General features: G+C 34.0%; 30 protein-coding genes, 2 long non-coding RNA genes and 1 other non-coding gene across 53 annotated transcripts; 20 read left to right on the top strand and 13 right to left on the bottom strand.

Annotated features, from left to right (window-relative positions):
- Positions 1–35665: 35665 nt before the first annotated feature.
- On the top strand, positions 35666–37840 carry LOC102621363 (uncharacterized). The gene is made up of 3 exons (XM_025093758.2): positions 35666–36197; positions 36392–36547; positions 37444–37840. The coding sequence occupies exons 1-3, from the start codon at positions 35702–35704 to the stop codon at positions 37587–37589; spliced, it is 798 nt and encodes a 265-aa protein (XP_024949526.1). The 5' UTR covers positions 35666–35701; the 3' UTR covers positions 37590–37840.
- Positions 37841–39321: 1481 nt separating this feature from the next.
- On the top strand, positions 39322–42360 carry LOC112496372 (uncharacterized). Its single transcript, XM_025093759.2, has 3 exons — positions 39322–39902; positions 40066–40700; positions 41519–42360. Exons 1-3 carry the CDS (start codon positions 39713–39715, stop codon positions 42149–42151), a joined length of 1458 nt encoding a protein of 485 aa, XP_024949527.2. The 5' UTR covers positions 39322–39712; the 3' UTR covers positions 42152–42360.
- A 10374-nt stretch (positions 42361–52734) lies between these two features.
- Positions 52735–55938, top strand: LOC102617841 (uncharacterized). Its single transcript, XM_006493900.4, has 4 exons — positions 52735–54140; positions 54252–54488; positions 55195–55290; positions 55601–55938. The coding sequence occupies exons 1-4, from the start codon at positions 54053–54055 to the stop codon at positions 55792–55794; spliced, it is 615 nt and encodes a 204-aa protein (XP_006493963.1). The 5' UTR covers positions 52735–54052; the 3' UTR covers positions 55795–55938.
- Positions 55939–62334: 6396 nt separating this feature from the next.
- On the top strand, positions 62335–67570 carry LOC102617554 (uncharacterized). 3 transcript variants are annotated; one of them, XM_006493899.4, is made up of 6 exons: positions 62341–62907; positions 63102–63263; positions 63566–63670; positions 64947–64997; positions 65167–65999; positions 66788–67570. In XM_006493899.4, exons 1-6 carry the CDS (start codon positions 62418–62420, stop codon positions 67427–67429), a joined length of 2283 nt encoding a protein of 760 aa, XP_006493962.1. In that variant the 5' UTR covers positions 62341–62417; the 3' UTR covers positions 67430–67570. The 3 variants fall into 3 exon arrangements, with proteins under 3 accessions (XP_052289107.1, XP_006493962.1, XP_015381354.1); XM_015525868.3 differs by having other exon boundaries at positions 62778–62917; XM_052433147.1 differs by lacking the exon at positions 63102–63263 and having other exon boundaries at positions 62335–62907.
- Positions 67571–76082: 8512 nt separating this feature from the next.
- LOC102617268 (DNA polymerase I B, chloroplastic/mitochondrial) lies at positions 76083–84796 on the top strand. Of its 2 annotated transcripts, XM_006493898.3 has the most exons (12): positions 76084–76451; positions 76948–78112; positions 78309–78500; positions 79261–79967; positions 80692–81106; positions 81941–82036; positions 82522–82614; positions 82686–82871; positions 83067–83159; positions 83255–83467; positions 83544–83633; positions 84267–84796. In XM_006493898.3, exons 1-12 carry the CDS (start codon positions 76372–76374, stop codon positions 84426–84428), a joined length of 3492 nt encoding a protein of 1163 aa, XP_006493961.1. In that variant the 5' UTR covers positions 76084–76371; the 3' UTR covers positions 84429–84796. The 2 variants fall into 2 exon arrangements, with proteins under 2 accessions (XP_024949528.1, XP_006493961.1); XM_025093760.2 differs by lacking the exons at positions 83255–83467; positions 83544–83633; positions 84267–84796 and having other exon boundaries at positions 76083–76451; positions 82962–83093.
- A 318-nt stretch (positions 84797–85114) lies between these two features.
- Positions 85115–90088, bottom strand: LOC102616766 (microtubule-associated protein TORTIFOLIA1). The gene is made up of 6 exons (XM_006493897.4): positions 88969–90088; positions 88548–88739; positions 88002–88101; positions 87308–87927; positions 86345–87220; positions 85115–85490 (listed from the first exon to the last, which is right to left on the bottom strand). Exons 1-6 carry the CDS (start codon positions 89671–89673, stop codon positions 85293–85295), a joined length of 2691 nt encoding a protein of 896 aa, XP_006493960.1. The 5' UTR covers positions 89674–90088; the 3' UTR covers positions 85115–85292.
- Positions 90089–94439: 4351 nt separating this feature from the next.
- LOC102616476 (hypothetical protein) lies at positions 94440–96875 on the top strand. Its single transcript, XM_006493895.4, has 2 exons — positions 94440–94680; positions 95637–96875. The coding sequence occupies exon 2, from the start codon at positions 95748–95750 to the stop codon at positions 96225–96227; it is 480 nt and encodes a 159-aa protein (XP_006493958.1). The 5' UTR covers positions 94440–94680; positions 95637–95747; the 3' UTR covers positions 96228–96875.
- A 1166-nt stretch (positions 96876–98041) lies between these two features.
- On the top strand, positions 98042–99519 carry LOC102616185 (protein LHCP TRANSLOCATION DEFECT). Its single transcript, XM_006493894.4, has 2 exons — positions 98042–98402; positions 98950–99519. The coding sequence occupies exons 1-2, from the start codon at positions 98139–98141 to the stop codon at positions 99205–99207; spliced, it is 522 nt and encodes a 173-aa protein (XP_006493957.1). The 5' UTR covers positions 98042–98138; the 3' UTR covers positions 99208–99519.
- A 6081-nt stretch (positions 99520–105600) lies between these two features.
- Positions 105601–108834, bottom strand: LOC102615887 (hypothetical protein). The gene is made up of 5 exons (XM_006493893.3): positions 108449–108834; positions 107566–107701; positions 106903–107142; positions 106183–106473; positions 105601–106019 (listed from the first exon to the last, which is right to left on the bottom strand). Exons 1-5 carry the CDS (start codon positions 108526–108528, stop codon positions 105738–105740), a joined length of 1029 nt encoding a protein of 342 aa, XP_006493956.1. The 5' UTR covers positions 108529–108834; the 3' UTR covers positions 105601–105737.
- Positions 108835–109549: 715 nt separating this feature from the next.
- On the bottom strand, positions 109550–115243 carry LOC102614420 (uncharacterized). 7 transcript variants are annotated; one of them, XM_052434231.1, is made up of 9 exons: positions 115118–115243; positions 112220–112398; positions 111959–112071; positions 111647–111725; positions 111460–111488; positions 111112–111205; positions 110632–110721; positions 110341–110530; positions 109550–110206 (listed from the first exon to the last, which is right to left on the bottom strand). In XM_052434231.1, the coding sequence occupies exons 2-9, from the start codon at positions 112361–112363 to the stop codon at positions 109797–109799; spliced, it is 1149 nt and encodes a 382-aa protein (XP_052290191.1). In that variant the 5' UTR covers positions 112364–112398; positions 115118–115243; the 3' UTR covers positions 109550–109796. The 7 variants fall into 7 exon arrangements, with proteins under 7 accessions (XP_052290191.1, XP_006493954.1, XP_015381352.1 ...); XM_006493891.4 differs by having other exon boundaries at positions 115122–115243; XM_015525866.3 differs by having other exon boundaries at positions 112220–112395; positions 115118–115135.
- A 3332-nt stretch (positions 115244–118575) lies between these two features.
- Positions 118576–119929, top strand: LOC107174732 (uncharacterized). Its single transcript, XM_052434124.1, has 2 exons — positions 118576–119150; positions 119230–119929. Exons 1-2 carry the CDS (start codon positions 118576–118578, stop codon positions 119927–119929), a joined length of 1275 nt encoding a protein of 424 aa, XP_052290084.1.
- A 412-nt stretch (positions 119930–120341) lies between these two features.
- Positions 120342–120925, top strand: LOC107174731 (uncharacterized). Its single transcript, XM_015525856.1, has 2 exons — positions 120342–120355; positions 120454–120925. Exons 1-2 carry the CDS (start codon positions 120342–120344, stop codon positions 120923–120925), a joined length of 486 nt encoding a protein of 161 aa, XP_015381342.1.
- A 3821-nt stretch (positions 120926–124746) lies between these two features.
- Positions 124747–127368, top strand: LOC102614138 (septum-promoting GTP-binding protein 1). 2 transcript variants are annotated; one of them, XM_025093757.2, is made up of 6 exons: positions 124747–125351; positions 125469–125586; positions 125692–125788; positions 125884–125923; positions 126332–126415; positions 126640–126971. In XM_025093757.2, the coding sequence occupies exons 1-6, from the start codon at positions 125001–125003 to the stop codon at positions 126646–126648; spliced, it is 699 nt and encodes a 232-aa protein (XP_024949525.1). In that variant the 5' UTR covers positions 124747–125000; the 3' UTR covers positions 126649–126971. The 2 variants fall into 2 exon arrangements, with proteins under 2 accessions (XP_024949525.1, XP_006493948.1); XM_006493885.4 differs by lacking the exon at positions 126640–126971 and adding an exon at positions 126978–127368 and having other exon boundaries at positions 124755–125351.
- Positions 127369–127388: 20 nt separating this feature from the next.
- On the bottom strand, positions 127389–129296 carry LOC112496365 (putative F-box/LRR-repeat protein At1g56400). The gene is made up of 3 exons (XM_025093751.2): positions 128368–129296; positions 127977–128150; positions 127389–127865 (listed from the first exon to the last, which is right to left on the bottom strand). The coding sequence occupies exons 1-3, from the start codon at positions 129283–129285 to the stop codon at positions 127566–127568; spliced, it is 1392 nt and encodes a 463-aa protein (XP_024949519.1). The 5' UTR covers positions 129286–129296; the 3' UTR covers positions 127389–127565.
- A 1032-nt stretch (positions 129297–130328) lies between these two features.
- On the top strand, positions 130329–130806 carry LOC127900025 (uncharacterized). Its single transcript, XR_008051984.1, has 2 exons — positions 130329–130462; positions 130576–130806. It is a non-coding gene; the product is annotated as an uncharacterized LOC127900025 (long non-coding RNA).
- Positions 130807–133577: 2771 nt separating this feature from the next.
- Positions 133578–141349, bottom strand: LOC102613644 (FHA domain-containing protein DDL). 4 transcript variants are annotated; one of them, XM_006493883.4, is made up of 11 exons: positions 141190–141349; positions 139080–140061; positions 138540–138568; positions 136722–136791; positions 136420–136477; positions 135718–135810; positions 135165–135279; positions 135032–135079; positions 134897–134942; positions 134742–134812; positions 133578–134022 (listed from the first exon to the last, which is right to left on the bottom strand). In XM_006493883.4, the coding sequence occupies exons 2-11, from the start codon at positions 140031–140033 to the stop codon at positions 133983–133985; spliced, it is 1524 nt and encodes a 507-aa protein (XP_006493946.1). In that variant the 5' UTR covers positions 140034–140061; positions 141190–141349; the 3' UTR covers positions 133578–133982. The 4 variants fall into 4 exon arrangements, with proteins under 4 accessions (XP_006493946.1, XP_006493947.1, XP_024949523.1 ...); XM_006493884.4 differs by having other exon boundaries at positions 136722–136788; XM_025093755.2 differs by lacking the exon at positions 141190–141349 and adding an exon at positions 140779–141153.
- A 20036-nt stretch (positions 141350–161385) lies between these two features.
- On the top strand, positions 161386–164823 carry LOC102613151 (tryptophan synthase beta chain 1). 2 transcript variants are annotated; one of them, XM_006493882.4, is made up of 6 exons: positions 161386–161912; positions 161984–162340; positions 162502–162944; positions 163041–163135; positions 163646–163823; positions 164538–164823. In XM_006493882.4, exons 1-5 carry the CDS (start codon positions 161586–161588, stop codon positions 163819–163821), a joined length of 1398 nt encoding a protein of 465 aa, XP_006493945.1. In that variant the 5' UTR covers positions 161386–161585; the 3' UTR covers positions 163822–163823; positions 164538–164823. The 2 variants fall into 2 exon arrangements, with proteins under 2 accessions (XP_006493945.1, XP_006493944.1); XM_006493881.4 differs by lacking the exon at positions 164538–164823 and having other exon boundaries at positions 161387–161912; positions 163646–164002.
- A 1057-nt stretch (positions 164824–165880) lies between these two features.
- Positions 165881–170341, bottom strand: LOC102612855 (glucose-6-phosphate/phosphate translocator 2, chloroplastic). The gene is made up of 5 exons (XM_006493880.4): positions 169537–170341; positions 168896–169121; positions 168113–168335; positions 167200–167413; positions 165881–166208 (listed from the first exon to the last, which is right to left on the bottom strand). The coding sequence occupies exons 1-5, from the start codon at positions 170035–170037 to the stop codon at positions 166197–166199; spliced, it is 1176 nt and encodes a 391-aa protein (XP_006493943.1). The 5' UTR covers positions 170038–170341; the 3' UTR covers positions 165881–166196.
- Positions 170342–173952: 3611 nt separating this feature from the next.
- Positions 173953–184168, top strand: LOC107174730 (aspartic proteinase CDR1-like). Its single transcript, XM_052434123.1, has 2 exons — positions 173953–174953; positions 183760–184168. The coding sequence occupies exons 1-2, from the start codon at positions 173953–173955 to the stop codon at positions 184166–184168; spliced, it is 1410 nt and encodes a 469-aa protein (XP_052290083.1).
- A 2671-nt stretch (positions 184169–186839) lies between these two features.
- Positions 186840–188277, bottom strand: LOC107174736 (uncharacterized). The gene is made up of 2 exons (XR_001506667.3): positions 187583–188277; positions 186840–187072 (listed from the first exon to the last, which is right to left on the bottom strand). It is a non-coding gene; the product is annotated as an uncharacterized LOC107174736 (long non-coding RNA).
- An 8203-nt stretch (positions 188278–196480) lies between these two features.
- Positions 196481–200215, bottom strand: LOC112496371 (putative disease resistance protein At3g14460). Of its 2 annotated transcripts, XM_052434217.1 has the most exons (5): positions 199847–200215; positions 197254–199694; positions 197044–197136; positions 196827–196915; positions 196481–196730 (listed from the first exon to the last, which is right to left on the bottom strand). In XM_052434217.1, exon 2 carries the CDS (start codon positions 198795–198797, stop codon positions 197823–197825), a length of 975 nt encoding a protein of 324 aa, XP_052290177.1. In that variant the 5' UTR covers positions 198798–199694; positions 199847–200215; the 3' UTR covers positions 196481–196730; positions 196827–196915; positions 197044–197136; positions 197254–197822. The 2 variants fall into 2 exon arrangements, with proteins under 2 accessions (XP_052290177.1, XP_024949524.1); XM_025093756.2 differs by having other exon boundaries at positions 197254–200215.
- On the bottom strand, positions 199916–203619 carry LOC102612553 (aspartic proteinase nepenthesin-1). The gene is made up of 2 exons (XM_006493879.3): positions 202280–203619; positions 199916–200165 (listed from the first exon to the last, which is right to left on the bottom strand). Exons 1-2 carry the CDS (start codon positions 203617–203619, stop codon positions 199916–199918), a joined length of 1590 nt encoding a protein of 529 aa, XP_006493942.2.
- Positions 203620–208107: 4488 nt separating this feature from the next.
- On the top strand, positions 208108–211129 carry LOC107175581 (uncharacterized). The gene is made up of 9 exons (XM_052434122.1): positions 208108–208242; positions 208803–208955; positions 209044–209148; positions 209232–209435; positions 209522–209692; positions 209778–210209; positions 210299–210394; positions 210485–210613; positions 210731–211129. Exons 1-9 carry the CDS (start codon positions 208201–208203, stop codon positions 211127–211129), a joined length of 1731 nt encoding a protein of 576 aa, XP_052290082.1. The 5' UTR covers positions 208108–208200.
- Positions 211130–211337: 208 nt separating this feature from the next.
- Positions 211338–211856, bottom strand: LOC127899955 (uncharacterized). Its single transcript, XM_052434121.1, has one exon. The coding sequence runs from the start codon at positions 211854–211856 to the stop codon at positions 211338–211340; it is 519 nt and encodes a 172-aa protein (XP_052290081.1).
- A 3588-nt stretch (positions 211857–215444) lies between these two features.
- LOC102620253 (aspartic proteinase nepenthesin-1-like) lies at positions 215445–216026 on the top strand. Its single transcript, XM_015525852.1, has one exon. The coding sequence runs from the start codon at positions 215445–215447 to the stop codon at positions 216024–216026; it is 582 nt and encodes a 193-aa protein (XP_015381338.1).
- Positions 216027–223344: 7318 nt separating this feature from the next.
- LOC127900188 (small nucleolar RNA R71) lies at positions 223345–223451 on the bottom strand. The gene has a single exon (XR_008052202.1). It is a non-coding gene; the product is annotated as a small nucleolar RNA R71 (small nucleolar RNA).
- A 10134-nt stretch (positions 223452–233585) lies between these two features.
- LOC102612253 (aspartic proteinase nepenthesin-1-like) lies at positions 233586–234926 on the top strand. The gene has a single exon (XM_006493878.2). It carries the CDS (start codon positions 233586–233588, stop codon positions 234924–234926), a length of 1341 nt encoding a protein of 446 aa, XP_006493941.1.
- Positions 234927–237546: 2620 nt separating this feature from the next.
- On the top strand, positions 237547–244637 carry LOC102611754 (uncharacterized). 3 transcript variants are annotated; one of them, XR_003062907.2, is made up of 18 exons: positions 237547–237849; positions 237945–238085; positions 238644–238735; positions 239266–239362; positions 239705–239748; positions 240138–240226; positions 240878–240969; positions 241058–241204; positions 241373–241456; positions 241669–241816; positions 241971–242047; positions 242409–242480; positions 243118–243165; positions 243240–243367; positions 243465–243621; positions 243783–243993; positions 244219–244457; positions 244583–244637. XR_003062907.2 is itself a non-coding variant. In XM_006493876.4 (17 exons), exons 1-17 carry the CDS (start codon positions 237739–237741, stop codon positions 244266–244268), a joined length of 1788 nt encoding a protein of 595 aa, XP_006493939.1. In that variant the 5' UTR covers positions 237547–237738; the 3' UTR covers positions 244269–244538. The 3 variants fall into 3 exon arrangements, 2 of the variants coding, with proteins under 2 accessions (XP_006493939.1, XP_006493940.1); XM_006493876.4 differs by lacking the exon at positions 244583–244637 and having other exon boundaries at positions 244219–244538; XM_006493877.4 differs by lacking the exons at positions 241373–241456; positions 244583–244637 and having other exon boundaries at positions 237549–237849; positions 244219–244538.
- A 2098-nt stretch (positions 244638–246735) lies between these two features.
- LOC102619682 (homeobox-leucine zipper protein ROC2-like) lies at positions 246736–257674 on the top strand. 2 transcript variants are annotated; one of them, XM_025093743.2, is made up of 10 exons: positions 246736–246809; positions 246972–247062; positions 247309–247833; positions 247921–248022; positions 248470–248670; positions 248780–248951; positions 249163–249434; positions 249843–249938; positions 250034–250441; positions 257247–257674. In XM_025093743.2, exons 1-9 carry the CDS (start codon positions 246745–246747, stop codon positions 250403–250405), a joined length of 1896 nt encoding a protein of 631 aa, XP_024949511.1. In that variant the 5' UTR covers positions 246736–246744; the 3' UTR covers positions 250406–250441; positions 257247–257674. The 2 variants fall into 2 exon arrangements, with proteins under 2 accessions (XP_024949511.1, XP_015381349.2); XM_015525863.3 differs by lacking the exon at positions 257247–257674 and having other exon boundaries at positions 250034–250705.
- Positions 257675–268025: 10351 nt separating this feature from the next.
- On the top strand, positions 268026–269158 carry LOC102611461 (vascular-related unknown protein 1-like). The gene is made up of 3 exons (XM_006493875.4): positions 268026–268528; positions 268638–268706; positions 268873–269158. Exons 1-3 carry the CDS (start codon positions 268160–268162, stop codon positions 268933–268935), a joined length of 501 nt encoding a protein of 166 aa, XP_006493938.1. The 5' UTR covers positions 268026–268159; the 3' UTR covers positions 268936–269158.
- A 2143-nt stretch (positions 269159–271301) lies between these two features.
- On the bottom strand, positions 271302–274669 carry LOC102610758 (electron transfer flavoprotein subunit alpha, mitochondrial). 3 transcript variants are annotated; one of them, XM_006493873.3, is made up of 9 exons: positions 274465–274669; positions 274126–274308; positions 273576–273787; positions 273136–273299; positions 272745–272903; positions 272278–272330; positions 271694–271834; positions 271483–271583; positions 271302–271441 (listed from the first exon to the last, which is right to left on the bottom strand). In XM_006493873.3, the coding sequence occupies exons 1-8, from the start codon at positions 274537–274539 to the stop codon at positions 271506–271508; spliced, it is 1065 nt and encodes a 354-aa protein (XP_006493936.1). In that variant the 5' UTR covers positions 274540–274669; the 3' UTR covers positions 271302–271441; positions 271483–271505. The 3 variants fall into 3 exon arrangements, with proteins under 3 accessions (XP_006493936.1, XP_006493935.1, XP_006493937.1); XM_006493872.4 differs by having other exon boundaries at positions 271302–271583; positions 274465–274668; XM_006493874.4 differs by having other exon boundaries at positions 271302–271583; positions 274126–274289; positions 274465–274658.
- A 372-nt stretch (positions 274670–275041) lies between these two features.
- On the top strand, positions 275042–281514 carry LOC102610461 (protein disulfide-isomerase 5-4-like). The gene is made up of 15 exons (XM_006493871.4): positions 275042–275273; positions 275967–276057; positions 276331–276425; positions 276558–276615; positions 277491–277675; positions 277801–277858; positions 278299–278339; positions 278480–278554; positions 278668–278724; positions 279441–279507; positions 279594–279743; positions 279981–280202; positions 280840–281001; positions 281131–281208; positions 281293–281514. The coding sequence occupies exons 1-15, from the start codon at positions 275233–275235 to the stop codon at positions 281368–281370; spliced, it is 1458 nt and encodes a 485-aa protein (XP_006493934.1). The 5' UTR covers positions 275042–275232; the 3' UTR covers positions 281371–281514.
- A 466-nt stretch (positions 281515–281980) lies between these two features.
- On the bottom strand, positions 281981–283217 carry LOC102610150 (early nodulin-like protein 3). Its single transcript, XM_006493870.4, has 2 exons — positions 282725–283217; positions 281981–282644 (listed from the first exon to the last, which is right to left on the bottom strand). The coding sequence occupies exons 1-2, from the start codon at positions 283032–283034 to the stop codon at positions 282193–282195; spliced, it is 762 nt and encodes a 253-aa protein (XP_006493933.1). The 5' UTR covers positions 283035–283217; the 3' UTR covers positions 281981–282192.
- Between the last annotated feature and the right edge of the window lie 2153 nt (positions 283218–285370).

The following is a 285370-nucleotide window of genomic DNA, read 5'->3' as shown; positions in this document are numbered from 1 at the left end:
TAATGATATATATATATGCTTCAACCTTATCAGCTAGCCAATCGAAAAATGTACGGTTGTGTTCCTCTTGCAACCATTTGTCATTTTGATGTGGATAACATGTTTTAAGCCAATCCATGTGGTCACTAAAGATTCAGAACATGAAAAATTAGTTTTTCAGATTAAAAAAAAATTCTAGATTTGATATCAACAAATTAAGCAAATTATCTAATGTATGCTACCACTTCTTGTGTGTTATGCAAAATGTACATGTGTGCTTGATCTAGCAAATTTGCAAGAATTTGCACCACTTTCCCACCACTACAGTGACTTATCTTTTGATAGCTTTTGCACATGTCTAGGTGAAACCCCAATTGTACTCATATTTAACATGTATTCTGTACAAAATTCTAACGCTTCTTCCGCAATATAACTCTCAGCTCTAAAATCCTCAGGACGGTTGTGGTTTCGGACATAACTTTTAAGAGTTTTTATGTATCTCTCGAGGGGATACATCCACCGAAGATATACTGGGCCATATAATCTAACTTCATTGACTAAATGGACAGTCAAGTGCACCATACTGTTAAAGAAAGAGGGAAGAAAACATTTTTCTAACAAGCATAAAGTCACCACATGGTCTGCCTGTAATTTATCCAATGTTGTCACATCAACCACATTGGAACATAACAAATTAAAGAAACAACACAGCTTGATCAAAGCTCCTTTCACATGCTTTGGTAAGACACACCTAATAGCAATAGGGAGAAGTTGTTGCATAAGAACATGACAGTCATATGACTTAAGGCCTTGAAGTTTAAGGTCCTTCATTGACACAAGATTTCTAATATTTGAGGAATATCCAGCAGGAACTTTTATACTTTTCAAAGCTTTGCAAAACCTTCTCTTTTCATCTCTCGTTAATGTGTAACAAGCTGTAGGAAGGAAGGAGCGCTTGTTTGTTTTGTAAAGTTAGTGCTAGTTCATCCATGATTTTCATGTCCACAAGATCATTCCTTGACTTAAGACCATCTTTGGTCTTTCCTGAAATGTGGAGTAGTGTTCCATAAATGCTCTCACACACATTCTTTTCAATGTGCATAACATCTAATTGATGACGCACAAGTAAATGCTTCCAATACTCTAAATTATAGAATATAGATTTTTTTTCCACCATATGCGGTCATCATTTACTGAACTTTTACGTTTTAATGACTTGTTCTTCCTCCATTTATAATCAATAAAATCAACCAGCCCTTAAACAGCCTCACTATTCAACGGTTTCGGAGCAAACTCTCTCTCTCTAGTGTTGTCAAAGGCTTTATATTGGTCACGAAATTCGTGATCATGAGGAAGCCAACGACGGTGACCGATATATGCATTTTTTTCACTGTGTTTAAGTCTACATTTAGTAGTGTCTACACCACAATATGGACAAGTATTATATCATTTAACAGTGCAACCATATAGATTTTTGTACGCTGGAAAGTCATTTATAGTCTATAATAACATAGTCCGCATATTAAAAAATTCCTTTATATAGGCATCATAAGCCTCCACCCCAACTTCCCATAAAGTTTGCAAATCTCCTATCAAAGGAGCCAAGTACACATCAATGTCATTGCCTAGTTGTTGAGGACCAGAAATCAGTAGGGACAGCATTATGAATTTTTGTTTCATACACAACCTTGGCGGGATATTGTATGTTACTAGAATAACTGGCCAGCAACTATATATACTACTAAGAGAGCTATGTGGATTTATTCCATCAACTGCTAAGGCAAGGCGAAGATTTCTAGGATCTAATGCAAAAGTCGGCCATTTGTTATCTACTAATTTCCATGATGGTGAGTCTGCCGAATGTCGGAGCTTACCATCATCTACTCTCTCATTTGCATGCCAAGTCAGTCTTTGGCGGTTTGTGAGGACTGAAACATGCACTTAAATCTAAGTATAATCGGAAAATACCATAAAAGTTTCGCAGAAACCCCTTTCCTATACTCGTCAACACTGTCATCCTTTTTTTTTCCATCTAGATAAACCACAACTAAGACATTCAGAGAGGCCTTCATACTCATTTCTGTAGAGTATGCAGTCATTTGGGCAAGCATGTATTTTCATATATTCTAAGCCTAAAATAGACATTGCCTTTTTGACCTCATACATAGACACAAGATTTCCATTACTTTCAGGCAGCAACTTGGCTAGAAGACCTAACAACTCAGTAAAATTTGTGTCAGACCACCCAAATTTACCTTTTATATTGACAAGCTAACCAAAGTGCCTAACTTAGTGAAATTTGTGCATCCCGGGTATAAAGGCTTTTCAGCCTATTCTAGAAGTTCTTTAAGTGCTTTAGGATCTGCAGCACAATCTTTATAAGCATCGTTAACCATATCTACTGTGTTACCATTATCGTAGTTCATAAACTCAAACGGAACATCTACTTTTACATTAAGAAGTGGTGTGTCATGGACATCTTCCCTATGCCAGCCCCAGGTTGTGTAAGAAACATCAAAACCATGAAAATACAAATGTTCGCGAACAACCTTATGTGTACGAAATGATAGATTCATACATTTAGTACACGAACATCTAATGACACTACAGGGTTCGGCATTAGCAATAGCAAACCTCATAAAATTTTCAACCCCATCTTCATACTATTTTGCATTTTACTACAATGCATCCATGACTTATCCATTTTTAGTTTCAATTAGATCTGATCCTAACACTTAAGGAGGTAAAATATAAATAAAAAATCAAAATATATTACCAATACATGTATGCAAGGTACAAATTAACAATGACTTAAATACCTTTGCTGCAACATAAACAAATGAAGATGAAAAACATCCAAAAACAAATGAAAAACACATGGAAGAGTACATAAACTGAATTTTTCTTGGCACATGCTTATCTATAATTTGTTTTGATAGGAATAAGACTTAAGTCCAAAAAATATCATGATCACAGATTTGGTCCAGTAAAGAACACATAGACTATTTGAGATCTATAACATTATATTATTAAAAGAAAACAATTGTTATACTAATATTCTTTACCAATGCAAACATGGTCAAAGTCTGAAGACTGATCTAATTATCTCAAGCTATAAGATACCCGAGTGGTTTTCTGTTTCAAAACTCAAAAGCAAGGTTGTTGTTTGTTTTACATGTCTTATATTGCTTTAAGCATGTGGTTTGGTGATGTTTAAGTTGCTAGAAAATTGATTATAGAAGTGAAAGGATGATAATTATGGATTCTCCAGAAAATTTGAGAATTGTTGGACTATTATGGTAAGTTTTATTATTTCAAAATGTGACTAAACTATACTTGATTGACTTGAAATTTTGAGCAATTAAAGCTGAATATTTTTGTTTCAAGTTTGCAGATTTTGGAACTAATAGTGGATTTTTAATTAATTCATTAAATTGGTCAGCTATTGTCTAAAGTTATCAGAAACTCTGTATATGCCATGTTTGGTGTTATAAACAAATGGTCTAATGGCATCGAAATGAGCTGCAATTTTGATACATTAAACTTTAATGTCTTTCAATTATGGAAAATTTCATGGTAATTGAACTTGTGGTTTATTTTTTATGATTTTTAAAACTTTGCTGCTTCAATTGTAAGCCCCTTTGACATAGGTGTTCTCTTAATTTTGATCTTATGAAACAATAGCTCAATGATATCAGAGTTATATGAAATTTTAATATGTTTTATAATCATAGATCTATCTATGTTCTGGACAGTTTTATCCCAATATATTGAGTATTTTAATTTTAACAAATCACTAAATCTCAATTGTTTCAGTGTAAATTAAAAGGCAATTTTGATTGGTTTAGTTTAATCTTGTGAGACCCTATTGTAGAGTTGTCTAAATGGCTTCAAATTTTGATATGAAAATAAATTATACACTAAGGCTGAGTTAGATAAAGCCCATTTTGAGTGACCGTACCATATTTCTGGAATAATTGTTGCTGTGTGCGGTAAGCCTTAGCTGGTAGTATGTATGGGTGCCTTATGCCAAACGGATGACTAGGTTATGCTAGGGAAACACTTGTACGTGACTTGTTACATCAGCAATGTGAACTGATATAGTCCCTATTCGGGTTGACCATCAGAATGTATGTCACTAGTTCCCCGCCTATGTACAGTGAATCCCTAAAAATCTATTTATGTTCCAGCCAAGTCACATTCAGTGCACAAACATTTACCTAAGTTTGATCCAGAATTGTACCCACACTATTAACACAATTTCCAAAAACAAACAAAATCCCATCAAAATAAATACAAACCGTTATTAAACAAATATAAATGAAATGGTTAATAATTTAAACCCAACAACAAAGCATTTGGTATAAAATACTGAAAAAACAAACAAACCTATTACAAAGAGCAATCACCTAAGCATATGGGGTATATACAGTAACAGGAAAAATGTGACCTACCTCATAAAGCGTGATAAAACTAGATCGATGAACAGAGAATTAAGTGAACAAACCAAAGTGCATCTGATAGAAACATATAAAACATAGTCAAGTCTTTATATATAAGGCAAAGAGAATCAAAACAATGTATTTAACCAAAGATTTACGCTACGAGACAAAAAATACCATTAATAAAAAATATTAGAAGAACATGCAGCTTCAATTTTACCCACATATAAAACATAGTCAAGTCTTTACATATAAGGCAAAGAGAATCAAAACAATGTGTTTAACCAAAGATTTACACTACGAGACAGATAATACCGTTAATAAAAAATATTAGAAGAACATGCAGCTTCAATTTTACGCATATATAAAACATAGTCAAGTCTTTACATATAAGGCAAAGAGAATCAAAACAATGTGTTTAACCAAAGATTTACGCTACGAGACAGATAATACCATTAATAAAAAATATTAGAAGAACATGCAGCTTCAATTTTACCCACATTGATCTATCTATCCTCTGATATCCAAGACAGATAATACCAAAGATTCCCCAAATGAGAGTTAGGTTTACCTTAAGAACTAGCTTAATTTTGTTTGCTTGGCTGGTGCTCTCTATGCTGCGAAGGAAATGACGTACGGTTTCAAAACGAAGAGACAATGGTTAAATTAGGAAAATTTGAAACGAAGTGAAAGAAATTGACGGTATTAGGAGACAAAGCGAAACTGAAGAGGTTGATGGCTTAAAAGGGGGGAGGCTGAATTTTGTATGACGGCAATGATAATGTGTGAATGGTAGAAGATCAGTAAGAATAAGGGGTTTCAGAAAAGGGTTTGTGAACGACGACACGAAGGAGGAAAAGAAAGAGCACTTAGGGTTAGGGATTTGGATTTCTCATTAGTATAACGTGAATGTTTAACACTTAGTAAAAAAAAAAAGTTTAGTACTTCAAATGGTAGCGTTTTGGTGGCTATTTTTGTTTAGTTTTAAAACACATATTTTGTTTTTAAATAAAATAATACATTAAATTTGGGTTAAATGTGGTCAAAATCATTTTTCTATCATACTTTTTTGATAGAATAAATTTCTATCACAATTCTATCATACTTTCATGATAATAAATAATCCTATCATAAAACCATCATAATCACAAGCCCATTATAAATCTATGACAGATTCAAAATTCTATCATAATACTGTCGTAATTTTATGATATACCTATAATCTGTCATAAAGTATCTGTCATCTATTGCATGTTTTCTTGTAGTGAAGAGTTTTCTTTTTTTGAGTTCATTCTTTAAACTCTGTATCTCTTGGGTTGATTCCTTTGAGTGGTGAGTTGGAAGCCCTGTATCTCTTGTAAGAAATCATTGGGTAATGAATCTCTGTACCTTTGTAAGTTGAGTGGTGAGATTTGTTAGATAATAATAAAAGTTTATTTTAAAATTCTGCCGGTATCATCCGGCCAAGACGTAACTTCGAATATTGAATAGCAACCAAGTTTTTAATTACTCAATAAAACATTAATTTGGTGACAAAAAACTTCAAATTAATAATTTGATATATTTTAATGTAATTAACCAATTAAAAAGTGGGTTAATTATTGGTTAAAGAAGGTAATATGATGATTTAAATTCCATTCACACACATTTAATCAAGCATGCGTTTAGTTTATATTATGTCATATTAAAAAAAATAGATGTTGATTTTTTATGCTGATTTTTTTTAAAATACTACTACGCCTGCTCAATAACAAATTTACTTAAAGTTACATTATCAGAAATTTTTTGGGATGAAATTAAATCAAGGTCTTATTTAGTATTGTGATTGGACAGTGGGCATTATTAATCTACAAAATTAATAGTGTTTAGTAAACATTTGTTACTATAGAAGCTGTTATTAAGCTACAGATCTAATTATCTTTATAAACAAGGCTTAATTCCATTATATAATATCTCAAATTTCTTTGTGTGAAAAAATGACCAGTTTTAAACTTTTCAGGTATTTTTACATTTTTACCAATCTTAGGATGGAAAATTGATATATAATTTCCCTTTTATTGTTTTCTCCCCCAATTTTTTAATGATTGGCTGTCACTTGTCGGCCAGAGAAATTACTAAGGAATGTGTAAAATAGCTAAAGGCTTTAGGCTCAAGCAAAGCACAATTGCCTTAACGTTAATAACATGGTGATTGATTATATTCGCGGAGAAAGCAATGGAGACACAAGCTGTTGAAATAATTTGTCCTATTCTTTCTCCGGACCCGAGAGACTAACTTTATTTTATTCTCATAACGCTTGAGCTTTATCAAGATATTAAGCAATTGTGATTATGCCAACTTCGTTTAGAATTTCAAAATGGCGATGCATGAAACCTTATATTGAGACAAATTAAATTAAGAATGTCGAAGATTTAACACACAGCTCGTTCTTTGTATCAATTATACAAGTGAGAGCGAGAGAGAGTGAGATTGCAGTTGAGATGAGGATAACAAAGGAAGAAGATCCTTATGGAATGGCCTTAAAAGGAGACTATCAAGGCTTCTTGGATTACTTTGGTCAACGAACTGCTGAAGAGTTATTGGTATACAAGGCAGTCAACGGAGACAGCAAATTGCAGTGACCATGGAAGACCCTGACTGGTCAGAAAATTTCTCAAACTTTTCGAAAAGCTACTAATTAGATAGAGCTGGCAAAACAGGTCATCAGGTCATATTCGTGTTGGGTCAGCTTTGTATCGTGTCAAATTTAGGTTGATCCAAACCCGACCCATTTAATAATCGTGTCAAAATATTGAGATTCAAACCCAACACAAAAAAATAATAATAATTAGGTTACCTAATAACCTACTTAATATTTATATATTAAACAAAGGTTACAACAAACATTTACACACCGTCATACATATGTATGTAACTATATACATACATACATAATTTATCGATATTATAAAATATACATATCTACTAAAATGTTACACATTTACACTATTGAGGTTTTAATTATATATATGTAAATAATATTACATATTAATAGTAGTTTTCTGGTCAGGGATTTTAAAGTGCGGGAAAGTCCATGAACGCTTTAAAATCACACAGCTTTAAAAAAGGCTTCCAGTTTTAAACCTTTAAAACCATGCGGTTTTAAAGCTTTACCGCACTTTCCCGCACTTTAAAATTCTGGACTGGAACATTTCTCTATATATCAATATTATAAAATATACATGTCTACCAATATTTTACACATTTACACTATTAAAGTTCTAAATGTATTTAAAATTTTATAAATAAAACACAGTGTTTATATTTATCCTTTTAAAGAATAAAAATAAAAGAGAAAATCATCATTAATATTTGAGTTTTAATGACAAGAACTTCCAAATTATTTTAAAATAGAAAATATAATCGGGTAAATCAGTCAAGAATTTTAACCGTAATCTGACACAGAAAAAAATCGTGTTAATCCAGACCCGACCCATTTAATAATCGTGTTAAATTCGACGACTCATACCCATTTATTCGTGTCGTGTTCGTGTTAGGTAATCAGGTCGTGTCAAATTTTGCCAGCTCTACCATCAGATACCAGATTTGAAGCCTTGATGCAAAGAAAGGAGTATGGAAACACTACTCTGCACGAAGTGGCCACCCATCGCAGTTGAAAACTGACGAGGACTAAGCTGTTCAAAACTAAAATTATTTAGGTAACAAACGAATAATACTAAACTAAAGGACTTTGTTGATATTTCATAAGCAAAACACTATAACACTCACAGCTCGCTCTTCTTTCTCTCTTCTAATTCTACAGTTCTTACTGGATGCCTATAACAAAGAGCTTAGGGATATTTATAGTATCCTAAAACTAATACAAACCATACAAATATTAAACAATAAAAATTTAGCACAAGAGATTTCTAAACTAAAATATTTTCACCATCATTAGATATTTTTAGATTAGCAATATCTCCTATTCTTTATACAATTCTTAAGACTTTCATGTATTGATCTTTGAAATTGAGTTTGGAAAACTATATTTGGATTGAACCATGAAATTAGTGTTGGACTTTTAACAACAGCGTTGATAATATTGACATGACTAGTGTTTTAGTCGAATTTTCCAAGCAGTACCATGGTGCAGACAAAAATCGACTAGAGTTCAAAAACTATTTTGGGGAAACCCCACTTTAAAGGGTTGTTGCTCTTGGGAAAACTAAATTGTTGAAATACTTGGCTGAGCAAGTTCGTGACTTATCATTTCTGTAAAAACGATGATATTTCCATTCTCATGCGGCTGCCTTTGGCCAACACTTCGGTGTTAGGAAATTGATGGGTGAAGCAGAGTTACAAAGAAAATGAAATTGGAAAAAAATGAAGAACAAGCACACACAGAAAACACCAAAAATTACGTGGTTCGACTTTTAGCCTACATTTATAGGTGAAGATAGAAGGAAAATATTTCATTAGTGATATGATAATTGTAAGTGTTTTAATATTTTGGCTTACTGCCAAAAGCCCCAATACACCTAATCTCTCACTTACTAGACTCACAAGTAAAACTGTTCATAATTCAAAAAATTATACGTTATCATATGCAAGTCTTATTGAATCTTACAATAGAAAATAAAAGTAAAATATAAAAAATATAAACTTAGTGGATCAAAACTTTGATACTGGAGAGAATGTACAGTAGTTGTGGTGGTAATATGTTATCTAATAGCTTATATTAGATATATAGAAAAATAAATCATAGTTATTTTTTAAATTATTAAGGTTATAATAAAAACTTTAAAAAGGTGATGTGGCTTATTTAATAAGTTATTTATGAAAAGCAACCCCTACTTAATTACTTTTAAAGCTACTGTTAAAATGGAAAAACTTATAAAAAAAATAGTTTTTACAAAATTTACCAAATATTATTTTTGTCACAAATTATGAAGTACGTAGTTTATTTAATTTCAACCTTAATTTCAAACGGGGCCTAAGTGAGAGACAAAGATGACATTATGGATGAGATGAGGATAGCGAAGGAAGAATGACCTTATTCTTTAAATTCCATTCATACTCGCAGTCTATCAAGCATGTGCTTTGTTTATATTATGTAATATTTGGAAAAAGAAAAGATGTTGTTTTTTTTTTTAAAACTAATATGTTTGTGCCATCATAGATTTATTTAGGTGACATTTATCTGAAACTAAATAGACCCAATTTAGTCTAAATTCTAAAAATAATTGAATGTTTGAATTTGAATGATATTTTTTTTTCAAATATCTGATTTTCTGAAAATAATTATTGGGTTATTTTTTCTTACTTTAAAAATCGACAAACAAGTACCTTTATATTTATACCTCACAAATTTCAAATGTTAAATAGATAATAAAATCTGAATGAACATAGATAAGATAATATTTTATCAGAACATGAGCCATGTTCAAGTGAATACAACCCCTTAATATTCTAAATTAGAATGTGTTAATCAATTTTATTGTATCTTATAATGTTTCACATAAAAAATAATCATAAAAAATTATGAAAATGGATAATGCTACTTTGAAGAAAATAAGAAGATAAAAATAATAAACATATACTACCATATAATTACAAGTTATCAAGATGAATTGTAATGCTAATTAGTAAGTTTTATTTAGGTAAGGACGAAAATAAATTACTTAGATAGAAATACTTTAAATAATATCTTTTAGATATCATTTAGACTTTTTAGATTAAGTAAGAAGTTAAAAAAATTGATTTAATAACTTAATGATTGAAAATTTTTAATAAGTTAAAAAAAGAAACTTAATGACTTAAACTGATTGAATTTAGGTTAATTTAGTCATTAAGAGGGTGTTTGTTTCTTTACTTAATAACTTAAAGTGACTTAATATAATTAATTAAGTAGCGGAGTTTGTTTTCATAATTTAATACGATTTTTAGATAATTTTGACTTAATAAAAGTACCTCTTTTTTGGCTTTATACTGAATAGAGAAATCTGAATAAACCAACTAATATCTAACATAAAAAATATCCCTACTTTGTAATTTATTTCTCAGGGCCTATTTCAAAAGCCACCCATTAATAATCTTATATTATGTACTATTATTGAGAACTTTTGATAAAATTTGAAACTCATGGTGTTTTATATACTATAATTCTAAAATCATTATATATTCAATTGAATGTGGTTTTTCTTATATATGTTGAAATATTATGGTATTTATGTTCTTTTATATATATATATATATGACATTCAAATTTAATAAGGATACAAATATAAAAGTACATGTTTTAAATTTTAAAGATAAAAAAATAAAATTAATACTTATTTTCAGAGATTAAAAAAAATATTATTCAGATTTAGACGTTTAGGTCTATTCAGAATTTAGATAAATTCATGTCTATTCAAATTTTAGAATAAAAAAAGCTATCTAAGTCCTTATTTAGTATTGTAGTTGGGATTTAGATCAAAATTTTGTTTGATATTGTGATAAGGCAGTGGTAATTTTTAAAATACGGAAATAAAGTGTTTAATAAATAGTTATTGTTATAGTTTGGAAATGAAGTTGATTTTATCGAAAATTGCTACAATAAAATCTTTAAAGATGTTATTCAAAAACTATCCGTACCGTATACTACAATAAGGTTCGTCCTTGCAGACCTTTGCATTTTTCTTGTATTAAAAAAAAAAAACCTATAGTTTATTTTCACAACACATCTATACAAAATAAGGCCTAATTCTATTATAAGTTCCTAAAAACTTTCCAATATTTTTGCATTTTTCTTTATTTTTAATGATTGGCTGGCACTCCGCCACAAGAGACATAACGAAGTAATGTGTAAAGCAACAAAAGGTTACAGTGTTAGTCAAAAGCAGATTCGCGTTTACTTTAATAACATGGTGATTATTATCTATGTTCGCGTAAAATGCAATGGAGACAAAATAAAGTTGTTGGAATAATTTATATGTCCTATTCTGTTTGCTGACATGTTGTTCCATTTTGTCAAAAAGCGGTGTCCTTATTTGGCCTCTTCAGCACGTGCTTCATAGGCACGAGCTAATGCAAATGCTTTCATCAAAGAAGAAGGCCAAGCAAAGAGCAGCTCATGACGAATATCGGGTTTCAATCCCGTGATAAAAAAACTTATCAGAAGTGGCTCTAAGATTCCAGTCACTCGATTCATTAAATCTTAAAAAGCGGTTTGAAATTCTGCCACCGTTGGGGTTTGGGACAACTTGGATAAATTTCCTTGAAAATCTTCATAGAGAGAGGCACCAAAACGATGTTTAAGATTCTGCAAAAATGCTTTCCAAGTTGTAAGTAAGCTATTCATATTCATCCATTGATACCACGCTGCCGCGCGTCTTTCCATATGAAAAGAAACAATCCGCAAGCGAAGAGTTTCTGGTGTACCGTGAAAATCAAAGAACTCCTCAATTCGGAAAACCCATCCGTTTGGGTCAGATCCATCAAACTTAGGAACCTCCATCTTCATAGAACGAAGGACTGGGGACATCTCAACGCCACTGGAATTTACCTTAGTAGAAGAAGATGCTGGGTGTGGTTGATTAGGAGCTCGATGTTGGGAAAATATGCTCTTTAAAAGCATATGTGTTTATTTAATTGTAATAAACAGTTTTTCTGATTAATAAAATAAATGAGGTATTTTATTCAAATATCTTAATTGCATTAATATTTGTATTAAAGTCCATTTAATCATATTATATGTATTTATGTGATCACCATGTGGATTCACAGAAGACATAAATACAAGTTATCTTATGATTAAATAAATTTAGTTCGCAGTTGATAAATAAAGTGGGGCACTTTATTTAGGTATAGACTGTAATAAATTCATTGAATGATTTGTCTTAATCATGTATGAATTTATTGATGTAGTGGGACTACATTGAACAGGATCACATATAAAATTTAATTAACTTTGTAATAACTGTCAGACTTATTAAATCTCATAGGCATTGGTTTTACTGTAATCTTAATCTTGACTTAATTATGATTTCATGATTGTAATTGTTATTCCATTTGAGTTACCAATGGTCACGACACATACTTGTGGTCAAGATTACCCGGTATCTTGGTGGGAGCAATTATGAGTATTGGAGTTATGGATTAACAATATAGAATTTGTACAACACATCTCTTGATGGGTTTTCGGCACTTGATCATAGAATTCTCTGGCCAGAGTGTGTCAACATATTTAGTATGTTGAAAATAATTATTAGAGAAAACCAGTAAGGATCAAGGAATAAGATGTTATTAAATTGATTGGACAGTTGAGATATCAATTTAATTAACGATGTGGTACAAAGGATTGTGCAGTAAAGAAATCAATGTGGCTTGGGACGAATTATTATTCGAGCATACAATTATGGAAGTCAGTTCCAATCTTTTAGTGGAGTAGATTTGGAATTAAATAATTGGGCTAGTTTAATTACAGGCCTAATTATTGTAGCCACTATTGTATGTTCCCAAATGATTCCCGGGTTAGCTCATTTAATTGACTGCACCACTACTGGACTAATAAGTAAGATAACTAGCTATTGAGGTCAAAAGCCTAAATATATCATTTAGTGGGAGGCTCCATTTAATTAGCTTTTTTATAAGAGGCCTTATGTTATTTTACAAGGTGGGTCCCCTATTGAAAAAGAAAATAACGTGAGTTTTATTAAGGGCATTATTTGGAGCCTAGGGTTTTCACTAAAGGGAGATATATAAGGCTTATTTTCTCTAAAGAAAAAAGTGAAGCTACTTTATACAGATCAAAGAAAAAGATTTTTCTCTCCATTGTTGAGAGAAAAATTTTCTCGTGCTAGTTGCTTTGGTAGTGATAAAGGCGCCCACACGTCAAGTGCAGATCGAACCTGAGTCATAACCTGAAAGATCATTGGTGACAGTTCGTGATCTAACAACCGTGGTGGTGACGAATCGTGATCTAACAGGAGTGGTGGTGGCGGATCGTGATCTAGGAGCCTAAATCACTTCAGCGGAAAAAGCCAACTCGGATTTTCAAGGTACGATTTCTAGATTACAAATTCTTATATATTATATGAGAGCGGTCTTAAAAGGTTTTATAAAAATTTAAAAAACCTAATTTTTCCCCAACACTCGACCCGCGTTATTTGAAGACCCATGATCTGTGAACGCAAATCGTCAAGGCGAGAATCCACCGTTGCCATATATTGTTGCAGCGTTTGATGGAACGACAATGTTTGGCTCTCGAACTGCTCTTGAATTGTCTTTAACAGTTCAGAATCCGTCATGATGGTAGCAATGAAAGCACCAATGATGCACCTCTCTGCAACCAAGGTTGTATCGATTAAGCTTGCACTCTTCGAGTGAGTGTTGACTCCATATAAAAGAAAATCAGAGATGAATGTCAAGAGTGGAAAGAGAGATTGAGAATGGAAGAAGAGTCGAGAGAATTAGCAAGAAATATTTCATTTCCGATTCTCCACACGAATTCGTTCTGCTCTACATATATTCCTCTGTCTTTAGATGTTAAAAAAAAAAGAATAATACAGCTCAGCAACTTCTAACCGAAAATATGACAGCAAAAACAAACCAGCAATTATAATGCACTAGCAATTTCACTACACGACATAATCCTTAAACCACCCAGGGGCTCTTCTAACTCGTGTGCTTGTGTACCGTTCCTTGTGAGCTGATTCTTCCTCAACCTGTGATGTAGCTTCCTTCATGGGTTGTTCATAATTGGACTCGTTGATGGGCTGCCCTTCTTGTAAACATTCCGGTTGATCCGACTGAACGTGGAAGGTTGTATCACTGTCCTTGCCAAACACTTGGGTAATAATGATTAAATCTTTCCATTCATTCTGTATTTTAGAAAACTCAAATATGTATATTAATGAATTTATTTATTTATATATGAGTAGTAGTGAATATATTTATATTAATGAATTTATTTATTTATATATCAAGAGTTTAAACATTTATTGCTATCTTTTTAATTAATGAATTACATTTCTGTCCTGCTTGAATACATACGTACTGTGGAAAATGTAAATATGAGAAAGTAATTGAGATTGTTTTTTACGTAAAATAAAGGCTTCATCGTTGATGCAATCTCATGACTTAATCTTATGCATGATATTCTAGGAGCCGTTGGGATGCATCAGGTCTGTTGCTATTGAGCTTATGTTCACGGTGATCAAATTCTTCATTAGTATAATCTCTAACATCCAGAATTTTCCTTAAAGGGGTCTTCGTGTAGAGTGTCGACCCCTTGCTAGCTAATGCAGCGCATGTTGCCACAGTTGCTTCAAACTGATGATTCGTTGACTTATCACGCACAGAGACACTACTATTTGGTTACTTAATCGCGAGTCCAGTCTTGGAAAAGAACCAAGTCCAAGAAGGACGATGGCTTGACATGCCTTCAACCACTGGCTCTAATGGCATCCGCTTTTAAGAGTACGAGGCGCACGAAGATATGCATGGACAAGTCTTGTCTATTCTTGGCACGTGGATTGGCCTGTAACACATGTAGCCGCCAAAATAGCAAATGGCTTTACGCTTAGGCACAGTACAATCGCCTTTACTTAAATAAAATGGAGATTATTATATTCGCGGACAAATTAAGCAATGGAGAGAAAAGCGGTAGAATAAATTTGATTATTATATTTGCGGAAAGACAAAAGTTGTTTGGAAATTAAATAATTTATTATGTTCTTTTTCCTGACCCAACAGTCTAAATTTATTTTATTCTTATAATTATTCTAAACGAAGATTTGCAGAAGGATGCATCAAACCTACCTCATATATATTAAGACAAGTCAAATTAAGGATATCGAAGAATACGGTAGAATAAATGTGATTATTATATTCGGGGAAGGATTAAAGTTGTTTTGAAATTAAATAATTTATTATATTCTCTTTCCTGACCCGACAGACTAACTTTATTTTATTCTTATAATTATTCTAAACGAACATTTGCAGAAGGATGCATCAAACCTACCTCATATATATTAAGACAAGTAAAATTAAGGATATCGAAGAACACGTATAGCTTGTTTTGTGTCTCAATTATACAGTGACTAAGTGAGGGACAGAGATGGCACTTATGGATGAGATAAGGACAGCCACGGAAGTGCCTTATGCTTTAAATTCCATTCACACTCGCATTCTACGAAGCTTAATTTATATTATGTAATCTTTGAAAAAAGAAGATGCTGATTTTTTAAAAAAAATACTAATATGCTTGTATCATCATAGATTTACTTAGGTGACATTTATTTTTTTATCTAAAATTTGAGTAGACCCAAGTTAGTCTGAATTTTGAATAGAGCTAAACGTTTAAATCCAAATGACATTTTTTTTAATCTGAATTTCTGAACAGAGTATTGTACTCGCATGAGGATGCCCTGGTGATAAAGGGCAACGTTGCGAGCAAGGAGTTTAACAGAATACATGTGGATTCAGAAAGCTTAGTGGATATCTTTAAATCAACCCTAGACGAGATGGGAATTACTTACTTGAGACTAGAGCACACCAGTACCTTTTTGAAGGGATTTGGTGAAAGAAGGCTGAGTCTCATGGGGTTGTGAAGCTACTAGTAACAATAGGTATTAGACTATTCAAGACGATTATGATGCTAGACTTCGTGGTGGTTATAGAAGACAATTCGTACTAAATAATTTTTAGTAGGCCTTTCTTGAGGATTAGCATAACAGTAATGTCTAATCATTACTTAGCACTTAGGTACCGAGTAAATAATATGGTAGGAGTCATGAAAGGTGACCAGAAGATTGCTAGAGGGCGCTATGAGACCGCGGTTAGAGAAACCAAGTAGATAATCTCCTTAGATTTGCAAGGAGACTCCAAGAAGAGATGACATGATCCTATTGAAAAAGTGAAAATAGTGAGAATAAAGTAGGGTGATCAAAGAAAACTACAAGATCGGATCAAAATTAAGGAATGAATTAAAAATCAAGGTTGGTCAAATGCTTGTGAGTTTATGCTGATGTATTCGCCTTATCGGATAAAAACATGCCAAGAATCGATCCCAAGATGGCTTGTCATAAGCTGGCGATGAGTAGAGATGCAAGACTCGTGAAATAGAAAAAAAGTTACTTTAATTTATAGGGACACGATGCCATAAACAATAAAGTAGAAAAGCTGCTGAAAGTAGGCTTCATCGAGGAAGTAAACAAACCTAAATAGATTTCCAATGTGGTCCTAATGAAGTAAGCCAATGGAAAATTTAGAATGTGCATTTACTTCATAGACCTCAAAAAGGCATGCTTTAAAGATGGCTTCTTAAGATTGACCAGCTAGTAGACTCTACTGTGAGTCATAACTTGCTTAGCTTTATGAACACTCTCGTAGGCAATAACCAAATCCCCATGTTTGAGTAGGACGAAGAATAAACTTCATTTATTATTAACTAGGGATTGTTTTGTTACATGGTAATGCCTTTTGGTCTTGAGAATGTTGCAGCAACATACCAGAGGCTGGTAAATAAAACATTCAAGCCATTTATTGAGTGCACTATAGAGGCGTACATAGATGATATGATCACCAAGTCTAAAAACCCGATTGAGCATACAATGCATTTGGAAGAGACCTTTGGGCTATTAACGAAATATAGAATAAAGCTCACCCATGAGAAGTGTGTATTTGAAGTTGGCTTTGGAAAGTTTTAGGGCACATGGAAAGTCATAATGGATCGAGGTAAATCCCAAGAAAATTCGTGTGGTGTAGAGATGAAGTCTATTCGAACACTTAAGGACATAGAAAGCCTTATGAGAAAACTTGCAGCACTAAATCGATTCATGTTTAGGGCAACATATAAGTGCCACGTCTTATTTTATGTAATGAGGAAAGGAAACGAGACCGAAAGGACACATGAGTACAAGAAGGCATTTCATCAGTTAAAGAAGTGTCTCCTCAACCCCCCATTGCTGTCAACACAACTAGAAAGTGATACATTGTATTTGTGCTTAGCAGTGTCCACAAGTTCAGTTTTAGTGAGAGAGGAAATAAGAATCCAACACCCAGTGTATTACATTAGGAAAACTCTATTTACTGTAGAAACATGCATATAAAGAGGGAAAAATAGGCCCTAGCGCTAATCATAGCCGCTTGCAAACTTAAGCCATACTTTTAGGTGTATCCAGTTATTATAATGATGAATTGACCTTTCATCAAATATTACATAAACCCAAAGCTTCCAGGCACTTTGTGAAATGATCGGTGGAATTGAGTGAGTTTAAATAAGTTATAGGTCACAAGCAATGATCAAAGCATAGGCACTAGCAGAGTTTGTAGTGGAGTTCACAGAACCAGATGTGGAGGTCAATAATGCACAATTTTTTTCAAGTAGAAGTGCAGACAGGATCTGGCCGGTCACTGTGGATGGTTCTTCTAATGACTAAAGAGTATGGGCAGGAGTGATTTTTAGAAGCCTGGAGGAGAAGAGGTTTCATATGCCTTAAGGTTTAAATTTAACAAAACTAATAATTAGGTGGAGTACAAAGCCTTCATAGTAGGATTGAAGTTAACTCAAGTTGTGCGAGCAAATAGAGTGAGGATTCAAATAAATTCCCAGCTCATCACCAATCATTTGAATGAGAACTTCCAAGCCAAGGACGAGAATATAAAGTTGTTGGTATGAAAATCTCTAATACTATGGGTGTCAATGTGCAAGTGTACGCAACAAGTAATATACTGATGAGTATTCGGATCGTCTCCATAGGAATTGATGTTATCAGATTTACTATAGCAACCTTAATAGTGCAGTTTTGTTCTAAATTAAAATAAGATAATTTATAAAACTAATACACTAATTAAAAAAATACAATAAAGAAAATGCAATAAAGAAAATTCTCACATCAAACACAAGGATGTAACCAATAGAAATAGAGTAGTTGAGTGAACAAACTCACTTAATGGCATTGACTATTTTTCAATTATAGTACCATTGCTACAGCAACCACTACAACACTGGACAGAATCCCTCATGCATCATCACATGTTGCCTGTTGGATATCTTATATCTAATGCAACCTAACAGTGACCAATTGTTACGTTAATATTAAATATAACATTAAATAATCTAGGTTCCATTTACCCTATAAGGTGAATCTTTATGTCTAGTTCATCACTAATTTCATATCAAGCATGACCCCATTCAAATTGAGATTCACTCAACTTGGAAAACATAATCTAAAACCAAGTGTTGTCTTAATAAAATCCATTAAGTCAGACTTTTTTTAGGCTCTTTCTTAACTAGTATCCACTAAATGGGTGGTCAGTTGAAATAGAAAATTAAAATAAATACAATCAAGATAAAATGATGTAGCAAACACAGAGCAACACGCATATGTCAGTCAAACATCCATTAAGACCATTTATCACTCAAGCACAATCAAATTCAATTCGTAATTTACGATAAAACAGTAAATAACATTGGTTCAACTATCAAATACATCCCTATAAATAAATAGTAAACAAGAAATTGATCTCTGTGATTTCTCCTCTGTTTCAACTTTTAATCTATCTTATGATTTTTCTTCTCTAGTTGTTTTTTTTGCAAATTTTCTCCTTGATTGATGGCTGCTCATTTTTTCCTTTGCAAGCGTACTCCTTTTATAACTTATAATTAGGGCAACCGAAAGAATAAGGTGCGTATCCTCCATTTTTGGAAACTTTAGATGATGCGCGCCAATCCAATCTATCATTGACCCAGAATTGCTATAACAACGACTACAACATCTGCATTGTTCCAAATTTGTTTCAGTTCCTTTGTATTCAAGTTCTTTTATTGTCTCTGCAAGCGTACTCCTTTTATAACTTATAATTAGGGCAACCGAAAGAATAAGGTGCGTATCCTCCATTTTTGGAAACTTTAGATGATGCGCGCCAATCCAATCTATCATTGACCCAGAATTGCTATAACAACGACTACAACATCTGCATTGTTCCAAATTTGTTTCAATTCCTTTGTATTCAAGTTCTTTTATTGTCTCTGCAAGTTTGTTGCAACAACATTCTTTTCCTAAAACTTGAGCTTTCAGTCATCTACAATTATGCATGTAACCTAAGTACAAATTATTTTAAAATAATTCAATTTATTAAAAATAAACTAAAATGGATGTTCATACAAAATATAGCTGAAATGCAATAAAAACATGTCCTTTACTCTTTAAATAATATTGATTTAAGTCTAAAAATGTCATGATAACTCTAATTTCATAGAGTTATTAGAGCATCATCAAAAGATTCTTCAAATAAGATTTTATTACTTATTTGAAGAGCTATATCAACATTTAAGGCTCCAAAAGTTACTCCAATTAAGATTCTTCAAATAAGAAATGATACTCTCTCTTCAAATTTAAAGAGTTACTTTCTCACTCTTCAATTTATATTTTATTACTTTTTGTTGAAGAAAAAGAGAAATGTGCTTTAATTACTATTGACTTTTCCTTTTAAAAAAATAGCTATTTAATTAAAATAATATTAACTCATTTCTATTTGAAGAGTCTTTTGGAGAACAATATTTTTTTTCACTCATCTATTTGTCACATAGGTAAGCAAATGAATATTTGAAGAGTAAACTTTATAGAGCCTTTTGGAGATGCTCTTAGTCGTACTTGAGGAAGACCAGGCAAATAATGAAGAAATTCGAGCTTATTAACATAAAGTAGATTTCAAGCACAAAAAATTACCAAGTAGATATCTGAGCCAAAATAACTACCACATCAGACACGAGAATGCCTAAGTCAGTTAAGACGGAAGTTAAAACCTCTCCAAGCATTAAATATGAATCAGATGTGATGAAGATAGATGAAGATGGCTCATAGATGGATCCAATAATCTTGTGCATTCAAGACGGGACATTTCTTACAGATAAGACATGAGAAGAAAGCTCAATGCCAAGTAGCCCGGTATACATTGATTGATGGGGTGTTGTATAAACGAAAATATAATTGTCTTGCTTCCGATGCTCGAATAATAATGAAGTAGATACGTGTTGAGAGAGATTCATGAAGGGATCTATGCAAATCACTCAGGGGTGAGGTCTTTAGCATTGAAGGCTTTTTAAGGTAAGGGTATTTTTGGCCGACAATGCACATGGATGTACAAGAGAAGATTGGGCATTATAAAACCTGTCAGACCTTCACCTGTTATCTAGCACAAATGTAAAAAAAGCTACAATGTCCTCATCATGGCTATTTACACAATAATGGATCAATCCGATTAGGTTATTACTAAAAGGATAAGGAGCCGTTGCTCATACCATTGTGGAAATTGACTATTTCACTTAGTGGAGTGAGGTCAAACCTCTTAGTAAGATCACAGAGAAGAAGACAACCAACTTCATTTGGAGGATTGTTGTATGCAGATATGGAATCCCTCATGTGCTTATAACAAATAATGGTAAGCAGTTCAATAATCACAGTTTCAAAGAGTTTTATAAAAAACTGATCATAAACTTAAGGTTTTGCTCGCCTACTTATCCAAGAGAAAATGGGTAGCTTAAGGTAGTGACAAAACCTTTAAAAAGCACCTAAACACGCGATTGAGAAACATGAAGAGGGCATGGTTTGATGAGCTGTTAGGCGTATTATGGCTTACAAAACTACTTACTCTCACTTACATACAGTTTGGCGTGCCATTTATGAAAATTGGGTTGAAAACTCTTATGGAGATGTGGATTGGAAAGCAAGTAGCTTACTCTCACCTATATGCAGTTGGATGTTCTGTTTACGTGATGTACAATGCCCATGAAAGAGCAAAGCTGGAACAAAAATCTAGAAAATGTATCTTTTTGGGATATGCTGATGGAGTGAAGAGGCATTGTCTGCGGGACCCCATTGCCCACAAGATCGTCATCAGTAGAGATGTTATCTTTATAGAAGATCAACTGTAAATGAGAGATGAGGATGATAACACTGTAAAATACAAGACATAAAATGTGCCAATATATGTGGAAAATAATCCAGAAGATTCAGATTCTTCTGAAGCAGTACCAGAGCATAAAGAACAAGAACCAGTCAAGTTCGAGGCTCCAAAAATTCGTCGGTCAACTAGTGAGACACGATCGTCAATGTGGTACTCGGATTATGCCTGATAACTCTATGAAATGAGAGTTACTACGGCAATTCTAGACTAAAAACAAGATCACTTAGGGAGCAAATGATGTGTTTTTATTGTATTTTTGTTACATTTTGCATAAACATTCATTTTATTTTAGTCTTAATAAGTTCTACTTGGTTTAGATTAATTTGTGATCAAATTGTGTGCAAAATCGTAGGTTTCCAGAAGCTTATGATTCAGGGAAAGAATACGGAAGCAATAAGCTGGCACAAAAGATAAAGAATATGGCCACAAAAGAAGTGAAACCAAATCTGGAGCATTGCAGTGCTGTAGTTGTTGCTAAAGTAGCCATTGCTGTAGCAATTCTGGAACAATGATAGGGAAACTTAGCACAGGAAATCCACAGGATCGCGATCTAAGGTTTTCTAATTTGACCTATGCGCGCCCTAGGCTTTTGCTTACCCTATATTTCAATTATAAAAAAGAGGCGCGCATCACATAAAATGACGGCAATGAATTAACATTGAGAAAAATCAAGAGGAAAATGGGATAACCATCATAATTCAAAGGAACCAAGTCCGCAACAGTGAAGAATCCAGTAGAGTTATCTAAATTCAGTCTTCATCATTCTTTACTTGTTCTTTTCTCTACTCTTTGATTGAACTAATGTATTTCGTGACCATTAGTTCGCTGTTTGTTTCTTTATTTCAAAGTATGAACTAAACTTGCTTGTAGTTGAGTGACAAATAATCTGAATAGGTTTTTGTCTGTTCTTATGTGTTGCTGTATGATTGCTATAACATTTTACTCTGGTAGCTATTATTATAACTGTTATCTCGACTGACTACCAATTTAATGGTTCAAGTTAAGATAGAGCCGCAAAAGGGCTTGTCTTAGTAGATATTATTAGAGTAAAACTTGATCTTAATTTGAGTTTTCTGGATTAAGTTTAGCTTGAATCCCATAAGGACTATACTTGAAATTAAGATTTGTGAAGAACTAGATATAGACACTCACTTTATAGGGTTGATAGAATGGATGTTCACAATGCCATGCCTCATGTAGAATAATAATTGGTCATTGTTAGGATACTTAAAGGCATGAAAAATCCAACATGCGACAGCTGAGGATGCAAAATAATTATATCCAGTGCCGTAGGAATTGCTGTAACAACTGGTGTTAATATGATGAAAAGCAGTCAGCCCATGAAGAGAGTTTGATCATTCAACTACCTCATCTCAATTGATTCTCTTACGTGATTTACTTAGTTTATCTTACTGCTGTAATTATTTGTTTTATTTCCTTACGATTGTTAATTTCGGTAGTAAACAACTTTAAATTTGTTCATCTTGAAATAAAGATAGATAGTGCTATTGTGATTGCTGTAGCATTTCTAGTAACATCAATCCCTGTGGAGACGATCTTAAATGCTCATCACTTTATCACTTGTTGTGTGCACTTGCACATTGGCATCAATAGTAATTGAGTTTAAAATTAACCAATAATGTCACAGAGATCAATGTTGCATACTGTCTTCTAACAGAGGATAGAGAGCCATCAACTTTCCATAAATCTTTAAACAGTTCAGATATTGTTTTGTGGATGACAATAATGTAGGAAGAAATTGAGGCTCTATATAAGAACTAAACATAAGAACTTGTACCATACCACATGGAAGAAAAACCATTGGTAACATATGGGTCTATAAGATCAAGCATGATAACAATGACCAAGTGGAGCGATATCGTGCAAGATTGGTAGTGAAAAGATATGCTCAGAAAGAATGTATTGACTTAAATGAAATATTTTCTCCTGTGGTTCGATTCACAATAGTCAGAATAGTCTTGGTGATGTGTACTACATTTGACCCAAATTTAAAGCAGTTAGATGTGAAAACTATGTTTCTTCATGGAGAACTTGAAGAAGAAATTTACATGCTCCAACCAGAAGGTTTTGCTGAAAATGATAGAGAGAACTTGGTTTGCAGGATGAATAAATCTTTTTATGGTCTCAAACAAACGCCGAGGTGTTGGTATAAGAGATTTGATTCCTTCATCACAAACCTTGGATACAACAGATTCAATTTAGACCATTGTGCATATTACAAAAGGCTTGAAGATAATGATTTCATCATTCTGCTGTTATACATGGATATATATTGATAGCAGGCCTCAACAAAGATCGAGTCCAAGAACTGAAGGCACAATTAGCTAGGGAGTTTAAAATGAAGGACTTGGGTGATTATATTGTCTCATTATTTCTCAATTTCACTTTAGTTGCGTGTCTACTTCACTAATAAATTTTCGAACAAGAAGTAATGGTGAAAGAGAAGCTTTAACTCAAAAATCAAAATCCAAACAACTAGCTTTAGGCTTTAGCTAGGGTTACAGGTCATATCCCCACTGACATATGCAAATCGCAATCGTACTTGCTCTGTATTTGATTTAACTATTATTTTAAAAACTCAGTTTCAAGAACTTTGTCACTTTAGCTTTTAAGCTGGTAATTTTTCACAATTATTTATTGATAAATATACCTTAAAATGAGAATTAAAAACTTTTACCTAACATATATATGGATCTAGCTACAATGCTTAAGAGGCACCGTACCCATTTTATTTGTCAGCTTGCTGGCAAGCTGTTAGAATATATTGAGCCTAATCGAACATTTAGGGTTTTGAGAATGAATAGTAATGTAAAATTAGGCTACCACCCCCATCCGTTGTGCCTTCGTTATTAGTCTTAGGGTTCTATAAATCGTGACTGCAATTGCTTTTGATTGCTGTCGGGGAGTGATCTTAATGCAGTGTAATTATGGAGGATTTGACGATGGTGAGTGTGATGTTGGTGGAGGTTTTTCTCAAAGTTGGTGGTTTGGTCAGAAATTTGAGGCAAGCAGTGGTAGTTTTTGTGTTCGATTTCAGTTATCTATACGTCGATCAACGGTAGTGAATAGTTAGAAAGGCTGTGGTGGCAGAGAGGAGTTGATTGATGGTGATGTTGTTAATCAATGCATGGTGAACAACGATGAACGGAAGTGACAGCGTTTGTGGCTATTATGGTCAATTTCCTTCAATTTTTTTCGGGTAATCGATGACAGTTTTCCTCGGGATTCGATTAACGGCTCTTTTTAACTTTGATGGAAGTCTTGATCAAGGAAAGGCCTTGGCAAAGGTAGTGGCACTACTGCATGTGGTGGTTCAGATTTTGGTGTTTTCTTGGTTTTTTTCTTACTTTTTTGCTCAAATTTTTATGGAGGAGGCGGATTCAGCAGTTCGAATTGCATCCTAAACACTCCTAAATTCCTACAACTACTTCATATCCTTTCATTCTTAGATCATTTTTACTTTCATTAACATCACTTTTAGTCACTTGATTATATAGTATATACTGCTACAGTCATCTACATTTTATTGCAATTGCAACTACAAAATTTGAAATAATGTACATCATACTGTTCTTAACTAACTATTTGCTTAGACAAATTTCTATTGTACCTAACTAATTTATTGTTATATATACCAACATTTTCTTGCTTCCTTGGATAAAATAATTGCTACATTAACAATTTCTATCTAATGACTTGTGATCCCAGTTTGCTTTGTGTGCCATGTGGCCAATTCACAACTACATGATATTACTATCTTTCATCTAGATGAATAAACAGGGTACAGTGCCTAAGGGCCACAATAGACAGAGCCCATATATATATATATATATTGATGTTTAGCTTTCATAAATTTTCTATTAATAATTAAATTGCCATTTTAGAGCAATGATAGCTTTGAAGCCAAACAAAGCCTTAGCTATGAGACTGTTGTACTTTTTCTAATACTATTAGTGTTAATGTGCAAGTATACACAACAAGTAATATATGATAAGCATTCGAGATCGTCTCTACATGGATTGATATTATATGAGTTGCTCAACAATCTTAACAATGCAATTTTGTTATAAATTAAATTAAGACAATTTATTAAACTAGTGAATCTATTTAAAATAAAATGCTAATAAATAAAAATGCAATAAATAAAATTCTCACGTCAAACACAAGGATAAAAATAATGGGAATAGAGTAGTTGAGTGATTAAACTCACTTAATGGTTTTGACTATTTTTCTAATGTTTGGTTCAGTTGCTACAGCATCTGCTACAGCACTAGGCAAAATCTTTATGTATCATTAGTTGTCACTTATTGGATATCTTATATCGTTAAACAACTTAACTATGACCAATTGTTATGCCAACATAAGATATAGCATTGCACGTTCATATTCTAATTACCGTACAAGGTGAATCCCTATATCTAGTTCATCACTAATTTTAGATCAAGTATGGCCCTTTTGAAATCAGGTTAAACTCAACTCAGGAAACTAAATCTAAAACTAAGTATTGCTTTGCTATGTTCCACTCAGATATACCATTTTTTGGCTCTTTCTTAGGTATCATTAAATGGGTGGTCAAGGAAAATAACAAATAGAAATAAGAATTATCAAAACAAAGTACTATAGCAAACAACAACAACACATATATTCATTTAATGAACCATCAAAATTGTTTATCACTTAATCACAATAAATTTAGTTCATGATTTGTAAAAGAAAAATAAATAAAAGAGTTTCAGCCATTAAATATATCCCTATTGTTAAAGAGTAAACGAGAAAACAAGAAAAAAAATAAGAATGATTGATTTCCCTTATTGTCTCTACAATTTCTCCTCTAATACAGCCCTAAATTTTGCTCTTGAATTCTATTTTTCTCTTGTTTCTTTTTAGTTTTTTTCTTTGTTGACGGCCTCCCCTTTTCTCTCTTGTGTGTGCTTTTTTTATAGTTGAAAATTAGGGCAACCAGAAGTCTAGGGCGCGTATATTCTAGATTTGGAAACTCTATATTGCAATTTTGTAAGGATCTCGCGCGAAATCTTCTCTGTCAATGCTCCATGATTACTACAGTAATGGTTGCTACAACATCTGCATTGTTCCAAACTTGTTTCAATTCTTCTTTAGCCAAGTCCTTTCCTTATTTTCGTAAGCCTATTGCAACAACATTCCTCCCTTGAAATTTAAGCTTCCGGTCACCTACAATTATGCACCCAATTTAGCACACAAATTATTCTAAAACAGAAGAATTTATTAAAAATAAACTAAAATAGATATTCATGCAAAATACCACTAAAATGCAATAAAAACATCTCATTTACTCTCTAAGTAATCTTAATTTAAGTGCAAAAGTGTCATAATAACTCTTATATTATAGAATTATCATAGACCAAAATAAATAAGTAAATCTTTTTTTAAATAAACAAATTACCTTAAAAATTATATTTTTAGACGAAAATAACAGTGTGCAAAACTTAATCAGAGAAGTCTTTGGTATTATTACTGTATACTTTTTTTTGGGTTTCTTTCAAAACCTATTTATTCCTCTTAAATGTTGGAACTATTATGTGACTAAAATAAATACTATCAAAACCTATTTTTTTCTTTGAAAAATATCTCTGTATCGCATATTTTTAGCTTATTCTAACAAAATCTTGACTTTAGAGGCAAAACAGTCTTTATCAATTGCAATGTCTGATTTTCATAATGTTAAAAAAAACTGAGTTAACAATTAAGAACAATTGGTAATTTACGTGAAATTAATTGGTAACAGAATTAAACAGTAGCTAAAAACAACAACTGGAATTTTAAAAAAAAAACAAGATCAACAACTAGAAATTAACGAAACAGAGAAAATAAACCTGAGGCTTGTAACACAGTGTCCTTAAAACAGATTTACCACCTACTATAGTGCTTTAGGTTTATTTCCCAGGATACAACGGGTACGAATTATCCGTCAAGCATAGGCAGATAATTCTAATGAACCACTACAACGTACAAACTCGATTAGAAACAGGACGTCAGAAGGAGGAAAGAAATTTTTAAGTGCTCTATGTGCTGGTTGTTCTTGTGCGTCCAAAACAGAAGAGGAAGCTGTCTTTTTATACACATGTGAGTATGTAACAGTAGCATAATATTGAATTTCGAAATTCAATATATGTGATTTATTGCTGTAACAGCCAACTGAATAAAAACAATTCAATTCAGTCTATTGAATTCAAAATTGAATTGCATAACAACCCAAAAATAATTGTGAAGCTGTTACAAATTCTTTGAATTCAAAAGATTCACAAATAATCATTGTAAACTATTACAAAAAATTTAAAAGGAAATTAAAAACGTGCCATGCAAGCTTAGGTGATTTTGGGCTAATATTCGCGTACGCAGAACGCACACGAGTTCAACCAAATCGATCTTAGATTCGCACCCCCCTTGCGCATGCGCGTGTGGAGAGAGTCTATCCTTATAATTGTTGCTCATGCATGGGTAAGTGTCTATATGTAAACACAAATCCCTTGGTTTATTTTTCCCTTGTGGGATAACCTCATTTCCTTTCAAATTTCCAACTTCAAGAGTGCACTTTGAGAGACAATTTCTCATTCACTCAAGCACCATTTTGAGTAAATAAATTTACACTTTCGAAGTATTCACGGAGTAGAATCCGAACCTCACAAGATTTCTTACTTTCGCTAAGTGGAACCCTCTCAAAATGTGCCCTCAAAATAGCATATTGATATGCTATTTTTTCAACACATAATTTCATTAGCACGTTAGAAAATTGAAAAAACAAAATGACGGAAGTGACTGATATGAGATTCTCTGTAATTTGTATTTCAACGAACTTAATATTAAAATATTAATTGGATTTTATTTTATTCATTAATTTCTATGATAAATTTTGCTATTTTAGGACAAAATAGTAAAAAGTTTGTTTCAATGTCATCCGTCCTAATAGTGGAATACATACCCATGGATCAGGATTCGGCGTTGAGCTAAGTTATTTATGAGCATTAAACTTAGGGTCAGGATTTATTTTTGTATTTTGATATTTTTCATTTTTTTTCTTATTAGCATAAACTCAGCTCAATAGTAAACCAACATGCAAGTGATAGTTACATTAAATTCAAATACATGTGTCACATATACAATAGTTAGTTGTGTAGATTGTATGATCTTTGATATACCATAGACTTTTTTTCTACGGAATATTCTTATGATAAGGAGGACCTTATCTATAAACTGATACAAATAATGCAATATCTTGGGAAATGACAGTCTCCCTGAATTTAAACTCCCACAGCTTTAATTGTTTCCTTTTTGATATGGTAGCATCAGTTTTTCATATCATATATACATGTAGCTGCAAACTTACGCCTGAACAGGTTAATCAAAGTGCAGCAATTTAAAGATGTACATTGCTATTTGGAGGCAACTGATTGAAGGTGCGACCATTATTAATAATATTACATTAATTACTTCTGCAAACAATTATGAATTAAACACACAGCAAAACAAGGGAAATGCGACGTATAGAACTTCGATTCATTCATTTGATGAATGGATTTGCGTGCGTAATTTGTTTAGAATTTAATAAGATGTTCACGCATGCATGGCCAGGGTGTCGGGCGATAAAGAAAATCTGGAAGAAAAAGCAAAAGCACAAAAATGCGGTTGCACCGATCAAAGTTCTGGTTAGAGAAGAAACCGACTACGTTTGGGTAACGGAGGATCATCTTCCTACAGAAGAAGACTGGGCAACGGACAGAAAGCCGTAAGTAAAGTCGATGCAAAGAAATTTCCACAATTTCCTTTGGATTAGGAAAAGGAAATGTGATCAAGTTAAAAAACTAGTTGATGTTTCAACTGGAGATTTGGTCGAATTGCAGCAGGTGAAGAAAGATTGCACTAACAAAGCAGTTCACGATCAAGAAAAGGCCACAACAGAGTATACGACTTGGTTGATGATGAGGTTGCCATTAATCTTGTCAGCAAGCAATGGAATAATAGAGATTTTGGAGGAGATACTCCATCAATATCCTCCAGCATTAGATGAACACTCAAGGCCGAAGCGTACGACGGATCACTTGCAAGATGGTAGTTCCTATTCTCTAGTCACGAGTTCTAAGCAACATTATTGTAGCTGTAATGTTTCGAGGGATATATTTTCTATGTTGTTGGCAATTTGTATTGTAAAACAGTTTCTATTTCTGCCTTCGGTTTGGTGGGAAGTTTCTCGTGGCTCTAGAATCTATAATGCAACAGAATAGAGGCTTAGCTAAAGATACTAATCAATTATTGAAATCTTGATGAAGCTTGTTTTATGTTTATTTCGTTTAAGTTACTGCATGATGTAATGTAATTGACGAAAAGGAAAAGAAATTGTAATTATATAAACACTTCATATTTCATCAAAAATTATCTTTGAAATCACAGCACCTAAATATTTATTTTTTAATTTAATTATAAATTATGTTAAACACGTTTCCATTGTTGGGATTATTATTTTTGGATATTGCATAAACACATTAAAACTTGTGGGTGCCATTCAGTTGAAACGATATAGACTATTTTATTGAAAATAAGAGGTTTAAGGTATGTACTCCACTCAATTGGATATGAAGGGGATTAAGTTGTTGTAAGGCTAAATAATAAAAGGAAAATTAACATCAAAACTCCAATGGAAATTAATTTTTAGATCCTGTTTTAATTTTTTGAAATTTATTTTTGATCCTAAATGAAATATGAGCCCTTAAATTTTTGGATTATGCCATTCTCAAATAAAAAATTGAAGAATTTTTGGATTACGTCATTATGAATAAAAAAATTAAGAAATTTTTTAATTTATTTCACAATGTTGAAGGACATTGAAGAAAGGAATTAGAAATTGTACTAAGGCAAAACGATGATGATATTCCACCGTAAAAAAGAATTTTTGGTTTACGTCATCAGAAATTGTTTCAAGGGAAAACGATGATGAGATTCCACCCAGCACCGTATAATCAATTGATGCAATGGAATCATCACATCAGGCCAAGACATGAAGTCGAATATTGAATAACAACCAAGTTTCTACTCAACATTCATTAATCTAATAACAAAAAATCATCAATTTAATATATGAAATATTTTAATATAATTAAATAATTAACCAATTAAAAAGTATGTTAATTATTGAATAAAGAAGTAGATGCTGATTTTTTTTTTTTAATTCCATTCACACTCGCATCCCATCAAGCATCTTTTAACTTTATGTTTATATGCTACATGGGAAAAAAAAAAGTAGATGCTGAATTTTTTTTTCTAAAAAAAAAAACTGAATCTTGTACAATAACAAATTTACTTGAGAGTTACAATAAAAAATTTCTTAGGATTAACTTATATCAAGGTTTTGTTTAGTATTGTTGTCAGGCAGTGATATCTTTTAAGTTATAAAATTAAAAGTACTTACCAAAAATTTATTATTGTATTTTAAAAATTAAGTTTATTTTTCTCAAATAACAATGTGTAATTTTTATTTTTTTTACCAGAATTATTATTTAAAATATGTAATACCCTAGGTTACTACGAGCAAAAAAATGGTAAGTTTTAAAATTTTCCTTTTACCAAACTGAGGATGATAATTTTCCCTTTTATTTATATTTATTTTTTAATGATTGGCTGCCACTTGGCTTCCATAACATGGTGATTATTATATTCGCGGGAAAAGCAATGGTGACAAAAGTTATTGAAATAACTTATTCTATTCTTTTTCATGATCTGATAGATTAACTTTGCTCGTGTTCGGTGCTCGTGTTTGTTCCATGACTCGTGTTTTACGTTTTATGTTCTAAATTAGATATAATTTGTTTTTTCTTTATTTCTTTGACGTATAGATGGGATTTTGTTTTTTTCTTTTTTTTTCAATTTAACCCAGAAAGTATTAATTTGAATTTGTTTGTGTTTATACGTATAAATTTTAATGCCTATTTCAACTACCAGCTAAAAATATATATATAGAATATGTTTGATAGTATTATATTGAATTTAATTTGTTAAGATGCAGTTGTATTGTTTCATAAGATCATATTTAATAGAATAAGCTATCTTAATTTAAAATTTTGACATAAAATCTAAGCAAATGATTTTATGCAATCCAATAATAGATAGATACACGTTAGCTTATGTAGAAGTTGTGTATAAATTATACTAAGGTGAACACTGGACTTTTGATCAACCCGAGCTAATTTATAAGTTTATTGTGAATATTCATGAGAATGTTGCTACATATAATATATTTCAGTTGGACCAAACCATAACAAAATTTTTTTTTAATAATAAGCACTAATAATAAGATTTTATCTCTAGTGGGGCTACTTGAAATCATTAAATTTCTCTGTACACCAATTTTGAAAGTAAATTTGTTATTAAAAATTTAAAAATCTCAAAATTATCTTTCACTAATCTATTTCTCTCTCTCTACTCTCATATGCAAACGAAACACCAATGGGGTGCAAATTGATACAGCTAGTAAATTATAAAAGTTGCACATTATTTTTAAAATTTTCAAATCAAGAAGAGTTTTGAAGAATTAATTAATTAAATCTATATTAATTCATTATTTTGTGACTTAGATTTATTTAGTATATTTGATTAAAAAGATTGCTTTGGCATAAGATTAAATTGACTATTTTATCCTTATAAAGTAAAATTATCAAGAATTTACTTTAACTTCAATATTTTCCTAATTTGTACCAAACTCATTGTTTCTAATACAACTTGATTAGTATGATTATTATTTTTAATTAAACTAACATAGTGTCTTGATAGCGCAATTCTCATGTAAATTATTATGCTGTCAAATTTAATTATGTCATTTACAAGTAAGGGTAATAATTAGGTTTACTTAAAAATATTAGATTACAAGTCGCAAAATTAAATACCTAAATTATTAGATATAATAACTCATGTTTTATGAGGGTAATTTTGTCTTTTTATATCATAATAATAAAATAGTAAAATAAAACTTATATTAAAAATTATGATTAAAGATGGTCAAAGAACCTAAAAAAAGTTAATAGAGGATTTAATTGATTAACTGTATAAACCTTTTATTGATTTGTATTTTTTAAGAATATTGTAAATTCATTGTAATTATTTTCTAAAAATCTGGTGGATTTGCAAAAATAGTGGGGTGAAAATATCACCATCCACAAGAGAATTGCGTATTTCTCATCCTAGGAGAATTACATTTATGCACTACCATATAAATTATTCTTGAAACTATAAATAATTTTGTATGGACTAAATATAATTATTAATATTATTAAAAACTTCAAAATTACAACGTAAACACTAAATAAAAATAGTAATGTGAGAAGTTATAAATATAAACAATAATTATCTACAAAATAATTTCAACAATTATACACATACAATATTGAAAAGTTATAAATATAAAAACAAATTGTCTAAAAAATATGTTTTAAAAAATATACATATTTAATTTCGAGGTTCCTAAATCTACTTAGAGTCTTAATATTGGTTCACCACTATAATCCAAAACTTGCAAGAATTAAAATATAAACTCCATTAATAATTATGGAATAAGAGTCCATTAACTATGTTTACCATCCATCCTCAAGGTGCTTTAGCTTCATCTTTTATTTCATATGCACATTTCACAAGCCAATCAATGCCTTGACAATGCAAGTGATAATTTATAATTATATAATTATTATAAGAAATAAATATACAATTGTGGCCCTAGTGTTAGACCATATGATTAAATGACATTATAAATACATTAATAAATTTAAATTAATAGAATTAAATTAACACTTCATATTCTCAATATCACCAATAATACATTTTCCATTTGCCAAGTCAACAACATAATAAATTACATCTTTAATTATAAAAGTAACTTAATTTAGGATCATTTTCCAATACCTCAGGATCGACTTCTATCCTACTCTGTGAAAAATGTTAGTTTCTACAGCAAATTAAAACCCAAAATAGTATAGAAATTATCAGAAAAAATAGCAGCAAATTAACCCAAAAATAATAGAAAAATCAACCCAGAAGCAAAAGCAAATCAAAGCTAAAAAATCACAACAAATTAACCCAGAAACAGAAGGAAAAAAGCCAAAAACTAACAGGTAATCAAACTCAAAAATAACAAAAAATTATCACAGATACAACAGCAAACTAGCGAAAAACAGCAATGAAACAGCAATAAAACTACTATTTGACCAATCTTTGGCACAGCAAAATAAAAAACTCTGAAAGCAACAATGACAAGGAGAAAAAAAAAATTGACATCAAATCAAAACGGAAAATAATATCGTAGTAAACCCAATCAACCAATAGCGAAAAAACCAAAAAATCAAAAACAGCAACAAATATTTAAAAAAAAAAAACAGAAACAACAGACAATTAAAAGCCAAAACCCAAGACAACGCCATTAAACCACCTAATCGTCTCCACAAGTAGAGTTACCACAACAGCCAATAAATTCAAAAACTAGACCCATATACCAATGAGACAGAGATTCAAAACAATCAACTTCACACTTTAGTAATAAAATATATATCCATTAATCTCTAAACGAATAATATTAATAATAGTAACAAAAAGAAAATAATAACTTAACAACATGACTCACAAGCCTAACCAAATTCCAACAAATTTCAAATTAGTATATTCGCTATGGTAAATCAATTCCCACACAAAATAAATGAGTAGGCGCCTAATGAAAAAGTCTCAATTACAGAAGAAGTTTTATTTTTATAAAGAAAGCATGACATTGACATACTAAATTAATTGCCAACAATTTAAGGCAAAATTCTCAACCTAATAATCAAATGGGGAGCACATCTGTTGCGACTATCAGGACATGAACAACCTAAATGCCAAATGTAGATTTCAACTGAAGTAGAAGTTTGATTACTCGGAGACTCACTGATTTCAAAAATCCAAACAAACATCTACAGTAGACTTTATAACTGAAAAAAAATTAGTCAACTTTCTCATCATCGATACGAAGTTTAAAACAAAATCCCAAAAAAACCAAAAAACAAAATTTCTCATCATTTTCAAACCGAAAATTTCTTTGTTCGCAGTTTTTTCAACAATCAAACTGCAGATCAATCCATCAAAAAAGAAGATAAAATAAAGTAAAAAAATAGCAACAAAAACCTAATTTCATCTCATCACTTTGCCCACCAACCACACACTCATTAAAAGGAGCTAATTAGTTTCATACCAATTTCTATTGGAGACCTCATTAGCAAGGTAAAATGTGAATATGATACATATTAGGAATCCCTATCTTTATTGTCTAAGGTTTATTATTCTTTTTCTTAATAATTTAGTGCTTTTTTTTTTCAATGTTTTACCCTATCTTATAGTCTTTGAAGGTAGGTTTGAGTTTAATAATATTTTCAGTTTTCAAACCTCTATGTGAGTTTTTTAGTTTAGTTAATTTTTGGCATTATGCGAAATCAATGAGTTATTTAGTTTATTTTCATATCAATTTTAACCCTAAGTTCACGGCATTCTTTCAAATTAATGTGAATTTAGACCTTTTTATTTTATTTTGGTATCCTTAAATATTAACGAAATATTAGAACATTTAACTTCTGTTGCATCAAAAGATCTCAAAGTCATCGTTTTCAGGTAAATTAAGGAACATCCTTGGCTTTAACGGAAGCTCATTTTCTTCTCCTCTTTCTTCAAAGCTGTCATTTTGCCCCTTGCCTGAGCTCGGAAGGATCTTCCTCCTCCTCTTCTTCTTCTTTATCTTTCTTGCTCGTCATGATTTTAAAATTCACTCTGAGCAAAAATGGTGACGGTTGAATTGTGGGGGCGGTGAAAATGAATGGACGAATTAGGAATTTTTTAGAGTAGTAATGGTTAGAAGTTACCTTTTAACATATTCATTTCTCTCTCTCTCTCTCTCTTTTTTATTAATAATTTCTTATTTTAATAAATATAAAATGTTATCCTTTGGACTTTTTAGTTTGTGGCCTCGATTAGAACTTTCATAAGGATGGATCAAAACCTTATTTTACTTCAATAACATAGTGATTATTATATTCGCGGAAAAAGCACTAGAGGCAAAAGTTGTTTAGATAATTTATTCTATTCTATTTCCTGACCCGATAGATTAACTTTACTTTATTTTATGCTTATAATGTTTGAGCTTAATTATTAAAATATGCAAAGTGATTATGCCAAATTCGTTTAGAACTTGTAGAAAGATGCATAAAACCTTATATATATTAGGACAATTAAAATTAAGGATAACGAAGAAACGACAGCTTCTTCTGTGCATCTATTATACAATTGAGAAAAAGATGGATCCGTACGGAATGGCCTTAAAGGGAGACCGTCAAGGCTTCTTGCGTTACTTTGCTCAACAAACTGATGAAGAGTTGTTGGGATACAGGACATTCAATGGAGAATGCGCAATTCACGTTGCAGCGGCCATGGAAGACCCCGAGCTGATTAAAAAATTTCTCGGAAGGCTACCAGTAGAAAAAAGACTTGAGGCCTTGATGCAAACAGATGACAATGGAAACACTGCTGTTCACGCACTGGCCACCATCAACAATGTTGACGTAGCCAAAACTTTGGTTGAATTTTCCAAGCAATCTAATGATGCAGACAAAAATCCACTTGTGGTTGAAAACAAATTGGGGGAAACCCCACTTTATAGGGCTGCTTCTGTTGGGAAAATTGAAGCGTTGCGATACTTCGCTGAGCAAGTTGGTGACTCTAACTTAAGGCATCATTTCCGTAGACATGATAATATTCCTATACTTCATATTGCTGTCCTTAGCCATCACGTCGGTAATAATAATCAAATCTCTCATTCATTCACTCGTTCATTCATTCTGTATTTTAAAGACTCACTGATGATCGAGTACGGGTGAATGAATTTATTTATTTATAGATCAAGAGTTAAAAGTTATTGAAAATTATTTGCTATCTTCTTAATTAATCAATTAATTAATTACATTTCCGTCCTGCTTGATTACGTACAGACACTGCTATTTGGATACTTAATCACGACTCAAGCCTTGCAAACGAATCAACGTCCAAGGGGATTGATGGTTTTACTTGTCTTGAACTACTAGCTTTAATGCCATCTGTTTTCAGTACGGAGCGCACGACGATTTGGACGAGTCTTGTCTATTCCTGTAAGTGAATATATAAACCATATTACTTTCTTGGAAACAAAAATGATGAAAGAGACTAAACGCTGACAAATACAGTGCAGTAGAACCGATCGGGTTATTTTATTGGCAATTAAAAACGTGAATTCGGCCGGGTCTAACGTTGTCTTTGTCAGGATTTTATTTGATATCACTGTTCTTCTAGTCATTCTTAGGGGTGGATGTCCTCATTATATAAATTGCTGAGTTTAGGATTTTACAACGTTGTCGACCATTGAAAAAATCATTTTACAATATCGCAGCAACCTTTTAGAATGTTGTAAAATTTTGAATCTGCATTTTAAAAAATTATAGATATCCGCACTTTTTATATAATAATTTTCTATTTAAGGATCTTGAGCATATTAAAGTCTGGGATAAATTACAAGATAAAGAAATATAGACTTTAATACCATGTATTTTTTTAAAGTGTATTAAAATATGTGTTTTTATTTTTTAGTTTATCAATAATTTTTATATAGTCAGGTATGTGTACACACACACGCACACACGCACACACACATATATATATATGCAATGATACTTTAGACCAAAAAATTTGGCTAGAGACAGTGATAGTTGGCCGAGATTACCAAATCAATGAACACAATAACCCCGGCTTGATATATAGTTGTTTCTGTCATCGCTTTATCAGCCTCAAATTTCTTTAGCAATTTTTACATATTAATTATATGCATAGAGCCGCATATAGTTCCATATCTAAATGAATATATAGTCCAGTTGACTTGGATGCATGCCGTTACAATGGGCACAATAAGCAAATTAATTAGGAGAAATAATTATTTAATTTGTATTTATACGTATATAGGGTGAAGTGAAAAAAAAAATGATTTGCTACATCATCTAATTTTTAATTGCAGGTCTTCCGACGTATCTGGATGACGACAACGTTGACCCTGATTATAAAGAAGATTTTGAGACTGGTAAGATTGACAATCACATTGGCCACACAAAGAAGAGGAGAGGTAATGGTGACATAGCAGCTTTAATTTTTCCAAAATCATAATATGGTTGCTTCATTATAACTCTATAAATTCAAAAATCAAAACCAGAACAAACGGCTTAGGCTTTAGTTGCGGTTACAAGTCATAACCCACCGACACAATACTCTCGATCGCACCTGGGCTGTATTTATTTATGCTAGCATTTGACAACTCAGCTGTAAACACTTTGTCAATTTTGCTTAGAAGATGGTTTATTTTTCACAGTTATTTATTGATAAATATACTCTAATAATGAGAATAAAAATTTTTATGACATCAATCTAGTGAGAGATTCTAGAAAACAAATGCATAGATGGCATACCTACATTAATTGAGTGCAGCACCTCTCATGTACCATTAAATTTCTCCAATCTGGTGGTGTTTAATTTTATCAAACACCCATAAATTTTTCACTAATAACTAAAACTTTCATTTGATGAAGACAAGGTCTAACTACAGTTGGTAAGGAGCATAGGTCTTGTTGGAAATTCGGCGGTGCAGCAGACACACAACTAAAGTGAAATTGAGAAATAATGATCACACAGGGACACCAGAATTTACGTGGTTCGGCTTTTAATTTACATTCAAGGGCGAAGACAGAATGAAATATTTTACTAGTGAAAAGGAGTTACAAGTATTGTAGTATTTTATCTCATAACTCAAAACCCCAGTACACCCAAACTTTCAAAACACTAGAACTAGAGCTCAAAACTCTCAACACTCTCAACTTACGCCTCTTGGCTCTCTCTCTTGAATTAGAGAAAAATGGGATGATTGAAGAGGGCAAATGAGGCCTCTATTTATAGGCCAAGCCATGCCCAAAAATCAGAACATTAAAATAATATAAATTTCCACTCAACTTTTCCAATTAGTGTCAAAGTCAAAAGTTGATTCCTCCCACTCTTCCCAGTTACTCAAGAACTTTATGCCAAGAGTTATAAAGTTACATGCTAGCCACATACAATTGTTTGCCACATGCATACATATGTTCAATAGGTCTTCGGTTCGAGCTTAAATGAATGTGTTAGTTATTATTTACAAAATAAATAAAACTTACAGTCTAGAGCAACTGTGGCTTAGAAGCCAAACGAAGCCTTAATTTGAAGACCAAAATAAATAATGAAAAATAATATAAAAGCTAGTTTCTTTTTAGACGAAAATAACAGTATGCAAACTTTATATTGTATATTCATTGTTTTCTAATTTTTTCTTTAGAAACCTAGTTATTTTTCCCCTTAAATATTTGAGCTATGATCGAAAGCTCAGTATTTATATAGGTTAACCAAAGCTCTCCTATTGAGATCAGGCCACATGGGCTGTTACTCTACTTGATTAGCTATCCTTTATATATTCGTTAATTTCTGGGAGAAATTATATTGACTAAGGAAAATAGTAATGGTGTTTACCAATTAGAAATCGGAAAGTGCTGGAATGAGAATGAGAAATGTGAATTAAAATAAATTGTTTACTTGCGTTATAGAAATCGATATTCGAATGAATTGCATTGCCATTGATGTGTTTACCTTGTTTTGAAATCGCAATGAATTGCTTCAAGTTACTAAAATGTCTTTAGTTAATTATTGTTGTTGTTATTATTATTATTATTATTTGTAATAATAGTTGTGTTTATTTATTTGAAATTATTTTAACAACAATAATAGTAATAACAATAACAACGACAATAATAATAATAATAAAGACAATGACAATAATAATAAGAGTAATAACAATAATAATACAACAATTATTATTGTTGTTGTCGTTGTTGTTATTGTTGTTCTTAATAACAATAATTACAACAATAGTGATAATAATAATAATATTTTAATCAAGGACAAAAGTAGAATTATGAAATTTAGGTAGGGTAAAATTGTGAGTTCAAGAAATAGAAACTTGATTCTTAACCCTCTTGGGCCATTCCTTGTTCCTAATTTTATGTGGCTCTACCATTTCATTCTCATCCCCTCCTTCAATTTTTACAAATAAACAGCAACAATCATTCCAATTCTGAATTTCGAGTCCCCAATCCCACAAGTAAACAACCATAAAATGCTTGTTTTAATGTCTTTCCTTTCAATGGTGCAATATACGGCCATTTTGAAAATATTAGGTGTAAACTGTGTTACCTCAAATAGTGGGGGGGATCATGAAGTTCCCTTTTTCTTTAGTTTCTACGGGCTCGTACATACCCTATCTACAAATTAATTTTTTACTATTTCATATATATATATATATGTGTATTTGTAAAATTGTGGCTGACCAGGTTAATCAAACTGCAGCAATTTCAATTTTAAGTTCAAAGATGTACATTGCAATTTGGAGGCAAGTAATTCAAGGTAAGACCAATAATTATTTCATTAATTAATTCTACATACATGATAATATGAATTACACAGCAGAACGGGGGAAATTTATCACAACTTCAATTCATTCAGTTGATGAATGGATTTGCCGCTTATAAATTAGTAATATGTAGTTCTTGCATGCATGCATGGCCAGGATGTCCGGCGATTAAGAAAATCTGGGAGAAAAAGCAAATTCATAAAAAAGCGGTTGCACTGGTCAAAATGCTGGTTGAAAAAAGAATTGATGATTGCGCAACGCATGAAAAGCCGACCCCAGGTGTTACAGAAATTTCCTTAGGATTAGGTAAAGGAAATATTGAAAAAAAGGTTGTTGATGTTTCGGCTGGAGAATGGGTCGAATTAATGATTCAGGTGAAGAAAGGTTGCACTAACAAAGCACACGTTGATCAATATCCTCAAGCAGTCGATCAGGAAAATGATACAACGAAGGATATGACCTCGTCGATGAGGACGATGAGGATATTACTCTTTGCAGTGAGCAATGGAATAATAGAGATTTTGGAGGAGATACGCCATAAATATCCTCAAACATTAGATAACGTGAATGAGAAAGGGCAGAATATATTGCATGTGGCCATAATGTATCGTCAACTTGAGATCTTTGAAATCATTAAGGAGAAAATGCAACTGTCGCTGGCCGAATGGGCTTTAAAAATTGATAATGAAGGCTACACAATATTGCACCAGGTTGCTGACATGAAGTATTATAAACAAGGAACCCAAGCTGGTCCGGTTCTCCAATTTCAGGACGAGCTTGAATGGTTCGAGGTAAGCCCTTCGATAATAATATATATATATATATATATATATATATATATAGGTATGGGATCTTAAAGTGCAGGAAAAATTCGGGAAAGTTTTAAAACCGCAGGGTTTTAAAGGTTTAAAACTAAAAATACTTAAACCGCACGGTTTATGTGTTTTTCCAGACGATCTCGCACTTTAAAATTCTAGATTGGAACATTTCTCTCTCTCTCTCTCTCTCTCTCTCTCTCTCTCTCTCTATACACACACACACACATGTATGTATGTATGTAAACATGTTCCAATTTGATACACACACACACACATGTATGTATGTATGTAAACATGTTCCAATTTGAAATTTTAAAGTGAAAAAAATCTATGAAACAGCATAAACCGTGCGGTTTAAGCGCTTTAAATTTTAAGTCTCTTAAATCCCATGGTTTTAAAGCTTTCCTGAATTTTTCCTGCACTTCAGAATCCCAAACTAGAAAACTACTTCACACACATGTATGTATGTATATTATAATCAAGGATCCTTAACTACATTAAAATTAGTGATAAGTTAAAAGATTTTTAAAAAATACTACAGTATAATGTTTTCTATCCTATAATAAATTAAAATCGGTGTTCTTTAATTTTTAATTCTTATCTCTAATTTTAATACGATCAGGGTTCCTTTATTGAAAACCCACCCTATACATATATAACAAATCCCCGTTGTATTTAAGTCGGGATGAAATTTTATAATGATGTCATGACATTGTCAAATGGTTTTACAAATAAAAGTATCCTCTAATACTATATCTTTTTTATTGTATCTGTGCATGCATTATATGCAGCGTGTAAAAGACATAGCGCCTCCCCATTATGCCATGCACCGTGATAAAAACAAGAGAATGACTGCAAATGACCTCTTCGATCTAACACATGAAGATCAACTTAGGAAAGCACAAGATTGGATCAAAGAAACCTCTCAGTCATGCTCCACACTGGCAATCCTCATCGCGACCGTCGTCTTCACAGCTGCCTTCACGGTGCCTGGAGGGACCAACGATAAGGGGTTTCCCCATTTCCTTGAGTCACCACTCTTCTACGTTTTTACTGTAATGGACGTTGTCTCCTTAGCCTTATCTTTGTCATCCGTTGTGATGTTTCTCTCTATCCTCACGTCGTCATTTGATTCATCTGATTTCCTAAGCGTACTTCCAAGCAAGCTGACGATTGGCTTCACTTTGCTCTTCTTCTCTGTACTAACAAGCATGATTACTTTCTCGGCTTCAATTCTGCTCATCATTCGTTTGGAGAAGAAATGGACTGCCACTCTCTACGCTGCGGCGTTCTTTCCAGTTATTGTTTTAGCACTCATGCAGTTTCCTTTCTATGCTGCATTTGTGGCTAATTTGAAGGTCTATTATTTGGAATTTATCGGCATTTTTCCTCGAAAGAAGAAGAGAAAGACACATTGGGATTAATTAATATGCATGATATGAAGACAATTTTTATAGTTCCTTTAGGTGTTTCGTATCATGTAATGTAAAACATAATGTTTGGCAAGAAGATCAAATGTTAATGCAATACATTCCTCGGCTGTTCAATTTGTATTGCTTTGGTCGTTTAGATAGGTTTGGTGTGACAAAATAATAAAAATGTACAATTGTGTATTTCAAATTAAATAATGAATATGTATAATAAATTTAGGCCTCCTTTGATGTTGAAATATTATAACTTTAAAGCCGCAACCATTGAAAAAAAATATAATTATGAAATAAAAGTCGATAATATATAATAAATATGACTATTAAATAATAACTTTGATAAAATAATAAACATATAATAAATTTTTCATCATACAATTTTGGGGTTAAATCATCTTAACTTTCAAGACACAACTACTAATATTCACCAAACACTTTATTATTATAGCTTTTAAGCTATAGATGCTATATCTCAATACTAAATAATTTATTTATTCATTATCGACAATGAAGTTCATTGCATTATATTGACAACTAAATGTCAAAATTGGTTGCAGCATCTAGAAGCTACATCTAGAAGGTTTGAAGAAGCAAAATGGTTGGCACTTTGCTTTGAAATTCTAGATGCTGTAATGTTTGGTAAAAGAAAAGAAAAATTCAAAGTTTGAAATTTTTGAGCTGTATGGCTTGAAGTTTATGGCCACTTGTTTGACTTTTGAGGCAAAGTTTTGCCTATAAATCCAAGCTCTCAATCTAGAGCTTGTATCCAATTCCATCGAGAGAGAAGCATTGCCTTCCTTTAGAGTTGAGAGTATTAAGAGTTTAATAAACTCTTGAGTGTTTAGTGATTTGAGAGTTTGGGTGTATTGGGGTTTTGGGTAGTGAGCTAAAATACTACAATACTTGTAACTCCTTTTCACTAGTATAATATTTTCCTTCTGTTTTCGCCCGTGGACATAGGTTAAAAGCCGAACCACGTAATTTCTGGTGTCCTCTATTGTGCTTGTTCTTTATTTTCTTCCAATTTCACTTTAGCTGCGTATCTGCTTCACCTATCAATTTCCTAACAGTGGTATCAGAGCTATTGATTGTATTTTTTGGAGTTGGGTACTGTTCACATCAGGGGTACAATTCACATATACGGCACTGTTCATGTAGACAGTAATATTCACGTATACGGTACTATTGACGTGAAACGGTGGGAGTGATCCAAGAATTTTGCGGTGCAAAGTAAGGAATAGTGGTGTGAGTAAAACAACTGTGTGGTTTTGTACATGTCTAGGAAAGTTATGTCACAAAGGCGATAAGAGCTTAAGGAGTCTGAGTTTTAAGTGGGACCATTGTGACCCCTCCAGTCTTTCCTGGGAACTTTCCCGGTGTGCATTCTTACACATACTCACAACTATTCAGGGTGGTACACTAGCTTGTGTGCAGTATTTATCAACAAAATGGCGGCAAAGTATGGAATTGAGAAGTTTAACGGAAATAATTTTTTGTTGTGGAAAATGAAGATGAAAGTTGTATTGAGGAAAAATAATTGCTTGGCAGCAATTAGAGAAAGGCCCATGGAGATAACTGATGACAGGTGGAACGAGATAGATGGCAACGCCATTTCTGATCTACACTTGGCACTTGCAGATGGAGTATTGTCCAATGTGGCAGAGAAAAATACAGCAAAGGAAATATGGGATACTCTCACAAAATTGTACGAGGCCAAGTCACTACACAACAAAATCTTCTTGAAGAAGAAACTTTATACTCTTCGAATGGCGGAATCTACAATGGTGACCGACCACATCAGCACCTTGAAAACTCTATTTTCACAACTCACAACGTTGGGTCATAATATAGAGGAAAATGAACGTGCAGAGCTTCTACTTCAAAGTCTACCAGATTTGTATAATCAACTCATCATCAACCTGACGAACAACAATCCAGTGGAGAGTCTAGTTTTCGACGATGTTGCAGCCTCCATATTAAATGAGGAGAGTAGGCAAAAAAATAAGAAAAACAGACAAGCAAGTTCGCAGCAAGCGGAGGCGCTATCGGTGACGAGAGGGAGATCAACGAAACGTGGCCCTAGTGGGAGTCAAAATCATGGTATATCAAAATTCAGAAGTAAAAAGAATGTTAAATGCTACAACTGTGACAAGAAAGGGCACGTCAAGAAAGAGTGTTGGAGTAACCAGAAGAGAAAAAAGGGCAAAGAACCTGAGTCATCAAATGCTCAGGATTGTGTAGCAAGTATCTCGGATGATGGCGAAATTCTCTAAAGCGAGGCAACAATTGTTTCAGAAGGCAGAAAACGACTATTTGATGTCTAGCTTATAGACTAAGGAGCTACCTGGCACATGACCTCTCGGAGAGAATGATTCCACACATATGAACCTATCTCAGGAGGATCTGTATATATGGGAGATGATCATACCTTGGAGATCGCTGGTATTGGTACTATCAAAATAAAAATTTTTGATGGTACAATTCGCACAATTGGGGAGGTACGACATGTCAATGGCCTGAAGAAAAATCTATTGTCTTTGGGACAAATGGATAGTCATGGGTACAAAACTCATGTGGATAATGGAATTATTAAGATCATTAAAGGAGCGCTTATATTGATGAAGGCAGAAAAGATCGGTCCTAATCTATTCATGCTTAAAGGAGAAACACTGCAGGAGGCTGATGCGTGTGTCGCATCAAATAGAGAAGAGTGAACGATGATGTTGAAATATAAGTGTGCAACCCAAGAGGGGGGGTGAATTGGAAATTTAAAAATTATCCTAGCAAATCCACACAACAAGCAATCTAATTTCTTAATAAAAATTAAAAGCAATAAGTTCAAGAAAAGCACAATAATTAAATAGTAAGGGAGAAGAGAAACAAATACACGAATTTTTACGTGGTTCGGCAATCCCCGCCTACGTCCACGCCTCCAAGCGATTCAAGCTTGAGGATTTCACTATCCAAGCCTTTCCAAGGCTTCAACGATTACAATTGACTTCGAGGTGTCAATAAACCTTTACAACAAAGAGATTATCTCCCAATCTCTTCACTCAAGTGTCTCACACACTCAAACTCTTACAATTGAGATGAATAAATGAAGGTTACAATGAAACTCACTCAATGAGTAGATATTCAAAAATGAAGAACAAGAAAAGATTCAATGTTTGTATTTCGCAAGTTTGATGGCTCAAAATATCATGTGTGCTTTTTGTTTTTGCTTGTTGGAGAGATTGAAAATGAGTTGAATTTGAGTTCTTATAGTTTGAGCTCAAAAACTAGCCGTTATGCACATTTTGGTCGTAACCAGATTACCGGTTATGGACATCCGAAAATTCGCTTAATGTTACCGTTATAGCCACAATTTTGAATTTCTGAACATTCGAATTGCCGCTTTATTACATCCGGATTTCCGCTTATGCTCAGCAGCTTACTGCCCAACAATCGGATTTCCGTTTGTCAGGATCCGGATTTCCGCTTTCAATTTGGATACATTCTGCCCAATATCCGGACTTCCGTTTGTCAGAATCCGGATTGCCGCTTGCTACAGTAATTGCTATAGTGAAAATTTTCCCAGATTTTCAGTTTGACCCTAAAACTTTATAAAACTGTAGTATGGCCCAAAACGTTATAAAAGTTTGCAAAAAGGTCCAATTTCAGAATTTTAGAATAATGCTTTGTCAATCCCACAACTTTTTGAAATTATGACTTTGCCCAAACTTTGTGAAATTATAGAATGACCCAAAAATATTTAAATAGTTTCAAATAGGTTCAAATCCGAAATTTAAGAACACTATCAAAGATTTTAAAAATACTTTCATTTTAGTCCAAAATAATTTAATTCCATAACATCATTTTCTTATTATAAAAGCACAATTCATAAATCTTTGCTTAATAAATGCATGTGGTTTGTTATCATCAAAATCAATATTTATAGCCATATAGGCTAACAGATGTGGCATTTCAAACTTGGCCACCTGTTAGAACACGGTTTGAAAATTCTCTTTGAGCGAAAATTGCTTCCAGGGCTCAAATCTGTAAGTTTACCATTTTGCGAGTATTATGTTATAAGTAAGCAGCATAGATTAAAATTCAGTAAATCTATTGCTAAAAGTAAATGCATTCTAAACTTGATTCATTCTGATGTTTGGAAATCACCAAATATATCCATAGGAGGTGCAAAGTACATAGTGACTTTCATTGATAATTATTCCAGAAGATGTTGGGTGTATCCAATTAAGAAAAAATCAGATGTATTTCCAGTGTTTAAATAATACAAAGCGCGGGTGGAACTTGAATCTGGTAAAAAGATCAAGTGCTTGAGGACGGATAATGGTGGAAAGTATACAGACGGCGAGTTTCTTACTTTCTGTAAACAAAAAGGTATTCAGAGGCAGTTCATGGTAGCATACACTCCTCAACAAAACGGAGTGGCGGAGCGGATGAACAGAACTCTTACAGAAAGAATAAAAGCTATGTTGAGGACTGTTGGTCTACCCAATTCATTCTAGGTTGAAACAGCCAAAACTGCTTGTTATATAGTAAATCAGTCGCCATCTACAGCTATTGGCCTGAAGACAGCGATGGAGATGTAGACTGGAAAGCCAGCTGATTATTCTTACCTACATGTATTTGGATGTCTTGTGTACGTGATGTACAATGCCCAAGAAAGAACAAAGGTGAATCCAAAATCTAGAAAATGTATCTTTTTGGGGTATGCTGATAGAGTAAAGGGGTATCGTCTGTGGGACCCCACTGTCCACAAGATCATCATCAGCAGAAATGTTATCTTTGTAGAAGATCAACTGCAAAGGAGAGATGAGAATTATGGCACTGTAAAAGAAAAGTCAGAGACTGTGCCAGTATATGTGAAAAATAATCTAGAAGATTCAAATTCTTCGGAAGCAGCACCAGAGTACGAAGAACAAGAACTAGTCGAGTATGAGGCTCCAGAAGTTCGTCGGTCAACTCGTGAGAGACGACCGCCGGCATGGCACTCGGAATATGTCACAGAGATCAATGTTGCGTACTATCTTCTAATAGAGGATGAAGAGCTATCAACTTTCTATGAAACTTTAGTGGAAGACGGAAGTGTGGATTTGCAGAAATTCCATACCAAAGAGAACCTAGTAGATGTTTTGACCAAACCGATAAATGCTGACAAGTTTATTTGGAGTAGATCCTCTCGTGGCCTACCAGAAACATAGGCAACATGATTTTGGCGAAGCAGAAAGGATGGTGTGGAGATTGATTGATTTTTAATCTAATCTCTAAGTGGGAGAATGTCAAAATTGGCTGCAGCATCTAGAAGGTTTAAAGAAAATAAAAGAAAAATTCAAAGCTAAAAATTCAAAGTTTGAAATTTTTGAGCTGTATGGCTTGAAGTTTATGGCCACTTGTTTGACTTTTGAGACAAAGTTTTGCCTATAAATACAAGCTCTCAATCTAGAGCTTGTATCCAATTCCATCGAGAGAGAAACATTGCCTTCCTTTAGAGTTGAGAGTATTAAGAGTTTAATAAACTCGTAAGTGTTTAGTGATTTGAGAGTTTGGATGTATTGGAGTTTTGGGTGGTGAACTAAAATACTACAATCCTTGTAACTCCTTTTCACTAATATAATATTTTCCTTCCGTTTTCGCCCGTGGACGTAGCCTAAAAGCCGAACCACATAATTTCCGGTGTCCTCTATTGTGCTTGTTCTTTATTTTCTTCCAATTTCACTTTAGCTGCGTGTCTGCTTCACCCATCAATTTCCTAACACTAAAACCAACATGTTCAGATCAAAAGCCATTGTCTAAAGTATTAGTGATCAAGAAAGTAGAAATTTCAGCTTGATCTGACGAATTTAAAAAAACAAATGAAAGAAGAATAATAATTCACTCTCTTTTTATTTCAATTGGCTCCAAGGCCTAATTTTATTATACAAAAGATTCAATAACATAAAAGTATGAAATCAATCGTCATTTAAGTTGTTGGCCATTTGTATTCTAAGCCAGTTCCCATATTACCATTGCTAGCTATAGTTCCCATATTACCATTGCAAGCTATAGAACGAAACTACCCTATAAAAGGTTGAACAAAGAACTTGTTGCGAGCTGCAACAACGATATGTGTTTGCAAGAAGAAGTTGGAACAAGGCCAATGACGAACAATATCGTAGCAACAATAGAGTATTTAGCTCACAACAAGCGGGTGGACGTACGCATGTATTGCTATTCGTTTGCATTCTTTTTGACAAACGGAAACGTTAAAAGGTTTGTTGTTAGAAGAAACTAGGTTCCCGAATAATGATAATTTTTATTGAAAAGTCTAAATTAATAAAATTAGGATTTTGAGCTCCTTTTATAATAAGCCTAAATATTGCGAATTTAGTAAAATAGACAAATCCAAAATATTATTTTATAATAAAATTCTCCTAATCGAAATAAGAAATCTAAACAAATGGGTGTCCAAATCTAACCTATAAAAAAAAAGATAAAAATCCTAGAAGAAACAGGAAAAATAAAAAAATCTTAAAACTTAAAAATGACCAAGAAAGAAACAAAATTTTGGGCTTGAGCATAGCCTAGAATGGTGCAACAGTTTTAGGTTTGATTTATCTTGCTGCAAGTTTCAAAATGTATATTATAAACCCCAAACGAACATTTTTAGCCCAAGTTATGCCCTCCAAAAGGTAACTTGTTCACGACACGCAACCATTCTACATCAATCCCTTTCACTTGAAAAGAACTTGTCCTCAAATTTGGCTCGTACAACACTTTGTCATCAAGATGATATTTGAACAGATGAGCAACTTTGAATGTGTGATAGATATTCTAGCTATCTGGTAGTTGCAGCATATAAGCAGATGAAAAGCACTACTAAACAGCAACTGTGTGCCAAACTTATCTCAGAGATGATGCCAAAACTTACTATGAACTTCACATCCCTATTGGTAGTTATAGTGTTTGAAATACCACGCACATGTACCATTTCTTGAAAGAAAAAATGCACAATTGAAGTAGAATCTTATGTCTTTTTACAAGCAATAAAATGCACCGTTTTTGAAAACCTATCCACTACAACCAATATAGAATCTTGACCCATCATTGTGCACGACAATCCTAACATGAAATCCATGGACAAATCCAATAAAATATTTTCTAGAATAAGTAATGGCATGTATAATCATGTGTTTTACAGATGTCCCTTGCCCTCTTGGCAAATCTGACACATCTGCACAATCTTATGCACATCTCTATTCAATTGTGGCCAATAATATCGCTCTGTCATAAGCGCCCAAGTCTTATCTCGACCAAGATGTCTACCCAGTCCTTCTCCCTACAACTCACGGATAATCTGCTCTCTTAAAGAACTTTAGAGCATGCATAATTGAATAGCTTTGAACAAATACCCATTTTGAATAAAGAAATCGTCTGCAAAGTTGTCATTTTCAACATATAACTCCTTCAACCACTCAAAACCAGTAGCTTCATTGATAAAAGTCACTAGTAAAGTTGCTCGTATACTAAATGCATCTGCCACTTTGTTTTGCTGCCTAGATTTATGCTTCACGACAAAAGTAAACTTCTACATATAACTCATTTATCTCACATGCATCTTACTCGTCTTTCTTAAGAAAGAATAGCATCAATTCCCTTACCATAAGTATCACAGTCGACCTCAAACAATCTATCTGTGTTTGGCAAGGTTAACACAGGGGCTAAGGATAAATTCTCCTTTAGTAAAGCAAAACTCGCTTCTTGCTCTTCTTCCCACTTGAACTTCATTTCCTTCAAGCACTCGATAATAAATGCAGCTACAATGCTAAAATCGTGAATGGATCTCCTATAAAATGTTGCCAGTCCATGAAAACTCCAAACTTCACCTACAGTCTTAGGCATAGGTCATTCTCTAATGGCTTGTATTTTCAACTCAACAACTTGAATCCCATCTACTCCAACTATAAAACCCAAAACTTTATATTACTCTACAAAAAACTACACTTTTTTCCGATTAATGTAACGTTTATTTCTTCCCAACACCTCCACAACCATTCTTGAATGTTGTAGGTGCGTCACCACATTAATAGAATAAACTAAAATATCATCAAAATACACCATAATAAATTTGTAGGAAAATGGTTTCAGAACCTGATTTATCAAACACATAAAAGTATTAGGGTGTTTGATAATCTGAATGGCATAATAAACCATTCATACAACTCTTTCTTTGTCTTAAACTTTGATTTCACTTATTACCTGGCCGAATTTTGATCTGATAATACCCACTCTGCATGTCTATCTTCGAGAAAACCCGAACACAGTCGAATTGATCTTATAAATCCTGAAAGGCTAGAAAGGGAAATTGATACTTTACTGTAATCTGATTAGTCCGCCTACTATACAATCGCCTTTACTTAAATAAAGTGGAGATTATTATATTCGCGGATAAATTAAGCAATGGAGACAAAAGCGGTAGAATAAATTTGATTATTATATTCGCGGAAAGACAAAAGTTGTTTGGAAATTAAATAATTTATTCTGTTCTTTTTCCTGACCCAAAAGACTTAACTTTATTTTTTTCTTATAATTATAACAAACTTCGTTTAGAGAATTTGTAGAAGGATGCATCAAACCTACCTCATACATAAATATATATTTTTTTGTTAAACACCTACCTCATGTATATTAAGACAAGTAAAATTAAGGATATTGAAGAACACGGTAGATTAAATGTGATTATTATGTTCGCGGAAAGACTGAAGTTATTTGGAAAATTAAATAATTTATTCTATTCTTTTCCCTGACCCGACAGACTTTAACTTTATTTTATTCTTATAATTATGCCAACTTCGTTTAGAGAATTTGTGGAAGGATGCATCAAACCTACTTCATATATATTAAGAGAAGTAAAATTAAGGATATCGAAGAACACGTATGGCTTGTTTTGTGTCTCAATTACACAGTGACTATGTGAGAGACAGAGATGGCACTTATGAATGAGATAAGGACAGCTACGGAAGAATGACCATATGCTTTAAATTCCATTCACACTCGCGTTCTATGAAGCTTAATTTATATTGTGTAATATTTGAAAAAAGAAGATGCTGATTTTTTTTTAAAATACTAATATGCTTGTATCATCATAGATTTACTTAGGTAACATTTGTTTTTTCATCTAAAATTTGAGTAGACCCAAGTTAGTCTGAATTTTAAATGGAGCTGAACACTTAAATCCAAATAACATATTTTTTTAATATGAATTTTTGAGCAATAATTATTTTTTTCAACTTAAAAATCTAAAAACCAATACTTTTACATTTGTACGCTCATAAATTTCAAATGTCAAATAAATAATAAAATCTCATTGAACAAAAATATGATATTATTCTATCATAACATGAATCATGTTCAAGTGAATACAACCCTTTAATATTCTAAATTAGAACGTGTGAATCAATTCTATTGCACTTTATGGTGTTTCATATAAAAAATACTCATAAAAAATTATGAAAATAGATAATGCTAATTTGAAGAAAATAAAAAAGATTAAAATAAAAAATATACTATATTCTCACAAGATATAAAGATGAATAGTATGCTAATTAGTAAGTTTTATATATTTAGGTAAAGATGAAAATAAATTAGTTCGATAGGAATATTTTAAATAATATCTTTAATAACATTATTCAGACTTTTTAGATTAAATAAGAAGCTAAGAAAATTGGCTTAATAGCTTAATGATTGAAAATTTGTAATAAGTTAAAAAAAGAAATAAACTTAATGACTTAACTGATAGAATGTAAGTCCCTATTTGGTATTGTGGTTGGAACCAACTTAGATCAACATCTTGTTTGGTATTGTAATTGAGCAGTGGAAGCTTTTAAAATAGATCAATAAAGTATTTAATAAATAGTTACTGCTATGGTTTTGAAGTTAAGTTGATTTTATTCTATAATTGTACGATAAAAGTCTGTAAAGATATTTTTCCAAAGCTATATTTACAGTATAGTATACAGTTGATTTTCACAACACATCTATACAAAATAAGGCCAAATTCTATCATAAGTTTTAAACTTTCCAAATATTTTTACATTTTTATTTATTTCTTAATGATTGGCTGCCACTTCATGACGAGAAATAATGATAACATGTAGAATAGCAAAAGGCTTTAGTCTAGTCAAAGCACAATCGCGTTTACAATAATCACCATGTTATTAAAGTAAGGGTTAGGATCTCTCCCACTCTTTTTATATATATTCGCGGAAAAAGCAATGGAGACAAAATTAAGTTGTGGAAATAAATTATATATATTCTACTCTATTTTTCTGACACCATTGATTAACAAACCTTATGATGTACAACATGGACCCTACACCTTCTCGGAGCTGTAACTTGAGCCTGGAAATAATTTATATATTCTATTCTTTTTATTGACATCATTTGTTAACAAACGTTATGACGTGGAACGTGATCTTTATACTTTCCCAAATGTAATTTTAGATACAACTGTTCGTTTTTGCATATATAATATATCGTTCCCAAACACAGAGAAAGACAAAAGTTAATTTCATTTCAGAGGTGATTGACCTCTTGAATCAACAAAAAATATCATTTTTAATTGCATGCGTTTTCTTTTTCTTATTCTTTTTCTCTTTTATCTCAAACATAATTATTTTATTTTATTTTTAACTTTGCTCTTTTGGTAACTTCACATTCTATAAATTTAAGGGAACAATACCGTACAATGTAAACAAATTTTCATCAATAATCATTACACATGAGTGTTTGAAATATTTGGTAATCAAATTATACCAAGTGTAGCTCAAGTTCTTACATTAATCAAGTGAGCAGAATTTCTGTGCAGAATGGGCATCTTTGGGAATTAAACTGTACTGCATGAGATCGAATTAATTTCCGAGCCATACATCATTGGAAAGATATTTCTGTTAGCTTTCCAATGAATTTTACTAATCTAAATTTGGAGTTTTCTACAGTAAGTTATGATCAGTTAAGTGCAGACTGTTCAGTTTTGAGTCAAGAAGAATATTTCGGGACTTGGATTGTTTTTAATGCTCTTTGCTGTGTTTTAAGCATACCAATGTTTTATTAATGTCTAGCTTTAATGTTGGTCTTTGAAGTTAAGTTATTTGAAGGGTTTCTTTGTAGTATATCTATGCTTGGAGGATTGTTCTAAGAAAGTTATTTAAGCTTATGTAGTTGTAACCAAAGGATAGAGATTAATTTTGGAAATTGAATGAACTTTGAGCTATTATCAAACTCTGTATCTCTTTGGTGGATTCCATTGAGTGGTGAGTGTTTTAAGTTCTGTATCCTTAGCTTAACAACTTTAGGTGGTGAATATTTTTCTGTATCTTTTTGTTGTTTGCTGTGGTGGTGAGCTTGTGATTTCTTGGGCGTGTGACGTTGTGCTTTCTCATCTATTGTGTCCGGTGACAAATCACTTCTCTTTTCAGAACTTTGTTCTTTTACATCTTTTCCGTTTTGTTACTTTAGAACTTTATTTTTTTCTTATAATGCTTGAGCTTTATTAGTAAAACAGGCAAAGTTATGCCAACTTCGTTTGGAACTTCTATATAAGGGACGGCGATGGAAGTAATTAATTATATGGATATCGAAGAACACGTATAGCTTGTTCAATGTATCAATTATACAAGTGTGTGAGAGACAGAGAGAGGGCGATGGGAGATCCTGTTGGAATGGCCTTGAAGGGAGACTGCCGAGGCTTCTTGCATTACTTTGCTGGTAGGCCTGCTAAAGAGTTGTTGGATTACAGGACAGCCAATGGAGACTCCGCATTTCACATTGCAGAGGCCATGGAAGACCCTCGGCTGATCCAGCAATTTCTCGAAAGGTTAACACCAGATACCAGACTTGAAGCCTTGAAGCAAACAGATGCGTTTGGAAACAATGGTCTTTGAAAACCATAGAGAAAAAGATGATATGACAATTCTTCATATGGCTGTCCTCGGCCAACACTTCGGTAATATATAATAATTAAATCTCCAATTAATTCATGCGTTTATAGATCAAGGGTTAAAAAATTTATTATTATTTTCTTAACTGATTAATTAATTTTCTCGACTACGTACAGAGACGGCTATTTGGTTACTTAACCACGACTCAAGCCTTGCAGAAAAACGTGCAACAGTTGTAGAAAAACGTGCAACGCTGAAGTCCGACGAGCTCTCGTCCACGTCCGACAAGCTTAAGAGCTTTACATGTCTTGAACTACTAGCTCTAATGCCAGCTGCTTTCAAGAGTGCGGATGACATGAAGGAAATGAAGAGTCCTTTCCATTATCGTACGTGGATACATTGTTTGATGTCAGGTTTGGAAAATATGACTCCACTATTTCTCATTGAGTTCACTCAATATTTATAATACAAGAGAACAATCTGTTCGACTGATTGTACCGTCGATCGTAACTAAAATATACATAAAAGAGATTTACAGCAGAGAAAAGTTATAAAAATGAATAAGCATCAATATTGACTTTGTCTATTATACATACATTCGGTCCCGGTTACAGTATTAGCAATTAACCATGCAAATTTGATTGCATTTAATTTTGTTTCTTTCAGTATTTTATTTTCATAATATCAGCGTTCTCATGGAAAATATACGGAAACAATGGTACAACTGCCCCGACTGAGATACTGTTATTTCTGCCCAACACTCTATCCGCCTTTACTTTTTCTTAATGTTTTTAATATATTAATTATATGCAAATATAATTTAATCTCTAAAGGGATATGGAGGCCGTTTGGGTAGCTGCTCTACCCTTTACTTTACGAGAATCTTCTTAAAATCAAGGGGGTGGAGGAGCTACACTATGGCAACGTAGTTACCCCAAACGGATCTATATAGTCCCGTTGTCATGGGTGCATGCGGCTACGATGGGAACATAAAAAAATGGATTAGGAGAAACATTTTAGTTAATTTGTATTTAAGCATAAATTTAAAAAAAAATGTTTTGTTGCATTATCAGAACTTAGAATATATATTGTTAAATTCAATTGTAGTTCTAATTGCAGGTCTTCCAAGGTGTCTGGATGACGACTACAATTATAAAGAAGATATAGAGACTGATAAGATTGACAATCGCAGCGGCCACACAAAGAAGAGTCGAGGTAATGGTGAAAGAGCAGCCTTAATTTGTTAATCATAGTATAGCGGTTTCATTAATCATTATAACTCTATAAATTCAAAAATCAAAACCCGAACTAACAGCTTTAGGCTTTAGCTACGGTTATAAGTCATAACCCCCCTACGCTTACGACTCTGGATCGTAATTGGGCTATATTTGTACAGGGGAAATGAGACACATTAGAAGTACAGGGGAAATGTCTAATAACTTCAATTCATTTGATGAACTGTTTTGCCGTTTGCGTGCATAAATTTGTTCATAAATTAATAAGATGTTGATGCATGCATCGCCAGGATGTTCATGGATTGAGGAAATCTGGAAGGAAAAGAAAATGCATGAAGATGCGGTTGCCCTTGTCAAAAGGCTGGTTGAAATAGAAAGGTTGAACCCTTCCTCTAATCCCCAAGATTATATCCTTTGGGGATTAGATTATGCATGTACAGATATGATGAGATATGATGTGGCACCTCCCTGTCTATTCGTGTAGCCCGAGGGCATGATAGTATCTAGATAGTACATCATTACCCGTCCGTTGAGGTTAGGCTATGACAAGATTATTTCTCATGGGTAATTGTTTAGTCATAATTTCGACATTCACTCTCTGTTATTATAAGTGTTATGATTTCCTTGATTTTATGCAGTATTATGTATTATTGTTATATCAATGCATGATTTAAATTAAATAAATTTATTTAAGTTCTTATGATATTTTGATGGGATCGTTCATTAAATTATTTTTTTTAGTAAATTTATTTTCCAAAAAAAAACTAATATCCACTCACTGAGCTCAATAAGTTTTATACTCATTTCGTTTTATTATATTCCCCCTTCCCCCCCCCCCCCCCACAATAAGAGGTTGCAGGTACACCAAATCGACCCAACGACTGTAGATATATTTTAAGTTTTAGTCACGTGATAGTATTAGAAAATATAGAAGATTTTTTGTTAGGACATCCAAATCATCTTTTTCTTTTAGATTGTATAAATTTTGTTGTATTATTCTTTTGGGATTAAGAATAAACTAATGTATATTAATATTAGTTCTAATATAATCTTTCGATACTCTAGAGATATCTTAGGTAATAATTCAGTATTTCACTGAGAATGTTGATCCTTGGAGTTGCTTGTCTATTGATTTATTTTGGGAGTACTTGTATTACATATTTACAAGTTCGAAGTGTTATATTTATAAAGAAAACTTTATTAAATTTTCAGCAAAATCCCTGCTAATTAGATTATTATCTATTCAATTTGATGAGACTAAATAGACTCATCCCTATGATCGGGGCAGGTGGTTTCAATGTAATCCATAATGGTCATGAATTCTTTATAAAATAGCAAAAACCTTAAGGCTTAGGCAAAGCACAAGCGCCTTTACGTTATGAGAATATGGTGAATTGGTGGTTATTATGTATATTCGATGAAAAAGCAATGCAGACAAAAGTCGTTGAAATAATTTGTTCTATTCCTATTCTGAACCCGATAGGTTAAATACTTTATCTTTATTTTATTCTTATAATGCTTGAGCTTCATTAAGAAATTAAGCAAAGTGATTATGCCAACTTATATTGAGACAATTAAACTTGAGGAAATCGAAGAACACAGCTTGTTCAGTGTATCAATTATACAAGTGAGAGAGAGAGAAGCGAGATGGCGCTTATGTTTATGGATGAGATGAGGATAACGAAGGAAGATGCTTATGGAATGGCCTTAATGAGAGAATGTGATGATGGCTTCTTGGATTACTTTGCTCAACTAACAGCTGAAGATTTGTTGGGATAATATCTCCATTCTTCATATTGCTGTCCTTGCCAAGCACTTCGGTAATAATAATTAAATCTCTGGTTCAATCTGCATTTTAGAAACGAGCTGATGATCATGAGTAATTAATGGTGAATTTATATACATAAATTAATGAATTTATTTCGTTATAGATCAAGAGTATAAAAATTTATTATTATCTTCAAGATTACGAAGCGCATGAAGATATGGACGAGTCTTGTCCATACATTCTTAATACGTAGATATATAAACTAATTACTACCTTTCATGGAGGAAAAAAAAATGATAAAATAGACTTAAACGCTGACAGGGTTACTATGTTGGCATTTAACTATGTAAACCTGGCCGGATTTACTTTATTTTTGTTAGTATTTTGACTGAATATCAGTTCTCTTATGAAAAACATATGCATGATATTTATATATCATGAGTAAGATTGAAAATTTTGACAGAAACATCGACTTAGACTTAATTAAAAAATCAATTAATTAACATAATAAACCCCAATTTACTATACTATTATTTCTGTCAAACCTCTACTCACCTTCATTTTCTTTCGCATTTTTTATACATTAATTATGTACTTATAGTTCCATCTCCTATGAGATATATGGTCCAGTTGACCTAGGTGCATGCCTTTGCAATGGAAACAATAAGCAAATTAATTAGGAGAAATAATTATTTAATTTGCATTTATACATATATACGATGAAGTGAAGTTACAAAAAAAAAAAAAAATACTTGCGGGTCTACATCATTAGAACTTAAAATATATAGAGCTAAATTCAATCGCATTTTTACTCTCATGTCTTCCAAACGTATCTGGATGAGGATATCGTTGACTACAATTATAAAAGAGATTTGAAGACAGGTAGGATTGCAGAATCGCATCAGCCAGGCAGAGAAGTGTAATGGCGAAAGAGCAGCTTTAATTTGTTCATCATAATCATGAAATAGTGGCTTCTTTATAACGCTAAATTCGAAAATCAAAACCCGAACAATCAACTTTAGCTACGGTTACAAGTCATAACCAACTTACACATACGACTCTCTGTTGGACCAAAACCGGTCAAGAACCGATCTTAATCCCCCAAGATTCACTCGACTTAGCTTTAATCCAAGAACTAATTATGACCTACTAAAGCTTTGTGAAATCATCAATTCGAATCAATAGATAACAAGCTTAAAGAAAGCAGAAACAATCACACACGAACATAAAATTGTTAAGCGGTTCAGCCACCAATTGACCTACATCCACTGTGAAAAAGAGAAAGAGCTTTTACTGATTTGGTGTTTACAAGATACAAGTAATCTGAGAAACTGTTACACACTTGAGCAAGCCAAATACGAGACCATGAAGCCTTATATACACGCCTAGATTGCTCTAGAAACAACCCCCAGAAGCCAGCGTAACAGCCCAACAAACCCAGAATTTTCCCGCTTTCTTTAACAGCTTTACCAGCCGTTTAAACCAGCCTCAAGACACGTGTAGTAACTGCATCCAAAACGCTGCCTTCTTCTGCCGTTTAGAATAAGTGAAGTCGTGTGCCTCAGCACGTGCTTAACTTAATCACTCGGCTGATCAACCAGGCTTGTCATACGGCTCTCTTGTGCCACACAACCGACAAATCATCCAGTCTCGAAAAATCAAACTGACATGTCATATTCAACCACAATTCCAGATTTGTGTTCACTTCTCAACACTCTCGATTGTACTTGGGCTGTATTTGTTTTGGCTAGCTTTTTGAAAGCTCAGCTGTACACATCTTGTCAGTTTGGCTTTTTAAGTTGGTTAATTATCGACCCCGCTAATAGGGAAGAGAATTGGATTAAATGTTAAAAATAAACAGATAATATTAAAACTTCAACTCAATTTTTTAGATTCTGTTTTGAGTTTTGAGTTTTGAGTTTTGAAAAATATTTTTGAATCATAAATCAAATGAATCCTCAAACTTTTGGATTATGTCGTTATGAAATAAAAATTGAAGATTAAGGTTAATGTATTTCACGATGTCGAAAAACATGCAAGAAGGAAACTGGAAATTGTTTTGGGGCAAATCAAAATTTTCTGATATTAAACGTCCAAATCCGACATTGTTTATATTACAAGAGCAAAACTTTCATTTTGCAAGCATTTCCTAACAAATTCCAACTTCGTTACCGTCAAGGCGAAAAAAAGATGATTTTTTTTATAAAAAACAAACCCGGGTGGAGAAATCGTTAAGTGTCAAAATTTTCAGGTATTTTAACACTTTAGAATAAATGTGATTATTATATTCGTGGAAATCAAAAGCAATGGAGGCAGAAGCTGTAGAATAAATGTTACTATTAAATTCGCAGCAAAAGCAATAAGGACCCGCCAAAGCTGTTGGAAATAATATATTCTATTCTTCTGCCTGACCCAAGAGATAAACTCCGCCTATATTAATATAAAACGCAAAGTGATTGTGCCAATTTGATAACTTCGTTTAGAACTTCTACAATGATGCATTAAAGCTTATATATTCAAGAGTGTGAGTGAGAGAGAGAAAGATGGATCCTTATGGAATGGCCTTAAAATGGAGACCGTCAAGGTTTCTTGGTTTACTTTCGTCAACGACCTGCAGAGTTGTTGGATTACAGGACGGTCAATGGAGACTCAGCAATTCACGTTGCAGCGGCCATGGAAGACCCTCAGATGATCCAGGAATTGCTCGAAAGGCTATAACCGGAGAACAGACTCGAAGTTTTGAAGCAAAAAGATGCGTTTGGAAACACCGGTCTTCACGAAGCGGCCATCGTCGAAAACTTCGACGTGGCCAGGGTTTTGGTTGACTTTTCCAGAAAGTCTGGTGATGCGTACAAAAATCAAATTGAAGCTAAAAACGGTTTGGGGGAAACCCCAGTTTACAGGGCTGCTGCTCTTGGGAAAAATCAAGTCTTGTAATCCATAATGGTCATGATTTCTTTATAAAATAGCAAAAACCTTAAGGCTTAGGCAAAGCACAAGCGTCTTTACGTTATGAGAATATGGTGAATTGGTGTGGTTATTATGTATATTCGATGAAAAAGCAATGCAGATAAAATGTCGTTGAAATAATTTGTTCTATTCCTTTTCTGAACCCGATAGGTTAAATACTTTATCTTTATTTTATTCTTATAATGCTTGAGCTTTATTAAGAAATTAAGCAAAGTGATTATGCCAACTTATATTGAGACAATTAAACTTAAGGAAATCGAAGAACACAGCTTGTTCAGTGTATCAATTATACAAGTGAGAGAGAGAAGCGAGATGGCGCTTATGTTTATGGATGAGATGAGGATAACGAAGGGAGATTCTTATGGAATAGCCTTAATGAGAGAATGTAATGATGGCTTCTTGGATTACTTTGCTCAACTAACAGCTGAAGATTTTTTGGGATAGTATCTCCATTCTTCATATTGCTGTCCTTGCCAAGCACTTCGGTAATAATAATTAAATCTCTCATTCAATCTGCATTTTAGAAACGCGCTGGTGATCATGAGTAATTAATGGTGAATTTATATACATAAATTAATGAATTTATTTCTTTATAGATCAAGAGTATAAAAATTTATTATTATCTTCAAGAGTACGAAGCGCATGAAGATATGGACGAGTCTTGTCCATATATTCTTAATACGTAGATATATAAACTAATTACTACCTTTCATGAGACAAAAATGATAAAATAGACTTAAACGCTGACAAATACAGTATATATACACCTAGCCAGGGTTACTGTGTTGGCATTTAACTATGTAAACCTGGCCGGATTTACTTTATTTTTGTTAGTATTTTGACTGAATATCAGTTCTCTTTTGAAAAACATATGCATAATATTTATATATCATGAGTAAGATTGAAAAATTTGACAGAAATAGTGGTACACCCGGCCGAGATTATCGACTTAGACTTAATTAAAAATCAATTAATTAACATAATAAACCCCGATTTACTATACTATTATTTCTGTCAACACTCTATTCACCTTCATTTTCTTTAGCATTTTTTATACATTAATTATGTACGTATAGTTCCATCTCTTATGAGATATATGGTCCAGTTGACCTAGGTGCATGCCTTTGCAATTGAAACAATAAGCAAATTAATTAGGAGAAATAATTATTTAATTTGCATTTATACATATATACGATGAAGTGAAGTTACAAAAAAAAAAAAAAAAATACTTGCGGGTCTACATCATTAGGACTTAAAATATATAGAGTTAAATTCAATTGCATTTTTACTCGCAGGTCTTCCAAACGTATCTGGATGAGGATATCGTTGACCACAATTATAAAAGAGATTTGAAGACAGGAAGGATTGCAGAATCGCATCAGCCAGGCAGAGAAGAGTAATGGCGAAAGAGCAGCTTTAATTTGTTCATCATAATCATGAAATAGTGGCTTCTTTATAACGCTAAATTCGAAAATCAAAACCCGAACAAACAACTTTAGCTACGGTTACAAGTCATAACCCACTTACACATACGACTCCCGATTGTACTTGGGCTGTATTTGTTTTGGCTAGCTTTTTGAAAGCTCAGCTGTAAACATCTTGTCAGTTTGGCTTTCTAAGTTGGTCAATTTCGACCCCTCTAACAGGGTAGAGAATTGGATAAATGTTAAAAATAAACAGATAATATTAGAACTTCAACTCAATTTTTTATATTCTGTTTTGAGTTTTGAAAAATATTTTTGAATAATCATAAATCAAATGAATCGTCAAACTTTTGGATTATGTCATTATGAAATAAAAATCGAAGAATAAGCTTAATGTATTTCACGATGTCGAAAAATATGCAAGAAGGAAATTAGAAATTATTTAAGGGTAAAATATTCTGAAATTAAACGTTCAAATCCGACATTGTTTATATTACAAGAGTAAAATTATCATTTTGCAAACATTTCCTAACAAATTCCAACTTTCTTAACGCCAAGGTGAAAAAAAGATGATTTTTTTTTTTAAATTCAAAATTTTTAGGTATTTTAACACTTTAGAATAAATGTGATTATTACATTCGCAGAAATTAAAAAGCAATGGAGATAAAAGTTGTAGAATAAATGTGATTATTATATTCGCAGAAAAAGGAATAGGAACCAGCAAAGCTGTTGGAAATAATTTATTCTATTCTTCTGCCTGACCCGAGAGATTAACTTCACCTTTATTCTATTCTTATAATTAGTATGCTTGAGCCCTACTAATATAATATGCAAAGTGATTGTGCCAATTTGATAACTTCGTTTAGAACTTCTAGAATGATTAAACCTATATATATTCAATACAATAGCGTGAGTGAGTGAGAGAGAGAGAGAGAGAAAAAAAAAATGGATCCTTATGGAATGGCCTTGAAGGGAGACTGTCGAGGCTTCTTGCAGTACTTTGCTCAACGAACTGCTAAAGACTTGTTGGATTACAGGACAGTTAACGGGGACAGAGCAATTCACATTGCAGCGGCCATGGAAGACCCTCAGCTGATCCAGGAATTTCTCGAAAGTCTAACATCGGAGACCAGACTTGAAGTCTTGAAGCAAACAGATGCGTTTGGAAACAATGGTCTTCACGAAGCGGCCGTCGTCGAAAATTTTGACGTGGCCAGGATTTTGATTGACTTTTCCAGACAGTCTGGTGATGCGTACAAAAATCTGCTTGAGGCTAAAAACGGTTTGGGGGAAACCCCAGTTTACAGGGCTGCTGCTCTTGGGAAAACTAAACTGTTGCAAATCTGGACTGAGCAAGTTGGTGACTTACGTCATCATTTCCGTAGAAATGATGGCAAGACCGTTCTTCATATGGCTGTCCTTGGCCAACACTTCGGTAAAATATAGTAATTAAATCTCTCTTTCATTCATTCATATATAGATCAATAGTTAAATTAAATTTTATTTACATCTATTTTAGGTGGTTTTGGGTTATGTTAAAAAAAAAAAGAGTTAAATTAAAGTTTAAAAATTTATTAGTTGTCTTCTTAATTAACTAATTAATGAATCTGCTTGCATGAATACGTACAGACACTGCTATTTGGTTACTTAAACACCACTCAAGCCTTGTGAACAAACTAACGTCCGAGGGGCCTGATGGCTTGACATGTCTTCAACTACTAGCTCTAATGCCATCTGCTTTCAAGAGTTATTCGAAGACCGCGGAGATATGGACGAGTCTTGTCTCTTCTTGTACGTGAATATATGCATTTATTTCTTGCTTTCGTGGATACAAAAACCATATGAAAGAGATTAAAGCTGATTAATGAAGTGTAAATACATCCGTTCGGGGTTACTGTGTTGGCCGAGATTACCATGTAGTAAGCCCGACTTGATATACCGTTATCCCTGTCAACATTCTAGCAGCCTTCAATTTCTTTAGCATTTTTTATATAGTAATTATATATACACATATATATAGTTCCATCTCTAAGGGGATATATAGTCCAGTTGACTTCGGTGCATGCCGTTACAATTGCAATTTCTAATTGCAGGTCTTCCAACGTATGATGATGACGATTGCGTTGACTACAATTACAAAGAAGATTTGGAAACTGGTAAAATTGACAATTGCGTCGCCTGCAGAAAGCGGACGAGAGGTAGTGTTGACGCAGCTTTAATTTGTTCATAATCATAATATAGTGGTTTCATTAATCATTATAACTCTTTAAATTAAAAAATGAAAATCCGAACTAACAGCTTTAGCTGCGGTTACAAGTCATAATATTTGTTTTGGCTATCTTTTTGACGACTCAGCTGTAAACACTTTCTCAGTTTGCCTTTTAAATTGATTATTTTTCACAATTATTTATTGATAAGTTTACTCCAAAAATGAGAATAAAAAAAGAACTTTTATGACATCTAGTGGTTTAGCTTTACCAAATACCCACGAATTTTCCATTAATAACTAAAACTTTCATTTTAGAGCAATTGTCTCTTAGAAGCCAAACAGAATATTAGTTTTGAGACCTAAATAAACAATAAATAATATAATATAAAAGCTAGTTTTCTTTTAGACGTCGATTTTTTCCCTTTGTTTTTTTTGGTAACTCAAAAATAAACTAGATATAGATGAAGAATCATCACAGTGAAGTGGAATCCTCTAGACGCAATAACAGTATGCCAATTTTGAAAATACTAAGGCGGGAAGTGTGAAATACCTTAAATAGTACGGGGAAAAGATGAAGTTCCTTTTTTCTTTAATTTCTATGGACTTGTACAAATTCTCATGATGAGGACCTTAACTACCAATTGATACAAAGATTAACTACCAATTCATACAAAGACATATTGGAAATTGATTGGTGAAGCATACAAGCAACTAAAGTAAAATTGAGAAATCATAAGACAACAGAATCACACAAGAACACCAAAATTTACATGATTTGGCTTTTAACTTACGTCCATGGGCGAAGATATAAAGAAAATATTTTACTAGTGAAATTAAGATTACAAATATTATAATATTTTGGCTCACTACCTAGAATCTCAATATACCCAATCTCTCACTCACTAATCACTCAACTCTCACCGGCTTTTTCTCGTCTCAAAATGGATCTAAAGAAGAAGAGAAGAATTGGATGATTTTATTATTTTATTATTTTTTTCTTTTAATCTATGCGGTGCCGCATCACTCTTTTTTTTTCCTTCTTTTTTTTCATTTATTCGAGTCAAAGAAGGAATCAGCGCCTCCTTTTTCAAAATGAGCAAGCCCACCTTCTAGAAGGGTGGTGCCTGCATGCCATTTTTGTCCAGACACACAGTATTTTATTATAGGGAGCGGTTTCCTTTTTGATGTGGTGGCATTAATTTTTCATATCGTATAAATACACATATAGTTGTAAAATTGCGCCTGAGCAGTTAATCAAAATGCAGGAATTCCAATTTGGAAGATGTACATTGGCATTTGGAGGCAAGTGATTGAAGGTGCGACCAATAATAATTTCATTAATTACTTCTACATTTATGAATTACGCAGCAGAACAGGGGAAATGTAACATAACTTGAGCAATTCATTCAGTTGATGAATGGATTTGCCGCACTTGCGTGCGAAATTGTTTATAAATTAACAAGGTGTTGATGCATGCATGACCAGGACGTCCGGCGATAAAGAAAATCTGGATGAAAAAGCAAATGCATAAAAATGTGAATAAACTGCTCAAAAAGCTGGTTAAAGAAGAAACCCTTTGTCTTGGGGATGGAGAGCAGAACCCAGAAATTTCCTTGCCGAGCCCAGAAAGTTCCTCAACTTCCTTGCCGAACCCAGAAATTTCCTCGTCGAACCCCGAAAGTTCCACAAGTTCCTTGCCGAACCCAGAAATTTTCTCGCCGGACCCAGAAAGTTCCACAACTTCGCCAGCTAATATTTCCACAATTTCCTTAGGATTAGGCAAAGGAAATATGCTCAAGGCAAAAAAACTTGTTGATTTTTCAGCTGGAGAATTGGACGAATTGCTGCTGAAGAAAGATTGCACTAACAAAGGAAATATGATCAAGGCAAAAAAATTTGTTGATTTTTCAGCTGCAGAATTGGTCGAATTGTTTGTGAAGAAAGATTGCACTATCAAAGGAGTTCCTAATCATAAAAAGGATAAGAATTGGGCAATCAGGTTGACGCTACTCTTTGCAGCAAGCAATGGAATAACAGAGATTTTGAAGGAGATAATCCATCAACATCCTCAAGCAATATTGTTAGATAACTTGAATGAGAAAGAGCAGAATATATTACATGTGGCCGTAAAGCGTCGTCAATATAAGGTCTTTGAACTCATCACGAAGGAAATGCAACTGTCTGTGCCCAAATGGGCTTCAAGAATTGACAAGAAAGGCTACACATTACTGCACCATGTCGCAGACATGAAACATTATAAAGAAGGAACCCGCCCTGGCCCTGTTCTCCAATTTCAGGAGGAGTTACAATTGTTCGAGGTAAGCCCTTCGATAATATTTAATTTTGTCCCACAAAATGTAATTTATTCAGTTATATATACATATAACTTATGTGCACATGAATTTTCATGCAGATATAGGATTTTAGAACAGTGTAAAATATTTTTGAAATAATGTGAAAGGCTTTCAAACGGTTATAAAACCTAAAATCCACACAAAAAATTTGTGTAGACACCATATTTGAGTATCTTCATATATGTAAAATAATTTTTTTCCATTGAAGGATCTCCTTAACTTACCAAAATAAGGGACAAGTTAAAAAACAAGAAAAACACATACATCAATATATATTACTAGATAAAATACACTGCACTTTTACTTGTCTTTTAATTTATTCTTTACTTTAATAACTTAAGAGATCTGTTATTAAATAATCGCTCGTTGCTCGCTCTCTCCCCCTATATATACTATGTGGTTTAATAGTTTTCTTAAACTTTAATAAAGTACACAATCTTGGACTAAATTAGTACTCTCTCTCTCTCTCTATCCCCTTCCCCCTCTCTCTCACTCACTCTCTCTCTCTCTATATATACGTATATATGTATGTATATGTATATTCATTCTCAGGTGATTCACCATTTCATTATTTTATAAAACACTTTTTTTTTCTTTAATTGTGTAAAACCTTTTACAACCCTCTTAGAAGTTTTTTACAATTGAGTAAAACCTTGAATCTATATTTTAAAATGCTACAGAGATAATGACTACACATGTGGCTATGTGTATAGGCCTCCCTCCCTATTTAACGTGTGTGTGTGTGTATGCAGCATGTAAAAGAGATAATGCCTCGCCATTATGCTATGCACCGCGACGAAAAAAATAAGATGACTGCAAGTGACCTCTTTAATCTAACACATGAAGATCAACTTAGGAAAGCACAAGAATGGATCAAAGAAACCTCTCAGGCATGCTCCGTGCTGGCAATCCTAATCGCAACCGTCGTCTTTACAGCTGCCTTCACGATACCTGGAGGTAACAATGATAAGGGGTTTCCCCATTTCCTTAAGTCACCACTTTTCTATGTTTTTACTGTAATGGACGTTGCCTCCTTGGCCTTATCTTTGTCATCCGTTGTTATGTTCCTATCCATCCTCACGTCGCCACGTGAGTCATCTGATTTCCTTAGAGAACTTCCGCGCAAGTTGATGGTTGGCTTCACTTTGCTCTTCTTTTCTGTACTAACAAGCATGATTACTTTCTCGGCTTCACTTCTACTCATCATTCGTATGGAGAAGAAATGGACCGCTGCTCTCTATGCCGCTGCTATCTTTCCAGTGATTGTTTTAGCACTCATGGAGTTTCCTTACTGTGCTGATTTTTTGGCTAATGGGAAGGTCTATTACTTGGAATTTATGAATAATTTTCCTTGGAAGAAGAAGAAGAAGAAGAAGTACACGCGTTATTTCTAAGTTGTATGCATGATAGGATGGCAATCTTTATATGTATTGCACCTCTAATTATTTTACTTGGTTCTTACAGTGGTTTTTCCTTTGGGTGTGTTGTATCATGTCATGTAAAATATTAATGTACTGGGTGTATTCCGAATTAAATATTGAATGTGTTAACACATGTAATTGTTACTCATTATCGTCAGTGAAGTTAATTGCATTATATTGACAACCAACGCGAACGTGTATATGCGCTGATAAAAATTTAGATCAAAACAAAAGTCAATGTCCAAAGTATTATTCATCAAGAAAGAAAAATAAAATTCAGCTGCATCCGGCGAATTTAAAAAACAATTGAATTCACTGTCCTCTTGCTTCAATTAAATGGCTTCAAGGTCTAACTTATACAAAAGACAAAAAGTAAGAAACCAATCATCATTTCTGTTGTTTTGGCAATTTCTATTCTAAATCAGTCTCCATTATCATTAATTTAATAATTTTTTATAAGACATCTCATACAAATTGATTTGGCCTTTACACACCCCGCTATCTTAAAAAGAAAATTCATTAAATATATTAAAAATAATAATAAATAACGGATTCATCACCTTTAAAATTATGATAATAAGAAAATTATCATAAATCACAAATTCATCTTCCACCAAATTATGTAATCCATAATGATCATGATTTCTTCTAATGCACATGTTATAATAGCAATGATTCTTGACACAAACACACACACACACATGTATATGGAGTGAGCTTCTAATAAAGAATATCCTATTTTATTGGAATGCTGTGTCTCTTATCAGGAGCCACTGGATTCAAGTTCATAAAATTTGCACATGATGGACCAAACACTATGTAGACACAAAGAACAGGGGATATCGTAAACATGTTTTTTTTTTAACTTAATTAGAAATTATTTTAAACATGTTTCAGTTGTTGAAATTATTGTTTTTGGATATTATATAAACATATTAAAACTTGCATCATTTAGTTAGGTTGGTGAAAATCCCTTTTCTTGAAAAAAGAGGTTTAGAATTCAAATCTCTTTCACATAGGTGGGGAGATGATTAGGTTGCCATTAATATAAATCATAAAGAAAATAAAGACATTAAAACCTTCTTCACATTTTTAATTTTTTTTTTTTTTTTGAAAATTATTTCTGAATCGTAAATCAAATGAACCCTTGAATTTTGGATTATGAAATAAAAAATTAAGCATAAATTGATGTATTTCAGAATGTTGTAGAACATTCAAGAAACAAATTAGAAATTGTTTTAAGGCAAAATAATGATGATATTCCACAGTACCATTGATTGATGCAATGGAATCAATGAATCATCACATCCAGCCAAGACATAACGTCGAATATTGAATGGAGTTGAGCTATTAGCACCCCTTCCGGAACTCTTATGAACCTTTTTTTTTTCTAAACAAATCCATTTAAAAGAGTTTTTAAATTTCGGTGCTTACAATTATCTAATATTTATTCTACGAATAACCCCTGAACAAACTTACAACCCTTCAAGAGCAAACTCTCTTTCTAGGTTTTCTTTTTCCCGCAATCCCGCTGATCGGTGCAAGTTGTTCACTCCTCAATTATCAATACCGTAGGAATGGCAATTTTTTGGCTAAATTGGGTGAAATTTTACAATTTTTTTTTGAATGATTTAGTTTTTAGAAAAAGAGAGATAAAAGAGCAATTAAGAAAAAGGAATACTCAATTGAAGATAACATAGATCTTTTAGCTTCACACCCAAAGTGAAAATGAAATGGGGCCGTTGATGTTCTTTGAGCGATACTGAAAATAGAAATTAAGCAAAATCAGCCTCCATCATTTAATTACAAGGGACATTAGGAAGTAGACAATTACTTTAGAGATGTAGAAATATTTACGAAGGGCTGATTGGGAATTAAATTAAAGTATCATAATTTTCAAAACTTCTAGTAGTCACGTGTATGTAAAAGGGGGATTAATTATAAGGACTTTGGAGGGGTGTAAAAATCACAACTCCATTGAATAACCACAAGTGTGTTAATCATTGGTTAAAGATTTTGATGATTTAAAATTCCATTCACACTGGCATTTCGATCGAGCATGTGTTTAATTGTCGTCATCTAGTGGTCAAATGAATTTTCGTAGACAATTACCCACGCTTTCGAGGGGCTGTGCGGCGGCTGCCTAGCTCATTCGGGCCTGAGCTGCTCCTTTCACTTGCTGGGACTCTGAACTTCCAGAAACTCCTAAGTTCCTCTCTCATAATAATGCTAATATGGAGTGATGGTTTTTTTTTTTTTTTTCGTTTTCAGCTAAACCATCTTGTTTTGTAGGCCACCCATCTGTATTGGTTCTTCTAAAATTATTTTGCGGGATATAGTTTATTATGTCCCCTAAATAAGTGTTCCCTGCTTTTTAATTTAATAAATTGCTTTACTGGTCAAGGTTTAATTGAAAAAAAAAATGGAGCATGTGTTTTGTTCATGTAATATGATATTTAAAAAAAATTAATAAAAAATAGGTGTTGATTTTTTTAATACTAATATGATTTTTTTGAGTTACAATCAGAAATTTACTGGGATTAACTTAGATCAAGGCCTTGTGTTATTGTGGTTGAATAGTAGTAATTTTTAAACAATAGAATTAAAAGTATTAGATAAACATTGTTGTGATTTGAAAATTAAGTTTGATTTAATTTTATATTTGTACGATGAAAATCTATAAATCTTTACTATTTTTATTAAAATTACTATTTAAAAACTATATTTGTCACATAATTTTATATTATAATTACAACTTTTTTTTCCAACAATACACCGTAATAATCAAGACCTAATTCTCTGTCAAATCCCATTTTTTTCTAGCGAAAAAAAAAATTGATAAGTTCTAAAATTTTCAAATATTTTTGCATTTTTGCCAATCAGATGAAAAATTGATAATTTCCCATTTATTTTCCCTCATGTTTTAATGATTGTGGCGGCCAGACAAAACCTTAGTCATGAGAGTGACCAAGGATTGGCCTGTAACGGGCAGTAGTAATCAACAAAATAGCAAAAGGCTTTGGGCTTAGGCACTGCACGCTTTTGGATAAAATCAAGGACTTTTTAAGAAGGAAATGTGGCGGATTTCCTCTCTTTTACGGTCGGCTGTAGCACCCGCCGCTTTAATTGATTATTCACCCTTTTCAAGTGTAATTTCTACGTTATGTATAGTTGCGCCAAGGCCTTGGAGTAAATTCACTTTTTTATTTATTTATTTATATATATATCAATCAAAACCTCTTTCCAAACCGTACAGGCTTCTTCCAAAATGGCCTTTACTTTAAAAACGTGTGATTATTATATTCGCGGATAAAATAAGCAATGGGGACAAAAGTAGTAAAATAAATGTGATTATTACATTCGCGGAGAGACAAAATTAAGCTTTTGAAAATTAAATAATCTATTCTATTCTTTTTCCTGACCCCGTCGATCGATTAACTTTACCATTATTAAGATTCTTATAATTATGCCAACTTCGTTTAGAACTTGTAGAAGGATGCAAGGAACGGACCTTATAATAATAAGACAATTAAAAATTAAGGACATCGAAGAACATCTACGTGCAGCTTGTTCTGTGTATCAGTTATTTATACAAGTGAGTGAGTGAGTGAGAGAGAGAGAGAGAGAGAGAGAGAGAGAGAAATGGATCGTACGGATGTGATGAGGATAACGCTACAGAGACGGATCATATGGATTAACATGAGGAAAACGAAGGGCGGCAATCCTTATGGAATGGCCTTAAAGGGAAACCGTCGTTCCATCAAGACTGACATAATAGTTTTTTTAGATTTTAATAAAATTTAAGATTCTAAACCATACGAGTACGCTGTATATGTAGTGTATTTTTTAGTAAGAGATCCTACATTTTGTTAAAGTGCGATATGAATTTTTATAATTTTTTTTTTTATAAAGAAGCCAAGCCTAGCAGAAGCTAAAACTTAGTAATACGAAGGAACGCAGTCCCCATACTGTCACTACGCAAGTAAACATGAACACTGGGGGGAGGGGCAGGGTGAATTTTTATAATATTGTCAAATGAGTTAAAAATTCATTGTCCAAAGTATTGGTCACCAAGAAAGTAAAAAATTCAGCTTCATCTAAAGAATTTAAAAACAATTAAAAGAAGAATTATAATTCACTCTCTTATTGTTTCAAATGACTCCGAAGCATAATTTTACTATACAAAAGATTCAATAATGTAAAAGTATGAAATCAATCATCATTTATGTTATTGGCAATTTTCATTAGAAGGGAACTACCTTATAAAAGGTTTGTACTAAGGCTAGGTCTGGTTTAAAGAAAGGGGAGGAGAAGGTGAGCTTATGGTTGTTTGCGAGGGGTTGGAGCTCGCTACTCAACTTGGGTACTCTGCACTTGAGGTAGAATCAAACCCAACCACGGTGGTTTCTTGGATTCACTCGCAAGGCCCTGTTCGTTAAGATTATATTTACTTGTTACGTTGGGTATGTCCTTTGATATCTTCCTTTCACATTGTGATTAGACATGTACTTCGGGAGGCTACATTTGTTGTTGATTTTTTGGCCAATTAGGCTTGCTCTCACCGGGTTAGCCGACATTTCTTGTGTGCTCAGGATCTACATGCGGGCTTATCTAGCATTCTTCATTTAGATGCGCAAACTTTCCCTCATGTCAGACGATAGGATTGTTGATTTATTGTTTCAATAGATGGTGTATTTTCTCTTTTACTTTTATGTATTTACATCTGCTTTAGGAGGTTTTGGGTTATGTTACCCTCTTAATGTAATTACTTTTTTATTGATTTATATGATAGGTAGGAGTCCCGCCTAACCCCCCACCTCTTTAGTGGTTATTAATTTAAAAAAAGGGGGGGAAGAGAAGGAAAAGAGTGGAATGAAAGAGAATGGAAAAGAAATGAGTAGAGGAGAATAGTGAAATTAAATTTCATTATTTAATTTGACATAAAATTTAATAGGAAAAAGAATTACAATTTTTTTCTTTGGACAAATTTATCCTTTACCTTAAATACTAAACTCTCTATAAATACTAAATTATCTATATTAGTAATGAAATACAATTTAATATCAATGCCAATTTTTTTTAATGTTAAAAAGCCCTAATATATGTATATATATCAATCCCTGACTTAATTAAAGTCAGAGATTAGTTAAAACACAAAAAAAAAAATTAATTTTAATATATTATATGACAAAATAAAGTGCATTGGAGTCTGTGTTTATTTCGTCTTTTAACTAATCCCTAACTTTATTAAAGTTAGGAATCCCTGATTGGAAAATTATCATATATATATATATATATATATATATAACGTTGGTCTAGTAGAGTTCCGGCGACGGTCTAATAGAGTTCTAGCTATGGTCCCGCAGATATCGGGCGACGGTCGTCAAAGTTACGACAACGGTTAATTTATATTTTTATATTTTCATATTAAATAAATAAATAAACAAGTTTATTTATTTTGCTAAGTTTCTTAAATCATTCATTAAATTTAATTAAATAAATAAGTTAAAAAATTAAATGATAATGGAAATTAAATTCTTATATATTTTATCCAACCAAACAATGAAAATAAAGATAGAAATTAAATTATTTTCTTTTCCTCTATTCTCTCCTGCCAACCAAACACCACCAAAGAACTTGCAGTGGCAGCAATATGAGTCTGCAAGAAGAAGCTGGAACTAAGGGCAAGATGAGCGATGTCGTAACCGCAATAGAGTATTTAGCTCACAAAAAAAGAAACAATAAAGAAATTACAACTACAACAAAGCATGATGGTGTCGAGGGATGGCAAAAGTTTTCAAATAAGAAGAAGAATGCAAATGGATACTGTAATTGGCTTACAATCCTCTCATAGAGTCATAGTCTCTCCTTTTTTTTTTTTAATCTAATGAAAAAATTAGTTTAATTATAAATACAATGAAAAAAATTTATTCAATTGTTAGTATCCAAATTTAAATTTCAATTTTACCTACTTATTTCACTAATAAGAAAGATTAAAAAAAAAAAATCGTTGTCCACTGCAATTATATTGTTTCAAGGTATATGTTTTCCACATTTTTGGGGATTTTTATTGTATAAATCAGTCCCCATTACTATTAATTTAATAATCTTTAGTTTATTTATGGTTTTAGTTTGCTGGGAATTTTCTTGTGGTTCTGTTTGTATAATGTAGCAGAAGAGCAATGATAGAGCCACAAGTTGAGCTAAAGATCATAATCAACAATGAAATCTTGATAAAGCTTTTTTTATGTTTATTTTGTTCAATTTATTTTTCCAATTTTTCTATTTTAATTTTTTAAAATCATTTTTATTTCCTACTTCAAATGGACCTTTTTTTTTTTTGTCCCAATAACTTCAACAAGTATTTTCAAATAGTTTCTACAATATTATGATTCTATTGTTCCACCAAATTGATGTTGGAATCATATGTCAAATCCTTAAGGCAAGGCATGATATCGAATATTGAAGAACAACCGAGGTTTAACTCGATGTACACTAATCTAGTATTAAGAAAACTTCAAATTAATAATGTGTATTATTTAATGTAATTATTCAATAAAATATATATTAATTAATTTAATTGGTAAAATTTTATTATTTAAATTTTGTTCACATTATTCACCAACCAAGCAGGTGTTTACTTTAAATTATGCAGTATTTGGGAAAAAAATGTAATTAGTAACAATAATATATGCTAACTAGGTTGTGCAATCATTAAAAAAGTCTTGAGGAAATTAAAATGTTTGAAATTTGGTTATGTTCGAATTTTATTCACATAAACATTTTAGTAGGAACTTTTTTTGTAAGACAAGCGTACCATTTTAATATGTTGAGATGGTGCAATCAACTAATAATGAAGCGCCAAAATAAAAAACCTACTGATTCTTTGATGAAATCACTACTAAAATTTGTGCGTTAAATATCTAAAATTTGAAATTTTTTTTAAAGTTTGGCTCATTTGTTTTTCTCATTTTATATATGAATTTGAAATATATACCACTTAATAGTAAAAGTTAAATAACATAACTTTAATTTATTTTAAATTTTAAACAAATTACTATTAGGCAAACACATCACCTCAGACAAAACTTTAATAAATCACGAAGGGATTTGATTTCCGTTTAAATACTTTTTTTGGTTAAAAAGTGGGATTTATTATAAAAATTTTAAAAAATCAATAGAGAATCTGAAAAACTACACAGCCACACATGACAATTACCCACGTGGCAAAGTCGACATCAGTGACTGTATAAAATGTTTGTTATCTTGTGCGTACTTTTTAGTAATCTCCCCTGAGGTATGATCTATTTGCAATTAGATGGAAAAAGCCATTTTATTGATTGAAATCCTCTTGTCGTCTGTTAAATTTTTTGTTGACTGTTAAATTTTTTGTTGACCATCACTTAACTGAGAAAGTATCATAACGCCGTTAGATACAATGAAGGCCTGACTTGAGAGAGAGAAATCTTTGCAAAAGTACATATGAAACAATTTAGGAAAAAAAAAGGAGCAAAATTCATACCAATACATAATGATAAATGATCATGATACTTTTAAGCTTCATTAAATATAGATTTTCAAATGAAACTTATTTAAGTAGAACTATTGTTAGTAAAACTTTTATAAGTAGAGTTTTTTTTAAAATTTTTTTAATTATTTAGTTGTCAATAAGAGCATTTAATAAAAGTTATAAAATTATTTTAATAAATAATGTTTTTAAAATTATTTTACGAAATAAATGAAATAAGATTATCAAATAAATAGAGGATCTTTTAAACATTTTAATATTTAAATAAACTTCTACTCTAAAAGCCTAAAATTTGAGATTTTACAAATAGAAGTAAAATAACTTATTTAATATTCAAAAGTTCTATTTAAAAAATTTAAATACCAAAAATAAATTTAAAAATAGCTTATGGAATTAAATAATTACTTATATTTATTAAATAAGTCATATAAAAAACGCATTTAGTTTCTTTAGATCCACTAGAAAAACCAAATCCAAAAATACTTTATGTCTATAGACAGTGACTTTTGCAATCAAAATGTGTTTAACAAAATTGATAGTCTTTTAATGAGCCATTCTTTATTTGTTGACTTACCATTGCGTTTAATTTGATTTGAAAATTAGAAACATGATATTTCTTTATTTTTCATTTTTTTGTTTCAATTTTACCTCGAAAGTGACAGTTTTTGGCTTAGATTTTATCAAGAAAGAGCAAAGAGATGTAATTAGTCTATTTATTTAACAGTTTTTATAAATGAATTAAGAGAGAAAGTGTTAACGTACTGAATTTGGTTTGATATTTATTATGATTATATAATATTACTATACTAAGGATCCAAGAATTTAAATTAAACTTAGTCTCAAACAAATGATAACTTATTATAATTATGAATGATTACATACGCAAAACTTGAGTATTTCACTTTGTCAAGTATTTCTTTGATTTTACTCTTAACCAGTTAACAAATGTCAAACTTCAAAATTTTGCAGAGGGTTTTCAAAAATAAACAATGCTTGACATCTATTTTGCAAATACGCAATACCTGAAGGGCGATTTTGACAAATTACCCAAAATCAAAAAATTGAAAAATAAAATAAAATAAAAAAGTAATAATGAAGGCGCCAGTGCAACGAAGGGTAAGGGTTTTAGCTATAACCATTGTCGCTGACTCTCTGGCTCGTTAAGTAGTGCCGACTGCTGAGTTCTGACCGTTGATGGCCACTCTCGGTATTTCAGCTACAGAAACAGACACAGACCCGCCACACTCTTAAACCCCACCCTCAAAATCCCACCTTTATTACCGTTCTGCCCCCTCTTAAACCCTTCAAAACGGCTCTTACAAGCACAAGCACCGCTTGCAACAAGCTGCTGTTTAGCAGAACAAAAGTTGGGAACTTGATAACGGTCATGGGAGTCTCCCCGAATCTCACCACCAGAAAGTGGTCTCCTTGCTCCTCTCCTAATGTCCCTCTCACTTCTTTTAAAAGGTTCGGTTCAATTCTTTTATATATATATATATAATTTTGGCTCTAATTTGTTATATTATGAAATTATTTGTTGTGTTTTTGTGCTGTTTATTGCTTTTGCTTTCTGAGTTTTTAGGGTTATTTGATACCCACTTACAGTTTTGCTTTGTTCAATTGGAGAAGTTAAAGAGATTATATTTTTGCGTGCATAGCTTTTGCTATCTGGGTTTTGACTTTTGAAGATTATGTAACACCCACATTTTAATTCTGTTAACTGGGTTTTGGTTTGCCATATTGTTGCTATGTGTGATTATGATATGATATGTTATGTTGCAAATGTCATCCTGTACTGATGTTCAGCTTTCAGTGGATTTGAGCTGTGCATACGGTTCTAAATTCTTATTGGCGCTGTTTGAGATGTTTCCCTTTCTTACTTGGCATGAAGCAATTTGTATATTATCATGGTTGCTTGACCTTCTGCTGCCTTTGATATTGTTTCCATTGAAAAAAATTTCAGGAGAGAAGGCTGCGTAACGAACACTACCTTTCCCAACATTATGATGTCGAGTAGTTTTCCCCGATTTTATAGTTCTTTTAACAATGCTAGGAGATTTCCCATTAAAAAATATGCTTATAGACTTTCGGTGGGTGCTTCATCAGCTAAGATGGTCCCTTTCTGCCAAGATCTCAACAGTTTTGAAGGAAACTACTCCTCGAAAGGAACTTTTGATCTGCCAAAAATAGATGAAAAAAGAGAAAAACTTCATGGAAAACAATTTCTGGAGGTTGCATCCTTCTATCGTCCTAATCCTTCTAATTTCAGCAATGAAACATTTTCTGCAAAAAATACTATCCACAGTTCGAGAGGGTGGATGACAGAAACGACCAGACTGCATGTAATGAAAGAAGTAGAATCTTGTCAGACAAATACAGAGAGCTCGAGAGATGAGAAGGAAGATGCAAAAGCTCAAGATAGAAAAAGAGCTGCCATTTCTACTGTTATCAACATACTGGAGTCCAAGCACAACAGATCACTTACTTCATCAAAGACTGAGTGCTTGCAAGACAGTAGTTTCTATTCTCCAATCATGAGTTCTAAGCCACATTTTTTTCAGAAATTTGAGCAGCAGAAGAAGCCCATTTTTAAGGGACTAGCAGATCTCAGAAATGGTGCAGTAGGTGGCCATCCTAAGAATCATCCTGGATCTGTGATGGCTGTTACTAAACAAGTTACTGGCAGTGAAGAAAAAAGCGAAGACTTTGTGAATGATCAAATACCCTTGGACAAGATGACTAATATGGAGTGCTTGCGATATGAAAAGGAAGTTGCAGAATATCAAGAGAGAAAAGGAGCCACTGTTTTGACAGTTCCCAACTTGTCAGATTTCAGGAACTCAGAGATTGAGTGCTTTGAAGATGGTAGTTCCTATACACCTCCTCCAAAACTAGTTAGTTTTAAGCGAAGCAATCAAAAGAATCCTAAGAATGATGCTGCAGAAGGTACTGGCCAGAACAAAAAGGCTTCAGAAAATGAAAATAGTGAAAAACTCGAGATTCTTCGCAGTAAACTTGCTAGCTTCTACAGCAATGTTATGGTTGTTGATAATGTTTCTGCCGCAAAGAAGGTTGTATGGATGCTTACAAACAAATATAAGCATCTTGTCCATGCATGTGATACTGAGGTACTTTGTTCTTTTCTTCTTCTAGTTGAAATTGGTACCTTTTTTTTTTTTTGGTTGGCAGGTAATGAGTGATGTACTTAGTTGCCTTCTGTTTTACTTCTTCCTTGCATGTCTTCCTGTATAGAAGCACACATTTTACTCAATGTAGATACCCTAGTTTTGTGCATACAGGAATCTAATTATAGCATATTTATAGGTGGCCAAAATTGATGTGAAGCAAGAGACACCTGTTGATCATGGAGAAGTGATATGCTTCAGTATTTATTCTGGACCAGAAGCAGATTTTGGAAATGGGAAGTCCTGCATCTGGGTTGATCTTCTTGATGGTGGTGGCAGGGACCTTTTGAATGAATTTGCTCCATTTTTTGAGGATCCATCCATCAAAAAGGTGAACCCTTCCTCCCCCTTCACCACGTCTTTTTCTTGTTTATAGTCCTTTTCATATGCACGCTTTTTTTAATTAGAATATTTATCATCTGGTTAGCAGTATGGAGAAATGGGTTGGCGGATATTTCTTTGATAATCAGCACCAGTCATTTTGTGATTGGTGCACGGTTCAAGTATTGGACTTGCAACTGGTTATGCGCTTTAGTAAATTTCTGGATAATTGATTTTTCACATATTATGGTTTAATTAGATGGAGTTTTATTGTCATTGCTTTGCAGTGACAGGTTTAAGATTTAGGGTGACTGCCTACGCTGTGCATTTTCTCCTCAAGTTTTGTTGCTCTTTTCCAATTTAAGTTAGGGTTCCCATTGCTGTCTACTGGGTTACAAGTTTGCCTCTACATCTATGCTATGTTCTCCTACCCATGTGGTACAGTTCATTGATTTGATGAAACCTAAAACTCCAATTTCCCCCTTAGATAGCTATCTATGTTAGTTGAGGAAAATGTGTTGTAAGCCGATCAAAGAAAGGAAATACTCTGCTCAGTTGCAGAGCTGTTTCCTCTCTCTCTCTCTTTTTATGGTGGATTTCTAGCTGTTTCCACCTTCTATAGACTTAACTGATCCAATTTCCTTTACTTAGCTAAACAAACTGCTTTACTCCGTATTAGTTTACTTGGATCACAAAAAAGAAAAAAAAAATTATGTCGTCTGCTTTTTCATATGATCTTATATTAACAGAGTCAGCTATCATTTGTGTAGGTTTGGCATAACTATAGCTTTGATAACCATGTCCTTGAGAACTATGGGCTGAAGGTTTCTGGTTTTCATGCTGACACAATGCATATGGCACGGCTTTGGGATTCATCGAGACGCACAGAGGGTGGGTACAGTCTTGAAGCACTTACAGGTGATCGGAAAGTCATGTCTGAGGATAAGAAAGCTTATCAGAAAGACATGTCTATGGGCAACACAGATGAGGGTTTCATGGGCAAAATATCAATGAAAGATATCTTTGGCAGGAGAAAGTTGAAAAAGGATGGATCTGCAGGCAAAATAAGCACCATTGCTCCTGTTGAAGAGCTTCAAAGAGAGGAGCGAGAGTTGTGGATCTCTTATTCTGCCTTTGATTCAATAAACACACTGAAACTTTATAAGAGCTTGAAAAAAAAACTTTTAGAAATGTCATGGAAACTTGATGGGAAACCAGTTCCAGGAAAATCCATGTTTGACTTTTATCAGGAATACTGGCAACCATTTGGTGAGATTCTAGTTAAAATGGAAACTGAGGGGATGTTGGTGGATCGGGAATATCTTTCTGAGATTGAGAAGGTGGCCAGAGCAGAGCAAGAAGCTGCCGTTAACAGGTTCCGAAAATGGGCATCTAAGCATTGTCCTGATGCTAAGTATATGAACGTGGGAAGTGACACACAACTGCGCCAGCTTTTATTTGGTGGCAAGCCTAACAGGTATTAAACTAATAATTCCAGTATGGGTGCAAAATAGGTTTGGTTTAACTGTTGTAGATGATAATTATGTTTTGTTGCATTGTATTATGAAAATGATTACTGTTGCAGAAGTAAAATGTTTTTGCTTATAGCCTTATACAGTTGCATAATATTTAGTTGAATATTGCAAATGAAATGCATTTTAGGTCCGTTCCTTGAAGAAATCCGGTAAACATCAAAACCATACTTTGACTCTGACTACTTATCAGCTCAAAATCTCCTTCCAATTAAGAATTGGTGTCTTTGATACCAGAGAAGACTCATTGAGGGATGATATCCTTTGATTTATCCTGAAATTTACATACTATAATATGTTCCGAGTAATTGAGGCTTAGAGTATTGTAATGAATTCTGGAATGCCCTTAAAAAGGTTTTCTTTCAGACTAGAAAGTTGTTCCAAATTCACTGATTTATTATAGCTGAAGGATTTACGTGTCTTACAGGCTTTGAAAATTGTGTTGCCATATTTTCTTAATTTCCAATTTTCAATAGGCTTCTATAGATAGACAGCATTTAGTTGACTTTAATGTTGGTTGGAAAGCGAAACTATCATGTCTGCACAAGCTCTGCGTGGGGAATAGGATTTTTTTTTTCTTTTAACTGGAAAAAAAGGTCGGTTTATATGACTTCAAGAATGGGGCTGGGGAAAGGTTTGGATTCCTAATGTGTTTATTTCTTATTTTAGCAAGGATGACTCAGAGAGTCTTCCAATTGAGAGAATTTTCAAAGTTCCCAACACTGAAGGAGTGATTGCAGAAGGCAAGAAGACTCCCTCAAAATTTCGCAATATCACGTTGCGCAGCATTGGCGTTGATCTGCCAACTGAGATGTACACGGCCACTGGTTGGCCCTCTGTTGGTGGAGACGCTTTAAAGACCTTAGCTAGGAACATTTCTGCAGAGTATGATTGTGTGGATGGGGCTCATGACTTGGATGATTCTGGATGTACAGAAGAGACAGAATACAAGGGTGCAGTTGCATCAAATAACAAGATATTTGCAACAGAGCAGGAGGCAAGGGAAGCTTGTGATGCCATTTCTGCTTTATGTGAAGTTTGCTCTATTGACTCCTTGATATCCAACTTCATCCTTCCCTTGCAGGTGATTTCTATTGCCTTATTTTACCAGTTTTGCATGCTGATCTTCCATATTACTGTAAAAACAATTTGCATGTAGATTATATGCGGTGCCTGTGTGCTGTTTTTATGTGTACCACTGTACTTCAATATTTTGTCTGCTATTTGCCTATAAATAATAATAATAATAATAATAATTAGGATATATAAACATGAAAGCTTTGAATCCTTAACTATGACCTGTATTTGATTATGAAATGATGCATAGTTATCTTGCAGATTTCTTCTCTTATTTTTTATATTCTATGGGCAGGCAACATTATTTCATGATTCTGATATATGATATCAGTTAGTCTTTATAGTACTAAAGCTTTTCTTTTTTGCTTACTTAGTGGACAACTGGTCCACTCCCTTTTTTTATTTTTCTTCATTAATACACTTTTGAGTTCCATGTTAAAAAAAAAAAAAAGAAAAAGAAAAAAGTCTATATAGCAGGAGCTCTCAATACTGCTGCCTTTTTATTGGAAATCTTATCTTTTACATGCTTCTTATCCATTTTTTCTTCATTGTTCTCTGGTTTAGCTTGCTAGTGTATTTCCTAGATACTAGATACTATCTCATGAATTATAAGAATCGGTCTGTCAGAGCACTTGCATGGTTTGAAATCAAAACCTTTCATTTGAAGCATTTAACTATCAGATCTCAAGAAGGATAAAACCTGGATTTTCGAGAGGCAATCCTCTTTTCTTTCGATTGATTCCTCTCTTAATTGATTTAAATATTCATTTCTTTTCTTTGTTTTTCCTTAAATTTTGTTCCACTAAACTTATGGAGATAATATTGTTCTTTTCTACCGCAGGGGAGTAATGTTTCAGGCAAGAATGGACGTGTTCATTGTTCGTTAAATATCAACACAGAAACTGGGCGCTTGTCAGCAAGGAGGCCAAATTTGCAGGTCAATTTTTCTCTGTCATTCATAAATCTGAATAAATTTAATCTCAAAAATTATTTTTAAATGTGTGTGTAACTGCTCCCGTTGTTAGAGCTTTAGCACAGAAGATATTAAGGGTTGCAATTTTTGAATGATCCACAATTGCTTTTGGTGCTTGTCATTATATAACTCAAGCAAAGCATATTTACTTCTTAAGCTAATTAAAGCTCCCCTTAGCCCTTTTTACTTCGTATAGCTTGCAAATCTAAGTGCATCTCTATGTTAAAATCCTATGGGATTGAGTAATTCCAATTTTCAACCCCAAAAGCATCCCTGTTTCCTTAAAATTGTGTACACAGCATGTGGAACTGGAGTCTGGATTGAAATTCTTTAGTGGTCATATTTATGACATTTGAAAACAATAAAATGAGATTATGTGAATTCATCATATTTTTTCCCTAACATGATAGAGATTATTGATTATTAATGTTTTTTCACTCTCAAATCAGAATCAACCCGCTTTGGAGAAGGACCGGTATAAGATCCGTCAGGCATTCATAGCTGTACCTGGAAATTCTCTTATTGTTGCTGATTACGGGCAGGTAAATTGATTGAGTTATGAGCTTTTTTATGGAATTTAATTTGTTATGTTAAATTTCTATTCATGTTACAGCTGGAACTTAGGATTCTTGCACATCTCGCCAATTGTAAGAGCATGTTGGATGCCTTCAAAGCTGGTGGAGATTTCCATTCAAGGACTGCAATGAATATGTATCCACATATACGTAATGCTGTTGAAACAGGGCAAGTGCTGCTTGAATGGCATGGTGAAGATAAACCCCCTGTTCCATTATTGAAGGTAATCTTCAGAATCTTCTTATAATGTGGTATGAATGTATACTAATAATGGCAGAACAAGTAAATTAGTTTCTTGATTCCCATTTGGCAGAACAAGTAATCAGTTAGTACTTGCTACAATCTTCTGTTTAGCAAAGTAGTGAGAAATAATTGATTATGGTAGCTGGTTCCAACTGAATTGCAAACTTTGTGTCAGGATGCCTTTGCCTCTGAAAGAAGAAAAGCTAAGATGCTTAATTTTTCTATTGCGTATGGAAAAACTCCTGTGGGCCTTGCTCGGGATTGGAAGGTGTGGTTGCCTGCTTGACCTAAATGAGTAGCTCTCACTGTTCAAATAATTAAGTTGATCCACTAATGTATGGTGGCTGCTATCTCTATTCTCAGGTTTCCGTGGAAGAAGCGAAGAAAACAGTTGATCTCTGGTATAATGAAAGACAAGAAGTTCTTACTTGGCAAGAAGCTCGAAAAAAAGAATCCCGCATAGATAATCATGTTCATACATTGCTAGGAAGGGCTCGGAGATTCCCAGCAATAAAGTCTCTCACACGTTCTCAAAGAAATCATATTGAACGGGCTGCTATTAATACACCAGTGCAGGTTTTTTCTTTTCCATCCTGCACTTCTAAGTTTTATTCTCTCTTCTCTCTCACACAGACTTGGGTGATTGTCACAGGGTAGTGCTGCTGATGTTGCCATGTGTGCCATGTTAGAAATATCAAAGAATGCACGTTTGAAAGAACTTGGATGGAAATTGCTTTTACAGGTTTTGTTCTTCTTTTCATTTAGTTTCTTTTCAATCATTGTCATTGTATCTTGCCAGGGGATTGTATTAGCAAATGCAATGCATCCCATGTTTGGTAAATCTTCAAGGCTGCATTATGATGTATTATAATACACCGTAATGCAGCTCTGCTCACATTGTGGTGTATTGTAATTCACCATAAAATACACCATAATGTGAACAAGAAGATTTTACCAAACATGGGATTCCTATGTAATGTGGTGTGCCAAGATCAAACACGGACTCTGGTTTACATATTGCAGTTGTTGTCTTGGCCAAGATCAAACTTTATATTAACTTTGTTTCTGTAATCTCAAATTCGCATATATAAAAATCTTATCTTCCATTGTTTTCTCACTGTTATCATCTCTGGTTTAACCGTGATCTGCTTCCAACAAATTGGTAAAGCAGATTTTAAAACCGCAGTCTACATAGCAGTGCAAAGACAGAAAATTTTTAGCTTCATATGCTCCCATTCGAGTCTATTAAACTCATGTCTTGTCTTGGTCTGTCGTGCTCCTGGAATTCTTACATGTTCATTTCCTTCGACTTTCGCTTTTGAATGGACTCAGTTATGAATATTATTGCAAAAACTGATTACTGTCTGGAAAGCAGGTTCATGATGAAGTAATCTTAGAAGGTCCAAGCGAGTCGGCTGAAGTTGCGAAGGCCATAGTTGTCGAATGCATGTCCAAACCCTTCAATGGGAAGAATAATCTTAGAGTTGACCTATCTGTTGATGCTAAGTGTGCTCAAAACTGGTATTCTGCAAAATAGATGATTCATTTGAGGAACAGACTGGATTTTGGCTGAAAGGCATAGATTTCTATGTTGATGCAATAAGTGCATCCGATTCCCTAAATTTTATTGCTTAGGGAATCACTGCTAACTAATTGAGTTCATGTGAAATGTCTTCCCTATTGATGAATCACGGCAGCCAGTTTGGCCAAGGGCGGGTGTGCCATGGAGTGTGCTCTGATGTTTTTACGGCACCTAAGAACTGTAACCAAGATGAGGGTGTGTAAAGAATTGTACCAAGTGTATAGTAGATTTTTGGAATTTCTGGAGTGTTGCTGTAAGAAGACTAGTGAAATGGTATTCTGTAAATTTTCACATCCAATGCAAGTGCAGCTTTGATTATTTTACATTCCATTCTACTACATTTTCCATTACTGATAATATGGCTACTATCAGCAACTAAATCATAGTAAAATACATGTCACTGTCTGAGCTAGTGCAGTATTCTGATGACCTCGTACGAAGTTTCATTGTGCAATAACTGCAACTTTTTTCACAATACTGCAAAATGACATCAGCTAATCACTGGTTTGAAGAATGTGCAGAAATAAAAATGGAATAGTGTCTAATGAATGCATAAATTCATTGTATCCCATTCTCCCTATGTTTGCCATACATGCCATTCAGGTGGGTTGTATGAAAATAAATTAAGTATATACCAAAAATCAAGCACTATGAAACAATTGATATATTGATGCAAGATGCCAAACTATGTCTTCCTATCATAGGAATGTACATTTAGCATCGATGTAAAATACAGGATGGGCAGAGCGGCAGAGGAAGCAAACCAATCAAAAGTTTGGCATACAAAATACAGAAATCACCAATAGGCCTTTTAGCTAACTACTTATCAAACTGTTGCAGTTCAATTTCCCAGGCTGAGGCTAGTTGTAGCAAAAGCTGGTCAGGTGCCGGACCTTCCCAGTCTTCAGGTGGGTCCATTGTCGTAGAAGCTTCATGTAAATTTAGCAAGAGCTCCTTCTTCAATTCCATTGGAATGCCCAAGACGTGAGGTCCATTTTCCAGCACAAGTTCAACCAACTGAAAGTACACAGCCAAAGGAAAAAAAAAAGAAATAAAACTGTCAATAAATATTGTGGGAGTACAACACAATAATTTGAAATCTGGTATCCTGTTCAGTAAATCAGCCAGAAAGGAGAGTGAATAAGAAGAGGTCACAGTATCCTATTATATTACATAGTCAGCCAGTAAAGCCCCTTCACCAAAGTTATTGGAGGAGTAACAATCAACTGCAAACTGAGGCTGATTTGAAATCTGGTTACTGATTTAACTATTAAGGTCGGGCTCATGTGATTTAAACCACGAGTATCTCTCTATTTTTTCATTTTAAAATATTTTACATGAATGGGAGGTACATACAAGAGCTATAGCTTTGTCAAAAGGACACCGCAGGTCCACTAACACTTTTAAAACTGCAGCCTCCATTTATAAAATTGAAACCAGAAGGGACGTCACAGATCATATTCAAAAAGTGAAATATCCATGATCTCTAACAGCAATTTTTTGCTTCAAATGCACATGCCATCTATGTGACACTCATTGCAAGCAACGGTTGTGATTGTAATCAGTCCATTTTTAGTGTCTAGCGAAGAAAGAGAACATGTGTACAGTAGTGATACCATTTAAATGCTACCCTCTCCTCTTTGCCGAAACAGAATCAAGTGGATTCTAAAATATTTAAAAAGAACCTAAAGCCCCTACAAAATCTTGGTTTATAAAAATCCTTGCATCCATAATTTACATATTCCTGCCCATGCTTAATTAATCCAGATTCCAATGATTAACATTTGGAAGGTCACGAAGTGCATATAAGATGTAAAAAACTCCAAAATGAGCAGCTTAAAAGAAACTGAATAGTAAGAAAAGCTTCATACCTGCTGAATCCAAGACAGACAAATGTCAAACAAATTCTGCTCTAGTAGAAACTGCCCAATAGCATGCAAGACCTCATTTGCTACCTCATTTGAGAGTTGGTCAACAACAGGTCCCGATCTGTCCATTAGCTTCACAAGTAAGAAATCATCCCCCGTAGACACAACTTCAGCATAAGCTGTATCCAAATCACCCACTTGAATGGCATCCATTGCATTAGTCCAAGAAGTCCAGATTGGGTCCCTCTCTTGCCCAACATTGTCATCACCCATGGCTTCTGCAGTTAATTCGGGGATAGCAACCCTGGCAGACCGAGATGTTCCACTGTCTTCCCCAGCCACCCGAATGGCTTCCAGGGTAGCTTCATCCTTTGATGCTTGCCAGACACTTCTGGCAGAAGGCCCCTCACCGAGCCTGACAGGTCCAGTCCCCTTATCCCATGCTCTCCTGCCACCAACCTGATCATTATCATGTTCTGATTTAGGTGATCTGCTATCCACAGGACCACCACCTGGAGCTCTCCTAGAACCAAGCTGTCCATTTCTGGAAGCACCATATGCAGTAAAATCCCAAGCATCAGACATGTCAGATCTCCAAGAAGGGCCCCTACCCCTGGTACTTGCAGCCACTCCATCAGATTGGGCAAATCTTTCTCCAAACGGAGTCCGCCCATTATACTTGGTACCGGAGTATTCAGCAAAACCATTATACTTGCCTAACGACCTATTATTTGATCCTTCAAACCCCATTGCGAAATTACTACCTCTCCTACCAGATGATATTGACAAATCCCGTGCCATGTCCTCAACAACTCTCTCAAGACCCCTAACCCTGTTCTCCAAAGTTACCATACTATCATGAGACCCGCCCATGAAATCCTGCAATATAGGATAAGCATCTTACGATTCAAATCAATAATAAAAGCATGTCAAGGAGCCATTTTCTTGTGAGAAATTCAAGAATACCTGCAGCATATTCATGAGATGAGCTTGTTGTCTCTCCAACTGCATTAACTGCCTCTGGATAGCCAACCAATTACCTTTGTTGTTAATAAAAGATCCTTCAGCTTGGCTATCAGTCTTAGAGAAACCAGCACGATTTCCAGATAACTCCCTTTCAACATCAGGTGCCCTCATTCTTGGGTCTTTTCCATTTCCACCAGCAGTGCCTCTGTCAATGCTACGATGTTTATTATTAAGAGAAACGGAGAAGTCATCAGTCTGGCTGTTTCCCATGCGATTTGACCTTCCTTTTGAATCCAAATCACTTGGGTCTGATTCTTCCTCATTGTTTGAGTTTGAAGAGTTGAGACATCTACGAGGAACAACTACTTCAACTGGCAAATCACCTGAACCCCTTGACAAATTCTGGAAAAATTCTGGGTTTAGCTCTTTGTCAGACAAGGCAGGTGCTTTCTTCTTCAAAATCACAACTGCTTTCTCTGAAATGTTTCCAGCTTTTCCTTTGGTAAGAGACGCTGAAGCAGGGGAAGAACCATTGAGTGGACCCTTGGCTGACAGCTCAGCTCTTTTGTCACTAGGATTCAAATTCTTCAGGTCCTCACCTGGTTTGGGGGCTTTGCCACCTGGAACTTACAAAGAGATTCTGTGAGAGTGAAAAAATATTACATTTTGGACAGAAATACAGCTAACATCTTACCAGGAGAAGACTTCTGGTCATCTGATCCCACATCCACTTTTCCTGCAATCTTCTTCCACAATTGCAGTGCCTCATTCATACTATCTCTGACAGGTTTTATCTGAAATAGATTATCAATTCAACATGACAAATAGCCCCCAAGACAACTGCCCACTCAACACAAACCTAGTTTCAAATTTCTTGGATTACTCACAAACTACAAATCAATTTTTTAAAACAGCTGCAAAGAGCATGACATGCAAGTGTCAAGGACAGTTTCTGGACCAGTTGAGAGAAGCCAAGCAGTCAAAAGTTTCCTTTCACCACACATAGATTTGTTAGTTTTCCAAAACATGCCTAGTATGGCTTGTTAAATTCTTTGCTCATTGAAATATATAACCTAGTATGGACATTCTATCAAGAGGATATGTATGTTCAGTAGAATTATTTATAATTCCTAACAAATGATCCAACATATTCCAGTTCTTTTCCACCAAACATGATCCCACCAAATATTGACTACTGGCTAGACCAGGTATGTCCATGCAGACAGAACCAAAAAGCTACCTTGTCAAATCGGCAAGCCTCAAGCACTGTCAGTGTAGAAGTGGCTCCATCTATAACCAAATTGCTTGAATGCAATGCTAAGGCACTTAATGCATCAGCTGCTGCCTTACGTGTTGCCCAATCCGTACTCCCAAGACACTCATGAATACTTTGTAGTAATGGTTCCAAGCTCTGAGGTGCAATTGCTCCTACCTGCAACAACAAGTGAACACATTGTCACATACCCAGAACTTACTCTCTTCTCATATCAAATCTTAAACTGTATAAAGTTTTACTAGCTAATTCATTCTCTTGCTGCCTCCAGGCTAGCTAAACTGCACAACTATCAGGCAAAATGCCACACAACAAACCAACCAAATAAAAAATGTACACTGCCGGTAAATGTAAATTGCCAAAATTAACAACCAAACTATGTACAAACCTGAGACAAACTCCCGACAACAGGCAAAAGAGAAGCCTTGGCCATGAAATTTTGATTGCTCAACAATTTACAAATCCTAGCACACAGCTTCTGAAACGCCACAACAGGTGGGTCGGAGGCACATTCCACCATCTTAGCCATACACATTGCAGCACCAGATTGCACCCCTTTGTTCTGCTCCATCATTGCCTCAAACAAAGGCTTAACAAACAAGCCCACGACGGTTCCATTATTCTCCTCCTTGCCATTCAAGTACAGTTTAGACAACGAACCAATCGAATCGCGACACGCCTCCTTCATCCCAGAATCACTATCTTTCAATCTCTTAACAATGTGGGATATAATTTTAGTAACATGAGTGGATGTCAACTCAGAGTGAAGCTCACACACAAGAGCCAGAAGCCTCACAGACTCTTTCTTCACAGCGGGTTTGGGGTCGTTAGAGGATTCGTAGAGGCAATTCAACAGCATGGGGAGAGACTCTTGAGAGAGAGTTTGAATGGTCTTCTCAAGATCTTCAATGGCGATTTGGTGGGTGTCGCGATCGGCTAGTTTTGACAAAGATGTGAGGATTTTTTGCTTCATTTCAACCATGGCCAAGTGGGAAGACAAAGAAGACGATCTTGAAGCATTTGCCGATGAACTTTGCTGGCCTTGGCTTGTCGGTTTTGCGGGTTTTGTAAACTTATTCGGTTGTGAACTCATTGTGGCTTATTATCGAATGGATGGACGGCACAAAATCGATTTTTACAAAGATTTAGACACACACATTGATGATAAAGAGATTGAAGAGCGAAAATAAAATGGGTTTTGTTAATAAATAATGAACGTCAATACTGCACTGAGAAGAATTGAACTTTCGCATGATCAGAAGGAGGGAAAGTTGAGAGATGATGAAAATGTGAAGAGATGGAGTGAGAGCTAAGGCTTGCCGCTTGCTTGTTGGTGTGTGATGAGTGTGGGGTTCATGCATCAATTGAATGAAGAAACCAAATATTTTGAGATCTGTTACTGTTACTTACTGCTGTTGTTACCCAGGTGAAGCGAACACGATACTCTTTTCAAAACCAGATAGATCTGTAATTTCACCTTTCTTTCTTTCTTTCTTTCTTTTTTTCCCCCAAAAAAAAAAAATTAAATACTACTTTTAGTTTTAGGTGATGGGGTAATAACATCAGGGATCTTATACTTTTTACTTTTCCAGAAATAATTATAGATTGTCGCCGTTTATATCAAATAAGTCCCTTGCTCGGTTGCTCCTGATACAACTTTTAATCCTTATCATCTTTAAATTATAAACAATAAGGGATTTAGTTGTTATTATCTGAAAAAGAAATTTACTTTCATGCGAAATTGTGAATTTGCAAATTAACGAAGGCTAGCGGTAATTTTTCTTTTTTCAAATTTTGGAAAGGAAAAAATATATGTGGAGTATTGCATGAGTCTTAACGACTTATTATTATTATTAAACGGGAAGGGGATTTGAAATTTAAAATTTGTGTATCGTCTTAAAAAATTTTAAAAACTGAAAAATGTAGAGCCTATAATAAAGTATGAGTTTGATCAAGCGATAGAAACCGTTAACTTTATTACTTAATATGTACGATCGAGATCTTACAAGTTCGTGAAATTTCAATTATTATAGGAGTTCTGTTATTTGCCTCGGATCAAACTCCGAAAACTAAATCAAAACGATGCTGTTTTGATTTCTTCATGAAACGCTACCGTTTCACCCTAGCAAAAGCTCTCCTCTTCGTTGTTCTTTTTTGTCTTCTCCTCTTCGTTTTCATCTTTCCCCCTTCGTTTTGTCCTCTTCGTTTCACCAGAAAAATTTGTCATTCATTTTGTCCTCTTCGTTTTCTGTCTCATTTTTGTTGTCAAGTTTGTATTAAATTTTCTTTTTGAATTTTTGTCTCATTTTCAATAACGAAGATATTTGAGTAATTCGAAATGAGGATAATAGATGATTGATTGTATTTATATGTCCTATAAATTTGGTACAACAGCCCCAAAAAAAAAAGCGTTGAGCTTGGAATTGTGATGGTACTTTTCCAGTTTAGCTGATCCCACTATTGGGAACGTATGACGTTTGTTGCTTTTAATTTTCTGAACATTCTGTGCTTTAGAATTGGCGGTAGATTAAGCATATTAGTCGTAAATTTGGCATGCAGCTCGTTTAAAGGGACTCGATTCTTACCTTAGCTTGTGCAAATGCCGAAACTTAGTCTTATGTCAGAAAATATTAACAACTGCTGAAAAATCGAAGAGAAAGAGCTTAAATAGGTGCGCTGAAAAATCGAAGAGGAAGAGCTAAGAGTAACTATTTCTCTGCATAGCGTAGCTGTTTCTCTGCGTTTTTTTCTGCTTTAGTTTGTTTTGTTTTTACTAGCTCAAACGACTACGTTTCATGCAAGCAAAAAAAAAAAAAAAAAACCAAAACGACGTCATTTTGAAATAATTCGAGGTTTGACCCGGAAAAATTAACATTTTCTTTATTATAAAAGGTGGGACCCCTTTCTTATTTTTTTACATCACTCGTCGTTTTGAAATAATTTGAGGTTTGACCCGGAAAAATTAACATTTTCTTTATTATAAAAGGTGGGACCTCTTTCTTATTTCTTTACATCACTCAATGAATTAGAATAATTAAGAGTCTTAGGTGTTTGTTGGTGGGAATTATTCATTCATGGGTTCTTGTGTTTGTTAACATTTTTGCATGATTTATGGGAAGATTGTTGGTTAAGTGTTATTGTTGCAATGATTGATTCCACCCTTCCTGATTTCTTGCAGATTTGGTTTTAGGAAAATGGAATCCACGTTCAGGACCCTCTGAAATTTAAAATCATAAAAAATCTTTTTTTTTCTGGAAATTCGTCAAATTAATTTATCATTCTTGGTATTGTATGTGAAGTCAAAGATACATCCCAAGAAAATTATGCCATTTTTTTTTCAAGACAATACTGGTAAAAAAGAATCATGTAGTTATAGGTCTACCTAAAATAAACTCAAGTATAGTTAGCCATTTTTTTTTTATTTCTTAATATGAGATTATTGAGCTAGGCATTGGAAACTCTCTGAACACCTCACTCTCTTTTTCTGTTGAGCAATCAAACTAACCCACCATCCTCCTCAGGCTCTTAACCATCACTTTTCCCTTTATATTATGAAGAGTTTTAAGCCCAAAACATCACTTTTCCCTTGTATTAAGGGTTCCCTTGAGCAGTCCCAAAACATCACTTTTCCCTTATATTAAGGGTTCCCTTGAGCAGTCTACGACATAACAAGTATGACAATAAAAGACTTGAGGCTATAAGTTTCATCTTGTTAAAATATTCAAAATTTGACCCAAAAAAAAAAAAAAAAAAAGTTATATCTAGTTCAATCAAAGTCCTTGTCTTTGCCGAACAAGTCAAGCCCCGCGCACGTACACAAGACCCATTTGGATGAGAATTGAGTTTTAGACATGTCGAAGATTTATAAATTGATCTTTATATTTAGACTTTACTGCATCAACCTTCCCTCTTCTGAACTTGTTACTGCTCTACAATTCGATCTATTTGGGTGAGACTTGCAATGATACTTCGAAATACATATCAGTACAAATATGTAATGTCCAAACCTTCGAACTTTGACTAAGACCCTATTCGGAATTACTTTTGAGAGTCTTAAAAAATAATTTTAAAAAACTAAAAATTAATTTTAGTGTTTAATAAATTTTTTTAAAAATAAATAAATCACTCTTGGTAAAATCATCCAATCCTATAGCAGATTTTACAAAACAAAAAGGAGTAGGTTTTCAATGTTTAATTTTAATACAATTCTATATATATCCTCATATATATTATAAAAATCTAAAATTATCTTTATTAATCAGAAAATAAAATCATTAAAGTTAAAAAGATTATTAATATTACTAATTATATTGAGATAAAAAAATAAAAATAAAATTAATAATATAAAATATTTATTGTAGCTATCAATTATTATAATATTTTGTGTACATGTTTATAAATGTGTAAATAAATTTTATTCAACATTATGTCTAATTTAGTCATTTATATTCTTACATTAGTTTTAATAGTAAGATTTACATAATACGTTTGACTGTTTTTAAAATTTATATCACTTTTAAAATAAATTTTATCAAATGTTTAACTAATTTTCTTTACAACTGATTATTTCGATAATAAAATTGACAACAATTATTTTAAAAACTATAATTTTACTAAACTGACCCTAAGCAAATTAACTAGTCTAGTCAAATAACGTAAGTTTAGTCCATGCGTTGAGAAGCCAAGACTTATCAGTACTTATAATTTGAATAAATTTCGAATCACACTTTTTAGCACGTAGATGTTCTGCCACAAAAAGTCTTCACTATGTGCACCGACAAGAATTGTAAAACTATTTTTACGAAACGGGGATCACGTATTCACGTTATTGCCAATATTTCTTATTTTCATCTATTATTTTCTCTGTCAACCCAACTTGAAAATATTAAGGACCAGTTTAATAATGCTATAGTTTTAAAAATAATTATTGTTAATTATGTCGTAAAAATAATCAATTATGAAGAAAATAAAAAAAAAGTTTGGTAAAATTTAGTTTTAAAAATGTTATAAATTTTAAAAACAGTCATATATATTCAGTAAATTTTATTATTTTACTGTTGTAAGAATATAAATGATTGAATTAGACATAATATAGAATAAAATTTATTTACACATTTATAAATATGTATATATAATATCTTTTGTTGTATATAATAATTAATAATTAAATTAAATATTTTATATTATTAGTGTTATTGTTTATTTTGTTATCTCAATATAATTGATAATAATAAAAATAATATCCTCAAAATCAGTAATTTTATTTTACAACTGATAAGGATAATTTTGGATTTTATAATATATATAAAATTATATTAAATATAAAACTTATTCTCAAAATTAGATTTTGAAAATTTATTATTCCTCTGCTTTTTAAAATCTAGTGTAAAATTGGGTGATCTTACAAAAAATAATTTATAAAAAAAAAATTATCAAACACCAAAATTAATTTTTACCTTTTGAGCCTCTGACAAAATAATTCCAAATGGATCCGAAATGTATTGGGTGTTGATTTTTTTTAGATGGAAGTTCATTTTTTTTCTCCTACTATATGCTTTTTGCATTTGCGGTCATTTAAAATTTAAATATTAATACGGTCATTTAAAATTTGTATATTAATAAGAAGTAAAGGTTGATGGTTAGTGAATGAGATTGAATTTTTTTTAAATGTTGTTATTGTTATTATTATTTAATCTTTACCCTGGACGTAATATTAGCATCAAGAGAAAAATAAAATAAAATTCTTAAAAGACTTAATGAAAGCTACCAGCAAATGCCTGGGGGTTATTGTTAATGACTTTCACTGCACCATGATTGGTGTGCCTTGACTGGTCTAACACATTATATAATACACACGGTACAAACAGACAGGAATTTGTAACTTTAGATTACATATGTTCTTGAAGTTGTCATTATCTAATCTCACATGTGAAGATTTTTAGACTTTTTGGATACTGTAGAAGTAGTCTGAGATCTCACTCACAAAATGAAAAAAGAGTGGGTGAGCTACTAGCAAATAGCTTTCATTTGCTTCTGTCATCTTCATCAAACAAGCTGAGCTGCTCAAGTTTAATGATAGTGGTCTTGATTGTTGTATTGGGTATGCTTTAAAATCTTTATCTTTATGGTCTGCTTCAATTTTTGTTGTTCGGTTATGCTGTATTTGTATGATTGATGGCATGTTTATGAGTTTTTGGTTGTTGAAAGCTTTGAGAAGATGCTCTCTTTTTTTTGTTGTTGAGGTTTTTGGGCTTTTGGGTATTTGATGCCAGTTTATATCTTGTTTTCTTTGTGCATATATCCAACTTTTCCTTAATTTATAACTTAAGTTTTGATTGAATGGTATTTTCTTGTTGTCCTTTGACCTGGGATTTTCCCCCCTTTATTATTAAAGAAATTGAAAGTTTGCTCTGATGCAAAATTTGAGGTTTTATTCAGACAAAATGGTTGACTCGCATTCCCAGTTGCAACCTAGATTTCATTTAGTGCTTGGAAACTTGAAGAACATTTATAAAGACAATTTTGACCTTGACTTAATTGATTTGTTTATCTGGAAGTTGAAAGTGTTAATGATCCTATTCCCGGTCAAGTTGCTGTGAATTAAACAGGTCTTTGCTGGAGTTCATTTGCAAGCTGCAGTTATTCGACTAGAATGTTCTTCTTTGTATGTTAAAATCTTACGCATTTCAGTCTAGACATGTTTTTCCTGTTTCTACCAGTTTTGAAGTCATTATTCTGAGTTTTTTCATTCTGCCTTTTCCAGGAAATCTATCAGTCTTTAGGGTAATTGCATGTTCTTTTGCTTTTTTTGCCTTAATGCAGGACTTGCACTTTCTTACTATATACTTAAGCTGTGTTAGTTAGAATACATGCTTATGGAAAATCAACGGGGAATTATCCGGCTTTTCTTTCAATATGCAGCTTTATACTTTGCCAGTGTAATTATATCATTTTTTGGGGAAAAAAAATAACTTTAATCTTAAGAATATGAGCTACATTTCAACCAGAAAATACAACTCAAATCTACATGCATTGGGTGGTGTTATTGCTTTGCAGGATTTTAATTGCTTTCGTCTGCAATCTTTCTCCAAGCGAGCATTGAGGGCAAAGAACTTCATCTTTTGGAAGATCTCTTCTTAGACTTCTGATTGAAACTTGTGGAGAAACATGGTTCATACACTAGAAACTATCAAGAGCGGTGGAGGATCCATCAAAGTTGGCACCACTGGAACGATCAGTTCCCTGATGACTAGGGAACTGGAATCCATTAAACCTGCACCTCGGACGCCTCAAACACCACCTGTTTCAGTTGCTTGTGGTGCTACCGGTGCTAAAAAATTACAACCTAGAAAATCATTAGATGAAGCTAGTACAAGCAGCAGCAGCAACAATACTACTCGCAAAAGCCATGAAGTTGTTCAGAAAACAAAAAGCTACGATAAAAGTACTCATCGGGTCCCAATGCTAGGGTCTGATAATAAAATGCCGGATAGAACAGCTAACGGGCAGAAAACCAACAAGAAAGGACCTAAAATTGTTGAAATTGTGGACATAAGATGCGGGCAACCAGATAGAGCATGGGCTAATCCTATAACAAATAAACTCAAGAAGCTTGGATTCTCAAAGCTATCTGAGAGTATTATCTAAGCCCGCAGCTTCTTCATATCAGATTTCAGATTCCTGTAACTGAAACCTGAAATCCCAATTGGCTGACTCTTATCCAGGACTTCCACCATTGAACATATGCTTGGCAACCTGTTGCCTCTTCTCTTTTTCTTCTTTTGGGTTGTTGTCACAGATGTAGCAGTTGGTCCACAGTGACTACTAGATGAAGCCATCTCTGTAACATGAGTTTGAGGCCTGTGTGAGCCATCTTGGCAGCGTAATTCAAGCTGGCTAAAGTACTCAATTTCTTTCATTATGAGGGATCCGACAGTGCCTCTAGTGCCTACTTCTACAGGAGTGTGTGCAGGTGCAGCCATGTTTTCAGGAACTTCAGTGGTGAAGTTGCTGGATTTATACATGTTCTGTTTGTTTTTAGTGAAAGAAGATTGTAGATGAAGAGTGGGAAGCTTCTGGGTCTAGTGATGGTGGGGAAGTTGCATCGAGTCTGGATCACTTGGTCATTGGCCTTATTATACATAGTGTTTTCACATGAATTCTTTACCTCATGTTCTTTATCCAGAGCTAGTTGGATGTTTGGATAGTGACATGTATACAGTCATTGTATTCATGTGCCTGCAGTTAAAAACATTTAAAATTTCTAACAAGATATGTGCCTTTTTAATTACACAATGTCATTTGTCTAGATACATATTTAGGTGAACATTTAAGTTGTGATATCAACAAGTTCAATCACAATTGGTGATAAGTTAAGCGAAGATGGTTGCATATGTCAGATTTTAAAAGAAGGATGAGCTCATTCATGACCATTTTAAGCAAGCTGTTATTTTCCTATTTGTGCCTTCAATGGCAAGGGAAAAAAAATGAAAAAGGAAGAGGGTAGGGTTGAATTTTGGCGAAGCAACTTGATGGCTTTACGGTAATGGGCACAGTTTGGTGATGATTTACTTTCAGGGTTCATGGGAAAAATATGATTTGAAGCCTTCATACTTGACCGATCAACAATGTGAAAAGATTCAATTCCTGGGCTCTTACTACAGTAGTACAGTTGAGTGGTAAGGCAAGAGTAAATGTAAATAAAGAACCACCTCCCAGTTTTGTTGAAACTTAAAAGCCCTTTGTCCCATTGCAGCTGTACATCAGTAATGGATGTTATCGTATTGAGTCGATCATAAAATCTGTAGAGGTAACTGGTAAGTGATAATAGCAGTATTAAAAGAGGAATGTGATCTAGCCGTCGCGCACATGTGGCGAGCTTTCATTGGATGTGCTGGCCCTATAGCAAAGATCCTCCAATAGAAACTCATCACGCATGCCGTCGCGTACCATAGCATATGCAACAGGCATGCAACGGCATACACTAGATCAGGCTTCTTAAAGAGATCAGAGATCAGAGAAGTGTCTTCTATCTCCCAATTAAAAATGTTACGAGAACCCGAAAAAAATAAAATAAAAACAAACGAATGTGAGAGTGAGTTAGAGTCCGTTTGGGAGTGTGGTGCCCAGCTACTAAAGTGTTTGATAACACTTGTAGCTGGATTTTGGTAGCTTAACAAAAAAAATTTTTCAACTTTTACTCCAAAGTTATAGCTTTTACTTTACAGCAGCTGCAGTTTAAAAGTTACAGCACCTCACTTTCAAACACACCTTTAGTGTTAGTGAAGCAAAGTTGGGCTTGGTTCAATGAACTGTTGTGGTGATATGTTTAGCCCAGCCCAATATAATCTGATCTGTGTCGTTGATAAGTAGCGGCAAATTAAAACAGCCTGATCAACGGTCCATATCATATTTCCCAATTGATCTTGTGAATACAAGTCACACCATATTTATCATTATTTTTCTCTTACACTGCACTTTGCACACGTGTAAACAGAAACTGAAGTGATAAGCCAGCTTCATATGGTTTCAAAGTTGCAGAGATAAAAATTTTGAGTTATGGCTTCAATCCCGTGCATTACGGCCAGCATACACTTTGTTTCAAAACCTTCGAATTCTCAATCTTCTTGCACAAAGTTCAGTTCCCAGTTTCTGGGTACTAAAAATAATCTGAAATGTTTCAGACCCTCTAGAATAGGACCCTCGAATGGGTCCAGAGCTCAGTGCTGGTTCAAGTTTGGTAAAAATGGTGTTGATGCTGAAAATGCAGGGATTTATGGTAGCCAAAAAAGGGATGATTTTGATAGAGATGATGTCGAGCAGGTTCTATCTCTCACTCTCACTCTCCATTCGCGTGTAGATTTGATGCCTTTATTTATAGATTAAATTTCTTTATTGTGGAATTTTTTTTTTTTTTTTTTTGGCCTTGAAATGTTTAGATGTAAGATGTGTGAATAAATTATGTAGTTTCGGTTAGTTTAAATTGATGGGATGCTTTATTTGACATTTACAAGGGTGTGGTATGACAAAATTTAACAAAATGTGGATGTCTGCAGCAGAAAAGAACAAGAATATAAAGTTTTACGTTCTTAATTGTGACCTGAAGTTGGAATTTGTAGTAGAATTGCCACTCCCTGAAGAATTACCATATGTACTTGCCATAAAGGTAGCATAATGGTTATAAACTTACCTAATTATGCTTGGCTAAACTGATTTTTGCTCATTATGATTTAATTGTTCAACCAAACTATTGTATGAATGAAAAGGTCTTAGACTGCTTTTGTTGGAAGTAAAGAAAATACGATATCAATTAGGATCGTAGAAAGGTTTTCTTTTTGTCGACTACTGAAGAAGCTGTATTGTCTTATAGTACTTCAACTACATGGGGATGCTTGCTGTTGAGGGTACATATGATAAGATGGAGGCTCTTCTGAGCCAGAACATCCATCCCGTTGACATCTTACTGATGCTGGCTGCCTCGGAAGGTGACAAGCCGAAAATTGAAGAGCTGTTGAGAGCTGGAGCTAGCTATACCGTCAAGGATGCAGATGGAAGGACTGCTCTTGAAAGAGCTCCAAGTGAAGAAATCAAGGACCTCATTCTTAATTTTTCAGTACAGAAGGCGTGACCTTACTCATTCTGATCATTATGATTCTAGTTTTTATATTTGGAAATATTGCTGCCCACATGTAATATGCAAATTTGACAATGTACGATTGTTGGTAAGTTCATGAGGTCATTAGTCATCTTTATGGACATTATTTGTCTATCCAATCATGCCCAGCCAAAGCTATTTCATAGTAGTAATTTCAGATAATATGTATTGGCATCATGTATCAAGAAAATGAATTGATCACTTTTGTGTTGGATGAAAATGATGGACCTGATTGAGTGTGTTTCTTTTGTACTCGAGGAAATTCTAAAGTATTTTAGGACCCTATTCCTCTCCCTGTTCTTGATTTGCTTGATTCTTGTAATATTTTGTTTGGCACAAGAAGGTCCATGTTCTTGCTTTGCTTCATTCACTGCTCATACTACATCTCAAACTCACACACAAACTACTGTTTTGCTTAAACCATGAAAAATTCTTAGCTTCTCTTCTCTACTAAAATAATGCACTGTTATGGTGACGCCAAGTTGAATGGATAGAATAAAAAGAACATTTTGATTTACTGAGCTATATTTTAAGAGCATAATCATTAGTAGCATAATAATTTAGCCACAAGTTCTTTTATACAAACCGACACGACATCATATGAGTTGTTGAATGAAAATTTTACTTGGCACATATGATTTAGTGTTAGTATTTGATATTTTATTTAACTAAAAATAAAATGTGATAGCAAATCATACATGAGATTGTCGCTCTAATATTACACTTATTGTTAATACTTTGGAGGATTGTCGTAACAAGAATTAAATTAGAAAGTTTATCTATGTGGAGTTTTCAATAAATTACTATCTGATTCATTCAGTAATGCATTTACAATTAGCATAATTCATGACTTCATCTTGCAAATTCAATTATTTATCAAAATCATGTTAACTTCATTTTGGATGCAGCTAAATCACGCCAAACCCATTTAATGGGTGACGAAAAAACACAAAAATTTTACTTGTACACTTTTTTTTTTAAAAAAAAAAAAAGTTTGGCCATCAATCGGAGTAAATACGCTTGCGTTGCCAACGATTTTAGTCGGTCACCTCAAAGAAATTCCCACATTATTGTTACACAATATCACTTAGGAATGCTCCATTGCCATTTGACCAGAGGTTTAATTTTATTAATAATCCAAACTCTGTAAATTTAACACAGTCACTTGTTTCTAGTGAGAGAGAGAGAGAGATAGAGAGAGAGTGATTGAACCTGATCAATTGAGACAGTAACATGGACTTATCGCGGTTAAGTACTTAATAAGGATGTATATGAAATCAAGATGAAGGCGTTTGATGAAACTAATGAAGTGTTTGATGAATTGCCTTAGAGAAAAAGCTTGACGCCAAATGAAATATTATTTGCCCTTCAAATAGAGCTGCCGTGAACGCTTTCATGTACTATCATTTCTCTCATGCTTTCCTCTTCCACAAGGCATTTTCAGAATACATTGTGCAAAATGACAATCATTCAACTAATTATACAACAATTATTTCAACTCTATATATACCGTATGATTTTAAATGAAATTTCTGATATTGTAAGAGTATTCTCATTACTTCTTTAATAGACACGTATTTATCATCTAACCCGTAAACATATATTAAATAGGAGGAAGCTTGATAGATGCCATATTTACCACTTATATCCATACTAGTTCTTAATCACCTCTTTCTTCCCTCCCATTAAGAGATATCAAAATTAATTGTGAAAATAAAGGCAAAATAGTCATTTAAGTTGTGATATTTTAGAATTTAAATTAACCAATTTATTAAGATTAAAAGAAAATAAAAAAATATAAGCACTCTTGTGGTAATTATATAGGACTAATCATTTCATATTCTCTTTAATTTTGGTATTAAAGTACTTAAAAATATCATAAAATCTTCTAAAAAAAAGGGTAGAATAGTAAATGAAAAAAAATGTTAACTTTATATATTATCTTTTAACGAGAGGGATTATAAAAGTAATTAAAAATCTAGTAGGGATACAAATGATAAATATGACATCTATGAGAGCTTAAACATGCATTGTCCTTATATTAAATGTATAACATCATTCTTTTTGATATAGTTAAATATGCAAAATCTCTTCGAATGAAACTAATATGTATACAATTTTTTTTAATTTAAATGTATAAAATAGAGTTTTTTATAAATTGTTAATTTTGATTGTTTTATCATTTCATATAAAAAAAAAAAACAAATTGACTATTTCACATATCAATTTACCTGCGGATAGTGGGCAATAAAAACGAACACCTTCCTTACAAGTGCCAAAAAAAAAATAATCATAATAAATAAATAAAATAATCATGATTTTCCAATTTTCGACTAGTTCTTATTATTACATTATTTTTGTTTATCTTCTTTTCTTTTCTTTAGGTAATTATTTTTACAGTTTTCTTTCAAACTCTACTGAATTATTTTTAGGTAATTATCACAATGGTCCCAAATACTTTGAGTGTTGGAAACTCAGCCTGTTGGCTCAGTTTTGTACGTCTCCTTGGGAAGCTTTTTGTCAGTTTCAAGTGCACAAATGGATGAAATTATAGCTGGTATCCGCAACAGTGTCGTCAGATATTTGTAGGTGACCAGAGGTGATACTTCTGGGTTTAAAGATGGCCGTGCTGATGATCGGGGCATTGTGGTGCCTTGGTGTGACCAACTGAGGGTGTTGTTGTTGGGGACAATCAGTTTTAATTTTTTTAAAAAAAACTTTTTAGGATCGCTCTCATACAATATATAGGAATTTGTAATCTAAAAATTGTATCTTAAAAATTTGATTTGACTTTTTTCGCTGAAGTAATTTAAACTTACAGATCACGATCTGTCACCACTACTCCTGTTAGATCACAATCCGCCACCAAATAATCTTTTAGGTTGCGACTCAGGTTTAATCTGCACTTAACGTGTGGGCGCCTTTATCACCACTAAAGCAACTAACAAGAAAAAAATTTTCTCTCAAAATTAGAGAGAAAAATCTTTTTCTCAGAATTTTACATGGAGCATCCAATTAAATAATATATTTAGGCTTTTAACTCAAATAACTAGTTATCTTACTTATTAATCTAGTAGTGGCGCAGTCAATTAAATGAGCTAACCTGGGGATCATTTGAGAACATACAATAGTGGCTACAATAATTAGGCTTGTAATTAAATTAGCTTAATTATTTAATTCCAAATCTACTCCACTAAAAGATTAGAATTGACCTCCATAATTGTATGCTCGAATAATAATTCATCCCAAGCCACATTGATTTCTTTATTGTACAATCATTTGTACCACATCATTAATTAAATCGATATCTTAACTGTCCAATCAATTTAATTACATCTTATTCCTTGATACTTACTCGTTTTCTCTAATGATCATTTTCAACATACTAAATATGCTGATACACTCTAGCCAGGGAATTCTATGATCAAGTGCCGAAAACTCATCAAAAGTTGTGTTGTACAAATTCTATATTGTTAATCTATAACTCCAATACTCATAATTGATCCCACCAAGATACCGAATAATCTTGACTGCAAGTTTGTGTCGTGCTCATTGGTAACTCAAATGGAATAACAATTACAATCATGAAATCATAATTAACTCAAGTTTAAGATTACAGTAAAATCAATATTTATGAGATTTAATAAGTCGGACAGTTATTACAAAATTAATTAAATCTCATATGTAATATGTTCAATGTAGTCGTACTATATCAATAAATTCATACATGATTAAGACAAATCATTCAATGAATTCATTACAGTCTATACTCAAATAAAGTGCTCAATTTTATTTATCAACTGCGAACTAAATTTATTTAATCATAAAATAACTTGTATTTATGTCTTCTATGAATCTACATGGTGATCACATAAATACATATAATATGACTAAATAGACTTGAATCAAAATATTAATGTAATTAAGATATTTGAATAAAATACCTCATTTATTTTATTAATAAAAAAAATTATTTATTACAATTAAATAAATATATATGCTTTTAAAGAGCATATTTTTCCAACAGTTATGCCATGCTTCTGTTGGGGGATTTTGGACTCTTTGTGGCTTAAATTCAACTATCGAAAGTCTTTATGCTGGTGTCCCAATGCTTACTTTTCCCAATGCTTTTAAGATATCGAAAGTCTTTGTATTTATGTCTTCTATGAATCTACATGGTAATCACATAAATACATATAATATGATTAAATAGACTTGAATCAAAATATTAATGTAATTAAGATATTTGAATAAAATACCTCATTTATTTTATTAATCAAAAAAATTATTTATTACAATTAAATAAATATATATGCTTTTAAAGAGCATATTTTTTCAACAGTTATGCCATGCTTCTATTGGGGGATTTTGGACTCTTTGTGGCTTAAATTCAACTATGGAAAGTCTTTATGCTGGTGTCCCAATGCTTACTTTTCCGATATTCTGGGATCAAGTTCCAAATAGTAAGCAAATTGTACAAGATTGGAAGACTGGATGGAGAGTAAAGAAACCTGAGATAGCAAGTGAAAGTTTGGTGACAAGAGATGAAATTACAGAGCTTGTGAAAATGTTTATGGATTTGAATAGTTATGAGAGGAAAGATATGAGTAAAAGGGCCAGAGAAGTTCAAGAGATTTGTCGAGAAGCAGGTGCAGAAAATGGATGCTGAATGAACAAACAATATGGATCAATATTACTCTTCAAAAAAAAAAAAAAAATGGATCAATATTATTGCTTCAAAATGAACAGATTCATTCTCATCCTTTTATTTTAGTTTTCTCCGATATCTTTATTAAACCTCCGATTCTGAGTATTGTGTAAGGGTATGGGACATCCAAGTTATTAGAACATTTAATTCTCATACATGTATTTAACAAATGAAGTCATGTTTTCATCATTCAGTATAGTTAAATCATGCCAAATTTCTCCAACCGCAGGTAGGTGATCACATATATATTTTGAATACACACACACATTTATAGTATTTTCTGTTAAATAATATTAAACTTCTAAGAATTATCCTAATATTTTTATCTCAAGTGTAGGGATGGCAAAATCCTCCATGGGTTTGGGGCCCCATGGAGCTCCACCCCAAATGGGAAAAATTTTGAATAATTTTTTGGAAATGGGGTGGGGAGTGGGGGAAAAATAATCCCAAAATTCTTAATGGGATGGGGTTTGGTTTTGTACTCCCCACCCCACCCCCACCCCAATCCCCATTAAATATAAATATGTTTTTAATTCTTGTTTAATAATTTTAATTTTATCAATTATAATGTCAATTAATTTTTTTTTTAATTTTTATGCAATATAAACAAGATATGAACGAAAGAAAATCTTATAATATTTTTCAACTCTGAAACATTGTTATATTTTTTTTTCTCTTTTAAGGTGATACGCTCTTTAAATATTTTTCACTTTTAATATCATTTTAAGATATTGTTTTAAACTTTTAGATTTTTTTAAAAATAATTTAAATACTTTATAATATGATGATGATTTTATTTTAAGTCTCTAATTTTTAACTTACTAAAATAATATATTTATACATATTATAAAATAGATAAATGGAGAATGGGGTGGGGATGGGGAAATCATTCCCCACATGAGGATTCTCCATCCCCACCCCACTAAATTTATTAGGGAATAGGGTGGGGAATGGAGGTAAAAATTTCTAACTGGGTGGGGAATGGGGTAGGCCTCCCCACCCCATTGCCATCATTGCTCAAGTGATGATGTGTCAAATATTTATTAAATGATATATTTATTAACTTATAAAATTACTTATTAATCCAGTCTATTTGCCAAGGATGAATAACATATTTGGAATCATGAAATTGGGATACTAGTACTAGTGGGAAAGATTGGAATCACTATTCTTTATGTATTGGCTCTTATAACTTTAACCACTTTACATATCACTCCCAAACCCCAACAAAAAACCTTTTGCCTCCAAGAGGATATGTTACGATTACTTGATGACCCCTTACTGAATTTGGCATGCCTATGTTCACAATGTAACAATTTCATTGCACTGAAACAACTCTCTTAGGCTGTTGTATTCAGTTAATCATGGATTTCATGATGAGGCATTTTGTGTGTTCATGATGAATTTGGCAATCTATTACACAATATTCAACAGTCAAAGGGAACTGGAGAGGGGCAATTTTAATATTTAGGAGTGCTCCATCCTCATAATCAAGTTATGAGTGAATTTCATTTGTCCTCACATTTAGTTAGTCACAATCCAAAATGTCTATGGCTTTAGAACAGAGGAGAGAGCCAGAGAGCCCCGTTAACTTATTAAATTCAGACTAGATAATTAAGTGATCGACGGTGTAAGGATTAAGCAAAATGATACAACTATTCCTGAAAGTGCAGAGTTCTATTCATTTAAAAATAATAAGAGATATGCGGTTATATAATTTTATACATTGCCTTATCAGGACATTTTCAGTAAGTTATTATGAAGTGCAGAAAGTGCATTAACGTTATAAGTTTAATTACTTCTTAAAATAGAGCTCGAGAAGCTTCTTCAAAGTGTCTAATACACTTGTAAATGGATTTAATGCAAGAGGAGACTTCAGTTCTAGGTCAGGGAACTGGTTTGTAAGAGCCTGTTGCATTCCGGACATCGACATCATCGCAGCTAGCTGACTATTAGAAATCACTTCACAGTCTTGTGGAGTGTCCTTAATTTTGTTGGGATCATAGCCGAAATTCGCCAAGTAACTTTTATATTTCTCTATGAATTCTGGTCCCGGAGTAGGTGTCCTTGAGTATATCTGAAATGTTGATGCCAAAGAATAAACATTAACATTGGAAATCTAAAATGGCAATGGTAGTACAATTCTTTAACTACCTAATAAATAATTAGCCGATTAGTTTTGGCCAAGTTTGAAAAACGATACAAATATTGCACCATTGTCATCTCAAATGTCCAGTTACCTGAATAAAACTTTTATCTTTTGCTCCTGAAACAAGAGCAAAGTTGTCATAATCGGTAGCAATCACATCATAGGGCTCCTTTGGAATAAATGGCAGTGTAGGAAACCTAAGGTAACACTTTCCCTTAATCATCTCTTGCTTTTCCAGATCAGTCACATTCTTCTCCAATTCTTCCTCCGGAAGGCATTGAACATTTCCCCTTATACCAGTAATATATCCATCAGGGCCCCCATGAACACAAAAGGTATCAACCTGGATAGCGGGTTTTTCCTTATCAAATGTATACACACCCTGCATATTGATATATGAAAATATGTTAGCACTTAGATTTTTGAAGGGATAAAGTTGTGACAAAAAGAACATATATTGAACAGAAATGAGACACATTAACTCAGGTTTGTATCCATGAAAGAATCACTTCTATGCATCCTCCATTATTTATGGCCCTTCAAATCATTTTCTATGTACAGAATGATTCAAATGTTTGCCAGATGGAGTAGCCACAAGCTTTAAATATCTTATGGGACATGCAAGAACCTATCATGCTTACATATAGCCTCCTGCAAAAGTTTCATCAATCTGAAATGCAGATGAGGCTAACTGTAAAGCATGATATGGAGGAAGATATTAGGTCCCCTATCTGCTGGTGAAGCAGTTACACACAAAATGATTACAATATCTACATTACAAGTCAACACAATTCCTACCTCTATCATTTACCTGAGTGCAGTGACAATCTTCTTGTCCTTGTCCAGCAAATCCACGTTTCAGTGAAGCTACTTCAAACCACCTTCCAGAATATCTGACAGGGTCAAAATCCTTAGCTGTCATACCTCTCATCATCATTAGCATTCCACTTCTTTCATCAGACCCTAGCTCAATTGGAAGAGTCGGCATACTATCTGTAGCACTTGCAAGCTGGCAGATATTATGGAAATGTGGCAAATCTGCCGCAACAACCTTCCAAGCAAGACGAGGATAATTGTTATAAACATCTAATGCTGATCCAATAAAAATAAGTTTATATCACCATGGTTATTGTATTTACAGGCTCCAGCAAATCAAGAGGAACTCAACAGGAACTTAATATACATTCTTAATGAAATCAACCTGACTAGAACGGGTAGAATTCTGAATTTCCTCTGTTACGCAATAATTTGGGTAGTGATAAATGGTTGTTCTTTGAATAGAAGCTCACAAGAAAATGTATACCAAGTGATTAGAACCATATCTTATCCATGTTCTGTGCATAAAGAGATGATGTTGATGAAAATTTGATTTATACATTCAGCATGGTGATCAAGTTCTGTCTGAAGTAAAGAAACTCGCACATGATGTGAAAATCAGTTAACAGTGTGTATTCTATTAATCAAATCAACTAACCTGGTTTGTTTGAGAAAGAAATATTATGGAGGCAGCAAGCCCCGATAACAAATGCCTCGTTACATGACCTGTAACCATCTTATTCGAGATAGGGTTGTCAAAGGAGCATTTATACACCTTTTTCCTTGGATTTCCCCTAGACAGGCGGAACAACAAAATAATTTAGTAGAAATTCCGTGTAGGAGATTACAAAATTGTACATCTTCCATGGACAACGAAATGATAAATAGCCAAACTTGATGGAAAATAAATTCTGATAGTTTCACTTTGGTCTTTCAGAGCTACATTACGACAGCCAAACATCAGTCTTGAGTTATTCGATCTCAAAAGTGAATATTTAGATACTGATGACCAATGCTCAGAAAAAGGGTTCAACCTTTTGAGTCTGGTAAACAATTTAAATCCATCTAAAAGGGTATCCTCTAAAGTTCATTGTGCTCAACTAATTGCAACCTAAGGGACTGAAAATCATCTCATGATTGTAAAAATAGATAATAATATCAATAAGTGCTTCCCTTGATGTGATGAGAAGCATCTAAAAAAAGCATGAATTTCAGAATTAAGCCCATAAGACCGAACAGGTCCTTCTACATTTTGCACATTCAGTGAACATCGACACCCAAATGCACTGAAAAACTCAAAGAACAACTCTTAACCAACTTTATCTTATTATTTTCATAATCATGTTCTCAAAGTGCCCTCATAGCCACTGGCACGAAAGAAAAGTTTGGAACGCAAATTCAATCAAAACCCAATTCATCAAAAATTGCTAAAAAATTTTTATTTAAAAATAAAATAAAATAAAGCAGCAGCAGCAGCTGCAGAAGCTACAGAATAATCTTAGCTTAATAAATGAGGAGAAAAAAAAAAGTAAAAGAAATACCTATAGATAGAGTTGGCAAAAGGAGGAGAAGGGCAACATTGAAGGAGAGCAGGTGATGTTTGATGTATGACATTTACCATTTCTGCTCAATTCTTTGATTTCTTCTTCTTTTCTTCAATCTCTCGCTACTTTTAAGCTGTCACTGTTTTTGACTCACCAAGTCAGTGATCCAGTTCAGTTTCTACCGTTATGATGCTTCCCAAATTTTGTTTGTATCACTTCCTCAAAATTCTATCCCAAAATTACATTGAAATTTGACCGAAATATCCTTGTGTGAATTACAGAAAACTCTTATACGAAGCAAAATGTTGAGCCCTTTTCGCAGATTCTACTTTCGAATACCTTTAAAAATGTACATATATAATATTCGTGTCATTTTTTAGATAAAGATATTTCTATTTCTTTTCCTACTTAAATACTTCTGAATTCACTTCAAAGTGCATGTTGGAGCTTGGTGGCTAAATTTTGGCTGAAAGCCTGAAAAGTCCATTCAACTAAAAATTTTGTTGCCAAACAATCCTACGGGTTTAAGGATGACAAAATCTGGACTTGAGTTGAGCCCAGACCCAAGCCTAATAGAGGCAAAAAATAAGAGTCGGACTTAGAATGAGCCCATTATAGGCCATTATATGCCCATTATGGGCGTAGACTGCACTTAAGTTGAGCTTAAGCTTTCATTTATTTTTTTTAATTTTTTTAAATTATTATAAACTTAAAATAAATTAATAGTTATCAATTTACTATAATCAACAATAAATTAAAAAAAATATTTCTAAATAAAATAATAAATTAAAAATTAAAACAAATAACAATTTAAAAACTTAATTTTTAAATACTACATTCTGTAATTCAAACATTCTCTTAATTAATTAACACTTTAAAAAGAGGTTAATATTATAATTTTAAATTTTTTTAGTTTATTATTAATATATAAATTAAAAATTAAATTTTTTTTTCATTATTTTTCAAATTTAATTTTTTATTTTAATTTCTAACTCATTTAAAAAAAAAAAATAGATGACTTGAGACTAACCCAAGCTTTTTCTCGAGTCCTTATCTACGCTCTTTATGTGGAAGCTCGGACTAAAAAACCCGTGGAAATGAACCAGACCAGCTCAAGGCTTTTTTTCCATCCTAAAAAATTTCTTTCTTTCAACTCAAGGTCGACTTACAAGTACAATCGGTTGAATTTCATCCCCTGTTTATGAGTTAGTGAGACCAGAAACACGCACAAAACTTTAGGATGAAGATACTTCCTATCAGCTGATCTAGGATTTCTCTCTTCAATCCATTTTTATCTGCACCTAGTGTAATAAATGTAATAAATAAGAAAAAGGATGAAAGATAATCAGAAGAGACTATCTTTCAGGTTTCCACCAGTGAGTAGATTGTAAAATTTATCTTCCCCATCATCGCTTTTCTTTTCAGGTTCTTTAATTTGAAAATCCAATGTATCTGATGTTGCTGGTGCAGGTCTTTTGACTGAGACAAATGCCACTTTCTTCGTGCCGGACTGGGCTTTTAAAAGTTTTGAGCTCGGGGAAGGGCATGAGGTTGAAAGCAAGCTACTTTCCTGGGCAATCTTTTGGCCAGGGGCTGTTGATGTGCCTGAAATTTCTCCTACTTTAATTCCGCCGTCAACCTGGTTTACATCATTGCTCTGAATGGAAGGGCTTGCTAACAAATTGGTCTTGTCGTCAGTGATCTTAATGGGACCTTCTCTGTCAGCATCTGCCTTCTCAGGAGCAAATTCATCATCTAAAATTGACATATGATCAGACTGACAAGTTAGAAGGAAGACATAACACCAGAATCACATAAATCAGCAGGGAAGCAGACGTATGAAACATAACACAGGAACACAGTGAGTTAAGAGTAACGAACATTCTTACCCCCAAGAAAAGATTCAATACTCTGGTACCGTACAACAGAATCTCTAAGAGGAAGATCGTTTTCCCAATCCCCCTCTTTACTTTTCTTCTCACTCGTATGAGACCTCTCAAGCAACTCAAACTTATCTGTGTTCCATACACATTCTAGGGTAATGTATTCCTCATTTACTGGATAGAACTCCCTGTAAACCTGCATTAATGTCAGGAAAAAGGATAAGATGAGAGCATATATGAAAAAGGCATCAGTAGACAGCTTTCACTGTAAATGCAAATTTTAAAAGTCAGACTAACCTCAATTCCTTCCTGATTTATTTTTACAGAATGCTTCTTTTGGGAAAGAGAAGAAACTATGTTGAATACTGACACAACATCCAGTAATATCTGCAAGGGGGGGAAAAAGGTAAAAACAAGTTCTCTAATTATAAGTGGAATCCAGTATGCTAGACTTAGACTGCCTGACTGTTAGGCATTAACTTAGGAGAAGCTATACCAAAACTTGAGATCACCGACAGACAATTATATTGTCACAAATGTCACGATATTTTTAGCCTAGGAAAGAGCAGGTTTATAAATATCATATGACTATGTATATTGTCCCAAGATGAAAGACAGTTAGTATCATGGTCTAAATGCAACATCAATGTAGTCTCCATATTCATGCCAAAATCTGCATAAATCCTTTTTATGTAAATCTCCAATGCTAACTTGCCTTGACACCACAACAAAAATTTCAAATACAACTCGATTTTAGAAAAATGAACTGGAACTTACTTGTTGAACCAAAACACGAAGCCGCGCAAGCAGAGCCAAAATCGTCAGAGAAAATCCCATAAAAAATGAACGAGCAAGCAAAGTAGATACCTCACTGTAAATTGGTTAAAGGTTGAAACTAAAAAGAAGCAACAAGAAAACCTTAAAAGTAAAACTACAAAAATGCACAGCACTAGGAACAAAGTAATGAAATAGACTTGCCAACAAAACTAGTGCTTGTAATGTATCAGTTGCTTAGTGTCAAGATGGATACAGGAAACAGATAATCAAGTTCCAACTTATCTTTTATTAGTAATCAATTTCAACAACTATGTAGTCAAAAGCTAAAACATATCTAATAAAGGATACGTAGCTGCCTTGAGCATTGGCTCAACCATCTGCAACAGAAACAACACATATATGATTGCATAACAATACAATAAATAAAAGGGAAGACGTATGGCCTTGCTCTTATAAAACCAATACATACAAGGATGTCGGTTAGTTTGATGAGAAAGAAATAAAAGTGATGAAAATGAGAAAGGAGAAATACTACCTGTGACAGTAAGCGTGCAGCTCCTAAAAGTCGCTCCAAAAAATTATGTTTCCCATCATCGCATTTTCTCCTCTTCAAACTGCCACCGAATAACTACTAAAAGTAAGCACCTGAACATCATATCCGCATGAACAAATATATATCCTTTACTCTGAATCCAAATACACTAACTAAAAAACTCACAAGTCAATAATCCAATTTTCACTCTATTCTAAGCAAAGTGCACTTCAGATTCAGATGTTTGCAAATATGCATAAAAGGGCTTGTATAAGGTACTGAAAACCAAATGCATATGTTGCAGAGAAACATTACCTTTCCAAAAGATGCACTTTCAGCTTAGGTCTTTTTCCTGTTATCACTTGAAAGCAAGAACCCAATAACTCTTCCAACTTAGCTAACTGCAAAAGTCTCAAATCCCTCCTAACCTAACACCCAAACTGTAATAAGCTACAGAGCCCCAGCAAGAATATATACACATTAAGCTCGTAAAAAACACTGCAGTTTTTCAATTTGTATAGAATTTAACATAATCCAGCAAAACTATTATGGTAGTAACAACAAGCAAGAGCTAACCTTGAGTAGATATTGAAAATAAGAGGATCTTCGGTGCTGGTTCTTGTTTTTGTAAACAAGTCTTTCAAAAATGCCACATTCTGCTTGAAGCTGCCCTAACAAAGACTTGAGCTTCTCCTCAAGATCTTCAATTTTTAAATCCATAAAATACCTTTTTCAACTTTTGTGCAGAAACCCTTCTACCTCATACAAATCTAACATTTTGAAATTGGAAATAATCAGCAATCAATCACACAAAAATACCTATCTACCAGTTAAACATAATCAGCTCACTAAGCCATTCCTTCAAACACAAACTATGCAAAATCTATCTACCAGTAAAACATCAAATGCAAGCTAAATAAGCAACACAAAGTACAGAGTTAAGTTTATATTTATGCAATAAACAAGAATTTGAGGCAGCATTATCTCATCGTCGTTGAGAGCTGAATCTGATAACGACCAACGAGTCGGCGGTGAGCAGTTGCGGCTGGCTTTTGTTCTCTCAGAAAAAGAAGAAAATTATAATGAAAAGATATAAGAAGATAGTAAAAACTGCAAATAGTGATGGCAATGGGGCGGGTTTGGAGCGGCGATCATGATACGGGAACCCAAAGACCCCCCATACTCTATTTTTTAATTGGGGATGGTTCGGGGATGTCCCCGATAATCCCTGAATTGAGCGGGGATTAAAACAGGGACCCGATCCCCATTTAAATTTCAAACATATTATATGATTATTTATATCTAAAAGAGCATTAAGAAAATTATCACAGACCAAAATGACAAATGAACAAGGCATCAAAATCAATGTAAATTAGATTAGCAACAAAAATAACCTATTTATTTATCTAATTTAAGTGAAATTGGAATTAAGCAACCATCAAAACTACAATAAAACAGCGTATGATTTACAAGACAATATCAGAAAGTGATCCCGAAGCAACAATCTAAAATCCAAACACCGAAAATCAACTCCGAGTTCATCTTCTAAAACTCCAATTCATTCATGCAATACCTAATGTTTACTCTCGTTTCGTACAGAATTATAACAGCATTAAATTACCAAAAATAAAAAAAAATTAGAAATAAATAAATGTAGAAACAGCAGAAGCTGTATAATTTAATATTAATAGTTTCGTTAATCAATATCACAAAATCTCTTACCTAAAGCTGTAAACTAAAAATGTTTTATGAGAGTGATGAGATAAAGATGAAAATAGCAAAAGCGAAAACCTTTAGGGGCAGGAGGAGGTGAGGGCATATAGTAACCGACTGGCGCGGCTGAGTGTTGGTGAGTGACAACGAACGGTGGCGGCTGACGGGGCTGATAGTGCCGAAGAACAGTGGCGGCTGACGGGTTGTTAGGGTTTCCAGATTTCTTTTTGGGTATTAGCGCATTGGATAATAATACTTATTTCGGGTCGGATTCCGGGTCCCAAAAAATCCCGAAATCTGAACGCGAATTTTTGTTTTTTTTGTTTTTGGGTACGGGCGAATCCCTGAAATGGATACGAATTTATTTTCAGGATTTTTCGAGAGCTCGTACCCGATCCGAATTAATCGGAGGCCCTCGAAGGTCCACGGGTTCAGAGGTAGGGGTGGACAAATCGGATTTCAGTTCAGGTTGTTTAGGTTTTGGTTTGGGTCACAACCAATTCGGGTGGGAGAATTGAACCCTATTGGGTTGAAAATGCTAACCCAAGTCGAACCGAACCGATTGATTCCGGTTCACAATTCGGGTTAAACCTTTTATGCTTCCTTCCCATGTGACATTTGCAACAATTTTTATCCAACTAAAACACACCAGGCAAAGCTCACCAGACGTGTGGCATTAGAAAAAGGGAAATTTGTAACCTACCCCCAAATAAATTGATATTTTGCACCGCGTCCCCAACAAATTTGACTTATTGCACTGCGCACCCAAAAAAATTAACATTTTTGCACCACGCCCTCAATTCCGTTATTTTCTCAGTTAAGTTTAACGGTGGAGGGGTAAAATTGAAAGTTTATTCCTTAAATTAATTTTAATGAGAATTCTCTTTATTGTAATTAAAATAAAACTCTTTAAAAAATTAAAGGAAAAATAATAGTGGTGACAATGTACATGTAACAAGAAATTTTTTTATTACAATTAAAATAAAAATCTTTAAAAAATTAAAGGAAAATAATAGTGGTGATAAATGTACATATAACAAGAATTTTTTTTATTAAAATTGAAATAAAAATCTTTAAAAAATTAAAGAAAAAATAATAGTGGTGACAATGTACGTGTAACAAGAAATTTTTTTTATTGCAATTGAAATAAAGATCTTTAAAAAAATTAAAGGAAAATAATAGTGGTGACAAATGTACATGTAACAAGAATTTTTTTTATTAAAATTGAAAAAAATCTTTAAAAAATTAAAGAAAAAATAATAGTGGTGACAATGAACATGTAAGAAGAATTGTTTTTTTTATTGCAATTGAAAAAAAAACCTTAAAAAATTAAATGAGCTAAAGTTAAACGGAGCCGTTAAACTTAACTGAGAAAATAACGGAATTGGGGGCGTGGTGCAAAAATGTCAATTTTTTTGGGTGTGCAGTGCAACAAGTCAAATTTGTTGGGGACGTGGTGCAAAATGTCAATTTATTTGGGGATAGGTTACAAATTTTCCTTAGAAAAAAGATGAAGTCTATTTCTTATCCGTGAATAATAAATAATTAAATGAAATTTTCACTTTTTCAGAAAAAGCTCCAATCTAAGCCACTCTATGCTGTGAAAGACATGCATCAATCAATAATATTTAATACATTTTGCTTCATGACAAACCAATCGAGAGCATGAACCAGGAAACATGAACACAAAAGAAGAAAGCATGAACCAGGAACATGCGGCGATTGTTTATAATAATAAAAAAAAAATAAAAAGTAACGTACTTACTGCAAAGATGGATTGGAAACAGTTGGAGGCGATGGCGGAGATGGAAGCGAACGGGCGGCCGAGTGAAAGTGAGTCAGTCGTGAGGTGAATGAGCCGGAGCATGGACGTCGGCTGGACGTCTGTGGGTTGCGCTAGGAGGAGGGCTGTGCTGCTGTTGTGGAAGAAGATGAGAAGAGGGGGATTATCGAAGGCGGCGGTTAGTTTAAGGATCTTGAAAATTGAGCGTGCGTGAGTGAGTGGTGTGAGAGAGATTTAAGGTTCAACCCGATCGGGTTTTAAATTCGGTTCGGGTTACCTATCGGGTTATAATTTTCAACCTGGATTTATATGTTAATCCGATCCGAACGCCCGCGCCTGCGGGTGTTGCTGCCATCACTAAGTCTACAATTCCTTTTGTCTCCCTTAGATTTTAATGATTTATTAACAGAGATCAATGTCTGCCATATTTATATATTTTTTTTCCCCATGGGCCTGAAGGCAGATAGTTCTCCACTTCTCGTGCAAGTAACACCCAAGGCCGAAGCATTTAAGTTTTGTTTAATTAAAGGAAGAGTGGTATAGTCTTGTCTCTTGGCAAGTTAGCTTCGTCTTAGTCTCACTAACAAGTTATAGTGTTCTTAGCTGGTTTGCTTTGCCTTTATTTCCTTGATCTAGCTCCCTCGATCCCATATGGCTGGTTCAAGCAATCAAGGAGCGTTTGACTTAGAGAATGAATGTGCACGGCTGCAACTGGATGAAGAGGAGGAGGGTGGTCTCGAGGTGGCTGCAGAGGTGGATGAAAATCATGAGAGCATAAATAACGACTTTCGTTATTGCCTAGTGGGGCGTTTTTTAACTAATAAGGTGGTCAACTTTGCTATTATGAAGAATACTACGGCGGCATTATGGAGACCGGGGAAGGGTGTTTGTATCAAAGATCTATCTCCTACTCTGTTCTTGTTCCAATTCTTTCATGATATTGACATAAGGAGGATTCTCGATTCGGGACCATGGACATTTGATCAACACATTCTCCTTGTCCATCGACTAGGTGCTGAGGAGCAACCACAAAATGTCCCTTTGTTTCATACGAATTTTTGGATCCAAGTGTATAATCTGCCTCTTGGCTTCCAATCCGAAAGGATCTTGCAAAGTATAGGTAACTATATTGGTTCGTTTCTAGAGTCGGATGAAAATAACCTCAAAGGAGTTTGGCGGAATTATATGCGGCTGAGGGTGACTCTCGATGTAAGGAAGCCTCTCAAGAGACGAATGCGACTGAAACAAATGGGAGGAGAATGGTTTTGGGTGGATTTTAAATACGAACGTCTCAATGTGTTCTGCTTCATATGTGGGCTTCTTGGCCATACTGAACGCAACTGCCCTTCCTTGTACGACGGGGTGGATGTTAATGCTCCTAGACCCTATGGCATATGGATGAAAGCGGCATCTAGATGTGGTTTGCTGAATTCCGGTGACCGTTGGCTGAGGACAGCACCTCCAAAGAAGGAGGAAGGAAATCTTGACAGCTACTCCAACTCAGGGTGTGAAAAGGTAGTGGGTGAGATTAGGGCCATAAAATCCGTGAAGACTGGGAACAAATCTCGTGGGAAAGAGCAGATGGATAGGAATGTGCCTACTTTTGTAGAACCCCCCCACTCTTGTCAGAGGTTGGAGTCAAATGGAAAGTAATGGCCAGAATTCGGGGGATCCTGCAAGTGGCATGCCCATAGTCAAGGCCAATGACGTTAACTACGATTCTCAACTAATTATTTCATATGCTAAGCGCAGAAGATCGAGTAATGGGCCGCTTCCAATAGTGGGTCAAGAAGAGTTGGTTACAATTCTCATAATGGAAATCTCGGATGTGCCAAAAAATGGACCAGCGGTGGGACCTGCAAATCAGGCCCACCGAACCAAATGAGTTGCTTAAGTTGGAACTGTTGTGGTTTAGGCCACCCACGAACAGTTCAGGTTCTTGTTAATTTGGCCAAGCAGTATAAGCCTGATTTTATTTTTTTGATGGAAACTTTGTGCCATAGAGATAAATTAGAGAAGCTTAAAATTCAGCTGGGTTATGTCGGTTTGTTTGTGGTTGATAAGGTTGGTCGGAGTGGTGGGCTTGCTTTATTTTGGAAGCCCAACTTTATGGTTCAATTACTCAAGTTTGGGAAGACGTTCATTGATGTGGCTGTTAGGGATTCAGAGGGGAGACAGTGGCGTATCACGGGTTACTATGGCTTTCCAAAATCTATCCATCGTCATGATTCTTGGAGGTTGTTGCGGTCTCTGGCTATGACTTCCTCTCTTCCTTGGATTTGTTTGGGTGATTTTAATGACCTTCTCCATTCTAGCGAAAAACGTGGGAAGAATAAGCACCCGCAGTGGAAATTACATGGGTTTCAAGAAGCAATTTTAGACGCGGGTCTCTTTGATTTGGGCATGAGTGGTTACCAATTCACTTGGGAGCGATCTCGAGGTTGCGAAGATTGGGTTGAGGAGCGGCTGGATCGAGGCCTTGCCTCTAGTTCTTGGATTCATCTCTTCCCGACAACGAAGGTAACCAGTGCAGAATCTTCTTGCTCGAACCACCTCCCTATTTTCCTTGAGCCTGTTCCGATGGTGAGATCCCCGAGAACTAAAAAGTTTCGTTTTGAGAATAGTTGGCTGCGTGAGCCCGATTGTTTTAATGTTGTGAAGGTTAATTGGGCTTTGACTTTAGGAGTGCCTATTCAAAATAGACTTGCTTCATGTGGCACTGCTTTGCTTCATTAGGGCAATCATCTCACCCAAGATTTCCAAGCTCGCATTTTGGAATGCAAAATGAAGATGGCTTTGCTTCGGGGCAAACAAGATTCGGCAAGTGTGTATAGTTTCACTGAAGCTAGGAAGCGCTATAACGAGCTTTTGCACAGCCACGAAATCTTTTGGAAACAGAGGGTAAAATCTATATGGCTTAAAGAAAGTGACATGAACTCAAAATACTTCCATGCTATGGCTTCAGCTCGAAAAAAGCAAAATATGATTGAGAAGCTTCGGAATGCTCAGGGGCAGTGGTGTACTACTCCGGAAGACATCAGCGAAATCATTAACAAGTATTTCACTCATATCTTCTCCTCAGAACGTGGCTCATGTGCTGCGGTCCTTCATTATGTTGAGCCACGAATTATAGCCGAGCAGAATCACTCTCTTATGGAGCCTTTTAGTCCAGCAGACGTCCGTGAGGCGATCTTCAGCATGCATCCAGACAAATCGCCTGGTCTTGATGGTATAAACCCTGCTTTCTATCAAAAGTTTTGGTCTATTGTTGGTGATGAAGTCTCTGCTGCGTGTCTAAGCTATATTAGTCATTGTGAGTTTCCTGCTAACTTGAATGACCACTGTGATCTTGATCCCTAAAACTCCCAACCCTGAAAGCATAACTGATTTTCGGCCAATAGCTTTATGTAATGTCCTTTACAAAGTTGTTGCTAAGATGTTGGCTAATCGCCTAAAGTTGATCTTGGGGTCCATCATTTCGGATTCTCAGAGTGCTTTTATTCCGGGTCGTACTATTATTGATAATATTATGATTTCAGCTGAGCTTATGCATTATCTTAAGCGAAAAAGACAAGGTAAAGAAGGGGCCGCTGCTTTTAAGATCAATATGGCCAAAGCCTATGATAGAATCGAGTGGGGTTTCCATTCCTCTATTATGCTCAAGATGGGCTTTACTCCGAATTTTGTTAATCTGATTATGCTCTGTGTTTCCACTATAACCTACAAGTTCCCTCGTGATGGAGTGGAATTAGGCTCTATTGTCCCTAGCCGTGGTCTTCGGCAAGGTGACCCTTTATCTCCATACCTCTTTATTATCTGTGCTGAAGGTTTAAGCTTGCTCATTAACCATTACGAAAGCGCAGGGCTGTTACATGGGGTTAGGATTGCTAGGGGTGCTCCAGACCTCACTCATCTTTTCTTTGCTGACGATTGCTTCATTTTCTTCAAAGTTATTCCTCAAGAGGCTCAAGTGTTGAAGACTATTTTTATCTTTATATGGGGTTGCCTCGGGTCAGAGGGTTAACTACAATAAATCTTCCATCTCCTTTAGCGCAAATGTTCACCATGAGGTTGCTCACTCGATTTGCAGCCTCCTTGGGGCTCAGGGCACTATTAACCATGGCTCTTACTTGGGTATTCCATCTTATATTGGTAGAAGCAAGTTAGCAGGCCTTAGCTATATCCGAGATATAGTGTGGAAGCGCCTGCAAGGTTGGAATCAAAAGCTGTTATCTAGAGCGGGAAAAGAAATTTTGCTTAAGACAGTAGCTCAAGCAATGTCCAACTATGCTATGAATATTTACCTCTTCCCCTTGGAGCTTTGTAGAGAGCTTAAAAGAATGATGAATTCCTTTTGGTGGGGTAAAAAAGGGAATGACAGTGGGGGTATTACATGGATGCGATGGGATAAGCTTTGTAAGCCGAAGACTCATAGGGGCATTGAGTTTAAAAGATTGCATTTGTTTAATGTTGCAATGTTTGGAAAGCAAGGGTGGCGTCTCCTTACCAACCCCAATACCCTTGTGGCTTGTCTATTTAAGGCGAGATATTACCCGAACACTTCTTTTGCTGAAGCCCAGCTGGGGAGCAATCCTAGTTATGTTTGGAGATCAATTTTGGCTGCTCAGCCGGCTATTCGTCAAGGTAGTCGCATTCAAATTGGAGGGGGCCAACAGACTTCTATTGGTAGTGCCCCTTGGTTGCCTGACAAGGACATTGGCTTCACTACTTCTAATCTTCCAGTAAGCATCAGTTCTGCAACAGTTGACAGTCTTATGGTCCCTAACTAACGTCGTTGGGACTTTGATGTTGTCGATGATATCTTCAACACTAGAGATCGAGACCTAATTCGTCGAATCCCTCTTAGCTCTAGGGTTGACAAGGATAATTAGTTCTGGCTGCTTGATTCCAAAGGGCTTTACTCTGTTCCTAGTTGCTACAGAATGCTTGATACATTGCATTATCCCCCTAGCAGCAGTGCTTAGCGAAAACTCTGGCTTCTTCCTGTTCCTGCAAAAGTCAAGAACTTCCTTTGGCAAGCTATGACAAATGTCCTTCCAATAGCCAACAATCTCTTGTAGCGCCGTGTAGAGGTACAAGCTTCCTGCCCCATATGTCACACTTCTTCTGAAACTGTTTTCCATGTCTTGGTCACTTGCCTTTTTGCTAAAGCATGCTGGATATCCTCTGTTTTAGGCTTCAATGGGAGTTGTTGTGTGAGCTTTGTTCATTGGCTGGAAGACCTATTTTCTTGCCATAATATTGATGATTGTAGCCTATCTGCCATGGTCTGTTGGGGTTTATGATTGAATAGGAATAACAAAGTTTGGAATGATGTTAAAGGGAGGGTCCAAAATGTGGTGAATTCTGCTGGGCAGAATCTGTTCCTGTGGCAGCAAGCTCGCAAGAGTGTCTTTGTCCCCCCATCTTTGGACTCAGCTGCTCATGGTTCTGTTCGCTGGCTTAAACCTAGTATAGGGTGGGTCAAATGCAATGTTGATGCAGCCATTGATAACTCAAGAGGCTTGATTAGTTTTGGGGCTGTTATCCGTTCAGCTGGAGGTGACTTTATTGCGGCAAAGAGTGACATCCTCCCTGGTAGTTTTGAAGCTCGTGAGGCTGAAGCTTTTAGTGTAAAGGAAGCTCTCAGCTGGCTCAAGAAATTTGCTTTCCATTTTATTATCTTAGAGATGGACAGCCTTCAAGTCTTTAATGCTTTAAACGATAAGGTTGTTTATCCTAATGGTTTTGGGACTATTATAGCTGATTGTAGAGCTTTGGCTTAATCTCTAGGAGAAGTGGCTTTCTCTTTCGTTCGTCGATCTGTGAACTCCGCTGCCCATACTGTTGCTCGGGTGGGGCGTTCTATGTCAGGTTTGGGTGAGTGGAGTCTTGTTCCCCCACCCTGATTAATTGATGCTTTATCTCTTTAATGCAATCCATACCTTCTTAAAAAAAAAGAAGAAGAGTGGTGATTATGGGTGGGCAAAATTGGGTTTGGATTAATTCAATCGAATTTTAAATTAATCAGGTTAAGAAAAAAGTCACTCGAACTCAATCTGAATTTTGGAGCGAATCAAATTAGATTATATTCAGATCGGATTGAATCGAATCTATAATTTTAATTGAGTATGATCAAATAAAATTTAGATAAAAGACAGATGGCAGTTGGAGTTGCGTCAGATTGTGCCAGCGCATCAAAAACTCGCGATGGCTTTTAGTTTAGATCAAGTTTATAAATTCTCATCTCTAATATGTTTTAGTTTCTCTTCAATCATCTTCTTTGTTGCTTGTCTTCTTTAAAAACAAACTCCACTCCAATATAGTTTTTTTTTTTGCAGTTTCTTAAAATTTCAAAGCACACTAAACATACACAAGTTTACAGTCTTCACTCTCCTAAAGAGAAAATCTTAATTTGATCAATAAAATTGTGGAAATTAACTTCATCTGTGCAAATAGTCAAAGGTCAATCGTAGAGAAAGCCATCGAAGTCCTCAGAGAAAGTCCTTGGAGTCCTTTCTTTCTCACTGAATCATCATGAACCCTAACTCTCGACTTCGTAATTCCTATGGCAGCAATAAAGGAGGAAGAATTTTGATAATAAATATAGTTACAAGAAGAATATGCAAAATTAACTAATTTGTGTTTCAATCTTTTTTTCACACATACAAGTTTCCTAGTTAAAGAAAGAATTATCTAAATAGGGTGAACAAAAGATTGTAGTATTGATTAAGAAGGGGTTTTGTAAGAGTTGCCAATTGCGCCACTCTTAAAAGAATCATACGGTCATGAAACTCGGCTCTGATCTGCCACGGGAAAGCTAAATCAACAATAATACGTAAGGTCTAACAATAATAATACTTATTATTAATTAACTAGATTTTCATAGCCACACAATTGTAACCAGAGATTTGAGAACAATTAAAATATTTGACCATTTCGTTTGCTGCACCGACGTGGTTTTATCTTGTGTTATTATGACGCACGGTCCTTGTCGAGTTCCAAAAGCCATCAAATCATCCCATGGAGAGCAATAGAAACTTTGCAACTTGCTTCGTTCCCTCGTCATTTTCACTAGCCTCTAGTCATAAAAGAAACTATATTTCATTTATCCAATATTTTTTATAAGTATTTTTAAATGTTTTCTAACGATAACCCATCATTTTCCTCTTGATTTGAAAGCCATGTTTTTCTATCAAATTTACAATTTATTAATATTTTTTATCAACAAATTTACTATTCATGCACATGCTAGTAAAATGTATTTTATCTTCCTCTTTTTTTCGTACGTAAGAAAAGATGGATATATATTACAATTTAATCGTGGATGGTGATTCTGAAAATGATGTTTTTTTAATTTTAGATGATTTCATTAATAGGGCTGGTTGAAAATTGGGGCTGTCCCCACTTGGCCAATTTGTTCTTAGTAAAGAGTAGAAATGACAAACACAAATTGAATTACGAGAACGATGAATGGGTGCATATGATTTTGATGGGCATCAAACTCTCTTCCTAGTAACTTCTTCTCAAAGGAGGACCCATCGCTCAGTCATTGAGTCAATCACACAATTAGCAAGCTTCTTCTTTTTTTCACTTTCTTTAATTTGATGGCTCAAACACGTGTGCGTGTGTTAATTAACCCATCAAATTAAAGTTTGGCACGGAAATTGAAAATAAAATAAAATATAATATAAGGTTATAATATAAAATAAAGAAAGCAGACCTAATCCATACTTGGTTCGTGTGTTCAACAATATAAAGTTGATTTTTTTATTTGATGATTATGGATAGTATCAACTAATTGAGCATTTAAGGCAATTGCATATTGCATAACTAGATAAGATTAAGTTATGAATATCTTAATCACGACATGTTTGGTAAGGCCCTTTTTCATATTATACCACCCAACTCCACTAGACCCAAATAAGGTATAACTAAAAAAGTATAGTTTAGTAGTATATTTTGTAAACTTTGTTTGGTGGTTTTAGTATACATGTCCACCCTTGGTGGCTTGACCCTCTCCCACCAAATGTCTAGTAGTTAAAAATAATATTTCAATAATTATTAAGGGATAAGGACACCCCTCCTATCCCTATTTTATAATAATAATAAATGCTCAACACTAATTTTCTTTTTTTAAAAAAAAAAAAACTATCATTACATTAGAAGTGTAACTATTACTACATTTGGTTATCAATCATAAATATTAAAAGTAAAATTCATATAATTTGGAGTTGGGTGATTTCCAAAAAAAAAAAAAAAACTGAACCGGTTGGGATTGATTTGTTTCTAAATTTGTTTTATTTTGATTAGATTTTTTTTTAATTCTATCAATTCAATTAGTGTCTTAAAAAATGAACTAAAGTGAGAAAAAAAAACAAAATAATTTGAACCCAATCCAAAATTCTATTACTAAAGGAAATGACAGGCTTTCTACATAGCATGCTCCCTTTCCCCTATTAAAAAAGAAAAAGTGAACTTCATTTCATTGGGAATTTGAACAAACACTACGAAATATGACTATGAGTGCATCTAATTATTAGCATCTCTTGGTGAAGAGAAAAAGATAATAATATGTAGTATAGGTTGATTGAAGGTGAAGATTCAATGCCAAGAAGCCAAGTAATCGAAAGCTTCTTTTGATATTCTTTTATTTTATTTTATTTTATTTATTTAGTTTGTCCACTCTTTGTAAATTTTGGAAAGGTAAAAAGGGTGTATGGGTCATTGTGATGGTAGTGTATGCAGCTTTGCTTTATTCCAAAAGATTTATTAGCATCACTTGATCTAGATCAACCAATAAGAAGATGCCACTTTTCTTCTGGTTCATGTCATTGATCATGCTAACCCCCCCATGTCATTTTTAATTTCTTTGCTTTTGTTTTATTAATTGGGTAGGACTGAAATTTCAATATTCATTTGCATATAAAACCAAATAAAGGGGGAAAAAAATTGGCTGATTAGTCAATTGCCTCCATCAAAAGATCATTGGTCACTTTTGGAAAGTTTGTAAAGTAATATTTGTTGGCTATCAAATTATTATGACAAATTGGTACTTCAAAGAGAGAAAGACATTTGGTAGCACACAAAAGAAGCAAATCTCCACTTGGGCAAATTGTTTGTCAAGAAGTAATTATGAATTTAGTGACCTAACCTTTTATTTTTTGTTACCTTCATTAGTTAATATATATCCATAAACACTCTTTGATGTATAAGAAAAATTGACCATTTTAATGCATTTTATAACTTTTCTCCCCTTAATCATGAGATTATTTTCAACCAATAAACATATAATTAACAATTTTATACCTAGAATTGTTCAATTAATTAATTATGACACCCACACCGTAGTTTATTATCATAAACACGGGCATCACAATTATTATTATTATGAGCATCAAATTTTTTTATATTCTTATCTTAAAGACACCTCACAAGATGCTTATGCACTGTAGATAGCGACAAACTTTGATCTTTTTAACAAGCTTCTACCCCTTTAACAAGTGTATTTCCCAAAATACCCCTGTACCAAAATATATGTAAACTAAACCCATTTCCCTTTTCCCAGTTCCCACAGCACACGGTCCTTAAAACCAGAACATTGGATTGGACTCCAGAAATTGACCCAAATGCCCATGCTACGTGCTACCCGAGAGACGCCGGCAATTTGGACCTTTTCGGTATCCTAAATCAAATTAAAAAAACCGGTCAACCGTTAGGACACGGTCACCTTTCAACAACAGAAGCTGAAGTCTTATTAGTTTAGTTCTTTGGTCCGTCTCAAAATCAAAATATAAACCATTTTTTTTTTTAATTTTTTAAAGAAACTATGATGCTGCTGCCGCTGCAACAGCAACAATAATGGCCAAAATAATCCATGAAGCTACTGAAAACATGACTCAGCTTTGCAGAAGAGTTGTTCATGTGAATATTAGACGGAGTTTGTTTGATAGAGTGTCGATTTTCCGGAGGTTCTTTCGGTTTATTTGGGAGAGGATTCTTGTTTGTTCGATTGGGAAGCAGCCGGCAGTTAGGTACCAGAAGTTGACCCGCCGGTCGTCGTCGGAGTCTTCTCCGGCGCCGGATACTATGGAGGCCGGCCTTGTGGAGCTTTCCAGGACGTTTAGTAGTGGGTATGATACGGATTCGGACTTGGTTTCTTTGAAGATCAGTTTGTTGGGTGATTGCCAAATTGGCAAAACAAGCTTCGTGGTTAGTACTTTTATCAATCTTTTTCTATGCTTAATTATGTGATTTCTTTTTCTTTCTTTTTTTTGCAACAAATATGCTGAAGTTAATTCAATTAATTTTTTTTTTAATTTTTCAAAGGTCAAGTATGTGGGAAATGAGCAAGAAAGAAGCTTGCAAATGGCAGGATTGAATCTGATAAATAAAACTTTGATGGTTCAAGGTGCCAGAATTGCTTTTAGCATCTGGGATGTTGGAGGTATGTTACATAAATCTTGTTAAATTTCTCTTTTTTTTTTTCTGTTTCTTTTCTTATAAATGGTTTTTTAATTTACATTTTCTTGCTGCAAATTTGTTTTTGCAGGAGATAGCAGGTCATTTGATCATGTTCCAATTGCTTGTAAAGATGCAGTAGCAATTTTATTCATGTTTGATCTTACTAGCAGATGCACCCTTAACAGGTTTGATCATAATCAATGATTAAAATTTTATTACTAGTTGGACAAAATGATCACTTTGTTAATGGAAAGAGTGAATGCTTTTGCTGATTTTGCAGTATTGTTGGGTGGTACAGTGAAGCCAGAAAGTGGAACCAGGTAACAAAACAGAGTCTTTTCTTTCACATAATTATTAGCTAATTGTTCATTGCTTGCCAATAATATGCATTTTGAGAATGAGAGTACTCTGTTCATGAAACAGGGAAATAAGATTGAATTGATCTAGTAATTGGTCAATCATTATTAGGTTTCACGTCAGACTCAAAATTCAGGCTCCACCATTAAAGAGAATTGATATCAAAATCCAGGATGGTTTGGAAACTTTTAAAATCTCACCAAAATTTCTTTTTTGGAGTGGAGCCTCAAAACTCGTGATGTGGGCTGAACCCGTTTTCTCGTTAATGAGCTTTTAATTATGTGTCTTTTTATGAGTAGTCAATGCTCTTCTTCTTCTTCTTCATCTACTTTCTTCAATAAATTTATTTAATTTATTTTAATAATATGCAGACAGCGATTCCCATATTGATAGGGACCAAATTTGATGATTTTGTGAGACTCCCACCAGATTTGCAATGGACTATTGCAACTCAGGTAAAATCTTGAACCTCTTAACGCATAACTAAGATAAAAATTATTCTTCTGTTTCGAACCCACTGCTTAACAGTATCCTTTAGTATATTTATTGCCAAAAAAGGGAGTTTTCTAGTGCCCTTGTGCTGGAAGAAAGAAAAAGACAGTGAAATGCTTGTCAATTTATATAAAATCCCAATTATTAATAGTTAAGTTGATCAATTTTGAGCTTAATTGTGCCATAGACCGATTGACATGTGAATTTGAAGAATGTCTTGGAGGACTTGGAGACTTGGAGTCTTTGACAATTCTGGATTAAATTGACATCTGTGACATCTTTTTCTCTCTCTCTCACCGCGTTATAAGATAAGCAGCAACACAGAGGGGCCACGTGTTCATTAAAGTTTAAACTTAGAATTCATACAATTTCACTTACTTTTGAAACTTTCTCTAAAGAGAGCATAAAATTTATCGTATGCTTTTAGAGAATTATGATGTGGTTCCCTTCTATTTGTGGGTATCTGACGTTCAAATCTCTATTTTGAAGTGCTAAGAATGTGACAATTTATACAACTTTGTGCAGGCGAGGGCATATGCAAAGGCAATGAAAGCAACCCTTTTCTTCTCAAGTGCTACGCACAACATAAATGTCAACAAAATTTTCAAGTTCATAATGGCCAAGCTTTTTAACTTGCCGTGGACGGTAAAGAGAAACTTGACTATCGGAGAGCCGATTATCGACTTCTGAAAATTCACTTCACAGTGATGATTTTTCTTCATTTTCTTGTACATACCCAGAAAGAGAGAAAATGAAAAAGGCAAAAGATAGCAGCAAGTCAATATTTTCCTAGAAAATTAACTCCATAGCCCACCTAGGTGTCCTTTTTTAAATATTCTGTCCTTGTTTCGGCATGGAATCAGATGCCACATGGGTGCTTGAGTGCCACAAGGAATTAATATATGATTTCAGTTGATTCTTCGTGCATTTCAAAAGTTTAACATCAACGGTACCAGGAAACATTTACATTTGTGTAAGGGCAAACAATCCAATCACATTCCACTGCACCAACAAATTCCATTACTGTGTAGAAACTAGTATTTGTATGTCAATTATTTGAATCAAGCAGACCTATATGATTAGTAACGTCAGGACAGAATGGAACAGGCCCTCTTAATATATTGATATGCTCAGGTTAACCGAGGCTCGTTTGAACTGTTGCATGCGTTGAGCTCTTCCCAGATATGTTTCCCTGTTTGCACCATTTTCATCTACTTCATCCGAAAGATAGAGATTCAATTCTTGCAAGACGTTTCCAAAGAATATCAGATAGTTTAGAAAGCGTGCTTCGGTCATCGTTCCCTTGAAACCTCTCACATTAACAACTCTAAGACTTGAAGTGACGCACGGATAGAGTACAATGTTCTTAGTCCAGCATTTTTCAGGGTCCAATTCAAATGGAGGTCTGTAATTCTGCAGACAAACCGAAGAAGAAACAAAATGTCTCATTGAGATCAAGAAGTACTGCTAAAATTAAGAAAACATTAAAAGCAATTTTTTACCATTAGTGTAACTTTTACTTACAGGAAAGCGTCTGCCAGGACCAATGTTGATTGTAAGAGTTTGTAGCGAAGGGCAACTCTTGAGCATGAAGTTGATTCCATAATACTCATGTGGGTGCATGCCTGCATTCAGAGTCAGATGCTTTACCTCCAGTGGAACTGTCATACCGAATGGCTCCTCCGCATGAGGAATCACCTAAAATTCATAAGCAAAGAGTTTCATGTAAATCCCAAATATATAGCTTCTTGACTCTTAAACAAATTCATTTAGTATGACGTGGCCATATCAAAGTGCTTTTAAATTTTCCATTTGCGTGCATTGTTAAAGCCAGAATTGATCATCATAGGCAACAAATTCAGAAATGAGAACGGGAAAAGGCATTTGAACAGATTAGACGGACTCAAGATGATACCTGAAGCAAGAAACTGCACACGGTTAAAACTCTAACAATTTCAAGCTGTCGTAAGAGCTCATATAGAAATTCACCAATTTCTTCATCAAAATCCGGTTGTAATGCAAAGTCAAGTTCTACCTCAGTCAGGAAGTTCTGTCTTTCGACACGAAACATACCCTCCGTACCAGAATATTTCCAGAACCTTAAGTTTGGTGCCGCAATCTCATACCTATATTGGTTGAAATCGCATTTATCAATGACCAATCTTTTAAGCCTTAAATTAGGCACAGTGATATCAAGGTACTCTATTTCCCAACATTTTTTCAAACTCAAACTCTCCAAGAATGGGCACTGCACCAACAATTCTCTGATTGATTGCACACTTAGTTGAATCCAGCCCAAAGACAGTTCCTTTAGTGCAATGAAGTTATTGAATCGAGAAGCATTAATATTACAAGAAAACAACTCCAAAGATTCAAGACCCACGTGGCCGTAAACATGCATGGGCAAATCAAACACTGCTTCATGATTTTCCGAACCATGTTCTGGCCACAAAGGATCATGAAAATCAAGGGCTAACTCCTTCACGTCACGCGCAATTGCGAAAGAGATACAGTTCTGCACAAGAAAGTTGACAGGCCTCGAAAACACAAGGCGGAATGCTTTAACAATGGTTGCGTTGTATTGTCCAATCCATTGATGAACAAAATTTATGAAGTGACTCCTGTGCAACTGTTTGGTTTCTTCGTTGTCATCATCTCTAACGAAGAAGCTTTCAAGAAACTCAATCTTTTTCGTTGAAAGCCAAATGTGGCGCCATCGTCGTGACAAAATGCTTGTTCTTGCTGCTTCTTTGAAGGGCAAGTAAGAGATAATCACGGTGACTAAATCGTTCGTTAACTTGGAGAACATGTCCACGTCGTCGTTATCTGCCATGATGAAGGATTAATGTGTTTTTCTTTCTTTTTCTTTGTTTGGAAACTTATGCAAGAATCAGTGGCTGTGTGTGTGTGTGTTTTTTTTTTTTATATATATGGGAATAGTTACTGGAGAAGCAAATTACTTGTTGTGATGTTTCCATAAACGATCGTGACGGTTGGGTTTTCGGCGGTTAGTAATGATGACAAATTAATCATTGGTGACTGTTCGATTGACAACTAAAAGCATCACGAATTTCCCCCAGGCATCCCTGTCCGTCCATCAAATCTAATTCAGATCCAACGGCTCCAAAAATCTCTCCCAGCAGCTACAAGGGTGACAAAACAGGGGAAAACACGTCACTGAAAAAGGGTGAGTTTCCTTTCACGGCATCGTGTTGTATGATTTTTGTTTATAAAATTAGGGACGACTAAAAGTTGTTTGATGGTTGTTGTATTTGATGCGTTAATGTGAGAATTTTGGTGGGTTTGATGCTCGATAGATGGTGCATATCTCGGCAAAATAGCTGTAATGGGGTACGCCAGTGGTGGGCTTTTGTTGATTTAGCTTATAATGTACTGCTAAAAATTGAATTCAGCAACATGAACAGAGGATAAGCGTTCATGTGGACGCATTCTAGCAGGGACTTTGATGCTTATAACAAGTTTGGATATTAGGTGAGGAGGGATTGGTAAGAGTAGAATGAGAAATGGATAATCCAGTTAATGTTTTCAACACATGTATTTAGATTTCTTGTAGACCTAAAAATAATTGCGTAATCACCTGCAGCTGCAGAAAGCACCCAATGATCGATCGTCAGAAGAAACGATCTACACATTGTAACCGAGTAGCTTCTCGGACTCGGCACAAGAAATCTTAGCTGTGATGGCCTCAACATCATTAAAACTAATCCCAAGTTGTCCTAATTGAGCACTAATGATTCACTACATAAGTTGAATTATACATAACATAACACGTGCGTTAGGATCATACTGCCGAACGTAACTCTTGCTCCTCTTATAGCCCAAAAATCTGTCTATTGAGATCGCTGGTCCTGCGGCTGGACAGCCAATTCCAGAATTGCTTGGCAGATTTCTAGTTTTGATCTTCTGTTTCTATAGCAGCATGCCGCTCTTTAAAGATGGTGCCCAAATTGAGCAAGTCAGAGCTTGTTTCAGGAAACACACCATCGCAGGTGAGGCCGCGAGAGACATAAAGCCTGGCAATTTTGATGGAGGAGTCGATGAATGATACGATCTCTTAATATTTTATTATTTATATATTTATTATTATTATTTTTTTTTGCAGTTTTTGTCTAATTAGTCAAATGTAGTGGGACATTACTTTGTGGCGTCATGGTCTAAGTTATGGAGCACGATATGGGAACAAGCTTAGTGCTTGCTATTTTTCGGATTTGTAAATCTAAGATAACTTGTATTTAAAAAGTCTTACATTACTGAAAAAGAATGTCATGACTATTATTATTTTGACAATTTTGTAAGTTGTATTTTGGAGTTTATTGATTTTTCGAATAACTAATACTTGGTCTTGGAGGTTCATATTTCCTTAAATTAATCTATATTTCTTGTGAATTCTTTCTATTTTGTTCAAGTCACCATTACAAGCATTTGCAACTGTAACAATGAAAGACTTCTGTAAGAAGAATTGGTGACCACTGAATACAAAATCAAATAGTTTTTTGTGAAGTTGGAGAATTGTTTTTCATCCGAAGGTGATAATAAAGATGGCTTGCAGGAGGTGGAATTGATCATTTCTAAAGAAAAGCAAATTCGGTGAATGAAGAAAGTAGAATTTATGCCGCCGAAACTCAGGACGCTGTCGTCGGGATATCAGCAACTGGCCCTAATAAACGATTCTGATTTTGCAAAAGTAAAATAGGAGGGCGATATAAATTTATGTACCTAGAGTTCCAAATAGGCCCTAAATTGAAATCATTCAAAAGAAAAAAAAAAAATAGTATTCTTTCTTATTTCTTACTCTTAGCTATCTCATAAACATAACGCATGCTTTTTATTATTTCGTGGATGAAAACTTACTTTTATTAGTTTTTTTTTTAATGTGTTGCAATTCTATACCTATATTTACAATTAAACTTTTATTGAGATTCGGCTAAATCAATTTTTTTTTTTTTTATAACACAGCTCAAAATTTTACCGTCACTAATTTTAGAAAAATATATTTGTAAAACGAATAAATTAGAGAAAGAAAAATATATTTCAATCGAAGTATTATATAATTAGAAGGAGAAAGAGAAAGGCTAGGACTAGCCACTAGCCATTTTTTATTACTTAATTAAATTATATAAGCTTTTTAATGTCATTGCTCTATGATACTTTTGTTCATGATAACATTATTTAATTCTAAGTAGAAGTTCAGATTCAATTAAGAGTTGTAATATTTGATTTCTCATTATATCTCACTAGTCCCTACTTATCACTTATTTTATCTTTATATGAAATGACTTAAAATGGTAAATAGTTTTTAAGTGTACCCACACGATAATTTTTATTAATTTATAATTTAACAATTTTTTTCTTAAATCCTAATTTTTTTAAAAAAAATTATTTTCTCTTCTCAAATATTGTATACTCTCTACTCTTGTAATCATAGAAGAAATTATTTTACAATACTCAAATTGTTTTTTATGGTTACGACAATGGTGGATGAAACTTTTTTTTAAAAAAAAAAGAAAAAAGAGAAAGATTATAGTGATCCATAAAAAAAAAAATTTTTGAAATTGATTTTATAAGTTTTATGTGGTGGATGCTTAGAAAAAAATATAATAAGGATAAATTCAAGATTAAGTAGAGTACGTAAAGAGATAAAAGATTAGCCTAAAATTTTTAATGAGTTTAAATGAAAAATAAAGGATGATGAGATATAATGAAAGGATCAAATATCACTATTCTTCAATTAAACCACCATCATGTATGTATTAGACCGACCAACCAACCAACCCACCGACGTAAACAATTCAACTATGCTATTATTTAATTGATCATCAATGAAATCTCTAACTTGAAAAGCATTAATTAATTGCTTAAAAGTTTAGAGTAATAATTGGAAAATTAACTAAAAGCTTCACACCATCATCAATCATGATACTAACCGAACTCACTAACCGGAAGAAAGCGTGGCCAACAATTAAAATACTACGATGCTTTTTGCTCCACAAATTCTTAATGCAATAATAATAATAATAATGGACATGCTTGCTTGCTCATTCTACGTAGTGCCCTCACTAGGTTGGTGATTTTTTTTTTGTCTAGGTCGTGTGTGTGTGTGTGTGTGCGCGCGTATAAAAGAAAATTATTATCATTATTAAAATTTACAAAACTACCACCACGTGTATATATAAAAACTACCATTCAATATGAAAAAATATGCTTCCCAATTCTTTATTTTCATTTTTGCCTTTTCTTCTTCATGACTTTCGCCGCCAATAACTAATAAAAACCAAATACTAGTGGTCACTCCACCGCCCAGTCATTTTCACCCTTTTTTTTTGTAAAGTTATTCTCCTAATAAAAATGAGAAACTTGTATTTTATTATTCAATTATCAAACTTTATTGATTATTGCTTAACTTATTATTATTTTTTAAAATTTTCATACCCGGTTAGAGGTTGTGATGATTAGAGAATTAGAGATCGAAATGTATAAAACTCACATTAATTCTCTGCCTCTTAGGCAATAAATTTGTAGTAAATTGGCTCGTGTTGTTTGAGAAATTTGAGGAAGAAATTTGGCTCTTGTTATTAAGGGAAATTTTCCTCTACAAATTGAGCTACCTCAAATTGTGTTATTGAGTTCCCAATTAGTTAAATTTATTGCTATTATTTTTAACAAATAATATTTTTTTCAAATTTAAAAGATGAATAAATTTTAATTTTTTTTTAATTTACTTAAGCATGCTAATTAAGTACTTTGGATCATTTTAATATGTTTAAAATTCTAAAGATGTCCCATGACATGAACATTGAACAATAACCGTCTTCCTACCTCAGTAGTGTCTTTTTAATATTTAAATATTTGTGTTCATTTGGTATTATAGTCCAACTTTTGAGTAAATAGATTTTATAAATTTTAGACAAGATCCTCTTCTAGCAAAATTTTTTTTTTTTTTTCTCCTAACCTCTCCTAATTAAATCAATGGCCGAGAATAAGCTTTGAATTTCAATATTGATAGTTAAACCAATTTTTTCACTTTATTTACAATTAAACCATCACTAAATTTGAAGAGGAGAGGATAGAAGGGGAAGAAGGAAAAAAAAAAAAAAAAAAAAAAACTAAAAGAAGATCCTAATCCCCAGATTTTTCATTGTCCAAGTATGGGATAAAATCAGTTTTGCTCTGAAATCACAAACAACAAGATATAATACTGTAATTTTTAAGTTACAATTGCTCAACTAGCAAAATACTAAACAGGCGGCATGCTTATCAATCCAAGCATGAATACTATTAAAATTAACTATACTCGTTTAAAGTGATAATTTCTATGAAAATGTGTACAGGAAAAGTGCATGATAATACACTAACATAAATTATCAAACATGGTTTGCTTCTACAGAAAGCCTTTCGGATCATGATGGGAACAGCCCGGAAAGATAACATCTCCCGACTCTTGTTGCGCTATTAAGTTCTTCTAAGAAAAAATCAGGAACCTCCTTCATGCAGAAAGTCCCCTGATGCCAATCAATCATTCGAGTTCTCATGCAATAATACATACTCGCGGCTGCAAAATTCCACATAAAAATGTTTTTAAAAAAGGAAGGTTAGAAGCACTAGAGGAAAATACAAGGAAAGCAAACAAGTTCCCCACAAGTATTAGACTTAATTTTGACTATGAATGCTTCATCCATATTGTATTGCTGTAGATCCGAGAAAACGAACAAAGGCCAGGGGCCAATCATCTTTCAGACCCTGAAAACCGAAATTCCAGAGCCTGAAAGATGATGGACCAAGGGAAATAGTCTGTAGTCTTTTCTTTTAAGAACCCATCCTATACTATGAAGCAGAATACAACTAGGCCTCATCTAATTACCAGAATATTCAGATAGTTATTGACTGGCTAAACTAGACTAAAACATGATCAAAGTACATGAATGGAAAAAACAAAAAGGCCACTTTCCATAGGGAAAAGGGAAAAGAAGGCAGAAGGAGTGGGCAGGTGCAGCTTCTGCTTTTTGTATCCAATGTTTACAACATCAGGCAAAGCAAATGAACGCTTTAATAGAAGGGAGCTTCCAATTTTAATTAGATGCATGAGCATGTTATGACATCATGATCCATGCAAATGGAAAGCACATTAAAAATTAACAACAATTTACCTTAATACAATCAAACAAATGGTATCTTTTCAAAAACTTCATTATCATTGCAGCACAAAGAAGAATATTATATTAAACCAAAAGCAAATTTAAAGCCTGCGATGAATATTGATCAGTGCCCTACCTGCTATTACCGAACTTAATGGTGTCTTTTTCAAAGAGTTCATAATAACGTTGAGGTTCAATTGGATTATCCTGCAAATGCAAAATAAAATGTCAGATAAAAGTTATTGCAAACACAGATTAATAAATGGAAATTAAGTATTAAGATGATTTTACATTAAGGTAAGTCTTATTTGTGCTTCCAAGGTCCATTATGTAAGGCCTGAAAGTGAAAACATAGGCAAATAGATATTAAATCTAAAAACAGTATCTTCAAACTGATCATGTATACATACTTCAGATTGCTCCTACCTTACTTCCTTAGATAACATACCATCAGGTTGCTCCTTCTCCACTTGCCTGGAAAACAGAATCAACATAGTATATAATGTCGCAGAACATCAATAACCACATAAACTGCAAATCATGCAAATCACAGATCTACCGGAATTGAATGACAGCATGTTGTTTGCTGCAAGATGGATGATCCGTCGGAATGTCTGCTACCCTTCTTTCCCTCCCAAAAAGGTAACAACTTTGACGATGTATGTAAAGAGGTTCTGTCAATGAGAGCAGACATCTTAGAAACACAACGATATCAGATGAACAGATTGCAAGCTTTCTTCAATAATCAGGAATTATATTCACACATTACAAACAGGAAAAGGTACAGGATGCTTCTCCCTATCCACCCAATCATATCAGCATGGTTTTTGACCAACTCAACCTAACAAGACAAGATTCAGCCTTGTTAGTGACAGCATAAATTTTTGACTTACTATATTATTTAAAAAGTTTCTGGGTCAATTGTTTCAATAAACTTCTAAGTTTTTCCTTTGAAATAACAAGCAAATATCATCAAGCTCCATACACATATAGGAGACTCAATAAAAAGAATTCATCTCTCTCACTAAGATCTCTCTCCCCCCCTCTCTCTCTGAGCTCCACAGACAAAGGACAAATAATAAACTTTAACATGTGCATGAAAAATTGTATACCTTTTAACATTTCACCAGCCTTAAAAACATAAAGTCTCCATCTTACACTAGGTTTCCGAGCATCTGGGGGTTCATTGAAAAGTAACGTCACACCTGGCAGAGTAACATCCGTGTGGCAGAGTGAGATTAGAACAGAGAAATTCATATATATGTATCGATCATTTAAGATATTCTTCCTACTTTTTATTATTATTATTATTATTTTTTTAATAAGAAAAACAAAAGCAAGTATATGTAATGGTGTAAAGGATACAACTAATTAAACAAATATGAGTAAGAGCTTGGCCCCCACAGACTATCTCGGCCTTTGTTAAGAAACAACCATGCAGGACAATTCCTGCCAATAGTACGTTGAGGCGAAATTCTAGAGGAGCTTTCACAAGGCCAAAAACAAAAGTGCCAGATGACCTGTCACTACCTAACAGCTACTCTCTGCACGCATCTTGTCTAAAGAAGAAATTGTGAGAAGTAATTTTGAAGACAAATAGAATTTGAAAAACATGGAAGTACTTCATCAAATAACAACCAAACGCGAGCAGATGAGTAAGTTTATGACAGGCAATTGGGCAAGATTAGGGTAATAAGGAAGCTGTCTTGAAAAAGCCTTGATGCATGCTAAGATTATAAAAGAGAGTCCCTCCAAGATAAAGCAACCAAGGTGGACAGATTTCTCATATAAAAATAAAGGCAGGAGGATTTCACCTCGAAATCTATTCGTTTCAGCAGCAAGCTTTCCAGAGAGCTCAAATGAAGGTTTTTGCTGCAAGTTTGGAAGACAATGAAATCAACAGTAATAAGTTACAGCAGATAAACATTTATCACAGAAATAATGTACAACACCTTAATGCTCGGAGATCAAAGTAGAAAAGAGAAATTATCATTAATTCACAAGTAGCTCCCAAGTTACAAAAAAAAAATTGGCCAAATAAATGAACAAATAACTGCCAGCAAAAGAGAGAAAGAACTAAGTAAACGAAAAGGCCAGCCAATAAAGCTACAACCACCTTTTCTTTTGCTTGCAGGGCCTCCTCAGCAGCCTTCATTTGAGCCACTGAATCAATATCATCATTCCTGCTAAAGATGTAGGCATCATCCCATCAAAAACTACAGCAATGCTATTAGCATCAAAATCAGTCTATTATATTTTTCAACAATGAAAAGCAGATTTAGAGGATTTTTGTCCACTTATATGGCGAGACCATGCATTATAAAGAGGTATCATGCACATTTAAAATATCTTACTGTAGTCTAAATAAGCATAATCTGATCATTAGACCCTAAAGCAAATGGAAACATCATTGAAGTTTTACTGAAGATCTTTTTCTCAGGGATTCCTGCAAAGATACCTTCCCTCAATCTTCTATTTCAGAGTGATTCTTTTCAATTTCCTTTTGGTTTCTTTTGGTTGATTTATCTTGTATATAAGTTATAAGTTCCATTATAAGTTCGATCTTGTCGCAGCATTACTTCACTAAAGTTCCAGGCACATAAAGTCACCTGATTTTCCAATTTTCCCATCCAACTTTTATATTCAGGATATCTCAGTAATTTCAATTGGATAAAATGTGCATAACAATGAGGCTTTAAAGTGTCAACACGAAGGAGTCAATTCCGAGAAAACATAAAAAAATCACATAACAGCTGACATTACACACATTCTGCTCTCTGTCAATCTTATCTCCATACTTCTAGAAAATTACAACATATTATAAGTTTATAAAAAATTACAAATCAACCAGAGCACATTGTATCACTACTAGGAAATTAAGGGTGTTTGGCACACCGTATTGCATTAGGGTGCATTGCATTAAGTTGTAATGCAATGATGTAGCATGGACTGTAATATATAAAATAGTATTATTTTATATTAATGTTAAAATATAATTTAAATCTATTAATATTTTAGGATTTGATTATTACTATTTGAAATTAACTATTAAATAATTATTTTTTTATATTATTTTTTACAAGTTAACAATGATTTACAAAATATAATATTATTAAATAAGAAAATATAACAATATTAAGTTATATTATTAATATAATTATATTATAATACAACTTATTTCTATATATTAGATATTATAATATAGTATAATATATAATTATATCATATAATATAATATAAATTATATAAATTTATTTTTATTTATTAAATAATAAATGATTAATAAAATTAATGTACTTATTACGTATTTAAAGTAAATAATTAAAATATTTTATGTAATGAAAGTAAAATAGTGTATTATCATTTATTTATTAAATATTTAGGTTTATTACTATCTTTATATTATTATTTAAATTAAATTTTTTATTTTAGATGTAAACATAAATTAATATTTAATAAATTTAAAAATTTACTATAATTTATTAAATAATAAAAGTTCAATGATTTTATATAAAAATGAACAGTATTTTAATACAATACAGCCTAAACCCTACCCTCCAATAGGTTTATTTTATACAACTTTCAACGTACAAGCCACTTTTTTAATGCAATACAATGCAACCATAAATTACAGCCAAACATGGGTTAGCATAAGAACAGTATTTTAATGCAATGAAATATAGTGTAAAGCAAGCTGCCAGATGCACCCTAAGTTATTAGATTTATGCAAAATTATTCCTTTCAATGATACAAGTTACTCATCTTACTTTCAACCCCCAAATACAATGAAATACTATGCTAAAGATCTGTTTGAAATAATTATTTTAGAGTCACTAAAATGCCAAAAAGGGCAACAAGCACAATTTACAACTAGAAGATGCAGCATCACTCAATAAAAGCATAAGAGAAGTTCAGAGTTCAAGAAGCAGCTCACCTGTATTCAGCTCCTCCGGAGTTCATTACCTGAAAAAAAGAAAAAATGACTAAGTCAGACACTTTTACTTGTGCATGATAGCAATATCATCTACTAATATTATTCTTTAACGAATACATTCATTTAAAACATTTGTTTTCTCTAATTTAAAGAAGAGTCCCCCAGCAAGAAAGCCAAAAACTCGATACAATTATCCTGATGCAAATCTGACGTAGACTCAAAGGTTCATTAACACATTGATTTCTAGACATAAAAATATTATTGAAACTGCTAGGAGGAAACTGAATACACAGACCAATCACCGAGTACTGCTATTGTTATGTATATTTCTTACTCAAGCTTATAAGCAAAATCTTGCATTAATATCTACTTTTACATTTTCACTCCCAGAGTACAGGTTAGATGCATTAAATTAGGGTAGAAACACAGGGCATCTGCCAGTTACGTGCATAAGATCCCAGAGTAACAGTTTTCCAAAATACAAACATATGCTATTTTGAAGCTAAAAAGGCTTAGAAAGTGATGGATATCACCAGACACCTCGTGACGAGCCCAAGAACCATCAGCTGATTGAGGAGATCTATGCCTGCTCCTAGGGGGTCGATCCAATGGAGAAGTAGATCGATCACGTCTTGATCTGGAAGACTGGTTACTGGCCTCATTTCTTCCCAACTTCCTGCCCTCTCTGTCACCCTCAAAATCCCTTTCACGTCTTTCCTTTCTTTCACTCCCAGTTTCCCTCTCCGAAACCCTTTCTCTATGTATATCTTTATCACTTGCTCTACTATGATCGTTTTCACGTTCTCTCTCTGTCACTTTCGCATCTGCTCTCCTCAAACGTTTTGTATGTGGCGAAGGAGACCGAGAAACAGGTAAGTGGGCTTCCTTATCACTTGTCCTGCTGTGATTTCTCTCATGCTCTTTCTCCGTCAGTTTATCAGCATCTTTCTCAGCATGGGCTCTCCTCAACCTTTTTGTACGAGGAGAAGGAGATCGTGAAACAGGAGAGCGTGTCCTTTCCCCAAGCTTTCCCTTACCATTTTCCCTACCATTATTTCTCTCATGATCCCTCTCAGTCACCCTTTCAGCATCTCCTTCATCACGGGCTCTTGCCAGCCGTCTTGTACGTGGAGAAGGAGAGGATGATTTGCCAATATGCGTTCCCCTGTCACTTTTCCTACTATGATTTCTCTCCTGTTCCCTCTCTGTCACTTTCCCCAGCTCTCTTTCATCTCGGGATCTCATTAACCGTCTCGTACGTGGAGAGGGTGAACGAGAAACCGGAGACTGTGACTGTGCACGCTTTGGAGATTTAGCACGACTAGAATGTCGCTCTTTCTCTCTTGCTGGAGAGCTTCCGCGATGCGAGCTTCTGTGCAGCACAGGTGATCTTTCTCTTCGAGAAGGGCTCTTCCTAGACAGACTCCTCCTACGAGAAGACCCTCCTTGATCCCTAACAGGGGATTCTGAATGATTGCTTAAATTTCGTCCCATTCTGACCTTTCAAGTCAGCTTATCAAAACTAAAATGAGAATTCAAGGCACAAGCACCATTAGGTTTCATCAAAATAAAGAAAAGGGTAAGCAAAATTTAGAAAAATTATGCCAAAACATATTACTACAGCAGCAATAACATAACTTTTCAACACAAATGAAGAACTCACCTCAACTATCAAACTTAAAACCCTAGCAAATAAAATTACCATGATCCCCTTATAAAATCAGGGATGGAGAATGAGACGGGGACCCAATCCACAGAAATTTTTTTTTTTTTGTTTTTAAAAAAAAGGGACATTCCAAGCTATGATCAAATTATCAAAATGAAAATTACAATTCTTTGCAGATCTAATAAACTTGCGAACAAAATAAGGCAAGAAAAATTTCTTAATGTAATTTTCTTGTTGCTTTCTAAATCTGCTCCAGTTTCAATGTTTCATTAATTGTATGTGTGTTCAAGCACTAGTTTCACAGAATTGAACATCACATTCCGACAGTGAAAGGGTGCGTTTTGGGTGTTCAAATAATCGAAAAAAGCGTGGACTGAAACCTAGTGGATGGAGCAACATGTGAACTTGCAATGGAGGTAAGAAATCTTGTGAAACATCAAATCACTAGAAAGAGAAAAGAAAAGCAAGAAATCGCAATAATATTTCCTTCTAAATAATCAAATCCTACACAATTTCGTACTAATTCTTTTTTTTTAGAAAAAGCCAATTCATTTCCATCGTCTTCTCACCGACCTAACAAAACTTCTCTTTATTACTGGTAAAAGCAAGAGTAAAACCAAAGCAAAGGGGGAGCGGCGAACTTGGCTGTGCAGTGAGAAGCGAGCGGCTGGATTGCACAGCCTTTTCTATTTTGCTTCCTCTCAATACTCTCGTCCCTCTCTTTCTCTAAGAGATTCGCTACCGCCGATTTTATAGTATCTTAACGGCAGCCCCAGACATCCCCAATTATATAAAAAGGAATATAAAAAAATTCTTAATTTATTTTCGAAATTAGCATATGCCGGCACATTATTGCTAGTAATGACTGAACTATTATTAATCGCAGAAACAAAACCCTACCTAAACCCTTGAAATAGAAATTAGCACTCAATGCAATGCATTTTAATTAGTTTTTTTTACATCTAAAAGAAAATTCTTGCTTACCAGAAATTGTTGAAATGCTCGTATGTGTTTGCGTGATGTTTGTGGCGAAGTGGCGGTGGTGACTGGTGGGAGCGATTATTGATTGGGAACTGGGCGTTTTGTTTTTGTTGAGTTATTTGGGGGAATTGCGTGGCATACACCTCATTTCCCCAAATCACCCAAAATATGAATTAAATTAGAAAATAAAATCGCGTTCACGCAGTTTTAAAAAGAAATTTAATATATATATATTTTTATTTTACACTTAATTAAATTAATAAAAAATATAAATTAATTTTTTTAAGATGAGGTAGTCTTATAAAAAATAAAAAAGTTATTAACCAGCAATACAAATAAAGAAGCAACACAAGATAAAGAATAAAATGAGAGAATATATTATAGAATGATTTTATTCATTCCAATTGTATTTGTACAAAAACAAAAAGATTATCTCTCTTTTTATAATTATATAATCACTCCACGAAATTAATAAAAAATTATGAATCATAATTCCTTGTGACATAGTGGGAGTTATAAGGAAACTAAAGGTTGCTAATGGGAGATAGTGGGGAGACTATGAGATATATACTATGAACATCTATATTTATTTTAATAAATTCATAACACTCCTCCTTGGATGTTCATTATAAAGAATATGTCTCATTAAAATCTTTACATAATTGTTATTATGTAATAACAATCAAATTAATTATAAGAAGATGAAAAACCAAATCTAAAAGAAAATTTCTCTATTTATTAGATAATAGAGAATATACAAAGATGAGAAATGGTGATGCCACATCACCTCCTCAAATCCTAACTTTATATATATATTAGAAAATAGAACCGCGCTTCACGCAGCTTTGAAAAAAAATTAGTATTATCTTTTTTTCTTACTTTACACTTGATGAAACTGATAAAAAATATGAATTGATTTTTTTTTAAGATGAGGCAGTCTTATAAAAAAAAAAAGCTATTAGTCAGCAATACAAATAAAGAAGTAACGCAAGATAAAGAATAAAATGAGAGAATATATTCTAGAGTGATTTTATTCATTCCAATTGTGTGTGTACAAAACAAAAAGATGAGCTCTCCTTTTATAGTTACATAATCACTCCATGAAATTAATGAAAAATTATGGATCATAATTCATTGTGAGATAGTGGGAGTTATAAGAAAGCTAAATGTTGCTAATGGAAGATAGTAGGGAGACTAAGAGATATATGTTATGAACATCTACATTTATTTTAATAAATTCATAACACTCCCCTTGGATGTTCATTACAAAGAATATGTCTCAATAAATTCTTTATATAATTGTTATTGTGTAATAACAATCAAATTAACTATGAGAAGATGAAAAGCCAAATCTAAAAGAAAATTTCTCTATTTATTAGATAATAGAGAATATACAAAGATAAGAAATGGTGATGCCACATCACCTCCTCAAGTCCCAGCTTTATGTAGATATATAGATATATAGATTATTACACCCTTTAGTATTACATATATATATATATTCTTAAAAGATTAGAAATATATGAAAATATCCCTCCATTAAATCTGAGTCAAGTAAACTACTTCAATTAAACCCCTCAATAATTCTCAACTTTTTTCATATAAGTCTAGCAACGAGTTGAGGATACTAGATTTTAATTGAACCACGATGATTAAGTTCCCTAAAAAATTTGTCAACCTTTTTAATCAAGTCGGATAAAGAATTTAGTATAATGGACCTTAATTAAACCACGGCCAATTGAGTCTCCTGAAAAAAATTTTGACTTTTTTTAATGAGGTTAGGAAACGAATTGAGTGCACTTGACTTCATTTGAACCATAACCAATTAATGGTGCATTTGGGGCGCTGCTCTTCACCCTATATTTTAGGAGTAAATATTCCTAGAATATAGCATGGGGAGCAGCTACGCTACCAAATGCACGCTAAGTCTCCTAAAAATTCTCAATTTCTTTATGGAAATTAGGTAAAAAGTTGAGTATACTCGACGTCAATTGAACCATAACCAATTAAGTCTTCTAAAAAAAATCTCAACTTTTTTTATGAGCTCGGGCAACGAGTTGTGTATATTCAACTTCTAATGAACTACAACCAATTAAGCCCTTGAAAAATTATCGACCTTTTCATGAAAGTGGGGTAATTCTGATAAGTGCATATTTTTCATATATTTTGTTATTAATTTCTCTATTTTTTCCTTGTTTTGATCTTAACTATTCTAGTTATTTTAGTTAATTTTTAATTTAGTAAATTATATTTTATGTGTTAATTTTTATCTTAGTTTTTTTATTTTGTTATTTTAGGTATACTATGAGATTAAAGAGAAATTTAAATCGGAATATTTAAGAAGAAATCTACTTGAAGGAATTAGAAAAGAGAAATAATTAGAGATTTTTGGAAACCAAGAAAATCGAAGCCAACAAAATTAATTCATGCATATTCAGAAGAGTATGACCATCACGTGGAGATTAAAGAGGGAATTGAATTTAATTCAATTTGGTGGCTTCATTTAATTGGAATCAAGAATCTTAAAGGGTAATTACATGTGCAAGCATTAAGGTGGCGTTGGCTTGCTCAATGGTTAATATGGGAAGCAAATTGAACAAAAAAGGAAATGGCCATATCTCATGCACGTGAATTGCCTAAAAAATTGGTAGACAAAGCATTGGAAATAAAGAATTGAAATGGCATGTGCATGGAAATTAAAGAAAGCAAATATTTTGCATGGCTTTAAATGGCAAGCACGTTATGGCATGGGCAGTTTTGGTTTTGGATTTAATTCTTTCAATGCAAGAATTTAAAAGCAGCAATTGCAGCATTATAAAAGGATCAAGCGGAAGCAATACAAAAGGGATATTCGGCAGCCACACATACAAAACAATTTGCAGCCGCAAAGGACAAGAAAAAAAATTATATGTGCAGTCGAAGGGAATTGAAGAAAAAGGCAGCAGTTTGAATTAATCTCCATGATTGGTTTGATCAATTCTCTTATTCCCAATTTAATTTTGTTAGGCTAGATTTTCTATTTAGTTGATGGTGAATTCAAAACTCCAAACATGTCATATGATTAATTTTTAATTTCTATCATTCAATTTATTTAATTGAGATTGTTTATGTTCTTCTATAATTAATGTTTATGATTTTATTCTCGTCTTGTTTGAGTAGCCAATTAGATAGGACTTGAATAAATTCTATTGCTAGATTAAAATTCTTGATCCGTAATTGTCTTGATATTTTAATCATTAGTAGCAGATTGGAATCAATAATTTGAATCAATGATTTCGATTGGAGAACATAACCTAGGTTAAATAATCCGAGCTTGTGTGTTTATTGCCTAGATCAACCTAATATCTTTCTTTATTTAATGCTTCTGTTATCTTAAATTTAAAGAGCTTGTTTTAAATTATTTAATGGTTAGAGATTAGGTGAAGAGCTTGTTTTGCCTAACGACACACTAAAGAAATATTGAGACTAACTGAGGTTGTTGTTATCTACGGTTAATAGTTTCAATATAAATTGATGATAGAATTGATATATTATGTGCATGTTTGATGGTGGCAAATGATCTTTTAACAAAAGTTTTTATCATTATTATTTCTTTCTCCTTTAATTAGAGTTTTTATTAAATTTTTGTTTTCATAGTTTAATTTCTTTATTTCTTGCTATTTAGTTAAAAATTCAAAAACTCTCCTTTTATTTATAATTGGCATTTTCTTTAGTTAGATTAATTTATATTAATTATTTCTATTATTATTTTATTTTAAGTCTTGCTTTAGAGTTGATAATAAATATAGCTAGCATAGTCTCTGTGGGATCGATCCTTACTCGTTCTATACTAATTATTTATAGTAGTAGTAAGATTTTAAATTTGGTGCACTCAACGACACTACCAAAGTTTTGGCGCCGTTGCCGGGGATTAACTTCTAGTTTGTTTATTATCACTCGTTTTTTTAATAATTTTTATTGTTATTTGTTTATTTTATTTTAATTAGTTATTTTATGTTCTATATTTAGATTTTCATGAGCATAGAGGACATTCGATTGAAACTCGAACAACTTAGAGCAACCTATTATATTCAGAACCTGATTTTGCCATCCACATTCCACTCCCGAAGACAGAGCCAGGCAACCCAGAACCTGAACTAATGGCTCAGAACAACAACCGAACACTTAAAAAGTTGGCAGCTCCTAACTTGGACTAGCAACCCTTATGCATTGAGAATCCAAACCCTTAGGTAAACTTTGAACTCAAATTTGGGATGATTCACCTTCTTCCTACTTTTCATGGTCTTGCAGGAGAGGACCCAAATAAGCACTTAAAAGAGTTCCATGTGGTATGCTCCACAACGAAACCAGCCGAAGTTTCTGAAGAGCAAGTGAAGTTAATGGCCTTCTCATTCTCTTTGGCGGATTCAGCCAAGGAATGGTTGTATTATCTTCCTTCCGGTACTGTCGCTATATGGAATGAGATGTGTCGGCTATTTTTTGAGAAATATTTCCTAGCATCAAAAGCTGGCAGCATTCGAAAAGAAATTTGTGAAATCCGACAGTATAATGGAGAGTTGCTCTACGACTACTAGGAACGATTCAAAAAGCTATGTGCCAGCTGACCCCACCATCAGATAAGTGATCCACTCCTTATTCAATATTTCTATGAGGGTCTACTGCCTATGGATAAGAGTATGATTGATGCCGCTAGTGGAGGAGCATGTTGAGTGTTAGAAAATGCATATTTATAAAGGAGAAAACCGTCATTTTACATTTTAAGTCTTACTAACAACCCTTACTTTTATATATTTAACCTTCTTGTGATTTAATTACATGTGTTTTATTTTAATTAAGTATTTTATGTATTTTAGGGGCATTATAGTCATTTCACAATAAAGGAGAGATCAGACGGCAAAACGGACATCACTTTTGAACTCAGGACGGTCGAAAACCTTAGGAGGAGCATAAAAGGAAAAATGGCACTATTCACATGTACGGTACTATTCACGTGTACGGTACTGTATACGTTACTGTTCACGACACTGTTCACATAAACGGATGATGACGTGGCATTGACCGATGATGTGGCATTGACTGATGAGGTGTCACGATCCTGTTGGACTAAAATTCTTATGTACTGTTGATGGTGACGTGGCAGCATATCAGTGGACGAAAAATCTCACGTACGGTGCATGCATCACACAGGATTATTTTCAACCAAACCGCGTTACTGTTCATCCGGGTCAAACCGCGTTACTGTTCAAAGTCGGGTCAAACCGTGTTACTGTTCATCCGCGTGGTCAAACCGTGGACTGTTGACTGATGACGTGGCGCAATCCTGAGCGTCCAAACTGTTTTTAATCCGATGGCCATGATTTACTCCATGTATCTATAAAAAGGGGGCCTCCCCCCCCTAATTTGATATCTCTGAATCCATTTTTGGGATCCATTTTCTATAATTCCTTCTCCATCTTGTATTTTCTTCGTATTTTAATAAATTCCCATTTTGCCCCTAGTTCAATTATGAGTGGCTAATTTTCTTTCAAGCTTGGGTTAAAGGTGAAGTCTCAACATGTGTCATGGGCTTTATTTGGTAAATTTATTTTCTCTTCCCCTCTAATTTTTGTGGATGTTTTGACTTCTCGTCGACAAATAATACTGATCTTGTCTAGATACCGCCTTGGTTACACCGGCTTTCTAGTATAAAGTTATTATTATTTGGCACGATAAGCCCTTAGCACCATATTGATTAGAGCGTGGTTCATGAGGTGTGGATTCCCCCCTCATGATTTAATTGGCATTAATACGGATTATTTAGCCCATGATGCATGTTGATACGGATCCAGATACCCAAGTACGTCAATTTAATAGATTTTCTCTTCAATTTATTCTCTCCATTGCAATTCCAATTTTAGAATTTATTCTCGCCATTTTAATTTAAGTATTAGCTTATTCCAAATCTCATTGGTTGTAAAATAATTATATTCACAGATCATGCTGCTCTTAAATATCTTCTCACAAAGAAAGATGCAAAAGCCAGACTAATTCGTTGGGTGTTACTTTTGCAGGAATTTGACTTGGAATTCAAAGATAAAAAAGGGACAGAAAATGTTGTGGCGGACCACCTCTCTCGTCTCCATTTTGACACAATTATAGAACAATTACCATTAAATGAGTCATTTCCAGATGAACAATTAATGAGTGTGGAAGTATTACCTTGGTATGCTGATATAGTTAATTATCTTGTTACAGGTAAACTTCCAGAGCATTGGACCAAGCAAGACAAGATCAAATTCTTTGCGGAAATAAAGAATTTCTTTTGCGATGACCCGTATTTGTTCAAGTATTGTGCGGATCAAATTCTTAGACGATGTGTCCCAGAAAGTGAAATTCAGAATATCCTTTCATTCTGCCATGAACAAGCTTGTGGAGGCCATTTCAGTGCTAAGAAGACAGCGACTAAAGTTTTACAATGTGGTTTCTATTGGCCATCTATATTTCGAGACGCTTACACTTTCTGTTCTTCATGTGATAGGTGTCAACGAATGGGAAGCATTACACGAAGGAACATGATGCCACTAAATCAAATTTTAGTGGTTGAGATTTTTGACGTATGGGGTATCGACATCATGGGACCCTTTCCCCCTTCTTTTGGCCATCAATACATATTGGTTGGTGTTGACTACGTCTCAAAATGGGTAGAAGCAATTCCATGTAGGACCAATGATCACAAGGTGGTGATAGGATTTTTGAAAAGCAACATTGTCTCGCGCTTTGGATTCCCTCGAGCAATAATCAGTGATGGTGGTGCCCACTTTTGTAACAAAGCATTCAAAGTTCTTTTGACAAAGTATTCAATCACACACAAAGTGGCGACCCCGTATCATCCGCAAACCAGTGGCCAAGTTGAGATCTCCAATCGAGAAATAAAGCACATATTAGAAAAGACGGTGAGGCCAGACAGGAAAGATTGGTCATTAAGACTTGATGATGCATTATGGGCATATAGAACGGCTTTCAAGACCCCGATTGAGATGTCACCCTACAGGCTAGTGTATGGAAAAGCTTGCCACCTACCTGTGGAACTCGAGCATCGTGCATATTGGGCCATCAAGAAATTCAATTTTGACATGCAGCAAGCCAGCTCAGAAAGAAGATTACAGCTGGCAGAACTTGAAGAAATTCGCAATGACGCGTACGAAAATGCCAAGATTTACAAGCAACGAATGAAAGTCTTCCATGATAAGCAAATTATGAGAAAATCGTTCACTCCAGGTCAGAAAGTGCTTTTATTCAATTCTCGCTTGCACCTATTCCCAGGTAAGTTACGCTCACGTTGGTCTGGCCCATTTATTGTTCATATTGTTTTTCCACATGGGGCAATTGAAATTAAAGACCCAAAGAATGGTGTCACGTTTAAAGTTAATGGTCAAAGATTAAAGCCATATCTAGAGTACCAACCACATGAAGAAGACACCGAAATAAATTTGAGTGACCCACCAAATTTGAATTGATTTTTTTTCTTTTCGTTGATTTGATTTTTCTTTCTTTCTTTTTATTATTATTCTTTTGCTAATTGAAATTGTTTTTGCATAAGTGTGTTTATTTTACCATTAAGTTTTCTCTTATCATTGTTAATCATGAGTCTCATACTTAGATCGTTCCTCCTGAACATTCTTAAACCACTTCAACGTGTCAAAACTCATCTCAAAAGGCAGATTCAATTTTGTAAAACACAACGCATTTGGGCTCTACAACCACCAGAATTAGTAGCCTATGTTGAGGGTTTAGAAAGCCAACTCAGAGACATTGAGAGAAGTGTTTACGACATCCAGTTGGAGCTTGAGGTAAATTCAATAAGAGGACGATTTTAATTTTCTTTGTGTGTTTTAATTTGTTTTTCTGTTTATGTGCTTTAGTTTGTTACCCCGGTGAAGTGGCGGATAACGGTACTCCGTGACAATCAAGTCGGTTACTTCAGTTTCCCATAATAACTGATATTCTGAGGCGAAAGTATGGACAGAAACGAGATTCTAGCAAAGCTTCACAAGCGATTCCCTTCACTTCCTCAGAATGCCCTCCTTACGATCTATAAAGCTCGGTCCGAACGCATGCGATTACTCATGAGGAATAACATACCTGCTGACATCCGTTGGTTAATCGAGGCTAAAGTACGATCGGCAGGTGAGTTACCTCCAAAATTTATTGCATACATGCCTGGTTGTGGTAAAGGAAATTATGCAAGAAAACGACGAGCTCGAAGAATTTCTGTTGCTTGTCATAAGTGTGCCAGAATGAGTTGCAATAAAAACCCATGTTCTTTAGGAATGATGTCTGATAACAGGGAAGATAAGATTCAATTCATTAGGGATGGCTTGAATAAGGAGTCATTGGATGATATCCTTTTGTCTCTTGAAACGCATCCCAGTGGATATGTGCAAGGAGCGATTCTCCAGTTATGGCCATTATTCCAGAAAGAGCATGCACGATATAGTCTCGGGAATCTGACTATAAACGACCCTGTTTGCCAGTTTATAAGAAAACTGGATAGGAAGCCTATCCTCGACCCATAGAGGGCGTTCAAGCTGTTTCTGGACGTAAAACCAGAGGAAGATGTGAGCCACAGTCGCAACTACCTGTAAATATCCTTTTACTTTATTATTTCACTATTGTCTTATTGTTTGCATTATTGTCTTTAATAATTTTATTACTGTTTGCTTTTTTTCTTTTTACTGTTTTCTTTTTGACTTGCGAGCCACATGCTTTACGCGTTATTTGACACTGACATATTACCTCATACACAACCATGACCCACTATCACCGAGATTCTTAAATGTGATTTCCTTTTTGTCAAGCACTCACAAATTATTTTCGAGAAGTATCACAATGGCAGCTGCTCCCAATAGACAATTCAAGAACATTTGTGTACTTTCTGGATTTACCTATGGCAAACATAAAGAGTTCGTTGAGGCAGCTATAGATCTTGGTCGAAGCATAGCAGCAAGAAAATTACACTTGGTGTATGGAGGAGGTAACCGAGGGTTATCAAAAATGGTCTCAGAAGCAGCTTTTATCAGAGGAAGTCAAGTGTTAGGCATCATCCCAAGAGCCCTAAAACCTTTGGGCAGTTCGTCTGACTCATCAACTGGAGAAGAGTTAGTCGTCTCAGGTATGCAAGAAAGAATAACTGAAATGCTTAATCATGCTGATGCTTTTATTTTCCTTCCAGGAGATCTTGCAACACTAGAGGCACTTATCACACTAGCATCTTAGGCCCATCTGCACATCCACCAAAAACCCATCGGTTTGTTAAATGTCAATAACTTTTATGATGGCTTTATCGTATTTCTTAACCATGCAATAAAAAACTATTTCATTCCTTCTAATGTAAAAAAACTTTTTATTTGTGCTCACACTGCTAATGAGCTACTTGATATGTTACAAGCTTATCGACCGGAGCCAGACCCCTGGACCTTTGTGTTGGAGCGTCCAAATAATGATGGTAACAGTAGCCGCAGTAAGAAGTACAAATTAGATTTAACTCTCCGCCTGTAAATATTTTCTTCTGTGTTGCACCACCCAGGTGATGTCTTCTAAACTCTACTTCTTTCATTTCAAACATTGAGGACAATGTTTCCTTCTGGTTGGGGGGAGGGAATAGTCGACAATTATGAAATTTTGGTTAAGTTTTTACTAATTTTTTGTTGTAGAAACTAACTGTTGCTAACTTTTTGTGTTGAAGATGGCTGAATATGGAGTGTAGTGACTCTAGAAACGCATCTTTATCGTAAAAAAAAAAAAAAATTCAGACATTTTCTTTTTCTTTATTATGTGTTTATGTTTATTTTTCTTCTTTTTAATTTCTCCTCTATAAATATACATTTCCCAACTTTTGAGTCGAAGATGGCTGAATATGGAGTGTAGTTCCTCTAGAAACGCATCTTCTTTAAAAAAAATAATAAAAAAATCATTTTCTTTTCTATCATTTTAAATGTAACTTTTCTAAATTAATTTTTCTACATCATTTTCACATTTCTGCATGCATATTTTTTTTTTTTTTTTATGTTTAGAATAGGTTGGGGGGTAGAATTTTTTTTTTTTAAAAAAAAAAAAATTTGATTTGTTTTAACATTGGGTGACATGATTAATTTAAATTTTAGTATTTGTATTATCTTTGGTCTTAAGTGATGTTACGCTATGTTTGCTACTTTACATGTTGATGTCGGAGACAAATGTGAGTTGCTTGAAGGAATGAACATGTCATAATAAGTACCAAGTGAGTTTTTGAGCCTATTATTTTTCTTGGAGAATAACCCTTTTGCCCACTCTTTATACAGCTTAGCAGTTTATTATTTTATACACGATCTCTAAATTACTTTTGAGTTAACCCTAAAAAAAAAAATTGTAAAATAAAAAAAAAAAGAAAAAGAGTGTGTTGCTACATTTGGAGGCCCATCTAACTAGTAGATATGGAAGATTATTTAGAGCCCTAAAAGACGATGGAAAGGCCATCTTTGATCCGTTTGAGCCTTTCTAGCCATCCCTTTTATCAAATATCCATAGTTAACCCTTTTGAGCCTTAAAAAAAAAATAAAAAAATAAAAAATAAAAACTTTTTTCTTTGTCAACTTATCATCTTGACCCACTCCGATTTGGAGTATTACCCAATGTCTTATAAGTTCCATCACCTATATATGTTTGAGAAAATGTAAATAATTATGTTGTTCAGTAAAGTTATGCAAAAAAAAAAAAAAAAAACAAACAAAACAAAAGTTGTTGTTTCAAAAGAAAAAAAAATAAAAATAATAGGTGAAATCCACCTTGCAACTTCCAAAAAAAAAAAAAAAAAAAATTCTCTGCATTTTTCTCAAACATACACTTTGTTTTCCTTATTTTCCTTCTTTGTTAGCCATGTCCCTAGCCTACGTTACGTCCTAATAAAAGTCCTTCTTGATTTTAGGGAACTATAGTTTGAAGTAGAAGCTAGTTATATGGGCTAAAAAGATGTAGTGATGCATAATTAAAAAAAAAAAAGATAAATAAAGTGGGTTGACTAACATTTTATTTGACTTGAGATCGTATTATTTCTAAGCTGAGGGCATATTTATTTCATCTTGGTGAGAGCATGTGATATCACTTCTTTATTATTTTCTCTCTCAATTACCATTCATTGGAGTGACTATTTTTATTGGGATTAATTTATTTGTGAGAGTGTCACTACTTCCAGTGAGATTTTGGGGTTTGACATGTCATTCTTGAGAGTAGCTAAAACAAAGTCTACTGGGCTAATTCATGTGGATGGTTGATGTGGGTGTGATGTTGCTTTAGACTGGAGATAATGCTTATACTTTTATTTGATTGCTATCATTAATCTGATGGAATAAATACGAGTGTTTCTATTAAAACAAAAAAAAAATTATTTTGAATTTGAATTTTGTTTTCGCTTTATTTGCTAGGGACTAGCAATAAGCTGGTTGGGGGGTGTGTTGAGTGTTAGAAAATGCATATTTATAAAGGAGAAAACCGTCATTTTACATTTTAAGTCTTACTAACAACCCTTACTTTTATATATTTAACCTTCTTGTGATTTAATTACATGTGTTTTATTTTAATTAAGTATTTTATGTATTTTAGGGGCATTATAGTCATTTCACAATAAAGGAGAGATCAGACGGCAAAACGGACATCACTTTTGAACTCAGGACGGTCGAAAACCTTAGGAGGAGCATAAAAGGAAAAATGGCACTATTCACATGTACGGTACTATTCACGTGTACGGTACTGTATACGTTACTGTTCACGACACTGTTCACATAAACGGATGATGACGTGGCATTGACCGATGATGTGGCATTGACTGATGAGGTGTCACGATCCTGTTGGACTAAAATTCTTATGTACTGTTGATGGTGACGTGGCAGCATATCAGTGGACGAAAAATCTCGCGTACGGTGCATGCATCACACAGGATTATTTTCAACCAAACCGCGTTACTGTTCATCCGGGTCAAACCGCGTTACTGTTCAAAGTCGGGTCAAACCGTGTTACTGTTCATCCGCGTGGTCAAACCGTGGACTGTTGACTGATGACGTGGCGCAATCCTGAGCGTCCAAACTGTTTTTAATCCGATGGCCATGATTTACTCCATGTATCTATAAAAAGGGGGCCTCCCCCCCCTAATTTGATATCTCTGAATCCATTTTTGGGATCCATTTTTTGTAATTCCTTCTCCATCTTGTATTTTCTTCGTATTTTAATAAATTCCCATTTTGCCCCTAGTTCAATTATGAGTGGCTAATTTTCTTTCAAGCTTGGGTTGAAGGTGAAGTCTCAACATGTGTCATGGGCTTTATTTGGTAAATTTATTTTCTCTTCCCCTCTAATTTTTGTGGATGTTTTGACTTCTCGTCGACAAATAATACTGATCTTGTCTAGATACCGCCTTGGTTACACCGGCTTTCTAGTATAAGGTTATTATTATTTGGCACGATAAGCCCTTAGCACCATATTGATTAGAGCGTGGTTCATGAGGTGTGGATTCCCCCCTAATGATTTAATTGGCATTAATACGGATTATTTAGCCCATGATGCATGTTGATACGGATCCAGATACCCAAGTACGTCAATTTAATAGATTTTCTCTTCAATTTATTCTCTCCATTGCAATTCCAATTTTAGAATTTATTCTCGCCATTTTAATTTAAGTATTAGCTTATTCCAAATCATTTCCCCCATAAATCCAACTACCTATTTACAAAATTAATTCTATATATAATTAAAATCCACCTCCTCGTGGGATCGACACTCGTCACCATTAGTCTATACTACAATAGATTCGTGCGCTTGCGAGTACATTAAAATTTGCACAACAGAGCACTCGTGGATAAGACACCAGAAGCAGCCCGAAATCTCATTGCTAATATGACTGTTAATTCCCAACAATTCAACACTAGGAACGATCTACTACCACCACCTAAGAGAGTCAATGAGGTAAGTACTACTTTCCTCGAATAACAAGTTTCAAATCTTACCTCTTTGGTGGAACAATTAGCCCTAGGGCAACAAGTGAGACCATGTGGCGTCTGTTTCATGGTCGAGCATACGACTGATATGTTCTCTACTCTCTAAGAGGGTTCACATAAGCAAGCTAATGCAGTTGAGGGGTTCCTAGGCCAACCAAGACAAAGGTAGGAGCCCTATTCTAATTTTTACAATGACGGGTGGAAGGATCACCCTAATTTTAGGTATGAGAACCAACAATAAGGCATTTCTAATATGGCACCGTCTCGACCATTAGGCTACCCCCAACAACGGATGCAACAACCTTACCAAGTTCGGCAACCTCCACCTTCTCAAAATCAAGGTACGTCTTTGGAAGATCTTGTAAAAGCTCTCGCTACTAACTCTATGCAGTTCCAACAGAATACTTAGACACAACTCTAACATTGAGATAATCAAATTAGCCAACTGGCCATATTTATGAGTAGGATAGAGGCTAGAACTTCAAGAAAGATACATTTTCAACTAAAAATTAATTCAAAGGAGAATGCTAGTGCTATGTCTCTTAGAAGCGGAAAGCAGTTGGAACCATTATTAGCTAAGCCATCAAAAGTGTCCACAACATCATCGCACTCTGTGACTAATCCCTCCCCCGAGTCTTTTCCTTTAGCAAGGAAAGACGATTCCCACTCTACATTACCAGTCGACCCATCTAGCCGGGTAAGTACCCCCTCACCTCGAATTAAGACCCTTTCCATTCCTCTATTATTTCCTAGTATGTTTAAACAATCCAAGAAAAAGGAGTAAGAAAAAGAGATCCTTGAGACCATTCGTAAAATATAGGTAAATATTTCTCTACTTGATGCTGTTAAACAAGTGCCGCGTTATGCAAAATTTTTGAAGGAATTATGTAGCAACAAGCGAAAGTTTAGTGGTAATGAAAAGGTAAGTGTAGGAGAGAATGTTTATGCTGTACTTCAAAGAAAACTTCCTTCTAAGTGCAAAGATCCATGTACTTTTACTATCCCCTACACTATTGGCAATACTAGATTCGAAAGATATATGCTAGATTTAGGGGCCTCAATTAATGTTATGCCACATTCGATTTATAATTCCTTGAATTTAAGTCCAATAGAATAAACTTGTATAATTATTCAATTGGCTGATAGATCTAATGCTTACCCCAAAGGGATTGTGGAAGATGTTCTTGTACAGGTTAATGAATTGGTCTTTCCAGCTGATTTTTATATCCTTGAAATGGAGGATGAGTCATCGCCCAATCCCACTCTTATTCTATTGGGGCGACCATTCCTTAAGACAGTCTGAACCAAGATTGATATTTATGATGAAACCCTCACAATGAAATTCGATGGTGAAGTGATCCACTTCAATATCTTTGAGGCAATGAGGTATCTTAGTGATGTACATTCTGTCTTTGCCATAGATGATATTAATACTTTAGTGTAGGATTTCTTTGATTTATCCGGTAATGATAGTTTTGAAATTGCCATACGTAAATATCTTACAAAAGATGATTCTAAGGAACAGAAAAATTTGATAAAGTTAGATGATGAGGTAGAGGAAGCTATGGCGATCTTAGATAAAGCAATATCATTACACACCAATGGGTATAATGGCAAGCACGTTATGGCATGGGCGGTTTTGGCTTTGGATTTAATTCTTTCCATGCAAGGATTTAAAAGCCGCAATTGAAGCATTATAAAAGGATCAAACAGAAGCAACACAAAAGGGATATTCGGCAGCTACACATACAAAACAATTTGCTACCGCAAAGGACAAGAAAAAAAATTACATGTGCAGCCGAAGGGAATTGAAGAAAAAGGCAGCTGTTTGAATTAATCTTCATGATTGGTTTGATCAATTTTCTTATTCCCAATTTAATTATGTTAGGCTATATTTTCTATTTGGTTGAGAGTGAATTCAAAACCCCAAACATGTCATATGATTAATTTTTAATTTCTATCATTCAATTTATTTAATTGAGATTGTTTATGTTCTTCTATAATTAATGTTTATGATTTTATTCTCGTCTTGTTTGAGTAGCCAATTAGATAGGACTTGAATAAATTCTATTGCTAGATTAAAATTTTTGATCCGTAATTGGCTTGATATTTTAATCATTAGTAGCAGGTTGGAATCAATGATTTCAATTGGAGAACATAACCTAGGTTAAATAATATGAGTTTGTGTGTTTATTGCATAGATCAACATAATATCTTTCTTTGTTTAATGCTTCTGTTATCTTAAATTTAAAGAGCTTGTTTTAAATTATTTAATGGTTAGAGATTAGGTGAAGAGCTTGTTTTGCCTAACGACACTCTAAAGAAAGATTGAGACTAACTGAGGTTATTGTTATCTACGGTTGATAGTTTCAATATAAATTGATGATAGAATTGATATATTATGTGCATGTTTGATGGTGGCGAATGATCTTTTAACAAAAGTTTTTATCATTATTATTTCTTTCTCCTTTAATTAGAGTTTTTATTAAATTTTTGTTTTCATAGTTTAATTTCTTTATTTCTTGCTATTTAGTTAAAAATTCAAAAACTCTCATTTTATTTATAATTGGCATTTTCTTTAGTTAGATTAATTTATATTAATTATTTCTATTATTATTTTATTTTAAGTCTTGCTTTAGAGTTGATAATAAATATAGCTAGCATAGTCTCTGTGGGATCGATCCTTACTTGTTTTATACTAATTATTTATACTAATAGTAAGGTTTAATATTTGGTGCACTCAATGACACTACCAAATTCTCAACTTCATTTGTATAAGTAAATAATCATTTTTCAAGATATATCATAACCATAAAAATAATAATACATGCAACAATCATAAATCATCCAACAAACATTAAATACAATGTTATCTCATAACAACTAGCACAATCATTATCATGCAATTTCAGTACGAAAAATTCTTATACAATGACTTAGGACAGTCTTTCACTTGTTCGAAGCACTCAAGTCCTAACCCAAAAACTCCAAGACTTATTAAGAACAACATACCATCTATTATCCTCCATCAAATCCTATATAGACAAATAATTTTGAATTTAATACATGTTTAAACAACAATAAATAAATAAATAAAGCATGAATTAATAACAACACAAAAATGAATACAAAGAATTAAGACACTTACATATAAATCTAAATCAAGGCATCTCTCCCTAGGTAATGGCATCGGCTCCTACTCGACGTGTTCAAGAAACTTAAAATTAATACTTAGCTTATTCAATAGACATACCCTACTTATTTATAAACTTACTTGATTTATACTCAACTTGTTTAGAGACTCATTCCACTAATTACTTGAATTATTTTATACCACTTGTCTAATTACCTCACTTATACTTTTGCTGAAGAAAAATCAAGTTTTTTAAATTTTTATAAAACCTTTTAAGATCGTCCTCATATAATATATAAGAATTTGTAATCTAAAAATCGTACCTTGAAAATCCGATTTGGTTTTTTCCGCTGAAGTGATTTAGGCTCCTAGATCACGATCCGCCGCCACCACTTCTGTTAGATCACGATCCGTCACCACCACGCTTGTAGATCACGAACTGTCACTAATAATCTTTTAGGTTATGACTCAGGTTCGATCTGCACTTGACGTGTGGGTGCCTTTATTACTACCAAAGCAACTAGCACGAGAAAATTTTTCTCTCAACAATAGAGAGAAAAATATTTTTCCCTGATCTGTATAAAGTGGCTGCTCTCTCTCTCTTTAGAGAAAATAAGCCTTTTTATATCTCCTTTTAGTGAAAACCCTAGGCTCCAAATAATGAAAATAAAAACTCACGGTACTTGCTTTTTCTATAGGGGACCCACCTTATAAAATAACATAAGACCCTTTACACACAAGCTAATTAAATAGAGCCTCCCACTAAATGATATATTTAGGCTTTTAACCCAAATAGTTAGTTATCTTACTTATTAATCCAATAGTGGTGCAGTCAATTAAATAAGCTAACCCGGGGATCATTTGGGAATATACAATAGTAGCTATAATAATTAGGCTTGTAATTAAACTAGCCCAATTATTTAATTCCAAATCTACTCTACTAAAAGATTGGAACTGACCTCCATAATTGTATGCTCGAATAATAATTCGTTGCAAGCCACATTGATTTCTTTATTGCACAATCTTTTGTACCACATCATTAATTAAATCGATATCTCAACTGTCCAATCAATTTAATTACATCTTGTTCCTTGATTCTTACTGGTTTTCTCTAATGATCATTTTCAACATACTAAATATGTTGACACACTCTGGCAAGAGAATTCTATGATCAAGTGCCGAAAATCCATCAAAAGATGTATTGTACAAATTTTATATTGTCAATCTATAACTCCAATAATCATAATTGCTCCCACCAAAATACCGAGTAATCTTGACTACAAGTATGTGTTGTGCCCATTGGTAACTCAAATGGAATAACAATTACAATCATGAAATCATAATTAACTCAAGATTAAGATTACAATAAGATCAATGGTTATGAGATTTAATAAGTTTGACAGTCATTTTAAGGTTAATTAAATCTCATATGTGATCCAGCTCAATGTAGTCAAACTACATCAGTAAATTCATACATGATTAAGACAAATCATTCAATGAATTTACTACAGTCTAAATATAAACAGAGCGCCCAACTCTATTTATCAATTGCGAACTTAATTTATTTAATCATAAGATAACTTGTATTTATGTCTTCTGTGAATTCATATGATGATAACATAAATACATATAATATGATTAAACAGGCCTTATTCAAAATATTTATGCAGTTGAAAATATCTTCAATATTTTATTAATCAGAAAATAAATTAATATGTTTTAAAAGAGCATATAATCCCAACAACTTTACCATTAGGCTAACTATTACTTGACATATTTTTTGACTTCCTACCCAACTTACATCTTAACTTGCTTTACTAGCTCCAATTTTTGCTAGACTAGATACTGGACTTACTTGAATTATTTAATTGACTTCTTACATGACTATATATTTGACTTAATCAACTCATTTACTTCACTTTTTGCTTGAATAAATACTCGACTTACCCAATTTCGTACTCGACTTCTTCCTGGAATCATTTTTCAAATCATCCAAAAATTTAAATGAATATTTTGGTCTTCAATTCATACATTTCATGCAATTGTGTGTGTATGTGTGCAAGCACTAAAACAAATAATCTACTCTTACAAACTCATGAACTATTAGTAATTATACTTATAATATAATAGAATCAAACTTTAAGCATACATAATGTTTAAATTTCAAACATACATTATCCACCACTTGATAATGCAGCCACTTTTAAGTTTTTGAAGTATTCATATTTATCAAAAAACTTTATATTGGAGGTAAGAGGAGAATATTGTGAGTAGGAAGAAAACCATGAGAGAAGAAGAATTGTGAGGTGTGAAAAAGTGTTTGAAATGACGAGGTAAGGAACTGCAGGCATATAACCACCAGGGCTTGGCCCAGTAGCTAGAACCACTCCCTCACAAGTGTGACGGAAGTGGTTCGAGCCTCTGCAGACGCGTTGCAAGGGTTTAATTTAAATCTTCCTTCCTCAAGTACTAAAACAAATAATTTACTATTACAAACTCATAAATTATTAGTAAATATACTTATAATAAAATCAAATCAAACTTTAAGCATACAAAATGTTTAAATTTCAAACATACTTTATCCACCACTTGATAATGCAACTACTTTTAAGTTCTTTGAAATATTTATGTTCATAAAAAACCTTTGTATTGGAGGTACGATGAGAAATGGTGAGAGGGGAGAAAACCATGAGAGAGAGGAAGAATTATGAGGTGTGAGAAAGTATTTGAAATGTTGAGGTATGGAAATGTAGTCAGATGAATTTTTAAGGGTATAGCGCTTGAAACGACGAAGTGAAGAAATGTGGGCAGGTAGATTTTTAAGGGTATTTTTGACTTTTCCTTCATCCTTAGGGCATAGGTACATTATCGGGGCATAAATTTGGTATCTTGGGGCGAATGGGTATATGTACAAAAAAAAAAACCCGAGTTATTTTAGGCTGGAGATTAGAAAGACGAGGGGATTATGGGCGATCTGTTATTTGAAGAACCTTTAAGGGTATTCCTGAAATCTGAAAAATGAATGTAGTGCTAAAATTGTAAGAATTTGTTTCCTGGGTCAAAACTGAAATATTCCCAAAACTATTTCAACTAGCAGTCTCTTTTGAATATTTGTGCTAGAGTAAATTATGGAGGCCGCGAAGAATAGACGATGATATCTCATTTGAATTTTTAATAAATATTCAAAACATTTTAATAGGCGTAAATGAAATTTATCTTTTTATTAAAATATTAAGGTTATAATGAATATTTTAAAAATGTATGATCATTTATTAAATAGAAAGGAATCCATACATACTCTTAAAATAGGAAAATTATGAAATAGGTGGCTTTAAAAAAACTATATCAAGCACTATTTTTGTGAAAACTTATTAAATGAGCCATTTATTGTATTTAAATCCCAATCCCAATCCCAATCGAGCTTAAATACATCTTCTAATTTTGTGGATAGAGGAAAACTACATCACTCCAAACTGGTGAAGATGAAAATTTGGGCACTGCCTGTAGAAATGAGCTAGCTCAATTTCAGTAGATTTTTTATGACAATACATCAGCCGAATTCTAATTATAACATACAATATCAATATTTTTTTTATTATTTTTTCATAAGAGAGTACGCCTTTCATTTTAAGGACCAATAATGACTAACAATACATTGTAACAGAGCGTAAATATAAGGTCATGTCATGTATAAAGTACAATATATGGAATGAAGCATAAGACTCAAGCCTAAGTTAGGTGACTCTTAACAATAAAACACAATTACAATCCGAAAAGAGAGGAGAAAAAAAAAAAAATCACGCGATAGAATTACTTAAAACTTAGAAAAATATGTCTAGACTACTACCTAGTACCTATCTCAGGTAATATATGTGAAACCCCTTTACGATAATAGACAGAAAATGATTATAGAAACAAAAGGAATACAATGCACCACAACCAAATACTAACACATCAGCCTTTTAAAATGAAAACAATTGTAATGACAATAATGCCAGATAAAAGGAATCCCTTTACCAAAATAGCAAGAAAATCAAAACCCGAACGAAGTACATAAAACAATCAGGCAATCTGCAGTGAGAGCAACCGTCGATGGAAAAGTCGTTTTTGGCGACCCCAGGGACAAACCGAGACAAACAAAATCGGCTCGGGTTATAATGCGCCACGTCACCCATCGGTCAACAAATAAATGAATAAAGTAACCCAGAGCACCGTTTCCGTTTAAATGAAAGATCCATATCCCTAATCTCAACAAACCTCTAATGGCCGTCGCCACAGGTTCAAGCTCCTGTTGCAAACTCGCAAAGCCCTGCGCTTTCACGACATCGAATTCCTCGCAGTCGCCCTTCAAGTTGAAGAAATTTACAGCCAGCCCAGCCAAATCGACGTCCATTCGCTGTACCATTGCGAGAGACCCGGTCGTTCCCATGGAGGCCAAGAAGGAGTCCGACCCTGCCCCGTGGCAGAGACCTGATGTGTTTGGCCGGTTCGGTAGGTTCGGCGGGAAGTTCGTCCCTGAGACGCTAATGTACGCGCTTTCTGAGCTGGAATCCGCACTTCATAAACTCGCCGACGACCGAGATTTTCAGGTTCGTACTGAGGGTACTTCTGTAATTTCAGTGCTTCCGCCGGTGCTAATTAAACACTTGTGTGATCGCAGGAGGAACTTTCGGGGATTTTGAGAGACTATGTCGGCAGGGAGACTCCGCTTTATTTTGCTGAGCGGCTTACGGAGCACTACAGGCGGCCTAACGGGGGAGGGCCGCACATATACCTCAAGAGGGAGGACCTCAACCACACTGGGGCCCACAAGATCAACAATGCTGTTGGCCAAGCTCTGCTCGCCAAGCGGTTGGGTAAGACCCGGATCATCGCTGAAACAGGCGCCGGTCAGCACGGAGTTGCGACGGCTACTGTCTGCGCGCGGTTTGGTTTGCAGTGTATCGTCTACATGGGTGCCCAGGACATGGAAAGGCAGGCACTTAATGTGTTCAGAATGCGGCTTCTTGGTGCCGAGGTTTGTGCACTGAACTTGAACTTATTTTTGGTAATGATTTGCAATTACATAAGCAATCTTTATTGTTGAGTTATATGTATCCAGGGTATTATAGCCATTTTTAGCATATAGCATTCATATGGTGCTGACAATATGAATGAATCACGTTGTTTATGCTTTAGGTTAGAGCGGTCCATTCTGGGACAGCCACGCTGAAGGATGCTACATCAGAAGCTATACGGGACTGGGTGACTAATGTGGAAACTACCCATTACATTCTGGGATCTGTTGCCGGGCCTCATCCGTACCCCATGATGGTCAGAGATTTCCATGCTGTGATTGGAAAAGAAACAAGAAGACAAGCATTGGAGAAATGGGGTGGGAAACCAGATGTGCTGATTGCATGCGTTGGTGGTGGTTCAAATGCCATGGGTCTCTTCCACGAATTTGTTAATGACAAGGATGTTAGGTTGATTGGTGTGGAGGCAGCAGGTTTTGGTCTAGACAGTGGCAAACATGCTGCTACCTTGTCCAAAGGAGAAGTTGGGGTGTTGCATGGTGCTTTGAGCTATTTGTTGCAGAATGAAGATGGGCAAATAATTGAGCCACACTCCATTAGTGCAGGGTAAGACTTGATTCTATTTTTCCTTTTCAGTCATTAATTTTTCTGTGGCTCACTTTGGTAATCAATTTTGTATGAATCTGTTCTGCTGGCATGCAGCTTAGATTACCCTGGAGTTGGACCTGAGCATAGTTTTCTGAAAGATGAAGGGCGTGCTGAGTACTATAATGTCACAGATGATGAAGCATTGGAAGGTATGAAATTATATTTGATATTACCGTTTAAGCTTCTCAGCAGACATGGTGGGTTATGGTTACTTGTTAATTGTCTGCATAAATTAATTGTTCGTTGATATATTACTTGGTTTTTTTTCGAATGTGGTGCTGTACTTCCTTTATAGAATTATTGACTTACAAACCTCTTACAGTGAGAAATTTACTAGTTGTTAATTTAGTTGCTTGAAACTTTGGAGTTTTAATCAATGAGGCCAAGGAAATTAATCAATCAGTAGAATCATCTAATATGCACCCTTCATTTTTCAATGGATTGGCCTGCTTCTCTGTTTTTGTCTTTATTTTTTTTTTCCCTGTTTGATTAATTTTCCAGTTCTCCGCAGCCTATTCGTCTTTCATTGTTCACCATCTAATGCTTTTGTTAAATTTGATCTCCATTTTACTGTCTATTGATGTAAGTAGTCATAATGTACACAAAATTTGGAGTTTGTAACATTTTTAATATGTGTTTTGTTCTCTTTTTTTGTCTAGCTTTCAAGAGGTCATCACGGCTAGAGGGTATAATCCCAGCTTTGGAGACTGCTCATGCATTGGCTTATTTGGAGAAGCTATGCCCAACTCTTGCTGATGGTACTAAGGTTGTGGTTAACTTCAGTGGCAGAGGTGACAAGGATGTCCAGACAGCGATCAAATATTTGCAAGTTTGATGGTAATGCTTGTAACCCACAATATATGATTCATTTACTGAAAACAAATAAATGGGTTGCTTGAGCTTCTGTTTTTGAATTTTGTATCATTAGTTATTTCAGAGATGTGAGAACCATCTTATGTAATTTGAGTTAAAACTTTATATATTACATCTATTGCCCTTTTTTTTTCCCCTTTTCATCTGGAGATCGGCTAATACACACCAATCCTGTAGTAGTTTTCTGTATCTCTTGAGAATGTTTTGAGTATATACTAGATTATGAAAGTCCTGACTCAGAGCTTTTTGGAGGTAAAGGCTCTTTCTATGAAGATATCACCAGTGATATTTCCATCCCACATTTAGTGAAATTACTCTTGCTTATTATGATAATTTATGGTGAAGCCCTTGTTTTTTTGCATGTCAAATTCAAATGTATCAACAATTTGCATGACCAATGGGTTAAATCTTCTCCAATTTCTTATGCTTTCGCTTAGATCGCATGTTTTTGTGGACATTTAGGTATTCTCACATTGACCAATGAAAAAAAAAGAGAGGGTATTCTCACATTGAAAAGGGTAAAATAATCAAATTAACCTCATTTTTGACGCAATTGCAGAGGGTCAAGTATGATTTAATTGATTCAATATTCAAACTAATAATGATTTAATTCTATCGGGAAAAAAAGTATGATTAAATTGACTGATAGTTCAAACTAATTATCTAATTGACTTTTAGGAAACTAGAGGGCATAATCTCGGATCATGAAGATACTACGATGACATCAGCAGTGACATTTCCAGCCCACATTTTGTGAAATTACTCTGCTTATTATGATAATTCAAGGTGAAGTCCTTGTTTTTTTTCGTGTAAAATTCAAATAAATCAACAATTTGCATGAGAAGTCATTTAAATCTTCTCTATTTCTTTTTTCCGCGCTTAGATCGCATGTTTTTGTGGACAAATAGGTATTATCACCGTTGAAAAGTGTAAAAATAATCAAATTAACCTTCTCTTGAGGTAATTGCAAAGGTCAAGAATGATTTAATTGACTGATCGTTCAAACTAATTATCTAATTGAATTTTTAGGAGACGAGAGGGCATAATCTCGGATCATGAAGATATTGGGTTGATCTAAAAGGTTTCTTTCAAGTTGCTTGGTTTAAGTTTGGACTTTGGATAAAAAGATGAAGCACGATTCCGCCCTATCATCATTATCAGTAATTCAGTATAAGGATAAAATATTATTTTAATGTACTTCCTCCATGAAGAGCCACATAATAAAAGGGTTAGAAAGGATTCTTTAAATAAAATTGATTCTCTCTCTCTCTCTCTTTTAATATTGAAGAGTAATTTTTCTCTCTTCAAGTAATATTATATTATTTTTATATTATTAATATTATTATTATTGAAGAGAAAGAAGTATTATAACTATATTGTTAAAAAAAAAAAAAGAGGATAGTTAAATTTAACTAACTTATTTATATTTGATTAGTCTTTTGAAATATAATCTTTTTCACTACTCTATTTGTCATATAAGTAAATAAGAATATAAAGAGGCTTTTCCAAAAACTTATGCTCCAATAACGCAAACTATAGAAAGATTATCAGAATTATAAGTAGCAGAAGCTCCAAACAGCCGCCCATTGAGAGCATGAGCGGAAACCCCCTTCAATATTGAGTGAGGATAAAAATTATAAGTTGTATCTTAATAGATTTGATTTAAGATAATCCGAGTAAATTTTTTTAATTGTAATATACTAAAAAAGAAGCAGCTCCAAATATATATCACAATTCATTTCACGAACCCTAAGGATACCTAGGTTTCTGAATTTTGTTTTGGGCTTTGTGTCGTTTATGACAAAGTCTATTGGGGCAAAGCAAGTGCCCCTTCAATGCACGCAGAGAGACATATCTATCAAAGAGACTCCCGCGCAGCTGATGAGCTAGCAATGGAGTCAATGGTCTAAACTTTTACAATGATGCACCCACCGGCTTTCATCTCTTCCAATGGTCGTTTAATGTAGCCCGAGGCACATTCGCAGATTCCACTTTCCAATAGAAAACATCTAAACAAGAAATGCAAAAGAAATCACATTGTCTGCATCGTTGTTATTTCTCCCTCTTGAAACAGATAAGGTCTTTAGACATAATGCTCGTCTGTTGGGAAATTTCCCCCCCTCAACTTCATTAAATATTAAAAAAACACAAAAAACTGCCTAACTGCTCGTATAATGTTGCTTATAGTCACCCATTATTATTTTTATTATTTTTATCTACAGCAAGACACCCCTGCTGGTCCATCTGAACAAAATCCAGCCTGCATGGATCCTGAAAGATAGCTCTCTCATCATCTATGTTACACGATGAATCTTAACTTGTTCAACCCAAGCATTCTCACTGCTTTGCCTGTATAAAAAGAAAACAAATGATTAGATGAAGATTATAGCAACCCGCTTGGATAAAACAACTGCATCTTAATTAACATGCACATATAGCTTTATCTTATTATAAAAGGGCTAAAAAAATGAAGATTATAGCAACCCGCTTGGATAAAACAACTGCATCTTAATTAACATGCACATATAGCTTTATCTTATTATAAAAGGGCTAAAAAAATATTCTTAAAAAATTCCATTTCTGCTACCTTCAGGTGCAGTAATTGCCCAACACCAATAAAATTGAACGATGGGGAAAAGTTGGTGTTGTTGTTTGTGATTATATCACTGATAGATCAGTATCACAATGTTGTTCAAGATTATGTCACTGATAGATCAAAATCACATTAACACTAAATGAGGTCAACCATCAAATAATATCAAACAGCCGTTCCAAGCCCAACTTTGGTGCCTAAATTGGACCATACTCCTGCATTTTGTCAAACAAATATACCAAACACTATGGCTGCAGAACTACTTTCAGGTCTAACACACGGTATCACCTAACATCCATCGAATATGCAACACTTCTAAGTATATTGATGGATAAACTAGCTGCCACAATGGTTGCAATAAATTCTGTTGTGTAGCCCACTATGCTATCTTTTGTTTCAACTGGATTGACGATATTTCCAAAAAGTGATGGTAATTCTGCTTTGGTAGCAACGTTTTACTATGTTATGTTCAGTTAGTGACATACCTTATCCTATCTAAGTATTATCCTATCTAAGTATCCTCCAAAGTAAGGAGAGGCTTTTTAGTCTTTTTCTGTTAGCATCCTTGATGTACAAACAAAAGAAGTGAAAGAGTTTAATAAAGCAAAAATTGTCAGCATCTCCAGAGAAAGTCAGATTCTTTGAACCCAAACCAAGTCATAAGGGCACACCACTCTTTTAAAACATACAGCCATCGGTGAGGTATAAACAACCATACTTAAGATGTAAAAAGCACAGGTAATTTACCTGGGAATATAAGAAGGTTCCGAGGATGGCGATTGCAGCTCCAAGAGCGTTGATGGGTTGGACAGGTGTGTGGAAGATTATGATTGAGGAGACTATGACAGATATACGTTTCATTGTATTTCCAATGCTAAATGTCAAGGGAGAGATCTCATCCAAGGACATGTAAGACACCTGATTGTAGAGATGATAGAAAATACTTTGTGCTGCCACCCACCTATCAAGTGAAAAATGACAGCCACACAATTATTTCTTTGGTAGAAGACAAGAAAGAAAGAAAAGATCATTATAACAAAAATTATAAGTTCGTTCAACAATCAATCAAAGCCAAATAAAAAGGAAATGTTAGGCATCGTATATTAGACTTGTCAAAATGTGCCGCGCAGCAAAGTTAAAGACTACCAAAGGCAAATGTGAAGAATAACTGATCATCAGTCATAACTAAATAGATAATAAAAATCTTATGACCGAGCACAAAAGTTTACACCAAGATGTTAATCGCACCATAGAGCAGGAACACCACATTAAGAGGACAAGTATGCCAAACTATAAGATGAATGCTAGACACCCACAAAGTCTTCCCAGTACATCATTATTTTCCCAGTGAACATGTATTAGAAAAAGATCAGGTAACAACAAGCAGCATACTACTTAAAGCACTAGGAAATTATTTTGATGTCAATCCTCTCATAGGGTAACTCAACATGATTTGATCCAATACAATACTTTAAAGATCAATTCACATAGGGTAATCAAAGAAGATATCAGGCTTCCAAGTTATTTGATCCTGGTAATAAAAACATGCCATAAAAATTAAATTTACCATGTGCCTACCACATCAAAACAACTACATGTAGACAAATTAAGGGCAACCAAAACAACACAAAGAAAATCAGAGTCTGCAGTTTCCGGTTACCATATGAACTGCGGTCCAATTTGAGACATGGCTGTTTTATATCCTGCAGCCCACAATTGTGGTCCCTCCACAGCTATTGCAAAAGGTGTGAGGATTAGAAGAGACAAAATTGATAGACAGGCATAGTAGTTCATCCCGCTGACAGACTTTCCCTTCATACCCTTCTTTGAAAATATGTTCCGGAACACAAATGCCAAGTTTGATATCATGGCCCCCATAAAACCTACAATTGGCAGCCAACAACCAAGTTCAGCTTAAAAAAAAAAAAAAAATTCCCTAAAACCCAAACGATTAAAGCTATGTATCGAAATAACCTTCTCCAATTACAGAAATTTCCCAATAGACCAAACCCATGTGACTCAACCAGCAAGAATTCATGATAGCCATAAAATGATAAACTCTAAAGAGTGGGGTGGCAATGACAGCTTAGCTTCAAAGGCTGAAATAGCAGTAAATTCAAATTTTGGTTTCACAATTGCTTATTCTTTAAATTTTATTTATTTTCTATGTATAAATGCAAGTGAATTCAACATGTGACATGCATAAATTGCATCAAATAATTGACAAACTGCCTTCCATTATACATAATCATGCTACAGTCCTCATCTTCCCAAGTCCCAAATGGTATAATTGCCAGATTAATAATTTAGTTCATATCTTAAATTGAAGTAATGGACAAAGAATTATATAAGAACCATCGATACCAAGTTTACCAGACAACAAGAAAATATATCATATACATTGCTATTTCAGTTTCCAGAAATAAAGGAAAATTCTGATTACCAATCATGTTGAAGTTTAGCTCAGTCACAGCAGCAAGAGCGCAACCACCAATGATTGGAACAAGGGACATATAAACCGGCAAAGGGAAGGTCTCCCCCAGAAGAAACCTTGAAACCAAAACACTGAAAGCAGGCTCTCCACTCTTAATGATGTGAGTGAATGAAACTGCAACCTTGGACATACTCACTGTAGCAGCCACATGCCCAATTGTATGTGCCACAGCAACCTATACGCCACAAAATTAACAACATACACCAAATTAACTGCAAATAAAATCCAAATAATAGACCTCTTATTTAAAAGGAAAAAAAAAGAAAGGAAAAAAAAAGGCGCATGGTCGCATAAAAGAAGGAAAATAATTTAAACGAATTTAACACAGCAGATATTTTCATTACTGGGACCAAGAGAAAATAAAAGCTGTCAATCTAAAAATTAGAAATTTTAACTTGTTTTTCCAGAAAATCAAAATCCAAAACAACATAAAACATTTTTCTTGCTTTCACTTTCTCAGAAACCAAACAAACTTGTACTTATCATCGAAACCAGCACAAACCCTAAAAACCAAAAACATCATTTTCTCAAAATTTCCTCACTTTTCTCACAAACCAAAAAAAACCCACAAAACCCATCACAGTACTTACAGGAAACAAAGTCTTCCAGAACTCAAGATCAGTATTTGGGGGCTCAGCAATTCTGGTAGCCCATGAAATCAGCATCATCAACGACCCGCAAGCCAGGGACAGAGTTGAAGTCAACCAAGGATAGGGATACGCATTCAAGACTTTCTTGTTGTATATATTAAACACAACATTCAAAGCCCACCAAGTCGCAAAATATATACCGATCTTGACCTTCTGCGCCGCCGCCGATTTCGCTTCTTCCCGTTCAATCGGCTGAGACTGTTCCGCCTCATAAGCCTTGCATTTTGTCAGGGATTTCTGAACTCTCACAGGCTCGAAGCATGAAACGTTCGAGATATGCAGAGGCCTAGACAATGAAAACTCAGATTTTGAACTGCTGTCCACTTGTAATGGTGGCAGAAACAGAGATCGCTGTGTTGGTGAAAGCAATCTCTTTCGAAAAATTGAATCCGACCCATTGATCGTTGCTGTTGGTACAGTGGCTTTGATAGAAGAAATCATTTTGACAATTCGCAAAAGATCACAAGACCAAAAACCAAAACCAAAACTTTCACAATGATGAGAAGAAAGACGGGATTTTTATATAAAAAAAATGATTGTTTATTATTTTAAATTTTTAATGGTTTTTTTTTTTTCTCTCCGTTGGAGAAGACAAGAACAAGAAGTAGATTTCGCTTCGAAATCTACTAAATAAAAATTGAATTTTTACTCTGAAACCTCAGTCCAAAATCACGATGAAGCGATCATGTGATTTGTACGCATTAAAGTTTTTTTTTTTTTTTGCTTTCATCAACTTTCCGTATTCCAAAAGGTTCTTCTTATGTGAGAGAAGGTGAGTTGGGGAAAGTTGGTGGACAATGGGCTTGACTCCCGCGTGGAGAAGCGTCGGTACACCCGACTTCCAAGTTGCCATTCATTACGTGACACGTGTAGGGCTCGCGGGTCAACAACGGTCTCATATAATTAAAGTCCTCAACCACCCGTAATTTTTTTTTTTAAACTTTTTGAAAAAAAAATCAAAGTGTTTCCATCAAAATTGCGGCATGATCCGCATTCCGTGCGAGAAAATTAACTGAATTTCAAAAATTAAGCTTTAGTTTTTTTTTTCCTCCTTATTTCCGTCCCTTTTTAGATCTTGTTTTGTTATAGCAGTTGTTGACCAGCATCATCTTTTTTCTAATTTTTCATTTTCTTTTTTTGTCAAATTTTAATATGAAATATTAATGTTATGAGAGTAAAATCTCATATAAAAAAAAAAAATTATAACCCACATGGGTATAATCAAGTAATTTTTAATCAGCTATAATATGGGTTTTCGTGATAAAATTATAAAATGTTTTGTCTGGTAAAAGGTTTAAAGAATGATCAAAGATTAATGCTTGGGGTTGGTGGATTGATTGTTGAGGGGACCGGTTAAGTTGCTTATTAAATAGGGAAGAAGCATATACATTTTTTTTATTAATAATAAATAAGAGTCTTGTTAATATTTAAAATTTTAAAAAATATTTTAATTAAATTTTTTGAAGTAAAAAATTATTTTTTCTTTTTAATATTATCGAGTGTTTTTTAAAATTTATATTTTATCACATTTTATTAAAGAAATAATATTAACTTATATTTATTTAAAGAGTTTTTTTGAAGGTAGAGGTCACACCTCTCACTAATATATAAATTTTTTAATTATTCTCAATTTTCAATATACCTTCATAATATATGCAGTACTGTGAATGTATAAATCGAGACTATGAATTTAGAATTAAATATTGTTAGTGTTGTTTAAATCGATGATAGGTCAATGACTCTTCGATAACACCAAATTATAATATATAGAAGTGTAACAATTTCAATATAAATAAATAAATGAAACGTTTATTAATAAGGAAGGCCATTTTCTGCAAAGTCTTGAGAATGATCGGCCAATAGAATTGCGGTCCTTTTACAATTTGTTTTATTTTATTATATTAAAAAGCAGGTTTATTTATTTTAATTTAAAAAGAATCATTACTTACACCACTTTTATATTGTATAAATTCCCAAGCTAATTACACCAAGCAAAGTGTTCGTACAAGAGTTTAGATCAATTATTTATTCCTGGCCGCCTTTTACTCGCCAACCACTGAATAATTAAAGAAAATGTGATTTTTTTTTTCTATATAAAAAAAGTACAAGATGCGGAATCTTAATCAAAATCGAATATTTAATGGTTCATTTTTGACTTGATCATGAAACCCGTGGCATATTCCATTCTTCTCCCACAGCATATTAACTTCGATCCATCCATCCATCCGTGCATAGGTCACGTGACAAGACGCAAAGATTAAATGAATGAAATATGGTGGTTTATTTTATTTTATTTGCAAATAGAATTAGAACACATAAATGTAACAAGCAATTTAAAATCCCAACCAATTTAATTTGTATTCCTCTCTTCACGGTTGACAAAAAAAAACACAAATTCTAGTTTTTTATTTTTATTTTTCATAAGACAAAAAATGATCAACTAGGCTTGGGGTTTCGAATGAAAAATCCTCCGAACCAAACTATAAGTTAAAGAACCCATAAAACAACTTTGACCAAACAAAACATGATTCATCTAATCCACAACTTAAGACACATGCCTAACTTGGGAAACATAACTAGAAGCTGCCCATTTTTGAATATCGTTACGACCTAGAAAATTTCTTTTCCCACCATCGTTAACTCAAATAGACTCAACTTCAACCATAATTTTGAGAAAATTAGTGTTATGAGGATTCAATTTAGTAATTCTAATTCAATATAGTTTAACAGATTCACCTTAAAAATTGAAGTTCTTACATGGATTCAATGGAAGAGAGTAATTGCACATCTCTTTATTTTTGCATATTTGATGAGAGCATAAGATCCACTTCATCTCACGGTGTCATGAGTCATGACTAGATTTTTAATCTATCTATAGTACTTAATTTTAATCTGAAAATTTGTATATGCGACTATACACTGAACGTTAATAACCTTTAATTATTTAATACTAACACTAAAGTATGTGGCCTCATGGTAGACTGGTCGATCCCTTTATTACTTTTCAGAGATTATACAAATTAGAGTTCTAAACTCTAATTGGAACAAAGTTCCAAATGTGGTAGTTAACTTATCCTAAAATATCTTACAACAAACCTCTTTTTAGCTAAATCTGTTTTTCTCTGCCTCATTGTAGTGTCATTAATTATTATCTTAAGCTACGTTTGGCACGTAAGATTTAATCGGATTGATAATAAAAATAGGATTAAACTATGTTGGATTGAATTAGACTGAATTATATATAGTGTTGTCCTATGTTTGGTAGGATATATGATTAATATCGGATTAGATTATGTTAAATTAAATATAAGTGAAGTTAAATAATAGTTAATTGGAACAATTAAATTTATTTAAATTATATGTTTTATATGATGTATATTTTGCCTATTAAATAAAATATTATGAAAATGATTAAATATAAAATTAATTATTTATCAATTGTTAATATTTTATATAATATTCAAATGATAAATGGGATGTTTCCTAATAATTTGTTACTACATATAATATACTATTAATTAATTATTTTAATATTAAATATTAATACAAATAAATAAATGAAAGTAAGATGTCATAGGTAAAATAAAAATAAAAATACATAAATATTTATGGAATCGTGAATAAAATTAATTAATTAATTAATTGATTGATTAATTAATTAAAAACAGTACATAAACAAACAAATAAAAACAAATCATAAAAGAACTAACAGCAAAAGGAAAAAACTTATTTTAAGTACTAATTTTCTTTTCCCCTTGCGGTAGCAGGTAAAATAAGCGTCATTTATCACAATTTGATTAATTACGGGTAGAAAGCATTCAAATAATTTCCCCTCTTTTATTAGTTTACCAATTCACTTAATTCATAAAATTAATTCTTCATTTGTACACAGTCGAACTTGATCCTTGGGTAACTAGATTTTTTATTAACCACTGTCCATTATCCAAAAGTGATTTGATGTAAGGTTGCACCTTAATTTTTTTAATCAGTAATTAATGATAATCAAATTTTTTTATTTATGTAATTTTCCTCCTTAGTATAGCAGATTTTATATATTAATGATAATCAATAAAACTTAGTTCTGCAGAATATATAAATTGTTAGTTAATATAGATATGTATAGTGGGGTAATCTCCTTTCTATTTTTCGCCTAAGACTACAACCTAATTACAAAAGCAGTGATGGAGAGAGGTAAGCCATATATGGTGTGCAAAGCAAGGATTTTCAAACTGTGAGTTGTGAAATTTATGAGTTACCATGTTTAGCAAAACATCTCTCTGCAACTTCATAAATTATGCTTTTGAAACTAGTATTTATAAGTGTAACAGCAGCTAGCTCCCATGAAGCCATAAGAAAATGGTTAGAATGAGAACTTATCCAGCAGCCACAGTACTCTTTCTCTTCTTCCTTACATTTTCCCGACTCCTCCATTTCATTTCTTCAAAACCAACTGGACTGAGCTTTAGGCTCATTCCCAGAGACTCTCCCGAATCTCCCTTATATCCTGGAAACCTCACGGGACTCGAAAGAATTGAAAGAATGATAAAATTCTCCGACGTTAGAGCTGCATATTTGGAATCGTCTTCTACTCCGAGTGCAACAGTAGACGCTGAGAGAATTGTTTTCACATTACTTCGCGAGGGATTCTATTATATCGTGCAGGTTGGAATTGGATCCCCGCCTTTAAATGTATTCTTGTTAATGGACACCGGAGGAGGCCTAATCTGGACACAGTGCCAGCCTTGCAAGAATTGCTACAGACAACAATTTCCCATTTATAATTCAGTAGCATCTTCTACTTACAGAAAGCTTCCTTGCGATCACCCTCTTTGTCAAGGCGATAATAACCTTTACAAATGTGTGGATCAGCAATGCGTCTATAGTGTTGGCTATGGCGGTGGAGGCACTACAAAAGGCGTTGCATCCTTTGAGTCATTCAGGTTTGCCACTGATTCCTCCAGTGCCACGACTGTTGATAATATAATTTTTGGTTGCTCGAACGATAACCAAAATATTCAGTTTGCCAGTAGAGGAGTGATTTCAGGAATTTTGGGACTAAGCTCCTCACCAGATTCAATAGTGATGCAATTGAGTGATGTAGTTGACAAACGGTTCTCATATTGTTTGGTCCCCTTCACAGATGCACTGATGGCCCCGAGCATTGTGAAATTCGGAAACGATATTCCTCCACTTTCAGGAACTGTTCAAGCCACAACGTTTGTGCCACCGCCAGGATCCTTTTACTATCACTTGAGCTTGATAGATATAAGTGTTGGAACACGCCGGTTAGGGTTTGCACCGGATACCTTTAGAGTTAGGCCAGATGGCCAAGGCGGTTGCTGTTGGGGAAAAATTAGGTTTTTAAATTTTTATTAAACCTTTTGAAGATCGCTCTCATATAATATATAAGAATACGTAATCCAGAAATCGTACCTTGAAAATCCGATTTGGCTTTTTCCGTTGAAATGATTTAGGCTCCTAGATCACGATCCGCCGCCACCACTCCTGTTAGATCACGATCCGTCACCACCACGCTTGCTAGATCACGAACTGTCACCAATGATCTTCCAGGTTATGACTCAGGTTCGATCTGCACTTGACGTGTGGGCGCCTTTATCACTACCAAAGTAACTAGCACGAGAAAATTTTTCTCTCAACAATGGAGAAAAAAATCTTATTCTCTGATCTGTATAAAGTGGCTTCTCCTATTTTCTTTTGGGAAAAATAAGCCTTTTATATCACCCTTTAGTGAAAACCCTAGGCTCCAAATAATGCTCTAAATAAAATTCACGTTATTTTCTTTTTCAATAGGGGACCCACCTTGTAAAATAACATAAGGCCCCTTATACAAAAGTTAATTAAATGGAGCCTCTCACTAAATGATATATTTAGGCTTTTGACCCAAATAGCTAGTTATCTTACTTATTAGTCCAGTAGTGGTGCAGTCAATTAAATGAGCTAACCCGGGGATCATTTGGGAACATACAATAGTGGCTACAATAATTAGGCCTGTAATTAAACTAGCCTAATTATTTAATTCCAAATCTACTCCACTAAAAGATTGGAACTGACTTCCATAATTGTATGCTCGAATAATAATTCGTCCCAAGCCACATTGATTTCTTTACTGCACAATCATTTGTACCACATCGTTAATTAAATTGATATCTCAACTGTCCAATCAATTTAATAACATCTTATTCCTTGATCCTTACTGGTTTTCTCTAATGATCATTTTCAACATACTAAATATGTTGACACACTCTGGCCAGAGAATTCTATGATCAAGTGCCGAAAACCTATCAAGAGATGTGTTGTACAAATTCTATATTGTTAATCCATAACTCCAATACTCATAATTGCTCCCACCAAGATACCGGGTAATCTTGACCACAAGGATGTGTCGTGCCCATTGGTAACTCAAATGAAATAACAATCACAATCATGAAATCATAATTAACTCAAGATTAAGATTACAGTAAAATCAACGCCTATGAGATTTAATAAGTCTGACAGTTATTACAAAGTTAATTAAATCTCATATGTGATCCTGTTCAATGTAGTCGTACTACATCAATAAATTCATACATGATTAAGACAAATCATTCAATGAATTTATTACAGTCTATACCTAAATAAAGTGCCCAACTTTATTTATCAACTGCGAACTAAATTTATTTAATCATAAGATAACTTGTATTTATGTCTTCTGTGAATCCACATGGTGATCACATAAATACATATAATATGATTAAATGGACTTTAATACAAATATTAATGCAATTAAGATATTTGAATAAAATACCTCATTTATTTTATTAATCAGAAAAATTGTTTATTACAATTAAATAAACACATATGCTTTTAAAGAGCATATTTTCCCAACAATCTCCCACTAGCTCTCAAAGCATATCTGGCATATTGCACATGCTCTAGGGCTCTAAGTGCAGGTTATAAAGGTTTCCCACTAATGGCCATTGTAATAAGATCTGCCATTTAGCATCTAATGCCATTTGGGGTACTGTCATATAACCTTTCTACACTATTCCTTTATAAGATGATACTTCCTTTCAATATGTTTTGTTTCTTGTGGTTCCTTGGTTCCTTAGATTGAGCTACCGCACCACCATTATCACAAAATAGTTTAAGGGGTGCAGTTACAACAGGTACCACCTCAAGATTTCGTAGGAACTTGCAGAGCCATATAGCTTCTTTTGCAGCTTCAGATGTAGCCACATATTCAGCTTTAGTTGTTGAGTCTGTGATACAAGATTGTTTCACACTCATCCAACTAGTAGCTCCACTTCCCAATGTAAACACATAGCCAGAAGTTGATTTTCTAAAATCCTTGTCTGACAAAAAAATCAGAATTAGTATAACCCACTAGAGTAAGTTCATCACCAGAATACACAAGCATATAATTTTAAGTTCTTTTCAGATACTTCATTATATGCTTGACCGCAGTCCAGTGTTCAGGTCCAGGATTAGATTGATATCTACTAACCATCCCTACCGCAAAACAGATGTCTGGCCTAGTGCAAAGCATGGCATTCATGAGACTTCCCACAGCTTCTGCATAGGGAACTCGTCTCATTCTCTCTATCTCTTCAGATGTTTTAGGTGATTGATCCTTAGAGAATGTAATTCCATGTCTGAATGGTAATAAACCAGTCTTGGAATTTTCCATACTAAATCTAGCCAATATCTTATCGATATAGACCGCTTGAGACAAGGCTAAAGTTTTATTCTTCCGGTCTCATAGTAACTTGATACCAAGAATATAACTTGTCTCTCCCAGGTCTTTCATATCAAATTGTTTTGCTAACCAAATCTTTATTGTAGTCAATACTCCTATATCGTTTCCAATCAGGAGAATATTGTCTACACAAAGAACTAGGAAGGCTACAAATTTTCCCTGAATTTTCTTGTACACACATGGTTCATCAATGTTCTGAATGAATCCAAGTGATTTAATCGCTTGATCAAATCTGATGTTCCATGACTGGATGCTTGCTTCAATCCATAAATAGATCTCTGCAACTTACATACCATGTGTTCTTGGCCTTTTTTGTATAAATCCATCTGGTTGCTGCATGTAGATGTTTTCTTCAAGATGCCTGTTAAGAAAGACAGTCTTGACATCCATTTGCCAAATTTCATAATCTAGCACTGCAGCAATGGAGAGCATAATCCTGATGGATTTAAGCATAGCAACCGGAGAAAAGGTTTCCTCATAATTGATTCCTTCTTTCTGAGTAAACCCTTCGGCTACTAATCTTGCTTTAAATGTTTCCACCCTTCCGTCTACTCCTCTTTTTCTCTTGTAGATCCACTTGCACCCTATAGGTTTTACCCCATTTGGTGCCTCTACAAGTTCCCAGACTTTATTGGAATACATAGATTCCATTTCTTGATTCATGACCTTTTTCAAAATTCAACATCTCTATCTATTAGAGTTTCGTTGTAACTAGTAGGATCTTGTACATGTTTATTTGAGATAGCCGTATAGGTTTCTCCCAAAAACATGCATCTCGCAGGTAACCTAGTTACCCTCCCACTACGACGAGGTTCTAAAAGTGATGATTGTTCAAGGATAATCCTGTTCTGATCAGCTGGTTGTTGCTGTTCTTCCTGTTCTATAACAGGTGTTGAAAGCTGAGCATCAACCTGATCTCTTTTGTTTCTCTAGTTTTACCTTACTCTTAGGTTATAAGTCATTATATAGTCTTCCTCAAAGAAAGTAAAGAATATTTCTATAAATACATTCCTATCTTGAGGACTATAATTCAGACTTTCCCTTGTTCCTTTAAGATACCTAAAACATGCAAGCTTCTGAACACGAATCCATCTTGTCTATCTCTGATTCTAGTAGAAATACTAGTAAACTCCAAATACGAATGTGTCTCAAACCATGTTTGTGACTTTTTCATAATTTCTTGGAGTAGTAGACACCGAGATAGATGAAACTAAGTTCAATAAACTTTGTAGTTTCAAATTCTAGTATCTAGAATCAAAAAGGTAAATGATAAACCACTTAGTATATATCTTGTCTTATCCAAAAGAATTTTGTTTCTCCATTTAATTACACTATTGTATCATAGTGTTCATTGACAACCAAATAGTGCTTGAATTCTCCATAGAGATATTCTTTGTTTCGATCATATCGAAGTTCTTTTATGTTCCTGTCTAATTGCTTCTGTCTTATCCACGTACTCTTTTGAATTTCAAAAGCAATGGAATCATGACGCATTTAGACAAACATAAATAAAATGAATATTCATCAACAAGATTGATAGAATACTCATAACCTCTTATAACATGTAAAATGATTAGTCCGTATACATTTGTATGCGCTAAATCATCAAATACAATGTTATGCTTTTAGCTCATGAAGAGCATCCTTGTCATATTACTTTTCTAAATAAGATTTATAGAGTTACAATGATCAATCTTAATAGGCCAATAAGTCTATCATTAATCATTTTCTTAAAATCTTATTATAGTTTATATGACTTAAGCATAAATATCAGAGGTGATTTTTGGTTAGAAGAAACATTTCTTTTCTTAGATAAATGCATATACTTTTTATCATTATATCTTACTTTGAATAGATCAATGTACTTCTATGATATAAATTGTCTTTATAAATAACCAAAATAAGTAATAAACAGAGGATCCATAAATAACAGTGTACTCCTGTTTATTAAAACAAGCCACCGAAATTAAATTCCTCTAATATAAAGACAAATATCAAAACTAAAGTCTTGTAAAATTGATCTAGTCTTTCAATTGATATAAACTAGCACGTCCTCAACTGCTGTTTGAAGCTTTCTTCACTTAATCTCTTGGTTTCCTGAAAACCAAATAAATGAATTACAAATAAGATTAGTTATCTCAGAATTCATTATTGTATGAATCAATAGAAATCTGAACTAATTAGGAAGCTTAAAGATTTCCTATACCTGATTTTAATAATCTTAGGACAATCTTTCTTCTAGTGACCCTTCTGTCCACATTTGTAACACTTGCCTTTTGGCTTGCCACTTCTTTTAGTGGACAGTTTGCTGATCCCAACTCTTGCTTGCTCATTCTTGTCTTTCGACTTAAGCCTTGAAGGGAATCCTTTTTCAGAAAGTTTTCTGCTATGATAAAATTCTTCTATAGCATGTAGTTCGTGCATTAATTCAATTAAGGTCATATCTTTATTGTTTAAGATATAGCTGACCTTAAACTCTTTGAATGTATCAGGTAAAGATTCAATCACCATGTTAATCTTTGATTTATCATTGATTTGAACACCATGAATCTCTACCTCATTCAAATAGTCCATCATTTTGAGGACATGATCACGAACTTTTGTGCCCTCTTCCATCTTAGTATCTGTGATACGTTTTAATGCTGCTTCTCTGGCAAAATGGGTATTTTGCCCAAACATCTGATGAAGACTAGCCATTATTTCAGTGGCTGTTTCCATGCTCCGATATTTCTTATGCAGTTCCACAGAAATCGAAGCCAATATATAGCGCTTAGCCATTTTGTTAGCTTCGCACCATTTCTCATAAGGCTCCCTCTGATTTCTATAATCGTATAAAGATGGTTCAGGAGGGCAAGGCTGGGTCAACACATATTTGCTTCCCTTAGCAGTGAGAATATTAAATAGATTGCGTTTCCAATCTAAATAATTTTCGCCAGTGAGTTCATTTTTAACAAGGATAATTAATAATGGGTTGATGGAAGACATTTTCTGAAAAACAAAACAAAATAAACATGCATAAATACTTTGAAACAATATTCACAATAAATGACAAAAATGCAAAAAACCATAAATGCATTTTAATTTATTGTAACGATAATCTAGTACCGCTTTGACAAGCTATCCGTTGGGGAAGTCATGTCTACACTTACTAGACCCAATTATCCATTAGATTATTTACTTTCATGTAAAGACATGATAAATAATTATCGTTATCTTTTTGGGCCTAAATTTGTTAACAGAGCTTCGTTGGGAAGGTTAATAACAAACTTTAGTTGAGTGTATAACCATTGTTTCAATCTACGTATTTTTCATATCAATAGTCACCGTTGGGGTGAACAATCGATTGAAAAATATTTCAATTTTATCTTTGAAGTTCATCAAATAAAATATCTAATATATATACCCTCCGTAGGGAGCATCACCGTATCATGAAGTCGAGGTATATATATAATTTTATTATTGAACTAACAATGGAGCCCGTGGGAAAATTATCTTGAATTTTCCCTCTCCCACTCAATATTTTAAAATTGGTTTTTCCTTTTTAAAACATACATATTGTTAATTGCATGCTTCCTATAATATTATCTAGATGATATCAAATATTATTAAGCATGTGCAAATTTCAAACAATAAAATGAAATTCATAATTAATGAATGATATGTATCATTATGCATAGAGTGGCACTACCTATTCTATATGACATGTTATCATGGCATGTTATCATCCAAAACATAACATATAGAAAAACAATTAAATAATCTTAATTCATGGCTTTCCTAATAATGAAAAATACATTAACCTAAGCCTAATCTTCATTGGGCTTCTTGTCAATGTCCATCTTCCATAATCTTGTCTTTGTTAATGGACTAGGGGAAATTAGGCTTTTAAATTTATAATTGGTCCAATTTTTAATTTTAAAAAGAAATAAATAAATAAATAGTTTTATTATTATTTTTTTTTATTAAAATAAAACTTTTGGACCAAAAATAAATTTAATGTATTTAATTTTGTCTATGCATTTTTAATCCATTAAGCCCAATTGAAATTGGGCCTAAAACTAGGATTCATTAAACCCAAAACTGTTTTTGGATTTAAATGCAAAATATTAAAAACCTTTCTACCCAAATGAAAAATTATGGAACCATAGGGACCTCAATGATAAAAACCATTGAAACCCTAAATCCATCTTTTTCCCTTTCCTTTCTTCCCCAGCCGCCACCAGCACAAAGGGCAGCGACTGTTCACGCATCTCCGACGCCGATTTGACCATCACCGCCACGCCGGGAAGCCTCGAAACGACGCCCTCTGCCAGCCGCAAACGTCAGCAAGCTTCCAGCCTCCGCGCGCTTGCTGCTGGCCTCGCTCGTGTGCGTGCTGCTGGCAGCGTTGGTTCCAGCTGCAGCACATGCAGCGCGCGCTGCTGGCCTTGCTGGCCGCGCGCGCTGCTTGCTGCGCACAGCGCAGCGCATGCCGCTGGCCATTGCTGGCCGCGCGCGCTGCCGCAGCGTGCCCTGGTTTGTTGCCGCTGTCAGAATTTCCGGCCTCCGTCGCTTTGATCTGCCATCCGTGATTGATTTACAAATTTCCTAGGCCAATTTTGGCTTACAAAAATTCTATAACAGTAAAATAAATCAAGAGGGAAACATGGTGATAAAAAACCACCCCTCTTGTTACAGATCCAAAGAAAAAATACAACGGAAAATCTAACCATGAATTAAGACAAACCAAAACATACTTTATTCATATATTAAACAATTAATATATATCTAAATAAATTGTGCCACTCTAATACATAAATTTCAAGAATGATTTCATACGAAATTCTTATATATTAATATGAGATGGCTCTGATACCAATTGTTGGGGAAAAATTAGGTTTTTAAATTTTTATTAAACCTTTTGAAGATCGCTCTCATATAATATATAAGAATACGTAATCCAGAAATCGTACCTTGAAAATCCGATTTGGCTTTTTCCGTTGAAATGATTTAGGCTCCTAGATCACGATCCGCCGCCACCACTCCTGTTAGATCACGATCCGTCACCACCACGCTTGCTAGATCACGAACTGTCACCAATGATCTTCCAGGTTATGACTCAGGTTCGATCTGCACTTGACGTGTGGGCGCCTTTATCACTACCAAAGTAACTAGCACGAGAAAATTTTTCTCTCAACAATGGAGAAAAAAATCTTATTCTCTGATCTGTATAAAGTGGCTTCTCCTATTTTCTTTTGGGAAAAATAAGCCTTTTATATCACCCTTTAGTGAAAACCCTAAGCTCCAAATAATGCTCTAAATAAAATTCACGTTATTTTCTTTTTCAATAGGGGACCCACCTTGTAAAATAACATAAGGCCCCTTATACAAAAGTTAATTAAATGGAGCCTCTCACTAAATGATATATTTAGGCTTTTGACCCAAATAGCTAGTTATCTTACTTATTAGTCCAGTAGTGGTGCAGTCAATTAAATGAGCTAACCCGGGGATCATTTGGGAACATACAATAGTGGCTACAATAATTAGGCCTGTAATTAAACTAGCCTAATTATTTAATTCCAAATCTACTCCACTAAAAGATTGGAACTGACTTCCATAATTGTATGCTCGAATAATAATTCGTCCCAAGCCACATTGATTTCTTTACTGCACAATCATTTGTACCACATCGTTAATTAAATTGATATCTCAACTGTCCAATCAATTTAATAACATCTTATTCCTTGATCCTTACTGGTTTTCTCTAATGATCATTTTCAACATACTAAATATGTTGACACACTCTGGCCAGAGAATTCTATGATCAAGTGCCGAAAACCTATCAAGAGATGTGTTGTACAAATTCTATATTGTTAATCCATAACTCCAATACTCATAATTGCTCCCACCAAGATACCGGGTAATCTTGACCACAAGGATGTGTCGTGCCCATTGGTAACTCAAATGAAATAACAATCACAATCATGAAATCATAATTAACTCAAGATTAAGATTACAGTAAAATCAACGCCTATGAGATTTAATAAGTCTGACAGTTATTACAAAGTTAATTAAATCTCATATGTGATCCTGTTCAATGTAGTCGTACTACATCAATAAATTCATACATGATTAAGACAAATCATTCAATGAATTTATTACAGTCTATACCTAAATAAAGTGCCCAACTTTATTTATCAACTGCGAACTAAATTTATTTAATCATAAGATAACTTGTATTTATGTCTTCTGTGAATCCACATGGTGATCACATAAATACATATAATATGATTAAATGGACTTTAATACAAATATTAATGCAATTAAGATATTTGAATAAAATACCTCATTTATTTTATTAATCAGAAAAATTATTTATTACAATTAAATAAACACATATGCTTTTAAAGAGCATATTTTCCCAACAGTTGCATTATAGACTCAGGAGTTATAATCCCTAAAATAGACCAAACTACGGTTGGCCGCAATGCTTACAGGGCTGTGATGGGAGCGTTTCAGAATTATTACGATGCCTTGAAGCTTGAGAGAATAGGCAGGGTTCCTGAAGGATTACAGCTTTGTTACACGAACCCACCAGGCTTTAATAATTTTGCATCGTTCACCTACCATTTCGATGGAGCTTCATACGATATAGAAGGGAAATTTGTGAATCTCTTCAACGTTGATCAAGGATACTTCTGCGTTGCATTGCAACCAGGTAATGGAAGAACAATCTTGGGAGCCTGGCATCAGCAGAACAAGCGCCTTATTTATAATAGCAGGATAAACGCTCTCCAGTTTTATACGGATACTTGTTCCAATGATACTCCTCCATGATTTAGTTCTTAATTAATTTGCCATCTGTTTGCTTCTCTTTTACCGTGTTCAAGACGATGATAATAATATTGAATAAAGTATCTCATTAATGTGTGTCTTTGGAGATACATGCATGTTTGCGAATCTAACAGCACGATCACATTATTCATTATCTTTCTCTTTTTGATGCTATTGGTGTGAATTATAAAAATTCCTTTAGGGTAATCTTTTACTTCAGTCCCTGTTGTTCGTAGAAAGATATTCAGAGACCGAGTTTTATAATGTATCATCAAGTCCTTCTATATAAGTTTAAATTTGGTTCGTTCAAGTCTTTGACTGAATTTCATGATTAAAGATTATTATATGTTTAGTGTACGAGACAGGTATGTGTCATAAGTAACAAAACCTTTTCTGGTAAATATTAAATTATACATAATGGTAAGCTACATCATGGAGAGTTTAGTAATACAAAACTTTCATAAAATATGAATATTCAAATTATTTTTCAAGTCCAAAAAGCTCCACCGGAACATGAATATAATTATAGTAGTGATTATCATCAGTTGCTTGGCCATCCATAGACACGAGCATGTGGCAAATAAGGGCCCAATGTATTACCATTGCATGTCAGCATCAAGAAAGAGCAGGGAGTGTATCTCTGCATACCGGCGCCATTGTGGGAGAAGCTAAAATATCTGCTGTCCCTTCCCTTTCCATTACTGAAATCTGAAGGGCCTCTGGGCCTATTTCCCATCTCCAACGGGAGAATTGAACTCCTTATACAGTCAATTTTTAATGGGCTTGTAGCCCAATCCGATGACAGATATGCCACTATAGTATCCCACATCGTACTATTAAACAAATAAATTAGAGTATATAATTCACTATGCGCTGGCGATTGGGCGGGTGGTTGTATTGTGTGACCCGCCCTTGACAAACCTACTTGCCGTGCGAGTTCCGCAGGCTTCACCGGAAGGGTAACTGGGCCCACATTCAACCACCCCTTTTTTTTTTTTTTCTTAGATGTTTTTGATGGGCTGGAGCCCAATTCTCCCCTCCATTAAAACGCTATCTAAGAGTGGAGCGAGCCATTATTGAAATCTGATGGGCATCTGGGCCTATTTCGCGGTCCCAGCGGGAGGACCAAAGAAATTGATTGTTTGTCATTTTTCAAATAAGTAAATCTGTTTGTTGCAAATAGAAAAGTATTGTATGATAATTATGAGATAAAAAAACCTGCCAAATTATCTAATTGACAAATAAAGGAATATTCAAAATTATCATATCTTATATTTCAAACATTATCAAGCTAAACTAGTTGAAAAGACTAAGGTTTTATTTGGTATATATTTTTAAATAGAGCTTTTAATAAAAAGAAAAAGTTAGTTACTCGGTTGTCAATGATAATTTTTATTAAAAATTATAAAATTATTTTAATAGATGATTTTTTTAAATTACATGAAAGAAATGAAATAAGATTGTCAAATAAATAAATAATATTTTAAATATTTAACATTTTAAAAAAGATTTTCAACCACTGCTCCCAAAATCTAAAATTTGAGTTTTTACTAGTAGAGACAAAATAGTTTATTTAATTTTCAAAAAGCTCTACTAAAAAATAATCAAATAATAACGAAAAAATTGAATATAATTTATGAGATTAAATAAGCACTTGCGACCATTAGATAAGCCATACGAAACAGACATCTAGATAAAGTCATGATTTTTCAAATTTAGAATAATGAAATAAACTTTCAATCAACAGTCGAATTTTTAAAAAGAAGATGAATAACATAAAAGAAAAATATTCAAACGCAGTAATTTTTTTTTTTTCCATATTTTTACTCCATGATGGTCACGATTTTAGGCATCTTCGTACTTCTTCGTACTTCATAATTCGGCTATTTATGATACTTGCCATATGAGAACGCAATAATAGTTTTCATTTCAGTCCATGATATATAGTCATGAATCTTGCCGTATCTTTGTTTTAAAAATGGCTACGATACTTGCCATGGATGTGAATGCAAAAACAGTCTTGATTTCGACCATATACATTTGATTGAGAAGGATCTTAAATCTGATTTTGATCATGATATTTAGCGGTCAATATTGATTCCTATGGTCATCATCTTATTCCTAAAAAAAAATTCCTACGGTCAATAGTGTACAACACACGTACGAGACAAAATCTGCCAAATTTAGTTACCAAATGAAGAAGTATTTATTCAAAATTATTAAACGCGTATACAAAGAATCATCACCGAATGCTTAAATGCAGAAACGTGTATATTTGTTCCAATGATACTCCTCCATGATTCAGTTCTTAATTAATTTGCCATCTGTTGGTTACTTTTTTACCGTGATCTAGACTATGATAATAATATTGAATAAAGTATCTCATTAGTGTGTGTCTTCGGAGATCCATACATGTTTGCGAAACTAACCGCATGACCATATTAATAATTTTCTTTCTCTTTTTGATGTTATTGGTGTGAATTCCAAAATTCCTTTAGGTGATGTTTGGTTTGAAGAAATGAGAGAAGATGAGAGAAGAGGAAAGTGGAGGAAAAGAGAGAAAAAAAGAGGAGAGAAGAGTGAAAAACTTTTCTAATGTTTGATTTGTTACATAACTATATAAAGAAATCTCTAATTTTTTATTTAGACAATTTTAACCTTAATAAGTGTTAAGTTTTCAATATTTATCATGAACATAATTTAAAAATTAAACAGTAAATGTTAGAGAGAGTCCAGTCACAAGAGAGAAAGGGGTCAACCCGAACCTGAGAACCCGATCCGGTAGCCTTTTCTGATTCTCGCCACATCACCGGCAATGGAAGGTATTGATCGGAACCTCAGGAGCCAGCCATCATTTCTCATCCATCACTGCCACTTCCATTTCCGACCATACATAGCCACCAACAACTACCAAATCGCCACCGATCAGTCGAATATGTGGAAGTTAAAAAGTTTCTAAAATTTTTTAATCGAATTTGAACAACATACAACCATTTTTTTTATCTCGACGATGATGCAGATGTTGATCGTTGATCGGCAAGTCGAATGTAGTGGCGGTAAGTAACACGCGCCAGTTAGGGCTGGGCATTTTCGGGTTCGGATTGGGTTCGGGTCAACCCGATCGGATTTTGGGTTGATCAGATTGTTGAAAATTTCATCCAAACTTAATTCGAACTCTTAACCTGATCCGAATTTAGTTCGGATCGGATCGAGTCAAAATCTCGGGTTAAATTCGGTTTGGCTCAGGTTTGGATAATATAAGGTTCGGATCCGAAAATTACTAATTTAACAATGCATATTACACATATTATTAACTAATGAAGTAATTACCAATTTAATATATAATATATTACCAAATACAGTTAGACACATTACAAGTTTACAATTAATAAACTATATATATATATACATATATACCATTGAATTGGAAGCTGCAAATTTCTAAAGGGAAATTCGGGTTCGGGTTGCCACTTTCCGGGTCCAGAGGAACTTGGTGATATGGAGGCATGGAGCAGTAGATCTGTAGGCAGTAGCAACAAATTTGTAGGTGGAAGCAACAGATCCAGTTGGCGTCGGCGGTGGTGATTGCGGGTAGAATGGGTTTGCTGCATTTGGTGGTGCCACAACCACTTTCTTGAGTTTCTTCTCCAATGTGTGCATATGTCCAACCGTGTGTGTGTGTCACTATTCTATTTTTGTCTTCTTCACTCTTGAGAGTTGAGACTTGAGAGAGAGATGAGAGATGAGAACTGAAGTACTGGACTTGAGAGTTGAGAGAGACGAGAGATGAGAACTCTTGTGTTTTGACTTTTGAGTTTTGAGTGGCTAAGATTGGTGTGACTGTGTGAATGAGTGCGTGATGTGTGTATACACGTGTGTTGTGTGGTGTGTGAGTCAGTGAATTTTGTTACTTTTTTTTTTTTTTTAGCCAACCCGATCGGGTTTTCGGATCGGATCAAGTTTGATCCGATCGGGTTGACAAAAATCACTCAATCGAGTATTATCCTCCATCCGATCCGATCCTAACCTAATTTTTTTCAAATCGGATCGGGTCAGATCAGATAAAATGCCCACCCCCAACGCCAATGACACCGGTGACAGCGACAGTCCTACGATTCGGTGACTGTTAATTTAATATTTTATATTTTCATATTAAATTAATAAATAAATTTATTTTATTAAGCTTTTTAAATCATTATTTAAATTTAATTAATTTAAAATTATCCATAATGTTGAATTGATAAAATCACATTATAAATAATAATTATGTGATTACATTAAACAAGTTAAAAAGTTGAAGGGGTATTTTTGGAAGCTTTGGTTTCCAACATAAGGGGAATTTGAATTCTTCACTCCTTAGTGTGAAATTCAAATTCTATATTATAACGGATATTAAATTCTAATAGAAATTAAATTCTTATAAATTATGTCAAACCAAACAACGAAAATATAAAAAAAAATTCAAATTACTTTTCTCTTCTCCATCCTCTCATTCCAACCAAACACAACCTTAAGGTAATTTTTATTTCAGTCTCTATTTGTAGAAAGGTATTCAGAGACATGGTTTTATAATGTGTCATTAAGTCCTTCTTTATAAGTTTAAATTTAGTTCATTCAAGTGATTGACTGAATTTCAAGATTAAAAATTTAACAGAAAAATTATTAAGATTTAAAGAAAGATTATTGTAAGTTTAGTGTACGAGACATGTATGTGTCATAAGTAACAAAATCGTTTTTTGGTATATATTAAATTATACATAATGGTAAGCTACATCATGGAGAGTTTAGTAATACAAAAATTTCATAAAATATGAATGGTCAAATTATTTTTCAAGTACAAAAAGCTCCACCCGAACATGAATAAAATTATAATAGTGATTATCATCAGTTGCTTGGCCATCCATAGACACGAGCATGTGGCAAATAAGTTTCTCTTCTCTATCTTGAGTAATTAGTGAGTGAGAGAATTGGGTGTATCGGAGCGTTGGGCTGTGAGACAAAATATTTCAATATTTGTATACTTCACATCACTAGTGAAATATTTTTCTTCTGTCTTCGCCCATGAATGTAGGTTAAAAGCCGAACCACGTAATTTCTGGTGTCCTTTGTATGTGCTTGTTCTTTTTTTTCTTCCAATTTCATTTTAGTTGTGGTCCGCTTCACTCACCAATTTTCTAACGGTGGTATCAGAGCTACTTCTTGTATTTTTCGGAGTTGAGGTACTGTTCACGTATACAGTACTGTTCACGTGAAATAGTGGGAGCTGATTCTAGCAAAGATAATTTATGGTGAAGAATGATGACGGTAAAATACGAAATTGGGAAGTTCAACGGAAATAATTTCTCGTTGTGGAAAATGAAGATGAAAGTTATATTGAGGAAAAATAATTACTTTGCAGCAATTGGAGAAAGGCTCATAGAGATAACTGATAACAAGTGATACGAGATAGACGGCAACGCCATTGTTGATCTACACTTGACACTTGCAGTTGAGGTGTTATTCAGTGTGGTAAAAAAAAGACAACAAAGGAAATATGAGATACTCTCACAAAATTGCACGAGGCCAAGTCGCTACACAATAAGATATTTTTAAAGAGGAGACTCTATACTCTTCGAATGACGAAATGTACATTAATGACCGACCACATCAATACCTTGAAGACTCTATTTTCATAACTTACAACGTTGGGTCATAAAATAGAGAGTAATGAATGTGCGGAGCTTCTATTTCAAAGTCTACCAGATTCGTATTATTAACTCATTATCAATCTGACGAATAACAACCCAGTGGACAGTCTAGTTTTCAATAATGTTGCAGCCTCCGTATTAAATGAGGAAAGCAGACAGAAAAATAAAGAAGACAAACAAGCAAGTTCGGAGCAAGCAGAAACACTATAGGTGATGAGAGGGAGATCAACAAAATGTGGCTCTAATGGGAGTCACAATCATGGTAGATCAAAATCAAGAAGTAAAAAGAATGTTAAATGCTACAATTGTGGTAAGAAATGACACTTCAAGAAAAAGTGTTGGAACAACAGAAGAGAAGAGAGGGTAAATATCCTGAGTCATCAAATGCTCAAGGGTATGTAGCAAGTACCTCGGATGATGGTAAAATCTCTACATGGAGGCAATAACTATTTCAAAAGGCAGAAAATGTCTATCAGAAGTATGACTTATAGACTTAGGAGTTACCTGACACATGACCTCTAAGAGAAAATGATTCTACACATATGAACCTATCTCAGGAGGATCTATATACATGGGTGATGATCATGCTTTAGGGATCGCTGGTATTGGTACTATAAAAATAAAAATGTTTGATGGTACTATTCATATAATTGAAGAGGTACAACATGTCAAAGGGTTGAAGAAGAATATATTATTTTTAGAACAAATAGATAATCTTGGGTGTAAAACCCATGTTGAAAATATGATTATGAAAATTGTTAAATGTGTGCTTGTATTAATGAAGGTAGAAAAGATCGGTACTAATCTATTTAAGCTTAAAGGAGAAACATTACAGGAAGCTGATGCGTGTGTTGCGTCAAATGCAGAAGGGTCAACGATGATATGGTATCTCAAACTTGGCCACATATTGGAACAAGGTTTGAAGATTCTCTTTGAGCGAAAATTACTTCCAGGGCTCAAATCGGCAAACTTACCGTTTTGCGAGCATTGTGTTATGAGTAAGCAGTATAGATTAAAGTTCAGCAGATTTATTGCCAGAAGTAAATGCATCTTAGATTTGGTTCATTATGATGTTTGGGAATCACCAGACATATCTATGGGAGGTGCAAAGTACATGGTGACTTTCATTGATAATTATTCTAGGAGATGTTAGATGTATCCAATCAAGAAAAAGTCAGACGTGTTTTCAGTATTTAAGGAATACAAAGCGGAAGTAGAACTTGAATCTGACAAAAGAATAAAGTACTTGAGGATAAATAATGGTGAAGAGTGTATAGATGACGAGTTTCTTGCTTTCTATAAGTAAGAATGTATTCAGAGGCAGTTCACAGTAGCATACACTTCTCAATAAAATGGAGCCGCAGAGCAGATGAATAAGACTCTTACATAAATGATAAGAGCTATGTTGAAGACTGTTAGTCTATCTAACTCATTCTGGGTAGAAGCAGTCAAAACTGATTGTTATATTAAATTGATCGCCATCTACAACAATTGAGTTGAAGACACCGATGGAGATGTGGATTGGAAAGCCAGCTAATTGCTCATACCTATATGCATTTGGATGTCCTATGTACGTAATGTACAATGCCAAAAAAAAAAAGCAAAATTAAATCCAAAATCTAGAATATGTATCTTCTTGTGATATGTTGATGGAGTAAAAGGGTATCGTCTGTGGGACCCCACTGCTTACAAGATCGCCATCAATAAAGATGTTATTTTTTTAGAAGATCAACTGCAAAAAAGATATGACAATGATAGCACTGTAAAAGAAAAATCAGAGACTGTATCGGTATATGTGAAAAATAATCTAAAAAAACTGAAGCAGCACCAGAGTGCGAGGAACAAAAACCAGTTGAGTCCAAGGCTTCAGAAGTTCATCGGTCAACTCGTGAGAGACGTCTGCTAGCGTGTCACTCAAAGTATGTCACAGAAATCAATGTTGCATACTGTCTTCTATCAGAGGACGGAAAGCCATCAATTTTTCATGAAATATTAAACAGCTTAGATGTTAATTTGTGGATGACAGCAATGTAGGAAAAAATTAAAGCTTTACACAAGAATAAGACATGAACTTGTACCACTACCACATAGAAGAAAATACATTTGGTAACAAATAAGTCTACAAGATCAAACGTGATGGCAATGACCAAGTGAAGCGGTATCGTGCAAGATTGATGGTGAAAGGGTTTGCTCAGAAAGAAGGTATTGACTTCAATGATATATTTTCTCCGGTAGTTCGACTAATTACAGTCAGAGTAATCTTGGCGATGTGTGCTACATTTGACTTACATCTAAAGCAGTTAGATGTGAAAACTGCATTTCTTCACGGAAAACTTGAAGAAGAAATTTATATGCTCCAACCATAAGGTTTTGCTGAAATATGAAAGAAGAACTTGGTTTGCAGGTTAAACAAATCTTTATACGGTCTCAAACAAGCGCTAAGGTGTTGGTATAAGAGATTTGATTCCTTCATCATAAGCCTTGGATACAACAGACTCAGTTCAGACCACTATGCATATTACAAGAGGTTTGAAGATAATGATTTCATCATTTTACTATTGTATATGGATGGCATGTTGGTAGTAGGCTCTAACAAAGATCGAGTCCAAGAATTAAAGATACAATTGGCTAGGAAGTTTGAAATGAAGTACTTGGGACCAATAAACTAAATTCTAGGGATGCAAATTCACCAAGATAGAAATAACATGAAGAATTGACTTTCTCAAAAGAATTACTTGAAGAAAATCTTGCGGCGCTTCAATATGCAAGATTGTAAGCCAACTTCTACCCCACTTTCTGTTAATTTCAAGTTATCCTCAAGTATGTGTCCTAGTAATGAAGTATAAAGGAAGGAGATGTTTCGAGTACCGTATGCATCAGCAGTGAGAAGTTTAATATTTGCGATGATTTGTACAAGACCAGACATTGCACAAACAGTGGGAACAATTAGTCGATATATGGCGAATCCTGGTGGAGAGTATTGGAAAGCTGTAAAGAGGATTCTGAGGTATATCAGAGGAATCTCAGATGTTGCATTATGTTATGGAGGATCATAATTTACTGTCAGGGGCCATTTGGATTCAGATTTTGCAGGAGATCTTAATAAAAGGAAATCCACTACTGGTTATGTGTTTACGCTTGCAGGAGGAGGTGTAAGCTAAGTTTCAAAACTACAGACCGTTGTGGCCTTATCGACGACAGAAGTAGAATACATGACAACTATACAAGCTTACAAGGAAGCTATTTGGATACAAAGGTTAATGGAGGAGCTCGGGCACAAACAAGAGAAAATTTATGTGTTTTGTGACAGTCAAAGTGCCTTGCACATTCCAAGGAATCCAGCCTTTCATTCCAGGACAAAATACATAAGAGTTCAGTACCACTTTGTTCAAGAATTAGTGGAAGACGGAAGTATGAATTTACAGAAAATCCATACGAAGAAGAACCTAACAGATGTTATGACCATGCCAATCAATACTGATAAGTTTGTATGGAATATATCTTCTTATGGTCTAGCAGAGATGTAAGCAGTATGACAATGGCGAAACAAAAAGGATGGTGTGGAGATTTGATTGAGAATTAATCAATCACCAAGTGAGAGAATGTCAAAAATAGCTGCTGCAAATCTAGAAGCCAACCGTTCTAGAAGTAGCCCATTTTTAATGCTAACATTTGTTGAAGAAGTAAGAAGAATTTGGCAGCAGTAATTTTGGAATGAAGAAAAGGAAGAAGATGGAAGAAGCAGAAAAGGTGCCGCCTAAGGAAAAAATAATAATTTAATAGCCAATTTTGGCTATAAATATAGACGCTCCCTCCTTATTTTATTCATTCCATTATCTTTAAGTTTTTCGTCTCTATTTTTTAAAGAGAAAGAGTTGGTGAGAGTATTTTTTAAGAGTTTTAGCAAACTCTTGAGTAATTAGTGAGTGAGAGAATTGGGTGTATTGGGGTATTGGGTTGTGAGACAAAATATTTCAATATCTGTATACTCCACATCACTAGTAAAATATTTTCTTTCTGTCTTCGCCCGTGGACGTATGCTAAAAGTTAAACCACGTAATTTCTGATGTCCTTTGTGTGTGCTTGTTCTTCATTTTTTTTCCAATTTCATTTTAACTGTGACCCTGATTCACCCACCAATTTTCTAACATATTTTAGACCGGCAAATCATTCCAAAAAAGTGCTCTTCGTATCGTATTTGTCTTTATTTTATTTGTTTGTGAAAAGGGCATTCTTATTAAAAGAAAGAAAACTAAAAGCTAACAAATGTGAAACTCTTCCAACTTTATGAACTACAATTCCAAAACCTAAACCTTACTAAAGGCTCCGCCCTTAACTACAATTCCTAGAGATATGTTGAATCTTGAAGTCATGGTTGGGTATAATTAATCGTTGTATTTATCTTTATTTTGGAATATAATTTTATCTCTTCTCACCATGAAAAATGAAGGTAGTTTCTTCTTGATAGATATGTGTATTTTCCACTGTAATTTTTGAATATATATATATGTGTGTGTGTAACTATCCCCACTGAGTTTAACCTTTTAATAAAATTACTTTTAAAGTTTAACCATAGTTTATATTTCTTCCAATAATATTTCGATTTGTCCCTATAGGTTTTAAATAAAATGCAAAAATTAGAAAAAAAACTTACATTTTCATTATATTCTAAAAAATTTGTTCACATGAGATAGAAAGAGGAGGCTTAATATCACACACTCTGTTGAATCAAATAGCAAAGTATAAGGAGGCTAACTTGGTCCAGGGTAGCTGTAGAAAACTTTCTAAAAGGACTTACAAAACTTTCTATGAGTCCTTTTTTAGAAGAGAAGTATTAGAATCGATACTTAAAATTAGAACAATCTTAGAGATTTTAATATTTAAATCATAACTTAATTTTTAATATTATATCACTCATTTATTGAGTAATGAATATAAAATTATTTATTATTTTATTATACCATCTAATTGATCAATGTCACACAATTAAAATTTAAATATTAAGATACCTCACATTATTCTTAAAGTTATTATTTTAACCCTCACATTATTTTTTAAAATAATTATTTAAACCCATTATGAGAATAAGTAATTCTGTTTCATTTATAAACGATTTATCCCTTTTTTGCACTCAGTATATATGCGCTCTACCTAACCATTCTCTATAAATTTAAAAAAAAAAAAATTATCTGCTATCAATTCTTTCAGTAATTAAATTTTTCCATAAACAATGAAAGCAATATAAACAACTTTGATTTGTAATTTTGCACTTCATCAATTTGGAAGTTTCCTAGTTTTCAAGTAACTAACTTCGAATTTTAAAATTAAAATGATAGGAATACATTTGTTTTGCGAGGATAATACTATCCATATCTATTCAATAATTAAAATCAAATATATGTCAATATCCAACTGAATTAATCTCTTTCAATAAACCTAGCTCACAATTGATTAAATAAATTGTATATTTTGAAACGATAAATACCCTTTAATTTAATGTAAAATTATCCCATAATTCTTGGAAAATGTCAAAATTAAGGATAACTTTACTCAATGTGAGCTTATCATATAATAATTACCATCTCACATGCATGCCTATATAAAGGCTAGCTAGCTGCCTTGCTAGTTGCTTATTTTAATCAGTTAGTGATTGATCTAGTTCTGAATATTATTATATCTCAGCAGCCAGCAATGAAAGTTGCAAAAGCTATTATCATTTTGGCTTTGGTTGGTTGTTGTTTCAGTCAAGTGCTAGCAAATACCGACGAAGCAGCTGCAGCATCAAACTTAGCTAATTATTATGGCCACGATCTGCAGCATCAAACTCCCTCCGAAACCAGCTGCTGCAGTACAGCACCCTTATTCTAACACTAAAGCTTGATGATCATCTTTAATTCGTCCCATATTTAATGTTTATTTCTGTTTTGATAACAATAATAACTTGCATGCAGATGCAGTCAACAGCTTGTTGGATAGGTTTAAATGTCGACAAAATTAATAGTGTTATTTCCTCTTCTGTTTGATTTAGATGTAATGATCATCCATTAAGTAATTAGAGATGTTATTACGTACTTTTTGTTTGGTTAATTATTCAATTTTTTTTTTCATTTTTAATATTATGCGTTTTTTCTTAATTATACGCATAATCACTACACATTGCAATTGTTAATTAAGCATCTTTCCTCCCAATTATTAAAAGTAAGCAAGCCTACGTCCACACATGGTGATGTTGGTGTCCACTATATCTGTGTTGTATAACTCTAATATACAAGCAAGTTGAGATAACCTTAATAATCTCAAGCCTTAAATCAATTACAAGAGTTTTTCCTCACATAGGAGCTCCCTTTTCTCTCCAAACGCCCTTAATGGCGAGCAACAAGCGTCCCCTCAAAATGTATGTGAGGCAATGCCTTACAATGCAACATAAAATGAAAAATCTGTTGGAGACTTTGATTAATCAAATAACTAATCACAAGAACAATTAATCAACACAAATTATATTTTATAAATTGGAAGATTTCTTTCTTACTCGATTCCTGAACTGAGTACATGAGAGGTATTTTCATACAAGGGATAGCTTAACACAAACCACAAAGTGTTAAATACACAAAAATTTATAATCCACACACACACACCCTGTTATTGCACCCTATGTGTTATTGCACCCTATGAAAAGTTAATCTCGACATCTTTGAACAAAAATTTGAAACTTCTGGACATCAATGATGAATTACACAATACTCAATTTTTCTACACAATACTCAATTTTTCTATGATTTGAGCCTTAAATGGATTGGATCAAAGATTATAATCCAACAAAATCAATTCCATGTTCAGGACGTGCATGTCAATTATCATTGAGCGCGCCACATGAATTCCTGCTCAAATAGTCAAATTCAGTTAAAAACCTCAATATCATCATCATGCCGACAAATCAGCTTGACGTGTGTATCAGAATGAAAAATCACACTCACAGTGGTTTAGCTAACCAATTTGAATTCTCTCTGGCACCATCACTATCCTCTGATCGGTTTTCGTGATTATCTTGTCTTCTTGCTCTTGGCTTGAAATTATACATCACAAAAGAAATTATTAGTTTTCTGAAAATGGAAATTCATGGTTAAAATAATTAGATGACTCGTAAGACTAACATGATATATCCAGTGAAGATAGCAAAACTATTATTCTCACCAGTACTCATTAAAATAATTGCTTGAGAGTCAAGACAACCATATATCCAACTTTTGTCGAGCAGATTAGGCATAAACTTCTGCTGGCTTGTGCCTGCAAGAAGGGAAGATTAAACTAATGTCATTATTTTTTTTTTCTACCTCATGATTGGATTAGCTAGCTAGAAATAACAATCACCATACGCATGTAAATTACAACTTAATTAATTACCAGCGGGGCGATGGTAATTGTAGCGGGTTTTTGAGAATTCCTCAAGAGTACTCAAGAGCCTTCTAATCAATAGTGATGTTGGGAATGTGGGATATCTTATGCCAGTCATCTCCTGTATTGTTTTTGTAAGTTAGGACATCCCCAGATCTCCAATTTCTGCAGTGTTGTCGTCTGAAGAAGGTGATCGGGCAGTGCTCTTAGTGTAGGGCAACGAGCAATACACAAGGAAGAAAGACGTGGCATGATTTCCCCCTTTATTGTATCTCCGTAGTCCCACTCTTTCAGTACATACATTTCCCAAAATTGAATCGTTTTCAATTTGGGAAAAGCCACGACAGAGGAGGAGGCACGGCCATGATCACTTTCTACTCCCAAAAATTCATCACCTACTCTTTTCACGCTGCCCATTGAGTAGAAATACAGTTGCTTAAGAGATGGCAATTTTCCCAAAGGAGGCAAGTGCTCGCAATTTATGCAGTGGCTGAGAGTTAAAATCCTTAAATCGGTCAATGACATCATCCAATGGGGGTGCACATTGTTGCCTCTGTATTGATGTATCCCTAAATGCTTTAGATTTGGAGGTGGCTGTAAAGCTTCAAGAACTTCTTCGTCCTTCTTTCTCTTCCTTTCTTCATTACCATGACCAAAATAAAGAAGCAAATCAATGAGGTTTTCTTGTTCTCAAGCTCTGAACTCCTGGCCTCACCCACATCGCCCAGATCACCAAGCCCATATATATAACAATATCTAAGGAGATTAAGGTTTCTCAGAGATTCAACTCCACATGCTTTGCTACCAACAACACCTCTACCAACTACAAACTTTTCTACTCTCCGCAGACTGGTCAGTCTCTCAATTCCTGCTGGCAAGTATCTTAACGATTCAGTGCCGCGATTTAGTAAGTACATCAGGTTTATCAACTTTCCAAACCCTTGAGGTAGTTCTTTCAGATCTTGACAACTTTCAACATTCAAAAGCTGTAGATTATATAACTCACATAACGTCTCCGGAAGTTTTTCTATCTTCAAACGGGACAAATTAAGGTATCTCAAATGCACTAATTTTTCTATATTTTTTGGAATTTCTTTTATGAAACCGTTCCACGACCACATTTGAAACATAGCAAAATCTAATTCCCTTAAACATGTTAATTCATCGAATAACTGGGGTAGGACCTCAGTAAGCCAAAATTCATCATCGCCATTATCATCAATTAAGAGGCTACGCAATCTTTTAACAGAACAAAAGGAGATAGGGAATGGAGCCCCTTTACCAAGCTTTACCATTGAATGACGAACATTCTGCCCTAAAGAGTCTATAAATGGTTCTTCACGACCATCTATTTCTACCGTAAAACACTCGTTCTTACTTAAAAATTGGGCAAAATCATGTACTATATCATGCATCTTGCAAGATAAGATTTCATCATCATCATTTTTCACAAATTCCTGAAAGAAGGAGCGTCTAGCTATGATGTCAAAACACTCTTCACCGATGACATCTATCTCTTTATTTGGTCTTTGACTAAAGTAACCTTGAGCCATCCACAATTGAATTAATTTCTCTTTATTTATTGTGTAGTCTTTTGGAAAGACAGCACAATATGAGAAACATCATTTTATTATAGAAGGCAAATCATTGTAACTCAACAATAAAGGAGCCAAAAGACCTCTCTCAATCTCTTCTAGTTCCCACATCTCACTCTCAAAAATATTTTGCCACTCTTGTTCAGTACCTTTAGACTGCAAGGGACTCCCAATTGTCTTTATAGCTAAAGGTAAGCCCTTGCACTTGCCTACAATTTTTCGACCAATTTTTTCTAATCTTTCACGTTTCTCATTGGACCTATAAAAAAATGCTAACTTCTTAAACATAGACCAACATTCATTTTCAGACAATTGCTTGATTGAAATCATGTCAATTGATCCCATTATTTTGGCAACAGTTTCATTACGTGTTGTAATCAAAATTTTACTTCCTTTAAGCCTGTACTTTAAACAATGGTACAATGGCTCCCATTTTTTATATTCTTCATTCCACATGTCATCTAAGATGAGAAGAAATTTTTTTCCCGCAATACATTCTTGAACACATAGTATAAGAGATTGAAACTCGATTAAATTAAAGGCAGAACCTGTTCAATGATCGCTCTAGCAATTCTGAACTCATCAAACGGCTTTGATACACAGACCCACATTCTCTTATCAAAATTTCTCACAACTTCATCATTGTTATAGGCAAGTTGACCAAGAGTTGTTTTCCCAATACCTCCCAACCCAACAAGAGAGATGATAGGGAGGCCATTTTGTTCATGACTTTGCTCACGCAACAGCTTACTTATGAGTTCATTCTTCTCGTATTCTCTACCAAATATCTCGGATTCATCAACTACAGAGGTAGTTTGTACTCGCTGATCTGGTTTCTCAACGATAGTACTCTTACTGACATTCACATCAAAATCAAACATGTATTTCTGTCTGGCAATGTCATCAAGAGTTTCATTGATTTGTTTTATCTTGAGAGCAATGTCTCGAGATAAAACAAGTCGTTTGAAACCAAAGCAAGAAGTTGCAGGAAAGAAGGAACAACATACCTTCTTCTGTTGAGGAACGAGTGAATTTTCGTTAAATCCCTGTATTTTCCGTTTCTGCCTAGCAGTGTTCTACTCATCCAACACATCTTCCATGTCACAAGATGCATCTTTGAGTTGATCAAGCCAGAGTCTGGCACCTTCCTCCTGCACTTGTCTTTGGTCTGCATCATTCAGCACAGCCTGAATGGCTCGAAGATTGCAGGTCAGCTTCTTCACTTCTTTGCTGACACCCGTTACAAGCTTCATCTGTTCTTTTGACTCTTCAACAGCCATTGAAATCAGCTGCTCCAAAACTACAGATACGATTGCATCAACCATGCTGCAAAGTAAGAGAAAATATTGTTGACTTGTTGCAAAAATATTGCTGAAAGAAATAAAAGAGCTATATTTGTGGTGATGATGCTGCCATTTTCTTTCGATAACTTATATTGCAAGCAAAAAACCAATTGCGGAATATTTTATTATTACAGCTTTTGTGAAAGGAATAAATTAAAAAAGGAAAAAGAAAAAAAATTCTTTGGTCCTATCGCAGCACTTCATGCGAATCAACTAAGAACGAGTTGCCTCAAAATATTTTAAAATTCCTGTCATGTCACCTTAAATATTTAAATCTTAAATGTAACGGTTCCTCAAAAGTGCGGATATATAAGTTAAAATTATTTTAAGATGGAAAATTCCTATCATGTCACCCTAGTTATTTAAATCTTACATGTAATGATCCCTCAAAAGTGCTGATATATAAGTTTCTTGTCATATTATTCGACTTCTAATCCTTTGAATTTATTTTTTTGAACATAGTTCTAATCCTCGAATTGTGATGTCGATACCTATGTATATATGATGTGGCTTTGTTGTTATTCTTTTGTTAACATCACTTTTTCTTGTTGCACTTTGGTGGTAGTATTGAATCCTTTTTATTCTACAATTTCTTATGTAACATAAATTATTCTTTTGCTACAATGGAAGCTGTCACCAAGAGAGTTGAGTCAACTTAGATAAAATTAAGGTTTTTTAAATAATTATACGTCTGCAAAAGGTTAGCCAAAAAAAAAAAAAAGATTGTATACAATCAATAAAAGATTAAAAAAATTTAATTACACGATAAAAAAAGTTCACGACAAGACAATAATTTTATTCGTCTTTTATTCCTTTTGTATTAAAATTTTATTTGCAGTACATATGGTATTATTCAAGATATTTCAGTTGAGATTGACGTGAAACAGGGAGGTAAAAATGGCCTTGGGTACATGTTTAGATTGTGAAGAGATTTATATATATATATACACACATATATATATGATGCTGGATTTGAGGGATAAGGCAAGGCACATTATATCTCCTTACAAAATTAAAGAAACTCATAGACAAGCAAACTTTTAAAAGTCCGTCAAGATATTGTATAAAAAAAACTAATAATAAATTTTAGGTGGCTTCTTTAGGAGTTGTGGCAGTTAGGTATATGTAAACGTGTAAGATGAGAAATTTTAGAATATCTCTAAATTGCTATATTAGATACAACAAGTAAATAATATTACGGTATATATGTATTCATTTTAAAAAATCAGCATATAAGTAATATTTAAATAATATTCAACTACATATATCGTATATATACTAATTAATTATATTATCTCTGATGTATTATAAAATTAATCATGTAAGGCACAATAGGTCACCACGAATTAGCAAGTACTTGGAACATATACATATTATTGGGAGTCGAGGTCATTTGGGCTTCATCTTTTTGCCACCGCATTAATTTTAATTTCCAGGGAATTTAATTACAATGGATACACTACGATGGCACTTTAGTCAAATCGAAATATAAATTAAAAATATAAAAAAATGAAATCAAAATAGTTATTCGTAACAGTGAATTCAACTTCTACCTGCATAAAATAAAACATAATAAATGCAACATTAGAAATAAAGAAAATAATAACGAAAGCAACGCATTCAACACAGTTAAAAAAAAAAAAGAAGAATAAGGTGAGATGAAATTAAATTAATTCGAATAGCCAAAATTCCTTTTTTTTCAAAAATAAAATAAAGTAAAAAGACAAGAGTAGGTATTAAAAATTTAAAATAATTTGGCCTGTGTTGGGTTGGTGGGTACCTGGCAATGAAAAATAAAATAAAGTAATATTAATTATAAACGAATGGAGATGGTTGCGAGCGAAAACGAGTGAATTGCAGTGGAGGGTTAATAATTCGAGATGATTTTTGATATCATGGATTCATATCATAATCCAAATTAACCACTAATCTACTAGGAACCCAAGTTTTTGGTCCGTCCAGGCTCATAAATTTTGAGTAGGCTTTTCTTGGACGGTTGCTCGAGCATGAGTTTATTCAATAATTAAGAAACAAAGACACAATTTTTATTGTGTATTATTAATTTGTTTTCATTTCTTCTAGTACACAGTAAGTTACTTCGGACCTTTACAAACCACCGGAGCAAATTGAAGCCGATTATTACCAACATCGTATATGACCAGAACATTTTGTTGATGATAGGCTCCTATTATAGTTAATCTGTCATCCGGGAGCAGTGCAACGCAAAAGTACTTCTCTCCGGCAGTATTGAAAATATAAACATACTCCTTTGGCAGAGGCCAGTCAGCCCCTTGAAAATGCAAGGTCATTGAAGGATAGTCCGTAAAATTTGGATCTTGTCTGTAGCAAAGCTCAAAACCTGTGGCTGTTTGAACTCTTATGAGGTGGAATCGTTCAAAATAAGCCATAAATTGTTCCAGCACTTGCCTGTAAGGAGTTCGTTCCATGGACGTAAAAGCACTCCCAGAGTCCATAATGCAGCCCCCTAATCCTCTTTCAACGTCTCTAATCGCAAAAGTATTAGGAGGAAACATCATACGATGTGTTCCGATGCTAACATCAATCAAATTCAGATAGTAATTAGAATATCCAGGTGCGTGTGGGGTGACAAATGGAGTTGATTGAATCGGTAGTCCACTCGTATCAACGTCTCCGAATGTCAGCGTGCTAGAAGCTAGAGGATAGACTAAACAGTACGAAAATTTATGATTGATATCACCTCCTATTTGACTTATTAAAGAAAGAGGAGACATGCTTAATCCTAAGATCCCAGAAATCCTATTATCTGGACCGAAAGGGAAGCCTTGGTTGTCATCTGAGCAGCCAAAGACTAAAAATTCAGGAATACTATCAGGAAAGAAAAAGAATAAATCTTCCGAAGCAATACCTTTGGTTGAGGCACCATTGGCATACCGCTCATCGTAGACACATACATCATTGACACAGCTGAATTCGCGATTATTTTCACACAACGGATCGTTACAAGGAAGTCTACCGTAGGTAGCGGATTGCCTTGGATCGTAAATTGGAAATGTTTGTGGGAAACAATTGATGCAAGGTTGGCATTGCGTCCAAATGAGGTCACTAGCAGTGTCCACTAATAAGGGCTCTTGTGTTATTGGCCTTCCGATTCCTATATTTACGAAATATAAGGAACTCTGTGTGTTCATAGTAATTGGAATAGTATCTGATGGGTTCAGTACTGATGAATTGAGAGTCGAAATCGACTTCAAATAGGAAGCCCTCCTTTTTGATTTTTCAACAAGTCCATGAAATTTTTGTGACTCGTTCAGGTTTTGTGGCTCTAGAGAGTCAACGGGGATGAGCTGTAACCTAATCAATCCATCAGATTTTGAAGCAGTGAAATGGGATTGGGAGAGAAGTGCAAGGCAACAAAAGAAAGTGAGGACCAGAAAAGATTGATGAATTTGAGACATTTATTTCCAGGCGAAGCTTGTTTCTCTTGATGTAACATTAACATAGAATGAAGCTCTTTTTATAATGGTCCGCAGAAACATAATTGATTTCCAGGAAGTTATACGTTTGCTTCACATCACGTCCTTAATTATTTCTATATGTCTTCATTTTACAATACAGGCAAATCCATTCTAATAAGAGTTCTTTGCATCCTGATCCCATATATTTGTCTTTATTTTTAGAATGATTTTATCTCTTTTTACCATCAAGATACTTTCTTCTTGACAGATATATGTAACTTCCCTCTATATTTGTTTGAAATTATATTGATATGTAACTACCTCCACTGAGTCTATTTTTTTGAGAAAATATAGTTATTTTCCATCTCAATAAATTTTCGAGGTGCCCTCAAATGCTTTAACTGAAAAGACCAAAAAAAGAAAAAGAAAAAGAAATTGAACATAAATTACATTTTCAGCATCAAAGTTACTTTAAATGATAGATTAAAAACTTAAACAACAAATAAACTTTTTTAAGTAAATAAAAATTTCCCCACTTCTTCACAAAGTCTGCCACGGCGACTTGGGATAGCATGTGAAGCTTCAATTATTGGAGGTGATCAGGTTTCTTATGGGATAAAAGGCGATAGAATCAACAGATTTCCTTTTATTATTATTTTTTTTTGAATTCATCAAGACCTCCCATTAGCTGGATGTTACTTATTCAAAGTCCTTAATTTTCTTTTGTTTAAAAGCCACCATTGAATATGCTGCTTAAATTGGATATGTTCATATATCTTCTTAAACATTGATTCTTTTTCACTGAAGACGGGATATCTTATTATCTTTATTTGGAACGAGGCTTGTTCCTTTTGTTTATAAAGCCACCATTTAATAGCATTATTTTCTATAATTTAACTCTTGAAGTTTATTTAAAAGCCAACATGGTAATCTTCTTGTTTAAGTGATTCATTCTTTTTATTGAAGCGATTCATATTTCAAGCCACCATTTAAACTCAGTTTCTTAGGAGAATATTGATACTTTTGTTTTAAAGTCAGTTCTTTTTCTAAACCACCCACCATGGACGTTACAATTGGATGGACAGCAACAATTGGGTGTCTTTTTATACTTAATTTCCGAGATTGATTCCTTTTACTGAAGGAAAGGGAATCACATTTTTAGCCACCATGGGAATTCTTGACTTTTAAAAGAGATTGATTAAATATTACTTTCGATTTAAAGCAACTCACTTATTAAAAAAAAAGGGAAGAAGAAGAAGAGAGAGGAACTCAATTTCAGTAACTTCTGGATTTGTTTTAGAGTAATTTGTTTAATGAAAATTTGGTATTTGTTCTCCAATGATATATAGTCAGATAAGTATACATTTATAAATGAATTAAAACATGATGATAACTAGAATTATTATCTAATTATTAAGTATTCTTATGTTTTGAAAAATCCATTAAGATTAATGTTGCGTTTACTAAACTGGAATCGGAATGGGTAAGAATGAGAATGGGTTAGAATTAAAATAGAGAATGAGAATCATAATAAGTTGTTTACTTGAACTGTAGAAATTGGAATTTGAATGAATTGTATTGTCATTAATGTATTTATTTTGTCTTGAAATCGGAATCAGCCTAAATTAGATTGTTACAAATAGTCCTTAATAATAATGACAATAATATTCACTAAAATAATAAAATTAATAAATTTTAATAACAATAATAAAATTAATAATGATAATAATAATAATAATTAAAATAATAAATATAATATATTCTAATAATAATAACATTTAAATAATAATAATAATTAATAAATTTTAATAAAATAATATTAAAATAATAATGATGGCATTATTATTATTATTATTATTATTATTATTATTATGTTAATAAAACTAATAATAACGATAATTAAAATATTTAAGTATATTTTAATAATAATAATAATAATAATGACATTATCGAAAATACAAATAATTAATAGTTAATAATAATTAATAAAATTTAAATAATATTAATATTAATGTCATTAATGACAGTAATAATACAATTAAAATAATAAAATTAATAACTTTTAATAATAATAATAATTTTATTATTGTTATATTAATGTTATTTAAAATATTTTATTTTAAGTATTATTATGATAATTATTATAAAAATAAAGGACCTACTTGCAAATAATGCAAACTTTTGGGTATTTTTCATAAATTTTTAGGGACCAAAATGCAAACATGACAAAAGTTGATTGACGGCAATTTGGGAATAATAAAATTTTAATGGAGATAAAATGACAAATCTAGGGAATGGGAGTTGAATCTCCCGATCGTCATTCCCAAATTTAGTTGGAGCCCAAGATTGCGATTTTGATTTCCGTCTCTATTTTGCGAAGTAAACATTGTCAATAATTCCAATTCTGGATTCCAATTTCCATGGAAGACGCATTGGTCACGCAGAGATTCTTTCTTTTGTAGCATTTCTTTTGGAACTCGATGCCATCACGCTCCTACAGAAGCTCTCCCTAGCCCCTTTAATTCGTGAAGTAAACACTTCCTAAGGTTTAATTCTATTGGTTAGTCGATAGCATTTCTAAGACTTAGGTAATTAGTACAAAAAATGAAGTAATACTTGTATAAAAAAAATGTATATAAAAAATTAATGACAAGTTGCTAATTTTGATCTTAAATCGAAGTTCCCATATGCTTATTTGGAAGGACGACAACTAATGGGTGAGCACATTTTAACATCTAGTGGGAGGTTATTACATTTATCTGTCAAATACAAGAAACTATTTTAATGGTAAAAAGAAATAAAATCATTCTAAAATAAAGATCGAGAAGTACGATGCAGGTCCATAATGAGAAATTTAATTTGCTAAAACAGTAAGTGTTCATCGAAGTTGCAAATTTATGACAGCTAAGAAAAGACAATTTGTCTTTATATTATTGTTGATCAACAATTATATGAACATCTCAGTTGAAAGATGCTGGCTCATAACATAAATTGACGGGGTTAGCAGTACTTCCACAAAGTTTTCTTAATAATTTTGGGGTTAGTTTCGTGATGTTGTAGATTTTAAAACAATCTATATTAGTTGTACTATAAAAATAATCAATTGTGAAGAGAATCAGTTAAACATTTAGTAAAATTTAATTTTAAAAGTAGTGTGAGTTTTAAAAATAGTATCATACCGTTGATCTGCTATAAAAATATAAATGACTAAAATGGATTAATGTAGAATAAAATTTATTTACACATTTATATACATGTGTATATAACATTTGATATTGTGTATATACAATAATTGATAATTAAATAATTTTTTATTTTATTATCTCAATGTAATTAACAATAATAATAATTTTTTTAAAAATTTAATGATTCTATTTTCTAATTAAATAAGGATAGGATAATTATGAATTTTTATAATATATGTGAGGATATAAATGAAATTATATTAAATATAAAATTGATTTTCAAAACAGATTTTAAAAAGCTACTACTTTTCTACTTTAAAATGGGGTGATTTTGTTAAAAGTAAATTTAAATAAAAAAATTACCAAACACCAAAATTAATTTTTTAATTTTTAAAATTACTTTTGAAACTCTAAAAAGTAATTTTAAACAGTTCCCTGAGGTGCATCCAAAATTTATCCGCGCCAAAATGTTTATTCACACTAACATTTGGGTTTGGGCCCTGGGGCCACAAAATTATTACGAGCAAATGTTAGATTTTCTGTTGTCAAATTTGATAGAAATGTTTTTGGGAAATTTACAGTAATAACCAAAAAAATTTTCCTTTTTTTCATCTTAACCCCCCAAAAATATTTCTATCAACATTAGCCATAAAACAACATTTGAGACCAAAATACCCCTCCCTCATCTCTTCCCCAACACTCCCTTTCACTCATCTCTCCCAAACCGATCCAACTCCCATCATCGGCGGCGACATCATCCCTCGTCGGTGGCGGCTCCATCTCTCACCGGCATCCGATCTACAACCTTCAACAAAACCTAGGTTAGTCATTTTTCTTATTTTCATTAATTTAAAATGAGATTTTAGAATAATAATAGTTATAGCTTGAGATTAATAGTGGTGGTGATGATGTTTGTGGTGGTTGGTGGTGTTTGGGAGTATTGTTTTCGATTTTGGAGTGATTGTGCTTAATTTTGCGGGTGGGGAAGGAGGGGGGCAGGGCGCGCGCGCGCGCCCATTCGCGGCACGCTGTTGCACCAAATTTGGTGCGACGGGCGCGCCTGTCGCACCAAAAATTAGATTTTTTTTTTGTAACGAGTTAATTTTTTTTTTTGTAAATGTAATGTAATAATTTTATAAATATTACAGATACATGGCGAAATCAGAATCACCGGATATTGAAGTAGGCAAGATGTATTTTCGTTATGCTGATCACTTTCCTGGTCGAATTTTGAGCATGTGTATGTTATCTTCGGTCGTTAAAGCCATCGAGGAAAAATTAATAAACCGGCAGTTGCGTATGTTCAAAAAGGATATATTTGGGCATTTCTTGGAGTGTCGAAGTTTTTCATTTAGTGGGGTAATTTTGCACAATCTTCTACTGCGGCAAGTGGCCCATGAAGAAGATAGCTGTGAGGATCAGTTATGGTTTCAAATTGGTAAGCATTTGATTCGCTTGTCAATTGTCGAATGGTGCTTGGTTACTGGACTTTCATTTGGTGTTGATACCAATCAAAAAAATGATGAAATGGAGCAGAGGCTACGAAATACGTATTTTGGTGGTGTGCATCGTAAGATTAATGTGAAGCAATTCGATGCAGTATTTAAGGAGTTGAAATTCGAGGAAATTGACGATATGGACGCACTAAAGATTGCGCTGTTTTATTTTGCGGACAGAGTACTAAATGCAAGAAAAAATCACTGTCAAATTAATTTCGATTGGCTTGACCAAGTTGATGATATAGAGTACTTCCGAAAGAGTCCATGGGGTCTATTGTCGTGGGAAATGATTTACGAGAGTCTTGACAATGCACTGTTCGAGAAAGACGAGAAATTTAAGAAGACTCGGTTGAAAAATCCAGATCATAATATTGAAAAATACAATCTTTACGGCTTTACGTGTGGGGTTCAGGTGCTATTTTTTTTGTTTATTAATAAGTTTTATAGTATTAAATATTTGATAGTTGTTTTATTTGATTTTTCACTTTGGTTGTTGTAGGCTTGGATTTACGAAGCAATCGGAGGGTTGCCATCAACATGGGTCGTCAAAACGAAGAATAAGATTCCCCGCATTCTGCAATGGAAGCCCATGGCGTCTTCGAGAATCAACTTTGCGGAGGTTTATTCGTTCTTCAACGACGAATCTCGTCTTGTAAGTAATATGTATTACTTATTTTTTCAACTTTACTAAATTTAAGTTATGTATACTTACTTAAAATTTTAAATTGAATTTATGGAAGGGGGACGTTTTACAAACTCTTGAGCCAAATTCAAAGGAGAGTAGCAGAAATTATTGGCTCTCTGTGAAGGATTACTTGCCAAGCATTCCAGACTGGGTTCATAAGGTCGGTATACTCTAAGCACTAAAAATTTGTTAATCGAAATTTTTGACTTTTCATTTACTAATTTTAAATGATACTTTATACAGCACCAACCCTCAATCAACGCGATGCCGTCGGTTACAAGGCAATCAGACGAGCATGACGATCATGACGACATACCAAACCCAATACCAGAGCAGCGTCATGACACTTTTGAGGATGAGGTGGGGCATAACACCTTTGAGGATGAGGTGGCTGTTGATGACCACCAGCATCAAACAGACAACTCTGATGACGCACGGGATTCTGAGGTTAGAAATAATATACGATATTTTTTTTTATAAATTATTATTTTTTTATTGTTATTCTAAAGTTTTATTTTTTTATTTTGTAATAGTCGAGGACAAAGCAGTTTAATGATTACGTACGACGACGGCTGGATAAGATTGATCGTAACGTGTATGAAATAAAGTCAGAATTAAAAGATTTTAAAGAAACCGTTGTTGGCTTCATCGACACATTTTCTAAACGTCCAAATAAGGATTCTCCCACTGCACGCTCGTATGCGGTAAGCTAATTTAAATTTAATAATAATGTTCGTTTAACTTTTAATTTGATAGTTATTTAATATGTTCTTTTTGGCGAATGTATAGGCCCCGGATGACGTTGGAGTGTATACTGACGTGGGCAATGAAAATTTGTCTACGCCCACGTCATTGTATAGTTTCTACGGGGATGTAAGTGGGGAGAGCGTGCAGGTGTTCACAGAGGTGCCTCCGGGCGTTAGTAAGTTCGGCCGCGCGTACATACCGTCGTATGTTTATAACAGTCCTTACATGATTCCTCCGGTCAGGCGAGGACAGAACGTCCGGCCTTTACCTCGACCCCAAGTCATGGAGCATACGATTGACATGAGTACGAGTGTGGATGTAAATCCACTAAGAGGATTGGAGGACTCTAGTCTGTTTGCTGAGTTTGATCGATGGTTCACTGGTGATAGTAGAGTCCGCCGGAGAGTCCAGCACCCGCTGTCATTCTTTCAAATAATTTTGGGGACAGCTTCGATGGGATGGCTAGGCGATGAGGTATTTATAATTTCCTCGTGGTGTATACTGTTGTGGATTTGTGTATAAATTTTTTTTTAAAAACTCGTAATATTTCTGTTTCTCTACAGCATATTCACGAGTATCTCCGCTTGATTAGCGAGAAACAACGGCAGTATCCAAATGCCTTACTCCAACGTGTCACACATACTGACACATTTTTTTGGGTAACGTGCCGACAAAACTTATAAATTTTATTAAATTATAAAAATTTAAGTTTTATTAATTTATGCATTTCTTGGTTATCTATGTATTAGGTGTTCTTGAATCAGTTATGGAATAACGGGAATTGTGCAGTCGATTCAATGGTATTCGACGACCGCTTGAATAGTTATCTTTGTGGGCGACAGCACACAATGTCTAAATCAATGACGGATGTCGATATGGTATGTGTTTTATTACATTTCACATGCTATATAATGAAAATATTCAAGTTGTTGCTATTTCTTTGTTGTATTTTAATTTCATACATAACGAACATGTTTTTGAATTGTTATATGCAGTTACTCATCCCTGTTAACTTGGACGGCGCGCATTGGGTACTAGCACGAGTTGACTTTCGGAAAAATAAAGTCTGGATTTATGACTCATTACTCTCAAATCGCGACGACAAAAGGTACAAGTTGAAATTCAAGCCACTTGAAGTTATATTCCCTCGATGGTTGGAATATGTTGGCTTCTACAATATCCGACCGGAGTTGCGGAGTGAAGACCCGTGGAAAGCTATCGCAGTTAAGAGCGCGCCACAACAAGAGCCCGGAACTGGCGATTGCGGTGTTTTTGTATTGATGGTTACGATGTATTTAATGCTCGGGCTTAGATTGGAGTTTAACGCTAGTCATGTCGAATACTTTAGAAAGAAGATTGCGATTGATATATTTAATGACGATATTATATTGTAAACCTATGTAGTAATTTAAATGTTGAAATTTGAATTTTTTTTTTACTTCGCGCACTTAAGTTTATATAATTTTAATGCCTCACATTTTAAACTTTAAATAAAGTTTTATGAAATATAAGTGTACAATACACAAAAAACAGTAACAGTTTTAACCAACGAAACACAAAAACAATAATAGTTTTAACAAACTCATAACACACAAAATACAACTAACTTCGAGTCGACGCAATGGGATTCTTACATCTCTTACGATTATGGCCTAGTTCATGACACCGACCGCATCTTACAGTCCGCCGGTCAACGTCCTCGCCAGTCGAGGGTATTCTGAGCTCTTTACGACGGCCAGGTGGTGGTGCCTCAACTAGTGGGTATACTTGCATCTCCTGAACTTCATCTGGAACTTCCCAATCAGCCACATCACCAACTGGCTCTACTGGTTGTGCATAAGCCATCGCCAACGATTCTGTAGTGTAAAAGTCCGAGCAAAGGTTAATAAAATCCACCCGGTGTGTTAAACACGCCGCAATTGCATGAGCACACACAAGCTGATCAAGCTGGAACACTCTGCAGGAGCAAGTTTTCTTTTGCAAGTCAACCAAACCTTCCTTAAGCCCACCGCCTACCACTTGAAATCGATGCGGAGACACCGGCCGAACTATCATTCTTTCAGCTAAAGTTCTCCTCTCAGTGACTATTTCATCCGCCCATGTTGTTAGCCGAGTAGTCATTGATTCAGCTACAATTTTTCTATCATAAAACCATTGCTGCATTGTTTTTCTAAAGTGATCAACAAGATGAGTAACAGGAAATTTTTGAGGTTCCTGCATGAAAGAATTAACACTCTCCGTGATGTTGGTGGTAAGTATGCTGTACCTCATACCTTCAAACTGAGACCTTGCCCAATTACACGTACCGACATTATTTTCTAGGTAATCAGCCGCACCCGGGTGGATCATCCACAACCCTTCAAGTTGTCTCTTAAATTCCTCGTGGCCATATGCTTTTGCTGCATTAATAAAGGCAGGCTCAAATTGATCCCAAAGAGCTTTGGACATTCTAAACTGAGACTTAATGTTACCTTTGACGTGGTAAAAACAAACGCCATGACTTGCATTGTGAAATACTTTAAGAACGGCTCTCCTTATGGCAGTGCATCGATTAGAGATAATTACCAACTCAGGTCTATCGCCAATCACTCCGTGTAATTTCATCATAAACTATTCCCAAGCATCATTATTTTCTGAATCCATGATCCCAATCGCTAACGGATACAATTGATTGTTACCATCAAGACATGTTGCCACGAACATGCTTCCACGATATAGTCCCTTCAGATGAGTACCATCTACAGCAATGACAGGCCGAATGTACTGCATAAAACCCTTGATGGAAGATCCGAGTGCTACAAATTAGTACAAGAAATTACCATCTCCATCCTGCTCGAGGTGAGTGACTGTACCCTCATTAGCTGTAGTTAGTACGTGAGAGTATTTAGGGAGCAAGTTGTATGACTCTGCAGGGTTGCCTCGAACTATTTCAAGACCAACTTCTCTTGCCCGATATGCCTGCTGGTATGTTAACTGAACACCGTGTTCCTGTTGCATATCTGCTCTTATGTCATTCGGAGTATAAATCCTCTTGTCTTGAATATATTTTTCTGCGATAATATGACCGACAACCCGGCTCCTTACTTGATGACGTCCATCAACCAATACCTCATTATGACAAGTGTGTACATTGTCAATTCTCTTCACCACCCAAGGAACATTTAGCTCGTTCGAACATCTAGTTGCTCGAATACGCCATTTACATGATTCTAAACAACAGTGAGCCTCGAAACGTGTCGTAGTAGACCGTGCAATCTTGAAATCAAACTTATCTCTAAAGGCAACCTTGCGTAGTTGTAATATAAACTCATTCTTCTCAGCAAATAGCTTACCCACACTGATATCATCTGAATCACAACTGCTAACAAAGCTTGGAGCAACCATGTTCGAAGGCAAAGTTGGAGCAAGACTTGTAAGGGGGTCAATTCGCCTTCTCGATCGAACCATAGAAGGACTAGGTCTATTGCCTCTGTTATTCACAGGAGTATTGTCTTCACACTCATCGTCGTGCTGAAACGACGGAACATTCGAAGGACCAGCTCCTCCATCATCACCATCATTATTGAAATGAGTGCCCCTCGTATTATTAGAAGGTTCTGCACAAACATTATCCCCCTCTGTCTCATGATGAAAATCATCATTGTCCCGAAAATCATTGTTGTGATACGGAGAATACCGTTGCTCCAACGACATCGTTATTGGAAATACCGTTGCTCCAACATCCTCTAACGTAACGCCGTTATCATCAATGTTGTCATAATTGTCGTGGATTGGAGAGTAATATTGCTGCAGCGATATTGTCCTTGGCAACACCTCTTCATCATTATCGGGGCCAGACATATTTGCTCTAAACGAAGTTTCTGTATCGACATGTGGCTCAATACCTTCGCTCGGAACTCGAGGTGATGTGGTCACGAATATAGGAATGCATCCAAAATTGGCTACGTCGGATGCCATATGCAACACAACCCTCACCATTTCATCATCAAATATATCCATGGGCAGTGCACATATACAATATAATGTGTTACTAGACCTCAAAGTTGTCTTCATTGTAATACTATATTCATTAGGGTTTATTTGTAACACCTCGTATACTCTTGCCAATAACTGATCAAACAGACAATTTTTCCCAACCAAAAAAGCTCGATTTTTACCATTCACATACTCCATACGGCCATCCTCTAATGTCTCCCACCAACCATCGTAACACAATTCAAGTACAACTGAATCCATTAAGCCTGAAATTATAAAAAAAAAAATTAATTGGATCCGGATCAAATTAATACAGTTTTAATGAATCTCTAAGGCTTGGTGCGACAGGTAGCCTGTCGCCCGAAGCTTGGTGCGACAGGTGCCTGTCGCCAGAAATTTTTGGTGCGACAGGCAGCCTGTCGCCAGATTCACCCACGACTCAGTTAAGCAAGTTCAGAAAATAACTCATACCACTAAGTGATGCCGATTAGTGTTGGATTCGAATAGATTATGATCGGATTTCACCTTTACTGTTGTCTTTTGCCGTCGATGTTGGGTGATGATTAAGCTGCGTTTGGTTTGACGATATGGGAGAAAGATTGTTGCTTTTGGTCTGTAAAGAAGGGTAATTTGGGGAGAAAGGCTTGTGTTTGGCTAATGTTGATAGAAAAAAGTTGAGAGGGTTAGTTAGGAAAATAATAAAATATTTATGGCTATTTTTGCAAATTTCCCAATGTTTTTATAAGAGTGTTGTTATTCATATATAATAAATGCACCATACGTTAGATAATAATGTAAGATATTAAAGTGCTTCTCCAAAACAAGCATATTTGATTATATTATTAATGCAAAAATTAATGCAGACTTTGGACTACCTTTACTCACATCTCAGCTCATTGGATTCTTTAGATAGTACTTAAAGATTGGTAGTGCTAATCAACCTTGCTCATACCTATCATACTATCTTCAAGAAAATGGCTCATCTTCAAGCTTTTTCAGTAGCTTGGCACATTTCTTATGTCACAATGCTTATGTTACTCCATTCCCCATCTTCAAAAGCCACAGGATTTAGCCTTAAACTCATACCCCTATTTTCCCCAGAATCGCCTTTGTATCCTGGAAACCTCACCCAATTTGAAAGAATTCACAAAATATTTGAAATCTCCAAAGCAAGGGCTAACTATTTAACATCGATGTCCAAGCCAGATGCATTTTTAAATCCTCTATCTTCGAGTGCATGAAAAGAACTACTTCTACACTGTGGATGTACTCTTCGGAACACCAAGCAAATCAGAGTTTTTGCTTTTCGACACCGGCAGCTACCTCATTTGGACTCAATGCCTGCCTTGTGTAAATTGCTTTAACCAATCAGCTCCAATATTCAATCCAAATGCTTCCTCTACTTACAAAAGGATCCCTTGCGATGATCTCATTTGTTGTAGACCGCCATTTCGATGTGAAAATGGACAGTGTGTCCACCGAATAAATTACGCTGGTGGAGCCTCAGCTTCTGGTCTTGTCTCTACTGAGACCTTCACATTTCCTCTAAAAAACAAGCTCGTTTGTGTCCCTGGTGTGATCTTTGGCTGCTCAAATGACAATCGAGATTTTTCTTTCGACGGTAACATTGCCGGCATCTTGGGGTTCAGCGTGTCACCTTTTTCATTACTAGGCCAATTGAAGAGCACGGCTCAAGGCCTTTTCTCCTATTGTTTGGTGTATGCTTATCGCGAAATGGAGGCTACAAGCATCCTGAGGTTTGGCAAAGATGCAAATATTCAGAGGAAGGATATGAAAACAATTCGAATGTTTGTCGATAGATCGAGCCATTACTACCTAAGTTTACAAGACATTAGTGTTGCTGACCATCGCATTGGATTTGCACCTGGAACTTTTGCTCTTCGCAGAAATGGAACCGGGGGTTGTATGATTGACACTGGGGCTATAGCCACTTTCATCCAAAGGGGTCCTTATGAGGTTGTTATGAGACATTTTGATGAACATTTTACGTCATTTGGCCGCCAAAGAATGCATAACGCATATGAGGATTGGGAGTATTGTTACAGATATGACTCGAGATTTCGTGCATATGCATCGATGACCTTTCATTTTGATAGAGCAGATTTTAAAGTTGAACCCACTTATATGTATTTTATTTTCCAAAATGAAGGGTACTTTTGTGTGGCAATATCATTTTCTGACAGAAACAGTGTAGTGGGAGCATGGCAGCAACAAGACACAAGATTTGTTTATGATCTTAATACGGGCACAATTCAATTTGTGCCTGAAAATTGTGCAAATGATCACTTCTTGTGAAATTCATGAATTCATCTCATCATGTTTTCTTCTTCGGTGGTGTGATGTCTTGATCATCATTGTAAGGCGAATTGGATGGTAAATAAATTATTATTATTATCATTATTATTATTTACATTGATCAAAATCTTTTCCTTCTTTCTTTCATCAAATAATGGAAGTTTTACTTAATAATTCCCCAATTAAGCATGCTAGATTCGGAGCAGCGTATCCTATTAGTAAGCTCTGCGGTATGGGCCTCGATCCTACACAAATACTTCTCAAATCAGACAAGACCCTACATTCTAGCCTTCAGAGAGTCTACACAAGATTGGCTTCAATCTTGCACAAATATAAATTTCTAAAAAAAAAAAAATTTCGTGCACAAATATACAAATGTCGTCATATGAATCATGCCTTAACATTATATATATATATATATATATATATATTGTATTCATCACACAACAATTCACGTACAATAGAGTGATAGAAAAATTGTTTTCTATACTTTTCAAAGTCTTTTTATTTTTAGTTAGTTTATTTCTAAAATTTATAAAATTAGTTTCTCAATTAAAATACATGTTCAAAGTATGTTTAGGTGTAAATGTCAAATTTGGCTGCATTTAGAAGCTACTGCATCTAGAACCCTTGAATAAGCAAAGTTGGCTTTGACAGCCGGCCAAAGAAAATGTTGAAGAATTTGGCAGCAGCAAATTTGGAATGAAGAAAAAAGAAGAATGAAGACGGTGGTAAAAATAATAATTTAATAGCCATTTTTTGGCTATAAAAGGCAGAGCTCCTCATTTCATTTTGTATTCAATTCCATCGAGAGAAATCTTTCTTTCTTTGAGTGTTGAGAGTTTTCAAGAGTTTAATAAACTCTTGCGTGTCTAGTGAGTGAGAGATTAGGTGTATTGGGGTTTTGGGTAGTGAGCTAAAATCTTACAATACTTGTAATCCTTATTTCACTAGTAAAATATTTCCTTCTATCTTCGCCCGTGGATGTAGGCTAAAAGCCGAACCACGTAATTTTCGGTGTCCTCTATTGTGCTTGTTCTTTATTTTATTTCCAATTTTATTTTAGTTGCGGTCCTGCTGCACCCACCAATTTTCTAACAGTGGTATCAAAGCTATTGGTTGTATTTTTTTGGAGTCAGGAACTGTTCACGTAAGGGGTACCATTCACGTATACGACACTGTACACGTATATGATACTATTCACGTATACGGTACTGTTCACGTATACGGTTTTGATCACATAGACGGTACTGTTCACGTATACGGTACTATTCACATAAAACGATGGAAGCGATCCAAGAATTTGGCGGTGCAAAGCAGGGAATAGTGGTGTGAGTAAAGCAACTGTGGTTTTGTACATGTCTAGGAAAGTTCTGTCACAAAGGCGATAAGAGCTTAAGGAGTCTGGGTTTTAAGTGGGACCATTGTGACCCCTCCAGTCTTTCCTGGAAACTTTCCTGGTGTGCATTCTCACACATACTCACAACTATTGAAGGTGGTATACTAGCTTGTGTGCAGTATTTATCAACAAAATGGCGGCAAAGTATGAAATTGAGAAGTTTAACGGAAATAATTTTTCGTTATGGAAAATGAAGATGAAAGCTGTATTGAGGAAAAATAATTGTTTGGCAGCAATTGGAGAAAGGCCTATGGAGATAACTGATGATAAGTGGAACGAGGTAGACGGCAACGCCATTTCTGATCTACACTTGGCACTTGCGGATGGAATATTATCCAGTATGGCAGAGAAAAATACGGCGAAGGAAATATGGGATACTCTCACAAAATTGTATGAGGCCAAGTCACTACACAACAAAATCTTCTTGAAGAGGAAACTCTATACTCTTCGAATGGTGGAATCTACAATGGTGACCGACCACATCAACACCTTGAAGACTCTATTTTCACAACTTACAACGTTGGGTCATAATATAGAGGAGAATGAACGTGCAGAGCTTCTACTTCAAAGTCTACCAGATTCGTATGATCAACTCATCATCAACCTGACGAACAACAATCCAGTGGAGAGTCTAGTTTTCAACAATGTTGCAGCCTCCGTATTAAATGAGGAGAGCAGACGAAAAAATAAGGAAAATAGACAAGCAAGTTCGCAGCAAGCAGAAGCGCTATCGGTGACGAGAGGCAGATCAACAGAACGTGGCCCCAGTGGGAGTCAAAATCATGGTAGATCAAAATCTAGAAGTAAAAAGAATGTTAAATGCTACAACTATGGCAAGAAAGGGCACGTCAAGAAAGAGTGTTGGAGTAACCAGAAGAGAAGAGAGGGCAAAGAACCTGAGTCATCAAATGCTCAGGGGTGTGTAGCAAGTACCTCGGATGATGGCGAAATACTCTACAGTGAGGCAACAACTGTTTCAGAAGGCAGAAAATGACTTTCTGATGTCTGGCTTATAGACTCAGGAGCTACCTGGCACATGACCTCTAGGAGAGAATGGTTCCACACATATGAACCTATCTCAGGAGGATCTGTATATATGGGTAACGATCATGCCTTGGAGATCGCTGGTATTGGTACTATCAAAATAAAAATGTTTGATGGTACAATTCGCACAATTGGAGAGGTACGACATGTCAACGGCCTGAAGAAAAATCTATTGTCTTTGGGACAAATAGACAATCATGGGTGCAAAACTCATGTGGAGAATGGAATTATGAAGATCGTTAAAGGCGTGCTTCTATTGATGAAGGCAGAGAAGATCGGTGCTAATCTATTCATGCTTAAAGGAGAAACACTACAGGAGGCTAATGCGTGTGTCGCGTCAAATGGAGAAGAATCAACGATGATGTGGCATCTCAAACTTGGCCACATGTCAGAACAAGGCTTGAAGATTCTCTCTGAGCGAAAATTGCTTCTGGGGCTCAAATCAGTAAGTTTACCATTTTGTGAGCATTGTGTTATAAGTAAGCAGCATAGATTAAAATTCAGTAGATCTATTGCTAGAAGTAAATGCATTCTAGACTTGATTCATTCTGATGTTTGGGAATCACCGGATATATCCATGGGAGGTGCAAAGTACATAGTGACTTTCATTGATGATTATTCTAGAAGATGTTGGGTGTATTCAATTAAGAAAAAGTCAGATGTATTTTCTATGTTTAAAGAATACAAAGCACGGGTGGAACTTGAATCTGGTAAAAGGATCAAGTGCTTGAGGACGGATAATGGTGGAGAGTATACAGGCGACGAGTTTCTTACTTTCTGTAAGCAAGAAGGTATTCAGAGGCAGTTCACGGTGGCATACACTCCTCAACAAAACGGAGTGGCAGAGCGGATGAACAGAACTCTTACAGAAAGAATAAGAGCTATGTTGAGGACTGCTGGTCTACCCAATTCATTCTGGGCAGAACCAGCCAAAACTGCCTGTTATATAGTAAATCGATCACCATCTACATCGATTGGGTTGAAGACGGCAATGGAGATGTGGACTGGAAAGCCAGTTGATTATTCCTACCTACATGCATTTGGATGTCCTGTGTACGTGATGTACAATGCCCAAGAAAGAACAAAGTTGGATCTAAAATCTAGAAGATGTATCTTATTGGGGTATGCTGATGGAGTAAAGGGGTATCGTCTGTGGGACCCCACTGCCCACAAGATCGTCATCAGCAGAGATGTTATTTTTGTAGAAGATCAACTGCAAATGAAAGATGGAAATGATGGCACTGTAAAAGAAAAGTCAGAGATTGTGCCGGTATATGTAGAAAATAATCCAGAAGATTCAGATTCTTCTGAAGCAGAACCAGTCGAGTCCGAGGCTCCAGAAGTTCGTCGGTCAACTCGTGAGAGACGACCGCCGGCGTGGCACTCGGAGTATGTCACAGAGATCAACGTTGCATACTGTCTTCTAACAAAGGATGGAGAGCCTTCAACTTTCCATGAAGCTTTAAACAGCTTAGATGTTGCTTTGTGGATGACAGCAATGCAGGAAGAAATTGAAGCTCTACACAAGAACAAGACATGGGAACTTGTACCACTACCACATGGAAGAAAAGCCATTGGAAACAAATGGGTCTACAAGATCAAGCGTGATGGCAATAACCAAGTGGAGCGGTATTGTGCAAGATTGGTGGTGAAAGGATATGCTCAGAAAGAAGGCATTGACTTCAACGAGATATTTTCGCCCGTGGTTCGACTCACAACAGTCAGAATAGTCTTGGCAATGTGTGCTACATTTGACCTACATCTAGAGCAGTTAGATGTGAAAACTGCATTTCTTCATGGAGAACTTGAAGAAGAAATATATATGCTCCAACCAGAAGGTTTTGCAGAAACAGGAAAGGAGAACTTGGTTTGCAAGTTGAACAAATCTCTATACGGTCTCAAACAGGCGCCGAGGTGTTGGTATAAGAGATTTGATTCCTTCATCATGAGCCTTGGATACAACAGACTCAGTTCAGACCATTATGCATATTACAAGAGGTTTGAAGATAATGATTTCATCATTTTGCTGTTGTATGTGGATGACATGTTGGTAGCAGGTCCCAACAAAGATCGAATCCAAGAATTGAAGGCACAGTTGGCTAGGGAGTTTGAAATGAAGGACTTGGGACCAGCAAACAAGATTCTAGGGATGCAAATTCACCGAGACAGAAATAACAGGAAGATTTGGCTTTCAAAGAAGAATTACTTGAAGAAAATCTTGCGGCGCTTCAACATGCAAGATTGTAAGTCAATTTCTACCCCACTTCCTGTTAATTTCAAATTATCCTCAAGTATGTGTCCTAGCAATGAAACAGAGAGGAAAGAGATGTCTCAAGTACCGTATGCATCAGCAGTGGGAAGTTTAATGTTCGCTATGATATGTACAAGACCGGACATTGCACAAGCAGTGGGAGCAGTCAGTCGATACATGGCGAATCCTGGCGGAGAGCATTGGATAGCTGTGAAGATGATTCTGAGATACATCAGAGGAACCTCAGATGTTGCATTATGTTATGGAGGATCAGAGTTTACTGTCAGGGGCTATGTGGATTCAGACTTTGCAGGAGACCTTGATAAAAGGAAATCCACTACTGGTTATGTGTTTGCAATTGCGGGAGCAGCTGTAAACTGGGTTTCGAAACTGCAGACCGTTGTGGCATTATCTACAACAGAAGCAGAATACATGGCAGCTACACAAGCTTGCAAGGAAGCTATTTGGATACAAAGATTATTGGAGGAGCTCGGGCACAAACAACAGAAAATTCCTGTGTTTTGTGACAGTCAGAGTGCCTTGCACATTGCAAGGAATCTAGCCTTTCATTCCAGGACAAAGCACATAGGAGTTCAGTATCACTTCGTTCGAGAAGTAGTGGAAGATGGAAGTGTGGATTTGCAGAAAATCCATACGAAGGAGAACCTAGCAGATGTTTTGACCAAGCCAATAAATGCTGACAAGTTTATCTGGAGTAGATCCTCTTGTGGCCTAGCAGCAACGTAGGCAACATGATTATGGCGAAACAGAAAGGATGGTGTGGAGATTGATTGATTCTCAATCTAATCTCCATGTTAGAGTGCAATTTATGCACTAGTTTTGCATTGTTTACTTCCCTTAATATCGATGTTTTGCATTTAATAATAGTGATTTACCTGTGATTTACTTTTGTAGGTGCAATTCTATTGATTGGTGATAAAATTGAGCTACAAGATGATGTTTAGGGATGATTGTTCCCTTGGAGAAATTATGAGCGGCAGAAGAACTTTGTTGATAAGGCGTGGGCGCGTGCTGTCAATTGCGGACCTGCAGTTTTTAGTTTAACGTGTTTTATATTTTTGGCTATTTTTGTAATTACGAATTTAATATTTTAGATATTAGTATTTTATTTTAAATAGAACTCTAAAAGAGAAGAGAGAGATAGTATTTAAGAGAGGAATCAATTGTGAAAAAGGGGGGATTTTTGGATTGGAGAAAAAGAAACCCTAGATCTAATTTTTCTCTTCTCTCTATGAGGAACTAAACCCATTTTTCTGGTGGAAGGTTAATGAAGCTTTGATTCATCACTACTGTGAGATCTTTCTTGTGCTTTAATTGTTTTATTACTTTTTGGGTATTTGTTTATTCTCTGAATTATTTTCATGATTATGTTTGTTAATTAGGTAATTGGCCACTATTTAATTATCAACTTAATCTATTGTCAATTAAAGGATTCATCGTATGAAGAATTTAATGCTTGTGACAAATAACATAGCAGAGAGTTGTGTTGTGAGAATAAACAATCTAATTTAAATGAATCATCATATGTGTTGATTAGGATTTGGGTCTCTCTGGTTTTTCAGGCTGTCAATTGATTAAATTCTATGATCGTATCTAGGGTTGTCTATTGATTAGGGAAATAACCAACGGTCGTACCTTGGTTATCGACTAGTTAAGGAGAGATTGGCTATTAGAGGGTCTCAGTAGCTATAACCGGTCTATTCATGAGTAATAATAATTTATATTTGAATCAATGATCAGTAGTCGAATCAAGCTGAGTTAATTCCTTCAACCAGAGCTTTCTCCAATTTGAATTACAACTTTAATTTGCATTCTTGTTATTTTAATTTGATTTTTATTATTGTCAACAATTCCCCCATTTTACGTTTTACGTTTCAAAAGGATTTAAATAATTACCGATCTCTGTGGACACGACCCTGCTCAATCACTATACACAATTTATTTAGAGTAGGAATTTATTTTTGTTGGCTTCGACACCCATCAAATTTTGGCGCCGTTGCCGGGGATTGGTGTCATTTATTTAATCCTTTTTACGTTTTACTTGGTGTATGGTTCGTTCTTCTCGTACAGGTACACTTTCGTTTGATCCTGAAATTGAGAAGACAGCTCGCCAGCTGAGACAGCAGACTAAGCGAGCTAAGCAACGATCCTCGTCGCCTTTGCTTTTTGAAACAGATACGGTGCCTAATTTAGTTGAATCATCTAGCGATTCTGAAGAACAAGTGATGGATAGACCTGCACCTGTAGAAAGAACTCTTAGAGAGTTAGCTGAACCAGACTTGAATCAGCAACCACTCTGCATTCAATATGTAGATTTGGAGGTAAATTTTGAATTAAAGTCTGGTCTTATTCATTTATTACCCAAGTTTCATGGTTTTGCAGGTGAAGATCCTCATAAACATCTTAAGGAGTTTCATGTTGTGTGTTCAAGTATGAGACCACAAGGCGTGACTGAAGAGCAGATTAAGCTGCGTGCTTTTCCGTTCTCTGTAGATGGGCTAGCTAAAGATTGGTTGTATTACTTGCCTCCTGGATCGATTACAACGTGGAATGATTTGAAGAAGCAGTTCCTCGAGAAGTACTTTCCTGCTTCAAGAGCTGCTAACATCAGAAAAGACATTTGTGGGATCAGACAACTTCCTAGGGAGACTTTGTATGAGTATTGGGAGCGATTCAAACAATTGTGTGCCAGCTGTCCTCAGCATCAGATTTCTGATCAACTTCTTATTCAATATTTTTACGAAGGATTATCATTGATGGATAGGAGTATGATAGATGCTGCTAGTAGAGGCGTGTTGGTGAACAAGACCCCTACTCAAGCAAGGGAGTTGATCTCAAATATGGCTGCCAATGCACAACAATTTGGCAGCAGACAAGATGCCACTTCAAGAACGGTGAATGAGGTAAATATTTCTTCTGTTGAACAACGTTTAGATAAACTTACTTCTCTTGTGGAAAAGTTTGTTGTAGGTAATGTGCAACAGGTGAAGACTTGTGGTATTTGTTACAATATGGGTCATTCAACTGATATGTGTCCTACACTTCAAGAAGAACCCGTTGAACAAGCCAATACAGTTGGAGGATTTCCAGGCATGCCTCAGAGGAGGTATGATCCTTATGCACAAACATACAATCCGGGATGGAAGGATCATCCCAACTTCAGCTATGGAGTTAGGCCGTCGGGATTCCCACAACAGTATCCACCAAGACAACCAACACCTCCACAGTCAAACTCCAAGTCAGGTATATCTCTTGAAGAAATTGTTAAATCACTTGCGACTAACACTCAACAATTTCAGCAGGCAACTACAGCAAGCATTCAGAACTTGGAAAACCAAGTGAGTCAATTGGCAACTACGATGAGCCGTCTAGAGTCTCACGTATCTGGGAAATTGCCTTCACAAACTGAGGTGAATCCAAAGCAAAACGCCAGTGCCGTCATCCTTAGAAGTGGGAATGAGTTGCAAGAGCCTAGTAAGAAAGTGACAGAGCATGTAGAAGATGAGCTTGAAAAGAATGAATTGATGCCTAAATCTCAGGATGCGCAACCCACCAGAGCGAAACCCCTACCTATTGTGATACCTCCTCCTTTTCCAAGCCGGTTTGCAAAATCCAAGAAGGAGGAACAAGAGAAAGACATCCTTGAGACATTTCGCAAGGTTGAGGTAAATATTCCCTTATTAGATGCTATAAAACAAATACCTCGATATGCTAAATTTCTTAAGGAACTGTGCACCTCCAAGAGAAAATTAAGAGGAGATGAAAGAGTTCATATGGGGGAGAATGTTTCAGCAGTTCTCCAAAAGAAATTACCTCCCAAGTGCAAGGATCCAGGTATGTTTACTATCCCTTGCAAAATTGGTAGTGTTAGAGTTGAGAAGGCTATGTTAGATCTAGGAACTTCTATTAATGTCATGCCTCGTTCTATTTATTCGTCTTTAAATATTGGTGCATTAAAAGAAACTGGCGTGATAATTCAACTAGCTGATAGGTCTAATGCATATCCTGATGGGGTATTAGAAGATGTCTTAGTACAAGTTAATGAGTTGGATTTTCCTGCTGATTTTTATGTACTTGATATGGAAGATGATAACTCCTCTAATTTTGTCCCAATTTTGCTAGGAAGACCTTTTCTTAAAACTGCTAGAACTAAAATGGATGTACATAAAGGGACTCTTACTATGGAGTTTGATGGAGAGGTTATAGAGTTCAATATGTATGATGCCATGAAATATCCCAGTGAGGAACATTCGGTATTTTCTATGGATGTTATTAACCCTATAGTGCAGGAAGTTTTTTATTTGGATGTTGAAGATTCATTGGTAGCTGCTTTAAATAACAGTTTGGGCCTCAAAGGATTGCAAAAGGATGAAAATGAGTTTGTTTTAAATTCTGTATTGCAAGAGACAATTTATGAATTAAATTCTTTGAGAACTTTAACTCATCATATGTCTAATAATGAATTACCTTCATCTAATGCAAAACTTCTTCCATCTATTTTGCAGGCACCAAAAATAGAGCTTAAACCATTGCCTAGTCATCTAAAGTACATGTTTTTAGGAGATGATGAGACACTTCCGGTGATCATCTCTTCAAAGCTTAGTACTTTAGAGGAAGAGAAACTTATTAGAGTGCTACGAGATTATAAAAAGGCTATTGGGTGGACAATTGCAGATATTAAAGGGATAAGTCCGTCCACGTGCATGCATAGAATACTGCTGGAGGAAGATGCCAAACCTTCAATTCAAGCTCAACGCCGTTTGAATCCACTCATGATGGAAGTAGTGAAGAAAGAAATTCTAAAACTTCTTGATGCAGGTATAATCTATCCAATTTCGGATAGCAAATGGGTAAGTCCGGTACAAGTGGTACCAAAGAAAACTGGTATAACAATTGTTGAGAATTCTTATGGTGAGTTAGTTCCTACCCGAGTTCAGAATGGGTGGAGGGTTTGTATTGATTTTAGAAAGCTTAATTCACTCACTAGGAAGGATCATTTTCCTATTCCTTTTATTGATCAGATGCTTAAAAGGTTGGCAGGAAAATCTCACTTTTGTTGTCTTGATGGCTATTCAGGTTTTCATCAGATACCAGTTGCGCCTGAGGATCAGGAGAAGACTACCTTCACATGTCCTTTTGGAACCTTTGCGTACCGACGTATGCCATTTGGTCTTTGTAACGCTCCCGCCACTTTTCAGAGGTGCATGGTCAGTATTTTTTCAGACTATGTAGAAAACACTATAGAAGTATTTATGGACGATTTTACAGTCTATGCTGATTCTTTCGATGATTGTCTCTATAATCTGAAGAAAGTGCTTGAAAGATGCATTGAAACAAACCTTGTCTTGAATTATGAAAAATGTCATTTTATGGTAGATCAAGGCATTATTTTGGGTCATGTAGTCTCTGCTAGAGGAATTGAGGTAGATAAAGCTAAAATAGATGTTATTAAATCTTTACCTTATCCCACATGTGTGCGGGAAGTTCGTTCTTTCCTTGGTCATGCAGGTTTCTATAGACGATTTATCAAGGATTTTTCGAAGATAGCTCAGCCTTTATGCAAGCTTCTTCAGAAAGATGTGACGTTTGATTTTAATGAAGCATGCAAGGTAGCATTTGATAAACTTAAGGAGTTGTTGACTTCAGCTCCAATTATACAGCCACCAGACTGGAGCCTCCCTTTTGAGATAATGTGCGACGCCAGTAATTATGCTGTTGGTGCTGTTCTCGAACAAAGGGTTGGAAGAGCTGCTCATGTGATATATTACGCATCAAGAACACTTGATAGTGCTCAGTGCAATTACTCGACAACGGAAAAAGAACTTTTAGCTATTGTTTTTGCTTTAGAAAAATTCCGTTCATATTTATTGGGTACTAAAGTGATTGTTTTTTCTGACCATGCAGCTCTCAGATATTTGCTCGCCAAGAAGGAAGCGAAACCGAGACTTATCCGTTGGATCCTATTGCTTCAAGAATTCAACTTGGAGATCCGTGACAAGAAAGGAACAGAAAACTTAGTTGCAGACCACCTTAGTAGATTGACCACGAGTGAAGAAGCAGCACCTTTGAAAGATGATTTTCCAGATGAGCATCTCTTTGTAACTCAAGGTATGGTTCCTTGGTACGCTGACATTGTCAATTACTTAGTTACAAGAACACTACCTAGTGATCTGACGAGGGCTCAAAAGGATAAAATTAAGAGCGATGCTAAATACTATGTTTGGGATGACCCTTACTTGTGGAAACATTGCTCTGACCAAGTCATCAGAAGGTGCGTATCTGAGTTTGAAATTCCTTCTATTCTTCAATTTTGCCACTCATATGCATGTGGTGGTCATTTTGGTCCCAAAAGGACAGCATCCAAGGTGTTAGAATGTGGTTTATTTTGGCCTACTTTATTTCGTGATTCATATATGTTTTGTAAGTCGTGTGAGAGTTGTCAAAAGACTGGTAATTTAAGTCATAGAAATCAAATGCCACTTACCCCTATTCTTGTATGTGAAATATTCGATGTGTGGGGCATTGATTTTATGGGACCTTTTCCTTCATCTTTTGGCAATTCTTACATTCTTTTAGCAGTGGATTACGTTTCTAAGTGGGTAGAGGCTAAGGCCACCCGGACTGACAATGCTAAAGTTGTTGTAGATTTTGTCAAGTCTAATATTTTTGCCAGGTTTGGTGTACCGAGAGCGATGATAAGTGATAGAGGCACTCATTTCTGTAATCGAGTGGTGGAAGCTCTGTTCAAAAGATATCATGTTACCCACCGAGTGTCTACCGCCTATCATCCACAGACAAGTGGACAAGCTGAGATATCAAACAGAGAAATCAAGTCTATTCTTGAAAAGACAGTTAGTCCAAATCGAAAGGATTGGAGTTTGAGATTAGATGATGCATTATGGGCGTATCGCACCGCTTACAAAACTCCCATAGGTATGTCTCCTTATCGTTTAGTATTTGGTAAGCATTGTCATTTACCTGTAGAACTTGAGCACAGAGCATACTGGGCGGTTAAGCAATGCAATATGCGGATGGATGAAGCGGGAAAGCAGAGGAAGTTGCAGCTGCAAGAGTTGGAGGAGATTAGAAATGAATCCTACGAGAGTTCGCGATTTTACAAGGAAAAGACGAAGACATTTCATGACAGAATGATTTTGAGAAAGGAGTTCACCATTGGTCAAAAAGTTCTTCTCTTTCACTCTAAACTTAAACTTTTTCCTGGTAAATTACGTTCTCGTTGGGTAGGACCTTTTATTGTTACTAATGTTTTTCCTCATGGTGCAGTTGAGATTCGGAGTCCAATCTCTAATAAAGCCTTTAAAGTTAATGGTCATCGTTTAAAACCTTTTTACGAAGGTTTTTCGGTGAATATTGTGGAGGAATTGGCTCTCGAGAATCCTATTTATGGAGATTGATACATAAATGTGTCTAGCCAAAGACATAAAACAAAGGCGCTTTTTGGGAGGCAACCCAAATGATTTATTTATTTTGGTTTTTGTTTTATCTTCTTTAAAAAAAAATGAAAAAAAAAATGAAAATGAGTTTGCTTATTTTGGTCAGAAGAAAATTTTTGATAAGGCGTGCCCACGTCTTAGCTAATAAGTACTTCTGTAATTTTTAATGTCTCAAAGTTTTAAGGCGTGCCCACGTACTTATTAGAAAAGTACTTCTGAAATTTAATGTGTTTGCTTATTTTGGTCAGAAGAAAATTTTTGATAAGGCGTGCCCACGTACTTATTAGAAAAGTACTTCTGAAATTTTTAGTGTTTCAAAGTGATTCATCACTAAAAAAAAAAAAAAAAAAAAAAAACCAAATATCGAAAATCATCATTTATTTATTTATTTTCGTTCCTTTCTTTCTTTTATATATTTATTTATATATATATATATATATATAAAAAAAACCAAAAATCGAAAATCATTGTTCACTATTCACTGTTCACAAAATCCCTAATTTTCCAGAACTTGTTTTCTTCTCCAGCCGCTTGCAGCACACCAGCAGCAAACCAGCCCGCCGGAAAACGCACCATCCCGTGAGCGCAAGCACCAGCATCCCGTGTCTCGCAGCCCAGCAGCGCGCAACGAAGTCCCACCAGCGAAACCAGCCGCGCGCAACGCAGCAAGCTCCAGCCATCACCATCACGCAGCGCATCAGTCCCGCGCGCGCAACGCAACGCAGCACCAGCGTCAGCCCAGCTCTCGCGCACAACACAGCCCACGCAGCGCGCAGATCCAGCAGCCCCAGCGCGCGCGCGCAACACAATCAGTGCCATCCCGCGCCCATCAAGCAAGCTCCAGCCGAGCAGCAATCGCAACGCAACCAGCCTACGACCTGCATTCCAGGCCCGTGAATCGAAATCCGTGACAAGATGGAGCAGAATTTGGCCGCATACTTCAAGAGTGTGGGATTTATCCCACCATTCCCGCCAAGCCCATAGACGTTATGAGGATCAAAGCTCACAATTCAGGGAAGTTTTTGCCCTTAATCTTTTATCCTTACGCTTTAATTTTTATGTGAGCTTTGATTATCTTACATTGGGGACAATGTCAATTCTTAGTGTGGGGGAGGGATTTTTGCATTATTGATGTCTGGAATTATTGTTTTCACTCTACTCATCCTTAAATGATTTTTGCAGTATGCTTCATATATTATTAATTTTCTTTTCCTCTCTCTCTCACTACTCTTTTCCCATCTATCTCAAATTATTTACATCTATTTTTATTCTATCATACTCTTTCATCACTCACATTTTATCTTTCACTTTTCATATTACTACATACATCTTTCTCACTTCTTATCATTTTTACCTTTCCTTTTATATCTCACTCATACCTTCTTCTCATTCTACACCACTATTGATGGTTGATTCATTTGAAGAGTGTACATGATTTGATGGCAAATTTACCAACTTTGTGAGGATTTGAGCCTATGAGCAACCACTTTGCTCTAATTATTTTTGTTATGTGAATATCAATCCTAGTTTGTTTATTCTAGAACTTGCTTTGTTATGCATGTTGAAGCCACATTACGGGATTTTATGCATTAAAATGATAAGGGCAAACCATATTCCATTTTTCTATTCTCACATTTTTTTTTCCTTCTCTACCCGAAGACCTTTATTTGCTACCTTTGTTTGAGCCTTAACCATTACCCATCTAATTCTCTCCGTCGACTTAACCATTTTTCTTCTTTTTGAGCCTCAATTTAAGGAGATTTTTGGACTCATTGTGTGGATATATTTTGTTGCTTTTTCTACCTTGTATTAAAGTTTCTCAATTAGATCAACAAGCATTATGCTTGAATTAAATTGTGCAAGGTTCGTTTCTTTTGTTTGATTCAAAAAAAAAATCAAAAAAAAAAAAAGAAAAAAAAAGAAAGAAAAAGAAAAAGAAAAATCGAAAAAAAAAATTTTACATTCTTGGTGACTTGAGTAGAAATAAGCATTTTGATATCATAAGTTCATTCAATGAGTTCATTCTTCTCATTTTGATCTCTTTTTCTTTCATAAACCTTTCTTTTTCATTTCTCCAATTTAACCCCATTACAACCCTTTTAAGACCCTTAGATTTTTGCATTTTATTCATGTTTTGTGGATTGAGATGTGATATATGAGCAAGCTTATGGTAATAGCATTCTTTGATTTGATTTGAGTGGATAAATGACACCCTAAACACTTTGAGTGCATGGAGTGAAGTTATTGAGAGGGCTATTAAATCTTGCTGCACTTGAGTTTTGAATGGATCTTCTTGGTGGTTGAATGTTCTTATTCTATCTTACGAAATTCTATGCTTTAAAATCCTTGTCTCTCGAACGTTGAACGACTTAATTTCTTGAGGTATGCTTGCTTAAAATTGTTTTTGGATGAGTTGAGATGAGAATTGAGTGGAAATTTGAGATTAATCTTGAGTTATATGCTTGAGGACAAGCATCATCTTGGTGTGGGGGAATTTGTTAGAGTGCAATTTATGCACTAGTTTTGCATTGTTTACTTCCCTTAATATCGATGTTTTGCATTTAATAATAGTGATTTACCTGTGATTTACTTTTGTAGGTGCAATTCTATTGATTGGTGATAAAATTGAGCTACAAGATTATGTTTAGGGATGATTGTTCCCTTGGAGAAATTATGAGCGGCAGAAGAACTTTGTTGATAAGGCGTGGGCGCGTGCTGTCAATTGCGGACCTGCAGTTTTTAGTTTAACGTGTTTTATATTTTTGGCTATTTTTGTAATTACGAATTTAATATTTTAGATATTAGTATTTTATTTTAAATAGAACTCTAAAAAAGAAGAGAGAGAGAGTATTTAAGGGAGGAATCAATTGTGAAAAAGGGGGGATTTTTGGATTGGAGAAAAAGAAACCCTAGATCTAATTTTTCTCTTCTCTCTATGAGGAACTAAACCCATTTTTCTGGTTGAAGGTTAATGAAGCTTTGATTCATCACTACTGTGAGATCTTTCTTGTGCTTTAATTGTTTTATTAATTTTTGGGTATTTATTTATTCTCTGAATTATTTTCATGATTATGTTTGTTAATTAGGTAATTGGCCACTATTTAATTATCAACTTAATCTATTGTCAATTAAAGGATTCATCGTATGAAGAATTTAATGCTTGTGACAAATAACATAGCAGAGAGTTGTGTTGTGAGAATAAACAATCTAATTTAAATGAATCATCATATGTGTTGATTAGGATTTGGGTCTCTCTGGTTTTTCAGGCTGTCAATTGATTAAATTCTATGATCGTATCTAGGGTTGTCTATTGATTAGGGAAATAACCAACGGTCGTACCTTGGTTATCGACTAGTTAAGGAGAGATTGGCTATTAGAGGGTCTCAATAGCTATAATCGGTCTATTCATGAGTAATAATAATTTATATTTGAATCAATGATCAGTAGTCGAATCAAGCTGAGTTAATTCCTTCAACCAGAGCTTTCTCCAATTTGAATTACAACTTTAATTTGCATTCTTGTTATTTTAATTTGATTTTTATTATTGTCAACAATTCCCCCATTTTACGTTTTACGTTTCAAAAGGATTTAAATAATTACCGATCTCTGTGGACACGACCCTGCTCAATCACTATACACAATTTATTTAGAGTAGGAATTTATTTTTGTTGGCTTCGACACCCATCACTCCAAGTGGGAGAATGTCAAATTTGGCTGCATCTAGAACCCTTGAATAAGCAAAGTTGGCTTTGACAGCCGGCCAAAGAAAATGTTGAAGAATTTGGCAGCAGCAAATTTGGAATGAAGAAAAAAGAAGAAAGAAGAAAATAGAAGAATGAAGACGGTGGTAAAAATAATAATTTAATAGCCATTTTTTGGCTATAAAAGGCAGAGCTCCTCATTTCATTTTGTATTCAATTCCATCGAGAGAAATCTTTCTTTCTTTGAGTGTTGAGAGTTTTCAAGAGTTTAATAAACTCTTGCGTGTCTAGTGAGTGAGAGATTAGGTGTATTGGGGTTTTGGGTAGTGAGCTAAAATCTTACAATACTTGTAATCCTTATTTCACTAGTAAAATATTTCCTTCTGTCTTCGCCCGTGGATGTAGGCTAAAAGCCGAACCACGTAATTTTCGGTGTCCTCTATTGTGCTTGTTCTTTATTTTATTTCCAATTTTATTTTAGTTGCGGTCCTGCTGCACCCACCAATTTCCTAACAGTAAATAGCCCAACCCTATTGTGGTTTGTCATCATTGTCTTCATGAATAACATTACTAAAGAGCTCCATATCTTTTTGCTAATTTTTGTCATTCTTGATTATTATAGCAGCTAATAGTGATCTTATTATTTATTAATGTAGCCCATACATAAGTTTACTAGACTAGCTAATTAATGTTTTTCTTTTGTGTGTGTGTGTGTACACACACAATTATTTTCAAGTGCAGACGTCTCATTTTTGTAATGTGGACACCCTATTAAATTGTGCCATTTAATAGCATGTCTACACTAATTCAATTAAATTGTATGGTTTAACCGCGTGTCTGTATGAAAAAAATGAGGGTGCCTGCACTAGAAAATAACTGTGTGTGTGTGTGCTCGCGCGCGCGTGTGTGTGTTTGTATAGTAGAATAAGCATGCTATTATGTAATATTAGAACAACAATTTAAATTGAAAGTCGATTTTATCTTGTTTCTAAGATGATCAGCTTAGTAATGTAGCAAATTAGTATCTTAATTACTATTTAGTCATTCATAGGTTAGAGTCAGAAACTCAATTCTACCACCTTTAAGAAAATTGCTCTGCTTTCTTCGTCTAGTTTTCTTGTTTCATAATGCTCTTTGTCTCATTTCATATTACTTCTTCAAGATGAAGCTATCTTGATGATATAAGAAAGATAAAATCATTCTGAAATAAATACAAATACGATATAGATACCAAAGAGAGAATTAATTTGTTAGAAAGGGTAAGTGTTAACCAAAGCAGAGTGCAAATTGATGACAGCTACGACTACAAAATTATTCAATTTTACTATTATCAATTTAATAAAAACAAGGAATGGCCCTGTAAATGTATCAATTTTAGAAATGCCTAAAATTACTACATTAATTAGGCAGTTTTTATTTCTTTGCTAGGCTATCTTTTGAAATGTGCGGATGCTTTCACATGGATCAACAGTGAGTACTGATGAGATGAAAACTTCTTAGATCGTATTGGGCAGGAATTATGATGTCTAATTACAGTCATTACCACATTAGAAGCTAAAGTTTTTTCTCACCCATGTGAGCGAGCTTCGAAGTCCACAATCTGAACCTATTGTTCTACCTATGTTGTATATATATACATGTGCTTTACATCTTTTCAACATGTATAAACATTACCACACCTTCAAGAAAATGGCCCATGCTCAAGCTCTTCCATTAGCTGCTTTCTTTTCTTATTTCTCAGTGCTCTTTTTAACTCATTTCACATCTTCAGAATCAACAGGATTCAGCCTAAAACTCATACCCATTTTTTCTCCCGAATCTCCTTTGTATCCTGGAAATCTCTCCCAATCAGAAAGAATTCATAAAATGTTCGAGATCTCAAAAGCAAGGGCTAATTATATGGCGTCAATGTCAAAACCAAATGCTTTTCAAGAGCTTGAAGATATCCATCTTCCTATGGCCAAACAAGAATTATTCTACTCTGTGGAAGTAAACATTGGTACCCCAATGAAGCCACAACACTTACTTTTCGACACAGCCAGTAGTCTTGTTTGGACGCAGTGCCAACCCTGCATCCGTTGCTTCGATCAAACGACTCCAATATTTGATCCGAGGGCTTCAACCACTTATTCAGAGATTCCTTGCAATGACCCTCTTTGTCGCAGCCCATTCAAGTGTCAAAACGGCAAATGCGTATACACAAGACGGTATCATGTTGGAGACGTTACGCGAGGACTCGCCTCCAGGGAGACCTTCGCGTTCCCTGTCCGCAATGGATTCACTTTTGTCCCTCGCCTGGCCTTTGGCTGCTCAAACGACAACTCCGGTTTCGCTTTCGACGGAAAGATTTCAGGAATTTTGGGATTCAATGCTTCACCGCTTTCATTAAGCAGCCAACTGAGAAACAGGATTCAAGGCCTTTTCTCTTACTGTTTGGTCCGCGAAATGGAGGCCACCAGTGTCATAAAATTTGGTCGCGATGCTGATGTACGGAGGAGAGATCTTGAAACTACCCCAATCTTGCTCCCGGACATAAGACCTCATTTTTATTTGCACTTGCTGGAGATTAGTATTGGACGTCACATAGTTAGATTCCCACCAGGAGCTTTCGATATCATGAGAGATGGAACCGGGGGTTTTATCATAGACACCGGGACACCAGTCACTTTTATCCGAAATGGTCCTTATCAGACTCTCATGCAACGCTATGATCAAATCTTGAGATCATTAGGCCGTCAAAGAATACCGTACAATGCATCTCAAGAATTTGACTATTGTTATAGGTATGATTCGAGTTTTAAGGCTTATCCATCGATGACATTTCATCTCCAAGAAGCGGATTATATAGTACAGCCTGAAAATATGTACTTCATTGAACCAGATCGAGGTCGTTTCTGTGTGGCAATTCAAGACGACCCGAAATATAGTATACTGGGAGCATGGCAGCAGCAGAATATGCTAATCATTTATGATCTGAACGTGCCTGCGCTTCGATTTGGATCTGAAAATTGTGCAAATGGGCGCCAGTGAAATTCACTAATCCTCTTTAATCAGCTGTTATATTTGGTGTAATAAATTGAATAATGATGAATAAACTCTGCTTCATATATATTACACTTATATTTATCTTTGCGTATCTTTAAAGTTTAAGATGGCCATAGCTATGCATACGAAATTTTGAATATGATCTCAATAGGTATGCACTCCAGTTGATTTGCGCATGAAAATTGTTTTAGATACTGTTAGAGACAAAAAGTTCAATGGATTATTGGGGATGGTATCACTGTTGATTTTTGGTGTTCTAAATGGCCATATGATATTATTTTATCTCCTCACGAAATCCACTGATTCCTTACTGTTATTATGATTTTATGGAGGCCGATACTTTGCAGAAAATAACAAAATAAAAAAAAAAAATCTTGCAAAGGTCTTATGACATTTGTGTATATATTTTTGGGTTAAATAATATTTTCGAAACAACTGTTTAATCATGTATTCACGGGAAAAAAAATTGCTTGTCATGAAAATTGATTAAAAAAAATAAATTAAAAAATATTTGTTAAAGAGTGATGCTATGCTTTCTTAGCTGAAATACATAATTTATAACTCAACTAATGTGTCACTAATTTCACTATTTAGATGAGAAACAATAAGATTTAATAACTAACTATTACTTAAGCCAATTAAATAGAAACACATCAATTGCTACATCAATTTAAATACAAACTAAGTATCTTAATTAATTAAGTATAATATTATTATTTTTAAAAATGAGTATTGTTAGAGAACTTAGTGAGTTCAAATAAGTGAACCATTAGTTATTAGTTATTTTCCAATTTTTTTAAAAAATAAAAGCTATTTATCTTAGAAGATGATGTAGTAAAATAATTAACTATTAATAAGTGGAAAAGAGTCACAGTTTTTTTTTTTTTTTTAATTTTGTCTATCATACAAATATAATAGTCTAACCTTCTACCATTTATAACATACGAAAGAAATCAATAAAACTTAGAAAGTACTTTTGTTCACAGTCTACATCAATATTCTTATGTTTAATTTTTATTAGATATATAGTTTGTATTTCCTCTCCAAATTTTTTATACTGTTTAAAAATTTTAAGAAAATAAATAATTTCAAATAATATTGAAATATTGGAAGAAATTAACATGTTTCTTCAATTGATTATATGGAGCGCTTAAATACTTTTATGTGGTAAAATCACGAGTACATGAAAATTTATCAAATAAATATTTGTTATATTCTTTACCTCCTTAGTCTTCAACCTATTGCTTACATTCTTATATTCGTTTTTTGAACTAAAACAAAGATTATTCATTTGTAGATCTATCAAATTAACCTGATTCTGTATATCTTTTCAAAAAAAGAAAAAAATTGATACATGAAAATATTATATAAAATTATACAACTTAAATAACATAATGGAAAAGCATAAAATAAATATTTTTTCATATAAATTTAATTAATTATTTAATTGAATTATAATTATAAAGGGTATAATTTAAAAGCCTCAATTTTCCTTCCTAGAGCTGGCCTGCTAGGGTGATATATTTGGTTCCATTTTGACCCAAGATCTTCCAAAGCCGTATGTCAAACATGTAACGGATAGAAAAACTTAAAAACAAAGAATAAAACTAACCACAACACAACTTAAACGTGAAAATTTCTAAAATTCCTTGACTGAAAATTAAAAAACAAATTACATCACCCACAGATTACAAAATATAAATTTACTTAAATTGCCAGAATCACACCCTCGTTAATTTTATTTCATGCTCAAATCTCAATAACACCCAAATTTCTTTCACTCTCTCAAACTTTGAATAAGAGACTCAGAGACATTTTGTTCTCCGTAAGAGATTTTATTGGTTGAACGGATGAGAGAATTCTTTCACTGTTTCAATGCCTACAAGAAACTCACTCGATACAATTGGACCTAATATCTATACAGGTCCAAATATTAAGCTTTTTGACGCCATTCCAACTCTGTTATAAAACTCCTCGTTAATTGAAATTACCTAAATAATTAAAAATAAATTACCTAAATAATTATTAGGCCTTTTTGACACCATTCTAGCTTTGTTATAAAACTCGTCTTTAATTGAAATTACTTAAATAATTAAAAATAAATTAATTCCTCCTCTTAATAAAATTTCAATTAAACACTTAAACAAATTATTCTTTTAATAATTTTTTACATCTGGCTCATTTCATCATTTATTTTTATATTTCAGATTTTAATTGAAAATTTTTCTTTTTGAGAAACTTTTAAGAATTAAGAATTATGGAGATAGAAATTATGTGACAAGAAGAAAATAATTTGAGATTTTAGGATTTGCATACATTTATAAATAAAAACTTAAAAGAAATACTTTTTTTAGGGTGAAATATTATTGATAAAATGATTGATTTTAATTTATGAATTAAAATTTTATAAATTAAAAGGGGGTATTTTAGGGAATAGAATTCAAAAGGGGTGTTACATGGATTTTTGAGCGGTGGTAAAAGTTCCACTCGGGTCCGCAACTAATACAAACTTGGTTTCACATTGGGCCCAATCAAAACACTGGGCTGAATTTCGCCTTGTTGGAGTAAAACGCAGCGTTCAATGGAGAAGCAGAAAACGGTGCCGATTCTGGGAATTTTGCACTGACAGACAAGTCTCCCAGACAGACTCCGAGTTCGGCAGAGGAAACTTCTTTCGCCTATTCTCATTTTTGAAATCACAAACACGGAATAAGGAAAAAAGGGAGAAAAAAGAAAAACGAGAAACAAAAATTTGATTTCAGGAAACAAGAGAAACACTTTTCGAGTTCCAAAAAGAATGTCCGATCGAGACAGAGGCTGGGATTTCCATCTGCGAAACTTATCGAACAGCGCTAGAGACTCCAGTGTCGCCACCGACCCCGCCGCCGATCCTTCCGTTCTCCACTCTGTACGTAATTTTCGTTCCCGCGCGAATTCATTTAAACGGTGCGTTTGGTTGATGTCATAGTTGTTTTTCTTCTCTGTGTGTCTCTTTCTGAATAGGTTAAGAAGTTATACAACCTCTGTAAGGAGGAGAAAAACGATGACCTCGTGGCAAGAGTTTATCCGCTTATTAACAAGCTATTTCAACGATCCGTTGCTTCGCTTTCGCAATCTCGCACCTCCAATGGCCTTCTCTTGCTGGTATTGCGTCCCCCTCAAGTTCTGTTTATTTATTTTAACTTATTTTTGCTGTATTTAGCTTTAATTTGCTTAAAATTTTTTGTATCTCTATGCAATATTTACTTGTTGTGATTATTAGAAGTAGAATCCTACTGTGCTTCGGCTGATTCAGTTATGTATGCTCGTTGTGTAATTGGGAATGATTTTGGCTCCTCTAAAAATGCTTTAGCATCATCTAATGTGCTTTTATGCCTATTTGTAGCTTCATGCTCAAATAGAAAATTGCTATTTGGCATCAAAATGTATTTTTACTACTTTTCTTTCTTTTGGTTTAGAGGATCACTTACATGTTCTTCTGGAGAAGTGATTGATAGATGATGATCTTTCAAAAAGAGTTTTTAAGTGATTATATAAAAAGTATCTTTGTTCAAAAACAATTTACAGAAGCAATCGCAGTCATATGTTTGTTTATAATGTTCTTTTTTAAAAGAAAAATAAAAATCCTGTGGTTTAACTTTTTTCTGCCAGTTACATTTTGTTAATATTGCTTAAATTTGTTGTTTGCATATTACACAACAGGATATTCTTCAGTTCTTCCTTGATTTTGGGGAAGTGGTTCTACATGATGCTGATCCAAGTATAAGGACGTTTTTCCGTTCATGTTTGAGCCGGTAAAGGATAAATTTGATCATTAAATGATATCTGTGATCATCACTTGCATACAGTGATGAAAGATGTGATAAATATGTATCATATTCTTAGAAAACCATTAATTAAGTGCTTATAAGTAAGAAAAGCAGTGAAAGTACTTTTTGATGTAGCTCCATACCTATAGATTCCTTGCAGGAGCATTGACATTGAAATGGGTGTTAAAGTACTGCCTCTTTAGAATTGTTGAGTTATTGTAAAATAGAGGCCATATGCACATAAGCAATGGACAACATACAAAAACTTTAGAATATTATTTTTGGGCGCTAGAACAAAATCCGTGCTCACCACAAACAAGCTTCCTGATAACAGTAGAGCCAAAGTGAAAAATGACGATCAATCTCCTTCTATAATTTGCCTGTGGTTTAGAGTATAGGCCATATGCACACAAGTAATGGCTTTTGCTCATGGATTTGTTTGAACATTATTGTGAAATACTATTTGCAATATCTAATTAGAGCACACCTGTATATTATTCTGATGTTGTTTACAGTGAGTTTGCAGATCCTGTTGTTGCAGAAGCAACCCTTGATTTTATAAATGTGAACAAGAAAAAACTTTTGAGTTCTTTCCCTACCTTGTTGCCACAGGTATGATTTAATATTTATGTTGCTCTTATGTTGTAAGAGTAGGTCTATCCCTAATAAAATTCGGAGCTGAAAATTGTTATTTGGCCGGACATCACACCTCTAAATATTCAACCTATCATCATTTAAAATTGTTTGCAATAAAACTTTAATAATTCACCCCAATTGTATTCAAATAATGTGAAAATGAAATTTCATTTGGCTTTGGATGAAATTTCATTTGGCTTTGGTCCTCTGATTGAACAGTGGAAAGTCAATATAAATCATTGTCGTACGGGTCTATTAGATACAATCAGCACTATTACAGTCATGCAACTCTGTCTGATATTAATGATCTCCTTGCAGTTCTTTCCTCTGTTGCTAAAGCTAATAGCATGGAATGGAGAGAAGTAAGTTCTCGTTTGCAACTGTTATTTTGTTTTTAATTATTAGATAAAATCAATTTTTATCGTTTTGTGTTTCTTATTCCCCAAAATTTAGCGGTGCTGGGTTTTATTCTCGCTAAACTGAAATCTTTGCTCTGGAGAAAGCAACAATCAAGGCTTCCCTTTTCTGAATACCCTTTATAAACTGTAAATTTTGAGGCCATAATTTATTTCTAGAACATGGAGATTTTGGAGTTCTTAATCAATATTTTCCGTGTTGTTGTGGTCTATAAATGGTTTTGTTGTAAAACGTTGATTATGTATTATAGTTTGAAAAAGTACAAAGCACTGTTTAGATGCTTTCTCCTGATAAACTATCTCATTTAGACCAACTTACTCATCTGGCTTGGCAGATTAGAAAAAGCATTCCTGAAGGTTTTTCCAGCTGTGATGTCATCTGCATCATTTCTTCCTCTACTTTCAGCTCTAGTGGATTTGCCAAGTGAGTTTGTACATTTGGCTTACCAACAAACTACTATGTTTTAGTGGAGTGGTACCAACACAATCATTTGGCCTTTTTACACCCCGATTAAAGTAGGGATATCTGTCTTTCTTAGGTTATGTGATTGGAAAGTGTAGGGCTTCAAATGAGACAAGCCAATTCTATGCTGTTCAAGATAAATGCACAGTTTGTTTCATTTCATAGGCTTGAAAGAAATATCCAAGCCTGGCTTTGAGAAAAAAGAAATATCCAAGCCTGGGTTTGAGAAGTAAAACTTTACCGTAGGATTAATTCTCTTCTTCCCCATAGACGGTTACTAAAGTAATATACTGCTTCAATGGAAAATTTTCCACTGCTAAATCGGGAAGTGTTGCAATGTCAGAAGATTTAGAAACGCTAATAATATTTACTTCATAGCAGCTGCTTCTCCTTAAACTTTTCTTATTATATTTATTTTTTCTAGTAGGCAATGGGTTTTCTGAGTGGTTTACCCCAGTCACTTTCCCTTTCTTTTTCCCCTTTTTAATGAAGCCCTTTGAGCAGATATCTTGTTATCTTGATAGTGGCTCTGATTATCATGGATTGTCAAGCAGCATTACTCTAAAACTAACTTCATTTTAAACTTTTTTACCCCTTGTTTGTCTGTACTAGTTTTAGTTGTGGCCTTGGAGAAGGTAGAAAAGAGTTCAGGATCATTAATTGGAAGCAGCATAGCTACAATCCAGAAGAGTACGGCCCCTGAGGTTACTTTTGAGACCTTTGGAAATACATGGATCTAACCAGAAATTTGTGCTTAGTGCAACTAGTTTTACTAAATGCATATAAATGCAGATGCTGCTTGCACTTATGGATGAAGCCTATACTGGTTCAACCATAGCAGATGGAGGGGGAGACTCTGAATCAGAGGATAGTAATACAATAGATGTAGCTGATCCTCTGTTTCTTGAACTGCTGAAGGATGAAAATGATGGCCTTGCTGTATGGTTCTTTCCATGTCTATTTCTGTTTTGCTACCAGGAAAATGCAAATGATTAATTTTCCCAATGAAAGAATTTTTCATCTTGTTGACAGTGTAGAAATATGGTTGTCTTACAGATCAAGAGCATTCTCATATATTCTGTTTCTTCTTTTCTTTTTTTTTGACAGTTTTATGTATTCATCTGTCATCTCAGTTTGGTTATTTACCTTCTCTGGATCCACCTGTTGCAGCCTTTCTTAATTACAACTTGTGTATTATTTCTTTTCCCTATCAGTGGATGCAATAAGTATTTGTGTATTATTTCTTTTCCCTATCAGTGGATGCAATAAGTATTTGAATTGAATTCACTTACAGTTTCAAAGCTATAAAATCATAGATTTTATTTCATTTTCCATATTGGGTTGAACATCTTTCGTGGACGGATGGGTGAAATAAGTTGACAGTGTAATTATGCTTATATCAGGAGCGACACTGGGCTTCTCCTGGAATGGCTGCAACATTACAAGCTGCAATAAATGCCCCTCCGTCTGATAGGTTGAAACAGATATTGAGTATGACGCCCCGGCTCCTGGACGTATATTTTGCTATAGCATTGCGAGATGTCAATGATTGTATGTCTATACTTCTGTGAATCTTCATTTAATGTGGGCAATTTTCCTCTTTTTATGAACTAATAATCTGAAAATTGCAATTGTAATGAAAAAAAGTTGTATTGCTTTCTGGTCAAGGTGATAGCAATTCTGAGATTTTCCCTCTCTTTGGCAGCCTTAATCTGTGCATTGATTCCCCAGCTTATGGCAAGAAATGCTACTCTGTTCCTTGACAAAAACTTTTCTTACGAGGTACTACCATATTTGGAAATGTTTTAAGATTCCATTTTAGTTTTTGCTTACTGCAAAAGCAATAATAAGATCTGGAAGCAGTGCATTTATGACATGTCGGGACTGGTAAGATCCACAAACTTGGATTATGCATATTTAGGGAAGGTCATGTTCTTTATTTCTGCCGCTTAAGGTTTCCAAAAGTAGGCAATGCATAAATGCACTGAAAAGAAGAAAATTATCTAGTAATTCACCAACACCTGCAACAGGATATAAATTCTTTCCTTTTCACTGAAGTATGGTAAATAATAAATTGTTTTCATTGTTACTGTTATTATTTGACCGTTGCCTTCTAATATTTTCTATTTATATATGCTTGTAGGTTCGTAAAAGGCTCTTAGAATTCTTGCTTGCTGCATTTCAGCGATCTCCAGATTTTATTGCGCTTTTGAAGGTATCGTCTCGCAAAATATTACCTTATAGTAGATATCTTATCATTTATATATTTCAACCATTTGATATTCAAGAGCTCTTCCAGTGCATGGTATGTTTGGGCATTTGACTTAAAACCTGAAGTACAAATCTTTTGTCAGATCATTGTGCAAAAGGCGGGAATCTTTATCAGGAGTCACTAACACTTACAAAATTTGAAGACATTCATCCATAATTATACTTGGAAACTTCTTTTGCATGGTTGTTGTTAATGAGTAATTCCATAATTGAATATTGAAAATGTGATTGTCATTTTCATGCTGTTGGCATGATTTTATTGCGCATTAGAGTTTTCTTCTCTTGAGATTGTGAAATTCTGCTTGCCAACAGCCCATAAACTTAGATATCTGTTTTAGAGAAGCCAGACGTTTAGAGGATTTAATGGCAGTTCGCTGTGAGTTCTTTTGTACGGGTCTGCATTTATAGTACTGGCAGTGCCTCCACTGCCAGGAGTCGGATAAAATATCTGAGTGATGGTTGTCAAGGAAAGTATTATAAATTATTTTAACTGTGCATTTCACCAACCATATTTCTGGTAGATTCTATTCCAACACATCATCTTTTATTATTTATGACAATTCAGTTTAACTCCTTTGCAGAAGCCTATAATGGACAGACTTGCAGAAGCCTATGATAGCCCTGCTAAGGTCGGTTGCTACATCCCTTTGACTGTAATGAATTTTGGTTTAGAGAACAATTTGGTTAATGTTTTCCTGCACAGATGGAGTTGGCTCTACAATTGTGTTGGGCCATTGGGGAGCACGGCGGAGGTGGTGCATCTCACAAAGATGCAGCTCGTGAGCTCTTTGAAAATTTAGAGCTACTTTTGTATGAAAACCTTTCATCTAGGTAAAATTTCAATAGCTCTATGTGAGCTCTTTGAGTTTTTCTTCCTGATCATTGTGATAGGTCTGCTGACTCTCATTTTTCCTTAATTGGAAAGCAGTGTTGGCTTAAGGCAGGAAGCATCTGTGGGCCCTGATAGTGAAAACTACAGGAAGTCATCACAGTCGAGGCTTTTATGTTTTGTTGTTACAGCTATTGCAAAGCTTGCCACATATCACCGTGAATTATTACCAAGGGCACGTGTTTCCTTGGGCAAGGTCTGTTTATTACTTTTAATTATCGTCTGTTATGATTTCCCTTTTAAGAAAAAAACCTACATGTTCATGCTTGCTAGTGAAACACAAGAGAGGCGCTACATATCTGCAATATGTTTCTTGCCATACAATTAGAACTCATTAAATTGGGTATTTGTTTCCAGGTAGCTCGATCTCGGATCTCAGATGCAAGGGTATGGAAGCGTGCTCGTGATTACTTGGGTTTAATGAATGACCCTGCAATTTGTTTGTCTATTCTGGGGCCATCAAGACCTTCACAACATGACATCCAGAAACCAGGAACTGTCAACTGGAGTGAAGGCGGAAGAAAGATGGTTGCACATTTTCCATTTTACATCCTTGGAGACCAAAAAGGTCAGGCATAGATTTTATATAAGGACTACTTTTGTTCCTAAAATATTTATGCCTAGCATTTAGAGAGTCTTTTGGACAACACTCAACCTGTAAGTGGAAAAGTGTATAAGCCAGACATTTTGTTCTTTCCAAATCGGCTCATCTGATATTTTTGGATGAGATGAGGTTAAGGTTTCTAATTCTTGCCATCTGCAAATTAATGCCTTTTTTTTTCCCATGTTTCAGGTCCACCTTTCCATGATTTTACAATTTCAGATATTCTTCCAAGAAAATAATGGCAGCCTGTTTGTAGGAAAGATACATCTCATGAGTTTCCAGATTTTGTTGGAGCTTCCAGAGTAGATATTGATCGGTTTCTTCTTCACCCTCAGCATCTTATTACTTGTATACTACATAGATACATCCTAGAGTGAAAAGTGAAAAGTTTTCATTCCCTCCTAATGTTGTACCACATGACTTTGAAGGTTCGAAATACTTATTTTGTGATCATTTCGAGCTTCTTTTATGTGAAATTTTTAATTTATATTCAGTTAACAATTGGTTTATTGTCTTGGACAAAACTTACCTGAATTTCTTACACTGTAATCAGCCTCCTACTGTATAGGCCATTGCTGGGTGACGAATGATCAATGTCCTTTTTATTTTTTTTGGAGAAAGGGTGACGATTAAACAAGAAGAGTGGACTGCTTATCTTACATGAATAGAAACTGTGCAGATTTCATAGAGAGTTTTCCGTACGATTTGGAGGGTTATAAAATGTTATGAAGCATTATTGAAGCCCTTTGATAATCATTTAACCTTCGTTTTTGGGCCTATAAAGTTGCAATTAGCTTACGTTAAATTATTTTTCGGAAAAATATTCATTGTCCATTCGTTTTTTTTTATTTTTTTAAAAATACACAATTCTTTTATTTTTTTGCTGAAATCTCTTTGGAGTTACGTTTTATTTTACTTTTCTACTTCCGTTTAGAATCCGTTATAACATTACTGATGTCGTAGGGGCAAATCGGTCATTTCAACAAAGCAGCCCCAAATGACGTCGTTTACAACACATTGATCTTGGAACAATTCAATCCAGGCTTGACAGAGGACTTTACTCCAATTGTTTCCAAAAATTCTTTAAAGATCTCCTTTTGTTATTCAACAACTTTGTAATTTTCTTCAGAAAAAGCTCTCAAGCACAAGACCTCCAGGCCCTAGTCATTAAAGAAATGACCGATATGCTTTGTAAGCAAAAACCCATTACTGTTACTAAACCTAAACAGAGGTCCAACAATGGTGGTGTGTGGGAGACGCAGCTCTATTAAAGCAACATCCAAGAATGCTTATGGTAAAAAAAGAGATAGAAAGGATAGAGAAGTTGAAGAGAAACCAAAGGTGAATGAGAAGAAGGTTGATAGTTCGTTTGTGGGTATTGAGGATAAGGGTATTAAGAAGAAGAGGAGCCAAGAGAGGTCTGTTTCGTTGCGGAGAAATTCAAGAAGTAGCAGTAGGAGTGGTGACGTGAAGCATCAGTTTGGTGGTAATGAGCTTAGTTCTCATGATACTTTGGAGGCTAAGACAGAGAATAAGAAAGAAAATGTTGTAAAGAAGAAGAAGCAAGGGGCTCGGGCCACCATAGCAAGGATAGTAAAATAGAGGAGGGGTTTACTAAGTTTGGGGGGTAAGGTTTCGGCTAGCCACTCTTTTTTTTTTTTTTTTTACATTTATTTAGGGCAAAATTATAATTTTATATTTGGGGTAAAATGGTCATTTGATCAATTTTCCGTTAGTTTTCTTAACCACGTGCAAACGGAGGTGGATGGATGCAAGAAAACCTTACTTTAGGTGGAGTGCAGTAAAAAAAATTAAGATTTGTGTATTTTTAAAAAAATGGACAAAATCAAATGGACGGTAGATATTTTTCCTTATTTTTCCGTATTTATTTTGATTGGATGAGGATATGATTCATGTTTTTACTATTATCCATAAAATTTTACTAAAAATTAATATTAAAACTAAATAAATAAATAAAAGATTTCATGGTGATTTCAGACTCCAGGAGGTCAAAATATCATCGCCCACCAACATAAATCCCACCTGAAGCCCGCACTCGTGAGCGTGACTGAGTGACGGAACTGTAATAGCACCGAAGCACCTAAGCAAATTAAACGATCCACCAATCAAAACCCCAAAAAAAAAAAAAGGAGAGAAATTGCCACGTAGGCACCAAATCCTAACAACAACATTATTTTTCAACTTCTTATTATTACCTGGCAGTGTTGGTGTTCTACTCCTTTCTGCGTGCCCAACACATGCAGTAACCGCATAGTGACACAAAATTTCTCTGTATATCATATTTATCCCAAAAAAAAAAAAATTTTATATCTCGATGTATTCTAGAGAGTGATAAATCTGTTCTGCTGATATTTATCTGATGATCATCATGTATGTTTATGTGATATTAGATTAATTTTCTGTCGTTATTTTTCTTTTCAAATTTTTTTCTTTTTCTTTTTTAATGCAAGAATGTACATTAATTTTGAAAAATGAACTCTATGTTTGTGTAGATTCAACATGAATCCTAAGCATTTCCCCGAATTTTCCCTTTTCTGTTGTTAATTTAGGTTTGATCTTTTGAGATCATTTTCTGATTCAAGTTATTTTTGTTCATTTTGATTAGATTTCTTGGAGAGAAAAGTATCACTATGAGCTTTATGACCAAATTAACCAAACTGAAATTTATGATGTGTCACAGTTGAAATTAAACATATGGACAAACACGATGGTCATTTTCGTGACAAAGACGAGAACAGTGAACTAAGAGCCATGGAGATGTGAGTTCTTTGAACATAAATTGAGACATATGTGGCTATTATTATTACACTTTTTTTTCTATATAATAATTTAGTTTATCTTTTTCAGAAATTCTTGTTTATCATGTCATGTTGATGCTAATTTCTTTAGTTTGATTTAATTTTTTTGGGTATCAAAATAAGTTTTGTTGAAGGTTTTCGGAGTTCAGGTGATGAGAATGCGATGGACGTTAGTGGGCAATTAGGGTTTGAACGGCCTGATGTCAATATAAGGGTAAGTAGTAAAAGGCTCGCTGCATCAACTGACACATTAATTGTAACCTCGCTACCAAATTTTTTAATTGTAATTGAATAGTCTCATGTTTTAATTCATATTTATTCAACATTCATGAGACATGACCGTAAGATATACTATATGGTCATTAAAATTTCTAATGAAAAACCCTACACGCATCTTCGTATTGGATTATATATGTAATTAACTTTTTATTTTTTGTATGATCTTTGCCTTGACTACAAGGTTGATGATGTGCATCAAAATGATGAAGATACCAGCTCCCCTTCACTTAGTGTTCGCGCTTCTCCACAAGATTCACCTGATTCTAGAGCATCAACTAACGTTACAAGTGATCAGATGAACCGAGCAAGTGACCTACTTATGGCCGTTTCAGTGTCTGCCGATACAAACAAGACCAGAATCACTGATCTTGCCTCTTCGGCAATGGAGGAGCTACTGAAAATGGCCCTCGAGGGAGAACCTCTATGGCATATCGATGGAGACAGTGAAAGTCTAAATGGCTTCGAGCATATGAAGGAATTTGGAAGTGTTGATGCAACATTGAGGGAAATTATGAGAATGGTTGAGGTAGGAGGTCCTCAATGTTTGCCTAACTTAGAGCCCAACGATGAATCTCCATCTGAATGTACAGATAGGCCTATGTTACCTAAGGAACTTGAAGAGGAACATCTTCACGCGGAAGCTTCACGCCAAATAGGTTTAGTTAGTACGAATCCAGCCAGTGTTGTTGAATGGCTAATGGATGTGGTGGGTTTTCCCATTTGTTAATTAGTTTTCCGTGTCATTAATTTTGAGCCATAATTAAATTCCTTTTTGTTTTGTTTTGATAATCAGAATCAGTGGTCGTTAGTGTTTGCAAATATTATCTCAAGAGCAAATCTACTACAGGTTCTATCAACAGGAGTGGACGGGAACTATGATGGCACACTGCAACTGGTAATTTTGCTGTTAGATGAGTTTCACTTCCCTTATTTGAATGCAAAATTTTACTAGAGAAAGTAGTGCATGCATTGAGAAATTTCAAATTTTCTAATCATATAAGAAATTTCTGTTTCTTCATATAGCAAAATGGTGATTACAATCAATTAACTAAAGTTGAGTTCTAGTTGCATTCAAACTTAAGTCTTCAGTTCAACTTCATTTCCCTATTGCATGATCTTGTGAGAAAATTCATAAAGTTTCACATTAAGAAAAAGAGAATAAAGGTTCCCATTGGAATATGCAACTTCTAAATTGTTTTTACAATGAACTTTGATTACCGCAACCATATTTCTTGTAGATACAAGGAAATGCATTTACTCATTCACTGGTTTCCTAAGAAGTTGACTGTTTTCAATTTTTTTTTGAAAAAAAAAGGCTTAGTGACTAATATGATTCTTTCAGATGACTGTGGAACTTCATCTACCTACAGCACTTGTTCCTACTCGCGAGAGCCATTTTGTGAGGTACTGCAAACAGCTAGGCTATGGGACATGGGGTGTTGTTGATGTTTCTTTGGAAAATCTATTCCCTTATCCGGCATCAGGATTCCGAAGAAGGCCATCGGGCTGTTTAATTCAGGGAATGCCTGAGGGATGCTCTAAGGTATCAAGATGTATTTGTTAACTTACACAACTTTTAAGTCTACTTAATATACTTCATTAAAGCTTATTTTTTGTTGCTTATCTCATGTCATGATCTTCAATATTCTTAGGTTATATGGGTTGAGCATGTGGCGGTGGATAATCGATTGGTTCAGAGCATTTATCGGCCTCTAGTTATTTCCGGTTTCACATTTAGTGCAAAGCGTTGGTTTGCTGCTCTAATCCGACATTGTCAATGGCTTGCTACTCTAAGGGCAAGAACTGCTCCTACACATGACGGCGGTAATTAATTTAGTACTATAAGATCTTCAATATGTCTTATAATTCTTACGAACTTTGTTCACTTATGTCTTAAAGACGTGTTAAAGAGAGATTTTCTTTGTCGAAGATTAATGTAATTCCCTTTAGAAACCTTTTTTATTGAAGAATGCGTTTGCCTCTTTTTTTTTTTTTTGTGAGTAAAGTTATAAGGCTTGATTTGTTTTGTGGATAGTATTACTACCTCAAGCTGGGAGAGAGAGTCTGTTGAAGTTGGCTGAGAGAATGACAAGAAGCTTTTGGGGAGACATTAGTGCTTGTAATGAAAATCAATGGATGCCATTACCTATAAGAGGAGCTGAAGATATTAGGGCAATGACCAAGGGCAGCATACCTGTTCCCGGAATGCCTCCTAGTAGCAAGATTGTTTTCACAACTTCCATCAGGCTTGCTGTTCCACCAAAGAGACTATTTGATTTCCTTCGTGATGAGAATTCTCGAACCAAGGTTATATTTCAATTATGGTTCTTGATGTTTCATTCATGGAATCTCTTATTCTGATGGTCTTTTTTCTTAGGGTTTTGTTCTCATGGCCATTGTGGAATGCTCATCATATTGAAGGGTCAATTTGTGATATTAATTGTTAACTAGGAGTTCTCGGTAGGGGATATTATAAAGGAGATGATTTTCTACCGTCATTTACACGATCCTTGTTTGATTGTTTTATGAACAAGTCTAAAAGTTTCTTACCTAGTATTGTTGATCATGCATATTGAGTTGTATTTAATCAACACTAAGCTGCTTGAATATATGAACTTTGCTTCAATAACAATACCTGATTATCCATTGAACTTCTCTTCCTTCAATTTTGAAACTCCATTGAACATTGTTTGTGTTCTGTGACATGGTATGCAGTGGGATACTCGTTTATTTGGACATATAATTCGAGAACTTGCATACGTCATTAATGGTAACAATCCAGAGAACCGTGTATCGATCTTGCAAGTAAATGTGAGTTACCATATTTCTTACTCCTTACATGTACAGTTTAATCAAAATTCCAATTGTTCAAACAAGTGAATGAAACTTTGCTTATTGATTTACAGGCTACGCCAGAGGAGGTCGAAATTTTTTACTTGCAAGAAAGTTTCAGCGATGATATTGGCTCTTATGTGATATACGCACCGGTTGATGCCCTTGCAATGTCTGGGGTTCTTAATGGTGGTAGCCCTGAAATTGTGAACATTTTTCCCTGTGGCTTTTCCATTTTACCTGATAGGCCACCATTGAATGGTCACGGTGATGTCCCTGGAAGCCTTCTCACTATTGCATTTCACATTATTGATCTAGCGTCCACTGAGGAATACATACCTCCGGAATCAGTGAAAACGATTTTTAAAGTCATAGCGGAGACCGCTTTCTTGATCAAGGCAGCTTTCACATCCGATAACGTACAAGGCAATTTAGCTGGTGGGTAAGCAAGTTCAAAGGCCTGTTGCAGCCTTCAATGATAGGTAAGATTTTCATATAGAACTTTTATCTTGGATAGATGCTTAATGCTCCTTAGTTCTGGAGATCTAGAGTTTATGTCTGTAGCATGTGCTTCTAGGGTTTATTAAAGCATTTTGCAATGTTGGTTTCAAAAAATTTAAATTATCGCAGCCGGTGCTTAATGTCAATTCTTTGTTAGTCATAATAAAGTTTTTGGAATGGCTGAAGCAACTATATATTTGTTATTCTGAAGAATCAAATTCAATATGGAAACAAAAGACAAAAACAAATTTTGCCAATCAATACAAAAATTTATTGCTAATATTCAGGGAAACAATCCCTTGGATAGCCTCTAGTGGGTTCAGTTATCAAAATCATGTTAAATGTATCATTTTCATTTTTATCTTTTCAATCTGTAAAAATTCAGCCTTTGTGTTACCATGAATCAATGAGAGTGAAATACAAATTTTTCTTAATGATCATTAATTTCTTCAGTTTTTCTACAAGTCAACATTTTTTATATTCATGTTTTACATTCCTTCTTTCCAGTCAATATTTTATGTGCCATGTGTTGGTGAATTATGAGAATATGGAGGCAAAAAACAATGAAATTTCTTAGGATTTGAGACGTGTTTACACACTTTCTTTTAAGATTTTATTTGCCCTCACCAATCTTGGTTTGCTATAGAGTTTTAATGGCAAATTACCCCCAAGATATATCAAATCCTGAATACAATCTTTAGCAAATAAGATTGTATTTCCAGAACAAGCATGAAATCTTCAAAATCTGATTTCTAATCTTATTGTATGTCTTCCTTTTTATGAATAAGATGTTTTTTTGAAAGAATACAACCATTAGAAATGGTACTTCTTCGAAAAAACTCTTTTTGTTTGAAAATACATCGATTTACAATTGAAATCTTTTCAATCTTGCTAACCGTTTTCCAATTGACAACTTTCTGGAAATAAACGGTTAGCCGTTTTCTCAATAAACGGTGAGCCGTTTATTCTAGGACATAAAACATGCTCTCTGGACTTAAACGGTAAGCCGTTTTCACCATAAACGGTGAGCCGTTTATTCCAGAACAAAAAACATGCTCTCTGGACTTAAACGGTTAGCCGTTTTCTCAATAAACGGCAACCCGTTTTCGTCCAGAATATCAAACCAAACAAACTTGAAAGATGTTACAATCTCTCTTACAATCCCCACTAGATTGTAATATTTTTCAGATTTATTAATGATAAACTTATACATACAAAAGGTATCTTTCGATTTTAACCTTTAATTAGTGAGTGTATTTCAAAGCATTTACAAGACAATAGTGTGCTAAGCATTAAACTTTGTCTCTTAAGTAAATACCGGAGATACATCACATATAAGCTATCCCAGATTTCAAAGTTGTGTTCCAATAGTTAGCACTATTCCGGCCTTGTGCTCTATCTTGGATTCATGAACATTTACAAGATTAAACCATGACCTTGTTAGAAACGGCACCATTTCTTATGTTCACTTATGTGAAGTTTCAAATCATGTCTTTAGCTACTAAAAGACTTGAACTTCATTAAGAGTAAATACTCAACCTCAACCTCGTAGCTATTTGCACCGAATATCTCGAATGGGATTATTTATTACTCGGTGTCAAACCAGTCACATAACAACAACTTGTTATTACCCATTTAACTATGGAGTAGCGGTATAACTACTACATAGTTGGGTTACCGTCGTTGGTGACTTTATTATATAAAGGTTTCAATCCTATTCCATAAGATGTATCCTTAACTAAGTCTCTTGAAAGACCTTTTGTTAAAGGATCTGCTAGGTTCTTATTAGTCCTAACATAAACAATATTAATAACACCATCTGCTATTAATTGTTTCACATATTCATGTCTTAAGCTAATATGTCTAGACTTTTCATTATACACTTTTCAAATCATGTCTTTAGCTACTAAAAGACTTGAACTTCATTAAGAGTAAATACTCAACCTCAACCTCGTAGCTATTTGCACCGAATATCTCGAATGGGATTATTTATTACTCGGTGTCAAACCAGTCACATAACAACAACTTGTTATTACCCATTTAACTATGGAGTAGCGGTATAACTACTACATAGTTGGGTTACCGTCGTTGGTGACTTTATTATATAAAGGTTTCAATCCCATTCCATAAGATGTATCCTTAACTAAGTCTCTTGAAAGACCTTTTGTTAAAGGATCTGCTAGGTTCTTATTAGTCCTAACATAAACAATATTAATAACACCATCTGCTATTAATTGTTTCACATATTCATGTCTTAAGCTAATATGTCTAGACTTTCCATTATACACTTTATTATAAGCTCTAGACAATGTAGCTTCACTGTCGCAGTACAAAGAAATAGATGGCATCGGTTGTGGCCACAACATTATATCAAACAACAAATTTCTCAGCCATTCTGCTTCTTTGCCTGCAGATGCAAGTGCTATAAACTCACTTTCCATTGTTGAATGAGTTATGCACGTTTGTTTCTTTGAAGCCCAAGAAACCGCTCCTCCAGCAATTGTAAAAATCCAACCAGAAGTGGATTTATTGTCTCTTGTATTGGTTACCCAACTAGCATCTGAATATCCTTCCAGTACTTCAGGATAATCATTATAAAACAAACCCAAATTAACGGTCCTTTTAAGATAACCAAGTATCCTACCAATTGCTTTCCAGTGTTCAACACTAGAGTTACTCGTGAATCTTGACATTTTGCAAACTGCAAATGCTATATCAGGCCTCGTACAATGCATAGCATACATCAAGCTACCAATTGCACTAGCATATTCTAGTTGAGCTACTATTCGGCCTGAATTCTCTAGTAATTTAATACTAGAATCATATGGGGTATTAGCTTCTTTAAATTTCAAATAATTGAATTTAAGAAGCACTTTCTCTATATAATGAGATTGACACAACGAGTAACCCCCACTATGTTTATTCACTTTGATACCTAAGATAGTATCTACTTCACCAAGATCTTTCATCTTAAATTGTGAAGTTAAATACTTCTTTGTATCATCTACTCCTTGCATATTTGTTCCAAAGATAAGCAAGTCATCAACATACAAGCATATAATCACACCAAAATCATTCGTATATTTAAAATATACACATTTATCAGTATTATTATGCTTAAAACCATGTGATAAAATTACCGAATCAAACTTCTCATGCCATTGTTTTGGTGCTTGCTTTAAGCCATAAAGAGATTTGATTAACTTGCATACCTTTTTCTCATTTCCAGGCAAAACAAATCCCTCAGGTTGTTCCATATAGATTTCTTCATCAAGATCACCATTAAGAAAAGCTGTTTTAACATCCATTTGATGCACATATAAATTGTTCAATGAAGCAATTGCAAATAGCACTCTTATAGAAGTTAACCTAGCTACCGGAGCATATGTATCGAAATAGTCAATACCATTTCTTTGCTTAAACCCTTTGGCTACTAATCTAGCCTTAAAAGTTTGCAAAGAACCATCATTATTGTACTTTCTTCTAAATACCCATTTGCTGCTAATTGGTTGAGATCCTGGAGGAAGATCAACCAAGACCCATGTTTGATTCGACATTATCGAATCCATTTCATCATTTACCGCCTCTCTCCAAAAAGAAGCGTCTCTAGAAGACATAGCCTCGCTAAATGTCTTTGGATCTTTTTCAATATTTAACAACAATGGTACTTTGTTAAATACATTCTTTCTATCCCCTTCAACCAAGAAGAGTAGTGCTTGTGATGAAATAAAATCCGGAGCTAAACTTTTTTCTTTCTTTTCACGTTGACTCCTCCTTAGTTCGAAAGATGTCGTAGACTCTTTCCTTTTATTATTGTTAGTGGAGGTAACAGGAGTATTAACACATGGTTGATCAATAATTGATTCTGATTCAATATTAGAATCATGTTGAAATTTATTCTCAATAAATTCAACATCTCTAGATTCCACAATCACATTAGAATCTAAATCTAACAACCTATAAGCCTTGGAATTTTCAGCATATCCTACGAAAACACTTTTTATACCTCTAGCACTCAACTTTGATGACTTAGGGTCATGTATTTTATAAAAGGATAAACAACCCCAGACCCTTAAATACATCAAGTTTGGTTTTCTTCCTTTCCAAATTTCATAAGGAGATATATGTGTTTTCAAAGATGTAATTCTGTTATGAATATGACATGCAGTGAGTAATGCTTCCCCCCACAAATTATTTGGTAGTTTTGCATTAAGGATCATGGAATTTATCATATCCGTGAAGATCTTATTCTTCCTTTCAGCCAAACCATTTTGTTGAGGAGTAAATGAAGCTGATCTTTGGTGAATAATTCCAACTTCCTCACAATAATTATTAAATTCAATTGAGAAATATTCACCACCTCTATCACTACGAACCATTTTGATTTTCTTATCTTTTTGGTTCTCAACTTCAGCTTTGAAAATTTTAAATTTATCAAAAGCTTCACTTTTTGTTCTAAGTAAATACACATAAGTGTATCTAGAACAATCATCAATAAAAGTGATGAAGTATCTCTTACCGCCTCTTGTTAAAATGCCATTATACTCACAAATATCAGTATGTATCAAATCCAATATTTGAGTATTTCGTTCAGCTTTAGGAAAAGGTTTCTTAGTTATTTTAGCTTGGATGCAGATTTCACACTTATGACCTTTAACATCATTGCAATTAATCAAACCATGCTTAGACATGTATTTCAAAGATCTAAAGTTCAAATGTGCTAATCTAGCATGCCAAACATCACAAGACTCAACAATATAAGCTAAGTTGATATTATTATTATTAATGCTGAGTTTGTACATTCCATCACAAGAATACCCTTTCCCAACAAATAATCCATTCTTTGACACAATACAAGTATTACCCTCAAGCACAATCTTAAGCCCATGCTTACACATACAACTAGCAGAAATAAGATTCTTCCTAACGGAAGGTACATGAAAGACATTATACAATGTAACTTTCTTTCCAGAAGTGAAGTTGATGTCAACTACTCCTTTCCCTACTACTATAGCTGCATTATTGTTCCCCATGAGAACCATTTGTCCTTCCGTTTCTTCTTTGTATGATAAGAAAAATTTCTTATCATTACAAACATGAATTGTTGCACCCGAATCGAGCCACCAATCATAGGACTTAGTTTCAGCCATATTGGTTTCAGTAATCATGCCAATTTGCATTTCAGAAACCATAGCACAAATCTCTTCAGATTTGTTTTCAATAACATTAGCTTTATGGGAATTCACTTCTTCCTTTTTCTTCTTGAATCTGCAATCACTTTGGCGATGGCCTTTCTTACCACAAAAGAAACAATTTCCAGAAAACTTTTGTGTGCTGGACTTCTTGAATTTCTTGTCATTCTTGACTTTAAAATTCTTTGAGAATTTACTAGCTTCAACAACATTAACTTTAGTATAATCATGCTTATCCTTGGATTCACGAGACCTAGTCTCTTCTTCAATTACCAAGTGTTTTTGCAATTCTTCTAAAGTTATGTTCTCTTTACTATGAAGGAGTTTCTTTCTATAATCATTCCAACTTTGAGGCAATTTAGCAATAATAGCCCCAACATGAAATGATTCAGAAATTTCAACTTTTAACTCTCGAAGCTTAGCAACAATAATTTGTAACTCATGTATTTGATCAAGAATGGATTTTGTGTCTACCATAATAAATTCAAAATATTTAGATACAAGGAATTTGTCAGTACCTTCTTTCTCTGTTTTGTATTTATATTCAAGAGCATTCCAAATTTCCACCGGAGAAGTCATAGAATTGTAGAGATCATATAATCTGCCAGAAAGCGTATTGAGTATGTGACCCCGGCATATCAATTCATCATCTTCACGACGTTTCCTTGCAGCCTTAACAACTTCGGTATCATCTTCTCTTGGTTCTGGAAATGGTTCCAATTTCGGATCAAGAACATATGCCACTTTAAGAACAGTAAGGAGAAAGAACAATTTTCCCTTCCAACGAGTGAAATTAGTTCCATCAAAACGATCGAGATGGACACTAGGATTCAGAAATGATGTCAAACTCTTCTCAACCTACATTTGCACAAAATTAAAACCTTAAAGATTGTTGGTGAATTATGAGAATATGGAGGCAAAGAACAATGAAATTTCTTAGGATTTGAGACGTGTTTACACACTTTCCTTTAAGGTTTTATTTGCCCTCACCAATCTTGGTTTGCTATAGAGTTTTAATGGCAAATTACCCCCAAGATATATCAAATCCTGAATACAATCATTAGCAAATAAGATTGTATTTCCAGAACAAGCATGAAATCTTCAAAATCTGATTTCTAATCTTATTGTATGTCTTCCTTTTTATGAATAAGATGTTTTTTTGAAAGAATACAACCATTAGAAATGGTACTTCTTCGAAAAAACTCTTTTTGTTTGAAAATGCATCGATTTACAATTGAAATCTTTTCAATCTTGCTAACCGTTTTCCAATTGACAACTTTCTGGAAATAAACGGTTAGCCGTTTTCTCAATAAACGGTGAGCCGTTTATTCTAGGACATAAAACATGCTCTCTGGACTTAAACGGTAAGCCGTTTTCACCATAAACGGTGAGCCGTTTATTCCAGAACAAAAAACATGCTCTCTGGACTTAAACGGTTAGCCGTTTTCTCAATAAACGGCAACCCGTTTTCGTCCAGAATATCAAACCAAACAAACTTGAAAGATGTTACAATATCTCTTACACCATGTATGAAGTTATTTAGTATACATGGATGGCAAATACATTCCAACATTTCTTTTTAATATTGTTACAGTATTAAGGAGAAGAAGAAAGTGAAAATGGATACTGATAAAGAGAGCTATATATGTTGCATTGTTGCAATACGGCAACAGATAAAAATCGGCTGATTGCAAGTGTGCTGTGATGGAAACGCCAGTTATTAGAAAATAATAAAGGAACAAATTTAAAACAGCTTATTGTAATGCTCCTTTAATTCTCTGATCTTTGCATCCCTTTACCTCTGTGTCTTGGCATGTGGTGTTACTGTCGAGTATAATTTGTTCGAGAGGAAATTAAGCCATATATCTAGAAGAGAAAGATATATAATTCAAATTGGTTTATATGTTTTGGGCATGTTTCATGAAAATGTTCGGTATGAATTACATATTCAATTTTTTGCAAACACTATTACGTTCGTGCCTTTTTTTTTTTTTTCTTTAGAGTTCATAACCGAGTTATTTTAGTGATATTTATGAATATATATATATATATATATATATATATATATATATATATATATATATATATATATATTGACTGTAGGGTCATTGAGTTTTCGACTTTAGTTTAAAAGATGAGGTTCTATTTGGTACTGTGGTAGGGCTATTATAACTTAAATGTTACAATACTAAATGTTTGATAAACTCGGTTTAGAAGAAAAATTCATTTTATCTTAGTTAATTATATAATAAAAAAAACATCTCAATTAATTATATGATAAAAATACATATAATAATATTAATATTTTTTTATCAAAATTATTATTTAAAAGAATATCCAATTAGCATGCAGTATTATTAACTTTCATTTAATGGAAACTATTTTTTTTTCCGATTATAGTTGTAGCCTAGCCATCCTTTCAATAGTCTTATAATGTTTAGGCAAGTCAATTTTTTTTTTCTTTTGGGGTATAAACAATTAAATAGATTGTCGCCCTCATACCGTTTCATCTTGCATATAACTTGTAAGATCAGCTGCTGTAAAAAGATATCAAATAAAAGATGTGTAAAACATTTAAAAAGTTTTTGTAAGAATCATATGATGACAGTGAATAAACCCAATCTGAGCCAAAATCACTGCAATTACAACATAAATATCTGCAAATACTGCTGCCAATTTGACATGTAGTTAATATGAAAAGTGTGGTGGCCATTATATGGTGACCATCATGCTTCTTTTGTATCATTCACTCTGTAGTATAAATGGCTGCGAGTTTGAGCCACATTAAATGATAAAGATGGAATTGCATTTTCATTTTTTTTTCACCATTCCCTAATTTTGTCTCATTTGAAACAATAAAGAATGGAACCCCGTAACTAATTACTCATTGTAAATAAAATAGCTAACACAATTTTTTTTTTCATTTAATTTTAAGATTTAAAGACATCTAATTCATTTTATGATAGTTTTATCTAATAAGATAACAAAGAATACTAATAACAAAATATCAACAAAAACAACAGTTAACTAGCTTGAGTTTAAATTTGGGCTTAATTTATTGTTGTTTTTGTCACCATTTTACTGTAAAATCTCTCTATAATAATACTCTATAAATGAATAATCTTTATATAGTTATAAAAAATTTCTGTTCTTAATTTGAACCTGGTATAAATAAGAATAAATTCTAAATTGCATTTACATAGTAATAATTATCTGTATATTGCAAAAACTATATGCTATGTTATAGTAAAGATTTAAGATGGAGTAAGATATTTTTCTAAAATTGTTTGGGGCAATAATTTATTCTTTAGACTTTTAATAAGATGACTTTAGATATTCTCAACACTACATAGATGATGGATATATGAATTAATGTTTTTGAAACTCTGTCTATCTTATCAATATCGACGCATTAGATTTGATGTGCTCCATTAATTAATCATTAATGTAGCATAAAATTTACCTCTACATTGCTTGCATTAAAGATAACTCAGTCAAAATAAAAATTTTTGTAGCTAAATCTATATTAAGTTATAACATCTTAATAGTGATAAAATTAATTTGTCCCAATAACACAACTATAAAAATGTTAGCATATATGTATCCATAATGTTGATTTTGATGATAACAAACAAGATTAAGAATGATTAAGTTTTTAAAAGCTCAAATTATTTTAAATAAATCATTATTTTCATAATATAAAGGTTTTATACTTAATGGAAAAATGATTTTATGAAATTGGTTGTTTTCAATTAATGGTCTAAATTGAAAAAGTTTTGAAACTCTAGAAATGGACTTATTTGTAAAGTTTTATGACAATTTGGGCCATAATATAATTATAGAAAGTTTTGGGATAAACTTATAATTTTAAAAAATAATTTCATTGTAGCAAATGACTAACCGTTTACTAAAAATGGCTAACCGATAATTTTCAGAAAGCATGTTCTCCAAAATATTGTTAAAATGATGATTCTGGAAAATAACGGTGAACCGTTTACTGAAAACGGTTAACCGATTATTTTCATATTGCTAACCTTGAACTGTTTAGTAAGACCAGTTAAACTAAATTTGTTTTGCAGGTCTCTGGAATTTAACGGCGAAAGGGTAAGCCTAAACGGCAAACCGTTTATTTAAAATTTGGCCCAACGGTAACTTTTGACCAGCCTAAACGGTTAACCGTTAATGGTTAACGACGAACCATTTTCAGGTAGACAGTCTGTAACGACTAGTTTTTCAGGTCCAACTATAAATAAGCTCATTCAAATTCAAACAAGATGGATCACAACACCACCATTGGGCTTATATTCAAGAATACAATCTTCGTAGAGCTTTAAACACATTCTTGCTTCATCTATTCACACATTGGGCATTGATATGTAATCTTAAATATTGTGTGAGAGAAAAACAATTTGTAATCTTTTACTTTGAGTGATTGTAAGTGTTGAGATACACTTGGGTTAAGAGATTGGGGATAATCTCTTGTTGTAAAGGTTCATTGACAACTTGGAAGTCAAGTGTAAGCATTTGAAGCCTTGGAGGCTTGCTTAGTGAAATCCTCAAGCCCGGAAAGCTTGGAGGCGTGGACGTAGGCGAGGTTGGCCGAACCACGTAAAAATCTTCGTGTTTGAATCTCTCTTCCCTTATCTTTTTATATTGTGATTGATTTAATTGTTATTGCTTTAAATTCGTTTTAGATTTGCATGATATTTTGTTTTAGAATCCCAATTCACCCCCCCTCTTGGGTTGCATAACTAGAATTTCAAAAAAGATTTACTATATTAGCATTTTTTATAATAAATAAGGGATTTAATGACAAAAATTAGCATTTTTGTCACATTTGAAACAATAAAGAATAGAACCACGTAACTATGTACTCATTGTAGAAAAAATAGACAAGACAATTTTTTTTTCATTTAATTTTAAGATTTGAAGACATATAATTCATTTTAGGATAGTTTTATGTACTAAGATAATAAAGAATATAAATATGGTTTAAATTTAGGCCCAATTTAATGTTGTTTTTGTCAACATTTTACGGTAAAATCTCTTTATAGTAATACACTATACAGAAATAATTTTTATATAGTTACAAAAAATTTTGGTCTTAGTTGGGCTGGTTATAAATAATAATAAATTCTAAATTGTAATAAGTTATAACTTTTCTAACTTTCATCTTAAAGGACTTGCATCTACATAGTAATAACTATCTACATAATGCAAAAACTATATGCTATATTACATTAAAGATTTAAGATGGAATAAAATATTTAAAACAAATTATTTGGGACAATAATTTATTTTTTATAATATTTTTAAAAAAATGTTTGGGACAATAATTTATTTTTTAAACTTTTAATAAGATGATTTTAGATATTCTCAGCACTACATAGATGATATACATATGCATTAGTTTTTTTAAACTATCTTATTGACACGACTCGCCCCGACCTATATGTCGGATCCGAGGCGAATCATGTGGATTAATAACTAAAACTCATGACAAAAATTTAATTTATGAATATATATAAAAATGGTCTCTGATATAAACACATAACTACCTATGTGTCTCATCCGAAAATATATATTTAGAACTTGTAATTAATGTCTCACTCTATATACTCACACTCAAATTATATATATATATATATATATAAATATAGATATATATATATAGATATAGATATATATATATATATATATGTATGTATGTATGTATGTATGTATATATATAACATAAGCAATATAAACATGCTCAAAATGCTAGACATTCAGCAATGCGTCTCGTGGTCCAACCTTAATTGACTAGAACTGATCTGTACAAAACCTACGGAATCTTGGGAGAAAAGGCGTAAATGTAATTATAATAATAATAATAAAGTAGTGTACTAGTGCTTATATATAATCATGTGACATAACTCCACACTAAATATCATATATCATCAGACTAGAGGTGGCAAAAATACCCGCCCGGTCCGGACCCGGACCGTACCCGGGTGTTGCGGGCCGGGTAATACCCGGCCCGGGTATGAAGCCGGGTCGGTCTTGGGCATCACTTGATAAACCCAGAACCCGGATTTTATTAAAAAAATTATAAAATATATATTATTTTAAATATTTTATATTTTATTTGACTTATTTATTATACATATATAAAGTTTTAAACACTTAAAATTTATATTTTCATGTCAAATTTTATTGAAATAAATTTAAAACTTATAAAATTACCAAAAAATAAAAAATATATACACATAAAATATTAAAAAATATAAAATCCGGGTACCCGGATTAAAACCCGGTTCGGACCCGGACCCGGACCCGGACCGGTTGCATCCGGGCAGGGTCCGGTCATGGCAATACCCGGACCCGGCCCGGGGTTTTGCCATCTCTACATCAGACATAGAATTCATACATACATATATAACAAAACTGCACCAAACAGTACCCAGGGGAAATAACTCTCAATACTCGCCGGAATCATCATCGCATGAGTAAAATGGGGGAAAAACCTCTCAATAACCGGCGGAATTTAACTACATCGCACAAGTAGAGTAACATAACTCTCAATATACATGCGTAGAGCTTGTGGGGAAGGGTACATATAAGGTGATTGACAATCAAATTTCATGACTTAATCAAACATATAATATACGTACATATAATCATAACATGATATTAAATCATATTATCAAACATAAATGCTTCACAATATACATAATAGTATTCACTCACAGATCTTGTTTCAATCGAGGTCGTTGGGCCTCTTGTGGGTTTTTAGATTCTTGAATTTCTCCAAAAATACAAGATTAAAAAATTAACGGTTAGAACTTATATAAAGACTTATATGTAGGAGGTAAATTAAATAATAACTACTTAAATTTCATAAACCCACTACCCCTTAACTCACTGAATATATATCTAAATGCCCAATTCTATTTCCCACAATATTTCCTCTTAATTCCACTTCTAAACTTTATTTCCCACTCTCGGCTTCTTCCTTTCTTTCGTCCTATTTCTTTTATTCTTTTCTTTTCCTTTTCTTCTCTTTTCTCTTGGTTTTTCTTCGTTTCTTCTCTCTGTTTTGCTCTATTTTGGTTTGGTTATTCAAGTAGTGAGAAATAGGGGAAACACTTCAAACATGCACGACAAGCACACAAGTGAAACATGCATGTGCTTAGTCGAAGCAAGCAGCTGTTGTTGCTTTTGAAATCAGCCACATGTGCTTCTTTTAAGCTTGCACGTTCATTACATTTATATCTATACATTAGATTTGATGTACTCTATTACTTAATTATCAACGTGGCACACATTTTACCTCTACATTGCTTGCATTAAAGATAATTAAGTCAAAATAATAATTTTGTACTAAATCTCTATTAAGTTATAACTTATTAATAATAATAAAATTAATTGGTTCCAATAATATGACTGTAGAAAAATTTACTATATTAGCGTTTTTGATAATAAATATTAAGGGATTTAATGAGTTTTTAGAAAATTATATTATTACTAAAGTAACCGAATTACATCCCACGCACACTAAATTTATTACAATGCATACAAATAAATAAAACAAAAACAAATTGAGGACTTGAAGCTTCTCAAGAATTTAAAAATGGACAATTGAATAACCCAATTTGTTTGTTCCAACATAAGATGAAACATTGGAGAAAGTATGAATAAAAAATGTTGGGTCAGAATCATTTTATTTCCATAAAACCTTCAATAAATTATATCTTTATGCATAATCAAATAAATCAAGTGGACCACTTTAGTGTCTAACTTTCCAAGCTTATATCAAACACAGACCACATGGTTTCATAAGGTACAGCATTTTTCGTATTTATTCTTTAGAAAAAAAAAACTTTTAAGGGTGCCACAGTCCATGGATACTGATAAATGTTAGAATAAGATTATTCACTAAAATAGAATGGTTAGCATCTGCTTGTTGGATTGAAATTTGAAAGCAAGCTATCGATCAGTTAAAATACTGCATGCATAGTGCATGCTTTACATTATTATATATGCATGGGCCATATATTTATGATGGCAAGTCTTTTTCAGCAATTTCGTGTAGTGTGCTTGTGATCCATGGCCTATACGTAACAATACATTTGTTGTTTGAAAATGTTGCCTTGCTGTTGTGTATTTTCTTGGTCAAATTATTGAGATCACAGGCTGCCGAAAATATGATACATTTGTTGTTTATCAAGTAGATCAATACTTTTCTTGGGCAAATAGTGCTTGAGAAATAGGGACCATTTCGCCTGGCTTTACGAGTGGTCATGTGATCGAAAATTGACAGTTCCACTAGCATGAATCTGTAGTATATAGTACTACTACTTGCTCGAGAATTGTCACTTGGAAACTAAAAATTTTTGGATGTGACATTTGATTTTCCGAGAACTGGTTTCATGGAACACGTTACCAAACAATCTTTTTGTCATTGTCAATTTAAAGTAAAATTAGAAATAAAATCCATCACAAACGGAGATATTCTCACATCATTGAGAATAGTTGTTAAGCTAAGTGTATAAGTTTGGCCATCCATGAACACATGAGCTAATTTTTAAGTATAAATTATAGGTCATTGACTATATGGTTTCAAAACAAAGAGTCAGTTTAAAAATGTTGTAACTTCTAAAATAATTGTTATTAGTTGTGCTGTAGAAATAACCAGCTGTGAAGAGAATCAGTTAAGTGTTTTGTAAATTTTGTTTTCAAAAGTACTGTGAGTTTTGAAAACAGTTATGGACATTTGGTAAATTTTACTGTTAAATTGTTGAGAGAAAATAAATGACTAAAATTTACATAATGTAAGATAAAAAATTTTACATATACATATAAAAATATGTACATATAATATTTTTAATTGTGTATTATAATAATTTTTACTAAAAATAAAATTTATAATATATTGATTTTATTTTTTTATTTTTATCTTAAAAATTTGATAATTAAATTTATAATATAGTGAAACAAATTTAATAATAATTCGACCAACAAATTGATATTAATAAATTTTTACATTGATGAATTATAATAAAAATTTATTAAAATATTAATTTTGTTTCCAATTTGAATAAGGATAATTTTGGGTTTAGGTAATGATTTTAAGGATATTACTGGAATTGTATTAAACGATAAATTTGATTCTTAAAATCAGAATCTAAAAGATACTCATTCCCTTCTTTTCAAAATCAGTTGTTGGAAGAGTTGATTTTGACAAAAGTTATTTTGATTTTATTTACTAAACATTAAAATTAATTTTTAAATTTTTAAAATCAGTTTTAAGCCTCGAAAAAATAATCACAAAAGGACCTAAATCTGTAATTAGGACCCACATTACCATGTCAACGGGCAATTCCATTTTACAGGATTCATTAGCACATTTCGCCGGGATATAGATTATCACATCAACTAAGAGTAATTGTTGATATGGACAACTCTCGGCTCATAAATTAGCTCTTGAGTTTGGGTTGTTAGGCGCATGGATATCTACTAAGGAAACATCCTCTGAATTTTTATTCTTTTTAGGCTTTAAATTAGATTTTGAAATTGCATTTGATGAAATCATTAATTTTTAAAATGGTGAAAAGAATCCCGAAAACTATAACTTTCTGATCTTATAACGACATCGAAAAGGAAATAGAAGAAGACACAAGTGAAGCAGTGAGCAATGAGATAAGTTTTATCCTATAACTGTAGCTATTTGGGAACTTAATTTCTTTTTCAATCAAGTTTACTCAAAAACATTAGGTTAATTTGTCAGTATATGTAAAGAACTTTATTCGCACGGGCATGTGCAAAGTTAGACCAAAAGCGACACACGTGGGCATCAGAATCCATGTGCATATGCTGTAATTCCAAACAAACAATAACAATCAAAACATTGAAAGAGGCATTCCTCTAACTAGGACCAAAATCATGATTAATTACATCTTTGAATACGGAAATACAAAGTATTCGACCTAAACTTTGGAAAATTTTCTCCAGAAATCATGTTATATTGGACCCCACGAAGTTGTGCCTTCAATTTTGATCACTTCCCCATGTCATTGAAAATGAGACCCATATATCTGTTCCACGGGTTCTTTCTAATTGAAATTGAATTACATGTAAACTAATAACCATAATTATTGACTAATCTATCTATAAATGTCACTCGAATTTGGGTACCACACATGTTAGGTATTTTCCCATTTGAAGTCCATAAAATAGGATTTTAATAATATGCTCACAGACTAAACAAATAGTGAAATTAATCTAAGTGGGGATCACAAATTTTATGATCATATCCCATGTAGCTCAAATATGTAATATTTTCATTGATTAAGAGTATGATAATATGAGGATTAACAATAGAGTTTGGATTAGGAATTTGTTTGGTTCAGAAAGAAAAAAAAAATTTATATGAAATGAAATCTTCACAAAATCTTCTGTGACTAAGAATGATGATAAAGAATTGAAAGGAGATCAAAGTCAAATAAGGATTAATTGATAATTAATTTTGTGTCTCAACATAAAGTAGGTTTCTACAAATGGGAGATTGAAAATTTGGGAGACTGAGAATGGCTAAAAGACATGGAAGGCCAATTTGAAAGATTGCAAAAATGACGACGAAGATGTTTGTATACAAAAAGGCAAAGTCCATCTGTTAAGGGCCGGACATTAATTGAATGATCATGACCATTCACTAATTTAACAAGCAGAAGGACCCCCATAATGGAGACAATTTTGGAGTTTTTGTGTGCTTCACATGGAAGAAATTGACCATGAAAATCTTTTAGCTTTTAGCCTACTAGTTGATCATGATGCATGAGGTAGCTTAAGCTTCATCAACCATGTATTAAAGTAATAATTAATTGTATAAATATTGTTCCAAATTGGCATTTGCCAAAGGTGCTTAGGATAAAAGTCACCATATTAAACAAAATACTGGACCTTGCACTTGATTTGCCAATGGTGTACAACTTCTTATTTCTTAAAATTTATGAACTTGTTTGATAATGATAGTATTTTAAGAAAAAAAAATGTCTTTGAAAGAGAGATATGCAAAGATTGCATCAAAAAATTTTCAAATATTATCTTTAATTGTGAAAAACTTCCTTAATTTTTTTAACATCACTTACATTTTTAATTGGTTCACTCCCCATTTTTAACCCTCATATATATGTACCTCGTACAACATTAATTGTTAAACCAAATCGCTCTCATGAATAACAATTCAATTTAACTATAATTTTCTTAATTCAAGTGGATTTAATTTGGTAACCACCGTCCAATGCGGTGCCAAGTTTTTCAATTAAAAAATAAACATCAACGTGAGCATTACCAAACAATAACTCAACGAGCCATTAAAAATATGGTTCTGAAAACGAAAGTCATAACCCATGATTCATATTTTAATCAATTCCTTCAAAACTTAATATTTTTATGTTTGTTTCTAGTCCAAGTCATTAGCCTTAATACATCATTCCAACCAATGATGGCGGCCTCTACTCATTTTCAACGGCAGACCAAAAAGAGAAGGTGTTCATTTCCAAGTGGTGTCTACAAGCTTCTCTTTTCTTTTTAATTCTCACGATATATTGTTTCAATCATCTTTTCAAGATCCATCTACTTTCAAAATTAAATTCTTATCATAGATAGTAAAAATCTTCATATGATAATATATGTGAAGCCACGATCATATAATATAATTCACTTTTTTTATGAGAACCTGTGAACCATCTTTTGGTTGGTCATTTTTTTCTCCCTAACTTTAAGTGATGGGATTCAGTTCCTACTAATAACAAAATATAGGAAATTTTTTCTTCTATTTACATAAGTTTCTTTCGATTTCCAAGCTAATTTCCGACATGTGCTCCTTGCCCTATTAATAACGGATGGTCCTAATAAATTTTTAATTATTTTAGTAGAATTGTTTGTAATATTTTAAAAAAATTAATTTTTTTTTTAAAAGGTAAAAGGTAAGGTATTTATTAAAGTCTAATTCGATTTTTAACCCTTATTTTTTCATAGTTAAACCCATATGACGGGTGAAATATAGTGTATGAAAAGCACTCACTTAGACTACCATAACATCATTAATATTAATCTAAAAAGTTACGATTAGTTATGGATGAATTTCAATATCTCCTTATAAGAAAATATAACAAAAGTGACCGAAAGAACTCATATGTAGTGACTTAATCAACGCATTGAATTGAAAAATAAAAAAATAAATAAACAAGTCCACCAAAAAGAATTTTGCCAAAATGAAATCTCTGTTGGTATATCTAATCTCTTAATCTTTGCTTCCCCTACACAAAAGGTCAAAGCCGCACGCTCTAATTTAAGTTCCCTACATGGTCCACATACAAAGCCAAGCTTCTTTAGCTTGTATTATATATAGCAGCATCTCGCTTTACATGCTTGTTCAGAAGCACTTTCGTGAAACTCAAAAACAATATTCTTGCTTATATACCCAATCAATATTGCTTTCTTTTCAATTTTGTTCTTTCTTACATGGAGAATAACTCTATGAATTCTATAAACAATTCCCAGAGCAAAGTTATTTCTTCTTCCAATAATGAAAGAACAATGAGTGATGGTGATCTTGAAGAGAGTGGATGGACCATGTACTTTGATGATTTCTTTAACCAACAAAATACTGAAAACAGCTCCTTCTCTTCTCTTCTTGAAAGCTCTTTGATTTCAGATGCTGCTTTCTCTGCTGCCAATTATAATAAAGTCGCTGGTAACGAACAAGCTATGGGATTTTCTCAGGAAAAAAGATGTGATAGGTTCAGTTTCAAGAAGAAAAAAACTAAAGTAGTTGCTGGAGTTGATGATGATTTGGAAGACACTGCTAGTTCTCCATCTCACAGCCCCAAGGTCAGATATTATTTTTCTTTCAAATAATGTTAATATTATCTTTCTGTGGGGATTTTCGCTTTGTTCATTTTTGTCAATTTTGTTAGTCTTTTTAACATTATTGAAACAGGTTTGCAATACAATGAGTGAGTATTTGGATAAAAGACCAGACCAGAATAACATCATGGATATTTTAGAGGTAAATTATTATCTGTAATTATTTGTCTTTGTTTTGTTTTAATGGTAGTTGCGTTTCTAAGATATGTACGAATAATAAACTTTCATTTTAGTATTTAATTATGTAAACAAATCAAGAAAACTAATCAAGGCGTACCCTGGGTTTCGTAATTATTACATATATGCAGGAGGACGGAGGCTCATCATCAGCTCGTCGGGTAGAAGAGAGAAGTGGGAGATGGTTCCATTAATGGAAGAGATAATGAAACAGAACTCAAGAAGAGGGGTCTTTGCTTAGCTCCTTTGTCTATGATAGTTGATTATCTAGGCTGATTAATTTCATCATCTAATTAATGTCGATATCTCTATGTCACTCTCCTCTTATCAATCTATCATAGAATAATCATTTCCTGTAGAATTAATGCATGAGCTGAGAATGCTCTTGTATATAATTAATGCCATTATTTTTCATCATGTACTTCTTCTGATGAAACCATGCAAAAGTGTCTTTGTTATTTTTAGCATTCTCTCCTAAGCCCTATGAGCATTATTTGAATTTCGAACTACTTATATCAACCTAAGAGATTTTACTCGCTGAGCCAATTAACATCTAAGCAAAACAGTTTTAAGTATAAAAAAAAAAAAAAGAGAAAATCTGCATCGAAACTTGTCTATGTAGTTTTCACACAATGTTTTTTCAGTAAGAATCATAAATCAATTTGGACTTTGGTCATCCTACCTTTCAGATAAACTCAATTTGATGCAATAAGATCAGGGTTTTTCAGGGACAAATTAAGATTCAAGCGTCGAGACTGTTTCAGGGACAAACTAAGATTCAAGACTGCCACAACCACAAGAATGAAAATGGGAAGATGACAAAATTTACCGAGGGTAGGAGTATGAATGCTTAATTATTAGCCTATAGATGAAATAATAACAATAATGATTGGTACACGCAATTTTATGATCGCCAAAAGGCCTTCCATTTACTTTGAAGGTAGCCTACTCTTCTTTCACGAAAGAAGAAACCCTAACCCTTTTTGGTTTCTTTGGCTTAGAGGCCATCGTGATGATGCTATAGCGGAAATTATTCTCTTCTAGATGCTTATTTATCATTCCCTTTTTAACTGCTAAGGTATGTCAGCTAAATTTTTGCCCTTTCATTTTCTGCCGTGTGGGGAAAAAAACACCGATATTTAATTTTTCGATCCAAGTCTCATTTTAGCCACTCAAATTTTAATCAATTTGTGTTCATCATTTCAATTAGTTGAAATATTTAACTTGTTACCAAGTTTTTTAGATGTGTCTTACTTGATCTACTTCAATGTTTCATTTTCGTACTATATTATATATCGATCAAATATCGAAACTAATCAATGTGATAAGCCTCTTTGTCATTATCGAATTCTAGCTATGCCTTTTTTTTTCTTTCTTTCTACACTTCTCCGTTCTTCGCCATATCTATCTCCATATCTCCGTGCAATAAAAGCAGTTTTCTGTGACAGCCGAATGCAATCGGAAAAAAGTGTCGTGCCGTTGCAAAATGTGACCAAAAATAGTAGATGGGAGAAAGTTAAAGAGAGAATTGGAAAAAGAGGCTGGTGCGGAATCCAAACTCATTCCAATTTAATTTTTTTCCCTATTAGTTGAACAAATATTCGGTTTGGTATTGAGGTATATTATAATTTTTAAATTACAGCTGTTAGAGGACAAAAACTGAGATTTTGAAATGAAAATTGATAACATATGATAAATATGATTTTTAAATAATAATTTTGACAAAAATAAAACAAAAAAATTATAGTTTTTTTCATCATACAAGCATGAGTTCTACGTAACTCAACTTACAAGCAACAATAACTAATATTTATCACACACATTAGTACTGCAATTTTTAAATTATAATTATCCAACCTTAATTCCGAACAGGATCTAGCTACCTCCCACATAAGCTCGCTCTTCATGTTAGTGTTTAAGAACTTAAGAAGCTAAATTTTGACTTTAAGCAAAACCATTTGAAGATCATATTAGTGACTTACAATTTTCTCATAATTAGTGGAGTCAAAACATCCGTTAACATTTCATTATCTTTCGGTTCTATTTACCAAATTTGAGTTCTTTTCTCTTGATCATAATTATTGACAAGCAATTCTCAACTATCCACAACGACTCCCGCTCACCGACAACACACTCAAAGTCTGCATGCCACTCTACTTGTTGTGGCTTTTATTTTTAAACTTACATTCTTAATATTCCAACTCCTCCCACCCCCAAATGTTCGACTTTGTTAAGGGGCCTTCTTTTTTAAAGCTGAAACGGCATTTTGGTGGGTGAGCCTTTTGGGAATTAATTTGAAAGACTTTGTTGTATTCATTCAAAATTTACCCAGTTGCCATTTTTAGATTTGCATTATTGGAGGACAAGATTCTTGCTTAATGCAAAAATTTAATTAATTTAAACAGCAACCTTATCCCTCTTCACCTTCCAATTTTGATCATCAAAAGCCCATTTAAAATGAGCCACCAAACATGCATGAACATGGCCCAAAGACATAACAGTCAGAACTACTTTTGTCATGCGTAGCCAGAAATGGCATTCGAGGGGCCCAACAGTAGAGTTAATTTTTTAAAATTTTTTCATTAAGAATCAATGAACCACCATGTTACTTATAACTTTTTTATCTCACCCGAAATTATTTATAAAAAAAAAATCAGCAATGTATTATTTCTTTTATCACTTATTTTTTAGCAATTGGACCTGGAATTTGAGCGCGCACACATCTATTTTTTCTCCGGGACCTGGAATTTGAGCGCGCACACATCTATTTTTTCTCCGGGAACTTTTCTAGCAACTCTGGAATCACTTCAAAAAGATCGCCAACGAGTCCGTAGTCAGCTACCTGCCCATCCCGAAAGAGGTAAAAACTATAATGCAGTTGGCAAGAACTAGCGTGCCATAAGGACCCTAGAGACAAAGTGATGAAGAGAACCAGAAAGTTTAAACGTTAACCTGGAAAATTGGTGCATCTGCATCCTTATTTACAGCAACAATGACCTTAGAATCTCTCATGCCAGCTAAATGTTGAATGGCTCCTGAAACACCAAAAGCCATATACAATTCTGGAGCAACAATTTTCCCGGTTTGACCGACCTGACAAGCAAAGCAATTTATATACTATCAGCAAAACACAAACTTGCAAAAAAGCCCAATAATTTGTTCAATAAAATCAGCATCCAGAGATACTTCAGATCCTCATTCAAATGCGAATGAAGAAGTTATTATGATAGCATGAGGAGGCTAGCTAACATATTCAGACATGAAGCAAAGAAACCAGCACTTGCGTCTTCTCATTCTTAGTTACATTATCAGCTTAGTTCCACGAAAAGAGGGAGGAGAAGGATTTGTATAGAAATTAAACCTCATAAGAGTGATCCTATAGATTATTATATTATTATTCAAGTTATTTTCTTCATCTGGATGAACAGAGGGGAAAATAAAATTACTCATACTAAGCAGGCTGAATTAAAGAGTTTATCTAAGAATAAAATCCCATGGTAGATACAGGCTTTGGGAAGAATCAACAAAAATCTTACCTGTAGATCATTAGGAACAAATCCAGCATCAACTACAGCACGAGTAGCCCCAACTATATAAAAGAGAGTAAAAAATCAGTTGCATGACAATGAATGAAAAGAGATAAAAGCCATCGTGGTATGATGACATAAATAATATATTTATGAAGAATATTAGAATTAGAATTAGAAAAATATAAACCGACAGCTTTCTAGGCAAGAGGTTTCTCTTCCCCTTTCCACGGGACAGATCATGAATTCTAGCTGTGGGAAGTGAGGATTATAGTTATGGAAGTGCTACAACCATAAAAATAGTTGTGCTTCGTCTGGAGACAAAATCTTAATTTTAAAAATTTTATGATCAGAGGCTATGTTTGATCAGAAGAAAAACACTAAACCAAATTAAAAATATTGGAAATCAACTTTTTCTCCTAAGATTACAACAGTAAGGACAACGGTAAAGCTCTATAACTTTCATTAAAATTCACCTGCTGCCCCAAGTTTCTCCGCAAGCTTTTCTATCATTTTGAAGTTCTCAGCACTTTTCAAACCTCGTCCCCCAGTGACTACAATACGTGCACTTCCAAGATCAGGGCGTTCTGCATCCTGAGATGTATGCTTTACATATCTAGATTTTCCAATAGAATCTGCAATAGATTTTATAAATGTGTTATCACTTATTGTAGATTCAAGGAACCCAGTCAATAGATTTATAGCCAAATAATCGAATCAGTTAGAATTACCAAAAACAATAGAATTAAAATTTCCAAGAGAACAATGAAAAGGACAAAATGCTCACTAATTCCTTTTGTTAATAGGCATTCAAAGTGTATTTAAATGTTTATACAATTATAACTGTAAGAAAGAAGGTAAACAGACCTTCATCTAAAGCTGAGAGATCAACCTGGGAAATAGAAGCCCCATTAGATCTTGATTCAGCTGAACTCTTGGGCATTGGGAAAGATGTGGCTCTGACGGTCAACATACAAGGGTTGGCACCAGTGTATCGAACTGTACACAGCGCATTTCCAGCATAAATTGGCCTGCAACATAAAGTAAAAGTTTGCTTCAGATCATATCACTGTTTAGTTGGAGACTAAGGCTCCACTCAAGCTTGTTGAAGGAAACACTTGACTTGTAAACAAATGAAGAAATAAAGGCAACAGCCTCAAATATGATTAATAATTGACTTGAATGGTCTAATGAATTTCAAGAGACCACGTGCTCCATCAAAGAAGTAATAACTCACGAAACAGATAACATCCTAAACACTAGGAGTGGTCATTGCAACAAAACAAAACAGAGAAAGCAAAGCACACCTGACGAATTGACTAGAACCAGAAATTTCAATAACATCAGTAATTGGAGAAACATCCAATAGTGCAGCTGCACGAGGAAGTACGTTTTTGCCGAATGAACCTGAAGCAGAAATTATGTGCGAGTATTTTTCTCTCTGCTGAATCATATGGACTAGTTTAGCCCAAGGTTCAGCAATAGGATATGCAAATTTATCTGAATCAGCTACAAGCACCTACATAGAAACACAACCCCATTACTTGACATTTTCAAAATACCATTTCGCTGCTGTTGTTCATTCACCTTTTCTGCAAGAATAGCAAGAATATACAACTAAGGGTATGTTTAGGATTGACATGTTGTGGCTTTTCATCTATGGCTGCTGAAAAATTAAGGCGTCTTTTGCAGAACTGCTTTCAAAATTACACAGAAGCGGAATAGCTATAAGTATACTCATAGTGTATTTTAAACTGCTTTAATAATTGAAACTAATACGAGGCCAGATACAATCATTACAAAATTAATCTTAAAAACAAAAGAATAATAATAATAATAAAAATATTAATCAAATACCTGAGAGATTGAAGGGTGAGAAGAAGCAGCATGTTTAACAGCTTCATTAAATGAAGGACCCGACCCGGCCAATAACATGGATACTGAATTATCATCACTCAATGACTTTGCAGCCTCTACTGCACTCAACGATTGTGACTTGATGGAACCGTTTTCATGCTCGCCTAAAACCAACGTACTAATCTATTTTTCAACATTATAAAAATTGCATAAATAAAAAAAGCTGAAAATTAAATAAAATACTCTCAGTTTAATAAATTCAGTCAAAACTGTTATTTATATATTTAAAAAAAAAAGAAATTAGAGCGCTGAGCTTGAGCCGATAAGATAATGGCTTACGGATCGAGAAATGGATGGCCTGTGGAAACAACGAGGTCGTTTTGAGAGAGCCCATAAAATCACACGAGCTGCCATTTCTTCTTCAGATTGATTAAATTAATTCTCTGGATTTCGAGGTGTTGATCGTTGATGGTGATTCGGATGAGTGATGACGAAGCAGTACAGTAATTGACTATTGGTAAACGACGTCGTATGGACAGGGCTTTGCATTCTAAGTTTCTAACAGATCACTCTTTTTAAAATATAATTAAAAAATGGGCCTAATTTAAAAATGATACGGGCACGTCACGGTCACGTGCACGTCCCAAACTGCTAACGATTTTATTTAAAAAAAAAAAAGAGAACTGAATATCTTTTAGCATGGCATAAATAGCAAATTAAAATGAACTATATTTATTTTAGCTTCAAAACTTAGCATTAAAAGCAAAGCATTGAGATTTTTTTCTTCATCGATTCGACAGTTTTTTACTAATTTCCTACTACACGAAAGGATTACTTCCCGCGGAAAGTCCTAAAAATCGAACGGCCAGGAATTCATGACAAGTTTATCTACGTGTGCATCGACTGTTATACAATCATTTCGCGCATCACACCAAATTCACATTCCTTATCTTGCTTACGGTCCCACTTTTCTCCACGAGAAAGCACATAACTGAAAACGCACCGGATTGAAAAACGCAGCCTATTCGGAGTGAATCACCAGATCTATTAGTATGCCTTCATTTCTCTTGAGCTTGTGAAATCTGATTTTCGCAGACAAGGGCAGTCATGATTTCGTCGAGCAAGATCAAATCCGTCGATTTTTACAGGTCAGAATCAGATCCATTTTCTTCTCATATTCATTCACGCCTTTTATCGATCAATCAACACGAGTTCTTTTTGAATTTTTTTTAATATTTTAGTTATGAAATTTGTTTTATGGTATCTTGAATCTCGAAAATATTGAACTATAGTTTATTTTCTTTAAGCCTTAGAAATTATGGTTGAGTCTCGGTGTTCGTTTTATTATTATTAGTGAATCAGCTGAATGCGTAAGAAATTCTAATACTAATAAGTTATGTTCTTCATTATACTTACAATGTATGGATTTTGATGCATTTTAAGAAGAATATGAAATTAACTATTTGACTGTAGGGACAGCAATTATGTTCGAGCTTTTATTAGTATAATAGTATGTGAATTAAAAATATTATAATATTTAAATTTGAACTAACTCCGAAGCTTTGAAACTATGCACTTTCATGTTGCTATTTGTGACAGTGGATTTTGATTGCTCTTTGTTAGCGACTCGCTTTTACTTGTTTGCTAATGTTTATAATTCGTCCATCCCATTATACTTGAAAGTTGGTGATTCTATGTAATTTATAAATCCAACAGGTATCTTTTTATTTAAATCGGTAGGCCAGAAGCAAAGCAATCTTTTTATGCATTGGCTGTATTAGTAAATCACATGGATAAAATTACAGGGTTTATATTGTTGCTTATTTCTTTTCTGTTTGCAGGAAAATTCCAAGGGATTTGACAGAGGCATCACTATCTGGTGCAGGATTATCCATAATAGCAGCCCTTTCTATGTTGTTTTTATTTGGAATGGTAGGTTGCCGCTTGCATAGTTGTGCCTCTTTTGTCGGATATCATGGGTGCATTTTGCATATTCAGTGTATATTATCGTCCACCTAGGTTGTTTGTGTAACATGATGCTTTCGTGGAGTTCTATTTGGCTTTTCATTGTTTTTAGTTCTTTGGCTCTTTTTATTGAGTTATCTGCCAGTTACACTCCCAACGCTTGTCTACACCTGCTGTTTCTTTGGTAATTATTGATCTTATCAATTGCTTGTTTTGTAAATAGTGACTTTTATTTTGCAGGAACTAAATAATTATTTAACAGTGACCACCTCTACAGCTGTCATTGTCGACAAGAGTACTGATGGGGACTTCTTGCGCATTGATTTTAATATGAGGTAGAGTTTAATGGTATCAGTTTAAATGATATTTTCATCTGGTTTTAAGTACTTTCAAGTAATGTTTAAACCATTCCTGCTATTCATCTTTCACGAATTGGGTTTGCTGACCATTTTCGACTTGTCATGCAGTTTTCCCTCACTTTCATGTGAATTTGCATCAATAGGCGTGAGTGACGTGTTGGGAACTGTAAGTCTTGGTCTTCTGATGCTTCTACATTTTCTTTTTCTTGTAGAAAAACTAAAACCGATACTTCTAGTTTAACAATTAAATTTCATATTAGGTGCTGTTATTTATTTAGTTAGAAATTTTTTGGGTAGTTGTCCTTTTCATAAATAAGACTTGATTTGATTAAGAAAATTGCATCAATGATAGTTAAATATTAATCTTTTCAAAGAGTTTGTGATTCAAGGATTATAGATACTAGAAAAGTTTAAACAATCCTCCAATTGTCCTTCGATTTTCCAAGGTTGGCAGCAAGAGAAATTTTATTACTGAAAGGTCCAAGCAGAATTTACTCACTTGCAATAGTGTCTTGATAGTTAATATTGAAAACGTACGTTCTCTACTGTAGTTTTAGGAAACAGAGGCATTTCTGTTGATTCCTTTGGGTTAGATCAGAAATTTCCAGTTGGTAAAAAGTTAAATTCGCTTTGAGGTTCACCTACACATCCTACATGTTTCTGGACTGCTAAAAGTTTTTGGCTGATAATAACCACCAATTTTGAGAATGGAGCATACAATGAGATATTTCTGTATTTTAGAAAATAAAATCAGAAATATCCGATCTCTTGCAGGAATACGGTATTTCACTTGTTGCTGGAACCCTGAACTCCTACTTCACGTTAACTTATAAATATTATAGCCATTCAAAAGGAAATTGCATTTCTTAAAAAATTTGACTGTTTTCTTCTCTCTCTCTCTTTCTTCAGCTGGGAAAGGATGGAAGAAGCATCCCAGCCCTATATCCTTTTATTCTCTATTAAAGCTACTGATCTTGATTGGTCTTTAATTTTCTCAATGTTGCAAGAACTTGCCTGATGTTGTGCTTTTTTTGTTTCCAGAACAGATTAAATATAACAAAAACTATTCGCAAGTTTTCTATAGGACCTGATTTAAGACCCACTGGTTCTGAATTCCACTCAATGCCTGTTATAAATTCGCTTAAGCATGGAGAGGAAGCTGATGATGATTCTGTTGAAGGTTCTCATATGGTAACTGCCAATAATTTTGATAGTTATTCACATGAGTAAGTGAGCCTTCTCTGAACCACAACTTATAATTTTTATTTTCAATTCTGTGATCACAATATTTCTCTGCTATGTGGCAATTGCAATGATGCCTTCTTTGATTTGTATTATATTTCCTTTCCAGGTATCCTATTTTAGTTGTCAATTTTTACGCTCCATGGTGCTACTGGTGTAAACGCCTGGTATTTTTATTTTCACCTTTTATTTCTCAAATTTTGTCTTGTTGCTTTTTGATCATGGTTGTTTAGATTTACCCTATTGGATCTATTCTTTCTCATGTTTGTGTTGATGTAATTGCCAGATATAATATTTTAAATTTATTCACTTGGATGTCATGTTTGTGCCTGCCCATATGAACACATATTAAGTTGATTAACTCCATTGCTCTGTGTGTCCACTGACATGTGCACAGAAATTCCTTCATTACTTTGGTTAACTCCATTGGTCTCTGTGTGTGTGTGTTTGTGTTGAACTTTCCATGCTTGTTATACAACCAAGCATGGGTTGTCTTTTGTTTGTTTGACTGTATTGTTAGACTTCCTCTCATGATGTTGTTAATAATTTCTCCTCTCTCTCTCTCTCTCTCTCTTTATATTTGCCTCACTATTTCTTCTTCTTCCAGAAACCATCATGGGAGAAAGCAGCCAAAACAATGAGAGAAAGGTTTTTTTTCCCTCCCTTAATTCTTTTCCGTAGATAAATGTTGTAAATGGTAAATCTGTCTCCTCATTCAGTTATTAGCTTGGCAAACCCAATTTTATACCATGCTTTAACGATTTTTTATTCATGTTCGCTTTTTACAGGTATGATCCGGAAATGGATGGACGTATTCTTTTGGCAAAAGTTGATTGCACTGAAGAAGTCGAGTTATGTAGGAGGTAATTCCTAGATTAACGTTTTCTCACTTTCAGTTGATTTTCTGTTTTTTCACATTCTTGCTATTGTGATCATCACTTTTGTTGTTGATATTCAGTCCATAATGAATGTTCAGGCATCATATACAAGCGTATCCATCTATTCGCATATTCCGCAAAGGAAGTGATGTTAGGTAAATGACATATTTTCACATTCCTTTTTATCTATGCTGCTTTTACTGTTTCTATTGATAACAATTTTATACCATGCCTTTTATCTATGTTTCTTTTACTGTTTCTATTGATAACAATTTTATACCATGCTTAATTGGACTAAATCTAAAATTATGTTGTGTAAAACTTTAATCTTTTTTTTTTCTTTTTTTCTCAAAGGAAATAGAGTTTGAAAATTCTGAATCCTTTTCATTTGTCATCATAATAGCCTTATAATTTTAGTTTTCTCCTTACTTTGCCTTTTCATGTTTATGTGTAAAATTATGTTCTGCGGTTGCTATCATTTTGCATATTCTTGGACAACGGTTAAAATAATTTTTATTGTTAATCTAATATGCTGTCTTGCACGCATTTATATGCCATTAGGCTTTTGGCCAATGCATCTCTTCTACCTAATATGTGGCAATATGTAATTTACAAGATCTCTCTCTCTCTCTCTCTCTCTATTTCCCACAATAACTTTTGATTTTCTCCATTTCCAAACCAAGACTTGAAAGGCCATATTGACAGGAAGAGAAAAGGGAAAGAAAAATCCAGAATTTAAGTATTTCTTGGTTCATTATACTTTCTTTTGTCTATTATTTTTAAGTTTATATGCTTTTCTGTATTTCTTCGGCTTCTCTCTTACTTTTATGGTTCTTTTTACCTAAGCATTTTACTAACTTACACTTGATAGAGACGATCATGGACACCATGATCATGAATCCTATTATGGAGATAGAGATACAGATGGCCTGGTCAAGGTCAGGCATTTTCAAATTTGAAATCTTGTCTCATATGTTAGGTACAAAGCAACACAGAGTGATTTGAAGATTTTTGTCCCTTGCAGGCTATGGAAGAATTAGTTGCACCTATTCCTCTGGAGGAGTCTCATAAGCTAGCTTTGGATGGTAAACATAAAACTACTGCTGAAAATGTTAAAAGACCAGCACCAAAGGCAGGAGGATGCAGAATTGAAGGATATGTGCGTGTGAAGAAGGTAAATTTCCTAAGGAATGTGTATTTATATGACAGCATAGGACAAAGTTTATTGTTATCGATTGCGCTCTCTTGCTTGCAAGTCCTGTTGTATGACGGCTTTGAAAAACTGAATGATAGAGAGTTATTAAAATGTGCATTTGAGATATATTATTGCTTTGACCAGGAAATTATTTATTCTGCTGTTTGAAACCAGCATATTTCTCAAGTGTTTAATTTCAGCTATGTTGTCCTCCAGGTTCCCGGTAATCTTATCATCTCAGCTCGTTCCGGAGCCCATTCATTTGATACTTCTGAAATGAATATGTCACATGTTATATCCCATCTCTCATTTGGTCGGAAACTGTCCCCTAAGGTGATGAGTGATGTTCAGCGATTGATACCTTATCTTGGTGGAAGCCACGACAGGCTGAATGGTCGGTCATTCATTAATCATCGGGAAGTAGGCGCAAATGTTACTGTAAGTCTGTAATTTTGCTATCTTCTTGTTATTTATACTTGCTTTGTTTATGACATACTAATGCAGCAGGATTGAAGTATATGAATTATTTGATTTTTTGAACGGATAACTTTGAGCCCACATTTTGACACTAAGGGTATAGATTATTGACTTGTCTGATTGTTAAAGCATAGAGATAGATAGAATATATTTCATTCTAGTACTTATTCCTTGATGAAAATCTATTTATATGACCTTGACCTATTGTTCTGTCTTTTAGTAACATAATGAGTATTGACAACCTTTTTGAATGTAAAAATAGAAAAGTGTGTAGACCATGGTGGCGAATAAGAAGATAGGGAATATAGAGGCTTGTGATGCCCCAAAAATCCAGTGATGATCATCCTGTTGCATTTTATTCCTTTGGGCTGGACCAAAGTTACATAGCTCCTTTAATTCTTAATAGATGTCATTTGATTGGATGTTAGCTCAAGAATGATTTTTTCTTGCCTTGGATGACACTAAGGAGAACTCCTTAAATCATTACCTTAGTAGTGCTTAAATGTTTAATGAGCAATAGATTTTTTGCAATTTAGGAAATCTCTTTTGTTCAACCACTCTAAGGATACACTTTTTTTCTGGCTGGTTGGATTTGCAGATAGAGCATTATCTTCAAATAGTTAAAACCGAGGTGATAACCAGAAGATATTCCCGTGAACATTCATTACTTGAGGAGTACGAATACACAGCCCATAGCAGCCTGGTTCAAAGCATATATATACCAGCTGCAAAGTTCCATTTTGAGCTCTCTCCCATGCAGGTCGAGTAGCAGATCATTCCCTGATAGCAATTAGCCAACTATGCTTGCTTCTTTCAAAAAGAAAACAAATTAACGTCCCTGCTTTCCTTATTATATTTTCATATGTTCTATTTTTCCTTCCTTAAACAGGTTGTGATAACAGAAGATCCAAAGTCTTTTTCACACTTCATCACCAATGTCTGTGCTATAATTGGGGGTGTTTTCACGGTCAGTATTTTGTGGTTCTGGCTCTTTATGTAGCAATTCATTGATGCATTATTAACATATAATAGTCCTTGTCTATGGTTTCAGGTTGCTGGGATTTTGGATGCAATTTTACATAATACAATGAGATTGATGAAAAAGGTTGAAATAGGCAAGAATTTTTGATACAGAGGTGAAATTTGTAGGGAATCTTAAATTTTCTATACTACTACATTTACTAGTAAGGACTATATATCTTGTCAAAACAATTGTAATGCACCCATTTCCAGATGTGCAATGAAGCATTAGAAGTCTGATTTCTCAACTCAATTGCTTTTGTCAGTAACAATCATTTTAAGAGTTTTAATAGCTTGAATTAATACTTGTATATACTCCTTTTGTTATGTTACTTTCTCTTTCGAAAAAAAATGAGAATAATTGCACAGAGGAATGACTACAATTTGTCAAGAAACAGATCTTACCAGATGGGAAGGCCATGATAACATCACTTTTATGTTTTTTTTTTTTTTTTTTTTGCTTACTGGAAAAAAGACCTGCTATTTGTACTGCATTCTCTTTCGCTGTCATCTCATAATTTTTTCTTGTCGAATCAATTTTTTTTTTTTCCTTTTTCAGTTTTTGTACAAGTTGAGGATAGAGAAGAAAGTTGTTATTATATTTGCTTGTTATTATGCCACAATGGGAGGTGATTCTAAGTGCAAGTTCATTTGTTCCTCCCAGGTTTTGTGGATATCCAAACAGACAGTACTTTTATGCACAATTCCAAGCATCAGAATAGTAAAAATCAAGAAGCCAATCTTTTATTTTTAAACCCATATGGTTTACAATCCATTTATTCCTTCCATAACATATACACTGCTCGTTACAAACACTGTTATTCTGAAAAATCATTAACAAATATAGAGGCCAAAAAAAAAATTAAAAAAATACAAGAGATCAGACCCAAGTCACCATACAAATTAACCAGATAATCAATCTTCAAGTTCGTTAAAATGCTAGAAGAAGAGATGAAGCAGCAAATGCTCCAATGGTGCTGGCAACATTAACGAATGTGGAAGAAGCAGCGTTAGGCTTTTTATTAGGTTCAGGAGCTGGAGTTGGATTAACCTCAACAGTTCCTTCAGGCGGAGAATATTCACCAGCAGGGGCTGGAGCTGGGACTACATCTGTTGAAGGTGAAGGCGGAGAAGATGGGGTCATTCCGGTTGTTGTGTTTGAGAGGTGGTTGCTTCTGTCAGCCAAGACGATCACCGCTAGCTTTTCGTTGTTGACACAGTTGTCTTTGTTGCCGCTGATGAAGTAGTAAGGCCCGGATTGTTTGAAGGTGAAGACAGTGTGGCCATCGGTGTATCTTGCGACAGGATATTCTGTGCTACAGTTTGTGTAAGCATCTTTGTTCACTTGAAGCACTGAGTCTTGCCCTGATGCATACTTGAACACTGCAGCAGTACTAGAAGCATGAGAAAATCTGTGTTTCCAAACAAATGAATAGTTACTTGTGATACAAGCATCAACTTACCTATGGAGTCTCCGATTTGAAATCGGTTCTTTTCTGCCCATTGATTGTAATTGAGAGTGGTATTATCAGTAGGAGTGCCCCAGTTGCCCTTGCCTCCAATGAGGAACTCTCTTGCCTCACTCTTTTGCATCAGCAACACGAGACACAAGATTCCCAATGCGCGAATTGCTCCGCATCTGCTGCCAAGATCTAACCTCATCAACATTTTTTGAGCCATTGGAAGAGAGAACAACAACGAGTGATTCAATGACGGAAGAGGTGTTAAAAATCGAAAGCACTGAAGCCTGAGAGGTGACAAGAATGGTTGCATGGAGAAGGGTTTTTGTAGGCGAAGGCTGGCGTGAACTTTTACAAGCTGTGGCAGAGAAGCTTTTGCAACTTTTGATGATTCTTATTTCTTTCTTTGGGTTTTCTTGGCTTCCAGTGCAAAGCATCTGTGCAAGCTTACAAGCATAGCGTGTTCTCTGGCTCTTTGCGAGTCCTTTATATTAGTTTTTTCTGTGTGTTGGGTATTGTGGATCTATACTTTGCTTCACAACCATTAAGAATATTCATGTCTTGTGCTAAAGGGTTAACGATTATTATGATCCTATAAAGGTTGACATTAACCTTAGTTCACACATATGGCAGAGCCCCCCTTTCAAATTTTAGACAAGGATTATTATTTAATAATTTGTTGGAGACGCTTGATGTATAAAACAGATTTCCATTTTGTTTAATTTAACACTTAATTATAAAAAAGACAATGTACTAAACCATATCAGTGAGGCTCTTTAAATTTTAAAAATTATTTTGAACACTTTATTCTAAATATCCATCAATTAAATTTAAAAAATTAAATTTTACTTTGTACACTTTTAAATGCCAAAACAGTCCTTATCCTATATATATTTAATAAAATCTCAACCCACAAAAAGTAACTATTTAAATTAATTATCTTTATCTACTTTGCATTACTCACCAAAACTAAAATAAAATAAAAATAAAAGAATAAGAATAAAATGTTATCAATTTTTTTTTAAATGTTCAAGTACTTATTATTAGTTATCCACATTCAACAAATTCACATAAGGTTTTAATTCATTTTCTTGAACTGAAAAAGAAAAAAACTTCAAACTCATTTTTCATAATGTGGGACACAGACAAGTTTATTTATTTTTTTGAAACATTGCCAAAAATATTTTGCCCCGAACATTTCTTTCGCTTTATATTGAACAATAAAATAAAATAAAATAATTGTAGTTAAAATCTCCCAAAGTATGGATTTGGCCTTTTGTAAGTATTTGCTCAACTTATTATTGTTAAGATTCTGAAAAAAAAAATCCCATTAAAAAAAAAGATGCTGAAAATAAATTTGTAGTAGGAGAGTCATAAATTAAATAAGCGTGCTAATTATTTGTATTTACTCAATATATATTATCCTCAATAGTAAATTATATCATGAGTATTTTTGTAATAATTATTTTATTAAATTTAGATTGTTAAAGTAATTTTAAGAATGCAAATAGTCTCACCCAAAACATATTTGCTTGTTGTTCAAAGCGAGAAATAAATGCTTCAATATTGCTAATTATTAATTATCAAAATAAAGGAAATACAATCTATATGGGAAGGAATAAGATCCTCTCGTTATCAAATATATATTATACTTTTAAAGATTTTCTACCATATGTATTTTTATAGTAGTATAGAGGTGGATTCACTATAGGACCACTGGGGGCTCAAGCCCCCACTGGAAAAAATAAAATCTCTATTTTATAAAGAAAAAGTCACATATTTCTAAATAGTCTTGTCAAATTATTAGATAGTCTCATCCTTTAAAATTTAAACTATTATTTTATTAATTACAAAAGTTATACTTTGACTTAAAAATCAAAGCTCACAGTTCAAAATATTTATAATTCCTAATTATAAAATTGTGGGTGCCACATTTCAACTAGAGATTGTGTTAAATCAAAAGAATTATATTCAAGTTTTCAGTTTTTATCTTACTATTATTTAATTTAGCTCTCAGTAAATTATTTTTCTACATCTGCCACTGTAGTGTATGGGTAAGATTCTTTATTTTTTTATTTATTAACTACTAATTAACAGTTAAATAATTTACTCTAACACATAATCATATTCGGAAAGAATCCGAATTAGGTACCGAATTAAGAAATGCTTATTATGCTCAACTTCAAAGTTCCCATATTTGTATAGAAATCAAATCTGATATTATTTCTCTGGAGCCCATACAAGAAACCCCTCAAATCTAATAATTCATGGCCCCAATGTGCAACCACATTAGCACTTTTTGTTCCCGGCCCAAAAACAAATAAAACAGCTAATAGATATGACAACTAACTAAAGCCATAATTGCACCCACTAATTAACGTGACAACTAAAATCATGGTTCGATGTTTGAAAATAAATTTCAAAAAATCTTTACCATCTATTAAATTTAAAAAATTAATTTTTTACTTTGTACATTCATTAAATAATAAAAATATCCTCACTTAAACTTTTTAAATTGATAATCTTTTTTTTTTTTATTGTATACACCTATAAAACTATTCGACACAACCAAACAAAAATTCTTTAAAAATTTTAAATGCATATTTGCAACAGTAGAATCATGCCAAAGTATAAATATACTTTACTAGT

The sequence above is a fragment of the Citrus sinensis genome, chromosome 9 (assembly GCF_022201045.2).
Source record: "Citrus sinensis cultivar Valencia sweet orange chromosome 9, DVS_A1.0, whole genome shotgun sequence".
NCBI lineage: Eukaryota > Viridiplantae > Streptophyta > Magnoliopsida > Sapindales > Rutaceae > Citrus > Citrus sinensis.
This window is presented reverse-complemented; position numbering and strand designations above follow the sequence as displayed.

Bases quoted from the DNA above. Each gene is read 5' to 3' on its own strand.
- LOC102611461 (XM_006493875.4), top strand. From the start codon at position 268,160: ATGGAGAATAACTCTATGAATTCTATAAACAATTCCCAGAGCAAAGTT. The intron at 268,529-268,637 runs GTCAGATATTAT...TTATTGAAACAG, and splicing joins CTCCATCTCACAGCCCCAAG to GTTTGCAATACAATGAGTGA. The intron at 268,707-268,872 runs GTAAATTATTAT...ACATATATGCAG, and splicing joins ACATCATGGATATTTTAGAG to GAGGACGGAGGCTCATCATC.
- LOC102614138 (XM_006493885.4), top strand. From the start codon at position 125,001: ATGGCCAAAATAATCCATGAAGCTACTGAAAACATGACTCAGCTTTGC. The intron at 125,587-125,691 runs GTATGTTACATA...TTGTTTTTGCAG, and splicing joins TAGCATCTGGGATGTTGGAG to GAGATAGCAGGTCATTTGAT. The intron at 125,789-125,883 runs GTTTGATCATAA...CTGATTTTGCAG, and splicing joins AGCAGATGCACCCTTAACAG to TATTGTTGGGTGGTACAGTG.
- LOC102610461 (XM_006493871.4), top strand. From the start codon at position 275,233: ATGATTTCGTCGAGCAAGATCAAATCCGTCGATTTTTACAG. The intron at 276,426-276,557 runs GTAGAGTTTAAT...CTTGTCATGCAG, and splicing joins CGCATTGATTTTAATATGAG to TTTTCCCTCACTTTCATGTG. The intron at 277,676-277,800 runs GTAAGTGAGCCT...TTTCCTTTCCAG, and splicing joins TTTGATAGTTATTCACATGA to GTATCCTATTTTAGTTGTCA.
- LOC102620253 (XM_015525852.1), top strand. From the start codon at position 215,445: ATGGAGGCTACAAGCATCCTGAGGTTTGGCAAAGATGCAAATATTCAG.
- LOC102615887 (XM_006493893.3), bottom strand. From the start codon at position 108,528: ATGGTAAATGTCATACATCAAACATCACCTGCTCTCCTTCAATGTTGC. The intron at 107,143-107,565 runs GTTAGTTGATTT...CTTGCTTGGAAG, and splicing joins TTCTTTCTCAAACAAACCAG to GTTGTTGCGGCAGATTTGCC. The intron at 106,020-106,182 runs GTAACTGGACAT...TCAACATTTCAG, and splicing joins AAGATAAAAGTTTTATTCAG to ATATACTCAAGGACACCTAC.
- LOC102614420 (XM_052434231.1), bottom strand. From the start codon at position 112,363: ATGGATTTAAAAATTGAAGATCTTGAGGAGAAGCTCAAGTCTTTGTTA. The intron at 111,726-111,958 runs GTAATGTTTCTC...ATTCGGTGGCAG, and splicing joins AAAGTGCATCTTTTGGAAAG to TTTGAAGAGGAGAAAATGCG. The intron at 111,489-111,646 runs GTAGTATTTCTC...TTTCTGTTGCAG, and splicing joins CTGCACGCTTACTGTCACAG to ATGGTTGAGCCAATGCTCAA.
- LOC102612553 (XM_006493879.3), bottom strand. From the start codon at position 203,619: ATGTCTCAAATTCATCAATCTTTTCTGGTCCTCACTTTCTTTTGTTGC. The intron at 200,166-202,279 runs GTAACTTACTGT...CTTACTTTGCAG, and splicing joins GTGGTTTGTAAAGGTCCGAA to CATGGTTGATGCAATCGTAT.
- LOC102613151 (XM_006493882.4), top strand. From the start codon at position 161,586: ATGGCCGTCGCCACAGGTTCAAGCTCCTGTTGCAAACTCGCAAAGCCC. The intron at 161,913-161,983 runs GTTCGTACTGAG...GTGTGATCGCAG, and splicing joins CCGACGACCGAGATTTTCAG to GAGGAACTTTCGGGGATTTT. The intron at 163,136-163,645 runs GTATGAAATTAT...TTTTTTGTCTAG, and splicing joins AGATGATGAAGCATTGGAAG to CTTTCAAGAGGTCATCACGG.
- LOC102617554 (XM_006493899.4), top strand. From the start codon at position 62,418: ATGGATCCTTATGGAATGGCCTTGAAGGGAGACTGTCGAGGCTTCTTG. The intron at 62,908-63,101 runs GTAAAATATAGT...GAATACGTACAG, and splicing joins TGTCCTTGGCCAACACTTCG to ACACTGCTATTTGGTTACTT. The intron at 63,264-63,565 runs GTACGTGAATAT...TTCTAATTGCAG, and splicing joins GACGAGTCTTGTCTCTTCTT to GTCTTCCAACGTATGATGAT.
- LOC102613644 (XM_006493883.4), bottom strand. From the start codon at position 140,033: ATGGGACGAAATTTAAGCAATCATTCAGAATCCCCTGTTAGGGATCAA. The intron at 136,792-138,539 runs GTGAGCTGCTTC...CTACATCTTTAG, and splicing joins TCCGGAGGAGCTGAATACAG to CAGGAATGATGATATTGATT. The intron at 134,023-134,741 runs GTAGGGCACTGA...GGAATTTTGCAG, and splicing joins ATTAAGTTCGGTAATAGCAG to CCGCGAGTATGTATTATTGC.
- LOC102621363 (XM_025093758.2), top strand. From the start codon at position 35,702: ATGGATCCGTACGGAATGGCCTTAAAGGGAGACCGTCAAGGCTTCTTG. The intron at 36,198-36,391 runs GTAATAATAATC...GATTACGTACAG, and splicing joins TGTCCTTAGCCATCACGTCG to ACACTGCTATTTGGATACTT. The intron at 36,548-37,443 runs GTAAGTGAATAT...TTTTAATTGCAG, and splicing joins GACGAGTCTTGTCTATTCCT to GTCTTCCGACGTATCTGGAT.
- LOC112496371 (XM_025093756.2), bottom strand. From the start codon at position 198,797: ATGGCTCAAGGTTACTTTAGTCAAAGACCAAATAAAGAGATAGATGTC.
- LOC102616185 (XM_006493894.4), top strand. From the start codon at position 98,139: ATGGCTTCAATCCCGTGCATTACGGCCAGCATACACTTTGTTTCAAAA. The intron at 98,403-98,949 runs GTTCTATCTCTC...ATTGTCTTATAG, and splicing joins ATAGAGATGATGTCGAGCAG to TACTTCAACTACATGGGGAT.
- LOC102612855 (XM_006493880.4), bottom strand. From the start codon at position 170,037: ATGATTTCTTCTATCAAAGCCACTGTACCAACAGCAACGATCAATGGG. The intron at 169,122-169,536 runs GTAAGTACTGTG...TGTGGCGTATAG, and splicing joins TCTGGAAGACTTTGTTTCCT to GTTGCTGTGGCACATACAAT. The intron at 168,336-168,895 runs GTAATCAGAATT...TGCCAATTGTAG, and splicing joins GCTAAACTTCAACATGATTG to GTTTTATGGGGGCCATGATA.
- LOC107175581 (XM_052434122.1), top strand. From the start codon at position 208,201: ATGAAGAAGATAGCTGTGAGGATCAGTTATGGTTTCAAATTG. The intron at 208,243-208,802 runs GTAAGCATTTGA...TGGTTGTTGTAG, and splicing joins TCAGTTATGGTTTCAAATTG to GCTTGGATTTACGAAGCAAT. The intron at 209,436-209,521 runs GTTAGAAATAAT...ATTTTGTAATAG, and splicing joins ATGACGCACGGGATTCTGAG to TCGAGGACAAAGCAGTTTAA.
- LOC102617268 (XM_006493898.3), top strand. From the start codon at position 76,372: ATGGGAGTCTCCCCGAATCTCACCACCAGAAAGTGGTCTCCTTGCTCC. The intron at 79,968-80,691 runs GTATTAAACTAA...TTCTTATTTTAG, and splicing joins TTTGGTGGCAAGCCTAACAG to CAAGGATGACTCAGAGAGTC. The intron at 82,615-82,685 runs GTAAATTGATTG...TTCATGTTACAG, and splicing joins TTGTTGCTGATTACGGGCAG to CTGGAACTTAGGATTCTTGC.
- LOC112496365 (XM_025093751.2), bottom strand. From the start codon at position 129,285: ATGGCAGATAACGACGACGTGGACATGTTCTCCAAGTTAACGAACGAT. The intron at 128,151-128,367 runs GTATCATCTTGA...TATGAATTTTAG, and splicing joins TGTGCAGTTTCTTGCTTCAG to GTGATTCCTCATGCGGAGGA. The intron at 127,866-127,976 runs GTAAGTAAAAGT...GTTTGTCTGCAG, and splicing joins GTCCTGGCAGACGCTTTCCT to AATTACAGACCTCCATTTGA.
- LOC102610150 (XM_006493870.4), bottom strand. From the start codon at position 283,034: ATGCAACCATTCTTGTCACCTCTCAGGCTTCAGTGCTTTCGATTTTTA. The intron at 282,645-282,724 runs GTAAGTTGATGC...GTACTGCTGCAG, and splicing joins TCAAATCGGAGACTCCATAG to TGTTCAAGTATGCATCAGGG.
- LOC102610758 (XM_006493873.3), bottom strand. From the start codon at position 274,539: ATGGCAGCTCGTGTGATTTTATGGGCTCTCTCAAAACGACCTCGTTGT. The intron at 274,309-274,464 runs GTAAGCCATTAT...GTTGAAAAATAG, and splicing joins GGCCATCCATTTCTCGATCC to ATTAGTACGTTGGTTTTAGG. The intron at 272,904-273,135 runs GTCTGTTTACCT...AATCTATTGCAG, and splicing joins TCTCTCAGCTTTAGATGAAG to ATTCTATTGGAAAATCTAGA.
- LOC102617841 (XM_006493900.4), top strand. From the start codon at position 54,053: ATGCGTTTGGAAACAATGGTCTTTGAAAACCATAGAGAAAAAGATGAT. The intron at 54,489-55,194 runs GTTTGGAAAATA...TTCTAATTGCAG, and splicing joins GATACATTGTTTGATGTCAG to GTCTTCCAAGGTGTCTGGAT. The intron at 55,291-55,600 runs GTAATGGTGAAA...ATGCATCGCCAG, and splicing joins CCACACAAAGAAGAGTCGAG to GATGTTCATGGATTGAGGAA.
- LOC102616766 (XM_006493897.4), bottom strand. From the start codon at position 89,673: ATGAGTTCACAACCGAATAAGTTTACAAAACCCGCAAAACCGACAAGC. The intron at 88,740-88,968 runs GTTTGTACATAG...TTGTTGTTGCAG, and splicing joins TTGTCGGGAGTTTGTCTCAG to GTAGGAGCAATTGCACCTCA. The intron at 87,928-88,001 runs GTAAGATGTTAG...TGTAAGTTCCAG, and splicing joins TGACCAGAAGTCTTCTCCTG to GTGGCAAAGCCCCCAAACCA.
- LOC107174730 (XM_052434123.1), top strand. From the start codon at position 173,953: ATGGTTAGAATGAGAACTTATCCAGCAGCCACAGTACTCTTTCTCTTC. The intron at 174,954-183,759 runs GTTTTTAAATTT...TTTTCCCAACAG, and splicing joins TGCTGTTGGGGAAAAATTAG to TTGCATTATAGACTCAGGAG.
- LOC107174732 (XM_052434124.1), top strand. From the start codon at position 118,576: ATGTTGGCTAATCGCCTAAAGTTGATCTTGGGGTCCATCATTTCGGAT. The intron at 119,151-119,229 runs GTCAGAGGGTTA...CTCGATTTGCAG, and splicing joins TTTATATGGGGTTGCCTCGG to CCTCCTTGGGGCTCAGGGCA.
- LOC102612253 (XM_006493878.2), top strand. From the start codon at position 233,586: ATGGCCCATGCTCAAGCTCTTCCATTAGCTGCTTTCTTTTCTTATTTC.
- LOC112496372 (XM_025093759.2), top strand. From the start codon at position 39,713: ATGAAGTTCCCTTTTTCTTTAGTTTCTACGGGCTCGTACATACCCTAT. The intron at 39,903-40,065 runs GTAAGACCAATA...ATGCATGGCCAG, and splicing joins TTGGAGGCAAGTAATTCAAG to GATGTCCGGCGATTAAGAAA. The intron at 40,701-41,518 runs GTAAGCCCTTCG...CATTATATGCAG, and splicing joins ACGAGCTTGAATGGTTCGAG to CGTGTAAAAGACATAGCGCC.
- LOC127899955 (XM_052434121.1), bottom strand. From the start codon at position 211,856: ATGACTACTCGGCTAACAACATGGGCGGATGAAATAGTCACTGAGAGG.
- LOC102616476 (XM_006493895.4), top strand. From the start codon at position 95,748: ATGGTTCATACACTAGAAACTATCAAGAGCGGTGGAGGATCCATCAAA.
- LOC102611754 (XM_006493876.4), top strand. From the start codon at position 237,739: ATGTCCGATCGAGACAGAGGCTGGGATTTCCATCTGCGAAACTTATCG. The intron at 243,622-243,782 runs GTCTGTTTATTA...ATTTGTTTCCAG, and splicing joins CACGTGTTTCCTTGGGCAAG to GTAGCTCGATCTCGGATCTC. The intron at 243,994-244,218 runs GTCAGGCATAGA...CCCATGTTTCAG, and splicing joins CATCCTTGGAGACCAAAAAG to GTCCACCTTTCCATGATTTT.
- LOC102619682 (XM_025093743.2), top strand. From the start codon at position 246,745: ATGGACAAACACGATGGTCATTTTCGTGACAAAGACGAGAACAGTGAA. The intron at 247,063-247,308 runs GTAAGTAGTAAA...CTTGACTACAAG, and splicing joins GGCCTGATGTCAATATAAGG to GTTGATGATGTGCATCAAAA. The intron at 248,023-248,469 runs GTAATTTTGCTG...TGATTCTTTCAG, and splicing joins ATGATGGCACACTGCAACTG to ATGACTGTGGAACTTCATCT.